The following is a 288,358-nucleotide window of genomic DNA, read 5'->3' as shown; positions in this document are numbered from 1 at the left end:
TTGTTCAGTCCTTGTACTGGGCATTTGAGGAGGGCTGGTTCAGCTTGAAGTTTCTTTTATCCTGCTACTGGGAAATTCTCTTTTTCTTGGATAATATCTCCGTTTTGTTTTGTTTTTTTCCATTCTCTGTGTAACCTCTGTAATTCAGATGTTGAGCTTCTATATTTTCTCTCATTTTCCATCTGTCTTTTTTTCTCTGTATTCTGAGGGGATTCCTCAGCTTTTTTTCTAGCCCTTTATTGAAGTCTTAATATTTGTTTCTCATGGTTTTTCATTTCTAAACTTTTTTTTTAATACCATCCCCTTCTTGTTTAATGTCTTGTAATTTTTTTTTCTTTAGAATTACTTGTTTTATTTTGGTCTTTTTCTTTACTGTGCTGCTTCTCATTGTATTTCTTATAATTATTGTTTCTCCATACACATTTTAGAATGACAGAATGCAGGAGCTCATTGGAAATTTTGTGTATATAGGCAGAGCCTTGTTGATTGGCAGGCCTTACTCATTCAATAAGTATTAGTACATACTATGTATCAGTTCCAGACATGTTGCTTTATGATCAAGGGGTAGGGGATGTTTTAGAGGGGAGGCCTCATGCCTAAAATTCCAGAATGAAGAGGATGCCAGATTTTGGGTATTCACCGTATAGCTTATTCATTTTTCTAAGAAAAGGAACCCTTCCTGTTCCTCCATTTTTTAACTCTTGTTTTTCATTTCTATCTAGAGATATATGTGCAGATTTTCTCTGGTTTTCTAGGCAGTTTGGCTCTCCTATTGTTATATAGTTTGCCTGTAGCCCTCTCTTGCATATTCTAGGCTGTGAACTTGCTCTGCTGCTTTTCATTGATTTTTGAGCTTCCCTGAGAGTAAGTAAAATATGGTCCATTTTTGGCCTCTTTCTCATTTTCCCTACTGTTAGAGATTTATTCTCTTTTAAAATTCCTTGATTATTATTTTAATAGACAAACCTAGGTGCTTCATGTAGCACTTTGAATCTTAAAATTATTCTGGTATGATCTTTTTTAATTAAAATTAATATAGATTTGAAATTGAGGGACTTCAGGATACCCTAACTATCATGGAAAACAACTAGCTTATTTAGTAGTTAATGGGTCTCCAGAAAGCAAATGATGTCTTAGAAACAAGTCTTAAAAAGATCCTAATCTTATCTGTGCTGGGTGTAATATAAAAGTCTAAGCTAGCCTCAACTCTTGCCTGAAACTACTGTTGGTCTCCTTATTTCTGTACTTCTCCTTCGCATGTGTTCTCTACATAGCAGTCAGAGTGATCATTGTAAGTTAAATATTATGTTACTTGTTTGCTTAAGACCCTTCAGTCGTTTCCCTTTATACTTAGAATAAAATCCAAACCCTTTTTCCTCATTTGAAAGATTCTACATAGTCTCCTGCCTAGCTGGTTCTTCACTCTTGTTTACTACTCTCCTATTTGCTTCCTGATTTAGCCACACCAGCTTTCTTGCTATTCCTTCAAAAAGTCACCCTCATTCCTCATGGCCTTTAGAATTGCGTTGCAGATTCGGGGAACAGGCCTTATTCGGTCCTGCTCAAAAGTTACCTTCTCAGGAGGTATTTCCCTGACCATTCTATCTAAACTGTGACCTCTCCTCACTCCCTAAATCACTACCTATCCTGTACACTGCTTTCATTTTCTCCCTTATATGTATCATTATCTGAAATTATATTATGTATTTGTTAGTATTTTTTTTTCCTATTAGAATGTAAGCTTTATGAGGGCAAGAACTGTCTTGTTTACTGCTGTGTTCCTCCCACATAAACACACACACACATCCACATCCCTAGAACAATCCTAAGCACATAGTTGACATTCGGCAAATGTTTAGATTAATGAAACAACAGTATGGCCCTAGATTACTTTATGATTTTAAAACTTGTTTTCTTTCTAGGTTATATTTTCTTATTTAATGTATGTAAAAATGTAGTGAATATTTTCAGTTTTAAAAACTTCAAGAGTGAGTTTTTATGGGCAGATTATGTTCATAAGATCCAAGAATAGCCATAACTTTAAATAAGTGTATTGGTTGCTTGTGCGCATGAGCATCTGTAAGTGAAATGAAAGTTTCTTAGAAGTTAATACAGCTTAACCTTAGAATCTGTTCTAAAATTATTTGACATTTTTCTCATGGAATAAGAATGAGAAAGAAGAAGCATAATTAGAACGGTAGCACACAGAGTAGAATGGTGCTGGGTCATGATTGTGTAAATTAAGGAAATAACATGCTTCTGCCTGTTCTGGTCACCATTTTTTCTGCCTCATAAAAAGGAGAAAAAAGACCAAATAAAAGGGTTTTTTTTAATTCTGTGTCTCATGTGAGTATTGTTTTGGTTATGCTAGTTACTAAAATGTGTACTGTGTCATAATTCACTTTTAGATAGAATTCTCATTTTTGTGTTGTAACAGTAAATTAGAACATGGTAAATATCACAAGAAGTCAACCATCAGAGGCTTAGCTGCTATGTGAAATAAGAAACATTTATGGAATATAATTGTTCTATTCTTGGTAGGTTAGAAGTTTTTTGATTTTATGTTTTAATCATCTGAATGGTTCTATCCTTTTCCTGGAGTTACTATTCTACGGCATTAGTTCTCAGGCAGATTTCTTATCTCCCCCTTCCCTCCACCACACACACACCCCGGGTGATATTTGGCCATGTCTAGACACATTTTTGGTTGTCACAAACTGGGGCTGTGCTACAGGTGTCTGGTAGGTAGAGGCCATGGACGCTGCTAAATATCCTGTAATATATAGGACAGTCCCCCACAACAGAGAATTATCCAGCCCAAAATGTTAATAGCGTTAAGGCGCTTTAATGTCACAAATAACTTGTAACAGAAATTTGAACTCTAGAATAAGTTATAAAATAGGCCAAACATGTTTACTGATTAGTTTCATAGGGAGATCCCCCATACTATTTTAGCCCCCCAGACCACAGTATAATACCTGACTTGTGGTCTTCATTGTTTGTATTATGCTAAAACAAAAGGTTTTCCTTTCACAGTTAAAAGGATCTTGTTGGAATAACTTAGTAATTCAGGTACCTGCTGTTAATATTACTTGAGATAAAGGATCTCATGAGGATCAGTCATCTCCTTATAAGTGGCAGAGCCAGTTGACAAAGTCAGATAATGGTCCCCTGTCATTAAAATAAATTCTGTGAATTACTGTTATGCTCTCTTGATGGTGTTTAAGCCATCTTCTTAAATACTTTATAGAAGCATACTATAGTTTTAAAGATATAGTATGATCAAACACTTTTCTAGTCATAGAGTAATCCATTCAGAAGCCTGGTTTGTTTTATATAAGTAAATTTGTGAATTCATATTACCCAGTCATTGTAAATTTCTATTATCTTTTTCCATACTTTGAGTTTTGAAAGTGTATTTAAATGTACAGCAGTTAATTCTAATGAGGTTAATTAGAGGGCTGTTACAACTCCTACATTTTCTCCTTTCTTAGGGAGGTTATCCTTAAATTCATATTCCTCAAAGATAGATTTTATCAGTTTGAATAAAACTCAAGTTTCTCTAATGTGCAAGATGCTGTAAGGCACTGTTACGGTATAAAATAAATTTGGTCCTGGCCCTAAATGAAATTGTAGTCTAATGGAAAATAACATTAAATTCTCTAATAGAGGTATATATAAAATACAGTAGGGATGGAGATCCTGAGTCTTCATTTCATTTATGGATATCCAGAAACCTGATGTAGTTTGGTATGGATAGATTATAGGGTGCTGCTTAGTAGTTTGGTATTTGTGGTGAGAAATGAGACCTGAAGAGTGGGGAAGGGCTATATAATGGAATGGCAAAATATTATTTATGAGCTTATATATTTTCCTTGAGATGATAGGGGCACTGTTGAGAGTTTTTTGAGGTAGATGAAATAACAGGGTTTTGGAAGATAAGGATTTTAGAAATATTAATCAAGTAGCTTTATTGAAAGGTTGTTGAAATGAAGGGCTGTATGTGTATGAAAGAAGATTAGTGTGGACATCTGTTTGAATAGCTCAGACATGGGGTGATACAGGGCCCTCACTAGGAAATTAGAAAGAAGTAATAGGGAAGTATGAGTTTTATAGATGTTGTCGAGTAGACTGAAGAACTTTACAGCCAGTTGAATGATAAAGTAGGGGAGTAACAGGAGAGTTAAAGACGAGCATATTTATTTCGTGAAAAAGAAAGATAGGGAAAAACAGATTTGAAGACTTCTCTACTACCCTTTTTACCCACTTTAGACTAAATTTTAAACTGAAGTTTTATGATTTTTTTAAAGTAGCGTTTCAAAAATAGAAGTACCTTGAAGTAACTGTTGTTGTACCTTATGAAAGTAAGGTCTTGTTAGAGAAGTAAAGGCTGTCTAAGTGATAATGGCATATTCCCTTAAAAAAGCAAAGGAAGTCTGTGTACATTGATATGGGAAGATCCTGGGATATATTATAAAGTTTAGGAACGAGGTACATGATATATACATACATACATGGCAGTAATGCATAGTTTTTTCCCCCACCCTAATTAGGTAGTATAAACAAGCCATTGTTACCTTGAAGGAGAGGGATTGGGAAATTTACATATTTCACCTATCCCTTCGTATACTATATGACTTTTAGCTATGTGCATGTAACACATATAGTAAAATTGTGAATTCAGTTTGAGGTGCCTGCTTAGACAGATTCCATCAGGCAGTTGTGATCATGTGTCTGAAGCTTAGGCGACAAAACAGTAGATACAGAATGCAAAGAGGGGCAAGAATGTGTCAGTAGAAATAAAAAAATAGTTTCTTTGTAATAGTTGACTTTACAGATGTGTGCCTTTTTAGAAAATGATGGAGGAGAAATTTAGACCTTTGTTTTATTTATGTTAAGTGAAAACTCAATTTCTATTTGGTATAAATAAATGAAGTGTTCCACTGATTGCTGTTAAATGGTGGCACTATGCTTTCATAATAGGTGGATAAATGAAAGAAAGCAATACTCTTGAATTTTCTAATCACTTTTAGATGGTGATGGTTGCCTAACTAGTACAGAGTAATAGAATTCATCATTTCTAAGCACCTCCCTTATTCTTAGACTTCCAAGTGTGGCACTTGATACCAGATTTTTTAGCAGCTTCTTTAAAGCAAAATTCCTTTTCTAATTTGTTAGAATTTAGTTGGAAAGAGAGAAAGGTTGGGGATGGAATGTAGCATATCCCACATACAGGATATACACATCTGTGGCAAATACCTTTATCTTCTTTTTGTTTCTAATTATTTTTAGTTTCTCTACTAGTTAATGATAGTATCTATTTCAGAATAGTGACTTAAGACCTTATACGTTTTAAAGACAGCAAAATTTCTGCCAAGAAACATTGAAGTTGTTTTTTAATATCTTTTTTCAAGGGTTTAACACTTAGTTTTAGTAGAATTTGTGATTGTTTACAATAGTCTGCTATTCTGATTCAGAGGGAAACCTTTCTAAACCCTGAGCAAGGAAAGAACTGTACTTGAGCATAGTTCTTATGTCTTGTTCAGTAGTAAGGATATATCATGATATTGTAACTATAATTTTCATCAGTATAACTAGCTCCTATGTTGTATTGGTGTGATATACCAGACTTTTATTGTATTTATATAGTTATAGAATGCATTATTTGATCTATAAAAGATAGTTTCTGATTACTTTGTTTCATAGCAGTCTATGATGTAATGAACTTGTTTTGATTTACTGTATTCTAAATCTTTTCATTTAAGTAAGTCTCTTACTTGATTTCTTATTTTAATGCAATAAAGCTATACTTTTGACAGCTAGCTTGACTCAATTTAAGGATTGATTCTGAATATTGGAGATGGTACTGGAGAAGGTACCATTAAAAAAGAGGATTTTTGAGATTTATTAAAATCATTTGTTCCTTAACATTACCTTCTATAGCTTACCTCCTTATAATTGTCAGTCCTAAAATATTGTTATAACTTGTGTGGAAGAATTGTTATTGAATAAAGGCATATGCTACCAAAGGCCATATTAAATTCTCTACAAGTACATTTTAGGATAGTATGTTACTGTTGTCATAGTAAAAGGAAGGAGATATAATTAATGAATAATAAAAAGGTAATTTTGATTTGCTTTGGGCTTTGCAAAACTTTCTGTTCATGGCTGTACCTAATCCTCTTTCCGTTTGTCTGTATTTAGCTTTATATCAGATTGAAACTATCTCTGTAGTTAACTGTTTGGCTATATGTGAAAATTCCTCTTAGAAAAAGAGAGATGATGTTCCTATTCACAAAAGTATATGTATACTATATAATCGGATAGTGACGAAATGATAACTTGAGTTTTTAATCTGGCATCTCTTAAAAATCACAATTTTTATTTCTAATTTTTTTATCAGTTTTAAATATAGGAGGATTGTAATGTAAATAATTTCTATCTTTTAATTTATTGTGACGTGATACTCTTGATATTATTGACTACATTTAAATTCTTTGCATATCTCAATGTCTATGAGAACCATTCAATAAAATAACAAAAAGTCGTCTTTAGGCATTGCATTTGGTTTACTCATATTTATTCTTACTGTAGCCCTGTGCAGTAGGATTGGTCCTTTTAATGCTTCTGCCGGAAGACAACTTAATATGAAAAACAGAGTTATTTTATTCACCTCTACACGAAGTAATAGTGTTTTTCCGGTTGGTGGGGGGAGGGGTAGTGGGTTCTTATACTTTTCCCCTATGAATATTATGTGAACATGAATACTTAAAATCTTTCCAGCCCTAATTCTCCCACTCTGTGACCTCAGGAAACCATTTCTTTATACATAAGTTCCACATCAAAGTCAGAGAGCATACCCTCCGTTTGCTCTTATGAGGTTAAGTATTAAATAGAATACATGTCAAAGCAGATGGAAATACTGTTTTGAAAAGATTTATGTTAGTATCTGATAGACAATTTAGCAAACAGTTATTTAGGGTCTGGTGTGGTGAGGTACAAAACTATTCTTAAGAAATAAATGTTTATTCATTTATAGAAAAGAGCTATTTTAACAATTAATTGTAAAACATATCACCGTTGACAGTTGTGTTAGACAGTTGTGTCTTCCCAAGGAAGAAAGTTTTTGTAGACTTAAGATTTTAGTTTTAGGGGTAAATCTGGGGTATATTGGGAATAACAGTGACATATCTGATATTGGATAGCATGTTTGGAAAACAGTTATTCTTTTGATGGCCTCTGTTTCAACCTTAGTTTATAGGGTAGAGTAGAGAGTGCTTCTAGTGCTGGGCATTGGTGAATAGATAATAAGGTATGATATCCCTATCATTCAAAGAATTTATAAGCTAGCAAATACCTTAATTGCTTCCAAATCTTACCTCCCTTAGCAATTTTTTGTCTTAGTACTCAAGACAGATAAGCAGTGGCAGCAGTATTACTTGCTAATGAATAAAGATGGTTTATTTCAAAGTACAAGATGCTGTATTTTAGGGTTATTAATGCAAGCACAACATCTCAATCCTGTGTGGCTTTTAGATTTCATGTATTCATTTAGCAAGTATTTACTGAGCACCTACTATGTGCCAGTCACTGTTTTAGGCATTTGGGATAATTCAGTGAACAAAGACAAGATCCCTGGCATTTAAGGGCTTATATTCTATTGGAGTGACAGTCAACTATGAACATAAGCAAATTATATAGTATGTTAAAAGATAAGTTTTATGAAGGGAAAAATAGAGTAGGGTAAGGGGGATCAATTTTAAGGCAATTGGGCATATTGCAATTTTAAATAAGGTCTCATAAGTGAAAGATTTGAAGTAAGTGAGGGAATTGGCCATGCAGATATTTGGAGGAAGAATGTTCCAAACAAAGGGAACAGCCGAGAGTGTGTCTGGCTTGTTTGAGGAACATCAAGGAAGCCCTTGGAAGCAGAGTGAGTGAAGGAGGGAGGAGTAGAATAGTAGAAGATAAAGTTGGAGAGGAAAAGAGGAGACAGATCATGGAAGGCTTTGGTAGGATATTATAAGGATTTTGGTTTTTACTCAGAGTAAAATAGTCATTGCACAATTTTGAGCATGATCTGACTAGAAGCCTGGATGCCACTGTTCTGAAAGCATGGGAATCTCAGCTTTGCAAATTATAGAGAACATGAATTTGGAAGTTAAAAAGTGTTTTACACAAATCAAAAACAAATTCTGTATTCACGCTCACTAAGCACACTGGTCTTCAGAGATAAAAGTCCTGATGCTTTCTAGGGTTCTGTGGTGCCGATCACCTTGTTGTGGCTTCCTTCTCTTAGCCTTAGATTTCAGCTTTCTCTGGTCTGTGTGTTTCCACTAGTTGATCTTTTCAACTTCATTGTCTCCTCTCTTGTTTTGTTGTCCTTTGTCATTTTATTGGTTATTTTAGGAAAGTACAGAGAAACATGTTTATCTGCTAAACTTTGTGAAACCAGAAGACTGATAATGTAAAAATTGGTTTTTCCAATGTGATTAGAAAAAACCTCTGAGGTACTTGCATTGAAATTTCACTTGCCCTTGTAAAACATCTTTAAATAATTAATAATGGTAATAATGTTATTATCACGAAACACAAATTGGGCCTTTAAATTTTTTTACCTTAAAATATATCCACTCATGGAAATAGGAAAAGGATAATCACTTTCATTGTATAAATGTATAAATTGTATAAAGGTAGTCTTGTCTCACGATATAGGCCATGTTTTGAGAGTTCCGGTCCTGGAGTAGTTGAGATTTAGAGTCCCTTTCAGTGAATAAATTTGGACAAGTTAATGTGCTTGAGGATTTGGGAACAGAGTAGATTACCAAAAGACAACATAATTTAGTGTAAAGAACCTATAGATAGGAGACCTGGAGTTTAGCTCCATTTCTCTCTTGCTAAATTTGAGACCACAATAAATCATGTAACCTTTCTATACCTCGGTTTCTTCATTTGTAAAGTGAGGGATTACAGGTTAGATCATCTCTAAATAATTCTAAAAACTTTATGATACTTAACTCGTTTTGGAAATTTTTTATGCTTGTATGCAGAAGAAATATAACTAATTTTCTAATTTTATTTTTTTATGCAGGTTAATGGTGCAATGTAAGAAACCTTTAAAAGTTTCTGATGAATTAGTGCAGCAATATCAAATTAAAAATCAGTATCTTTCAGCAATAGCATCTGATGCAGAACAAGAACCTAAAATTGATCCATATGCATTTGTTGAAGGAGATGAAGAATTCCTTTTTCCTGATAAGAAAGATAGACAAAATAGCGAGAGAGATGCTGGAAAAAAGCACAAGGTGAGTAAAAGAAATCAGAGTACACCAAAGGGTCACTGACTGTTTGTAGCACTGCTTATAGTACCACACTTCTCATTTTTTTCTTTTAAAATAGAACAGATTTATTGTTTTAACTTAGAAAAACATTTTTTAAATAGATAAATCAGGCACATTGTACAAAATTTAAGAGCTTGTATGGACTTTAAACTATGTCTGGTCTCTGATAATGAAAAGATCTTTATTGTTTACTGTAAAAGTTTTTGGATTGGAGAAAGAGTACATTAACTTCTATTATATTGAAATCAGGACGTTTAGGTAGAGAAACTGTTTTGATAGTGAGTTAAAATATGCCGTAAGTGAATTACCAGTTTCCGAAAATAGAATAAAATACACATTGATGAGTTTATAAAATACGTGTTAGTTTTGAATATATGAGTCAAGAACTTATAGTGCCCCTAAAAGAAAAATATTATATTAATAGTGTGGGACATAGAAATATTTATTTGATTAAAATTTTAAAAATCAAATATTTTAGGATCTATTAAATGCAAGATAATTCTGCTAGATAAGAATTTTGCCTTAAATACAAAATATGGAAATCGAAAGCTATGAAAAGGACCCAATAATATGTTTAATACAAGGAATTCATTTCACAAAGTTTTATTTAGCCTTACTATGTGCCAGGTACTTGAAATTTTGTTCTTTTGTAGATAGGAAAACAGTAGTAGTGGGGAGGGCTATAGGTATTGCAGAAAGAATGTAGACTTTGGAATTTGATGGGTTTAGGTTGAAATTCCAGTTCCTACTACTTATCAGCCATATTTCTTGGATTATCTTTAGAACTACCTTTTGTCTGTAAGATGAGCGTACTACTTACTTATCATATAGGTTAGGTGTAATAATGTCTGTAGGACACCTAGCAGAATGCTTGACACATAGCTACTCAGTAATTGGTAGATTTTGTTATTGGTAAATTATATATTTCAGCCTAATATGTAATATTGTTTGTAGGTAGAAGATGGGCCATCTAGTGTAACAGTGTTATCACATGACGAAGATGCTATGTCATTATTTAGTCCCTCTGTCAAACAAGGTAAAACTTTTATTTCCTAATCAAAATATTACATTCCAGGATTGTTACTGTAAACTAATCTGATATTGTTGGACTTTTAGTGTTCATTTTTTGCATAATTCATATGTTTCATAGAAAGGGACCTATCTTAAAATGATGGATTTATTGCTTATTTTGTACTGGGAGAAGGAAGTTCAGGTGATAGAAATTCTGTTATGAATTATTGGAACTTCTTTCGTTTTTTACAAATAAAAATAGTTCTCATCTGTAAAATGAGATTGGATGAGATCATTGCTTAAAGTCCCTCTCAAATCTAAAAACTCAATTTATAAATTAGACTTTATTGTAATTTTGTTGTCCTCCTCCCACCCCCCACAAGTTAGAAGAACTATTGTTGAGGTCGTTAATTTAACAAATATTTATTGAGCACATGATGTGTAGGCACTGTTCTTGTCACTGGGGATACAGTGGGGTCAAGACTCCACTTTGAAAGTGTCTGACTTGTGCTCCTTGTGAATGGAACAGAGAGACACAGTATATTAGTCCTTTTACAAAATCTCACTTTTGATGGAGGCAAAGGAAGTCGTCTTTTGTTATGTGTTTTTTAGGGACAAAGCTTTGTTTTAATATTTGGAATAAATAGAGAGGGTGAGCCTCTGTGCGACCAATGTCCATCTGAATAGAAAAGAGATGGTCTTTCATGAAATAAATTAAGTGGTTTGTGGTTCTAAGTAGCTTGGTGAGTTAACAATTTGGCTTCTTTGGCCTATTTACATACCCTAGGATATAAGGAATGTGTGATCACCTTCTTGTGCCTATGATCTGGCTTTCTCAAATGTGGACCATCTACCACATTCTGGAGCGTCTTTCGAGGTGGAGCTAGGAAATCCTTGGTATTTAATAAGTAACCTAAATGGTTTTTACACAGTCTAAAATTTCAGAACTACTGTGCTAGTGAATCTTTAGAACTGATGTTCAGAGGCACTTGGAAAGTGACTTTCATCTTTCCGAAAGTGAGGGCTATTTCAAGTCATGTGACATCTTGAGGTTGCTTTAGAAGGTTATACAGCACACTGCAAATTGTTTTTTTTTTTCTTGTCTGGGAATATAAGAGGAATTTAACTTCCATTTATATGTTTTCTTAAATAATCATGTATTTTTTTCCTAAAACTGGAAAAAAAAAAGTTAAAAGAAAAATAAAATTCTAGAACTAAAATGAAGCTTAACTAAGAGAGAATATTTATTGAATACTTAAGTGCCTGGCACAGGACAAAGTCCTTTACCTACATTCTATCACATTTAATTCTTGCCATTACTGAGGTTTAGAGAGGTTAAGTAACTTGCCCAGGGTCATACAGTTAGTGTTGGAGTTAGGATTCAAATTAATAGTCAGTCTGACTCAAGAGCCAGAGCACTTAATCATTGTACTATGCTTCCTTTACATTTAAGGAAGATAGAAAAATAAAAATATGTGAGTGTTTAATTCTATTGCCTAATAGTGTTTATATTTGACATATTTTTCATGTAGAGTACTTAGCTATGTTATGGATTACATAGCCTTTGGTGAGCTTCCTGGGGAAAGTACCACAATTTAATTACAACTTTATTTCTATGAAAAGAAATTCTAGATTTTAAACAAATCATGATTTCTTATTGCATAACACCCTTATAAATTTAAAGTTATAGGGCCGGCCCCGTAGCTTAGCGGTTAAGTGCGTGCGCTCCACCACTGGCGGCCCGGGTTCAGATCCCCGCCGCGCACCGACGCACCGCTTCTCTGGCCATGCTGGGGCTGCGTCTCACATGCAGCAACTAGAAGGATGTGCAGCTATGACATACAACTGTCTACTGGGACTTTGGGGGAAAAAAATAAATAAATAAAAATTTAAAAAAATTTAAAGTTATATATCTAGCTTAAATAAAGAGAATAATACTTGTTTGGTCAGTAGTGAAATTTTTGATTTTGTTTTTCTGATTGACATGTAGATGCTCCACGCCCTACCGGTCATGCTCGTCCTCCATCAACCAGTTTGATTTATGACTCAGACCTGGCTGTCTCTTATACTGACCTTGATAATCTCTTCAATTCTGATGAAGATGAACTAACAGTGAGTATTCTATTGATGATTAAGGTTATAATTTGTTTTTCTTGATTTTATATGTTTATTTTTCAGAAGTGATGTCAGACTTGAATGCCATGTTTTAGCCTGGAACAATAGGAAATATTTTGGAATAAAATTTCATTAATTGGTTTCTTTCATTGACCTTATGTTCGAGCAGTCTTTTTTTTTTATAATTTTATTTATTTATTTTCCCCCCAAAGCCCCAGTAGATAGTTGTATATCATAGTTGCACATCCTTCTAGTTGCTGTATGTGGGACACAGCCTCAGCATGGCCGGAGAAGCGGTGCGTCGGTGCGCGCCAGGGATCCGAACCCAGGCCTCCAGCAGCGGAGCGCACGCACTTAACCGCTAAGCCATGGGGCCGGCCCATGTTCGAGCAGTCTTGACAAAGTGTCACCTATAAACTCTGAGGTTTTTTCCTTCATTTTGTATATTTGAAGGACACGTATGATTAAGCTTAATTTGAGCTCTGCCATATGTTCTTTTTCTGCAGTCCTTAGGAAGCAGAATTATTTTCCTGTTCTTTGATCCTCTAGTTTGAGAAATGACCCTGGAATTGACTCGTTTAGAGAATAATAAGTAATTAACATTAAAATTATATGCCTTGTCAATTTATTAAGGATTACCACTTTTGAATTTGGCATCATAGCCATTATTATAAGACAGCTACATATTATAATAATGAAAGAGGAAGAAAAAGTAATATTTAATCTTTAACACCCATTTGCAGAGAAAGGTGAAGATAAAATGAAAGAAAGCTTAAAATGAGATTCCCTAGAATGTCAAGTCTCTGGCAAATTAATGAATTGGGTGTTGCATTATCATAAAAGAGAATTCCTTTTTCATCTGCATAATGGTAGCTTGGAAATTTCTATAGTACATTTGATCTTTCTTGTTGTATATAATATATACTGTTAATCCTCTCTGATCATATATATATCATCATCATATATATGTGTATATATAGACACACACACACGTATGTGCATTTGGTGTCTTAAATTAAGTGACTAAAGACAGTTATAGCTTAAAACAGAAACTTTTCCTCTATATCCCATAATATTTCATATTTTAGGGTGCCATGTACTAGGTAAATAGATCCTTTGGTTCTTTTATACTTTCTCTTTGCTACCATTCTATGTCAGCTGTGGCTCTTCTGAGGTAAAAAGGTTGTAATCAGAGCTCAGTCGATGTATTTATGAAAAAGTGGCTAACAAAACACATGGAACCAAGTTGTCAGCACAAAACACATTGGTGACAGATTGGTGATGCTAAAACTTGGTATGTTCAATGAATTAAAACTTACTTTTAATTAGAGATCTTATTGTTTTATCATATGTGATCTTCCTGAAGTTTGTGCTCCTATTGTTTTATCATATGAGATCTTCCTGAAGTTTGTGCTTAAGTTTTACCTGTTGTAGCATTTTTGCGGAGGTGAGATTATTAAACAAGGCAAAAGTGTAAACCAGAATTCAGAGAGGTGATTGATTATATCTAAACTTTAATGTCTTTTATTTAAGGGGACAAATGCTTTATGGGTATCATTTACAAGCAGTTCTGATGTTAATTACAAACCTTTCTTATTGCCGGTTTTATTATTTTTTTTACTTTAGCGGGTTTTAAGTGGTAGGTTATTCTTGCTGCTGTGTGTTTTGAAAGTATTGGTCATTTTCTTTGGAGGAACTTTTCCCTCTGTTAATTTGGAGGATTATGAAATAAACAGAGAAACTAATCTGGGTTCATTGCCTAAAATGTGTTTTATGTTTTTAAGTTGTATCTAGTATGTTTTTGGCTCTAGCAAAAATTCAAAATATTACTTTTGATGAATGGGGTCTACTTTCAAGTTACATCTGAATGATTACTATCTTGAGATCACATTGGATGTAAAATTTCAGATAAAAATGTGGGTTTTTTTTAATAGCCTGGATCTAAAAAATCAGCGAATGGATCAGATGATAAATCCAGCTGCAAGGAATCAAAGACAGGAAATCTGGACCCGTTATCTTGCATAAGTAAGCTTTCCAAATCTGTGCTCCAGATAAATCTGCAAACTTTTAATCTCAGCAAAATTCCCCACCCCTTTGTTTTAAACATAGATTAACTTCTTTTTGATATTATGTTAAAATGTGTGTTTTGTTAAATATAGGCACTGCAGATCTTCATAAAATGTATCCGACACCACCATCATTGGAACAACATATTATGGGATTTTCCCCAATGAATATGAATAATAAAGAATATGGTAGTATGGATACAACACCTGGCGGAACTGTTCTAGAAGGAAATAGTTCTAGTGCAGGAGCACAGTTCAAAATTGAGGTTGATGAAGGATTCTGTAGCCCAAAACCTTCTGAAATTAAAGTAAGTATTTTATTTTTCTAGAAAAATAATTCACTTCCTATATTTTCTTATAGAATTAGTTTGTTGGCTATATTCAAAAATCCTTTTATACTGATTCTAGTTTTGTAGTTAACAAACTTGAAGACTGAATTGTGGTGACACTATTAAGAATGCATTTAAGAAAAGAATAGAATTATAGTTACATTTTATTATTTTGTTTAAAGAAAGAGAAAAAGGGCTCGAGTCAGTTTGTTCTTTTTCTCTTGGAAGATAAGATGCTGAAAGTCACGGTCTCTATATTGTAGGATTTTTCTTATGTCTATAAGCCTGAAAATTGTCAAGTTCTAGTGGGATGTTCCATGTTTGCACCTCTAAAAACTCTACCAAGCCAATGTCTGCCTCCTATCAAATTGCCGGAAGAGTGTATTTACCGTCAAAGTTGGACTGTTGGAAAATTGGAATTGCTTCCTTCAGGGCCTGCATTGCCATTCATCAAAGAAGGGTATGATTTAGATTTATGTTATTGGTGTAGTATGTGAATGCTTAAAAAGCTTTAATTTTTTTCATAGAAGTACCTGATATGCTGGTACCTGGAGAAAGAGATTGATTTTGAAAATTCTAAAAATTGTTTTCTGATTAATAGATTATAATATTATTAGTTGGGTATGGATAAACTATTGGAAAACTGAAGACCGTTATGCTTTGATTATTTGTCTTCAGAAGAACCTTTTATTTTGGTCTAAAATTCTAAATCACTCCCATTTGTACATTTGCCACATTTCACTCACTTTTCATATTTTAATATCTCTGAAATTTAGGTGTCTTATAATTGGTAGCATCTTAAAATTGCCTTTGTCCCTTTTTTACACATAAACATGTCTAAAATCAGGATTTTTTTTCTTTTCTATTTTTGTTTTTCAATCAGTGGCATCTTAGAATCAATGAGATATGAGTATTTGTAGTACAAAAAATGTATAGATAGTGAATGTGGATGTCTAGGTGTGACTAAGTGTATACAGATTTTATTTATAATTGTGGAACTAGTTGGTTGGTCCTGAGCCCACAATAATCACCTAGAGTGGATGTATTAACAAGAAATACATTTTAATTCTGCTTGTAATTTTTGCACTAATTGTGCTTTCATAATTTTCACTGTTACTGAAAAACATTTGGGACATTTTTAGTTGTATTTGACATTACTAATATGTTCTTTTATGTATGTGTTTGATTTTCTTTTACCCTGGTGATGCTAGTGATGGAAGTACTGTCGATCAAGAATATGGCCCTGCTTATACACCTCAAACTCATACTTCGTTTGGGATGCCTCCTAGCAGCGCACCTCCTAGTAACAGTGGAGCAGGAATTCTTCCTTCTCCATCTACCCCTAGGTTTCCAACTCCAAGGACTCCAAGGACTCCAAGGACTCCTCGTGGAGCTGGTGGCCCTGCTAGTGCTCAAGGTTCAGTGAAATATGAAAATTCAGACTTGTATTCACCAGCTTCCACCCCATCCACCTGCAGACCCCTTAATTCTGTTGAACCTGCAACTGTTCCTTCCATCCCTGAAGCACACAGTCTTTATGTAAACCTCATTCTTTCAGAATCAGTTATGAATTTGTTTAAAGACTGTAACTTTGATAGTTGCTGTATCTGTGTCTGCAACATGAATATCAAGGGTGCCGATGTTGGAGTTTATATTCCAGATCCAACGCAGGAAGCACAGTATAGGTGTACCTGTGGCTTCAGTGCTGTCATGAACAGAAAATTTGGAAACAATTCAGGATTATTTCTTGAAGATGAACTAGATATCATAGGACGTAACACAGAGTGTGGCAAAGAAGCAGAAAAACGTTTTGAAGCTCTCAGGGCTACTTCTGCTGAACATGTTAATGTTAATGGAGGACTAAAGGAATCTGAAAAATTGCCTGATGAGTTGATATTATTGCTACAAGATCAGTGCACTAATTTATTTTCACCCTTTGGAGCAGCAGACCAAGATCCTTTTCCCAAAATAGGTGTAATTAGCAATTGGGTACGTGTTGAAGAGCGGGACTGTTGCAATGACTGCTACCTTGCATTAGAACATGGGCGTCAGTTCATGGATAATATGTCAGGAGGAAAAGTTGATGAAGCACTTGTGAAAAGTTCATGCTTACACCCCTGGTCCAAAAGAAATGGTAAGTATGCTAATGGAATAATTTTTCTGTTTATTTTCATTTAGTTGTATGACTTTGCTTTCCTTTCTTAGGAAAAAGTATTAAAGGCAATTTCCCTTGTAGCTAATAGAGACACTTAAATTTGAACTTAAAACTCCTTTAAGGATGACATTTTTAAAGAGAGAACTTCCTAGCAGTTTAATTTCACCAGTAAAGTATGATTATTGTAAGTCTGTAATTATGTACTTATGTAGGAGTATAAAAGGCACTTTGCACGTGTTAATTAGCAGAAAATTACTAGTTGTCTGCTTTAGTCAACATTCTTTTATTTATTAAATACGTATTGAGCACCTAGTATGTGCCAGGCACTGTTGTTTTGTAAAGTACAGTGTTGAACAAAGCAAACGTATTTCCTGCCCTTTTTGAGCCTATACTTTAGTGGAGAAGACAAAAATAAAAAAAAAATAGTTATGTACTGTCAGATAGTGACAAGTGCTTTGAAGAAAAAAAAAAAGACAGGATAAAAGAATGGAAACAGATAAGAATATACTATTTTAGCTGTATGGTTAGAGAGGATATTACTGAGGGACAGCATTTGAGCAAAGACATACATGAAGTGGGGGACCGTGAGTTATGTGGCTAACTGAGGGAACTGTGTCATGCAGTGCAAAGTGCAAAGACCCTAAGGAAGTAGTGTGCTTAGTATGTTTGAGGACCAGTAAGGAGGCAGTATTGATGGACTGAACTTGGGTGATGGGGAGACTGGTAGGAGATGAAGTCTTAAGAGAGGGCCAAGCACCAAAATCATGTAGGGTCTTTTGGACCATGTAGAGAGCTTTTATAGTTTATTCTAAGAGTAATAGGGAAACTATAGGACAATTTTGAGCAGAGAAGTAACGTGATCCTTTTTCTGTTTATTTATTTATTTATTTGGTGAGGAAGATTTGCCCTGAGCTAACATCCGTTGCCAATCTTCTCTCTCTTTTTTTTTTTTTTTTTTTTTGCTTGAGGAAGCTCAGCCCTGAGCTAACATCTGTGCCAGTCCTCCTCTATTTTTTGTATGTGGGATGCCTCCACAGCATGACTGACGAGTGGGGTAGGTCTGCGCCTGGCATCCAAACCCGTGAACCCAGGCCACTGAAGCGGAGCGCATGCAACTTTAACCTCGGCCACGGGGCTGTCCTCCTTGTTTATTTTTTAAAACAACACTCTGGCTGTTGTATTGTTGGTTGTGAAGGTGAGAATAGAAGCAGATCAGTTAGGAGGCAGTTACAGTAGTCCAGGTGAAAGATGATGGTAGCTTAGATAAGATTGGAAGCAATAGAGATGTGAGCAGTAGGTTCTAGGTATATGTGGGAAATAGAACCTACAGGATTTGCTTATATATATATATATGAAAAGATGAGACATCAAGGATAGCTTGAGCAACTGGGTGAATGATGGTGCTAATTATAGAGGAGGGGAACATTGAGGGAGGAGGTCAAGTATACATTTGGAGATATGAGTTTTAAATTCAGAGAGGTGGTTGGGGCTGGAGATTAAAAATTTTTTTGTGTGAGTTATCGCTGTTAAAAGCTATGGAGCTGGGCCGGCCCGGTGGTGCAGCGGTTAAGTGCGCGTGCTCTGCCACAGCGGCCTGGGGTTTGGATCCCCAGGTGCGCACCGACGCACTGTTTGTCAAGCCATGCTGGGGTCGCATCCTGTATAAAGTGGAGGAAGACGGGCATGGATGCTAGCCCAGGGCCAGTCTTCCTCAGCAAAAAGAGGATTGGCAGATGTTAGCTCAAGACTGATCTTCCTCACACACACACACAAAAAACAGGTATGGAGCTGAATGAAATAACCTAAAGAGTGATTGTAGATAGAGAAGTCCAGGGATGGAACTGACATTTAGAGGTGGGAAAGAAGAGGAGGATCCAGGAGAGGAAACTAAGGAGGTAGGAGGAAAACCAAACCAAGAAAGGATGGTGTCCTGGAAGCCACGTATAGGAAATGTTTGAAGGAGGAGAGAATGATCATCAATGTCAAATATCAGATACAATGTCAAATATTTGTGTAGAGTTATAGAGCTCTAATGAGTTAATCTATACTAAGTACTTAACACAATGCTTGGCTTAGTAAGTACTGAATTAATATAAGCTGCCATTATTATTAAAATCATTAATGAGATATTTTTCTTTCAGGCACAGCCAACCTATACTTTTTTTAAGATGTCTCAATATACCACTGAATAACTTTTCTAACTTTTTATTATACAGAAAGTTAGCCTCCTTCAAAATGTGTTTTTTGGTAAGAATCTATGTTCTTAGGTAGTATGTGCCATATAATAACTTTTATTTGGTCCTCGTGTCATTTGCTAATTCAGTCATTTTTGTACGTGTGCAAAACAATTTGCTTGGTATTCTAGGAGATATGAAATATCCTACCTTTAAATTGCTTACAGACTACTCTAGAGAGCTAAAATTACAGTGCAGGGTTGAAAGAAGTAAAAATAACCCAAAAGCCCATTGACAGGAGAATGGATAAATAATTATGATAGTACAGATAGAATGTTATAGAAACCTTGAAAATGAATAAAACTATATATAATGAATAGATAAATCTTAATAATAGTATTGAGGGGAGGGAGAGAGAACAAGTCCCAGAAGATTACGTATAGTAAGATACATTTTTATAAAGTTCTAAAACAAGCAAAGCTAAATGTATTTTTTAGATGCACATAAAATTCAGGATAGTGGTTAGTTCTTAAAAGCTGAGGGAGAGGATAGGGAGAACCACTTAAGATTGTTTTGGTAGTGTTTTACTTCTTGGGCAGTGAGATCATAGTTGTTCATTATATTATTATTAATGAAAATTTGTGAAATAAGATAAGAGGGCAGTGCATGGACCCTTGGTTAATATTTTGTTCATGACATAGTGTGATGATTCTTCAAACTCATTATACTCCAGGACCAAATTAAAAAAGAAAAGGTGTAAATAAATGTCAAAGTTCAAAAAAAGGACAGGATTATTTTCAGCCATAGATAGTAGTTAAGAACATAGGCTGTGTGCGGCTGGCCCGGTAACGTATTGGTTAACTTCCTGCGTTCCGCTGCAGCAGCGCGGGGTTCGCAGATTCAGATCCCGGCCATGGACTGATGCGCCACTTGTTGAGCCATGCTGTGGTGGCGTCCCATATAAAGTAGAGGAAGAAGGGCACCGATGTTAGCCCAGGGCCAGTCTTCCTCAGCAAAAGGAGGATTGGCATCGGATGTTAGCTCAGGGCTAATCTCCCTCACACACAAAAAAACATAGGCTGTGAAGTAAATTTCTTGGTTTGAAACATGGTTCCATCACTATATACTAACTATGGCTTTGGGCAAGTTATTTAACCTCTCTATGCCTCAATTTCTTAAAATAATCAATAATAGTATTTACCTCAAATAGTATTGAGAGGATCAAACGTATAAAAGAGAGCTAATATGTATAAAACAGAGAGCAGTGCCTGGCACAAAGTAAGAACTCAGATATTAGCAGTGGCAATAGAAGTAATAGCAGCAGCAGCAGTAGCAGTAGTGGTACTCTATTTGTATTATTATTTGTTTTAAAGAACCAACTCATCTTGGAAGTTTTCATCACAAGAAAAAAAAATTTTGTAACTATGTATGGTGATGGATATTAACTGAACTTACTGTGGTGATCATTTTGCAATATATACAAATATCAAATCATTACATTGTATACCTGAAACTAGTATAATGTCATGTCAATTATACCTCAGTAAAAAAAATTTAAAAAAGAACCCACTTGGTGGCTCCATGGCTCAGAGGTTAGAGCACTGGTCTTGTAAAAAACAACCAGCTTACATCAATTATACCTCAAAAAAAAAAGGAACCAACTTATTTGTCAAATAATAGAAAATATTGAGCCTTGCCTCGTGTATATTTTTTTGTATAACAGTAAACATTGATGTAAAGAGAAAACTCTTTAGCCATAAAGATGTTTCATCCTAAGAACTTGTATTAAAATAATTCAAAACAAACAACAACAAAAGAAATGCCTTTACATTTTAATTAAAAATTTTCAATATAAAAACAAAATAACCTAGGGATATAATTGAAAACCTAAATATGCAATATTGAAATACTTTCATTAAATTATAGCAGCATCATGAAATAGTAGCAAGCTTCTGCAATGGGCCTTTGCCCTAATTGTTTCCTCTGCCTGGGACGCTTTTCCCCCAGATATTTACATGGGTAACTCGCTTGTCTCCTTTAAATCTTGTGAGACACATTCTCAATATAAAATTGCAAACCCCTCTTCGTGCTCTACATCCTGTGTCTTTTGGACTTTTTTCCATAGGGTTTGCTTATTACCTTCTAACATACTGTCTAATTTAATGATTAATTAATTATTGTCTCTCACTGCATTAAGGTCACCCATGCAAGTTCTCTGTAAGGGCAAAGGTTTTTGTCCATTTTGTTTGTTGATAATATCCCAAATACCTAGAACAGTGCCTGACATGTAGTAGGTGTCCAAGGTGTTGAAATAGTTATTTGAAGGAATTAAAAGTCTACAAACTATAGTTTGTATATTTAATGGTAATGTTTATTTTTTCAAGATAGAAAAAGCTTTGTTCTAATTATAGAAAATACATACTTGTTGAAAAGAAAGTTAAGAATCTAGACAATACAGAAAAGTAAACGTCAAAATTGCCCCTATTTCCGTTCACCCGCATCATCACACCACTCCACGATCACTCTTTCTTTAACAGTTTTATTGACATATGATACAATTTACCCATTTAAAGTATACAATTAAATGTTTTTTGGTATTCACAGAGTTGTGTAGCCATTGCCACAATCAATTTTAGAACGTTTTCATCACCCCAAAAAGAAACCCTTATCCATTTGCAGTCACTCCCTATTTCCCTCCAACTGCACCCTCCCAGCGCTAGGCAACCACCAGTCTACTTTCTGTCTCTGTAGATTTGCGTCTTTTGTGCATTTCATATGAAGAGAATCGTACCTTATATGGTCTTTTGTGATTGGCTTCTTCACTTAGCGTAATGTTTCCAAGGTTTGTCCATGTTGTGGCATGTATTAGTACTTCATTCCTTTTTATTGCCAAATAATATTCCATTGTATGAGTATGCCACATTTTATTTACCCGTTCATCTGTTGATGGACATTTGGGTTGTTTCCACTTTTTGGCTATTATGAATAATGCTGGTCTGAACATTTGTGTACAAGTTTTTATGTGAATGTATGTTTTCATTACTCTTGGCTGGACTTGCTGGTTCATATAACTTGGTTTTACCTTTTCAGGAACTGCCAAACTGTTTTCCAAAGCAGCTGTGCTATTTTACATTCCCACCAACAATGTGGAGGGTTCCACTTTCTCCACATCCTCATTAACACTTGTCATTATGTGTCTTTTTGATTATAGTCATCCCGGTGGGTGTGAAGTGTTATCTCATTGTGATTTTGATTTGTGTTTCCCTGATGACTAATAACGTTGAACATCTTTTCATGAGCTTCTTGTCCATTTGTATATCTTCTTTGGAGAAATGTCTTTTCATATTCTTTGCCCATTTTTTAATTTGGTATTTTGTCTTTTCATTATTGAGTTATAAGAGTTCTTTCTGTGTTCTGGATACAAGTCCCTTATCAGATGTGTGATTTGCAGGTATTTTCTCCTATTTTCTGGATTTTCATTTCACTTTCTTGATGGTATCCTTTGAAACAAAAAGGTTTTCAATTTTGATGCAGTTCAGTGTATTTATTCTCTTGTTGCTTGTGGTTTTTGTATCATATCTAAAAAGACTTTGCCTAACCCTAAGTCGTGAAAATTTACTCCTATGTTTTTCCTAAGAGTTTTATAGTTTTAGCACTTATATTTGGGTCTGTAATCCATTCTGAATTAGTTTTTATATATAGATTAAGGAAGGAGTCCAACTTGATTCTTTTGCATGTGGATATCCAATTGTCCATTTGTTGAAAACGAGTATCCTTCCCCATTAAATTGTTTTGGCACTTTTGTCAAAAATCAATTGACCATAAATCTGAGGTTTTATTTCTGGATGTTCAGTTCTGTTCTGTTGATCTATATGTGTATCCTCCATGATCACTCTTAAAAATCATTATATATCCTTTTATATAATAGTTATATAATAACTATTGCTTTCCATCCAGGTCTTAGATTAAATAGAGGCCTGGCACTTGTCACAGTACACATTTATATTCTTTTTCATGTCAGTCTCCTCCACAAGATTATAAGATCCCTGAAGACATGAATAAGAATTTGTTTTACACAGTATTCCCAGCAGCTAGCATAATTCCTTGCCCATAGTAGGTTTTCAATAAATATATTTTTTAAAAGAATGATAGAGTATCTACGAGAATCTCTCTGAATTAAAATACAAATTCTTGAGCTTCACCCAGATCAGAATTTCTCAGGGTAAGCTCTGCGTATATGTTTTTTTTGAGGAAGATTAGCCCTGAGCTAACATCTTTTGCCAGTCCTCCTCTTTTTGTGCTGAGGAAGATTGGCTCTGAGCTAACATCCGTGCCCATCTTCCTCTACTTTATATGGGATGCCGCCACAGCACAGTTTGGTAAGTGGTGTGTCAGTCAGTGCCTGGGATCCGAACATGTGAACCCGAGGCCACCGAAGCGGAGTGTGTGAACTTAACCGCTATGCCGCTGGGCCGACCTCCTACATATATGTTTTTTAAGAGTTCCCCATGTGATTATGATAAACAACCTTAGCCAATGACAGCTTTTTCTAGACTTTGTTTTATGTGACTATTCATATATGAATCTACACGTAGTTCTGTTTGTATATATCTTCTACAGATAGTTTTATAACCCGTTTTTTACTTACCAGTGTATTAGTCATTAGTCCATTTCAGATAGCTGTGTTATCACTTTTAATGACTACGTAGTGTTCTATCATGTATATAATAGTTTGTTTAAGCATAATAGTCATTAAGTAATATATCTAAAATTAAATTACTTCTAATTCTGTACACCATTTAGATATAGGGAATTAAAGCCAAAAATAATAAATTAGGCTATAATAGTAATGAATTAAAGTGAATGATTTAATGTAACAGTGCTCAAACAGGTTTAATGGTACAACTGAACCATACTGGGGGGCAGATTAATTATATCAGTAACATTTGGTGATTTTTTTTTTTTTTTTAGCCATTTGACATTTAGCAGCAGCACCTTTCATACCCATTCTGATAGTTGGTCAGAAATGCAGGTCATAGTAATTTGATAATCTATAAATCTAGGTGTATAAAATATCTGTGGATATTACAACACTTTTTAGCAGTGCGATCAAGTTTATCTGTTACTGTACAAGTTCCATATTTCAGAGTTGTTATAGTCTACTGTTTTTCCCAAATTAAACTTTAATCATTGTAACCAGTCTTATCTGATTGTTTTACCATAGTGGTGGTAATTAAGATAATTTATAACTCATTTCAGTGTGAGACAGAGTTCTTTCTGGTAGAATACCTGTAAGTACCAAAAATAACCAAAATAAATGCAAAAAGGAAGAAATTTATTTGATTAATTTATAAATTGGTTAATGAGCTAATGAATAACTTTTTTATGGAGACGAGTTACAATTTTGTTATTATATCTCTTGCTTAGTTTTAAGTACTAGAAGAACCATGTCTACACATCATTTTTATTTATTTATTTTTGTGAAGAAGACCAGCCCTGAGCTAACATCTGATGCCAATCCTCCTCTTTATTTTTTTGCTGAGGAAGACCGGCCCTGGGCTAACACCCATGCCCATCTTCCTCTACTTTATATGGGACGCTGCCACAGCATGGCTTAACAAGCGGTGTGTCGGTGCACACCCGGGATCCGAACCAGCGAACCCCGGGCCGCAGCAGCGGAGCGTATGCACTTAACCACTTGTGCCACCAGGCCGGCCCCTCTACAGATCATTTTAAATACAACTTAATGCAGTTTTCTGCACAAGCAAATGCTTAATCTTGATAATGAAGAGCTGAACTTGCCTAGATGTATTTTTTATCTTAAAATTTTATTTCTTTGTGCTGGCATTAGCAATTCTTATTCATTTTTTTTTTCATGTTGTAGATGTGAGTATGCAGTGCTCACAGGATATACTTCGAATGCTCCTGTCCCTTCAGCCAGTTCTTCAGGATGCTATTCAGAAAAAAAGAACAGTAAGACCTTGGGGGGTTCAAGGTCCTCTCACTTGGCAACAATTTCATAAAATGGCTGGCCGAGGCTCTTATGGTAAGTAATTTATAGTAATGTGTATTGACGGATTTTATATCAGTCCTCAGTTTCTTTGCCCAACTTGAATAAGCACGTTTGTCTTCCTTAAGTATTTTTGTGGCATATGCTTGACTTAAGGTCAGTGTGATCAATCCTAGCTTTTCTTACTTGCAACATTTCCAACATTCAATTTACTAGGTTTTCCAACCCCACTTCAGAAAGAACAGCTTCACTTAGATTCATTTTTATGTATTAGACTGACCAGTAAGATTTTATGTGAAGAGAGAATCTTACTGCCAAAGTTTTCAAGAAGACTCAACACCACTTTTGTTGTAAATTATCATTTTACATAATTGAATGAAAAATGGGGTGTAAAAGAGAGGGTAATACTAATGATAAAAGGCGTTACGGTCTTCCCTTAAAAAAAAATAACAGTGACAGAAATTTGGTACTTAGGACAAGAGTAGCAAATGGATACTCTCAATATGGTGCACAGTAGGTTTATGGTCAACTGTAATGGAAAAGAACATTCAGAATACTTAAACTCTGTGTTGAAGATTAGCTCTGAAAGGTGGGATGTAATGGAGCTTTTAAAATATATTTGGAATAATAGTTCTTAACATTGAAATCTTTGACTTTTGTGCATCGTTTTAGAATACATTATGTACAGAAGTAGTAGATTTGCTCATATTTTCCTTTTCCTACTTTTATTAAATGGCTAAATTATTTAAATCTCATAAAAACAGTGAAAATTGTAGGTTAATTCTAATATTTTTACATTCTTTTTACAACCAAAATAGTAAACACACACACACACACACACACACACACTATTCTGCACCTTACTGATCAGTACCTATAGCGCTATCTTCCTTTTTTTTCAATGGCTGCACATATTCCATTGTTGTTTACATGTGATGTTATTTACTAGTCTACTGTTTATGGACATGTAGATTGTTTCTATCATTATCATTACAACTATTTTTCTGTAATGCACACATGCCTGGCTTAAAGCATGTGTGTATTTAAAAAAAAATATTGCCATGTTACTCTCTACTGTATCAATTTAAACTCCCATCAGTAAAATGCCTGTTTCCTCACTCGTGCCAGTAATGTGCTGAGTAGATGGGTGAAAATGGTTGTTTCGTTATAGTTTGAGAGAGAGAATAGTGCATACTGTGAGGGTAGATTTCCTGGGTTCTGATCCCACCTCTGTCACTTCTTGTGTGATACTGGACAAGTTGCTTAACTTCTCCATTCCTACTTTCTCATCTCTAAAATGAGGTTAATGTTAGTATCTGCCTTATAAGGTTTTTGTGAGGATTGAATGGATTAATATATGTAAAGATCTTTGAGCAATACCTAGCACATAGTAAATGTTATAATTTACTATTAATTATTTTAAATTGCTTTCTCTTGAATCTTTTTATATATGAGGTATTTCTGTTTCTGTCAACTTCGTTCATATCCTTTACCCATTTTTTATTAGGTTTTTGATCATTTTCTTATGGATTAATAGGTCCTTTTTATAAATGGTAAGGAAATCAATCTTTTCTCATATACATTGCAATTTTTTTCCAATTTTTAATCCTTTGGCTTTGTTTGTAGTGGTTTTTTATGCCAAAATTTTAAATCTATATAGTCAAATTAATTAGGTTTTAAATGAACAGGTTTTATGTTATGCTTAGAAAGGCTTTCCCCAATCCAAATTTATTAAAAATAAAATAAAACTCCCCTGTCGTGTTTTCTTTTGTACTTCTGAGTTTTTTCATTCAAATTAAGTTTTTTACATTTAAGTGAAAGTATAAGTCATAGATTTTATAAAGACCATTTAGCAAATTTCTAACTGTGGAAAAGTCTCAATCACTGTCTTTAGCTATTTTTGTCTTTAATCAAATACTTTTACTACTAATAATGACTTTAGTAACCTTTGACATTTAAATAAAAAGACATTTACTGCTCTTAAATGTTTTCTTAAAATATATCTTTCTTATTTAGGAACTGATGAATCCCCAGAACCACTGCCAATCCCCACGTTTTTGTTGGGTTATGATTATGATTTTCTGGTGCTTTCTCCATTTGCTCTCCCTTATTGGGAGAGACTTATGCTGGAACCTTATGGATCTCAAAGAGATATAGCCTATGTTGTACTATGTCCAGAAAATGAAGCCTTGTTAAATGGAGCCAAAAGCTTTTTTAGAGATCTTACTGCAATATATGAGGTAGGTGTTTAAAAAGAGGTGGCATTTTAAAACTACCTTATGATTTGTGTGTTTTATACTGGGCAGTTCAGTTGATTGGGACAGTGTAATAATGATGCCAGACTAGGTATTTAGTTCTCATACTAGCCTTTGACCCAGACCCTTTGTTAGATGTATGTGCCACGGGTCACAGTGGAAATCACCATATTGGAGAAAAAACATTGAGAGCATATATGTATGTCCCATTTAAGATAATCTTTTTCTGAAACAAAGGGTGGCATTATTAAATAGCCAGGAAAAAATTACATTTATAAAAATTCTGGTCCTGATTCTCTAGGACCTCAGGTACTGACACTAGGCCTCACTTTTCGCATATGTAAAATAAAGCTATGCTAGATCTCTCTAAGATCCATTTCATTTCTGAAATATTTGACTGATCTTCTAAGTTATAATTCTCATGTTGTATCCATCACTGAATGCAGTGATTACAAATTTTAAGTGCTATGGGACATAAAGTCTTATTTCATTATACCTTTTCCCATAAATGCTTGGAAACCCAGTCTTCAAAATGTAATTTCTTTTACAATCTGAGTTGTTAGTTTGTGCTGGTTTAGCTCCTTATAAATGTTCCACTTAATTACAAGATACTGTAGTGTGTTTTGTAGAAATAAATATTTCCCAAAGAGTGTTGTTTGGAACACTAGTCCTACAAAATCTTCCCAGAAAAAAGTCCATAGTTAAATAGCTTTGGGAAAACATTGGGTATTGTATTACCTTTTAGAAATTCGCTATTCATATTGTATTATTAAAGCCTTTGAAAGTCTTACAGTAAAGAAATCCACTGTATAAATTTTCTTAATCCAGTATTGCTAACTTATTTGATATTGGGCTTCTTGTAACAAACATCAGTGGCCCACAGAATTGGAGGGAGAGCTGGCATATATATAGTGTCTTTATATACCAATTTTTATTTTGATTTGACTTGGTAATACATGTATTTATATACATGAATTGGGGTAGATGTACAACTTAAAATGACTGCATTTTTATGCTCACTTATTTCTGTATTCTGCGGGTTTTCATTATTCAGACCACATGGTTCTAGTGCCATTATTATTACCTAGGTGTTTTATTTCATTGGAGATATTTTAATTTTGAAAGAAATTTATTAGGTTTCTAATGTAAAAAGGAAAAAGACCTATGGCACCATTTCACCCTTGACATTTTTATCCCAAATGTTAATTATAAATGATAAAGCTTATTTTAAATAGCTTAAATGCTTTATTTTATAATACGTACTTAAATACTATAAGAAATTCACTAATTCTGCTTTCTATATGTATATTGTAGTCCTGTCGATTAGGTCAACATAGACCTATTTCTCGACTGTTGACAGATGGGATCATGAGAGTTGGATCTACTGCATCAAAGAAACTATCAGAAAAGTTGGTAGCAGAATGGTTTTCTCAGGCAGCTGATGGTAACAATGAAGCATTTTCTAAACTCAAGCTTTATGCACAAGTCTGCAGATATGACCTAGGTATTGAATTTGTATTTATTGTATAAGGCCAGTGTTAGCAAAGTATGGCCCAGTCCACCAGATGTTTTTGTAAATAAAATTTTATTGAAACATAGCCATGCTCATTTAATTACGTATTGTTTATGGCTGCTTTTGTGCTGCAAGATCCAGGCTGAGTAATTGTGACAGAGAACTATATGACCCGCAAAGCCTAAAATATTTACTATCTGGCCCTTTACAGAAAAAATTTGCTGATCCCTGCAATAGGGGTCTCACTAGGTAGGAAGAAATTGTGGGTTATAAACAATTTTCTGTTGCTTCTGTAGGATCTGATGAATTTATGTTTTTATTTAAGTTTATTAAGATTCTTGATTTGTTAATGGTTCAGAGATGAAGTAACTTGCAGTTACCTCTACAACACCAAGAAACAGTTCTTTGTTGGAACTAAGAAAATGACAGCTGGGGCCGGCCCCGTGGCTTAGCAGTTAAGTGCACGCGCTCCGCTACTGGTGGCCCGGGTTCGGACCCTGGGCGCACACCGACGCACTGCTTCTCCGGCCATGCTGAGGCGGTGTCCCACATACAGCAACTAGAAGAATATGCAACTATGATATACAACTATCTACTGGGGCTTTGGGGAGAAAAGGTGAAAAAAAGGAGGATTGGCAATAGATGTTAGCTCAGGGCTGGTCTTCCTCAGCAAAAATAAAAGAGGAGGATTGGCATGGATGTTAGCTCAGAGCTGATCTTCCTCACACACACACACACACACACAAAAAAAAAATAGAAAAAAAAAAAATGACAACTATTTAAGACTTGCGTTTAACACCCTTGAATTAAACGTCAGTGGACTGAATTTAGACTTAATCCAAAGAAACACAGGACCAAAATATTGAATCTCATTAGACATTCCTGTAATTTGAATCCCATGGTAACATTCTTTCATTTTATATTTAATTAGCTCCTGGTGTAATCAATATTTATTCAACTTGAATGGTTTGATGAAAATTTGCTAGATACTCTTATTTACATTTAATTAATTATGCCTAGGAAACAAAATTTTATTATACTCTCACGGAAACCATTTCTTAATTTTGTATGAAAATGCTAGTTTACTTTTTCAATTCCATTTAAAATTTGTTTCTTCAGTTTCTAGGGGAAATAGAAAGCTAGCATCTGCTACACTGTTAGCAAGCAACTTGGGGAGGGTAATTACCAAAAAAGCATCAACTAGATATTATTAATCATATGGTAGAATAAAAAAAGAACCAATCAGTGAAATAAAGAATTAAATATCCTGACTGTTTTTATTATCTTTAGGTCCTTATCTTGCTTCCCAGCCATTGGACAGCTCTCTACTTTCCCAGCCAAATTTAGTTGCCCCTACAAGTCAGTCTTTGATTACTCCACCTCAGATGACAAATACTGGAAATGCTAATACTCCATCTGCAACCCTAGCATCTGCAGCAAGCAGCACTATGACAGTGTCTTCAGGTGTTGCCATGTCTTCTTCAGCTGCTGCAGCTAATTCAACTTTGACCACAACTTCAACTTCATCTTCATCATCCTCCAACTTGAATAGTGGAGTATCATCAAATAAACTACCTTCATTTCCACCCTTTGGCAGTATGAATGGTAGTACTGCAGGATCCATGTCTACGCAAGCGAGTACAGTTCAGAATGGCCAGTTAGGAGGGCAACAGTCTTCAGCTCTACAAACAGCTGGAATTTCTGGAGAGTCGTCTTCACTTCCCACTCAGCCACATCCTGATGTGGCTGAAAGGTACCTTTAAATATACTAGTCTTTGCAGAAATATAAATATATGATGCTTTTTTTTGTCTAAATAAGATAGTCATTGTGAATGAACATAAAGAGCTTTTTGGTCTTATCCCTGAAATTTTAGTTTTTATAATTTTGAATATTTTACCTGTAAAATTATAATAAAGGCTCTTTGTAAAGTCTTTATCATAGAATCCCAGAATCTCAGGGTAGGAATTAAGACCTTGAAAACCATTTAGTCCAACTATTTTATGATATTTGAATCTGTTCTGTGACATAGTGTAAAGCAGATTTGCTTAAGCACATCACTCCAGCGATTTAGAAGTCACTATCGAACGAGCCTATTCAGAAGTTTAATAAGAGTCATACCAAGGTTTAAATCTCAGCCCTGCCATTTAGTGGCTATGTGACTTTGGAAAAGTTATCTGACTTCTCTGAGCATGTTTTCTTGTCTGTAAAATGGGAGCAGTAGGATATAATGTACGTTAATTGCTTCACACAATGCTTCCAAACACTTGAGTTATTTATAATGACAACAGTGATGATGACAGCTCTCTTTATTCATTTTATGAAGAAGGTATTGGGTGAGCTTCTCTTTTGATTTATAGGTTAGGTTAGCTTGCGCTACCCAGATGCAGTTTTGCCCCAAGTTACACTCATTTATGTGAGTAAAAACAAACTATTAATCACCCAGATTGATCCGTTCATCTTGAACGTCTAAATAGATTTGGAGTTTTAAAAAAATCATATCACTATCAAAGAATGAATTTTATTATTCATCATTGAAGTTATAAAGTATAAAATGAATGTGTATATTCTAAAAATGTAGTAGAACATTGACTAAGTCTGGAAACCTCGTTTCTTTCTAGTCTAGCTCTGCTTCTAGCCAGCTTTGTGATCTTGGGCAGCTCATTTAACTTACGTGTCTCAGTTTTATCACTTAAACACTAACCTCTCTGGCATTTCTTTTTTTATATATATATATTTTTTAATTTAATTTTGTTTTGTTTTGTTTTTGGTGAGGAAGATTGGCCCTGAGCTAACATCTGTGCCAATCCTCCTCTATTTCTTTTTTCGTACGTGGAACGCCTGCCACAACATAGCTTGGTGAGTGGTGCGTAGGTCCGCGCCTGGGATCCGAACCCAGGAACCCTGGGCTGCAGAAGCGGAGCACACACACTCAACCCCTACGCCACCAGAGCAGCCCCCTCTCTGGCATTTCTGACTCTGTGGTTTTAAGAATTTTTTTTTTCGTGCAAGACCTCTTAACTGAAGGGTTTTTATACACTGTGAAATTGTGTGTACAATGTTTACGGTTCTCTTTGGAGAGAGATATCCCTCATTTTTAGAGAGGCTCTGTGACAACCCCCACCAAAAAAAAGATAAAAGATAGTAAGAACCTGCTTTGATGCTACCCCGGGAAATGTACAGGACAACTTTTTTTCTAACTGTCTTATTTCTACCTCAAATTTTAGCACAATGGATCGGGATAAAGTGGGCATCCCCACAGATGGTGATTCACATGCAATCACGTACCCACCTGCAATTGTCGTTTATATAATTGATCCTTTTACATATGAAAATAAAGATGAGAGCACTAATTCTTCTAATGTATGGACTTTGGGGTTACTTCGATGCTTTCTGGAAATGGTCCAGACTCTTCCTTCTCATATTAAGAGTACTGTTTCTGTACAGGTAAGACTGATAAACGTTGCAAGTTAAATTTACGTAAAACAGTTTGATGTTGACAGAAGTTTCAAAGATAATATTCTGTGTTAAAATTGATTTTCAAAAAGGCGGGTTCTATTATATTGATTTTACTTTAAGTGATATTATGATAGAAATCTTAGTTTATAAAAGATAAACTTTACAATCATACCACAGTAATAATGGAGAATTAAAAGATTGCATTAAGTACATTAAGTGTTTCTTCTGTGTTACTTTTATAAGCCAGTTTTTAAATTCATAAGCTTAAATAGAAAAATAGAGCATGGACCTATATAAGCTAGAGTTCTAAATTAAGTCAAGGTTGCAAGTAAAAGTAGGAAGAAATTAACCATATTAAGTTGTTTGCAGAGATTTTGAATTCTTTCTTTTTTTTTTTTTTAAAGATTTTATTTATTTATTTTTTCCCCCCAAAGCCCCAGTAGATAGTTGTATGTCATAGCTGCACATCCTTCTAGTTGTTGTATGTGGGACTCGGCCTCAGGATGGACGGAGAAGTGGTGCCTCGGTGCGCGCCCGGGATCCGAACCCGGGCCACCAGCATCGGAGCGCGCGCACTTAACCACCAAGCCACGGGGCCGGCCCTGAATTATTTCTTTATAGACTACAACAGGACTAGTCAATGGCAATATTAATTAATATAACTGCTATGTAGAAAGTTTTAAAGGTTTTTACATAGCCATTGATACAATTGACTTTATCGAAAACTTGTATAATAGATAAGAAAATATAATTCTTTCGATTGTTTTAATTAGGTTTTTTTAAGTTTTCTAGTAAAAATTTTTGAGAGTGTTGGACTCACAGTTCTTTTTATTCTCTTGTTGGAATTTTAACAGTTGTAATATTTTCCTATAATTCTTAGATTGTTCCTTGTCAGTACCTGTTACAACCTGTGAAGCATGAAGATAGACAAATCTATACCCAGCATTTAAAATCCCTGGCTTTTTCGGCCTTTACCCAGTGTCGAAGACCACTTCCAACATCAACCAATGTGAAAACATTGACTGGCTTTGGTCCAGGTTTAGCCATGGAAACTGCTCTTAGCAGTCCTGATGTAAGTATGTTTTCCATGACCAAAGTTATTGAATGACTGTACATTTTATAGTTTTATGCAAAACTAAGTGCAGTTTTCTGTTTAGCTCTCATTTTTCAATTATCTTATAATTGAGTAGAGATAATATATCACATTTTCAATAAAAGATTTTTCTATGATTGTGTAAGTACCATAGTACCTTAATTTTTTATTTTACAGAGACCAGAGTGTATTCGACTTTATACACCTCCTTTTATTCTGGCTCCAGTGAAGGATAAACAGACAGAGCTAGGAGAAACATTTGGAGAAGCTGGACAGAAATATAATGTTCTTTTCGTGGGCTACTGTTTATCTCATGATCAAAGATGGATTCTTGCATCTTGCACAGATCTATATGGAGAACTTTTAGAAACTTGTATCATTAACATCGATGTCCCAAATAGGTACTTCTATTTCCTTAAATGTAGCATTATATCATCCCATTTTAAAAATTCATACACACACAGATAAACACACACATATTATGTTTTATTTTTAATGAATAGAAAACTGGAAGGTTATATACATTAAAATATTAAGTCTTGGATTTTAGGTGCTTTTCACTTTTTTGTAGTGTATATTTATATTGTAGAATTAAGAGAATTAAAAATAATTTCGATTACACAGACAAAAGAGATTAAAGTCCCTAAATTCTGTGTATTAAAGCTTGAGGCAATGATTTTAGCCTGAAGAATTTTGAGACATGGAACTAGAAAGTCCTCTGCAATTAAAAAAAAAAACTAGTAAAGCATCCTAGAACATTTACTTTTCTCATGTACCATCTAAGATATAGTCCCGAATTAACTCAGTGAGTTAACTTCCTCTACTCAAATTGTTGACTGAAGATTTTACCAATTAAATGTTGAAGTGTCTTCTGGAAATGGTGGCCTTTTTAGATTTCTTCTTCTAGATATTGGCCAGTTATTTATGAAGGCTATGGGTCACAACAGATGAGACAGTATTGCCATTTTACTGAAAGTTGAAGTGAGATAATGGTTAAGAGGTCTAACTCTCGAGTCATAGGGACCTGGGTTCAAATCCCAACTCTGCCACTTATTGGCTGTGTGATCTTGAGAAAATTACTTTAGCCAGCTGAGCTACAGCTTACTTGTTTGTAAAATTGTGAGGATAATTTTATCTGCCTCATAGGGTTGTTAGGTTGAAATGAGATAAATGTAAATGGATTGGGCATAATGCTTGGTATGTAGTAAGTACTCAATAAATGGTAGCTACTGTTGCTCAGCCACAGAGTGCTTATGTTACGTACTTGCCTAATAAAGGACGTGCATGCAGAAGACACAGCAGTGTTGTTTGGTCTGAGAAAGTGTGGTGTTTTGATATTCTTCAACGTAAAGTATAGAGCAAGGGTTGGCAAACCGTAGCCCATGGGCCAAATCTGGTCACATCCATTTGTTTAAGTATTATCTATGGCTGCTTTCATGCTGCAGCAGCAGAGTTGAATTGTTACAATAGAATCTTGATGGCCTGCAAAGCTTAAAATATTGGCCCTTTAAAGAAAAAGTTTGCCAGTCTCTGGTATAGAGCAATGTTTCTGGTGAATTTTGGTGGTTCATAAACAATTTTTCATTCGAAGTATATATTTTAATGAGTATTAAAAGAACACAGACTAGTATGCCAAACTGTGATTTTGTATATAGTCTTGCTTATAAAAAAAGTGTCAAGCATTAAAATTAAGGGACCAATTTTCCACAAATTTGAGTTCTTTTGAAATGTCATCATATGAATTTTAGAAATATTTATGACTGTCTCTTTATTCCATACAGGGCTCGTCGGAAAAAAGGATCTGCTAGAAGATTTGGTCTACAGAAACTTTGGGAGTGGTGCTTAGGACTTGTACAAATGAGTTCATTACCATGGAGAGTTGTAATTGGCCGTCTAGGAAGGATTGGTCATGGCGAATTGAAAGGTAAAATTGTAGTTTTATTATTTAGTACTTAAATTTCTGTTGTATGTTAATTCGTACACTGTTCAGACCACATCTAGGTATGTGTACTGAATAAAATGTAAAGGTTATAAAAAGTAGTTTTTTGTTTCATATTTAAAGAGAAACCACCTATGTCTAGGCCACAAATGGCTTAATTCAGGTTTTAAAAGGACATTTTACATATATTGCAACTTTCTACTATTCTCTTGTGTCGTCTTGCATTTTTTCCCTTTTCTGCTTATTATTCAACTCATCCTCTATTCGGCAGATAGTACTTAATATTGGCTTATGTTCAAGTTAGAGGGATAAAGGATGGTGAGTAACATCAGCAGTAAGAGATTTTTGGCTTAACGATGACTTCTATTTGAGGAATACACCAATTTTAAAATCATTATGTTTTAACTTTGGTTCTAAGGGTGTTACTTTGGATATTATTTTTTTTACTGTTGATACCCACAGATTGGAGCTGTTTGCTGAGTCGTCGAAACTTGCAGTCTCTAAGTAAAAGGCTCAAAGACATGTGTAGAATGTGTGGTATATCTGCTGCAGACTCTCCCAGCATTCTCAGTGCTTGCTTGGTAGCAATGGAACCCCAAGGCTCTTTTATTATTATGCCAGGTTAGCTGTCTTTAGTTTATATCAGATTTAATTCTTCATGCATTTAAGTTTCGAAGTAGTATGTAAAATTGATTCTTCATTTATTAAAAGAAAAAAATACCTTTCATTTTCTTTTCAGATTCTGTGTCAACTGGTTCTGTATTTGGAAGAAGCACCACTCTAAACATGCAGACGTCTCAGTTAAATACCCCACAGGATACATCATGTACTCATATACTTGTGTTCCCTACTTCTGCTTCTGTGCAAGTAGCTTCAGCTACTTATACCACTGAAAATTTGGACTTAGCCTTCAATCCCAACAATGGTAGGTGAATTGTTCTTTAAAAGTGTACAAATATAAGTCTTGATGATGGTGGCAGATTGTAGGCTGAATAATGCCCCCCCAGAACATATCCATGTCCTGTGAATGTCCCTGAAACCTGTGAATGTTACCTTAAATGGCAAAAAAAGACTTGGCAGATGTGACTAAGTTAAGAATCTTGAGATGGAGGGATTATCCTGGGTTATGCAGGTGGGCCTCAGATGCAATCATATGTATCCATATGTATGAGGGAGGCAGAGAGAAGTTTGACTACGCAAAAAAAAAGGAGAAGGCCCTGTGATGGAAACAGTGTGAAGCAAAGTCAGAGAGAAATGATGCTACGCTGCTGACTTTGAAGATAGAGGAAGGGGCAATGAGCCAAGGAATGCATGGAATATAGTTCTAGATGCTGGAAAAGACAAGGTAACAGATTTTCCCCTGGAGTCTCCAGAGGGGAGAGTAGCCTGGCGATACCTTGATTTTGGCCTAATGACCTGCACTTTGATTTCAGGCCAGTAAAACTGATTTTGGACTTCCGGCCCCCAGAACTATAAGAGAGTAAATGTGTGTTGTTTTAAGTCAACAGATTTGTGGTAATTTGTTAAAGCAGCAACAGGAAACGAATACAACCATTCTTCTACCTTATTGATATCAGAACTGGTGCTATGAGTTATCCCATAAATATTTACTTGTTTTAAAAGGCATCATTGATCATAAAACATTTGTACAGGTTTGTGCCTGTATTGTTGAGTTACCTATACATAAACTTTGCAGCTCATTTTATATTTTTATCTATCTTGATTTACCAAAATAATATAGTAATTTATACAAACTGCAAGAGTAGGGATGTAACTTTTCTAGATGAACTTACAGATTGCATTTTAAGCAGACGAGAAAATAAATGATATTCCACTGTTGTTCTAAGTAACCTTAGAAAATGGCACATCTCTAAAGTCACAAGTATGGGTATTAATTATCCTCTTCTTTTAGTGTGTTATACAATAACGTGAATATTTTACTTAATAATAAGGAATTTTGGCGTTAATTGTGAATAGTCTCATTTTAAATACATTTTCGTTTCCAGCGTAGTGTGTTTGCTTTGTATTATTTTCCTATTGCTGCTGTAACAAATTACCAAAGGCTTAGTGGCGTAAAACAATACACATTAATTATCTTACAGTTCTGGAAGTCAGAAGTCCAAAATCAGTCTTACTGGGCTAAAGTCAAGGTGTCTGCAGGATTGGTTCTTTCTAGAGGCTCTAAGGGAGAATCTGTTTCCTTGTCTAGAGACTACCTGCATCTCTTGCTCAAAGGCCCCTTCTTCCATCTTCAATGCCAGCGGTGTAGTATTGTCACATCTCCTTCACTGACTCTAACCTTGCTGCCTCCCTCTTATTAGGACCCCTGTGATTACATTGGACCCACCTGGATAATCCAGAGTAATCTCCCCATCTCAAGATCCTTAGCTTGATCACATCTGCAAAGTTCTTTATGGTAACATATTCACAGATTCCTGGGATTAGGACAGGGACATCTTTGGGGGGGGCCATTATTCAGACTACCACATGCTCGTTTATGCATAATTGTTTATATGGCTCCTAGCACAGTACTTGGCACATGGTAGACATTCAGTAGATGTTGTTAAATTAACCCATTTTGGTTAAAGTTCATTAATTTATTTTTTTTTAGAATTTTATTTATTTATTTATTTATTTATGTTTTCCCCCAAAGCCCCAGTAGATAGTTGTATGTCATAGCTGCACATCTTTCTAGTTGCTGTATGTGGGACACGCCTCAGCATGGCCGGAGAAGCGGTGCGTTGGTGCGCGCCTGGGATCTGAACCCGGGCCGCCAGCAGCGGAGAGCGCGCACTTAACCGCTAAGCCACGGGGCCGGCCCTCATTAATTTATTTTAACCCTCTGCTGTAAATGACCATGGGATATGAAAAATGGAGTATTTAATTTTTTTTCTTTCTCCTCTATAGATGGAGCAGATGGAATGGGTATCTTTGATTTGTTAGACACAGGAGATGATCTTGACCCTGATATCATTAATATTCTTCCTGCATCTCCAACGGGGTCTCCTGTACATTCTCCGGGATCTCATTACCCCCATGGAGGTGATGCTGGCAAGGTAACCCTGTTATAAAAAGTTCAGTTTATCTAAATGTCCTTCATTAACTTAGTAATGGATTGATATATGAAATAGAACACTTTTTTCCTTGGAAATTGGCAATAAGTGTGATTAATAATACATTCATGCACTTCTGCTTTATAGACATCAATACTTTGAATTATACATTATTAAGAGGGTTTCTAAGATGCTATTTTACCTGACTTCATATTTTCTGGACTACTTGCCATTGTCGTTTTCCTGCCACTTCACCATAGCTTCTACTCAGGTATAGGATCAGATTATCTGAGAATCAGTGTATTGTGCTAAGTGCTGCCGTTCATATCAGGGCTGTGACAAGGAACATAATAAAAACATTAATTTTCTCATAAGTACAGAAAAAACAGTGACCACCCCTCCCCTTTTGTTTTTAGCAGTTATAGAAGCAAGCCATCTTATCCTTCTGTTTGAACTCAAAACTAATTGGGCTTCATTTGAATAATATCTTTATTTGAGTGAAATTATATATAGTGGTTATTTGATTATTGTAGTATGCATATGTTTAGAACCTGTCTTTTTAAGATAAGGAAAATTATTTGTCCAATCTTACCTCGCATCCTTGCCTCCTTTTTTTTAACTGGAAAGAAATGAAATTATTATATATATATATATGGAAAACACCAATAATCTGACCACTTTAGTAGTAAAACCATTTTTACTTTTAGCAAATTACTTTCCTTCCAGATGTATTTATATTGCAGCTTTCAATAAGTATAACCAGCTTTTTAATATTGCGTTGTTGTTTTACCATAATTTATTGTATTATTCCCGAAATGTTAGACATTAAAGTATTTTATTTTTTTTCTGTTATAGGTAATGTTGCAATGAACATTTCCATACATATCATTTTTCTTCTTTTTATCAATTTCCTTGAAATACATACCAAGAAATACATTGATTAATCCAATGGATGTGAGCATTACTTAATAGTTGTCCCTTCATGTTGCCATAATGCTTTCTAAAACACTGTTACTGCATTTTATAGATATTGCTAGATGAACAAAGCTAAATTTAATCTACCTTTTAGATTGGGGTGTGGTGTTCAGGAATTAGTTGAGAGAGTATTAGGAAATAAGCTAGAAATTTAATTGGACGTTTTGTATTTTTCAGTCAGCTACCAAGGTTTACACACACACACACACACACACACACACACATAACACTGAACGTAGCCTTGGCATCATAGTACAAACTTGTTAAACAGTTATATTCATTTCCTCATGCAACTCTTAAAACTCATTCTTTTAATGCTATTACTAATGTGATATTCTTCTAAGTAGGTAGCAATTGATTTTTTTCAATATCCTTCAGTAATTTTTTAATTGAAGTCATAAGATAATGAGACTGATTGTCATAAACCATTCTCTTTATATCTATTGCCTAGATATGTCAAATGAACTAACACACTTTTAATTTTGCCTTTTAAGGGTCAGGGTACTGATCGGCTCCTTTCAACAGAATCTCATGATGAAGTAACTAATATTCTTCAGCAACCATTGGCCCTTGGTTACTTTGTATCAACTGCCAAAGCGGGTCCGTTACCTGACTGGTTCTGGTCAGCATGTCCTCAAGCACAATATCAGTGTCCCCTCTTTCTTAAGGTATTACCATTTCTATACCAGTTCCTAGCTTGAATAATGCTAATTGATGACTTAAGTCCTAAGAAATATAGAAGTGGTTTTTTGAAGTGTGTACCTTTTGTCAAAGGTCTTAAATGCTTTGCCACATAAGACTCTCTAGATTAGATCACAAAGAGAATTATCTAATTATGAAACAACTCTAATTTTTAAATTCATATTTAGTTTGAACTTTTAATTAATCTTAAGTCAAATTCCTGGGACCCTTGCTCTTGTTATTTTCAGCTGCACATATGGAAGTTTAGAGTTGGGAGAAACCTTATGTAACCTTTAGTCTACCTTTTCATTTTCTAGGTGAGCATACTCAAGTTCAGAAAAGCTCATTTGTCTGAAGTCATAAATTGGTAGTAGACTAAAGATTAAAACCTGGATCTTTTAATGATTATAATGTTATTCTTTGAATTACATCATACTGTACTCCTATTATGCCACATTATTTGGAGGATTAAAGGATTCATAATCTTTGTAAGAATACTTGATATTTAGATCCACTTACTACCTCCTTAAAAAAGCTTTCTAGCTTTGTGTAAATTGCTGTATTAAAATTATTGAGTGGTTTTCAAGTAATGAGATTCTTAGACCCATAGTGACTTATTTTATCAAGACAAATTCATTAGCAAGTGATATAACAAGGTTGAGATAAATCATAAAATGGTAAAATGAGATGTGAAAGCCCTGTCCAGAGTTTATTACTGCTGCTGCTACTACTTTCCAAAATAAATTCAGCTCTGCTTCACTTATTCTTATATAAACCCACCAGAAGTTAACTGTTTTATTCCATGAGTCATGCTAACCTAACTACTTGCCAATTTATTTTTATTTGTAGGGTAAAAGTTGGATAGTATACTTCACTTTCTTGGGGTTATATTTTAGTGGGTACTTCAACACATAGGCTTGTTGGTATCTTTTAAGCCTGTTGCTATTAAATCTTGATACCCTTGGCCTACATACCATTGAGTCAATGACATCTGACATTTGACATTAAGCAATGAACTTCTGTAGCATATTCATGAAGAATACAAAAGCTGTTGATCTGAATTGACTATTAATGAGATAATATATTTAGAGAGTGTCAGCCAAGGTAATAGTTTAATCATGACTTGTCTTCCCCTTCCAATATATGTGCAGTGGTCTATACAGATCTCATTCCGAGAATGTATTCCCAGGGCGGTTTCTTCAGAATAGTAGCCCTTGGAGTTTCTACAAAACAAAGGGTTGTTTGGTCCTTTGGGAAGTGCTGCATATGCTTTCTGTCCCCTTTTTTGTTACAATACATGTATGCACATTAAAGACTCTGAAAAACAGCAGCAAATACATTGTTTACCTACCATTTCCCAAACTTGCTTTAATACATAAGAAAAGGATTGTGTAACACGTATTAATAGTTCATGACCTTAGTGTTTCACGGAACATTTTTTTAGGAAACACCACTTTACAGAAAGTCCAAGAGACTATCCAGATTCTTTTCTACTCAATATTTATTTGCAGAGAGGATAGTGTAAAGTGGGCATTCACCCTCAGATACAGTGTAACAAGATTAGGACTTCTAGTCTGAATTACCAGGTAAGGCATAACTTACCATAATTTTGTTCACTTTTTGTTTTCATACATCTCATTTTATTTCTATACCATAGGCAATAAAACCACCTGGAATGTTTCTCTTTGCTTAGAAAAATAATGGATCGTTACCTAGATGATTGAAAAATCTTTTTATCGAAGAAATTAGAGCACTAGTACTGATTACATTCATTTAATTTGTAGTGATCTGCCACATGAGACTTTTGCTTATAACTCATAGAGTTTATAGGCAGTTGAAACATATATATCTTTGGTTATATTCCTGAATATACAACTCAAGAGTTTATACATATATTTCAGCTGTGGAGGAGAGAGCACCTAAATATAAAATACAGTCACGCTCCACATAAGGATGTTGCGGTCAACAACACACCAAGTATACAATGATGGTCCCATAAGATTAGTACCATATAGCCTGAGTGTTTATTAGGTTTGTGTAAGTATACTCTATGATGTTCACACAAGGATGAAATTGTCTGATCACACATTTCTCACAACGTATCCCCTTCATTAAGCAACACATGACTGTAGCATCTTTTACAGTATACAGAATGAGATCTACCAAGAGTTTCTTCAGTCGATACCACCATCTTGTTGTAGCTTTTTTTTGCTGAGGAAGATTTGCCCTGAGGTACATCTGCTGCCAGTCTTCCTCTTTTTGTATGTGAGCCACCGCCACAACATGGCACTAACAGACAAGTGGTGTAGGTCCATGCCTGGGAAACGAACCTGGGCTGCTGAAGCAGAGCAGGCTGAACTTAACCACTAGGCCACCGGGGCTGGCTCTTGTCTTAGCTTTTTAACATTATTATATATATTGACTTATAAACAAAATGATTTACTTTATTTAATTCAAATGTGGAGAAGTGTACCACATTCCTTTCTTCTACTCTTCATTGCCATACCTAAATGGGTGTGCCAGTTGTTACTAAACCTCCATTATGAAATTGAGTGGGCAAAAGAAGGCAGCTGTGCACTGTGTTACTTAGAGTGCTCACAATTCCACCAAAAGTAGCTTTAAGATTTATAGCTTTATAAGTAAAATATTTGCATATGCTTACTCCTGTTGCTTTTTTCAGTGCTAGACATAGGTATATCTGCATAGTCTAAGTTCTGTGTAACCTAGAGAAAGATGTACTCAGGTTTATCAGTTCAGTGCTTCCTTAAACATTTATTTTACGCATCTAGGCAGGTTACGCTTAGAAAATAATTGGAAATTCTTTTTTTAGGATTATTATGTAGTCTCAAAACCAATAAAGCTGAAGAAAAGGAAGTAAGATTCAATATAAGTTACACACTTAAAAATTACTTGTGAATTAGTTAAACGAGAACAAGCATCTTTATAGTGGCCCCTATTCGTTACATAGGTCTAAAACGTATTTCATCAAGGAAGAAACCTTGGGAGAATAACGTAAAACTAATAAGTTTTTTCCATTTGGCTGACTGATTACCTGTTATTTTTGTAGGCCTCTTTGCACCTCCACGTGCCTTCAGTGCAATCTGACGAGCTGCTTCACAGTAAACACTCCCACCCACTTGACTCAAATCAGACTTCAGATGTCCTCAGGTACGGCTCTTTTTACCATTAAGGGTTCTCCATTACAACTTTGAAAGAATATGTTGATCCTTATATATTTTTCTTATTTTGGCAGTAGTTTACAGTTGGGTACCCTTGGATCTCTGCATGAATTATATCATTCAGAATGAGTGATCTTCTTTCTAACGTGTAATCTACTTTTTTTGTGTTGTTTTTTGGTTTGGTTTGTTTTTCTCTCTTTTTTATTGATGTCGTAATAGTTTATAACATTGTGAGATTTCAGTTTTACATTATTGTTTGTCAGTCACCATATAGATGCACCCCTTCACATCTTGTGCCCACCACCAACCCTCTTCCCCCTGGTAACCACCATACAGTTCTCTCTGTCCGTGTGTTAGTTTCTATTCCACATATGAGTGAAGTCATACAGTGTTTGTCTTTCTCTGTCTGGCTTTTTCACTTAACATAATACCCTCCAGGTCCATCCATGTTGTTGCAAAGGGGACAATTTTGTCTTTTTTTATGGCTGAGTAATATTCCATTGTATATATATACCACATTTTCTTTATCCAATCATCTGTTGATGGACGCTTGGATTGCTTCCACTTCTTGGCTATAGTGAATAATGCTGCAGTGAACATAGAGGTGCATAAGCCTTTTTGGATTGTTGATTTCAAGTTCTTTGGATAAATACCAGAAGTGGGATAGCTGGATCATGAGGTATTTCTCTTTTTAATTTTTTGAGGAATCTCCATGCTGTTTTCCATAGAGGCTGTACCCGTTTGCATTCCCACCAGCAGTGAATGAGGGTTCCCTTTTCTCCACAACCTCTCCACCATTTGTTATTTTTTGTCTTGATTATAGCCATTCTAATGGGTGTAAGGTGATATCTTAGTGTAGTTTTGATTTGCATTTCGCTGATGATTAGTGATGTTGGACATCTTTTCATGTGCCTATTAGCCATCTGTATATCTTCCTTAGAAAAATGTCTGTTCATATCCTCTGCCCATTTTTTGATCAGGTTATTTGTTTTTTTGTTGTTCATTTGTGTGAGTTCTTTATATATTATGGAGATTAACCCCTTGTCAGATATATGATTTGCAAATATTTTCTCCCAGTTGGTGGGTTGTCTTTTAATTTTGCTCCTAGTTTCCTTTGCCTTGCAGAAGCTCTTTAGTCTGATGAAGTTCCACTTGTTTATTTTTTCTTTTGTTTCCCTTATCCGAGTAGACATGGAATTCGAAAAGATGCCTCTAAGACCAATGCCAAAGAGTGTTCTGCCTATGTTTTCTTCTAGGAGTTTCATAGTTTCAGGTCTTACCTTTAAGTCATTGATCCATTTTGAGTTAATTTTTGTGTATGGCGAAAGATAATGGTCTACTTTCATTCTTTTGCAAGTGGCTGTCCAGTTTTCCCAGCACCATTTATTGAAGAGACTTTCCTTTCTCCATTGTATGTTCTTAGCTCCTTTGTCAAAGATTAGCTGTCTGTATATGTGTAGTTTTATTTCTGGACTTTCAATTCTGTTCCATTGACCTGTATGTCTGTTTTTGTATCAGTACCATGCTGTTTTGATTATTATAGCTTTGTAGTATATTTTGAAGTCAGGGATTGTGATGCCTCCAGCTTTGTTCTTTTTTCTCAGTATTGCTTTAGCTATTCAGGGTCTTTTGTTGCCCCATAGGAATTTTAGTATTCTTTGTTCTATTTCCGTGAAGAATGTCATTGGGATTCTGATTGTGATTGCATTGAATCTGTAGATTGCTTTAGGTAGTATGGACATTTTAACTATGTTTATTCTTCTAATCCATGTGCATGGGATATCTTTCCATTTCTTTATGTCATCATCGATTTCTTTCAATAATGTCTTGTAGTTTTCATTGTATATAGGTCTTTCACCTCCTTGGTTAAATTTATTCCTAGATATTTTATTCTTTTTGTTTCAATTGTAAATGGGATTGTCTTCTTGAGTTCTCTTTATGTTATTTTGTTATTAGAGTGTGGAAATGCAACTGATTTCTGTAAGTTGATTTTGTACCCTGCAACTTTGCTGGAGTTGTTGATTATTTCTAGTAGTTTTCCATTGGATTCCTCATGGTTTTCTATGTATAAAATCATGTCGTCTGCAAAAGCGAGTGTTTCATTTCTTCATTGCCTATTTGGATTCCTTTTGTTCCTTTTTCTTCCCTAATTGCTCTGGCCAGAACCTCCAGTACTATGTTGAATAAGAGTGGCAAGAGCGGGCACCCTTGTCTTGTTTCTGTTCTCAGAGGGATGGCTTTCAGTTTTTCCCCACTGAGTGTGATGTTTTTTTTTTTTTTAATTTTACTTATTTATTTATTTTTCCCCCAAAGCCCCAGTATATAGTTGTATGTCATAGTTGCACATCCTTCTAGTTGCTGTATGTGGGACGTGGCCTCAGCATGGCTGGAGAAGCGGTGCGTAGGTGTACATCTGGGATCCGAATCCAGGCCGCCAGCATCAGAGTGCGAGCACTTAACCGATAAGCCACGGGGCCGGCCCTGAGTGTGATGTTAGTTGTGGGTTTGTCATAAATAGCCTTTATTATGTCAAGGTACTTTCCTTCTATACCCATTTTGTTGAGAGTTTTTATCATAAATGGAAGCTGTGTCTTGTCAGATGCTTTCTCTGCATCTATTGAGATGATCATGTGGTTTTTATTCCTCATTTTGTTAATGTGGTGTATCACATTGATTGATTTGCGGATGTTGAACTATCCCTGTGTCCCTGGTATAAATCCCACTTGATCATGGTGTATGATCTTTTTAATGTATTGCTGTATTTGGTTTGCCAACATTTTGTTGAGGATTTTTGCATCTATGTTCATCAGCGATATTGGCCTGTAATTTTCCTTTGTGTTGTCCTTGTCTGGCTTTGGTATCAGTGTGATGTTGGCTTTGTAGAATGTGTTAGGAAGTGTTCCATGTTCCTCTATTTTTTGGAATAGTTTGAGAAGGATAGGTATTAAATCTTCTTGGAATATTTGGTAAAATTCTTCAGAGACGCCATCTGGTCCTGGACTTTTATTTTTTGGGAGGTTTTTGATTACTCTTTCAATCTCTTTACTTGTGATTGGTCTATTCAGATGTAATATACTTTTGAGAATAATTTTTATGAAAATTAGTTGTCTTGAATCTCCCCAAGGACTCTCTATTCTATACCTAAGTGACTTTGACTCTTAGATGCCATAATTGGAAATTGCTTCCAAAATCTACAGTGTAAATAAATACATGACTTATACAGTTTACTTGCTTTTCAGGTTTGTTTTGGAACAGTACAATGCACTCTCCTGGCTAACCTGTGACCCTGCAATCCAGGACAGACGCTCATGTCTCCCAATTCATTTTGTGGTGCTGAATCAGTTATATAACTTTATCATGAATATGCTGTGATCTTCATTTGATGGAACTGTGCAAGAAAAGAACAAGGAAAAAAGATATTTCACTGCAAGATTAAGTTACAGTTATCTTTTCAGTGAAAGTCATTTGTGATGGGTCTAATTCTTATTACTTCAGCAAATATTGTTTTGACTTGGGGGGGCTATAACTCTGCTATTTTTCATTGACTATATGAACTCTTTAGGATGATGACTGATCATACAAAACGTATTATAACATTTTCGTAGCAAAATTAACCTTTTTTTCCAGTCACAGTATTTGTGAAAAGTAATGAGCCATAGTACCCAGTCATGTTAAATGAATATTAAAAGCATGGAGAGGAAACATGAGGAACAATGAATTTCAACATATGGCTTCAGAACATCAAGATGTTCTTGTATTGGATTATAGTATCTAGTATTCAAAAATGCCTGCATCTCTTATTTATTGTAAGTTTTTAAATGTATAAATTGTCTTATATTTCTTAACCTCTTTTATAAAAATTTTCCTAGAAGGTTTATACTGCCTTCTTGCTTTAAAGCAATTGGTCTAAAATATATGTAATCGTCTTAATTAAAAAGTTGCAGTAGGGTTGCTTTTAGAGTATTATTTTTTTGTAAGGGGGTGGGTGGGACAGTAAATTTGTATTGTCTTGATGTACAGTTTAATGGGGATAGAGGGGGAATAATGTCCATACCATTGTGTGTGGAGGATTTACAGCTAAGCTGTAGTTGCAGAGTACATGTACAGTAATGAAGTTCACTGTGTTTATAAATCGAAAAGGTACTGGGTCTTACAGCATTTTATATATCACACCTTTACAGAATTAACATGATGGCAATATACAAGTGATATTGTTAGTTGGTTTAACTTAGAATAAAATGAGAATTCTTCAGTTATATTTTGTACTATGGTTTAGGGCTATGACTAATATTTCAGGCCATTTCCAGTGAAAGAAACTTAGTTTTACAAGAAAAACATTTGCTACTGAATGCTTAAACTAATTTTGGTGTTTAATGTTACATGCTTAAAATGTTTTCAGTTTTAACAGTGGCACATTTAGGCATGGGAATATTATTAATTATGAAAATTATCTTCAGGATCTGCTTTAAGGTTGAAATTTAGCCCGGCTCTAGGCATTTTACAAATTATTTTAAGAGCAGTCACTCTTGATTGTTTGACTTTTTTTTTTAAATTAAAGATTGGGAATGTATGTGAGAGTATGCATATGTATGGGTGTGTGTGTGCAATCAAACTGTGGTGTAAATAGATTCTCAGTGAATTCTGGTATTCAGACTCTATTCCACTAGTTAAAGAACCATTTTCTAAACTTAACCTGTTCCCTTTTGCCTTTTTTATTTATTTAATTTTCTTGGTTTGGAGATGGCAGTCCCAAACACCAGAGTCTGTACTTTTCTGTATCACAGCTCAGATTAAGGCAGGGCATATGCCAAGGAGGTTCTCACCTCCCTAAAGAAGGGACTTGAATTTTAGGGACTTTAATTCACCCCTTCCTTCAATACAGCTTTCCCCCTTCTTGTTTGCACATGCCAAGATAACTGCTTTTATGCAGGCTTTACTCCCTTGAAAAATCCTTTCTACAGTGCTGCTCACAAGAGAGTCCAAGTTAGCCTCCTGTCTGTGTTGCTGACTTGAATTCACAGTCACCAAGTCTACCTATCTTTCTTGGAAGCAGTCTAGCAAAATTCTGATTTTGTACGTTCACTAATTCTCTACAAGGACAAAATCAATTGTATTTACAAAACTGTAATTTGGTATTGTTTGTTTTGTTTTGTTTACTGAACCTTGTTTTGTAAATACTGTATGCTTGGCTTAAATATCACTTTCTTATGAACAATATAACTTCAAATTGTGTATACTGAAACATTAGCAAGTCTTGTTTTTTCTATAAAGAAAACACAATTGGTGACAAAAGTTTTCAATCATTTTTTCAAAATTATAATGCAATCCCAATGGTCAGCATATTTTGAAGTTAAAATTTAAAGATCACATCTCTGCATTCATTTTTAATTATGCTAACACACTACAGATGTTCTGTACTTATTTTAAAAAAACTTGTCTGAGATTTGAGGGAAAGATGCTTATTTGGAATTTCTATATAAAGAGTACCATTTTTATATAGTTAGCTCAATAGTGACTTAAATAAAAGCTATATTCTCAGTTGTTTAAAATCACTAGCCTATAGTAACCACACCTCAGTTTGAAAATAGATTTTTAAAAAATTATTCCCTGACAGTTTCTTTTATATGGAGCTATAGGAAGGAACCTAGTATACAATTCCTTTTTATCTGGGAATCAGGGAGTAGTTCCCAAATAGACAGGATTGACTGATAAGCTTTTTTTTTTTCTTCCCTTCATGTCAGTTCACACTCAAATAGAAAATTATTAAATAGCCATTAGAAAAGGTCAGGAGACTTATTTCAGAAAAAGAATTTAAGCCTTTTATGCAGGATGATGGATCTGACTTACTAATGTACTGTCACAGACAAGTATGGGTAGTTTTGTTTTGTTTAAATAGGTAAGCAAAATAATATACTTTATACCAGTTGATGACCAACACCTTGACTTCTTTGCTACAGTGCTAATGTCTTTTTTTTTGTGTGCAGTTATCCATTACAAAGCAGGGTGGAAGTTCAGTATTTTGGCATTTTAAAAGATTAGTTATATAATGTCTGCTTCCAACCAGTGAGAAACATCTAGCCATACCTTTCTTATGCAAGCCATTCAGTTATCAGGACTGTGAATTAACACTGTATGAATAAATTTCTGTACACCTTATTGTTTGGCCAGAAGGCCACCAAGTGTACTTATATGTAATCTTTAAATTTTAAAGTAGCTGTAATTTTTAAATCTTTCTAAACTTTTCTTAAACCACTAAAATTAAGCTCTTACTACTTAGTCAACTATCCTCAGCTGTATTCGTACTCAATTGTCAGTATGGCACAGATTACTGTATTAAAATATTCTCCTTTTGTCTTCATATTTACCCTTCTGAGGTAATTTTTTAACTTAATGTGTACTACAAAGATTTGCAGATCTTTAATCAAGCACTATGTTAATACTGTAATATCAAAATACTATGTTGCATTATTTAAAATGTTCAAATTGAATACATTAAAAGGAAGTTTTTAAATGCTGTTGCATCATATAATTTGCTACTTATCCACTATGGCATCGCATATCAGTCTGTTAATACATTTAATGTTGCATGAGTGCTGTTTTGGTCTGGGTTTCCTCTTGAGATTTTGGTTTGTCTAAATTAAGGAAAAATGTTTCTGACGTACATTTTTTTTTTGCCTGCCCTCCCCCCTGCCCCCCCCAAAATCAGCTGGAAATCTTAACCTTTTGGTTTTTCTTGGTGTTTTAATGGGCCCAGAACTGTGGTTTAAATTTTTATATATGTGTTTTCTTTTTTGTGGAGTATTAATTAGAAAACTGGATTTGGGACCTAAAGTACTCCTCAGGTTGATGTGTTCATAAAGTTTTAAAATAGCTTTAATTTTCAAAGTAAACTGGATTTGTGGACCTTAAAGTTACTGAGTTGAAACTACAAATTGTAATGTCATTACTGGACATGTCAGCATCAACTCTCTCAAAATAGCTTGGTCACTTTATGAAGGGGTGTTTTAAAGTTGTTGTTTAGCAGTGACATTTAATATGGTCCAGTTGCTTTTTTTTTTAACGTGACAAAAAAAGAATAAGGAACAAACACTATTGCTGCCGAATGCCATAACACTGAGTTGTACAAATTGTGATTGAGGATATGAAAAGGTTTATACTTTTTAAAAAAAAACAAAAAAACAAAACTTCAAATGGAATAAATTATTCATGAAGCCTTCATTGTGGTGTCTCATTCTGTTGAAAATATTTCCATCTTAAGTTTGTGTAAAAATTAGTAGCAGTATTATTTTTCTATCATTTATAAATGGAAAGTGGCAACCTAAAAACTGATGGATGGACTTTTAACTTCTCTGTCTGAAGTATTTTATTTTAAAAAATGATTTTATACATAATCATATCAATGTATAATATATAGGAAAATTGTATGTGTACCACATACTAATTTCTTTTAGGCTGATCAGTGTAATAGCAGTTTTCTAGTCTAAACAAGCTACCTTCACATATTTAAAGCTTAGCTCTATCCTTTATTTTTTTGATCGTATAAATGTTTTTGAAACATAAGAAAAGTGTTTGGATATGAACAACGCATCAAAAGTAACTCTGCCCATTTTGTATAAGCAGCCACTTTAAATATTTTTGTCCACATTTAAGGACAAACCCCCAAATTGTGGTCATTTCGAAATAATTTCTGCCAGCAAAATTTTAAAAATAATCCTTTAAAAGAAGGTGTACGTTGTTGGAACTTTAACTTTTAAAATTATTTTCTGTCTCGCAGTTTATATTATCTCTTATTTTTTCTACTTTTTTTTACTAGAGTCTTATGTATGACTAAAAATAACTATGCAAATCAAGGCTTTTTTTTAGTATTCACTTCTTGCACAATGGCATACAACCTTTCTTTACCATTTATAGTTTTCAACATTGAAAACCAATCTCTGAAAAATCGTAGAGTGGTTTACTGAAGGAAATGATTTTTTTTCTTCAGTAGCTTAAACCAAATGCTTGTGTGTACTATGCATAAGATATTGATACGCGTTAAGAATTCAAGCTGCTTAGTCAGAAATGAGACATGTTCCCCCTACCTTAAGTAAATATAGGTTTTACATTGTGACCCACTGTGCTACATCTTGGCAAAATCCAAGACTTGAAAACTCAAAATGCTAGTTAATCCCTTCCTTGAGAATCTTTTACAGAATTTCCCATCAGAGTTCTCCATGTGAATTAAGAACGACAGATTGGGAGGTAAAACTATGTGAAATATGGTGAACATTTTAAAATGTTCCAGAAGGAATTAATATATTGCACATGGAAACTATCTTGACCTCTTGATATCAGTAGTGCATTATTTATGTACATAAAATGTATTAACTTGATGAAGTGACTTGAAATAATATCATTTTATTACTCAAGATATAAATACATTTACCACATTTCTCGAATCAAAATTAGATGTTCTGACAAATTTTGAAATGATTTTATTATCCAAATATGCCTAGGACAGAATTGTTATAATCAGAATTGTTAAAAAATCTTGGGAGCATATGGTGGTCATTGTAGGTTTTTAAGAAATCTAGAGGCAGAACATCCACTTCAGGATAGAGTTAGAAATGCAGTTTGAACTATATTCAAACCATTTGGGGTAAATAACCTTTGAAATATTATAGTTTTCGGGTTGGCCCCGTGGCGTAGCGGTTAAGTGCGCACGCTCCGCTGCTGGAGGCCTGGGTTCGGATCCCGAGTGCGCACTGACGCACCGCTTCTCTGGCCATGCTGAGGCCATGTCCCACATACAGCAACTAGAAGGATGTGCAACTATGACATACAACTATCTACTGGGGCTTTGGGGGAAAATAAATAAAAATTATTAAAAAAAAATTATAGTTTTCTAGGGAAGCATGGACATTTAGTGGGAACCATTATCTCTTAAACATGTTAAATGAAATGTCCAGGCTTTGCTTAACAAGGTATTAAGGGTATATTGCTCTATTAACAACTAGTTCAGATAAGTCAATTCCCCCTGTTCCCAAGAACATGTAATTAAGAGTATAGAAATCTAATGGCACCCTGGGTTATCTGAAGTGTTCACATAAGCAAAAACAAAAAAATCGGTGTTTATGGTAAAAGATAAATTTAATTGTCTTGACTGTATTCTTGAGTCATCTGTTATTAATTCTCTAGTTTTCAGTATCTTCCTTTGTATACTCCAGGTGAGTTATCAATCCTGGCCTGAAAATTAAAGAACTCTGATTCTCAGAGTCCTAAAGCTATAACCATAAATTCTGTTCACGATTGATAGAAACTGATATTGTTTGAGGTGGTTTTTGTTTTTTTTCCTCCAAAGCAACCCAACGAACTGTCAAGAAAGACCTTTTGTGAGGTTAAAAAGGTTGATGTTTTAAAGACTTTTATTTTGCCACTATCCCACTACAGAGAAAAAAATCTCACTGAGTGATACATTTAAATAGTCCTCGAACTATGTAGGGTCTTTTAGACTTGCATTCAGAATGCATGAGTTTAAGTCTTGGTTCTGTTCTCTTTTTTCTTGAGTAATTCTGTACTTGTGACTAAAATCAACAACCTTCCTCCATAAAAACCACCTGATCCTTAATAGTGTTCCTTGTCACTGTGAATGGCACTACCATCCGTTCAAGTTGTGCTAACTGTAAACTTTCTTCCTTCTAACTAATCATCAAAAACTGTCAGTATTGTGTATTGACCATCAAATATGTTCATTTCTATCTCTATTAGCCTGACCTTAGTATAGATTAGCATTATCTAGTGCCATATAAGGAATTAGATAAAACAACCTTAACCTGGGTGGACCACTGCAGTATACTCCTAACTTGGTCTCTCTACTTTCAGTGTGTTCTTTACTTGGTAGCTTAAAACCTTTATGGCTGCTGCTTCTCTACAGATAAATACCACAAGTCTTACGTGATCTGTCCCCTGCCTACTTCTCCACAAGCCTCAAAATGGGCCTCTCTCTTGTACTCTCCTCCCAGCCTGTTAGGTATTTGAGTTCTTTGAAAGCCCCATGGTTATTCTTGCCTTAAGACCTCCCCCTAATTTCCACATACAGTCTTGCCTCAGTATATAACAATTGCAGGTCCATTTGTTATATACTCTTATTGCAATACCCTATATGGAGGCTTTATAGTGTTTTTCATAGTTAATTAGTTAATAGTTGTCTATTATTTGTCTTCCCAACCAAACAACTCCATGAGGGCAGAAATTGGGTCTCTTTTACTTACCATTATATCTCCAGAATTCAACACAACACCTAGCATGTAGTAAGGCACTGAAATATTTTTTGAATAGACTTCTTGTGATAAACACCTCAAACTAAAGAACTTAACTGAAGTGTGAGTTTTGCAAATAATTTAAATGAAGTTATAAAATTCTAATTACTTAGGACTCTTATTTTCACATTAGTAGAAATAGTTTAGGATCACTGGATTAGGATTCTTGTACTTCTAGGTTTGCCACCTTCTAGCTTGTGACTTCAGGCAAAATATTGAACCTCTTGAAGTCTCAATTTGCTCATTTGTACATGACTTCAATAGTAACCATACCTTCCTAACTAGCTGTGTGAACCTCAAAGGAAATTGCAGAAAATACCTTGAAATTTGTAAAATGCAAACGTGAGGCCTGATTAATAAAATACCTATGTTCGCTGGAAGAGTGAAATCCAGAATGAACCAAGGCTTGCGAGAGAAAAAAGATGCTTAAAGCAACAATAAGGACTTTTAAATATGTTTCTAGCAAGAGCAAGGATAGATAAGATACAGAGAGTAAAGTATTTAGTACTTAAGCTTTATCTCCCTTCTGTCCCAACGTACCCCCGCTAAAAAGAACTCAGCTTGAAGTGATATTCAAGCTCTAAAATGTAAAATAACATACATATGATGGAATTAAAATCCGAGATAGTCAACTGATTTAAAGGAGTTAGTTGCTCAAGTCTCCAGATCCAAATGAATTACATCCTCGGTGCTGAAAGAACTTGCAGATATGATTTCAGAAATGCTGTGGAAAACTGAAAGGTCCCAGAAGAGTAGAAATGTATAACTTTCCCCGTTTTTAAAGTTTTAAAAAGTTATGTTCTAGAAACTACTAACAAATTTACTTGACTTTATGAAGCCAGCATGATTTCACTAAAGCACTATTTGTTTATACACTAGTTATGAGATACAAACCTTTGACCTTAAGCCCTCAGTCTACTGAGAAATACTTTATAAACATAATTGGTTCAATAAGCCCTCTAAAGTGATACGAATCACAATGCAGTGCATTAATGTATTTTACAAGAGGGCACAGCTGAAATCAGTTTCATTACATTTTATTTCGACAGCATTGATAAACTGATAGATTATGGAAATGCACATTCAGCAGGTTATTTAGTAAGATTTCGTGGTATCCTTATGCTTGAATCATTAATTCAACAAACCAATATTAAGTCCCATAATGTGCCAAGGGCAAAGAAATAAAATATGGTTCTTGCCCTCAAAGTACTTACTTTCCGGTGGGAGAGACAGACAAGTTCTAACAATTATAGTGTAATAGGTGAAATATGATGGAAGGAAGCAAAGGGTGGCTTGGGAGCATTGAAGAGGGATACTTAAATCTAATAAAGAGATAGGTGGTTTGTCAGGGAAAGATTTCTTAGCAAGGGAACACTGGAGGTGACTTAAAGGCTACATAGGAGTTACTACATAAAGAAAGAGAATAAAAGGCATTCCTGACAGAAGGAACAGTGCGGGAGAAGGCCCTGAAAAGCATGAAGGATTTGGGAAACAATAGTTCAAACTGACTAAAATGGAGGCACTGTGGTGGGATCTGGCAGGAGTCCAGACTAGAGAGAAGTCAGACTACGAAAAACTCTGTCTTTTGAGTGCCACCTTAAGGAAAATGAACTTTATCCCAAAGCAGGGAAGTGTTTTAGTAGTTGAGATGATTCAGAATTGCTGAATAATCATAACCAAAAACCTTGACTGGGTGAGCCATGTCAATCAGGAGGGATGTTTCTAATGCTATACTATAGAATCTTGGCTGGACCCAATTGTATTCAACATTTTATCCATAAAATTAATGAACATATGATCTGTTTAGCCAAAGCAGATTGCCAGTATAAAAGAAGAGTCCAAAAGATCTTGACAGGCTGAAATAATGGATGAAATCTTACATGATAAAATAGATACACTATTGAGGATAATTAATAAAAAGAGTTCCATGTTGAGAAAACTAGAGCTACATGTCTCCTGAGATCCTTTTACTTTTGAAATTCTATGATTCTATTTCCAAAGAACATTGGTCCTCCTTTAAATAGCTAGGTCTTCTATTTTCTTGAAGCTCATTTACTTGGCAATAATCTACATAAAAGCAGCCAGCATACCTGAAACATAGTAGATATTGTTTTATGCTTTCTTTTCTTTTTGCTTCTCCTTTTTTTCTTCCCCTAATCTGATTGAAAAAATAAAGTAGAAAAGAGTACATCAAAGTAAGCCAGTCAGAGGAGAATGTTTACTTCATCCAGGAAGGAGTCTTGTCTTTCGACTTAAAGTATAGGAACTATACAGCATGTTGCATCAAATCTGAGACACTAATAATTGTAAGACATCATTATTTTATGTACCACTAAGAAATAAGAAATGCTGCCAAGTATAATTTAACACACTATTGATTGTAAGACATCCCAATTTTAGAGATGTTAAAATGTGAGAAAAAGTCATCACAGAATTGATGAACGATATCTTTTGTGAGTAGAAATAGTAATGAGCCTCAGTACCACGGTGGTCTTAAAAAGGGATTATTTCCACAGTATGGAGATTCCTCAAAAAATCAAGGATAGAACTACTATATGATCCAGCTATTCCACTGCTGGGTATTTATCCAAAGAACTTGAAAACACCAATGCGTAAAGATACATGCACCCCTGTGTTCACTGCAGCGTTATTCACAATAGCCAAGACTTGGAAGCAACCTAAGTGCCCATCAAGGGACGAACGGATAAAGAAGATGTGGTATATATACACAATGCAATACTACTCAGCCATAAGAAACGATGAAATCCAGCCATTTGTGACAACATGGGTGGACACTGAGGGTATTATGCAAAGTGAAATAAGTCAGAGGGAGAAGGTCAAATACCGTATGATCTCCCTCATTAAGTAGTAGATAATAACAACAATAAACAAACACATAGAGACAGAGATTGGATTGATGGTTACCAGAGGGGAAGGGGGAGGGAGGAGGGTGAAAGGGATAATTCGGCACATGTGTGTGGTGAGGGGTTGTAATTAGTATTTGGGTGGTGAACATGATGTAATCTATGCAGAAATAGAAGTATAATGATGTACACCTGAAATTTATACAATGTTATAAACCAATGTTACTGCAATAAACAAAAAATTAAAAATATATATATATTTTAAGTCTTTCAGAGAAAGGATGAGGGATTGTAGAAATTGCTATAGGTTATAGTAGTTGAGAAAGCAGACTGTCTTTTGTATCATGTAACAGCTGTTGTGAAATTTGAATGAAAAAAATCTGAATGGGCCAGTATACCTTTGTAGTCAAAGGGAATAATATATGACTTGAATTGTGTTCTTGAATTGCCATTTGTCTAGGAGATTCAGTTTTTGAACACAGCAGTAAAATGCAAAAAAGGCAGATTAATATAATGATGTCTGTGAAAAAATTTAAGTGCTCAGGATAGGAATTTGAACTTATGGTTCACGCAATAGTACTCCATTTCTTTCTTACAAATATGATTATTGAAAAGATTAATATTTTACATTGAAAAAAGCTACTTATTTGAAGAAACCCTCAATTATAATATTCCCCATTAAAGATGTGTTTTTTTCACTTCTCAAAAAAAAAGGGATTATTTCCTCAAATATTTTATAATCACAAAAGGGTACACCACAATTATATAATATACTCTTTTGATAATCAAAGTTTCTGTGATTTGTAGGCAACTAAATGTTAGGGCTAATTTGTAGCATTATTTCCCATTCTAGAAGTTCCTGAATCTATCTAATTAAACATCTGAGCTGCAAAGTCTTTAAAAATTGATTTTAGTATAGTTAGAGAGTCAGCCTCAGAGGAAGCAGATCTAAAACTCAAAAGCTCAGGAGTAAATCTTTTTTCACTAGGGTGTCTGAGTTCTATATAATGATTGTCAAAATGATTTCATTGGCAAACATTACAATGTAGATTTGAAAGACTTTTGTTGACTAAGTGGATATGAGGGGGAGAGAATGGAGTCTAGGATGACTTCCAGGTTTTTGGCTTGAGCAACTCTGGGTGGTGGATATCCACTGAGAGAAGAATTGGAAGAGAAGGAGGAGGATTTGGAGGAAGATGTATCAGCAGTCCTCACCATTACACTCTCAGGCTGGATGTGATTTGCTGTTCTCTGTAGATCAAGATGGATCTTCATGTTGTTTCTCCATTAGTGATTATAGGATCATAAACAATTAGAGTTGGAAGAGATCTTAAAAATCACTTAGTTCACATCACCTCCTCCTCTCATTCATCCCCCAAACCAGTGTTTGAATTCCCTTCATACTCTTCCTGTGAAATAACTGTCCAGGGACATTAAACTGCTTAACCTCCCTCTGTCTCAATTTCCACAATTGTAAAATGGAGAATAATATTACCTACCTCAGAGAATTCAATCAGATAATAGATGTAAAGCACTAGTGTCTAGCAAGTGTTCAATAAATGTCCTTAATAAATATCAGCTTAAAAAATGACAATGTTGTACAGTTTGTAAACCATTAATAGATTGTGAAATCAGTTTTAGTGTGTAGTGACCAAGCAATTTAAAGAAGTGAAATAGAATACATAACATGTAGTATAAGTACTATTTCATAAAACATTTGTTTCTATTTAAATGTGGGTATATACGCCTATGTGTGTTCTGGGTCACGATGTGAAATGTATTGCTATGGGTCAGGTGGAAAGAAGTTTGAGAAATGGTCACACACATTAGTTCTTTTTTTCCTTTGCTGATTTTTCCTGTTGAATGCAGACCTTATTTTCAAAGAGATTATCCTCTGTCAAAGCCTTGGAAGCTATAAAGTGAGGAGTACTGTATCTCTGTAAAATATTTTTGTTTCCAGCTCCTAGGACAATATCTGGTAAATAGAAGTTGCTAAATACACATCAATTGAACCAAAAAATAGAATGAAAATATATAAAGACTAGAGATTCTTAACATTTTCTGGGTGATCAGACTTCTTTTGAGAAGTTGTTCAAAGTTGTGGACCCTCTCTCCAGAAGCGCCAAGCACTCACAATTTTGCACAGATTCCAGAGAGTTCCTGAAACTCCACCCATCGCTCTCTATGTATGGATCTTAAGAACCCTAAAATGAAGATGTTTAACTTCCGACTGTGTGTGAGGTCGAGAGCGGAAGAAAGTCAGGATTAGATTACTTTTTAAGATCTCCTACGAATCCTAGGATTCTACAACTTGGGTGTTGGGAGAGCACAGGCAGAGATGGAAAGAAAAGAGTACAGTCTGGTTCCGTTAGTGTTCCTGTCAGTGGGGACTTGAAGACTTCTCTTACGTACGTTAAGCCATTTGAATTCCACGAAAATCCTGTGATGATGAAACTGCAGCTGGGAGGGGTTGAATGACTTATCTAAAAGCACACAGCAGGTACGCTCTGGAAAGGGGACTGGGAACAAATTGAAGCTGGGCAGACGAAACACCAGGGGAGGAAGGGGTGGGACCGCGCATGCGCACCGTGGCATCAGTGCGGACGTCTCTGGGTTTCCTTTCGCAGCCACCGTTCCTCTCAGTCCAGTACGGTGGCCGACGGGAGCCAGACGCTGGGGATGAATGAAGGTGCTGGGTGCAGGTTGAAACAGCCTCCTCTGCTTTCCCTTCCGTCACCCGGGGTTCTGCCTTTCTGCGGTGTCCTCTTCCAGCCCCTATCGCACCGCCGGCCCCATTGGTCCCGGCATCTGGGTTCTTGGTGCCTGGGTCGACTCAGGGCACAGCTAGGGCTGGGGAATCCGGATTATCGCCTAGGCCCAACTTCAGACCGCGCTCTCGAGTTCTACCGCGTCCCGCCTGTAGGGTGCGGAGCCCGTCTGGGGTCCCGATAGGTTGGAGGGTAGATCTTAAGGTATGAAGCTTCTGCTCCTCAGGCCTCAGCGCGTTACCCGGTCCATGTCGGCAACCGGCCCGACTTGGCCCGACTTGGTTGACTCTCGTTACGCCCGGGGCGAGACCTATGAGCACACAGGTCTGGGCGCCTCTGCTTCATTAGCCCGCCCCTCTGTTAAAAGGCCAGCTCCTCTTGCTTAATAGCAAAGCAACATTTCTGCCCACGATTCTGCTAGTCTGTGGGTCTTAGAGGGGATGGCTTTGGCTACCTGCTCTCTGCGGTTTTTTTGGTTTTTTGTTTTTGCCTCTGATTACTTCTGAAGACAGAGAAGTGCCCAAGTGGGACTCATCTTTCTCCCAGAGCTAATTGCACCTCCACAGCTGTTTTTTGCCCAGTAGCACGGGGGACATGGGGTAGTGTTATGGCCTCCAGAGAGTTGAAGCTGGCGTTGATTCTGCTAGTGAGGCAATATACCAATGCTTCCATCCACTCCTGGAGGGTGGGAAAGAGAAACCTAACAGTTCTTTACATGTGTTGGGTAGGCATGTGAACTAAAGAGGTATGGAAGAGGAGCATTCTTAACTATGCTGTTCACTTAATTTTACTTACATTGTGGCCCTCATATGACGTATAGTGGAGAAAGTCTTGGACTGGGATTTAGCAGATGAAGGTTAAGCCTTGGATTTTGCCACTAACTAGTAATATTACTATGGGCCTGTTATTTAATCTCTCTTGGCTTCATATTCCTTCTTTGCAAAATAAGAGTATTAGAAAAAAGATCCCTAAGGCTGGAAAGGACAATATGGTCTGTTTTCTTTCTCATTTTCCAGATGGCAGTAGAAACATAGCCTTTTATTGTGCCAGAAACATTGCCAACATAGGCGCATTTTAAAGATAGACCACATTTTTCAGAGTTTTTAAAAAGAGGGCGGTTCATACATGTAGAAAATTTTCCCCTACTTTCATTTGTTTTTTTTTCCGTTAGGATCAACAGTGATAATGACCGAGTGTACAAGCCTTCAGTTTGTCAGCCCTTTTGCTTTTGAGGCAATGCAGAAGGTGGATGTTGTTCGTCTGGCATCTTTAAGTGATCCAGAATTAAGACTTCTCTTGCCCTGCTTGGTGCGGATGGCACTTTGTGCTCCTGCTGACCAGAGCCAAAGCTGGGCCCAGGATAAAAAACTCATCCTTCGCCTTCTCTCTGGAGTGGAAGCTGTCAACTCCATTGTTGCGTTGTTGTCTGTGGACTTTCATGCTTTAGAACAAGATGCCAGCAAAGAACAGCAGCTTAGGTAATGTTATATTATATAATACGTGGGTTGGGATTTACTTGGATTTGCTAAAGAAGAGGGAATCAAATATTTTTTGGAGTTTTTAGGGCATTTTATTGGATGCACTCCTCCAGAAAAGAGAAGATTGAGAATCTAAACTTTGGAGAGCATTTTACTTAGTTCTTTTCTGTTTATAGTTAAAATTTTAGGATCTTTAAATTCCATATTATAAAGTGTTGTGTAGAAAAGTTTGGCTATATACACTGTTGTATTCAGACTAAACTGATTAGGCCAGTTACTCTCAGTGCCAAGTGGGTAGGGTAAGTTCCCCTAGAGAGGAAGGATTTATTGGAATCACTTGGAAGCCTTTTTTTTTTTTTTATGTGAGGAAGATCAGCCCTGAGCTAACATCCATACCAATCCTCCTGTTTTTGCTGAGGAAGACTGGCCCTGAGCTAACATCTGTGCTCATCTTCCTCCACTCTATGTGGGATGCTGCCACAGCATGGCCTGACAAGTGGTGTGTGGGTGTGTGCCCAGATCCGAACCCACGCCGCCAGCAGCGGAGCGCGAGCACTTAACTGCTGCGCCACAGGGCCGGCCCCTGGAAGCCTTTTTAAGGTTACATTGAGTCCCCAAAATTCTGGGCAGATGTTTTGTCCTTCTCTGCCTGTTGTGAGCCACTGTTGTTAATGGAAGTGGGTGTTAACTATCAGTTGTGATGGAATCTTTATATAGGCTGTGAATCCCTGAAATAGATAGGCAAACTAAGTAGTATTTTAGAAGGAATATATTCATGAAATGGATGAAAAGAATTCATACATTCTTTTGTAGATTATTTCAATAAAAGATCATTTTTATGCTATTATTTCTATGCTAGTATTCTCATAATTGTTGTTTTACATGTTTGTACTTTATCAGGCATAAACTTGGAGGAGGCACTGGAGAGAGCATCCTGGTATCACAGCTTCAGCATGGACTGACATTAGAATTTGAACACAGTGATTCACCTCGTCGACTGCGTCTTGTGCTTAGTGAACTGTTGGCAATTATGAACAAGGTGCATTTATTTTAATCACGGCTCAAAATATGCGTGATTTGATGTCTACACATAGAAGGTAGAAACAGAGGCAAGAAGGCAGGCAGGCTGCGTTCTCTTCTACATGTCTTTCTATTTGCTATATAAGTGTTTTCCTTTCAAAGGCTTGAAAAGATATTAAATGCGTGCCTTAAAGGCTTTCTTAATTACTCTTTTCTCTCATTTGTGCCTATTCTGCATTCTTTATCATAGGGATGTTTTTTTCTGTATAGAGTCCATACAATGGTTTGTACAAATTACCAAATTTGATAATACATCTATAGGATATAAATTCCCCCATAAGGTGTTGTGAAGTGTAACTGAAAAATGTGTGTAATTCCTTTAGATGCTGAATGAACATTAATTACCTCATATATAACAGTGAGTAGGGAATATCAAAGCTGAACTGGATATAGGATCATTCGCTAGCCTCACTCACTAGATGACTGAATTGGTACACTAATGAAGGCTATTCAACTTCTCATCTCAGCAAAATGATAGATTACTCTAGGTCTTGGACCTTTGGATAATTATGGTTAATTGAAACTGAATTTTATTTTTTTAAAAATTTTTTGTTTATTGCAGTAACATTGGTTTATAACATTGTATAAATTTCAGGTGTACATCATTATACTTCTGTTTCTGCATGGATTACATCATGTTCTCATGTTCACCACCCAAATACTAATTACAATCCATCACCACACACAAGTGCTTAATTATCCCTTTGCCCGTCCTCCCTCCCCCCCTTCCCCTCTGGTAACCACCAATCCAATCTCTGTCTCTATGTGTTTGAAACTGAATTTTAAATTTGTGAATGTCAGGGCTCTACCGTACAAAGAACTAAATTGTATCTTCATATTAAGATGGCTTACATGAGATTAGGCCCAGAGTTTCAGAGGCAAAAGTTATTTGCTGTTAGAATTTCAAGGTCAGCTAAATTATAATAAATAAAGTTTAGTTTTATAAATTGTGGACAAAACAACTAAATTCTGTTTCCAAAGCAAATGTTGATAAGGGGGGTTTTAGTCACTTTTAGATAGTTATTATGTTACAAATCTTTAAAAAAATTTCTTTCTATTACAAAAAATTATTTCCATCTACTCTTTTCTACTATACTGATGGTCTTTAATTTCAACCAGTATTTTTCCCGCATCTTTTTCTTAATACCTCACTTGATGGCTCTAATAAAATAAGTGACCTTTCTCCTCTGGGAGGTTTCCAGAGTTTCAGTTCAGCACTCTTCAGCATATGGGAAGTGTGGTGATAAAACTACTATAGGAAATTTTTTAAAAAGTTAGTAGGTACTTTTGTTGACCTAAATTTTTATTCTTTGTTGTTCCCACAGTTCATTTGGAATTGAACATGAATTTATATTTGTCATATTGCTTTAAGTTTACAGTTTTTTGGCTTTTTTTGAGGTACAGCTTATGTAGGTAGCATTCCTAGTTTCTGTCTTTTCTTTTCTTCTTCTTCTTCTTTTTTTTTTTTTACTGGGAAAGATTTTCCCTGAGCTAACATCTGTTGTCAATCTTCCTATCTTTTTTTTCCCTCCGCAAAGCCCCAGTACATAGTTGTATATTCTAGTTGTAAGTCCTTCTAGTTCTTCTATGTGAGCTGTTGCCGCAGCCTGGCTGCTGACAGATAGGTGGTGTGGTTCCGCGCTGGGGAACTGAACCCGGGCTGCCGAAGCGGCCGAAGCAGCCGAAGCCGAGCACGCCCAACTTTAACCACTAGGCCCTCAGGGCTGGCTCCCCAGTTCGTTTCTTTGGCTTATCTTAATTCCAGATGTCTCCAAATATTTATATAGAAATAAATTATTGAGACCCATACTGCCATGTCCGACTAATAATTAATATGACTGCTAATTGTGGTTAAATTGGTTCAGATTCATCAAATACTGCGTATTCTGCTGCAGTATATTAATGACATATTAAGAGACCTGGTCTTTAAGCTTAACAGATAATTACAAAAACAGTAAGAGATTTAATTCACTTCCTGAAATTAATAGAATTCATCATTTCTTTCTTTCTTTCTTTCTTTTTTTTAAGGTATCTGAGTCCAGTGGAGAGTTTTTTTTCAAGTCATCTGAGTTATTTGAGAGTCCAGTCTATTTGGAGGAAGCTGCAGATGTACTTTGTATTTTACAAGCAGGTATTGTAATGAGTATAAGATACATTTCAGATAGTTTCTTATTGATACTGTGTAACTTCCTAACCTGGAATGTTGTGTTATTTTAACGATCACCTAATAAAAATGTACCTTAAAAGATTAAGTTAAAAATGGCTAATAGTAGGACAATGATTAAGTAAATTATATTATTTCCATAATATGGCATATTATGCAGCCATTCAAATGGTGTATTTGAAGAAATTTAATGATTTTGGAAAATGTTCACAGTATGTTAAATAAAAAAAGGCAAAGGGCAAAATGGTAAGTAGAATATAATCCCAGTTTTTTTAAAAGTTAAAACAATACCAATGGGGGGATTAAAATAAAATATTTCATTTATTAATTTTGAGTGATGAGATTAGAGCTGATTTTATTTTTATTCTTTACACTTTTTGTATTTTCCAGATTCTTTATAATAGGTATGTATGATCAGAATTAAAAGATAAAGGATGTAAAGATGCAAGGAAGATTTTCATGGAAATAACTCTTGACCAGCACTCTCCACTGCAGTGATGACGGTGTTCTGTGCTGTGCTGTCCAGTAGCCACTAGCTACATACTTGAAATGTGGCTAGTGTGACTGAGGAACTGAACTATTTTTAATTTTATTTAATTTTAATTAATTTACATTTAAATAGTCACATGTGTTTGGTGGCTATCCTACTGGACAATTCAGCTCTAGACTATGAAAAGAAAATACCTTAATTTAATTGCTTTTAAATGACATCGGTGAAATGTCAAAAGATGTTTAATGTATAATACAATGAAATATCACTCCTTGGTAGTAACATTGATTTTGTTTTCTTATAGAGCTCCCTTCCCTGCTTCCTATAGTTGATGTAGCTGAAGCCTTGCTACATGTTAGAAATGGTGCCTGGTTCTTGTGTCTGTTGGTGGCCAATGTTCCTGATAGTTTTAATGAAGGTAAATATATTTAAAAATCGGATATTGCAGAGATTTGCCTGGGCATGTATAGGACCTGTTTTTTGAGCTAAGAAGAAACATTTACAGGGTTTTATTTGAGATTTTATCTTTTGAAAGTATATTAGTGAGTATTCATTATAGAAATACTGCGTATAGAGATTTCAGCACTGTTTTGAGATTACAAACTTAAGTACAGTGAGTATGTAGTAAAAATTTTTTTTTGCTGTTAGTCATCAGTGCTGTAATAGGACAGTAAAAAATACTAAAGAACTAGAAGATGGGGCTGGCCCGGTGGCTTAGCGGTTAAGTGCGCGCGCTCCACTACTGGCGGCCCGGGTTCGGGTCCCGGGCGCGCATCGATGCACTGCTTCTCCAGCCATGCTGAGGCTGCGTCCCACATACAGCAACTAGAAGGATGTGCAACTATGACATAGAACTGTCTACTGGGGCTTTGGGGAAGAAAAAAAGGAGGAGGATTGGCAATAGATGTTAGCTCACAGCCGGTTTTCCTCAGCAAAAAGAGGAGGATTAGCATGGATGTTAGCTTCAGGGCTGATCTTCCTCACAAAAAAAAAAGAACTAGAAGATGTAATCTGTATGCTCAGGGAGCAAAGGGGAAAAGACGTATGTCTGTGAGATAGCCAGAGAGCAGTACGAGATATATGTAATCAGAAATACCAGCAATGAGACCTTTGCTTTTTAGCCTTATTGCTATCAGTTTGCAGAAAAGTGTAGGGTAGAAATTGAGAAAAATCAACTGAAATTTTCAGCTCTATTTCAAACTGCTAGTGATTGAAGATTGTTGTTTGGGTCTGAGTAATATAAAAATAAAAACCTTTATTGAGCGGGGTAATTTGCAAATTGGGAGCCAGGGAGGAGAAAGCACTGGATCTGGGGGGCATAATTTCTGGCTTTATCACTCGCTCTTTGCGTGATCTCCATCAAGATACTTAACTTCTCATCTGTAAAATGGGGATATTGATAGTATTTCCCTTACGTTTCTCAGAGATTTATTGAATATCACATGACACGTAAAATCCCTTTGTAAACTGTATTCTTGCTGATTTTCTCTCTACTTATTCCATCAGTTACTGAAGGAGGAGTGTTCATGTCTCCAAACATAATTATGGATTTGTCCATTTCTCCTTTCAGTTTTTGCTTCATGTATTTTGAAGCTGTTATTGGGTCCGTGTACATTTAGGATTGTTGTATCTTTTAGTGATTTGAGCCTTTTTCTTTTTCATTATAAGATGTCCTTCTTCATCCTGAGTAATATTCCTTCTTTTGAAGTCTACTTTATCTCATATTAATACAGCTTTATCAGCTTTCTTACAATCAGTGTTTGCATGGTATATAGATTTTTCCATCTTTTTAATCTATCTCTGTCTTTATATTTAAGGGATTTTTTGGATAATTGGATAATTATCCAATTGGATAATTGGATCTTTTTTTTTGTTTAATTTAGTGACAGTCTCTGCCTTTTAATTGGAATGTTTAGACTATTTACTTAGACCATTTAATGTGGTTATTTTGGTGGTTAGATTTAAGTCTGTCATCTTGCTATTTGTTTTTTTATTTGTTCCCTTTTTCCTCCTTTCCTTTTTCTTTCTTCATTTGGATTGAAATTTTTTAGGATTCCATTTTATTTCCACTACTGTCTTATTAGCTATACTTCTTTGCTTAATTTTTTTCTTTGCTTTTACTTATTTATTTTTGGTTGTAGGATTTATAGTATGTGTCTTTAACTTATTGCAGTCTACTTTCAAATGATTTTATACCTTTTCACATATAATGTGATATACTTCTGTTTCCCCCTCCTGTCCTTTGTGCCGTTCTTGTCATAGATTTTATTTCTACGGGTGTTATAAACCTCAAAGTACAGTCTTACTACTTTTGCTTTAAACAGTTACATTTTAAAGACTTTAAAAACATGAGGGAAGAAAGTCTTTTTCTTTATCCACGTTTACCATTTTTGGTGCTCTTCATTCCTTTTTGTAGCTCCACATTTCCTTTTGGTATAATTTCCCTTTAGCCTGAAGAACTTTCTTTAACATGTCTTGTAGTTCAGGTTTGTTGGCAACAAATTTTCTTAGCTTTTTTTGAAAAAGCTTTTTTTTTTTTCCTGAAAGAAACCTTATTTTGCCTTCATTTTTGAAAGATATTGGTTATAAAATTTTAGGCTGACATTTTCTTTTAGCTTGTTAAAAATATTATTCTGTTGTCTGTGGTAATTTTATTTATTTATTTTTTATAGACCATTTCCTTTCTTTCTTTCTTTTTTTTTTTTTGTGAGGAAGATCAGCCCTGAGCTAACATCCATGCCAATCCTCCTCTTTTTGCTGAGGAAGATTGGCCCTGGGCTAACATCCATGCCCACCTTCCTCCACTTCATATGGGACGCCGCCACAGCATGGCTTGCCGAGCGGTGCATTGGTGCGCGCCTGGGATCCGAACCACGGGCCGCCAGCAGTGGAGCACGCACACTTAACTGCTTCGCCATGGGGCTGGCCCCATGTCTGTGGTAATTTTTTATCTCTGTTCCTCTGTACGTAATGTTTCTTTTTTCCTCTGGCTACTTTACTTATTTATTTCTTCCGGCTACTTTTAAGATTTTCTCTTTATAACTGGTTTTCAGAAATTTGATTATGATATGTCTTAGTATGATTTTCTTTGTGTTTAACCTCCTTGGAGTTTATTGGGTGTCTGGGTTTATAGTTTTCATCAAATTTGGAAAAATTTCTTCAAATATATTTTTGTCTTCCATTCCCTTTCTCTTTCTGAGACTCTAATTATAAGTATGTTTGACTACTTGATGTTGTCCCACAGGTCACTGTTCATTTTTTAAGTCTCTTTTCACTCTTTGCTTTATTTTGACCAGTTTCTGTTAATATGCTTTCAAGCTCCCTGATCCTTTCCTTCTCTGGAGTCCAATCTGCATAAACGATTGATTTTCCAGGCTGAAAAAATTGTTTCTAGCATCTTACTTACAAAGCTTAAAGTAATAAAGGCTATTAAATGTTCAGTTTGTAGGGGTCTGATCAAAAATGGAGAACGACAAGATGAAGAAAGTCTTGGAGGAAGGCGCAGAACAGATGCGTTACGCTTCTTATGTAAAATGAATCCTTCTCAGGCCCTCAAGGTCCGAGGCATGGTGGTAAGAGATATTATTATTATTATTATTTTTATTTTTTTGTGAGGAAGATCGGCCCTGAGCTAACATCCACGCCAGTCCTCCTCTTTTTGCTGAGAAAGACTGGGCCTGAGCTAACATCTGTACCGATCTTCCTCCACTTTATATGGGACGCCGCCACAGCATGGCCTGACAAGCGGTGCGTTGGTGCGCGCCTGGGATCTGAACCCGGGCTGCCAGCAGTGGAGCGCGCGCACTTAACCGCTACGCCATGGAGCCGGGCCAGATCTTATTGTTTTTATGAGACAAAATCCTTTATGTTAGGATTTTGGAACTTTTGTCAAGGTGGTTTTAGAATCTTGGAGAGATTTGGAATTATAATTATATACTAGATGTATTACCTTCCTTTCTGGGTTTTTGTGTTTTGAGATACGTCTTCCTCTAAACTTTAGATGTTTTAGATTCTGAAGCATCCTGGCCCCTTTTTCTTACGATATTGAGTGCAATTTGTTTTCTTTGCTGTGTTAGGTGGAAGAATGTCACTTGCCAGGCCTTGGAGTGGCTTTGACATTGGATCATACTAAAAATGAAGCTAGTGAAGATGGAGTGAGTGACTTGGTTTGTTTTGTTAGTGGTTTGCTTCTTGGAACAAATGCGAAAGTCCGGACTTGGTTTGGAACTTTTATCCGAAATGGACAGCAGGTGAGGGATAAATATATATGTAGGCTAAAGATCAGAATATTTTGGCAATTAGTAAAAGAGAAAGAAACACTTGTAGAATGATGTCCTTAGAACAGTGGTTCTCAAACTTCTTAGTCTCAGGATCTCCTAATGTTTAAAAAAATCATTGAGGATACCAAAGAGCTTTTGTTTATGTGCTTTTATCTACTGATATTTATCATATTAAAAATGAAAACTGAAATTTTTGAAATATTTAATTTATTTAAAAATAACAATAATCTATTAAATGTGAACATAATTTTTATGGAAAATAACCATATTTTCCAAAACAAAAAAATTTGTGAGAAGAGTGGTGTCGTTTTACATTTTTGCAAATCTCTTTAATGTCTGGCTTAATTGAAGCCTTTGGAAAACTGCGTGTACACTTGTGAGAAAATGAGAGTAAAAAAGGCCAATAATTTCTTAGTATTATTAAGGAAATATTTTTGACTCTCAGACTAATGAGAACTGCTGCATTAGGTCATCAAATTATTATTATAGTCTGTAATTTTAATATATAGATATATTTTTTATTGTGGTAAAATATACATAATGTAAAATTTACCATTTTATTATTTTTATTTATTTTTTGGTGAGGAAGATTCACCCTAAGCTAACATCTGTTGCCAAATCTTCCTCTTTTTGCTTGAGGAAGATTGTCCCTGAGCTAATATCTGTGGCAATCTTCCTCTGTTTTGTATGTGGGATGCCACCACAGCATGGCTTGATGAGTGGTTTGTAGGTCCACGCCTGGAATCTGAATGTGTGAACCCCGGGCCGCTGAAGCAGAGCACTCAAACTTAACCACTGTGCCACTGGGCTGGGCCCAAAATTTACCATTTTAATCATTTTTAAGTATACAGTTCGGTAGCATTAAGTACATTTACAGTGTTGTGCAACTATTACCATTATCCATTTTCAGAACTTTTTCATCATCCCCAACAGAAATTCTGTACCAGTTAAACAATAATTCTGTTCCCCCTTCCTCCCAGCCCCTGCTAACCTGTATTCTACTTTCTGTCTCTATGAATGTGCCCATTCTAGGTACCTCACACAAGTGGAGTCATACAATAGTTCTCATTTTGATTTTGGCTTATTTTACTTAGCCAAATATTTTCAAGGTCCATGCGTATTGTAGCATATGTCAGAATTTCCTTCCTTTTTAAGGCTGAATAATATTCCATTGTATGTATATACTACATTGTTATTTATCTATTCATCTATTAATAAATATGTGTTATATTTTGCAACAGTTTTTAACATGCAAAATATTTTACTTTTTCAAAAAACATTTCATGGTAGCTCTGAATAGAGTCCCTATGAAAGAACTAATGCAGATTGATTTTTAACTTGTTGAGGTCAGTGAACTAGATAGTACCATATGTATTGCTTAGATCTTCCAGTCTATTTTTTTTTTCTCCCCCCAAAGCCCCAGTGGATAGTTGTATGTCATAGCTGCACATCCTTCTAGTTGCTGTATGTGGGACGCGGCCTCAGCATGGCCGGAGAAGCTGTGCGTTGCTGCGCACCCGGGATCCGGGCCCGGGCCGCCAGTAGCGGAGCGTGCGTACTTAACCGCTAAGCCACGGGCCCGGCCCATCTTCCAGTCTATTTTTTATGCTACTGATTCACCGTGCTTTTCTATATCCAGCTTCTACTTTATTTATAGCCTTTTTGAAAACTAATTTTAAGGTTTGCTTCTTTAGAAGGAAAGTAATGTTCATTGTATACCTTCTATGTGTCAGACACTGTGCTAAGTACTTGGGATGCTCATCTTGTTTGTTATTGTCCTTTGTGTGCAGTAAACTTTTCTTATTTGAATCTAATGTTATTAAAGCAGGTTTATTATATTTTGCTGGGAAACACTCTAAAAATAATAACTAACATTTGTCTAGTCCTTTACAGTTTAGAACTGTTTTCATATGTATTTTCTTTGTTCATTCATTCATCTATTTAACAGATATTGAGTGCTTGCTCTATATCAGGCACAATGTTAGGCCTTGCTGAGTAAGAGATGACTAAGACGTTACCCCTGCCTGAAGTGCTGTGGGATTGATAGACTTGTAAACTCCTAATTAAAATAGCTCTGGGAGTTAAATATTATTATTATTATTTTTTTGTGAGGAAGATCAGCCCTGAGCTAACATCTGATGCTAATCCTCCTCTTTTTTCTGAGGAAGATTGGCCCTGAGCTAACATCCGTGCCCATCTTCCTCTACTTTATATGGGACGCCATCACAGCATGGCTCGACAAGCAGTGTGTCGGTGCGCTCCCGGGATCCGAACTGGCGAACCCCGGGCTGCCGCACTGGAGTATGTGCACTTAACCGCTTGTGTCTCCTGGTGGCCCCTGGGGGTTAAATATTATTAATAAAATATTCATTTCCTTATCATTTAAGGAAATAGAGTTCAGAGAGGTTAGCTAATATACCTAAAAGTATGTAATTAATAAATAGCAGAGCTGTTATTTAAACCCAAGATCTTCTGTCTTCAAAATCTAAGCACTTTTTACTATACCTCATATGACTCCATTAGACATTATGTATTTGAAAGTGCCATTTAAGTGATATTTTACAATTCAAATTGTCATTAATTTAGTATTTTCTGTATAACCAATCCAAATTGGGGTGAGTAGAGTATTCTTCAAATGAACCAGTGAATTTTGAGTTTGCTCGATTGGTAAAAATGAGATTCTGCAGTTGTGACAGCCTCCTCAAATGGGTCAATTTCAAGTATTTGGCTGGGGAGCTTTGTTTGAGCGTCCTTTTGACTTAGTAAGTGATCCATGCTTTCTTCCTTTTGTGGTCCATATTTCTTACAGAGAAAAAGAGAGACCAGTAGTTCTGTCCTTTGGCAAATGAGAAGGCAGCTTCTTCTGGAGTTGATGGGCATTCTTCCCACAGTAAGAAGTACCCGCATTGTGGAAGAAGCTGATGTGGAGATGGAGCCCAATGTGTCTGTGTATTCGGGGCTGAAAGAAGAGCATGTTGTGAAAGCCAGTGCACTCTTACGTCTGTACTGTGCTTTGATGGGGATCGCTGGACTCAAGTATTCAATAATTTGATATTTTATCTTTTTATCATTTTACTTTCTTGTTTCTAATCCCAAGAAAGTGAGCCAAAGGCCTTTTATTCAGAGGCTTTGGGTTTTCTATTGGGCTTAGGTAGCGGGCTGGCCTATATCAAGAATGAAGTCCTAAGGCAAAACATTCCTAGCTGGGATATATCCATCTATTTTGGTCTGATTGTAAATAGAATTATGTAAATATGGGAGGGGTGAGAGCAGTTTAAGAAACCTTCACCACAGTCTGATATGAATATGATGAATGATTTTTGAGTGATCCTTTGCCTATCCCATGCTGCTAATTGAAGTAAATCTCTCCTGTGTTTCCTTTTACAACTGAGATCATAAATTGTTTAAAATTGGTATAATGTGATTATTAAGCCCAAGGTTTCTTATTTAGTCACTGCACTACATCCTTTTGAATATTGTCCTCAACTATTATACATGCTGTCCTCACTTTGCATGTCTCCAATATGTGTGAATTTCACTTACCACAGTTTAGTTAACTAACACTGGTCCCTCAAGAATTAATGTATCAGTTACCGTGATACATTAACCAAATAATTATAGAAAGTACAAACTTTGTTGAGAACTCTTCAACCCACAGATCACAATGTAAATAACAGATGCACGTCATGATCAGTGACCAGTTGCATCATTTCTTTTAAAGTGTTGGCGACTGGTTACTGCACGTTATTATTTGGTTCACGAGCAGACAGCGAAGTGGCTCGTTGTTTTTGTCTCCTTGTCTCAGTGATAAACCCATGTGGCATTTTACAAAAGTGGATAATTGAAAGAGAGAATTGGCCAATAAAGACGAAAGTGTAGCAAAGAAACAAAAAGGGGTAACACTGGAAGTGACATTTGAACCAAACATAAATAGAAGAAATAGCTGACTGTGAGAATGTTGACACTGCTGCTGTTTGAGAGACCCTTGATATGTAGCCAGGTGAACTTAGTGAAGGCAAACTTGTCAACATAAATGAGGCAAGTCATTGTGGCAAAAAGGATGAAGTTCCAGAGGAAGTGATGCTGGCAAAAGTCTTCACGTTAAAGGAACTCTCAGACATTTCGTGACTGAAAGTACAAAGGATAAAATGTTGGAAGCTGATCCAAACTGACAAGAGGGTATGACAATTCCTCAAGCCTTAGAAAAGATGTTCACTCCACATAAGTTATACAATGAGAAGAAGGCAAGGGCTGTTCAAACTACTCTTGATAAGTTTTTTAGAAAGAAAACACTTTAATTCCCAATGTTTCTAATATTTTCAGTTATAGAGTGCTATATAAATACTAGTTTTACTGTTTTTTTTTCATTTCCCTATGCATTATAAGTTTTTAATGTTTTGAGAAAAAATTTTATTGAAGGAGATCCAGTAGTTGTCATTTTCCCCATTGATTATTATTTTTTTTTAATTTTATTCATTTATTTTTTCCCCCAAAGCCCCAATAGATAGTTGTATGTCATAGTTGCACATCCTTCTAGTTGCTGTATGTGGGACGCGGCCTCAGCATGGCCAGAGAAGCGGTACATTGGTGTGCGCCCGGAGTCCGAACCCGGGCCACCAGCAGCAGATCACGTGCACTTAACCGCTAAGCCACGGGGCTGGCCCTCCCCATTGATTGTTAAGATTTCGACACATAGTTTAAGCTTGCATGGTTATTTTTATGGTCCCACATTACCATGCAAAATGAGGACTGCCTGTCTGTGTGTCTGAGGAAAAACGCTGATTGTAAATGCAACAGTTCTGCTTTTGACTACATAAAATGTTAAAAATTTTATAAATATTGAGCTATCAATATAAAGCTCAAAATTTGTATCTGAAAGTTTCAACTGTTGGAAAGTCCCTTTTTCTTCCTCCCTTCCTCTACTAAAAAAAAGTAAAGCCTAATAATGTATTCCTTTTTTAGACCAACTGAGGAAGAAGCTGAACAATTGCTGCAGTTGATGACAAGTCGTCCTCCCGCTACACCGGCTGGGGTTCGCTTCGTTTCCCTTTCCTTTTGTATGCTTCTGGCCTTTTCTACACTTGTCAGGTACCTTACCATATAAGGTGCTCTATTTTCTCAAGGTCTGCTTTTGTTTATTTATTAAAATGCATGTATAGCAGCTTTAGGAGCTTACTATAAACATTGTCTAGGTATGGACAGCGGTGTTATCTTTTAGTAAAAGGGTGTCAGTAGCATCTACCGTATGCCAGTCATTTTATTTATCTTGATGACAGTTTCATGTGCACATTGTTTAAAGGAGTCAAAATTGTTCTTCAAGATTTGTTAAGACAAACAGCAGTCCTTACTCCCCTTGTCCCTGTTCCCCCTTCCCTAGAGGCACCTTCTTTCCATTCTTTTAGCTGATTCTTTTGTTTTTTACTACCACATCTTTAACTAAAGATTTGCTACATCTTGACTTTTCAATTTTAGGAGTATTTGTTGACTTCTCACTATGAAAGATGAGGAATGCATTCTCTCTTTTCTCTCTCTCCCCAAGACATCTACACGTCCTTCCTATCTTCCCGTTCTCCCAATACAGTTATATTATAATTTTGCTTTGACCAATATATAATTGTTTATATTACACTATTGGGAGCTCAACCATGTAGTAGATGATTACTTCTCTTCTGCAAAACTTGTTTTTTTGCATTAATAATTATCCTGTTTTTCTTCTTTGTTTTTCATTTGCTCGGTGTTCTGTGTATTTAATGTTAGTGCAAACTCAAACTCTCTGCCAATCTAAACCTCGTCTCAAGATGTTTAGGCTCATTAGATATTCTATCAATTTAATTTCCCTGAGGAAATCTCTCCTGGAGCATTTCGACCTGCTCCAATCTGAAGTGGTTACCTCTGCCCCTGGTCCATAGCTCTCATCCTGGAATTGCTCTTCACTATCATTTTGGGGACTTGCTTCTCCTCTCCTCGTTGGATCTCCTGTTTCTTGCATCTCCTGTCTCCATCTTTTTTCATTTGTTCCTTCATTTTGCTTCTTTTATGTGGGAGGTAAATTATTTTGAGACTGGGTATTTCTGAGAATGTCTTTATTCTACTTAGACACTTGATTGACAGTTTGATGGGATATAGAATTCTAAGTTGGAAATAATTTCCTTTGACAGGTGGGGATACTCAGCACTATACTAATGAGGATGGCAAGAAATAATTTCCCTTGAGAACTTTGAAAGTCTTGTTCCATTGTCTTCTAACTTGCAGTATTTGCTGTTGATAAGTCTCATGACATTCTGATACCTGGTCCTTTGTGTGGCTTGTTCCTTTTTACTTTTTTTTTTTTTTTTTTTTTTTTGGTGAGGAGATCAGCCCTGTGCTAACATCTGCCAATCCTCCTCTTTATTTGCTGAGGGAGACTGGCCCTGGGCTAACATCCGTGCCCATCTTCTTCCACTTTACATGGGACGCCGCCACAGCATGGCTTGTCAAGCAGTGCATCAGTGCATGCCAGGATCCGAACCGGTGAACCCGGGGCCGGCCGCCGCAGTGGAGCGCGTGCACTTAACTGCTTGCGCCACTGGGCCGGCCCCTGGCTTGTTCTTTTTTAATATGGAAACATATAGGATGAGCTTTTTGTCCTTAGGGTTTTGAAATTTCTGGATAATAGGCCTTGGTGTGAGTCCATTTTTGTCTATTGTCCTGGGTACTCAGTAAGCCCTTTCAACTTGGGAATTTATATCCTTCACCTTCAGTTCCTAGAAATTTTCTTGAACTAATTAGTTGGTAAATGTCTTCCACATGGGTTTTCTCTGTCTAAAACCTCCTCTTTTTTGGATTTTTGGACTTCCTTAAACAATCATCTTATTTTGTTATCCTTTTCTATTTTCCATATCTTCATCTTGTTTTGCTTTTTAAAAAACAGCTTTATTAAGAGACCATTTACATACCATAAAATTCACCCATTTTAAAGTGTACAATTCAGTTGTTTTTAGTTTGTACTAAACCATCACCACAATCTAATTTTACAACATTTACATCACTCTGAAAAGATACTGCTCATTGTACCTTTTAAAGGATTTGTTTTCAACTTTATCTTCTAATCCTAGTTTTTAATATCTAAGAGTTCTTTTTTGTTCTCTGTTTCTTATTTATAGTGTTTGTTGCTTCATGGTGGCATGATTTCTCTGATAGTAATCATGATTGAAGGAGTTTTGTTTGTACTGTTTCTTTTCTCTAATTTTCTTTTTTTCTGTCTTTTTTTGGTTTCTGTTTTTCAAGTTAGAAGGTTTTTTTAGGAGTTTGATAATTCTTGATTGTCTGTTCATATTTAAGAGTAGGAAATTAAAAAGCAGATTAGAACCTCCAAATGCACAGATGAGTCTTTGGGAAACTCCTGGGCTTATCACACTGTTAGAGAAGACTATTGTCTTGCCTGGAGTGTGAAGGCCTGACAAGAAACCCATAGGCAAAGTTAAAAAGTGAGGGTTGAGGGCCTGCAGTATAATAGTTCACTTAATTCTCCTACTTTCAGAAGGGTGCTTCAGATATCCCTGGTTGTCCCTCAGTTCAGAGACACCCTCTTTTACCATCTTCAGAGAATAAATCTCCAATCTTCTTTCCACCAGAGGATGAGTATTTATCTATTTGTGTAGAATGGAGAAGGTGATTTGGAGGTCTACTACATGTATAGACTGTCAGCCTTTTTAAGTTAGTTGCTCTTCACTCTCACTCCCAGAACTGCCTGGAATTATCAATTCTTGAGCACTTTGGGGATTCTGTGTATAAAGTGGATTGGTTTTCCCTCCTGCCAGTTTAGTATTCTGCTTTCTTGGGTTGGCTAAGTCAGTTACTACTCATCTCGTATGTGCTCTAGCTTCCAGTATTTTGTATTGTCCGTTGTCATCATCCTACGCATTTATGCCTTTTAGAAAATCCCTTTAATGTAGTTTGAGTGGAGTTTCAGGAGGGTGTGAAACTGTGAAATGAAGTGCTTTCTTTCCTCTTTACCTGAAGCAATTTCTAAACATTATCTCTAATACTCATTACTTCTATAAGGTAGGTGGTTTTATCTGTATTTTATGGGTAGGAGAGCTAAAGTTCAGACAGATTATTTAAATTTCTTGTTCAAGGTCACACTACCAGTAATTAGCAGAGATGGGATCCACTCAGGTCTGGCAGGCTCTAAAGGCTATAATCTTTCTACTACATAACACTGTCTTTTATTAGTGGAATGATTTAGGTATGGTTGAGAATGACCTTTTTAATTTTCTTAGCTTGGGGTAGCAGGCTTTTCAGTTGCTTTTTGTTTTACCCATTTACACTACAGTGAAGTAGAAGGAGATCAGTGAAAATTATTTTCACAAGTCAAAGTTAACTTGTACCTTTCAATCAAAATCTAGGAACTCTCTTTAAAAAAGTCATTGTTGTTGGTATGTTTTTTATAACTATTTTTCATATCTGATGAGCCCATCGCTGTCTTCCTTTTTTTCTTTTTTTGAATAGTGATTGCTTATTTCTCTACAATTTTGAGTTCTGCTCAAAATTTTTCTATAAATTAAATTTCATTTTTCAGGTAAAAGACTAACTTTATTATTGTTTGTTATAACAATTGTTATTGTTCAATTACTCAGTTTGTGACTTTTGTTTTTTTTTTTTAAAGATTTTATTTATTTATTTTTTCCCCCCAACGCCACAGTAGATAGTTGTATGTCACAGCTGCACATCCTTCTAGTTGCTGTATGTGGGACGCGGCCTCAGCATGGCCAGAGAAGCGGTGCGTCAGTGCGTGCCGGGATCCGAACCCAGGCTGCCAGTAGTGGAGCGTGTGCACTTAACCACTAAGCCACGGGGCCGGCCCAGTTTGTGACTTTTTGATGCTTAAGTTTTAACACCAGACTTTTTTTTTTTTTCCTATATGAAATAAGTATCAGCTGTTAATATAGTTCTTCTAACATTTTAATCCCAAAGGGCCTTTGCTTTTCCAGGAAGTGTGAGGAAGTTCACTCTCTCCAAATTGCAAATGCAGTAACTAAGACTGAGAGGGTGTGGCTGTTCACATTCATGAGGAAAAGCAAAGGTCCTCATTCTTATCTCTAAGACTACTTTATATCTTAATAACAATTAATAGGCAATTCAGCAAGCAATTAATTTGAATTGATATTTCAAAATAGGGAAGGAAAAAAAAAATTTCTACCAAAAATAATTCCAGAATGGTTGCTTATTCTTACGCAAGTCTACCTGATTTAAACCAGTGACATTCTGGTCTGTTTTATGTAGTACACCTGAACAGGAGCAGCTGATGGTAGTGTGGCTAAGTTGGATGATAAAAGAAGAAGCTTATTTTGAGAGGTAAGGTGACTTCATTTGTTTCAGTTAGCTGAGTAAGTTTTTCTTATCCTCTCTTTGGAGTTTCATGTTTTCTTTTTTGTTTCAACAGTACTTCAGGCGTCTCTGCTTCTTTTGGGGAGATGTTGTTATTGGTCGCTATGTACTTTCATAGCAACCAGCTTAGTGCTATCATTGACTTGGTCTGTTCCACTTTGGGGATGAAGGTAATTTTTTTTAAATTTTCTTTCTAAAGAAGGTGATACTAAGCTGGGCATTTTCTTGTAGTTGAAAGTAAATAGACTGTAAATAGTAGATAGATTTTCATTTTGAAGTAATTTTAGCTGTTTAATAGTTTTAAATTTTATCGGGCTCTTAGAAAAAAATACAATATGAAAACATTTATTTACAAGAATAGATGTTCAATGTAGAAAGCTTGAAAAACACAGAAAAGAAGGGAAAAATATAGTTCCATTCTTCATATATATCAAGTATACTATTGTTAACATCTGGTGTCTATTCTTTCTTTAAATTGATATACATATTTTGTAATTTTAAAGAACCTACCAATATATGATAAACATTTCCTCATATCAGTAAATATTCTAATACAATATAATGTTTAATGGCTGCATATTAGTCCATCATATGGATTGATCATGACTTTCTTAATGGATCCTCTCTTATTTGCCATGTAGATTTTTCAATTTCTGAATAATGCTTAAATGATATCCCTATTTATGTAAATACACACACAGACACTCACACATATATATCTTCAAACACCTTTTGGATTATTTCCTTAGGATAAAGTTCTAGAAAGCAGTTACTAAGTAAAAGAGTATGATGATGTTAAGGTGTTTAATGAGTATTGCCAGATTATCTTCCAGAAAGATTACACCAGTTTAACTGTTGTCATTAGTGAATGAGAGTGCCTATTTTCCTAAACTCTCACATCACCAGGCATTATCATTCTTTTTATTCTTTGCAAATTTGGTTGATGGAAAATGGTCTCACTTATTTTGCATTTCTTTGATTACTAGTGAAACTGTGGTTTTTATTATTATTATTTTTTATAGTTATAGTTTATAGTGGGTTTTTTGGATAGTTTTTAAAATCTATGTGTTTTTGCTGGTTTAATTGTTTTGTGAAAAGCTTATCAACATCCCAGTTTTTTTATAGGAATTTTTATTGATTTATTTTTCCTTTCACTGATTCAGAAGGACTCTGTATATATAAATGATATGCCACTATGCCTCATATATCGTATTTCATTGATTTCAAGACACATATTTTACCCAATATTGAAATTGGGATTCATTTTACAGTTGATGTGTAATGTTAATGTGGTAGCGTTCCCCCCTTTTTTTCTTGAAAAGCTACTGTTAAATCAGTGATGTACTTTATAATCCTTAGTGTCTTTAAAAGTACAATAGGTTGCAATTGATTTTTCCCAGCCTTTTTTGCCACGTGGAAATTATTTTTTCGGTGTGTAGTATATTGAGTATTTCTGGTGTGTTTGTTACTTTGCTATTTTGCTTAGAAATGTTTTTGTTTCCTCAGGTTTGTAGAAATGGTCACCTATATTTTCTTCTAGTGTTTTGTGGCTCGATTTTTTTTTTCTGAGGAAGAGCGGCCCTGAGCTAATATCGCTTGCCAGTCTTCCTCTTTTAGCTGAGGAAGATTAGCCCTGAGCTAACATCCGTGCTCATTTTCCTCTATCTTGTATATGGGATGCCGCCACAGCATGGCTTGATGAGCAGTGCGTAGGTCCGCGCCCGGGATTCAAACCTGCGAACCCCGAGCCGCCAAAGTGGAGCTTGTGAACTTAACCACTGTGCCACTGGGCCGGCCCCTGGCTTCATGTTTTAAATTTAAGTCTTTAATACATTTGGAGTTCATTTTGAGTATAGTGGCTTGTGTGCAAATATATATAAATATATATATATATATTCCCCAGAAAGGTAGCTATCTCACCTCCATTTATTGCATAATCCACGTCTTCCCACTGACTTGAAATGCCAATAATAGTATTTACTTAGTACATTTATATGTTGGTTCTGTTTCTGAGGAAAAACACACTTTAATGTTGGGTTTGAGAAGCCACTTCTGAAATAGAGTATTTGAACATTAATTTTATATATTATAGTCATTTTAGATAATAAATTTACCAGAGAAAATTGTGCTTCATATTATTATATTTTCACATGCTATTGGAATTCTTTTGATTGTTTTAGATTGTAATTAAGCCAAGCTCCTTGAGCAGGATGAAGACTATCTTCACGCAGGAAATTTTTACTGAGCAGGTACTTCTTTTAAATTTATTCTCTTTAAATTCATTTAACTTTCTTTTACAGGATTCTTTGAGCCAAAACTTGTATGTCTCAGTTTAAGAGACTAATTTGGTCTTTTTATATTCCCTTTTAGTTTCCAATGATGATTTATTTAATCTTTGAAACTTCTGTAAAGAATAATCCCATTTAAAATTTACTTTTAAAGCTACTCACAGGGCCAGCCTCGTGGCCTAGTGGTTAAGTTCGGCATGCTCTGCTACAGTGACCTGGGTTTGGTTCCCAGGCACAGACCTACACCACTCGTCGATGGCCATGCTGTGGTGGCAACCCACATACAAAATAGAGGAAGATTGGCACGGATGTTAGCTCAAGGCAAATCTTCCTCAAGTAAAAAGAGGAAAATTGGCAACAGATGTTAGCTCAGGGTGAATCTTCCTCAGCAAAAAAAATAAATAAATAAAAAAATAAAAGCTACTTACTACATACAAAAGCATGTTTTAAATTTACATATTTTGGAGACTTTGAGTAGCTACTTAAGAGTATAGTCTTAGATATTGATGGTAGGGATCTCACATGGGGTAATCATTTGGATTTGTCAGGAGAAAAATGAAATAGAGACCTATTTAAACCTTTAGGCTGTAAGATTTATTTCTAACTAGATTATAAACTAGGGTTTAAATTCCTTATTCGTGTATTTACGTGTTCTTATTTGGCCTCAGCACCTTTGTCCATGGGTAATCTTAAGGATACTTTATTTTTTCGGCAGAGACTATTCTAAAATTAAAAATTAATTGCCAGATTCATTTGTCAATTTAAATCTCAGAATATAAAAAATATATATCTCTTAAAAAATGAAATATTTGAAAATACTCATGGATCCCTAATTGTTGCTTCTTTTAGGGTACTTGATATTCTCATCTCTGTACCAAACTCTCCTTTCTACCCTCAGTGCACATATACTCCCATGTAATAGTCACACATAAGACACAGGAAACTTGTAAGTTATTTTTTATGTGTTTAATTTAAACTAACTGGAAGACAACTTTGGGGAGGGTCTTTGAAAGACAATTAGAGGTCTATGCATGACACAATAAGAATAATAAAAATTCCTGCTTATATTTATGTGATACTTTATAATTCACATATGTTTTCAGAAAAACCTTTTTCCCCCCCTCACAAAAACCTTTTGAGGCAGGTAAGACAATGTTGTCCCATTTTGTAGATGTGAAAATAGGCTCAAAAGATAGTGACTTACCCAAAGTCATTGAGCCCAGATTTTACGATTCCAAATTTTATATTTTTTTACCTTACTATACCACCATCAACATATCTATGTTTAAAAACAAAAAAAATTAGAGAACATTACCAATCCCTAAATGTACGCCGCCTCACATTCAAAAGTAATTAGATCATATAATAATTGGTTTTTATCGTTTATTCCTAAGGACCACACTTATACTTAGTTTTAACAGTCTACCTGCTAAACCTCCCTCTTTCAGAATAATTTTATATCTGTTCTATCATATGTATTAATACTATTTTTCCCTTTTAGGTTGTCACAGCTCATGCAGTTCGGGTCCCTGTCACCAGCAACCTGAGTGCCAACATTACTGGATTTTTGCCTATTCATTGTATTTACCAGCTTCTCAGGAGTCGTTCCTTTACTAAGCACAAAGTGTCCATAAAAGTATGACCTTAACATTTATATTTCAAGTTACAACCTAAGTTAATGTTCTTTTCCCAGTTCTGTGTCCGTTTGTAGGCCTTTGCTGTGGGTTTTGTGTATGAAATGTGTCTAGGGGCCGGCTCCGTGGCTTAGCGGTTAAGTGCGCGTGCTCTGCTGCTGGCAGCCTGGGTTTGGATCCCGGGCGCGCACCGACGCACGGCTTCTCTGGCTGTGCTGGGGCCGCGTCCCACACACAGCAACTGGAGGGATGTGCAGCTGTGACATGCAGCTATCTACTGGGGCTGTGGGGGAAAAAATAAATAAATAAAGTTAAAAAAAAAAAAAAAGAAATGTGTCTAGTTACTAGTCATTTATATAGTTATAGTAATTAGAAACTTAATTTCATGTTTTTTAAACAATAGAGCTGTTAAGTTATTTGCAAAATGTACAATATTACTAATCCATTTATTTATTTTTAAATTTTATTTATTTGTTTATTTTTCCCCCAAAGCCCTGGTAAATAGTTGTATGTCATAGCTGCACATCCTTCTAGTTGCTGTATGTGGGACGTGGCCTCAGCAGGGCTGGAAAAGCAGTGCGTCAGTGCGCGCCCGGGATCCAAACCCGGGCAGCCAGCAGCGGAGCTCGTGCATCCAACTGCTAAGCCACGGGGCCGGCCCCTACTAATCCATTTAAATTCTCAATAATAGCATATGGCTATTTCAATAACCCTTAGTAAGAAATTGCCATTTTCAATACTTTAGTTTTGTTCACCATACTGAGAAAGTTGCTGGTGAGCCAAGACCAGCATTTGTACATTTGTCACAAGGACACCTAGCACCTAACTTACACATGTTTTCAATTTGTTATAGTTGGCTATATCAAACAGTTAAAAGGTCCTCTAAAGAAAAGGCTGAATCCCAGGAGGTAAAGAAATCTGTTTGAACCTTTTCTAGAGGCTCTTTTATTTATAAAGAACAATGAACAATATATGCATTGATGTATCACTTTTCATTACCTTGTTTTTATGATTTAGTGAAGTTATTATCCAGCTAGATTGTATCTTCTGCTTTTTTAATATTTTTAGAAAGTGAAATAGGTAAGAATTAGGAGACCAAATGCACAGTCATCATTTCTACATGTCCTCTATCCATGTAGATAGTTAAGTGATAGTCTCCCATATGTGGTTGTCAAAGCTACTTTTTTAATCTCTCTGAGGGGGGCTGGCCCCGTGGCTTAGCGGTTGAGTGCGCACGCTCCGCTACTGGCGGCCCGCGTTCGGATCCTGGGCGCGCACCGCTGCACCGCTTCTCCGGCCATGCTGAGGCCGAGTTCCCCATACAGCAACTAGAAGGATGTGCAACTGTGACATACAACTATCTACTGGGGCTTTGGGGGAAAAAAAACGGAGGAGGATTGGCAATAGATGTTAGCTCAGAGCCGGTCTTCCTCAGCAAAAAGGAGGATTGGCATGGATGTTAGCTCAGGGCTGATCTTCCTCATAAAAAAAAAACAAACTCTATCTGAGGGTTTGCTGTGAAGAGCTATTCCTCTCCCTAAATTCCTCTCTGCTGTGGGGTCTTCTACAACAACACATACGGTGGTCTAAATACAGATACAGTAGGGACTTAACAATGTTTTTCCCACTACTTAAAAACTAATAGATTAAAAACCCAAAGTCCAGACTCAAAACCCAAATTCATCATTTTAGATTATCTTCTACTGGGCAATATTCTCGATTAGGATATAAAAGTAGTTCATATTTTTTTTTTTTTTTTTTTTTTTTTTGTGAGGAGATCAGCCCTGAGCTAACATCCGCCAATCCTCCTCCTTTTTTGCTGAGGAAGACGGCCCTGGGCTAACATCGGTGCCTATCTTCCTCCACTTTATATGGGACGCCGCCACAGCATGGCTTACCAAGCAGTGCGTCGGTGCGCGCCCGGGATCCGAACCAGCGAACCCCGGGCCGCCGCAGCGGAGCGCGCGCACTTAACCGCTTGCGCCACCGGGCCGGCCCCAGTAGTTCATATTTTTAAATCCAAGAAAATTGTGAAACTGGATAATATATTTGTAACTGCTAAAAGTTAATAATGAGCTTCACTGATTCATAAATCGTATAAAATTTTATGTACTTTGAAAATTTTGCTTGCTTTTTCTTATTGCCATAGTTGATTTAGTGCCTATAACCTTCTTTTTTAGGACTGGATTTATAGACAGCTGTGTGAAACCTCCACTCCACTCCATCCTCAATTACTTCCTCTGATTGACGTGTACATAAATTCTATACTTACTCCTGCATCTAAATCTAATCCGGAAGCCACAAATCAGCCAGTCACAGAACAGGAGATCCTCAATATTTTCCAAGGAGTCATTGGGGTAAAACAGTGGTTCTTTTACATTTATTAGCTTATTTTCCTTTTAGTTTATTCTTCTGACTTATTCCTTATTTTTTTCCTGATTATTACAGTATTTCTAGGTGGTTCTGAATTTAAAGTGGGATTAAATTTCTTTAGATCACTTATAAAAATTAAAAGAATGATATTAGTTCCAAGTGGTTTGTCAAATAGTCACTTTTTGAGGAATTCTTTTAAAAGCTCCATTTTAAAGTCTAAGGAGTAAGACTAAAGTCTAAAGACTAAGGGGATTGTGTTTTTGATAAAGGACTGTGTGACATTTTAACACATTCAACATAGGTTTGTTTAGCTTCCTGAGAATCTAAGATATACCTAGGTTCATTAATGGAAAACTTAAAGAAAATCTCTTTTCTCCATTTTTTTAGAAGGAAAAAATAGTTGCATTTTTCACAAATATATTTAAATGTTTGTGGTTGATAGTGCCATTGAGTCAGTTCCGACTCCTAGTGACCGTGTACAGCAGAATGGAACCCTGCCTGGTCTTTTTGCACCATCCTCTCACCTTCCAGCGCTATATCAGACTGCTCTGCTGCTATTCATAGGGTTTTCATGGCCAATTTTTTCAGAAGTGGGTGGTCAGGTTTTTCTTCCTGGTCTTAGTCTGGAAGCTCCGTTATAACCTGTCCACCATGGGTGACCCTTCTGGTATTTGAAATACTAGTGGCATAGCTTTCACCATCACAGCAACACATGGCTGCCATGCTATGACAACCAACAGATGGGTGGTGTGGTTTCTGACTGGGAAATGAACCCAGGCTGTGGCGATGAGAGCACCGAATCTTAACCACTAGACCACCAGGGCTGGCTCTATGTACACATTTAAATGTACATATCTTTTTTAGGAGTTATTTTCTTCATGCTAGTTTCAGATAATACTTGAGACTCCTATAAGCTTGTTTCAGAAGCAGCCCGATGGGATTGCTGTTGAGTACCAGCTGAAGTCATTTTTTTTCCTATCTTGAAGACTGTTAAGCATGTTGCGTTTCATTGCCTATGCCATCTCAAATTTACTTTAAACTTCAGGTCATCTCTTTGAGTTTAATGCAAACACGGCAATGTTTTTCCTGTTTTATCTGAGCTTGGGAGCCGCAACACTGAGTAGTCAATTTTGAATGCTTTTACCATGAAAAAAGCACTCATGAAATTTAAAAATGTTTTAAAGTATTTATAATATTACCTCCAGGGTGACAACGTCCGCCTTAATCAGCGTTTCAGTATCACAGCACAGCTTCTGGTGCTTTACTATATCCTGTCTTACGAGGAGGCTCTCCTAGCAAACACAAAGACTTTAGGTAAGTTGTGCATAGGGGAGTATTTCTAGTGATAGTTCATTTTATTTGCTTTTATTTTGTTACTTTCCAAGCTGTTAGATGAGAAAATAACGTCAAATATTCTAACAAGCTCCAGCATCATTCTACAGTCTTTGCCATGTAGGCATTGTATACTCTGATGCATAAATACATGTGTGTGGGCACATAGCCACCCCTTAGGTCTCAGTCCTCCTTTTAGCAGGCTAAATTAATAGATAACTGAATTGCCTGTATTTTAACAATTTTAGTGGCTTCATTAAGTAAATGTAAATTGAGATAAACATGAAGGAACTGTTACTAAAATTTTTTTGCTGAATTTCAGTCTTTGCCCTGTCTTCCATTAGTGTGAAGAATCTAATCAAAAGTAATAGAAAAAACAATAGAGGAGTTTTGTTTGCCATTAAAATTATCACTGAACTGGGCTTTCAGACTTAGCTACTTTATATAATATCAGAAGGTCCAGTTTAGCATAGAAGATATCAGTATAAAGTAGTGTGTTTTCCTACATATTTTAAAAAGAAAATTCACCTGTATTTTAGGTTTGCTAAATGTACGTAGTTCCATATTTGAAACAAAAAGAATATCATTAAAAAGTTGTAGGCATTGAGTATATAATGCAGGGAAAATTCTTGTAAGGATGGTTATTTTGCCCCAGCTGAATGATTTTACTTTTTGAAAGCTATAAATTAAAGTTACTTTGCAGTATTTGGCAGATCAATTTCTTTTATTTATCTGAAGTATTGTGTTTTAAATATACTGTGAATTTCTCAGCTGCTCTCTTTCCTGAGTATAGTTGTTAGGGTTATACAGATGATATCCCATAATAATTATAGTCTTTGTCATATTAGAGACAAGATGGGCTAATAATAAGCATTAGATAATAGTCTCCCACTTTTATCTATATATAACAAATTCTGTTAAGGAATATGCCACTTGTGATTTAATAAATAGTAGAGGAATGAGTTACAAGGAGATGTTCTGGAGGAGAACTCAGACCATTAATACTGTAGCAGGGGACCAAGATGCACTCTTAGTTTTTTTTTTTTTTTGTGAGGAAGATCAGCCCTGAGCTAACATCCATGCCAATCCTCCTCTTTTTGCTGAGGAAGACTGGCTCTGAGCTAACATCTATTGCCAATCCTCCTCCTTTTGTTTTCCCCAAAGCCCCAGTAGATAGTTGTATGTCATAGCTGCACATCCTCTTAGTTGCGTGGGACACGGCCTCAGCATGGCCGGAGAAGTGGTGCATTGGTACGCGCCCAGGATCCAAACCCAGGCCGCCAGTAGCAGAGTGCGCGCACTTAACCGCTAAGCCACGGGGCCAGCCCGCACTCTTAGTTTTTATTTAAATCAATGTCTAGCAAAAATTTTTAATACAGAAAAGTACAGAGAATAGTATAGGCCACTCTTATGTACACACCATGCAGAATTAACAAGTCACTCAGAATTTTAGGACTGGAGGAATCTTTAAATATTATGTGTTCCAGTCCCGAATGACATGCTCATTTCAAACCAGTGTTCCTGTGAAGCTGCTGTTCTTTATGCAACAAGCTGATGGATCTCAATTGGAAAGTTAAGGATTTTAGGTTAGGAGTACATCTCAGCCTGGATTGAGTCTTGGAAAAGGAACGAGGGGATTAGAGGAAAGTTATTGGGTTTTTACAAGATTCTAGGCAAAAGATGGTGGTGGTTTGGACTTGTGGCGGTGTATATGTATTTTGAAGGTAGAGCTGAGAAATTTTGCTGATGGATTCATGCGGTTTCAGAGACAGGAGCCAAGGTTGATGTGGAGGCTTTTGGCCTGAGCCTAAAGGACAGAATGGCTATCAACTGAAATAAAAGAGCTCAGAGGAGGAGCAGGTTTGTGGGGGATCAGGAACTCAGTTTTGGACATGTTAAGTTTGAGATGTCTGATAGACTTTAAAGTGGGGATGTTAAGGAAACAGTTGCATATGTGGGCCTGGAATTCAGGGTAGATACCTGGATTGAAGCTTTGATATTCTTTAGCGTGTAAATGATATTTAAAATAACATTAAATAAGATCACCAAGGGAGGGAGTGTGGGAGGAGAATCAGGAGGATATGATATCCTGGAGGCCAAGGGAAGAATGTTTCAAAGAGGAGAGAGTGATCAGTCAAATGATACTGATAGATAAAATAAGGTTAGGACTGAGGCTCAGTTGGTGACTGTATATAGCTTGCTGGAGGTCATTTGAACTCTACAGTTTTAATAGTAAAGTGATATGCTGAAAGCCTGGTTGTAGTGAATTCAAAAGAAAATTAGAGGAGGGGGCCATCCCGGTGGTGTAGTGGTTGAGTTCATGTGCTCTGCTTTGGCGGCCCGGAATTCGCAGGTTCGGATCCCAGGTGCAGACTGTGCACCGCTTATCAAGCCATGCTGTGGCGGTGTCTAACATATAAAGTAGAGGAAGATGGGCACGGATGTTAGCCCAAGGCCAATCTTCTTTGGTAAAAAGAGGAGGATTGGCAACAGATGTTAGCTCAGGGCTAATCTTCCTCACAAAAAGAAAGAAAGAAAGAAAGAAAATTAGAGGAGATCTACTGGAGACAATGAATAGAGACAGCTCTTTTGAGGAGTTGTAAAGAGAAGAAAAATGAATGTAGTAATTGGAGAGGAAAAGGAGGTCAGGAGAGGATGTTTTTTTAGAGTGTAAGAGATAAGAGAATGTTTGTATGCTGTTGGGAGTAATCTAGTAGTGAGGGAAGGTTGATGATGCCAGTCCTGGAGTGACGTCCTTGATAGGTGAGAGGAGATGGGATGTAGAAGACAAATGGAAGGATTGGCCTTTCCTTGGAGAATTTTTCCCCCTGGTTCAGGAGATGTTTTCCTAGTCTAGTTTCTCGTCTCCAAGGGGAACAAATAACTGCAGAATATGTCACAACATGAGAGAATTTTGCTCTTTCATGGCCAAAAAGATAATTATTTTGCCTTAAAATTTATTCCTGTGAAGTTGTGTTGTAGTTTCAGTACTTTGTTAACTGTTCTGTGGTTTTGGCCCTTAAAATAAACATTATTAGCAGCTACTGGTTAGCTGCAGAAGCTCAAATATGAAATTCTGAAATTTGAGGTAGAGCCAAGTATTAGAATATCATAGTCATTAAAAAAATGTGTGGTTGTGTGTATATATATATTTTTCACATACACATATATTTTTGGTTTGTTTAAAAATATTTATAATACGTGTATATATCAATATTAGTTAAATATTGTACTGATCCAAAAGAGTATGTGGAATAAATAAAGAGTAATATAATAAATCCCTGTGTACTAATACCCAATTAAAATATGAGCATTACCATTATATTTCCAGTTTTGTTTTTTTTTTTTTTTTGGTGAGGAAGATTGGCCCTGAGCTAACATCTGTTGCCAATCTTCCTTTTTTTCTTTTTATAATAACCTTACATTTTTTTTTTTTAATAATTTTATTTATTTATTTATTTTCCCCCCAAAGCCCCGGTAGATAGTTGTATGTCATAGTTGCACATCCATCTAGTTGCTGTATGTGGGACTCAGCCTCAGCATGGCCGGAGAAGCGGTGCGTCGGTGCGCGCCTGGGATCTGAACCCGGGCCGCCAGCAGCGGAGTGCGAGCACTTAACCGCTAAGCCACGGGGCCGGCCCTAACCTTACATTTTATTTATTTTTTATTTTTTTGTGAGGAGTATCAGCCCTGAGCTAACATCCATGCCAATCCTCCTCTTTTTGCTGAGGAAGACTGGCCCTAGGCTAACATCTGTGCCTGTCTTCCTCCACTTTATATGGGACGCCACCACAGCATGGCCTGACAAGCGGTGCATCGGTGCGAGCCTGGGATCCGAACCCAGGCCGCCAGCAGCAGAGCTCGCACACTTAACCGCTACGCCACGGGGCCGGCCCCAATCTTCCTTTTTTTTTTACCTGAGGAAGATTGTCGATGGGCTAGCATTTGTGCCAATCTTCCTCTATTTTGTATATGGGATTCCGCCACAGCAAGCCTTTAGGAGTGTGTGTAGGTCTGTGCCTGGGATCCGAACCTCTGAACCCCAGGCCACCAAAGTGGAGTGTGCAGACTTAACCACTACACCACTGGGCCAGCCCCCATATTTCCAGTTTTTATACTTAAAAAAAATTCCCTATTTATTATATCTGAAGACTTTATTTTATCTGAAGATAAAACAGTTTATTTTTAGATACCTTTGAAGTTAAACAATAGTAATTAATATCGAACATACGAGGAACTATTTATCTGTTCCTAAAGCAGCCATTGGGATACTAAGTGCAATCTCATTCTTAAGTGGCTAAAAGTATTACTTGCTTTACTCTCTCCCTCAAGCTTAACTTTAGTGAAAATAAATCTGCCTTTTTCTCTGCTTCTGTCCTTCTGTTACGTGTGAAATTTCCTTCTTGGTCACCAGGAGAACAAGATGCATCCTGTGGTACTTGGGGAAACTGTGATGTTCACTCGCTCTAAATTTCTGCACTTGAAGTTTTTCTTTGCAGTTGATAGTTAACTTTCTTCTGAGAAGAAATAATTAATTCCAACTGCCTCTTTCGGAGTGCAGAAACTTTTAAGCAAACATTGGCAGGTATTATTTCTTGGCAGCTTGAAGTTTCAGAGCTATAAAATCAAGTTTTGACAAAAAAGGGTTCTAATAGTTACGTGGCTATATTATAGAGTAATAGTATAAGAATTTTAAACTTATTGCATTATTTACCTAATTGTTTTTGTATTTTAATGCAAAAGAACTGATTTTTAAAATGAAAACATTTATTAAGTATGTTTACTGGAGAAAATTTAGGAAATAAGAAAAGTACAAAGACCAAAGTATAAATCACCCATAATTCTACTGCCTAGAGGTAATCACCATTAGAATTTTGCTAGCATACCCTTCAGTCTTTGCACATATGATAGCTTTCACAGAGTCAGAATCGTATGTTTGCAATGTATCCTTTCTACTTACTAATACATTTTAAATATTTACCTATTATAGTAAATTTTTTTCTAATATATGATCTTTAATAGCTGTATAATATTTCTTCATAAATATGTACCATTACTTAACAAATTCCTTATTGTTGGACATTGAAATTATTTCCAAATTTTGCCATTATAACCAGTGGAGGAATGAATATCCTTAGAGCTGACTCTGTATACAGGTGTGATTGTTTCGGTCCTTAGGACAGATTCCTAGATATAGAGCTACTAAGTCAAAGATTTTGGAAAATTATACAATTTAAAAAATGAACCGCCATATTGCCTTCCAGATAGGTTATACCATTATACCTCATTTGTATAAGATGTGAGTGCCCATTTTTTACAATATTGAGTGTTATAATTGTTTATGGTGTTTTTTAATTATAGAATTTTATGTGGAGGAAAATCTTTCAAAGCAAGGTACTAACATTATATAACTAATCACCTATATTTTCTTTTAGGGCGTTATTATTCCTTTAATTCATTTTGGTGTAAAGTATCCAATTTTATTTTTTTATAATTGGTTATTTGTCAACATTACATAGTGAATAATCTGTCATTTTCATATTACTTCAGAAGGTTGCTTTGAGGTACATCAAAGTTTTGTTACAAACCTATGTATGTTTTTAGATTTTCTTTTTTTTTATTTTATTTTATTTATTTATTTATTTATTTATTTATCCCCCAAAGCCCCAGTAGATAGTTGTATGTCATAGCCGCACATCCCTCCAGTTGCTGCATGTGGGACGCGGCCCCAGCATGGCTGGAGAAGGGGTGCGTCGGTGCGCGCCCGGGATCCGAACCGGGGCCGCCAGCAGCAGAGCGTGCACACTTAACCGCCAAGCCATGGGGCCGGCCCAGATTTTCTTTTTTTATGTTAGACATTTCCAGTACCTTTCACCATTACTGTTCTTGTTCAGTATTTCTGTCTATTCTCACGTATTTAATCTTTCACATGAACTTTTTAATAATTTTGTCAAATTGCACAGAGGAAAATTACATTGGGACTTTGATCAGAATTATATTAAACTCATACATTAATTTGGAGAGAGTTTACATCTTTGCAATATTGTGTTCTCATCTAGGAATATGAAATAATTTTTTCTTTTTAATTATTAAAATGTAAGCGTCATGAAGGCTAATTTTTGTCTTTTTTTTTGCGACCATATCTAGCATTTAGAATATCACTTGATACATAGTAGGCACTTAATAAATGGTTTTTGAATGAGTCAATTTATTCGAGTTATTTTTTTATGTCTGTCAATAAAATTTTACTTTGTATAGGTTCTGTACAATCTCCTAACAAGTTATCACAGATTATAGGAAACGTATTGACATTTAGTTTGGATTAGTCAAGCTTTGAATTTCTTTTTTTTTTTTTTTTTTGTGAGGAAGATCAGCCCTGAGCTAACATCCATGCCAATCCTCCTCTTTTTGCTGAGGAAGACTGGCCCTGAGCTAACACCTGTTGCCAATCCTCCTCCTTTCTTTTTTTTTTCCCCTTTTTCTCCCCAAAGCCCCAGTAGATAATTGTGTGTCATAGTTGCACACCCTTTTACTTGCTGTATGTGGGACGCGGCCTCAGCATGGCGGGACAAGCGGTGCGTCGGTGCGTGCCCTGGATCCGAACCCAGGCCGCCAGTAGTGGAGTGCGTGCACTTAACTGCTAGGCCACAGGGCCGGCCCCTGTGATCAGTGATCTTTGATGTTACTATTGTAATTGTTTTGGGGCATCACAAACTGTGCCCATATAAGTCGGTGAACTTAATTGATAAATGTGTGTGTTTTGACGTTCCCCCATCTCTCTCCTTGGGCCTCCCTATGCCCTGAGACACAACAGTATTGAAATTAGGCCAATTAATAACCCTACAATGACTCCTTGAGTTTCAAGTGAAAGGAAGAGTCACACGTCTCTCACTTTAAATCAAGAGCTAGAAATGATTAAGCTTACTGAGGAAGACACGTTGAAAGCTGATAGGCTGAAAGCTAGGCGTCTTCTGCCAGTTAGCCAAGTTGTGAATGCAAAGAAAAACTTCTTGAAGGAAATTAAAAGTGCTACTCCAGTGAACACATGAATGAGAAGAAAGTGAAACAGCCTTGTTGCTGATATGGAGAAAGTTTTAGTGATCTGGAGATCAAACCAGCTACAACATTCCCTTAAGCCAAAGCCTAATCCACAGCAAGGCCCTAACTCTCTTCAATTCTGTGAAGGCTGAGAGAGGTGAGGAAGCTGCAGAAGAAAAGTTTGAAGCTAGCAGAAGTTGGTTCGTGAGGTTTAAGGAAAGAAGCCATCTCTGTAACATAAAAGTGCAAGGTGAAGTAGCAAGTGCTGATAGAGAAGCTGCAGCAAGTTATCCAGAAGATCTAGGTAAGATAATTCATGAAGGTGGCTACACTAAACAACAGAGTTTTCTTTTTCTTTCTTTTTTTTTGGGTGGGAAGATTGGCCCTATGGCAATCTTCATCTATTTTGTGTTTGGGATGCCACCACAGCATGGCTTGATGAGCGGTGTTTAGGTCAGTGCCTGGGATCTGAACCCGCACACCCTGGGCTGCTGAAGCAGAGTGCGTGAACTTAATCACTATACCACCGGGCTGGCCCCTCTTTTTTTTTTTTAGTTAATTTTTTATTGAGGTAACATTGGTGTATAACAGTATATAAATTTCAGATGTACATCATTATATTTCGACTTCTGTGTAAACTACATCATGTTCACCACTAAAAAGTCTAGTTGTCATCTGTTACTGTACACATATGCCTTCTACCCCCTTTGCCCTTCCCACTCCCCACTTTCACTCTGGTAACGACCAATCTATTCTCTGTGTCTTTGTGTTTGTTTATTGTTGTTATTTTTGTATCTTCCATGTATGAGTAAAGGCACATGGTATTTGGCTTTCTCTGTATGAGTTATTTCTCTTAGCGTAATACTCTCAAGTGTATCGTTGCAAATGGCAAGATTTCATTTTTTTCATGGCTGAGTAGTATTCCATTGTATACACATACCACATCTTTATCCATTCACCCATTGATGGGCACTTAGGTTGTTTCCAAGTCTTGGCTATTGTGAATAATACTGCAGTGAACAGAAGGGTGCATATATCTTTTTGAATTAATGTTTTCTTCTTTTTTGGAAAAATACCCAGAAGTAGAATAGGTGGATCAAATGGTAGTTCTACTTTTAATTTTTTGAGGAATCTCCAAACTGTTTTCCATAGTGGCTGCACTGGTTTACATTCCCACCAGTGTGAGGGTTCCCTTTTTCCACGTTCTCTCCAATACTTATTTCTTGTCTTTTTAATAATAGCCATTCTGATGGGCATGAGGTGATACCTCATTATGGTTTTTATTTGCATTTCCCTAATAATTAGTGATGTTGAACATCTTTTCATGTGCCTGTTGGCCATCTGTATTATCTTCTTTGGAAAAATGTCTGTTCAGATCCTCTGCCCATTTTTTTTTATATTTTATTTATTTATTTATTTATTTTTTCCCCCAAAGCCCCAGTAGATAGTTGTATGTCATAGCTGCACATCCTTCTAGTTGCTGTATGTGGGACGTGGCCTCAGCATGGCGGGAGAAGCAGTGTGTCGGTGTGCGCCCAGGATCCGAACCCAGGCCGCCAGCAGTGGAGCGCGTGCACTTAACCGCTAAGCCACGGGGCCGGCCCCTCTGCCCATTTTTTAATTGGGTTGTTTGTTTTTTTTGTTGTTGAGTATGATTTTTTTAATGTATTTTGGATATTAACCCCTTAGCAGATATATGATTTGCAAATATCTTCTCCCAATTGTTAGTTTGTCTTTTCGTTTTGTTGATGTGCAGAAGCAACAGATTTTCAATGTAGACGAAAGAGCCTTTTATTGGAAGAAGATGCCATCTAGGACTTTCATAGCTAGAGACGATAAGTCAATGCCGGGCTTCAAAGCTTTAAAGGACAGGCTGACTCTCTTGTTAGGGGCTAATACAGCTGGTGACTTTAAGTTGAAGCTGCTGCTCATTTACCATTCCAAAAATCCTAAAGCCTTGAAGAATTATGCCAGATCTACTCTGCCTGTGCTCAATGGAACAACAAAGTCTGATTGATAGCACATCTGTGTACAACATGGTTTACTGAATATTTTAAGTCCACTGTTGAGACCTACGGTTAAGAAAAGAAGATTCCTTTCAAAATATTACTGCTCATTGACGATGCACCTGGTCACCCAAGAGCTCTGATGAAGATGTACAACGAAATTAATGTTGTTTTCATGCCTGCTAACACAGCATCCATTCTGCAGCCCATGGATCAAAGAGTAATTTTGACTTCGTCTTATTTAAGAAATACATTTCGTAAGGCTATAGCTGCTATAGATAGTGATTCCTCTGATGGATCTGGGCAAAGTAAATTAAAAACCTTCTGGAAAGGATTCACCATTTTAGATGCCATTAAAACATTTATGATTCACAGGAAGAGGTTAAAATATCAACATTAACAGGAGTTTGGAAGAAGTTGATTCTACCCCTCATGGATAATTTTGAGGGGTTAAGGACTTCAGTGGAGGAAGTAACTGTGGATGTGGTAGAACTAGCAAGAGAACTGGAATTAGAAGTGGACCCTGAAGATGTGACTGAATTGCTGCAATGTTATGATAAAACTTTAATGGATGAGTTGTTGCTTCTTATAAATGAGCAAAGAAAGTGGTTTCTTGAGATGGAATCTACTCCTGGTGAAGATGCTGTGAAGATTATTGAAAGACAAAAAAGAATTTAGAGTATTGTATAAACTTAGTTGATAAAGCAGCAGCAGGGTTTGAGAGGATTGACTCCAATTTTGAAAGAAGGTCTACTGTGGGTGAAATGCTATCAAACTGCATCACATGCTACAGAGAAATCGTTCATGAAAGGAAGAGTCAATGGATGCTGCAAACTTCAGTGTTGTCTTATTTTAAGAAATTGCCACAGCACCTCAGCCTTCAGCAACCACCACCCTGATCAGTCAGCAGCCATCAACATCGAGGGCAAAAGATTACGACTTGCTGAGGTCTCAGATGATGGTTAGCATTTTTTAGCAATAAAGTTTTTTTTCTTTGGTGTGGGGGATTGGCCTTGAGCTAACATCTGTTGCCAATCTTCCTCTTTTTGCTTGAGGAAGATTTTTGCTGAGCTAACACCTGTGCCCATCCTTCTCTACTTTTTATACGTGGGGCACCACCACAGCATGGCTTGATGAGCAGTGTGTAGGTCCGTGCCCAGGAGCCGAACCTGTGAACTCTGGGCTGCCGAAGTGGAGTGCGTGAACTTAACCACTACGCCAGCAGGCTGGCCCCAATAAAGTATTTTTTAATGAAGGTATATACATTGTTTTTTTTAGACATAATGCTATTGCACACTTAATAGACAATAGTGTAAACATAACTTTTATATACACTAGGAAACCAAAAAATTTATGTGACTTGCTTTATTGCGATATTCGCTTTATTATGGTGGTCTGGAACTGAACTTGCAATATCCCTGAGGTATGCCTGTATGTTGTTTTGTTTTTTAAAATATTAAACCATTTTCAATATTCGAAATAATCTATCTTTACTAATATACAAGCATTCTGCTTATAATCAATTTGTCTCTGAAATACCATTTTATATTCCATTTTTCCTCTTTAATGTTATTTCAGACAAACAATAATGTTATTTTATATCTTTCAAGGTGGACCACAGAGCCGTGGTTTCAAATAGGTTTTTAGTATTGAATTTCTTTTTACCTTTTGACTCCCTTCACCCATTTCTCCCACCTTCCACCCCTGCCTCTGGCAACCACCAGTCTGTCCTTTGTATCTATGAGCTTTTTATTTTAAGATTCCACATATAAAAGCAATCATATGGTATTTGTCTTTCTCTGTCTGACTTATTTCACTTAGCATAACGTCCTTGAGGTCCCTCCATGTTGTCGCACATGGCAAGATTTCACTCTTTTTTATGACTGAATAATATTCCACTTTGTATATATACAACGTTTTCTTTATTCCTTCTACCATTGATGGACACTTAACGTTATTTCCATATCTTGGCTATTGTAGATAATGCCGCAGTGGACATGGGGGTGCATATATCTTTTCGAGTTAGGGTTTCATTTTCTTTGAATAAATACTCTGAAGTGGAATTGCTGCATCATGTGGTAGTTCTATTTTAATTTTTTGAGGAAACACCATACTGTTTTCCATAGTGGCAATACCAATTTACATTCCCACCAGCAGTGCACGAGGATTCCTTTTTTCCACATCCTGGCAACACTTACCCTTCTTGTCTTTTTGATAATAGCCGTTCTAACAGGTGTGAGGTGATATCTCATTGTGGTTTTGATTTGCATTTCCCTGATGATGTTGAGCATCTTTTCATATACCTATTGGCCATCTGTATAACTTCTTTGGAAAAATGTCTATTCAGGTCTTCTGTTTATTTTTTAATCAGATTGTTTTTTTGCTATTGAGTTGTGTGAGTTCTTTACATATTTTGGATATTAGCCCTTTAACAGATATATGATTTCCACATATTTTCTCCCATTCAGTAGGATGCCTTTTCAGTTTCTTGATGATTTTCTTTGCTGTGCAGAAGCTTTTTAATTTGATGTAGTCCCACTGGTTGAGTTTTGTTTTTGTTGCTTTTGCTTTTGGTGTCAGATTCAAAAAATCATTGCCAAGACCTATGTCAAGGAGCTTATTGCCTATGTTTTCTTCTAGGAGTTATATGGTTTCAGGTCTTATGTTCAAGTCTTTAATTCATTTTGAGTTAATTTTTTGTGTATAGTGTAAGATAGTGGTTGAGTTTCATTCTTTTGCATGTGGCTGTCCAGTTTCCCAGCACCACTTATTGAAGAGACTGTCCTTTCCCCATTGTATATTCTTTGCTCCTTTGTCGTAAACTAGTTGACCATATTTGTGTGGGTTTATTTCTGGGTTCTCTATTCTGTTCCATTGATCTGTGTGTCTGTTTTTATGCTGATACTGTACTGTTTTAATTTTTATGGCTTTGTAATATAGTTGGAAATCAGGGAGCATGATGCCTCCGGCTTTGTTCTTTCTCAAAATTGCCTTGGCTATTTGTTGTCTTTTTTGGTTCCATACAAATTTTAGGATTATTTGTTCTATTTCTGTGAAAAATGCTGTTGGAATTTTGTTAGGGATTGCATTGAATCTGTAGATTGCTTTTGGTAGAATGGATGTTTTAACAATATTGATTCTTCCAGTCCATGAGTGTGGAATATCTATCCATTTATTTGTGTCGTCTTCAATTTCTTTCATAATGTCTTGTAGTTTTCAATATACAGGTCTTTCACTTCCTTGGTTAAATTTATTCCTAGGTGTTTTATTCTTTTTGATGAAGTTGTTAATGGGATTGTTTTCTGAATTTCTCTTTCTGAAAGTTTCTTATTAGTGTATAGAAACGCAACAGATTTATGTGTATTGATTTTGTATCCTGCTACTTTACTGAATTCATTTATTAGTTCTAACAGTTTTTTTATGGAGTCTTTATTGTTTTCCATGTACAATATCATGTCATCTGCAAAGAGTGACAGTTTTACTTCTTCCTTTCCAATTTGGTGCCTTTTATTTCTTTTTCTTGCTTAATTGCTCTGGGTAGGACTACTTTCTAAGTAGTAAGTATTGGAACCAGAATTTTGACTACCACTGAAACCTGTATTATTTTAACTGTCTTCTGAAACACACTCTTGCTCAATTCATAGAAGATTGGTATGGAAAACTCGGATGCTAATTTATTAATTTACAAGGGGGATTATATCTAATCAAGAGTTATATGGTTTGTATAGGTAATGATTCTCACCCTTTATTCTAACACTTGCACTTATGTACTTGTCTTCAACCAAAAAAAATTTGTTGAGCCACTTTGTGGTTTGTATTTGAAAAATAAGTATATTAGATATGATTTTTTTAAACTATGAACACCCTGGTTTAGGTTCTCATATAGTCCTATGTTGTACAAGCAAAGTACCTTGGAATGAGATGAGGATGTCAGGCATATAGAGTATGATGGAAATGAGACAGAGAAAAATAGTGTTGATTGGCAAGGTCCTTTATTCTGTGGGATCTAGGAATCCACTGAAAGTTTTTGAGCATGGAGCCAGAGACACATGATCTAGCCAAATCTGTATTTAAATAAGAGGACTATTGCAGCAGTGTAAAGGATAATTTAAAGAGAAGAGAATTTAGAGTCAGGAAAATTGGGCCATAATAGATATTTAAACAAATGATGAGTAGTCACTGAATTAGGACAGCAGAAAAAGAACAGAAATTAAGATGGACTTGTAAAAAAAAAATGGACTTGTAAGCTGGCTGAAGGTAGAAGTTGTGAGAGAAGGAAGTCAAATTCATATTGCCCAACTTCCTTTAAAAAGAGTCAGTCACCACTAGAATATATAATAGGTTAAAACAAGGCATTAGAATCATGAGCTTTAAGCCGTGTGGTCGTGATGCATTTGCTCTTCCTAATTAGATTTGAGAAAGTCTTGACTTACTTATCAGGTGGTTTTTTTTTTTTTTTTTAGTGTAGGGCACTTCTGCAGATGGCTTCTCTCACTCATGATTGTTTTCCCAACTGGTTTCAATTTTGGGGCATTTTCCAGATCTTGCTCTTAGCTATGTTCTTGCTCATCCTGTGTATCCATTATTTTGGTAGTGATTCTTTGTCTTTTATTTACAGATTTTTATTTACCTATATTTACAGATTAAGTGAATTAAAAGTAATTTAACATTGTTTTTGTTCCCATTTGGGTTGAAGGTTAAGATTTCTGTTGTTTCTGACACTTTATTTATCTTACACTTTTCTTCTTTGACTGACAGCTGCTATGCAAAGAAAGCCCAAATCATACTCATCTTCTTTAATGGATCAGATTCCTATCAAATTCCTTATTCGACAGGCTCAAGGGCTGCAGCAGGAGTTGGGAGGTATTTGTTTTACTTGCTTTTTACTTTAATGTTTATTGCTAAAACATACTTTACTGTTTATAGTGTTACAAAGTGTAATAGATGCTCAATGTTAAAAATTCAAAACAATTCAAGAGTGAAATTTGTCTTTACCTCCCTAACTGTCTTACTCCCTGCAAACCAACCCTTCCCTCCCAAACTCCTAGCTATTTTATTTTGGTGTGTAATTTCAGATATTTTTTTCTTTAGGTTGAACCATATGAAATCGCAGGTATTTAACTATTTTTGACTTAGAAAAATGCAATTTCATATGGTTGAAGCTAATAGATACATGAGTAAGAAATTCTTTCTGTAAAATATAAATGGTATTATATCTTCTCTCTTCTGAGACTTATTTTTTCTCTTGGAGTCTTGGAAATCTTTTCATGTCAGTACATGTAGATCGACCTTTTTGTTGTTTGTTTTTTTTTTTTTTTACTGAAGAAAATTCACTCTGAGCTAACATCCATTGCCAGTCCTCCTCTTTTTTTGCTTGAGAAAGATTAGCCCCGAGCTGACATCTCTGCCAATCTTGCTCTATTTTGTATGTGGGACACCGCCACAGTGTGGGTGGTGAGTAGAGTAGGTCTGTGCCTGGGATCCAAACCCGTGACCCCAGGCCACCGAAGTAGAGCACACAGAATTTTAACCACTCAGCCATGGGGCCGGGCCCAAGATCTACCTTATTGTTTTTAATTGCTCTATAATATTCCACAGCATGGAATTACTATAATATTTTTAGTGTACAGCTGTCATAGAAATATAGTAATGTCTTTTGAAATTCAATTTTTTTCTTTTTTTTATGTTTTATCTTTTTTTAAATAATGTTTGAGTGTGGGTTTTTTTGTTTGTTTCTTTGAAGTTGGAATTTCCTTTTTCTTTCTTTGTTATGGTTGGTTTCAAGGAGGAACATGAGCGTTCTTTGGTCATCTTTAGCCAGATGTCTTCATTTATTTACTCATATCTTTGCATAATCTATCTCCAAAGAAATGATGTTATATTTGGCAACATTTGGGAACTAACTTTTATTGAAGGGATGATGAAATTGAGATTATAATTTACACTATTGTAAGCAGTCATTTTTGTGACTGTTTTGGGATAGTCTTAACTATACATATACTTGTGCATTTAGATTTTTAAACTTTAAAATTATACCACTTTTGATTGTTAGAGTGTCCTTTCAAACTGAAACATTAATTTTAAGCAGTTTCTATGAGAAAGGAAGCAGGTACTATCCCTACTGGGACTAAACAGTGGTATGACTTGATCTAAGTTGCATAATGGGGATGATTGGATCTAAAGTACTTTTATTACTACTAATACTATTACTACTGCTCTTACAACTCTGATGATGATAATAATAGTATAGTAACAACAATATTTATTAAGTATTTATGTGCCACGCACTATTTTGTATATCTAAATAGGCATTTTTACAGTATCATCATTTATTTTCTCATTATTGATGTTACACAATATGAATAGTCAAACTATGCTATAAGAAAAAGGTTAGAAACAAGACTGATTTAGAAAAAGGAAGGTTTCCCGTTCCTTTGGGGCTTCCTTAACCCTTCTTGAAGCGAGACAAATGCACCCTCTTGTGGGTATCATCAGTATTGCTTCTGTTTGCTGACATACTTAGCTGTGTGACTTTAGGACATTAATAAATGTCTTTCAGCCTGTTCCTTACAATAGAATGGAGACAATATTGCTTACCTTGTAGGAATGTTAGGTTGAAATGAGAAAATGTATGTGAAGTACCTGAGACCTTTTAGGTACTCAAAGTGAGCAACTTTAATTTTACCCAGCTATAACAATGATTCTCAACTGGGTTGGAGGAGAGGACATGTTCTCCTATCAGAATTTCCGAGTGAGGACTTTTTCAAACCATATATGGTCTCCCTGAAATGGACATTCTTTTCTCCCTGCCCCGCCTCAATTCTTGAACTACTGCTATGTCAAACAACTTTTCCTGATGGAAGACTTTTGTGTTGGGATATGGTGAAAGAAAGTTGAGAACTTTTGATAAAAGTAGTAGTTTCCAACTTCCTGTGTATCAGATCACTTGGGGATCTTTATTTGAACAGATTCCCTGGCTGAACTAACCAGAAGTTCTCAAACTGTTGTATGCATGCACAAGAAGTGCAAATTCCTTTGGATTGCTGAGAATGAAAGGGACAAGGGAGGAGGAGAGGGGAGAGAGATGATTTTTGTGTTTAAAAATGAAGAGTCCAGTTGACTTCTTGTAAATTTTTAAGGGTTGCATTCTGCTTTACTACGTCTCCTTGCAACTAACTACCCACATTTATGCATTGTGGATGATTGGATCTGTGAAGAAGAAATCACAGGGACTGATGCCCTGTTAAGGCGAATGCTCCTGACTAATAATGCCAAAAACCACTCTCCTAAACAACTCCAAGAAGGTATAGTAAATAGATACTCCTTTTTCCCCTTTAGTAGTGCAAAGAGATGTTAGGCTCATTGAAATCTTAAAATCAAGCAGAATTTCCCTGGGGATATAATAATGTTTTGGTGAATATATTTTAAGTAATTCTCTTTGAGTTTAAGGAGTTTTAACAATTTATTTCTGATATGCTTATATCTGTTTCCTCATAGGTCCTGCATTATATCACTAAACAGGACGTGCGGTTTTAGGAAGGTCCCATAAGGAAATAAGTCAGAAATAATAGTCAGAAATAAGTGCCATGGAATAGAGCAATGTACTTGTGGTCAATGGATAGTGTTCTAGATCACCACTGTCAGATAGAAATATGATATAAGCCACACATATAATTTTAAACTTTCTATAGCCACAATAAAAAAGTAAAAAGAAACAGGCAAAATTAATTTTAATAATTATTTTATTTAACCCAATATATCTATTATTTTATCATGTAATCAATATAAAAAACTATTAATGAGATATTTTACTGTTTTTCCATACTGAGTCTTTGCAATCTGGTGTGTATTTTATACTTATAGCACATCTCATTTTGGACCAGCTACATTTCAAGTGCTCAACAGCCAGATATGGTTAGTGACTATTATATTAAAGAGCACAGTCCTAGATATTTTTTAATAACAGCAATCTGCTGGGTGCTTATAACCTATAATGGGGGCCACTTGGAAGAAGGTATCAAGAAATTTTAATCTTTCAAATGAATGTTACTACCAAAAGCAATATCTGGGTATATTTTCATATTTCAGTCAATTTTTAAAATCAGTCTGAATCACCAACGAAATGACATTTGTCTTTGGGTCACTAATGTGATTTTTAAAATGAGATATTTTTTGTTCTTTATGAAATAACTACACCTACATAAATTTTTCTTAAAGTCCTTATTTTAAGTATAGCCGAAACTATGGCTAGAATTGAAAGTTTTACTTGTAAAGCAACATTGTTTTCTTGATTTGTTTGGCCTAAAGTCTGATAGAGCAATGTTACTTCCTATTTGGTAAGCTGTATAGAATTTAGATTATGACTGCTAAGTTTTCCTTTTAGCATTTTCAGCTGTCCCAGTAAGTCACACACAAGTGATGCAGATTCTAGAACACTTGACTCTGCTCTCTGCCAGTGAACTTATACCATATGCAGAAGTATTAACATCCAATATGAACCAGCTATTGAATTCAGGGGTTCCACGGAGAATTCTTCAAACGGTCAATAAACTGTGGATGGTTCTTAATACTGTGATGCCTAGAAGGTAATTTCAGTGTATTGTTACATGTAATAGATAAGTGTATAGCAGTGATTATATACAATAATCTAAACTTAATTGTTGAAAACAATTGTGTATTTAACAATTTAAATCCTTTCTCAAGACTACTAATTAAAGAGGTGTTATAACTTTAAGGAAAAAATAAACTTTATCTTAAGAAACAGAGAGAAACCTTAAAGTATTTCCAACTTGAGACAGTTCTTTACAAGTGAGCTCTCCTGTATAGGCATCTGTCATTTGTGGCTCATTGTGATTTAGATCACTATTGTGTCTTGCATCATTTCAGTAGCTCCAAATTTTGCTGCACATTAAAGTCACCTGGAGAGCTTTTAAAACTCTTGATCCCCAAGTTGTAACCCATGCCAATTAAATCAGAATGTCTGTGGGTGGGAGTCAGGCATTAGTATTTTTTTTAAAGATTCCCCAGTTCATTCCAGTATGCAGCAAAGTTTAGAGAACGCTGGATTAATTATTTTGTCTTTAGTCTAGTGGGTCTCTGCTGGTCCATAGATTGCATCAAAAACACCTGGTCAGCTCTAAAAACAGAATACTGGGCTGGACTTATCTGAGATTTTGATTCAGTAGGTCTGGGAATATTTATAGTTTTTGAATTTAATTTTTTACTTATATCAAATTAATAAATCCACATAACTTAAGAGGTTAAATAGTATATACGGTCTGCCCACACCTCCCCATTTTAGACCTTTGCTCCCCAGAGACAACTATTTTCAGCTCTTTTATCTTTTTATTCTGGCATTTGTATCCCCCCATATATGTCAATAATATGCTTATAATTACTATGATTTTCTGACTTTCCAATTTAGGAATTATCTTTTGACTTCTTACTATACAAAATGAAGATTCAGTACTTTCTTGCTTCCTCCCCTATGAGCTCCTCTTCCCCCAACATACTTTCTCTTCCTCTATTTCTCCCAACACAGTTACATCAAAATTTCTGATTAAAGCAATATATAGTGTGCATATTATGATGACTACATAAGTGTTATTTATAGTGACCTATGTAATATCCTTTGATTACAATTTCTTTCTTATACAACTACCCTCCTCCACACCCTCCACACAAACCCTGAGTTAATACTTGTCTCTTTTCCATTTGCTCAGGGGTTTTGTTTTTTTTTTTTGGTATCAATAACTAATTCATTCCCAAACTCCATTACTGAGGGGAAATTTAATTTACAGTTAGTTATAACATATCCAGTAATGTGTCAGTAACATCTTTTTCTTGGAAACATTCCTTTCAGAGCCTTCCATCCTCACGTTTCAATCTGGGACATGCACAATAGCCGTCCTGGAATTCCTTGGTCTCTCATCGTTGTTGGATTCCATGTTTTTCTCTTTCTTGGTTTAGTTCCTCATTTTAGTGAGTGGAACTCATACTCAAGTTGCTTCCTAAGAAAGGGTGTTTGGGAAACTTATTTTTTTTTGAGATTTGCATGCATGAAAAGGTTTTTTATTGTTCCCCTCACGTGTGATTGATATTTAGCCTAGGTGTAGAATATCAGCTCATTTTTCCTTTTACCAAAAGAATTAGAGCTTCTCTTATTGCTATTGAATAATCTGATGTTACACCAATTCCCAATCCTTTGTATGTGACCATTGTTTTTTCTCTCTTAAATGTTTTAGTTCTTTTTCTTTCAGTTTTCTGGAATTTCAGGGTGAAGTATTTTGGTGTGGCTCTTTTTTTATTCGTAGTGCTGGGCACTTGGTTGGGTTTTTTTCAATCTGGGTACTAATGCCTTCATTTCTATGACATTTTCTTTTTTTTTCTTCTTTTTTTTTGTGAGGAAGATTAGCCCTGTGCTAACATCCGATGCCAATCCTCCTCTTTTGTGCTGAGGAAGATTGGCCCTGGGCTAACATCTGTGTCCATCTTCCTCTACTTTATATGGGATGCTGCCACAGCATGGCTTGACAAATGGTGCATCGGTGCGTGCTGGGATCCGAACCTGCGAACCCTGGGCTGCTGAAGTGGAGCTTGCGCACTTAACCTCTGCGCCACTGGGCTGGCCCCTGGGACATTTTCTTGTATATATTTTTTTTCCTTCAATACTTTCTTTCCCTCTGTTTTCTGGAATTTTTTGTGATTTGGATTTCATACCTCTTGGACTTATTCTCTCATTTTCTCCTCTATTCTTTAATTTTCCTTTTGAATATACTTTCTGGATATTTCCTCAATGTTATCTTCTGCTTTTTCTTTTGAATTTAAAAAAATTCTGTTTTATTCTTAATTTCTAAGGGCTCTTTCTTTTTTTCTTTTTTGTGAGGAAGATCAGCCCTGAGCTAACATCCATGCTAATCCTCCTCTTTTTGCTGAGGAAGACCGGCTCTGAGCTAACATCTATTGCCAATCTTCCTTTTTTTGCCCCAAAGCCCCAGTAGATAGTTGTATGTCATAGCTGCACATCCTTCTAGTTGCTGTATGTGGGATGCGGCCTCAGCACGGCCGGAGAAGCGGTGCATCGGTGTGCGCCCGGGATCTGAACCCGGGCCGCCAGTAGCGGAGCACGCACACCTAACCGCTAACCCCGGGGCCGGCCCTAAGGGCTCTTTCTTATCTGAATATTTTTAAATGCCTTCTGTTCTTGTTTCATATATGAAATATTATGTCCTTTAAGGATATTAATTATAGGTTTAAAAAAAATTTTCTTCTCATCCCTACATTCTCTGTTTCTTTGGAGTTCCTTTTTTTCTGCTTATATATTTTAATGTTTTTCAAAGTAGAAGTCTTCTTTTATATGTTTAATGATTTTTGGCTGTCCACTCATATTTAAGAGTGGGCAAGCTCTGTGTTTGAGGTGGGGCTGATGGATCCTGGGCTTCACTGTAAGAGATTAGGTAATTTCCATATTGGCATATCCCTCAGTAATTCTGGTGTGCAGTCAGGTTAGTAACCACCTATAGTCTATTGACGTCTAATCTCAAAGTGGCATCTCACATTGAGATTTCATGATGATAAATACAAAACAATGACTTAATTTATGGGGCCAGATACAGTTTCAAAGTGCTTTGGTAAGTATTATTTCATTTATAGGTATTATATTCCTATTTTACAGATGAGGAAACAGTTCAGAGAGGCTCAGTCACTTACACAGGGTCATATAGCACGTATGGTATAACTGAGGTTTTAATTCAAATTTTTATTTTATATGCCATGATTATTCCATTATAACTGTGAAGATTTTTGAAACTACTTTGTGTTTCCTGTTTGATCTTCATGTGTTTTAGAGTCATAATAATAGGTTAGATTTCTATAGGTTTTGATTTTTGCAAGTTTATTCACACCTGTTTTCTAATTTTTTCCTCAGTATATCTTTCTAAGACAGAAAGGACTATATGGCTACAGGTTTCAATTATAATAGAGCTGTTTTTGTTTTTGAACATGTGATTATTTTCTCGTCAGGCTGTGGGTAATGACAGTTAATGCACTTCAACCTTCAATCAAGTTTGTACGACAACAAAAGTATACTCAGAATGACCTGATGATAGATCCTCTTATTGTCCTAAGATGTGATCAGAGGGTACACAGGTACGTGTCATTTGAGTTTCATTTTTATTATAGAGTTACGCTTTGGAGAGTCAAAAGAAATGGAAGAAATTCAGTTTAAACTTATATCTTAGTGTTCTTGCAGATAACTGGCAGTATGACTTGTGAGATTTTCTGTTTTTTGGCTTTTTTTAGCTGTCTATATTCATGAACTATATATTCAGTTCAATATTTAATATGTGATTTAAACCTAGCCTTAAAGAAATGTCATTCTTGGTTTTGGCAACTCTCACTAATGTCTGTTCTTTCTCTCAGAGTTAAGACCAGTAAAGAATAATACTATTTCTGCTAGCATTGTTGAAAAGGCTTCCTGGTGAGCCATTACTTGCATTAAAACTGTGATATTTTTGGCATCCTCAATTCTGATGTTAGCTTCATTGGTTAGACATTTGTCTGTAATTCCTTGCCAATTGCTGAACTTAATCAATTGCTTTGAAGTGGCTTCACCTCAAGAGGCAGAATTAATTAATTCACATCACTAATATTTGAATTTCTAGTTGCTATGCTAAGTAATATCAAAGATATAAGAGTTGAGGGGCTTGCCTATAAAGTGATTATTACCTGCCTGGGTAAATAAGACAAATAGTTGAGAAGTTAAATAATATGGTCATATGCAGATGAATGGGATAGTAAATGAATACTGTTAAAAGTTCAGGAAACATGTGAAGGAGGGTGGGACCTGAGTAGTATTTTAAAGGATAGAAATAGACGTTAGATGAACAGATACTATAATGATAGGAGTTAGGGAGTCAAGTCAAGGAAGATATTGTGGGAAAAGGAATAGTGTGAGCAAAAATGTAGAAGTAAGAATGAAAAAGGTTTGGATTGGAGGGGTCAATTTTTGAGAAGAACACATTTTAGAATTTGAATGTTAGGTTGGGGTCAGACTATGGAGGGCCTTGAGTGTTAGGCTAAAGAGGTCATTTAGGTGGTAACTTAAGAAGAGACGCTTTGCATTAGATGGTTTGAAGGGGATAGAAACTGGAGTGAAGACGACTAACGAGGATACACTCTAAGAATATACTCATCTGTCCTCAACCCTGGGGATGACAGCCTTGAAGTGACAAAACATGCAAAATCAGCCAGATATGGTTTGGCGAGATCAAGGTCTCATAGGAGATAGGAATTAGAAGAATAAACAGTATAAATGACATTATCTAATAAGAGGAAAACAACAGTAAATAACACTTCTAGAAAAGAGCCACTTCTAAAACAATTTTCAGTGTTAAAAATCCACTTAAGTATGTAGCCTTTCACCTGACTCGCCTCTGTTTGTTCAGGAAATTGTTAAATTATGCTATCATAATATATGTAATGTTTTTGTAGCCTGGGTTTTTCACTTGTGAACCTAGTCTCATGTTAATAGATATTATATTAATTGGCTACATAGTATTCCACATACATATGCTGTGCCTAACCCAGTCGCCTATTGTTGGATATTTTGTTTATTTCTATTTTTTGTTATTATCAATAGTGCTGTGGTGACTATTCTGTGTACTGGGTATTTCCTTAGAACAGATGCTTAAAAATGAGATTACTGGGGCAAAAGTAACATGCTCATTTACAAGACATTTGATTCATATTTTCATTCTGCCATCCAGAAAGGCTGAACCAGTTTACATTCCCATAGCAGTGTTTGATATTGTATACTTGCCTACACTAGTTTATATAATATTTTCCAGTTTGATAGGTGAAAAATGGATTCTCAATTTATATTTTAGATTGAATATTTTCATATACTTATTGGCTATTGGTATTTCTTCTGTATATTTTAGCCTAGTTTCCTATGGGAATGCTTATCTTTTTTTGATTTAAAGAGCTCTTTAGGGCCAGCCCCGTGGCTTAGCGGTTAAGTGCGCGCGCTCCGCTGCTGGCGGCCCGGGTTCGGATCTGGGCATGCACGGACGCACCGCTTCTCCGGCCATCCTGAGGCCGCGTCCCACATACAGCAACTAGAAGGATGTGCAACTATGACATACAACTATCTACTGGGGCTTTGGGGGAAAAAAAAAAATAAATAAAATTATAAAAAATAAAATAAAATAAAGAGCTCTTTATCTACAAAGGATATCAGCTCTTTGTATATATAGTGCGTTTTTCCTTTATTGTTCATTGTTTTGCCTTTTAATTTTGTTCATTTTTTAAAATTTAATATTTTTACTAAGTGAATATTCACATTTTTTAAAAAATATCAAACAATATAAAAACATATTCACATATAACAAGATAGGATGTTTAGGATTTGCTTTGAACTAACCCAGTAGTGGTGGTGGGAAAGTGGATGGAGTATAGATGAAATAAGACTGGCCATGTGTAGATAACTGTTGAAGCTGGGTGATGAGTTCTTGGGGGTTTATTATAATATTCTCTCTTTTATGATATATGAAAGTTTTCATAATATACATTAATAAGTGAACAAACAAGAATAACAACAAGAAAAAGGTGTACAGTGAAAAGTCTTGTTCTCTGTCATATCTACCACGCTGCCATTGCTAAAGCAAAATTCCTCTTTGGCTTCTTTGACCAATCCCAGTTCTATCTCCAGAGGAAACTTTCTTGTCATAAGAGTGTGTATGTGGCTTTACTTTCTATGTATTCACAAATTTATAATACAAATATTTACTTTTTTGTTTCAGGTGGTTTTAAAAAACATAAGTAGTAGTATATTGTAGGCATTCTTTTGTTCTTTTTTTAAAACTTACTGTTCTCAACATGTTTTCCATATTAGTATGCATAGTTCTACCTTATTTAATTGCTGCATAGTATTTCATATATAGATTACCAGGCCTATTCTCTAGAGACTCTGATTCAGAATGTCTGGAGTGGACCTTGGGTTTTTTTTTTTTTTTTTGGTGAGGAAGATTGGCCCTGAGCTAACATCTATTGTCAATCTTCCTCCTTTTTGCTGAGGAAGATTAGCCCTGAGCTAACATCTGTGCCCATCCTCCTCAATTATGTATATGGGATGCCGCCTCAGCATGGCTTGATGTGTGGTGCACAGGTCCATGCCTGGGATCTGAACCTGTGAACCCTAGGCCGCCAAAGTGGAGTGTGCGAACCTAACTACCATGCCACAGGGCCGGACCCCTTGGGATTGTTTTTAAAATAAGTACTCCAAGTGATTTTTATCTTCAATTTTGGGAAACATTGGCATAGTTTATTTAACCCCTGACAGTTTTTTCACTATAAGTACATACACGTTTATTATAGAAAATTTGGACATTCAGAAAAACCATTGACATACTGATGGACATTTAAGCTGTTTCCAGTGTTTCAGTTATAAACAGAGCTATACTGCCTTTTTGTGCACACATGCTAGTTCTCTGTGATAGACTGAGAGGTGGCATTGTCAGGTTTTTCTAAGGGCTTGGCTTTTAAAATTTTAGTGGTTACTAATTTATCTATTTTTTCGTTTCCTTTTTTACATTTAATTCATATCTATTCTTATCTCATTTAAATTTAATCAATAATAGTCTTTGAGGAATGAATAACTGTACTCATTTTATAGATGAGGAAACCTTGGCTTAGTAAATAATTTACCTGGTCAAGTGGATGGTACACTCTTGGAATACAGAGTTGTCTTGCTCCAAAGAAGAAACATGAGTAGAAAGAATAAATACTCCATCCTAGTCTCCTTCATCTCATCAATAATAGAATATTTCTCTTTGAGGACAGCTGCTTTGCGGGCTCATATCTAAAGAGATTTACTGGTAGTGCCATGTTTTTCAAAAAAGAATATCTTTTCTCTAGGGTATACATTATATTTGATTTTAGCTAATAAGATGAAATAGATACTACTATTTGTATAATCTTGAAATACAGACAATAAGATACATATTAGGGGCCGGCCCGGTGGCTTAGCGGTTAAGTGCGCGCTCCACTACTGGCGGCCCGGGTTCGGATCCCGGGCGCGCACCGAGGCACCACTTGTCCGGCCATGCTGAGGCTGCGTCCCACATACAGCAACTAGAAGGATGTGCAACTATGACATACAACTATCTACTGGGGCTTTGGGGACGAAAAAAAAGGAGGAGGATTGGCAATAGATGTTAGCTCAGAGCCAGTCTTCCTCAGCAAAAAGAGGAGGATTAGCTGGGATGTTAGCTCAGGGCTGATCTCCCTCACAAAAAACAACAACAAAAAAGATATATATTAATAACTTTTATTTTGAGAATGAATATTTCAGTGGGAAAAGTGTTACTTTACTACTCTTTTTAGGTTTTTCAGGTACTGTTCAGATTTTTCTAATTATTTAAACTTGATCATGTACAGGCTAATTTATAAACTTATATTCTTTTTATATTCATGTGTTTTTCTTTTCTTCTTTCTGTGTTTAGATGCCCCCCACTGATGGATATTACTCTACACATGCTGAATGGATATCTTCTTGCATCCAAAGCCTACCTTAGTGCCCATCTGAAGGACACAGCAGAGCAAGATAGGCCTTCCCAGAATAATACAATAGGTTTAGTTGGACAAACTGATGGCCCAGAAGTTACCAGAGAAGAATTAAAAAATGCATTACTGGCTGCTCAGGTAATAAAGTAAAATTTAATCAAAAAGGGCAAGGGCTTCCCTGTTAATATAATCAGTTAAATAGATGGCATATTATGTCGTCTGTGTACAATGATGACATATTGTGCTTTCCTTTTCTTACTGAATGTATTATAATGGTGTTACTTTTGTTTCTGAGTATCAGATGTACTGTATTACTAAAATCAAGAATAGTCTTCATGATATTAATTTAATAGCCTTTTTAAATAAGATTTACATTTTAATAAAATATAGGACTCTTGTTTCTTAAAATCAAATGATGGAAAAAATCAAATGGAGACAAACAACAAGAAGTATATATATATATATATATATATATATATATATGATAAAATGTCAGGCAGTGATAAGTACTATGACAATATAAGCAGTTCAGTTTTATATTTAGAAAAGTTTTATAACAATGTAGAATTTTACTGAAGCCTTAAGTAGTCATTTTTGAATAATGCAGGAGATGAGAGATGATTAAATGTTAAGTAATTTGAAGTCTTCAAAGTAGAAATGTTTTTTTGGTTTGAAATATATTTTCTGAAATCTTTTCGTTTTTTTTTTTTTGCAAGGAAGATCACCCCTGAGCTAACATCTGTGCTAATCCTCCTCATTTTGCTGAGGAAGACTGGCTCTGAGCTAACATCTATTGCCAATCCTCCTCCTTTTTTTTCCCCAAAGCCCCAGTAGATAGTTGTATGTCATAGTTGCACATCCTTCTAGTTGCTGTATGTGGGGCGCGGCCTCAGCATGGCCGGAGAAGCGGTGTGTTGGTGCGCGCCCGGGATCTGAACCCGGGCCGCCAGTAGCGGAGCACGCGCACTTAACTGCTAAGCCACAGGGCCGGACCTCTGAAATCTTTTCATTGGCAATAAGGGAAAGGAGAGTAATAACATAGGTCCACAATCCCTTATCTGTAATATATACAGAAATCCGAAAAGCTATGAAAACTGAAGCATTTTTTGGTAATTCATTTGGCACAAAAACCTGACCTGATGTGATCTCATTTGTGACAAAACTTGACCTGAATTGATATGAAGCTATTTATGGCCTTTATCTCACTTAATGTGAATATTGGTGTGTTTTGAAATATTAATATTGGTGTGTTTTGAAATATTAATGTTAGATTACAACGTGCTACCTTAGTCTCTGCTGGAGGTGTTATATAATATTAGAGTAAAATTCTGAGTTCTAAAATAAATGTGGCCCTCAGAGTTTCAGATAAGGGATTGAGAATTGTGATAGCTATCATTTATATGTTTACTATATGCTGGGTACTATTCTAATTTCTTTATGTATATTAACTCATTTAATCTTTACAACCAACCTATGAGGTATGGAGTATTATCATCTCCATTTTTACAGATCAGGAAAATGAGACCCAGAGAGGTTAAGTGACTTGCTCAAGGGTACACATTTACTAAGTAGCAGAGCTAGGATTCAAGCCTGGGCAGTCTGGATCCAGAGTCTACAAACAAAAACAAAACAATTAACAACCCAAAACCCAAAACCCCTCAACTCAAGAATGATGATTATAAAGTAAAGCTAACCTTACTTTATAATCAAGTTCTTAAACAGTTAGATGAAGTAATTGTTTTCTTCTATCCCAGGCAATGGCTGTCTTTCAGAGATGCATGTTATATATTTATTTATTTTTTTTTCACTTCTTCCTGCTAGATGAGAGTGATTATAGCTCTCCTTTATATGTAGGGACATCATGTAGATCACCCCGCAAGAAACTACTGTTCTATGAAATGACACTCAAGCTTGTAGACCGAGCAACAATGAGTTGTACAGGTGGAACAGATGGTAAGGCAGAATCTTTCCTTGCAAAACCAGGGCCTTAAAGAGCCCATCTTCAAATTAAAAGGGAAAAGAGCTTGGGAAGTGACTTTTAGGCATTAATTATTAACCACCATCTTCAGAGGAATTAATTAGTTGGTAGCCAGGTAAGAAAAAGAGGGAAATACAGGATAGGATGCTGGGAGAAGTAGGAATTGAAGAGGAAGGAAAGGAGATTCTGGTAGAAGTCATTTTTTTTGCCTTGGGGCTATTTTGAATGTCACTGAATCAGAATACTCTTCTAGTAGATGTTCTTAAACTGGAGTCCATGGATCTGCTTTAGAGATATGTGACCATCCTGAAATTATGCAAATATTTATTTACATATGTTAATTTTTATAGGGAGAGGGTGTTCAGTTTTCTTCAGATCTTAAAAGGGTTCATGACCCTAAAAAAGGTGAGAACCAGTGCTCTTGACTGCTGCCTTTTGCTCTTAGAAGTACCTCTTTGCCCTCTTTTTTTTTTTTTTTTAAAGAAACAGTTATTTTCATCACTTCTGTTCATGTGAAAACAAAATCAGATTTGGTTTTCAAACAAACTTTTCAGAAACTTCTTAAATTCACTGTGTTTTATTTGCTTGTAGGATAGTGCAGCTGTCCAGATTCTCTTGGAAATTTGCTTACCTACTGAAGAGGAGAAAGCAAAGTGTGTCAATCCAGACAGCTTGCTAAGCAATGTTCAAAGTGTTATTACTACCAGCGCTCCAAATAAGGGAATGGAGGAAGGAGAAGACAATTTGCTCTGTAACCTTCGAGAAGTTCAGTGCCTTATCTGTTGTCTATTGCACCAAATGTACATTGCTGATCCCAACATTGCTAAGCTTGTTCACTTTCAGGTCTGTTTTCAAAGAATCATGCTTTATGGTCGAACTTTATTTTTTAGGGGGGCTTTGAATACTAAATTAATAGGGATCATTTAGAAACTAGAGATCACACAAATGATCATGGTGCTTTGCAATATGGAGAAAAATCCAGATTTTTTAGATTTTATTTCACCCAATAAAGTGATCAGATAATTCATCTCTATTCTAGTGCATCAGAAAGGTGAAATGCCAGGATACACGTAGGGTACTATAGCTTTCTGAGCAACTTTTACATAAAGGAAGTGAAACTTTCCTTTATATTTTTATCTTTATTTGACTTATAGTTATTTTACTTCTAACTTTTTCTCCCTTTCTTGTTGAGGTAGGGTTATCCATGTGAACTCCTGCCTCTGACGGTTGCAGGTATTCCGTCTATGCACATCTGTCTGGATTTCATACCTGAGCTTATTGCACAGCCAGAACTTGAAAAACAGGTAATGAGCATTTTGGAGCTTTAGGAAAATTTTGATCTCCCTCCAGTCTTGCTAGTTATGTAAAACATTGTATAATTTTTAATACTTAAAGATATTCTTCAGAAACATGTAATATTTGGATTTTGTATTGCAGATATTTGCTATCCAGTTGCTTTCTCATTTGTGTATCCAGTATGCATTACCAAAGTCACTCAGTGTGGCTCGCTTAGCTGTCAATGTCATGGGAACTTTGTTAACAGGTGGGTAGCCAATCAATATCAATAACAAAAACTTCTAATGTAATGTAGTACATATTTTTTCTGAATTTAGTGATACGATGTTTTCTGTGTCATTAGTAGTTTATGCCATCTTTTGAATTATTCTTCTTTTGAAAATTTTCCTATTACAAATGTGATTTATAGTGGAGAGGAGATGAATAGATAGGCAAATTGTATCTTTCATTTTGTGGATGACTATATATAGATTTATAGTAAATAATAAGTTTTCCACATTTTATAAATGGAAATCAAATCTACTTTCTGAATGTCATTATGTCAATAGAAAACAAGTTACAATTTATTACAAATGCTTAGAGTTCCAGAAAAATATATTCATGTATAAATAAGAGATAAATACATTGTTTCCTTGAGTTCTAGAACATACCCTAATATATATATATATATTTTTTTTTGTGCGGAAGATCAGCCCTGAGCTAACATCTGCCAATCCTCCTCTTTCTTTTTGCTGAGGAAGACTGGCCCTGGGCTAACATCCGTTCCCATCTTCCTCTACTTTATATGGGACGCCGCCACAGCATGGCCTGACAAGCAGTGTGTTGGTGCGTGCCCGGGCTCTGAACCCCGGGCTGCGGCAGTGGAGCACGTGCACTTAACTGCTACGCCACCGGGCCAGCCCCAACATACCCTAATATTTTAACCACCTTCTGGTTTGTAGAGTAAAACTGTATGAAAATAAACTACTTTAAAAGATATGAACTATGATTCAATCTTTTAAAGTTATGGCTTAATTTTATATTCTTTCTCAGTGCCCTCATAATATCCTATTCATTTTTCATTCCATGGTATTCACCTCATGTTATAATTGTTTGTAGTGGTTAAGAGCTTAAACTGCCTGAGTTCAGTCCCAGCTCTACCACTAACTGGGTGTGTGGCCTTGAATGAGTTTCTTTCTTTTTTTTTGAGGAAGACTGGCCCTGAGCTAACATCTGTTGCCAGTCTTCCTCCTTTTTTTCCTTTTTTTTTTCTCCCCAAAGCCCCAGTAGATAGTTGTATGTCATAGTTGTACATCCTTCTAGTTGCTCTATGTGGGACGCCGCCTCAGCATGGCTTGATGAGCAGTGCGTAGGTCCGCGCCCAGGATCGGAACTGGTGAACCCTGGGCCCGCGAAGCGGAGCACGCGAACTTAACCGCTAAGCCACCGGGCCAGCCCCTGAACAAGTTTCTTAATCTAAGGTTTATTAAAGATTTTTCTCACATATAAAATAGGTATCATAATAGTACTTTCCTCATTCATAAGATTGTGAGAATTAAATGGAATAATGCATGTAATGCACTTATCACAGTGCTTTGGCATAAGAATTTATATTTTGTATGATGAGTCACTACTAGATTGTGAGCTCCCTAAAGGCATGGCTGGCCGTGTCCTAGAAAATTTAGGATCCTTAGCACAGAGCATGATGCTTAGTATATTGTATACGTTGAATTTATATCTGCAAAGTAAAAAAATCTGTTTCCTTTCTTTCCAACAGTTTTAACACAGGCTAAACGATATGCTTTTTTCATGCCAACTCTGCCAAGTTTGGTCTCTTTTTGTCGAGCATTTCCTCCACTGTATGAGGATATTATGTCTTTGCTGATCCAAATAGGGCAAGTCTGTGCCTCTGATGTTGCCACTCAGACAAGAGACATTGATCCAATTATTACACGTGAGTAGTAACTTATTTTTAAGAGTTGTTTTAATATGTCAAACAAAAAGGCCAAAATCCTTTCAGATTTCTTGGCTTAATTATTCTTTTTTCCTTATGTTTTTAGGTCTTCAACAAATAAAGGAGAAACCAAGTGGATGGTCTGGAATCTGTAAAGATCCATCTTATAAAAACGGATCCAGGGACACTGGAAGCATGGATCCTGATGTACAGCTCTGTCATTGTATTGAAAGCACAATAATTGAAATAATAAACATGAGTGTTAGTGGAATCTAAAAAAAACAAAACAAACTTAAAACAAAAGAAATGAAGCTGTTTGCTGCATATACCCAACATGAATCTGCATCTTTTAACTTTAAACTGAATAGGAACAGTAATGTTTTGGAATCACTAAAACGATTCAATTCAACATCAATACAATTTAGAACTCTCTTGAGAATTATGCTTGCTTGTATTTGATTGGCAGTTCTTTGGATCTACTTTGCTGGTATGTTTATATTTTAGTAGCTGCGTTTTTTTTTCCTATTGGGGGCACATTTAAGAAACTCATTACTGGAAAGTGAATTTGGCCTTGTATCTAGCTTTTGAAGTGAAGAAAAACTGCCATGCCTTTAATTTAATTTCTTACGAAAATGAGTCCGTGGGTAGCCCTAGTGTTTATTTTAACTGTCAGCTAGTAAAAGAGTGCGACAATGATGCAATGATGAGAGGGAGAAAAAGGGAAGGAAGAATTCAGGAAAAATTAGGAGTTTAAATACCCAGATAGACCCTCTCACATTTGCAACGCAAGTAATAGTAATGCAAGATGGAATTCCAGTTCTCGAGAAACAGTTTTGAGAAGGCTTTAAAAAAGGCAAATAGCTTTTTGTAAATGATTTCCATGGAATTACAGGTGAGGATTTTAAGATTTTACATATTTGCTTCAGTTTTACTCATATATGAAGCCATATGTTTAAAGAGATACTTGAATAATTTGGAATTTTAAGATACTGATTTAAAAGTGTTTACAGAAACATCTTTGTGCAGAGAAGAACCTGAAAGTTCTAAAGCTCTCATTTAGTTTTTTTTTAAATTTATTTTTATAATGCTTTACTAACTTATCTAATAGTCAGAGAGGGGAAATACATTGGTATCTTATTAAAGTTTAGAGCAATAAAACCCACTGGATTAAAGAGCTTTTGGTTTGTCATCAGGATTGTAATTTACATTATAATTTTAGAAGATCTTTGAGTAAGAAAATATGTACAGTGTTTGGACCTCAGGAAAAATTAAAAAGCAGGAAATACCATATTGCTGAAGGATTTTGCAGTCCTCTGTTAGTAACTTCCATTGATGAGGTAGATGCATTCAGGTAACCCATAATCCTCACTTTATTTTTTTTCTTAATTAAATATCCAATGTAGAAGGTACTTCTTTGCTTTCTGAGATATACCTGAATGACACATTCCCACCACCTCTTAACTTGAAACAGACCTCTTCACTTGTAAAAGAAATTAGGCGGGCTAATAAGAAAGTGTGGTTTTTAAGAAAAGAAATTTAACTTCAGTCTTTTCACTAGCAAATAGTCACATCTCATTTTCCTCCTTTGTAAAATGGGATTACTACTGGCCCTACCTCATGAGGGTATTGTATAAGAACTAATTTGTGCTGTTTCAAATCATGAAGTGCACAGTATCATAGATGATAGAATATTTATAACTTTTATCAGATGCTTATGTTCAATTAAGTAATTTTGATGCAAAAAATAAAAGCATACACTTAAAAAAATACCGTAAGAATATTTTTAAACAAGGCAGTTTTGTAGTCTTTTAAGATTAAATACAGCTGCTCCTGTTCTGTTTTGTTTTAAACTGAGGCTTTGGAATATTTTGTCTAAGTAGGAAACCTCTAGGAGTTCAGAAAAGGTTGAAATATGTTTTCTAACTAAATGCAGTGCACATTCCTGGATCAATTTTCAGACTGGTCAAAACCTGCTGTGTTAAAATAATAACATATGCTGTTTTTCATCAGATTTGTTGATGATGTAAATAAAATGTGTAAATATATTAGTAAATGTTAATATTCATGTATTTTAAGTTAAGGTTATAAAATTTGTCACAATGTGATTTTTTTTATTCAAGTGAAAACAGATGTGTGCAGCTATTTTGAATATTGGTTTATAAACATTCATATTCTTTATCAGATGAACTTGTAGTTTTTTGTTTTATTTACTACCTTTAACCTGAAAGGAACAGTTCAAGAGACTGGAATCTAGGACTGTCTGGCTCCGGAACCTGTGTGTATCCGTTTCTGTTATGCCACATACATTAAATGGCAATACAAGGCTAGAGTCAGTTGAGACTCTTAGGAATTTAGGGGAGGAAATTCGGAGTAGTTACCCCGGAGCAGTTACTTAAATGATTTGATATTTAAAAAAATTTGTAAAAGCAGAATAACAATTTGAAGTGTTTTTTTTTTTTCTTTGGTGAGGAAGATTGGCCCTGAGCTAACACTGTTGCCAATCTTCCTCTTTATGCTTGAGGAAGATTGGTCACTGAGCTAACATCTGTGCCCATCTTCCTCTTTTGTATGTGGGACACTGCCACAGCATGGCTTGATGAGTGGTGTGTAGGACTGTGCCTGGGATCCAAACCCAGGAACCCTGGCTGCAAGAGCGGAGGGCGCAAACTTAACCACTACACCACTGGCTGGCCCCAACGATTTGAAGATATTTTTAAGGGTATGTTTTTATAAATTATCCTTCATTCCACTGTTTAACAGTAAATTACATTTTTTATACTTTCCCTCCATCTTTGCTTATGAATACATATTTTCACATAATGGAATTCATAGTACCCAGTTTGGAGTCTGCTTTTTTTCTTTAACTTTATGTGGAATTTTTCTTTGCAACTTGTTTAGTTTTTATAGTTATTTTATTGGCTTCATAATGATTGAATTGATATAACAATATAGGTTGCTATTACTAGACTGGGAAGTTTATGATTTTTTTCAGTATTACAAGAGGCACTGTTATCAATTGAGGTATTTTTAGTTTTTCTTTCTTTTAGATTACTTTTTTAGAATAAATTTCTGAGCCTGAGATTACTAAATTAAAAGGTAGCATTTATTTTTATGACTGTACATTTTGGGAAGATGCAGTAAAAGTGCAAGTGAGGCAAACAAATCAACTCGCCTTCTGCTGCTTCCCCCTCTGCAAACCTCTCCCCAAACTGTCTCAGGTTTTGCTTTTTTGAGACATTAGTATTTGAGCCAAGTTTAGGCTATATAGAATTTTAAAAAATCACAATTTGGCGAGATCATGATGAACTCCCTACCTTTGAGGGAACTGAAGTGTAGTTCTTGGCAAAGAAGAATAAACTGGTTTTAGGAGGGACAGAAGGCAGACAAGCCTTAATGGAGGTAGAAGAGACCTGGTGCTGGAGAGCTCGGGAGCGTTTCTCTGGTTGAATCTGGTATCCGGGAAAGCCTCGAATAATATTATGAGATACTGTAGCCAGTTGTCAACGAACCTTTTCGCCTAGTGGGGCTCAGTAGTCTGGCAATTCCCGCCTCCGTCTTTGCGACATCCTGGCTACGCTGAAGTTCGGAAATTGGAATTGAGTGGCACTGATGAATGCTCAGAGAAGAACTCGGCAAGGCTTAGAGGTGTTTCCTCTCCGTCGGTCTACAGACCTTTAGAATGAGACTTCGAGTTTCCAAGGAAACTGATGCACGGGTTAAATCACTGGTTTCAAAAGTCAAACAGAGAAGACGCTTTTCCTTTAAATCCTGGGATTTGCGCGAGTCGTTCACTCTTTCGGCGTTCGCCTTCCGGTGCCGCCAAGTACCTTGAGTCTATTCTTATTGCGGAGGCTTCCATTGGGTGCCAGGGTTCTCGCCCCCTAACCTCCCGCCGGGATTGGTTGCTTGATTTCTGGTCTAGCAGGTGATTGGGTGCTGGGAGTCCAGGGGGCGGGAGGCGGGAATTCGTCCGCGAAAGCGTTGTTGAGGGAACGGATGAGAGCTGGAGGAGAGAACAGGTGAAGCGGCCCCGAGTCCGCGCTCAGGCCCGGGGAGTAGTACCCCAGTGAGGAAGAGAGAGAGGTTTGTGACCTTTCTTCCCTGCCAGGGCTCCGCTTTCTTTGCTCGCAGACCAGTCGGCGCTGCTTCGGTTTTCCTCAGAGCAGGCAAGTCTGTCTCTCGTGGGGAGGGCGCCAAGCCTGCCGGAAGGGTGCCTTCAGCTCTCGCCCGACCTCCTTGCAGGCCCATTGTGTTGACTTGATCATCAGGGCTCGGGGATCTAAACACGCTGAGAGGGGAGGGAAGTATGAGGAAGAAAACCTGGGGAGAGGGCGCCTGGCCTTACCTCTTTGGAGCAGAGGCGTGTTACTACTCCGGGACCCCGCGTTAACTCTTGGCGGCAGGGGGCGACGGCGGGAGGCAGATCGGTTTTTTTTTTTTTGGTCCTTTATTCACTGTATGGGGGAAGCTGCCTCATGTTGAGATGCATGTTGCCCCCGCTGGGACGGTGGATGGATTGATTTCTAGGTTATATCTGAGTACCTAGGCCAGCGTTGAGTTGTTGGTGCGGATTAAGAGGTTAGATTCCACCAAATCTCATTCTCAAGAGTTTCACAGATAGAATCACAAGATATTAGAACTGGAGAATACCTGAGGATAGTGGTTCTTAACTTCTTTCGGAACACATAAGCTAGGGGTAAGGCTACTGTTGGCTTCATAATCTATTGCTATTTTAACCATCTCTCCATCCCCAGATTGAATTTACCATTTTTTTTCACTATTGCAAATAATTCCTCAGTTGATAACACTGTATATCATTTTCCCCTCTATTTTCATTTACTTAGGACATAGTTCTGGAAATGAGAAATCTGTGGACTTTCTTCAGATAATTGCAGCCATGCACGAAAACTTCCGCACGCACTATCAAGAGATCACAGTCTCTGAATTACGTCTTTGTGTCCTAGCTTAAGAAAAGGAGGCTTAGAAGAGGGGGAGATTAAAGTAGATCACTTCCTCTCTGTCAGATACTGGAGTTTAGGCACATTCTGTACATCACCTTATTTAATTCTTAACTCAGTGCTAATTTTCATAAAACTCTACCAGGTAGGTAATATCTCCATTTCACAGATGAAGAAACAGGCTTTGAGAAGGTTAAGTGATTCACACAGTGGAATCGAACTTAGGTTTGCCTTACTCCAAACCCCATCTTCTTTTCAGTTATACCCTTCTGACCTTTAAATAAGAATTATTGAGGGCCGGCCAGTGGCTTAGCGGTTAAGTGCGCGGGCTCCACTGCTGGCGGCCCGGGTTCGGATCCCGGCGCGCACCGACGCACCGCTTGTCTGGCCATGCTGAGGCCGTGTCCCACATGCAGCAACTAGAAGGATGTGCAGCTATGACATACAACTATCTACTGGGGCTTTGGGGAAAAAAAGGAGGAGGACTGGCAATAGATGTTAGCTCAGAGCCCGTGTTCCTCAGCAAAAAAAAAAAAGAGGAGGATTAGCTGGGATGTTAGCTCAGGGCTGATCTCCCTCACAAAAAAAAAAAAAAAAGAATTATTGAGCACCTACTATGTGCCAAGGCACTTTCTCCCTTACAACATTTTTTAACATTTTTTTTTTTTTTTTGTGAGGCCGGACAAGCGGTGCGTCGGTGCGCGCCGGGATCCGAACCCCGGGGCCACCAGCAGTGGAGCCCGCGCACTTAACCGCTAAGCCACGGGCCGGCCCAACAACAACAGTTTTTAAGTGAGGGATTGTTACAGATACAGTTCTTAGTCTAGAGAAGTGAAGAGACGTGATCAAGGGAACATACGTAAATTGTTGTCAGAACCTGATCTAGCACCTATACCTCCTAACTCCTGGTCCACAGCTTTGGCAGAGTAGGGCTGCAAATCCAGATTTGTCAGATTCCCAGATGTGTTCTCAACCGCTGTGGTTTATGAGACTAGGAAATTCTTTTACTTCCGTTTGTCTTGTTTATAGATTTATTAAATCCAATTTTTATTTCTAGACTTCTGTCCTAGTGTTGGGTATCTGGTTTCCTTTGAATGACATTGTTTCTATATTTATTTTCATTTCTGTTGCAGTTAGGAATCTGAAGTAAAAACAAGAAAGCATGACGTCTTCAATATGGTCTGAATATACAATTGGTGGAGTGAAGATTAATTTTCCTTGTAAAGCTTATCCATCACAGCTTGCTATGATGAATTCTGTACGTATTTTTCAGCAGTTATTTTAAGTCTTTTTTAAGATACAGATGCTTATAATTCATAACATGCTTTGAGTCTGTGACTACATTCATTTTCTCAGACAGTAGATGGATTGAAAATGTTTGCTGGATTCACTGAAGAACATCTAACCTTTGGAAAAATGATACTGATCACTACTAAACTGTATCTGGTTAGGAGGAAAAGGAGAATATTCTGAAAAATATTCTTAGCCCATTTCGAACTTCTATGTACTTTACAGAATTACCGCTTTCTACAGAGTATTTACTGTCTTTTACACAATACTATATTTCTCACCATATTTTTTTGAGATATTTCAATCATATGGAAAGTTAATATACAAACATGAGTAAACCAACTTTCCAGCTTTGTTAAATCTTAATGTTTTGCCATATTTACTTTATACCTTGTTTATGAGTAACAAGATTACTAGTATCCTGAATTTATTCTTTTTCTTTCTTAGCCATGATTTTGTGCTTTGATTTCCTATGTAGGTGTCCATAAACAATATAGAGGATTACTTTACATGTTTTTAAACTTCGCACAATGATATACTATAGTATATCTTTATTCAGAGCTTGATTTTTTTTTGCTTGACATTATTTTTAAGATATAGCCCTGTTGCTTGTTAATCAATTTTCATTGCTGTATAGTATTCCATTGTATGACTATACCAGAAATTTTTAATCTATTTTCCTTTTGATAGACATTTAGGTTGTTTACAGTCTTTTGCAATTATAAACAATGCTGCTGTGAACTTTCTCATGCATGTTTTCTTGTGTTCATTTGGGAAGAAGTTTTGAGTATATACATAGGATTTGCTGGTGTGTATCTTCAGCTTTAGTAAAATTGTTAATTTCTGTACAAAGTGGTTGTAGCCATTTACACTCCCCCTAGCAGTATCCCTCATTAAGTTTTCCTTAAAGATGATAGTGTATTCTAGTTTTACAGAAACGATGGTGCTTGCATCATTCAGGCACCAATTGCTTTTTTTCATTTCTTTTGTGCTTGATATGCTTTTAAGTCCAACGTAATTTTAGGGAGAGGTATAAAGGAATAAGGTCAAGGTTTAACTAAATGCCAGTTCTCCCTTTTGCTATTGCTATGTTCCCTGAAGTGCAACCTTACTTCTGGTTGTATTTGTACTTCTGATGGAAAGAGACTCTAATGAAGTAAATTGTTTATTGATTTTTTATTGTTTTTGTATCATTAGATTGTCAGAGGATTAAATAGTAAGCAACATTGTTTGTTGGAGAGCCCTACAGGAAGTGGGAAAAGCTTAGCCTTACTTTGTTCTGCTTTAGCATGGCAACAATCTCTTAGTGGTAAGTACTTGGTTGTTTTCTTCAGGTTGCTTATTGGGACCTGAAAAAGATATAACAAAGTACTTTTTATCCAGAATGATTCAACCATGTTCTAGCTAATTTAAATATTGTTTTAAGATTTTTTTTGATAAGTCGTCTTCCAAGAGTTTCAATATAGCACAATATGTTCAATTAACTGTAAAACAATTTTGAACATAATGTAGTCCTTTATTTGGTGATTCAGAGTATACATAAGAATCTTAGAATGCTTAGAATTATTATTATGAAAATAATTATGATAATTTGTATGTAAGAGATGGGATTGTCATGATACTATATACAAACAATTGCTTTTTTTGAGTAAGTCCTTTAATGTATTTGCTTATCTGTCACTTCCTCATAACATTAGAACATGGAATATATAAAAAAGAAAACATTCTAGTTGATCTTTCTACTTTTTCGGATTCCAGATAAGCAGTTTATTGTAATACTGTTTTTATGAATTCATATTATTTCCCATTACTTTTACTTTATTTACTAGCAAATGCCTAGTAACATTTGCTTTTATGAAAGATTAATATACATAATGAATCTGAAATACAATATTGGATACATTTCAGTGACATAATTAGATGGCTTTGACTTAAAGTATTAGAAGAATTTAAAGTTAACCATGGGTGTGTGTGTAGGGGTGTGTTTGTGTGTACATATATATGTTTTTTATTTTTTATTTATTTATTTTTTTTGTGAGGGAGATCAGCCCTGAGCTAACATCCATGCTAATCTTCCTCTTTTTGCTGAGGAAAACCGGCTCTGAGCTAACATCTATTGCCAATCCTCCTCCTTTTTTCCCCAAAGCCCCAGTAGATTGTTGTATATCATAGTTGCACATCCTTCTAGTTGCTATATATGGGACGCGGCCTCAGCATGGCCGGAGAAGCGGTGCGTCGGTGCATGCCTGGGATCCGAACCCAGGCCGCCAGTAGCGGAGCGCGAGCACTTAATCGCTAAGCCACAGGGCCGGCCCCATATATATGTTTTTTAAAAGGAATTGTTTGTGCTACTGATAAGATTGTATTAAAAGTAAAAAGTAAAAATTTTATAGGCTTTTGGTTGTGCATTTTGATTGTTACTGATGTTAATCTTTGGGGAAAAATGAGATTATCTGTTAATAACTTAAAATTTTAATGGGAGACTCTGGAAAATAGAATTAGTAGGATTTATGTAGTATGGGAAAATACAGATGGGAAAATAATATCAGTACTGTTTATAGAAAATAAAATAAATTATTCAGTTTTTTTTTTAGTACCTATGAATTGTTTATTTATACATGTAGGCACACAATGTAGACCTGTTACAAGTCTGTATTATATTTAGTATTAAAAATTATCTATTTTATTTGATATTGACCTTAAAATATATTTTGATACATTATCAGAATTGATACGTTGTGAAACCTGTTTCTATTTGAAATAGAAGTATAATGTGGGAATGATTTAAGTTTCTAATTCTCATTTAGAGAGATAGCAGTAATTAAGAATATACTTAGGGCCGGCCTGGTGGCGCAAGTGGTTAAGTGTGCGCGCTCTGCTTCGGTGGCCCAGGGTTTGCAGGTTCGGATCCCCGGCGTGCACAGACGCACCGCTTGTCAAGCCATGCTGTGACGGCGTCCTTTACAACGTGGAGGAAGATGGGCACAGATGTTAGCTCAGAGCTGGTCTTCCTCAGTAAAAAAAAAAAAAAAAGGGGGAGGATTGGCATCAGATGTTAGCTCAGGGCTGATCTTCCTCATAAAAAAAAGAAAAGAATATACTTAGGTTTTTATTTTAATCCTCACTGCTTGATATTTTAATAAATCTCAATATAAATGAATACTCGAGTGATTGTGCCTTTATTACATTATTAATCTTTGACTATCATATTTTTGTAAGTTATGTAAATTGATGATAACTTCTCTATAAATGTTTCTGGCGTAAGTGTTTCTCTCTTGTACTAATTTGTTGCTGCAGATAGGGTGACCAGCGTGTCCACATTTGCCAAGTACTTTCGTGGTTTTAGCACTGAAAATCTTACATCCTGGGAAACGTCCCAATCCTGGGCAAATTGGGGTGGTTGCTCACTCTAGCTGTAGAGGAAGATTAATATTTTTTTAATTATAAATATTCTAAATAAGTTCTTTCATTTTTAGGGAAGCCAGTGGATGAAAGCTTAAGTAAAAAAGCTGAAGTACCATTGTCATGTTGTTGTACATGCCATTCAGAGAATCTTACAAACAATGACGTGAACCAAGTGACTTCACATCATTTCAACAGTCCAAGTACACCACCTTCTAAAAGAAATGGCACTTCATTAACTTGTCAAGGTAGTTTATATTTTTGCCTAGGTTTGTTGGTGTCTGTAATAGCAAACTTAATTATTGCTTACTTATTATAGTCCAGATATCCTTGGACTATTTTATTCTTGGCTTGACTTTTAATTTATTTAGACATTTTTTTAGCTTAAATCATTTTTTGAAGAAGGTGAGGCAAAATAAATGATATTCAGAAACTGATGTTATTTGGAAGCAGTATTGTTAATTATAGGTTAGAATTTTATAAAACATTGATTTATATTGCAAGACAAAATCTAATTAGCCTCATTCTTTGTTGATAAATTTGCATGAACTTCTGAAGCCAGTATCCTACATGAGGGTCAGGTATATTTTAAGTATGATCCTTAAATAGTTCTTATTAGATTTATTTAAGAGAAATATATTAAGAATAACATAAGATTATTAATTTTTAAAAAATATTTCTTCAGCTTTGACTATATGGAAAGGACTGATCGTTATTTGCCTATACCAGAAACCTAGGAGACATCCTGTACACTTCGCTCTACCTCATTTCTCCATGCAAATCTCTATTTCCCCATTGATACCTCCCTGGTCCAAACTGCCATCTCTTGTTTAGAGCATGCAATAACTTCTTTTCCTGCTTTCACTCATGCCATTCCTTAACTAATAACTGGCAGGGAGAAAAGAGGTTGCCATGACTGACTTAGATCTGAACAGTATCCACTTAAAATCAAGGATGGAGTCATCTTCCTCTAAGGCACATGACTGCGTGTGGAGGAGGGTGGCTGCTTGAACTAAAGTGTGAATCTGTTAGGAGTGAGGAAGAGGAGGTGGAATAGATACTGGAGGGGTGACCAGTAGTGTCGCCTACACCCTTGTTGACTATTAGCCCTTTTGGCTTTCTTTGCATTCCTTCAAAGGGTCATGCTTTCTCCTGCCTCAGAGCCTTTGCTTGTGTCAGTGTCTCTTCTGAGGAATGTTACATCTTCAACTTGTCACTCTGCTCTTCTATTAGGTCTCAGCTTAAATGTCACTTCCTTGAAGAAGCCATCCTGACCTTTCTGTTAGATCAGATTTGGTTTCCCTATTATATTCTGTCATCTCACTGTGTATCTCCTGTCACAGTTTGTATTGTTTGTCTGTGTGCATCTTTTATTAATCTCTTGTTTCCCCTAGCAGACTATATACTCTGTGAGGTCAGGGACTGTGTCAGTTTGCTTACCATTGTATCCCTAGAACCTAGCAGAATGCTTGGCATATAGTTGGTGCTAGATAAATATTTGTTGTATGAATGAATGGAATTGATTTTGAGCTAAATATAAGAACTCTGGTTTATAATAACCTGTATTTTTTTAAAAACACCTTTATTTAAATATACTTGATATAAACTATTTATTTAAATGGTACACTTTGATAAGTTTTGACATAAGTATACCTCCATGAAACTTGCGTCAGATAGTGAACATATCCATCACCTTCAAAGTTTTCTCATGCCCCTTTGTTATTCCTCCTCCCTACCCCTCCATGACTCACTGTCCCCAATCACTAATTTGCTTTCTATCACTATAGATTAGTTTGCATTTTCTAGAGTTTATGTAAATAGAATCATACAATTTGTACACTTATTATGTGTAGCTTCTTTCACTTAACGTAATTCTTTTGAAATTCATCTATGTTGTTGCATGTATCAACAGTTTGTTCCTTTGTATTGCTGAGTAATATTGTATTGTATGGATATACTACAGCTTTATCCAGTTACCTGTTGATGTATATTTGAGTTGTTTCTAGTTTGGGGCTATTACAAATAAAGCTGCTATGAACATTGTGTATAAGTCTTTGTTATGGACATATGCTTTCATTTTTCTGGGTAAATACCTAAGAGTGGAATGACGGGATCACTTATGTTTAGCTTTTTAAGAAACTTCCAAACTGTTTCCCAAAGTGGTTATACCATTTTACATTCCCACCGATGGTGTCTGAGAGTTCCCGTTACTCTACATCTTTGGCAACACTTGGTATGGTCCGTCTTTTTAGCCATTCTCATAGGTGTGTAGTGGTATCTCATTGTGGTTTTAATTTGCGTTTCCCTAATGACTTATGATGTTGAGCATCTTTTCATGTGTTTATTAGCCATCTATATGTCTTCTCTGATGAAATGTCTATTCAAATCTTTTGCCTGTTTTTGTTTCTTTTCTTATTGGTAAGTTTTGAGAGTTCTTTATATATTTTGAGTACAAGTTTTTTTTTAATCAAATACAGTGTTAGATTTTACTTTTAGGTTTAAGATCCATTTTGAGTTAATTTTTGTATGTGGTATGAGATATGGATCCAAGTTCATTGATTTTGCATATGGATATCTCATTGTTCAGCACCGTTTATTGAAAAGGCTGTCTTTTATCCACTGCATTGCCTTTGTGCCTTTGTAAAAAATCAGTTGTTTGTTATTATATACACAACTTGCATTTTAACATTATTGTGAGTTAGACTATTAGAATAGTCTCTTGAAGGATCAGATGGGGTAAATCAGGGTTGTATTCTGATATTCTCTTTATATTTTTAAGTAAATTCTTTAATAAGATATAGCCTAAGTACAGAAAAGTGCACAAATCCTAAGTATATAGCTTGATGAATTTTCACAAAGTAAACACACTCGTGTAACTACCACCTGGATAAAAAATAGGACATTACCAACACCCCAGAGGCCCTTCTCATATTCTTTTGCAGTCACTATCCTTTCTCTCCATAGGTAATTGCTTTCCTCCCCTCTGTCACCACTGATGAATTTTGCCTGTGAGGAAATGAAATTACATCTGTACTCTTCTGTCTGTCTATTTTTGCTTAATGTTGTATTTCTGAGATTCATTCATGTTGTTGCATGTAGTAGTAGTTCTTGTTGCTGTATGTTATTTCCTTCTGTGAATATATCACAATTTATTAGTCCATTCTACCTAATTAGACATTTGGGTGGTTTCTACCTTAGGTTTTTAATGCTATTATGAACATTCTTGTTCATTCTGGTGCAAATATATAAGTATTCTCTATTACATATACACCTAGGAATGGAATTGCTGGTCATAGTCTATGCATATGTTCAGCTATAGTAGAGACTGCCAACATTTTCCAAAGTGGTTGAACCAGTTTATGTAGCCCCTTGCCCTACATCCAATAGTATGTGGAAGTTACATTGTTCAACATTCTTGTTAGCAGTTGATATTTCCAGTCTTTTAAAATTTTAGCCATTCTGGTGCATGTGTGGTGGTCTCGTGAGTTTTTTTTTTTTTTTTTTGAATAAGTTAGGTCCTTTTTTATTCAATCTGACAATCTTCACCTTTTTTTTTTTTTTTGGTGAGGAAGATTGGCTCTAAGCTAAGATGTGTGCCCGTGTTCCTCCATTTTGTATGTGGGACACCACCACAGCATGGCTTGATGAGCAGTGCATCTGTCCACGCCTGGGATTCAAACCTATGAATCCCGGGCTGCCAAAGCAGAGCAAGCAAACTTAACCACTACACCACCAGGCTTACCCCTGTTCTCGTGAGTTTTAATTGGTATTTTTCTGGTAGCTAATGAGGTTGAGCATCTTTTTATATGTATATTGGTCATTTGAATATCCCCTTTAGTGAATTGCCGATTCAAGTTGTTTGCCCATTTTTCTGCTGGGTTGTTTTTTTACTGGTTCCTAAGAGGCTTTTTTAAAAAATGTATTCTGAATATATCTTTTTTCTTTATAACTTTGTATTTTAAAGACTTAACTCCTTCAATAAGCTTCCTGCAAACTCCCCTGCTCTAAAGAACAGGAAGATAAGCCTTTTTGTATATGCAGATAATATGATTTTTTTTTTTTAATAAATTGGGGTCAATCTTATTTGGCACATAGCAGTTCAGTTTTTCTAAAACTAACTTATTGTTTTTGGTAGAGCCTCCCTACCTTTAATGGGCCCATACAAAGTTGCAGAGCTCAAAATTGCATGTCTGTTCTAAAATACTTATGTAAATGCAAAGGACTAAGAATAGCCAAGACACTTTTTAAGAAGCAGGTCAAGGTGAGAAGACTTGATCTATGAGATATCCTGATTTATTATATATAAAGCTATGGTAATTAAAGCGGTTTGGTATTAGCACAGTGGTAGACCAGTGGAAACCAATAGGGAACCTAAATTCAGTTCCACATGTATCCAGAAACTTGATTTTTTTTTTTTAATAGAAGTTTCCTACAGAGCAGAGGGCAAAGGAGAGACTTTTCTATAAGTGGTGCTGGGACTGTTGGATATCCATATGGAAAAAATTGAAACTGAAGCCCTACTTTACTCCATACACAAAAATCCATTCCAGGTAGATCAAAGACCTAAGTATGAAAGGCAGAACTATTAAGATTTTAGAATATAGTGGTTTTCAAGCGATGCTCTTATGAGTCTTAGGAAGAAACATGGCTTGTAGGGGGAAGGGGACAGTGGATCAGGGAAGTTGTAGGTCTTTCATCCTATTTTGGAAATTTTAAACAATATTTCTTTAAAAAATATAGTCCTCCTCAGAAAAAGCTTGAAAACCGGTGCGGTGTGGCATAGATTCACTTCTGTGTTTGTGCAAACTCAAACTTGTTTTTTGAAAATAGTATTGGACCTGCCTATAGGGCTTTCTCCCCTAATAGTCTATAAATCCTTTAAGGCCAGGGACTGTTTTTATTTTTCATGTTTTTTTCCATGGTGTCTGGAATTGTATGGACTCAATAAAATAAATGCTCATTAAATGAATTCAAGCGCTGGGAGTGGAGAGAATGCTCTTCTCTAAGAGCAGAGAGGAAGGAAGCTACTTTTAACATTCTAACTTACAGAAAGAGAGAAACCAATGTATAAGAATAGTTAAGAACGGTGTTACAGACATTAAGGAAAAAGGAAATGAGTTTGTTATGTTTCAAAAAGACAGATCATTATGTTTGGCTGTATGCCTAGAGGTTATGCTTATGGATTTTAGAGTCAGGCAGCAGGAGTCAGTCATATCCAGGCTCTGCCTCTTGTTAGCTATATGTTATTGGGCATGAACTTGCCTTCTTTAAAACCTAGCGTTCACGTTTATAAAATGGGGATAATGTTATTTGGTGATTAAGAGGTCATTAATGACCTTGAGATTGAGCTTTCAGGATTGTGGGATTAAAAGGCAGATTATAGGATCTTGATTCTACTATGTTTTTAAGCCTAAAGAGCCTTGAGAAGCTTAGTAGGAAAGGAACATTGAGACACTGCAAAGACAGATTTTTATAGAAATGAAACACGTTTTCTTGAGAGAATTTTAGTTTTTTTTTTTAAACCATGTTACTGGGAGTGGTCTACAAAAGCATAAACCTAAAATTGGACTTTCCTGTTGAAAGCATATTTCTCAAAATGTTTACTATATCTTTGTTAAAGTAAACTGAGTGATAAAGTGCTTTTAAATATGTTTAGCATTTCATGTTTTAAAGTATGTTATGAAATTTTTAGATATGTCTTACATCTTGATTCCAATTTTTTTCTAGAAAAATTGCCTAAGTGTAAGTTATTTGTGCTAATTTTTTGACTTCTTATATAAGACTCTCCTGAAAAAACTACGCTGGCTGCAAAGCTATCTGCCAAGAAACAGGCATCCATATTCGTAGATGAAAATGACGATTTTCAAGTAGAGAAGAAAAGAATTCGACCCTTAGAAACTACACAGCAGGTAAACAGAGTTTATTGGCAGTGAAATAATCCCCTTAGTTACAGCTGAACAAGATAGTCAGTTATCAATCAAATTTTCCGTGCACTTGTAGAGATTAGTTGGGTCTTGTCACGGACGTAAATTAAATGGTAAATTATTGTAATTTTGTTTTGTATAGTTATTCATTACAAAGGAGTTTGTAGATAGTAGGTTAGTCACAATAACCTATCATTAAAGTGAAACTGCATGGTGCTTTCTTATATAAGAGGAATTGGACAGTGAAATATTTACTTATGGCAGATTTTGGTAATATAGCTACTTTGTACTTTTAACTCTTCTGTTGTTTTTATCTAATAATGGCATTTTCTTTTGGCCAAAATACCTTCGATATGAGTATTTATGTCATGGATATTATTGGTATTGATAATTTTAGTATAATGACAAGGTTTACTCTTAGTTATTAAGTTTTTAATATTAGTACATGATAAAATATGTTTATTTCTAAAAATTGTTGGAAAACCTGAATTACTAGATATTTTAAATGACATGTACTTTTCATAGATGAATACAGTGTTTTCTCATAGAGTTCACGGCAGTAAGGTAGAGAGGCTGGGACTTTAATAGGCTTAGTTACAAACAAAAAAGATGATTAATTAGCATGTCATTTGCAGATGATTATATATATTTTTTTTTTTTTTTTTTTTTTTTTTTTTTTTTTTTGTGAGGAGATCAGCCCTGAGCTAACACCCGCCAATCCTCCTCTTTTTTTGCTGAGGAAGACGGCCCTGGGCTAACATCTGTGCCCATCTTCCTCCACTTTATATGGGACGCCGCCACAGCATGGCTTACCAAGCAGTGCGTCGGTGCGCGCCCGGGATCCGAACCAGCGAACCCCGGGCCGCCGCAGCGGAGCGCGCGCACTTAACCGCTTGCGCCACCGGGCCGGCCCCATGATTATATATTTTTAATTGAATATTCTCAAAAAGTGTTTGCATCCTTATGTAGTTTACCTATTCCACTTAACAATCTTTATTAATTTCCGTAATTAAACCTTGCTTTATTTATTTATTTTTTTGTGAGGAAGATCAGCCCTGAGCTGACATCCATGCTAATCCTCCTCTTTTTGCTGAGGAAGACCAGCTCTGAGCTAACATCTATTGCCAGTCCTCCTCCTTTTTTTCCCCAAAGCCCCAGTAGATAGTTGTATGTCATAGTTGCACATCCTTCTAGTTGCTGTATGTGGGCCGGGGCCTCAGCATGGCCGGAGAAGCGGTGCGTCGGTGCGCGCCCGGGATCCAAACCCGGGCCGCCAGTAGCGGAGCACGTGCACTTAACTGCTAAGCCACGGGGCTGGCCCTAAACCTTGCTTTTAGAAATAGAATGAACTAGTTTATTTTTGGAAAAGCACCAATTACAAATGAAGTGTGAATCTATAGAGACTTTTTTTCCCCCAAAATGTGTACAGAGAGTTGGATGTTGTGAGGTAGGGCTCAACATATAACATTTATTCCCTGACTTCATTGGCTCTCATTTCTTTTTTGGTAGGAATGGGATTATCAGTAGAAATGCTCCCCCCCCCTTTATAATGTAAGTGAATAGATTTTTGGCAAGTAGAAAAAAGCATAGATAGTTTGGAAAGAAAACTTAGTGGTATTTATAAAAGATATTTAGTCAAATACAATTTGGATTAGCAAATATCTGGTAAGTAATATTCTATCATGTAGGAAATTATGAATATTTACATTTAAAATTTTTATTCTTTTTTTTCAATTTAGAATGAAGTTTCCATTTTTATTTACTTTAATTTTCCAATTAGATATGTAATTGGATTTTGCTTTAATACTATACTTGGTATCCATATGGTGGGCCTGTTTTATGGGAAGATCATTTTACAATACAATAGTTTTGACATATCACTAATTAAAGCTGTTTTGGTTAGGATTCAAGAGGTATTACTATATTTAAGTCTTGTAATAAGGTCTCTGTTTTAAAAAATTATTGGATTATTGCTAGTTAGAAATAGTCATCTTTTTTTTCCTATGCTGAAGACACGCATTATAGCTATTTTGACCTTTGAGAACAATTAGCCTGTTCAAACTTTTAGTTTACATTAAACTTCATTTTGATTCTGTGTTTATAGATTAGAAAACGTCATTGTTTTGAAAAGGAGGTACACCATTTGGATACAAAAGTTGCTGCAGGAAAGACCATAGAACTCAACTCTCCATTAGGAAAGATAAACTCCTTTTCTCCACAGAATGTATGTATTTATGCCATTGTTCAGTTTAAAGAAGAAAAATGTGGAATTTGATAAATCCATTTTTGGAAAAAGAGAAAAAATAGTATAATGTAAAGAACAGTAGAAGACAACTCAGAAGTGCTACGTGCTGTCACATCTCTGCTGCTAATGTGTGAGATAGTAAACCCTATCCTCGTTGTGACCCAGTTTGCTCTTTTATAAAATGAGAGAATTGGACTAGAAAGAGATCTGAAAGTTTTTTTCTCTTCTACATTCTGTTTGTGAACTCCACTTCCTTAAAGTTCTTTCAGTGTCCTTAGGGCAGCAGTTCTCAAGGAGTAGTCTAGGGAGCTCTGGAGATTCCTGACATTTTTTTTCAGGTGGTCTGTGAAGTCAAAAGTATTTTTATAGTAATATTAAGATGTTATTTGCCCTTTTTTTACTGTGTTGACATTTGCACTGATGGTGCAAAAGCAATGATGGGTGAAACTGTTGGTGCCTTAGCACAATCAAAATAGTGTATTAATATTAATATACTGTATTAATAGTAATTTTCTTCACCATCATTAATGCACAGTTTAAAAAAGCCAGTTTCACTTAAGAATGTCCTTGATGAGGTAGTAAAAATTGCGAATTTTATTAAATCTCAGCCCTTGAGATGTTTCACCTGTGTGAAGAAATGAGTAGTACTCATAAAACACGTTTGCCTACAGGAGCAGGATGGCTGTCTTGAGGAAAAGCACTTGTAGGACAGTTTGGATTGTGAGCTGTACTAGCCACTTGTTTTCACGGAACATAATTTTTACTTGAAAGAATGACTGATAGACTAACTATAGTAATTCTTGAAAATAAAGGGAGCCTGATAAAATTTGAGGTTTCAAGTGAAAATCAGAATTTTGAAAAACTGTGTGTACCATTGTGAGCTTGGCAGTTTTCTGATACTTATAGACTTTTCTGATGATGTTGGTGGTGATACTATAGAATGACTTTGGTATTGTATAATGAACTGTATTAACATTTGTAAGGTCTGTAAAATCAGTGAACCCAACATTTTCTCAATGACTTGTGCATGATATTACAAAATGATGCCTGGAAAAAAGATCCATCCTAAGTGCAAGATAGACCAATGGACCTTTTTCTGCCTCATCCTCCTATCCCCAGGCAACCACAGATTTTCTTTTTCAGTAACTATAGATTAATTTTCATTTCCATAGTTTTATGTAAATAGAATCATGCCTGGTAGTTTTTTATTGAATTCCAGATATTGTGAATTTTACCTTGTTGGGTGCTGGATGTTGTTATATTTCTATAAATACTCTTGAGTTTTGTTCTGGGATGCAGTTAAGTTACTTGGAATCATTTTGATCCTTTTGGGTTTTGCTTTTAGGATTTGTTAGGTGGGACCTGAGCAGAGTATAGTTTTGGGCTACCTCAATAGAGTCTAGCTCCTTCTGAGTCCTCTATCTAATGCTCCATTAATTGTGAGGTTTTCCATCCTGGCTGGTGGGCACTATTCCATGCCCCATGAGAGTGCCTCATCATTTCAGGTGGTTCTTTCTACTATCTTGGATCGTTTCCTCACTGCCGTGTGCTGATCAGTACTCTACTAGATACTTGAGAGGTCCATTTGCAGATCTCTGGAGTTCGTTCTTTGTGCAGCTCTCTCCACTCTGGTATTCTTCCCTGTGAACTTTAGTCTTCTTGGACTTCCTGGACTCGCAGCAGTGTCTCTTCACCTCAGGTTTGCTTGGCTATATGGGTTTCCCCTCCCCGTGCCACAGTGTGGAAACTCTCTCAAGACAATAACCTGAGGCAATCATAGGGCATATCTTATTTGTTTCTTCTCTCTCAGGAATCATTCTTCCTTACCTGATGTCCTGTATCTTAAAAACTATTGTTTCATACATACTGTCTGTATTTTTAGCTTTTCAGGTTGGGGGTGAAAAAACTCACTGACTCTGGGGACAAATTCCAAAAGTTTTAGATGGCTTATAAAGCTCCTGTTTACCTGTACAGTCTTTAGACCTTTAGAAGCTTTTTGCATTCTTTTTGCCCTTTCTCTTCCTCCTCGCTCTTTTGACCAACTTCTGCTAATCCTTCAGGAAGCCTTCCTTGGCATCCTCAATTTTTTTTTTTTTTTTTTTTTAAAGACTTTATTTATTTATTTTCCCCCCAAAGCCCCAGTAGATAGTTGTATGTCATAGCTGCACATCCTTCTAGTTGCTGTATGTGGGACGCGGCCTCAGCATGGCCGGAGAAGCGGTGCGTCGGTGCGCGCCCGGGATCCGAACCCGGGCCACCAGCAGCGGAGCGCACGCACTTAACCGCTAAGCCACGGGGCCGGCCCGCATCCTCAATTTTGAATTAGATTCCCATCTGGAATTTCCTTGTACTGCTCAGTTTTTAACCTTATCTTACTCTTCTTATCTTCTCCACAAGGCTCTAAGTTTTATTAAGGACAACACTAGGTTCTCTAGCAGACTGAGACCTCCTTGAAGTCTGTGATGGTTTTATTCATCTTTATATTCCAAGTACCTAACCTAGTGCTAGAAACTTAGTTGTAGGGCCGGCCCCATGGCTTAGCGGTTAAGTGCGCGCGCTCCACTGCTGGCGGCCCGGGTTCGGATCCCAGGCGCGCACCGACGCACTGGACGCACTGCTTCTCTGGCCATGCTGAGGCCGCATCCCACATACAGCAACTAGAAGGATGTGCAGCTATGACAGACAACTATCTACTGGGGCTTCGGGGGAAAATAAACAAATAAATAAAATCTTTAAAAAAAAAAAAAAAAAAAGAAACTTAGTTGTAGACTGAGTGAATGAATGCCGTAATCCCTGCCCTCAAAGAGCCTTCCTTTAAATTCTTGAAAATACAAGTGGGGAAAAAAAATTGTGGTTATTTTCACAGAAGCCTTGTAGTTGGAGAAGTCATCTCAGGAGCTTTTAATATTAAATTGTCAATAATAATATATGCTATATGTTTGCCTCTGCCAGTGTTTTCTCATTCATTTTCTTTCACATACCTTATTTTCTTCATAGCCCTTACTGTTTGAATTTGTCTACTTGTTTATTATCTATCTGCCCTATTAGAAATTAATGTCCATCTTTTTTTTTTTTTTTTGAGGAAGATTAGCTCTGAGCTAACATCCATCGCCAGTCCTCCTCTTTTTCGCTGAGGAAGATTGGCCCTGGGCTAACATCCATGCCCATCTTGCTCTACTTTATATGGGATGCCACCACAGCATGGCTTGATGAGCAGCGCGTAGGTCCGTGCCGGGGATCTGAACCTGTGAACCCTGGGCCACCGAATCGGAGTGCACGAACTTAACCACTCTGCTACCAGGCCGGCCCCAAATCTCAGTGTTTTTCCTGTGTATCTCTGGTACCTAGAATAGCATATGATGTGTATTATTTGCCCAATAAATATTTGTTGGTAGAATCTTGCTTAATTCTTAGAATGACTGTGAGTCTGGTACTGTTGTTATTCCCATTTTACAGGTAAAGAAACTCTGAGAAGTAAGTAATTTGCCTAAGGTCGCAAAGCTGGCAAATAGTGGAGCTAAATCCTACCTAAGCATTCTGATGCTCTGGCAAATGCCGTAATCACTTTATTATACATTCTTTCTAAAAAGCCTCTCAGAAATCCTGCAGCCATCTAAGCAGGATTCTAACACCAAGATAAGGAAAGAAATATTATGTAGAAGGCTCAAGGGTAAAGAATCAAGTATGGAATAAGCTGTGATTGATAATAGTTAAGATAGAGAAGTGGATTTCTTTTTTTGTGGATTTTGTTTTGTTTTGTTTTTATTGGTTAAGAGAATGAACTCAAATCACACTGCCTGGGTTTTAATCACAGTTTGGCTCTTTACTACCTGTGTGACCTTGATTAAGTTTTTAAACTATTGCTGTTCATTTCTCCATTTGTTAAATGGGGATAGTAATAGTACCTATCTCACAGGGCTGTTATGAGGATTAAACAAGTTAATGCTTATAAAGTGCTTAGAGTACGTCTGACATATCTTAGGGCTTATTAAGTGGTAAGTGGTGGTAGTAGTAGTAGCAGCAGCAAATAGTTACATGTTTGCATGCTGCTGATAAAAGATACGCTGATTAATAATATTACATATATGTAGTTATCTTTAAATGTTGCTAAAAGGTATTATATAATATTGATTAATGTTATTAATTTTGAGGAGTTAGGTTTTTAATTAAGTAACAAATTATTTTAATATCTCTTAAAGATGTTTATGGCTGAACCTGTTTAGAGTCTAGACCACTTGACCGTAAGCAGAACTTCCATGCTCCTGGCTGAGTACCTTAATCTTCAGCTAAGTGCTTTGATTGATTTCTTTTTTTGGTTATGTACTATGGTGATCATTTATTATGGTCTTCTCATTGGTAAAATATAATTGTTGTCTATATCTATATATCCATATCTTTATATCAGTTTTATTTTTAAACTGGAAATGAGTTTTATTCCTCGGTTTTAGGAGGTGTAGCATTACATTGCTTTAAAAATGGAATACTTTTTCATAAGTGGGTGATTTATTACTCATAATGTTAAAGGTATGGGTTTCTGACAATTTCTCATAAGTTTGAAGATTTATTGAACAAGCTAAATCTCTCAATTAAATCTAGTAGCTTAGGGGCCAGCCCCGTGGCATAGCGGTTAAATGCGCACACGCCGGTTCCACTGCTGGCGGCCCAGGTTCAGATCCTCGGCACCGACGCACCGCTTGTCAGGCCATGCTGTGGTGGCATCCCACATAAAGTGGAGGAAGATCGGCATGGATGTTAGCTCAGGGCTGATCTTCCTCACGAAAAAAAAAAAATCTAGTAACTCAAATGATAACATTTCACTAGTGTGACACAGAACTTTTGTTTGTAAGAAGACATAAATGATATATGCTTTACTAATTATATATGCATAAACTTATCAGACACCAAAGTACTTTTTTGCAATGACAGAAAGACCATATGGTTGAGCTCTAATATTTGTTCTTTTTTTGGTAGTCTGTAGTGAAAAGCATGAATATATAAAGTAATTTTAGGTACTTTCTGAATAGTTAGGGAAAAAACCCACAAATACTTAGGTAAAATGATCTATATTTTCAAAGTTGTTTTTTTCTTCTTAACAAAAATAGAATAAGTAGTTAAATAGAAACATAATCAGTACAAATGTAAAGTTTTAGTTAATGTGAATTTCTCCCTTTTGTATTTTAGTAAATTGTTAGTAAATTTTAGTAAATTGTTAAGAAAACCTGTGGTTTTGTGTATTTTGGCTATCATCTGAATTTTAAAAGCCTATGGTAGCATTTTTAGCAAATCCATGGATATTTAGTACTAAGTAATACATCTAGTTTTTTGGAGAGCCAGGACTAATCATTTCCATGGATATAATATAAGAAAGAATAATGAGGATACAAGTAGAGGTAATTTATTTTAAAGAAAGGAGTCTTTGACTATAGTCATATTTTTTTCCTACTAGAAATTTACTTTAGGGGGCCGGCCCAGTGGCGTAGTGGTTAAGTTCGCGCGCTCCGATTTGGTGGCCTGGGGTTCGCAGGTTTGGATCCCAGCGTGGACCGACACACCGCTTATCGGGCCATGCTGTGGCAGCATCCCGTATAAAGTAGAGGAAGATGGGCACAGGTGTTAGCCCCGGGCCAATCTTCCTCAGCAAAAAGAGGAGGATTGGCAACGGATGTTAGCTCAGGGCTGATCTTCCTCACCAAAAAAAAAAAAAAAAAAAGAAACTTACTTTGGTTTCTGGTATAACATTTCTCTTTTTTTCTCTCTTTCTTTTATTTCTCTCTCTTTTTTCTTTTTAATTGAGGTATAATTGACATATAACATTATATTAGTTTCAGGTGTACAACATAATGATTCTATATTTGTGTATATTGTGAAATCGTCACCACAATAAGTCTAGTTAACATCCGTCACCATGCTAAGTTACAAAATTTTTTTTTCTTCTGATGAGAATTTTTTAAGATTTACTCTCTTAGCAGCTTTCACATATGCAATACAGTATTATTAACTATAGTCACCATGCTGTACATTACATCCCCATTGCTTATTTTATAACTGGAAATTTGTACCTTTTGATCCCGTTCACCCATTTCTGCTGTCTCCCACCCCCTGCCTCTCACGACCACCAATCTGTTCTCTGGATCTATGGCTTGTTTTTTTTTTTGTTTTAGTTTTCACATATAAATGAGATCATACGATATTTGTCTTTCTCTGTCTAACTTATCAAGGTCCATCCACGTTGTTATAAATGGCAGGATTTCATTCTTTTTTTATGGCTGCACAATATTCCATTGTACATGTATATATACACCACGTTTTCTTTATCCATTCATCCATCAGTGGACATTTAGTTTGTTTCTATATCTTGGCTATTGTAAATAATTACATTGTAATAATGCAGTGAACATGGGGGTGCATATAGCTTTTTGAGTTAGTGTTTTCATTTTATTTGGATAAATACCCAGAAGTAGAATTGTTGGATCATATGGTAGTTCTATTTTTAATTTTTTGAGGAACCTCTATATTGTTTTCCATAGTGGCAGTACCAATTTATATCTCCATCAATAGTGCACAAGGGTTCCCTTTTCTCCACATCCTCGCCAATACTTGTTATTTCTTGTCTTTTTGATAATAGCCATTCTAACAGGTGTGAGGTGATATCTCATTGTGGTTTTGATTTGCATTTCCCTGATGATTAATGATGTTGAGCATCTTTTCATGTACCTGTTGGCCATCTGTATGTCTTCTTTGGAAAAAAGTTTATTCAGATCTTCCCAATTTATAATTAGATTTTTTTTTGCTATTGAGTTGTATGAGTTCTTTATATATTTTGGACATTAGCCTCTTATCAGATATATGATTTGCACATATTTTCTCCCATTCATTAGGATGCCTTTTCATTTTGTTGATGGTTTCCTTTGCTGTGCAAAAGCTTTTTAGTTTGATGTAGTCTCACTTGTTTATTTTTGTGTTAGCTGCGTTTCCTTTTGGTGTCAGATTCAAAAAATCATCCCCAAGACCTGTGTTTTCTTCTAGGAGTTTTAGGATTTCAGGTCTTATGTTCAAGAGTTTAATCCATTTTGAGTTAATTTTTGTGTGTGGTGTAAGATAGTGGTCCAGTTTCATTCTTTTGCGTGTGGCTGTCCAGTTTTCCTACTATTTATTGAAGAGACTGTCCTTTCCCTATTGTATAACAGTTCTCGATCTTTGCAGAGTGGCTTATAAATCACAAAAATGTTTTCTGTATATTCTGGAATAGGTGATTTCATAAAGAAGTAGAAGAAAAATATATAGTTTCATAAGATTTAATATTTATTGTATAGCAGCTTCTGAAATTAGTTTATCATCAAAACATTTAAATAAAGTAATTTTTAAAATGCAGTCCATGTTTTAGAACTTTTCTTATGTTGACAGATCATATGCATCAGATTTTATATATCGTATTTTAATCTAGATCATCTAAAGATCTTGAATAAGGTACATTGAGAGACTTCAGATAAGCAGCATTTCTTTTTAGGACCTGTTTCTTCAAATGGGAGGAAAAAGAGGGTGGGACTAGATTTAATATACCTTATATCCCATTTAGCTCTAACACCTCTAAATTCTAAGGATGCCTTTCCTATTTTGGTTCTTATAAATGACATTGGGGGGCCAGCCTGGTGGCCCAGCAGTTAAGTGCGCGCGCTCCGCCTCGGCGGCCCGGGGTTCGCAGGTTCAGATCCTGGGCACGCACTGATGCACCGCTTGTCAAGCCATGCTGTGGCGGCGTCCCATATAAAACAGAGGAAGATGGGCATGGATGTTAGCCCAGGGCCAATCTGCCTAAGCAAGAAGAGGAGGGTTGGCATCAGATGTTAGCTCAGGGCTAATCTTCCTCACACACACACACACAAAAAAAGATGATATTAGGGAGGACAGTATGTACTTTTTAGAAGAACAGTTATTTGGATTCATAAATTAGTGGTTAGTTCTCTTATCCCTACAAAGATATAAATGTTGTAGTCTTCATACATTTAAAACCTGCAATTGTATTATTTTTTGATAAACTTCCTCCAGAAGTTAAATGATAAATTAGTTTAATAATTTCTGTTTTCCTCTAAATTTGACATTAAACTTTTTAGGTTTTTCTTTCAAGTTTTCTTAGTTTTTATTAAAATAATTTAGTTTCCAACCTGTGACTTGAGCAATTGTCTTTTTACCTTCCTGTCATATCCAGTCTCCTCACTCTCTCTTCAAGTCACAAAATAGTGTCAATACCTCCTCTCTTATGTGAATTACCTTTCAGTGTCCACTGCCTGTTCCCTTTCCTTACATTTTAGATCCATCTTTTTATACTAATAATTCATATGTTGAAGATCTAGTGAGGCATCGTTTTCCATGTGATCATAATATAGTTAAGAAGAACATTGTTTTTTAGAATAGAATGTTACCATTCTGATATTACTTTGTTCCACTATTCATAATCGTTGTCTCTAGAATTTATTTATGTTCCCTTCATTCTTTTAGTAAAACCTCAGAATGGGGGAGGTATTTTCACAGACACATTCTTAAGCTTATACCTGCTTTTTATTTGTTCATTAAATAAATGCTAACATTGTCTATATACTTTATAAAAGTAATTATCTTCTGTGATCTAGTGTAGCACTATTTTATTTTATTTTATTTTTTTAAAATTTTTTGTTTATTGCAGTAACATTGGTTTATAACATTGTAAAAATTTCAGGTGTACATCATTATACTTCTATTTCTGCATAGATTACATCATGTTCACCACCAAAATACTAATTACAACACATCACCACACACATGTAATGAATTATCCCTTTCGCCCTCCTCCCTCCCCCCTTCCCCTCTGGTAACCACCAATCCAATCTCTGTCCCTATATGTTTGTTTATTGTTGTTATTATCTACTACTTAATGAAGGAAATCATACGGTATTTGACCTTCTCCCTCTGACTTATTTCACTTTGCATTATACCCTCAATGTCCATCCATGTTGTCACAAATGGTTGGATTTCATTGTTTCTTATGGCTGAGTAGTATTTCATTGTGTGTATATACCACATGTTCTTTATCCATTCGTCCCCTGATGGGCACTTAGGTTGCTTCCAAGTCTTGGCTATTGTGAATAAAAGTGTAGCACTATTTTAATTCATTACTTTTGCCTAGTGTGTAGAAGAGATGTGGGTCCAGCAGAGTGCGCTGTTGACCTTCTGATAAAGTGTTGATGTTGGGCAAAGCCTTGGGCTGTTTTTCTCCTTTTTCTTCCTCTTACACCCTTGCCTTTTCTTTCTTTTCTGTCTGTCTCTGTATCTCTCTCCTTTTCTCTGTCCCTCTCTCCCCCTTCTTCCTTTCCTCCTTTCGATATTTAAGATGTTCTCTAGGATCTCAGGAGAAAATGACCAATTTTTTCTGAAAAGTATTTTACAAGTCATTTTCTCATAGTTTTAATTTACTTTTATTTAACATAACTGCTTATATAGTAATATGATGCTTTCTATGTGCTAGAAACTGTGCTAAGCACTCTAGAAATATTAATTCACCTGGTAAATACGACTTAACGAGAGTTAATGCTTATTGCAAGCTCTTTTAACTTTTCTGTGGATTTGACAATTTTCAAAATAAAACAAATTTGACTCAATCCTTATAATAACCCTATGAGGAAGGTATTAATATTTTCCCCAATGACAGATGAGGAAATTGAGGAACAGAGAATTTAAGTAGCTTGTTCGTGTCACAAAGCTGATGAGTAGAGGTTGGTTTAAAACCTAGGCAGTCTGGCTCCAGAATTGATCCTCTCAATCACCTCACTGTTCTGCCTCTGAATAAACTCTTCCAGATGACCTTTGGATGAAAGATAGTTCATTTTTATACTGTTATAGGTCATATTATATGCAGTACCATATAGATAATTCATTTAAGATTACTCTTCCTCTTTTAGTCTCTCTCTCAACACTCTGTCCTTTTCTTTACAATGCTTATCAAAGTTTATAATTATATATGTATTTTTAAGTTTAACTGTTTTGTTTGCCTCCTTGCCAGGCTATCTATAAGGACAAGTGTGATCTCTCTCCTATTCACTTTTTTATAACCAACATCTGGCACAAGACCTGCACCTAGTAGGTGCTCAAGTATTTGCTGAATAAATGAATGAAAAAATAGCCAAAGTTAAGGAAGTGCATGATTTACCACTATTTCTTGTGGCTTACAACTTTTACTCAGATCCATATACTAAAGGAGGTATGATGGTACTGTTAAATATAGGAGATTTAAAGCAAGTTTTAAAATGTTTTCTTTTTTAATTTTTCTGCAGTACCTTTTGGTTGTAGTTTTTTATGTACTAACACACAAAAATAAAGATCAGTGATTTCAGGGACCAAGAGGTAAATTGGTACTAAGATAAAGAAAAGATTAGAAACAACTTGATTTCTATAGCTACTCTAGGAACAAGTTGTTAAATAAAATTACCTGCTAGTTGAAGTATAATTTATTCAAGGCAGCGAAGTTTTTGAAACCTATTGTATGCCAGACACTTAAAAACCGTAACTTATATTTCTTAAAGAGTTAATAATAGTGATATGATGATAGCTTTTTGGAATAATACTTGTGCCAGGCAATATATATGTTCTCACATTTAATCCATATATCAGCACTGTGAAGAAAATAGAGCAGATATTAGTCTCATTTTGCAGGTAAGAAAATTGAAACCCAAAGATTCTAGATTATTTGACTATGGTCTTACTGCAGATAAATGGTAGAACCATGATATAAGCCTAGTTCTAAAATTGAGTGAATATAGATTCATGGATTGTAAATGGGAGAAAAGGAATCGCTGGGAAAATTTTTTTTTCTTATTGGCTGGTGAGGAAAAAACAAAGTTAACTGTGCAAGAGAAAATAGTGTTTATTGTTCAATATGTCTGGCATTAAGATATCTTCTTTTAAACAATCTGCAGTTGGAGAAAGATTAAATTATCATAAACATTTCATGTATTTTTATCCACTAAAGAGTCAAAGGAAATTTTAAACTCAAATTTAAAAAAAATTATGAGTAATATTCTTTGTTTGCAAAACCTTTAGCAGTGTAAACCAGTACAGAGTAAAAATTAAAATATTCTCTTAAAATATTACTCTCATCCCCCTTTCTACTTCCCAGAAGTAGACAAGATGAACGCTTTCATGAGAATCTTTCTGGATCTTTTTGTATAAATTTACAACAAATATTTTTCATAGTTCTGTTACAGTTTTTCATTTGTTTTACATTTAACCTTCTTATTCATAGGACTTATTTTAATATATGTTTGAGGCCAGGCTCTAATTGTATGCTTTTCCAAATAGATGATTGGTTGTCTCAGTGTCAGTGAAAGAATAATTTTTCCTGATTTAAACTTTTGCTATTATCGTATACTAAATTGGTATATATACTTGGATTGGTTCCCGTACTTTTTTTCTCTTTAAATTTTTATTTTTTCCAAAGTATATATGTATATAGTCAGAGTCAAAAGAGTTCTACATTACTTCAAACAAAAAGCAGTAGACCCATGTCCTAATTCTATTCTTCACCATTTCCACTGTCTGAGGTCAATAATTTTTTATCATTTTGCCTGTTTATTCTGATATTTATTTTTTTAAAAATAACATGCATATGCTGGTTTTCTCTTGAAATATTAGTTTTAGATACCTTCTATTCTCTTCCTACTGTCCTTTCTAATTTTCTCCTTACTTCTCCCTCTTAAGCCTCCCAATAGTTCATGTGTACATTATTGTAATTATGTAAATATCATTAAAAACTGAGCCAAATGTTATACTATGATTACAGTTCTTTCCCCAAACCAGGTTTTATTTTTTCTAGTGCTAATATTTGTCTTGTCTTGTCATTTGCTTAGTTTTCTGTATAACTGTAACTATCCCCAAACTCTGATAGAATTTAAAATCTGTCAGCTCATTTAAATGCATCAGGTTAAGAATGTCTATATTTTCAGACTCTCCATATTTAGTGGAAATAATGAAAAATGCTTTTTTGATGTTGAATTGTATTATATACTTTTTAATGACATTGACTTTTTTTAAATATGAAAGTTTTATTTGTTTCTTTGTTGAAAATTTGGAAATCACCAAAATGTATGCTTAAGTTATTAACATTAATCTTTAATTCAACTATCCCCTCAGTATCAACCCCTGATATTTTGCTTGCTATCTGTTCTTACACATACACACATACACACACACATAATTAGTTACTCATTGCTATGTGACAAACCAACCACTTAATTAGCTTACCATTCTGGGGGTCAGCAATTTAGGCGGGGGTCGGCAATTTAGGCTGGGCTCAGCTGGGCATTTCTTCTGCTGATCTCAGCTGGGCACTCCTGCGTCTATGGTCAGCTGCAAGTCAGCAAGGCGGCTCTGCTTCAGGGGGTTGGTTGGTAGTCAGCTGGAATCATGGAGTGGGTATCTCTCATCATGTAGCAGGCTAATCCTGTCTTATGTATATGGTGGCCCTAGGGTTCCAGGAGCAGCAAGAGAGCAAACTCTAGTGTACAAATACCTTTGAACCTCTGTGTCACATTTGCGAATGTTCTAGTCACCAAAGCAAGTCACATGGCCAAACCCAGATTCAGGGGGTGGAGTTCATCTCTTGGTGAGAAGAGCTACAAAGTAATCTTACAAAGGGGCTTACATATAGAGATTAGAAGAATTCTTTTTGGAAGAAGCCTTTTTGGTTATATATATATATAATATGTGTTATGTGTATACTTTTTAATTACAAAATTTGGCTTATAGTGTATATAGCTTTTACTTTTCATGTAGTATATCATGGTTGTAGAAAAGGCTTTTAAAAATCCAAATCTTAATTGGTCTATTTTTTTTATTATTTTATTTTTTTATTATCCCCCCAAAGCCCCAGTAGATAGTTGTACGTCATAGCTGCACATCCTTCTAGTTGCTGTATGTGGGACGTGGCCTCAGCATGGCCGAAGAAGCGGTGCGTCGGTGCATGCCCGGGATCCGAACCCGGGCCGCCAGCAGCAGAGCGCTCGCACTTAACCACTAAGCCACGGGGCTGGCCCTAATTGATCTATTTTGATGCATACTTTTTTGATCTAACCTTTTTTTCTATGCCAGGAGTTGGTAAACTACAATCTGTGGGCTGAATGTGGCCCACTGCCTGTTTTTATAAATTTTTGGGAACACAGTTTTCATTCATTTACATATTGTCAGTGGCTACTTTTGTGCTACAATGGTAGAGTTCAGTAGTTGTGACAGATATCATATGGCTCACAAAACCTAAAGTATTTACTTTCTGGCCCTTTAAAGAAAGTTTACCAACCCTTGTCCTATGCTATTTTAATCTTGGTAAGTGAGGCCAGAAATTAGCAGGAATAGTGTGAATCTCTTGCTTTATTTGCAAATTTACTTAAGGGCATGATAATAGAATGGATAAGTAATTGCTTGAGTGAGTTTCCTTCAGCTCCAATAATTATGATTTTTTTGAGAGCTTTTAGAAAACATAATAGAGACCTCCATAGTGGAAATAGAAAGGATAATCTTAAAAATTTCAAATCTCCTTTATCATGTTGAGTGAACTTGGTGGTGTCTCAGAAAGAGTTAACAGTTATTTTTCTTGATATATAGACATACTTACTGAAATATGTATAGCAATCCAGTTGACGTGTGTATATATTTAGTGATAGTAGAATCGACAGTTGCCATATATAAGCTTTTCTCTCATGGGTAGTGGGTATGGAAAGATAACTTTACCTTAGAAAACTACTTTGTTAATTGACCAGTTGTACCTTAGAAAACTACTTGGTTAATTGACCAGTTGTCTGGCCAATAGATTTATTTATTTATTTTAGCTTTTTAAGATTTTGACATAGTCATAAAATTATACAAAAATTGAGAGTACAATACAAATATATCTTTTTTCCCTGAACCATTTTACAGTAAGTTGTTGACCTGATGCTCTATCACCCTGGAATACTTTAGTGTCTTTTTCCTGTAAGCAAAGATATTCTTCTATATAACCACAATATAACCATAAAAATCGGAAAATTAAAATTGATACATTATCATCTAATGCCCAGACCCAGTTCAAATTTTGCCAATTGTCTCAATAAAGCTTTTGTAGCAGATAGATGAGGTTTAGAATCATGCATTGCATTTAGTTGTCATTTTGCTGTCTTCTTCAGGCTGGAACAGTTCCTCAGTCTTTCCTTGACTTTCATGACCTTGACACTTCATAGGATTACAGCCTTTCTAGAATGTCTCTCAGTTTTGGGTTTTAGCATAATTAGATTAAGGTTATATATCTTTGGCAGGAATGTCATAGAAGTAATGCTACATTCTACCTATTGCATCCTATGAAGTGGCAAATAGTTCCATTTTGTCTCATTACTGATGATTACTTTGATAACTTGATTAATGTGATGTCTGCTAGGCATCACTGTAAAGTTATTTTTTTCTCTTTATAATTAAAGAGGACTTTGTGGGGAGGAACTCTGAAATTATATAAATAGCATGTCCTCATCAAACATTCAACTTATTCATTTTATTTATATCTTTATGGACTCATGATTTCCCATTTTATTCAGTGGTTGATAATCCATTATTATATGATTTGTTTAGATGCTCAAGTGGGAGTTCGATTAAGTTGCTTGTGTCTTTCTGACATGTATCCATCATTCTTGGAGCACTTCCTTACTTTCTGGCACAACAAGATGTTCCAGGCTCATCTTGTCTTTTCCCTGCCCCAATCTTAGATTCAGCCATTTTTCCAAGGAGCCCTGGTTCTTTTTAGTGGAAAATAATATTTAGAAGCCAAGTTCTAGGTGTTAGCTTTGCTCATTGCTGTTGGGGTTGCTGTTCCAGGCCCTTTCAGTAGACAGAGCTAGGCAATATATGTATGTATACATACATAAACACATATACAAATACACACTCAGAGGTATACATACTTATATTTTTCTCTATCAATACATTGGAGATTATGTATTCATACCAATACATCCAATTCCAATTCAACACCAGAGCATTCATTCTGAGTTTCTTCCTTTTCATATTTTTTTGTGTGTGTGAGGAAGATCAGCCCCTGAGCTAACATCTGATGCCAATCCTCCTCTCTCTTTTTTTTTTTTCTGAGGAAGATTGGCCCTGATCTAACATCCGTGCCCATCTTCCTCTACTTTATATGGGACGCCGCCACAGCATGGCTTGACAAGCAGTGCATCAGTGCGCGCCCGGGATCCGAACCAGCGAACCCCAGGCCGCTGCAGCGGAGCGCGAGCGCTTAACCACTTGGGCCACTGGGCCGGCCCCTTCCTTTTCATATTTTTAATTGAAAAACTTGTTCCCGGTTCTTCAAAAGGTTAAAAGGAGAATTACCATATGATCCAGCAATTCCATTTCTAGATATATATCCAAAAGAATTGTAAGCAGGGACTGCAACTCATACTTGCACACCAGTGTTAATAGCAGCATTATTCACAATAGCCAAAAGGTAGAAACAACCTAAGTGTCCATCGACAGATAAATAGATAAATAATTGTGGTATATACATACAGTGGAATATTCAGCCTTAAAAAGGAAGGAAATTCTGACACATGCTGCAACCTAGATGAACCTTGAAGAGATGCTAAGAGAAATAAGCCAGTCAAAAAAGGACAAATATTGTATGGTTCCACTTGTAATTTCCTTTTCCAGTTACGTGTTGTTATTATAGAAACAGAGTTCATTTTTGTATATTGACCATGTAACCTGCAAACTTGCTGAACCACTTTTTATTTCTACTTGATATTTCTGGAGATTTTGTAGGACTCTCTTAGTACATGCAGTTGTATGTTTATGTTGTCTAGTAAACATTGTTTTAATTCTTTTACAGTATTTGGCTTTCAATATATTTTCTTGCCATATTGCAGTGGCTAGGATATGTAGTACAAGGTTGAGTTGGAGTGGTAAGAATGGATATCCTTGCCTTGTTCAAATCTTGGGGGGAAACATTCACTCTTTCACCATTAAGTATGACATTTGCTGTAGGTGTTTTGTATATGGCGTTTATCAGGTTGAGGATGTTTCCTTATTCCTAGGTTGCTAAAAGTTTTTATAATGAAGGGATGTTGAATTTTGTATTTTAAATTTTATTGCATCCATTGGTACGATCATGTGGTTTTTCTCCTATATCCTGTTGATATGGTGAATTACATTAATTGGTTTTCGGATGGTGACCCAACCTTACATACCTGTGATAAAACCCACTGGTCATGGTGTAGGACCCTTTTTATATATTACTGTATTTGATTTGCTAAATTTTGTTAAGACTTTTTTGCATCTTTTCTAATAAGGATATTGGTCTTTAGTTTTATTTTTTGTAATGTCTTTGGTTTTGATTTCAGGGTAATGCTGGCCTTATAAAATGAGTTGAGAAGTGTTAGTATTACTTCTTCCTTAAGTTTTTGATAGAATTAACCAATGAAACCATCTAGACCTTGCATTTATTTTGGGACAAGATTTCATCCGCACATTTAGTTTCTTTAATAAGTATAGGACTATTCACATATTCTGGTGCTTCTTGAGTCAGTTTTGGTAATTATCTTTCAAGAAATTTATCCCATTTCATTCAAGTTTTTGAATTTATTGGCGTAATGTTCAAAATATTCTCTTTTTTAAAAAAATGTCTGTTGGATCTCTAATGACATGTCCTCTTCATTTCTAATATTCATAATTTGTGTTTTTTCTCTTTTTTGATCAATCTAGATAGAGGTTTATAAATTTTATTGTCTTTAAAAACCAGTTTTGTTGATTTTGTCTAATGTTTTTCCATTTTCTACTTAGTTGATTTCTGCTTTTATCTTTATTTCCTTTGGATTTAATTTGCTCTTCTAATTTCTTGAGGTTGAAACTTAGATAATTGCTTTTGGACCTTTTTTCCCCCTAAGACAACCACTGAAAGCTATACATTTCCCTCCAAGCACTGCTTTATCTGCATCACACAGATTTTGATATTATATTACTTTTTTTCTAATATTTCTTGTGATTTCTTCTCTGACCCAAGATTTATTTACCATTCTAAATAAACACTAAATTTTTTCCCCAGATATTTTTCTCATATTGGTTTTTAATTTAATTTTGTGTGGTTAGAGAACATATTCTATATGATTCCAATTCTTTTAAATTGAATCATCTGTTGGTGAATGCTCTGAGTTCTTGGAAGGAATGTGTATTCTTTATAGGCTACTGTTCTGTTATTCAGTGTATTTAGGTCAAGTTGGCTGATTATGTTGTTCATGTCTTCTATATTCTTACTGATTTTTTTGGTCTACTTATAAATTAGAGAAGAGTGCTGAGAGCAATATAATTGTGGATTTCCTTCTTTTTTCAACTCTTATCAATTTTTGCTTCCTGGAATTTAAGCTCTGTTATTAGTTGTATACACATTTAAGATTATATCTTCTTGATGAATTAACCCACCTGTTATTATGAAATGTCTTTGTTCTGAAATCTACTTTGCCTGCTTTTTTTTTTTTTTCGGTGAGGAAGATTAGCCCTGAGCTAACATTTGTCACCAATCCTCCTCTTTTTGCTGAGGAAGACTGGCCCTAGGCTAACATCCATACTCATCTTCCTCCACTTTATTTGGGATGCCGCCACAGCATGGCTTGACAAATGGTGCGTCGGTGTGCGCCTGGGATCCAAACCCCAGCCTACTGCAGCAGAGCTCGCGCACTTAACCGCTACGCCACTAGGCTGGCCCCTACTTTGCCTGATATTTATATAGGCACTCTAGCTTTCTTATGATTAGTGTTTGCATAGTATATCTTTTTTCATTCTTTTACTTTTAACCCATCTGTGTCTTTACATTTTTTTTATTTATTGAGGTAACATTGGTTTACATTATATAAATTTCAGGTGTATATCATTAGATTTCGATTTCTGTGTAGGTTACATCATGTTCACCACCCAAAAACTAATTACCATTCATCACCATACGCATGTGCCTAATCACCCCTTTAGCCTTCCTCCCTCCCTGCTTCCCCTCTGGTAACCACCAATCCAATCTCTGTCTCTCTGTGTTTGTTCGTTGTTGTTTTTATCTTCTATTTATGAGTGAGATCATATGGTATTTGACTTTCTCCCTCTGACTAATTTCGCTTAGCATAATACCCTCGAGGTCCATCCATGTTGTCACAAATGTCAAGATTTCATCTTTTTTATGACTGAATAGTATTCCATCGTGTATACATACCACATCTTCTTTATCCATTCATCCCCTGATGGGCATCTAGGTTGCTTCCAAGTCTTGACAAAGACTTATCATTGTGAATAATGCCGCAGTGAACATAGGGGTGCATATATCTTTACGCATTGGTGTTTTCAGGTTCTTTGAATAAATACCCAGCAGTGGAATAGCTGACTTGTATGGTAGTTCTATTCTTAATTTTTTGAGGAATCTCCATACAGTTTTCCATAGTGGCTGTAACAGTTTGCACTCTCACCAGCAGTGTATGAGAGTTCCTTTTTCTCCACATCCTCTCCAACACTTGTTTCCTGTCTTGTTAATTATAGCCATTCTGATGGCATGAGGTGATATCTCTTTGTACTTTTGATTTGCATTTCCCTAATAATTAGTGATGTTGAACATCTTTTCATGTGCCTGTTGGCCATCTGTATATCTTCTTAGGAAAAGTGTCTGTTCAGATCTTTTGCCCATTTTTTAATTGGGTCGTTAATTCTTTTGTTGTTGAGATGTATGAGTTCTTTATATATTTTAGATATTAACCCCTTATCAGATATATGGTTTGCAAATATGTTCTCCCAATTGTTACGTTGTCTGTCATTTTGTTGATGGTTTCCTGTGCTGTGCAGAAGCCTTTTAGTTTGATGTAGTCCCATTTGTTTATTTTTTCTTTTGTGTCTCTTGCCCAGTCAGACGTGGTACTTGAAAATATCCTGGTAAGACTGATGTCAAAGAGCATACTGGTTATCTTTTCTTCTAGAAGGTGTATGGTTTCAGGTCTTACGTTCAAGTCTTTAATCTATTTTGAGTGAATTTTTGTGTACAGTATAAGAAAATGGTGTACTTTCATTCTTTTGCGTATGGCTGTCCAGTTTTCCCAACACCATTTATTGAAGAGACTTTCCTTTCTCTGTTATATGTTCTTGGCTCCCTTGTTGAAAATTAGCTGTCCGTAGATGTGTGGGTTTATTTCTGGGCTCCGGATTCTGTTCCATTGATCTGTGTGTCTGTTTTTGTGCTAGTACCATGCTGTTTTGATTACTATGGCTTTGTGGTATATTTTGAAATCAGGGAGTGTGATACCTCCAGCTTTGTTCTTTTTTCTCAGGATTCCTTTGGCTATTTGGGCTCTTTTATTGTTCCATATAAATTTTAAGATTCTTTGTTCTATTTCTGTGAAAAATATTGTTGGAACTTTGATAGGGTTGCATTGAATCTGTAGGTTGCTTTAGGATGTATGAACATTTTAACTATGTTAATTCTTCCAATCCAACAGCACAAAATATCTTTCCATTTCTTTGTGTCTTCTTCAGTTTCCTTCAACAATATTTATAGTTTTCAGTGTACAGGTCTTTCATCTTTTTGGTTGAATTTATTCCTAGATATTTTATTCTTTTTGTTGCAATTGTAAATGGGATTGTATTCTTAATTTCCCTTTTTGCTAGTTCGTTGTTAGTGTATAAAAATGCAACTGATTTTTGTATGTTGATTTTGTATCCTGCAACGTTAACGTATTCATTTATTATTTCTAAAAGTTTTTTGGTGGATTCTTTCGGGTTTTCTATATTTAAAATCATGTCATCTGCAAGTAGTGACAGTTTTACTTCTTCCTTTCCAATTTGGATCCCTTTTATTTCTTTTTCTTGCCTGATTGCTATGGCTAGGACTTCCAATACTATGTTAAATAAAAGTGGTGAAAATGGGCATCCTTGTCTTTTTCCTATTCTTAGAGGGATAGCTTTCAGTTTTGCTCCATTGAGTATGATATTGGCTGTGGGTTTGTCATATATGGCCTTTATTATGTTGCAGTACTTTCCTTCTGTACCCATTTTATTTAGAGTTTTTATCATAAATGGATGCTGTATCTTGTTAAATGCTTTCTCTGCATCTATTGAGATGATCATGTGATTTTTATTCTTCATTTTGTTAATGTGGTGTATCATGTTGATTGATTTGTGATTGTTGAACCATCCCTGCATCCCTGGAATAAATCCCACTTGATCATGGTGTATGATCTTTTTAATATATTCTTATATTTGATTTGCTAGTATTTTGTTGAGAATTTTTGCATCAGTGTTCATCAGTGATATCAGCCTGTAATTTTCTTTTTTTGTGTTGTCCTTATCTGATTTTGGTATCAGGGTAATGTTGGCCTTGTAGAATAAGTTGGGAAGCTTGCCCTCCTTTTCAACTTTTTAAAAGAGTTTGAGAAGGATAGGTAATAAGTCTTCTTTGAATGTTTGGTAGAATTCACCAGGGAAGCCGTCTGGTCCTCGAGTTTTTTTTTTAAAGATTTATTTATTTATTTTACCCCCAAAGCCCCAGTAGATAGTTGTATGTCATAGCTGCACATCCTTCTAGTTGCTGCATGTGGGACGTGGCCCCAGCATGGCCCGACAAGCAGTGCGTCGGTGCACGCCTGGGACCCGAACCTGGGCCGCCAGCAGCGGAGCGCGCGCACTCAACCGCTAAGCCATGGGGCCGGCCCCTGGTCCTGGACTTTTATTTTTTGGGAGGTTTTTGATTACTGTTTTGATATCCTTACTGGTGATTGGTCTATTCAAATTCTCTATTTCTTCTTGATTCAGTTTTGGAAGATTGTATGATTCTAAGAGTCTATCTATTTCTTCTAGATTATCTAATTTGTTGGCGTATAGCTTTTTGTAGTATTCTCTTATAATCTTTTGTATTTCTGAGGTGCCCATTGTAATTTCTCCTCTTTCATTTCTGATTTTATTTATTTGAGCCTTCTTTCTTTTTTTCTTGTGATTCTAGCCAAAAATTTATCAATTTTGTTTATCTTTTCAAAGAACCAGCTCTTAGTTTCATTGATTTTTTTTTTCTATTGTTCTTTTAGTCTCTATTTCATTTATTTCTGCTCTGATTTTTATTATTTCCTTCCTTATTCATATTTTGGGCTTTGTTTGCTCTTCTTTTTCCAGTTCCTTTTGGTTCACTCTTAGATTGTTTATTTGAGATTTTTCTTGTTTGTTGCGATAGACCTGTATTGCTGTAAACTTCCATCTTAGAACCACTTTTGCTTTATCCCATAAATTTTGGCATGTGGTGTTTATTTTGCATTTGTCTCCAGGTATTTTTTGATTTCTCCTTTGATTTCTTCATTGACCCAATTGTTGTTCAGTAGCATTTTGTTTAATTTCCATATATTTGTGGCTTTTCCAATTTTTTTCCTATAGTTGAGTTCGAGTTTCATACTGTCGTGGTCAGAAAAGATGCTTGTATTATTTCAATCTTCTTAAATTTATTGAGACTTGTTTTGTGGCCTAGTATGTGATCTGTCCTGGAGAATGTTCCATGTGCATTTGAAAAGAATGTGCATTCTGTGATTTTTGGATGGAATGTTTGGTATATATCTACTAAGTCCATCTGGTCTAATGTGTCATTTAAGGCCAGTGTTTCCCTATTGATCTTCTGTTTGGATGATCTATCCATTGGTGTAAGTGGAGTGTTCAAGTCCCCTACTATTGTTATGTTACTATCTTTTTCTCCTTTCATGTCTGTTAATAATTGCTTTATATATTTAGGTGCTCCTACGTTGGATGCATAGATATTTACGAGTGTTATATCCTCTTGTTGGATTGTTCTCTTTATAGTTTGTAGTGCCCTTCTTTGTCTCTTGTTACAGTTTTTGTTTTAAAGTCTATTTTGTCTGATATAAGTATTGCTACCCCAGCTTTCTTTTGATTGCTATTTGCATGGAGTATCTTTTTCCGTCCCTTCATTTTCAGTCTGTGAGTGTCTTTAGATTTGAAGTGTCTCTTGTATGCAGCATATATATGGGTCTTGTTTTTTTGTCCAATCACCCACCCTATGTCTTTTGATTGGAGCAGTTAGTCCATTGACATTTAAAGTAGGTATTGATAAGTATGTACTTATTGCCATTTTGTTACTTTTTTTCTGGGTGTTTTCATAGTTTTTGGCTGTTCCTTTCTTCTTCTCTTGCTCTCTTCCCTTGTGGTTTGATGGCTTTCTTTAGTATTATGTTTGAGTTCCTTTCTCTTAATTTTTTATGTATTTATTATGGGTTTCTGGTTTGTGATTACCATGAGGTTCGTATATAATAACCTATGTATATAGCAATCTATGTTAAGTTGACGGTCTCTTAAGATTGCCCTCTTGCTAAAAGCTCTACTCCTGGCTGGCCCTGTGGCATAGCGGTTAAGCGTGCACGCTCCGCTGCTGGCGCCCCGGTTCGGATCCCGGGTACGCACCGATGCACCACTTCTCCAGCCATGCTGAGGCTGCGTCCCACATACAGCAACTAGAAGGATGTGCAGCTATGGCATACAACTATCTACTGGGGCTTTGGGGGGAAAAAAATAAATAAAATCTTAAAAATAAATAAATAAATAAAAATAAAAACTCTACTCCTTTACTCCTCTCCCCCGACATTTTATGTGTTTGCTATCATATTTAACCTCTTTTGTGTGTGTGTGTGTATCCCATAAACATCTTATCATGGAAATAGATAATTTTAGTACTTTTGTCTTTTGACGTTTATATTAGCTTCATAGGTGGTTGATCTGCTACCTTTACTGTCTATTTGCCTTTTTCAGTGATTTTATTGGTTTTTTTTTTTTTTGATAATTTTCTTATTCCTATTTGTGTTTTGTTCTTTAACACTTAAATAAGTCCTTTTTAGCATTTCTTGTAAGGCTGGTTTATTGGTGATAAACTCCTTTAGTTATTTCCTGTCGGGAAAACTCTTTATCTCTCCTTCCGTTCCAGAATGTGGCTTTTTCCTTTCCAGAAAGGAATTTCTGCCTCTTCCAACTCAGTCAGCACTGTTCCTTTTCGTGGGGGTTCTTTTTATCGAGTTTTCAGTTCTCTCTCAGGGAGAATAGTTTGAAGAGTAGTTGTAAATTTGTTGTGTCCATGGGAGGAGGTGAGTTCAGAGTTGTCCTACGCTGCCGTCCTCCCCCAGTCATCTGTGTCTTTACACTTAAACTGGATTTTTTATACATTAGCATTACACTTTCAAATATTTTACTTCACATATAATGTATAAGAATCTTCTGCCACTGTACTTCCTTTTCCACTCTCTTATCTTTTGTGATATTTTTGTTATATATATATATGTATATATGTATATATATAAAATATGCATATATACTTCTATATATATTATGAACCACACAGTATTTTATTGTTTTTCCCTTAAATTATCAGTCATATTCTTTTAACTTTTAATTTTTTAATTGAGACTTTATTTTTATAGAACAGTTTAAGGATCACAGCAAAATTGAAGGGAAGGTATAAAGATTTCCTCTATATGCCCTGCCTTCCCCCCCGACATGCATAGCCACTCCATTATCAACATAAGCAAAATGGTACGTTTATTACAATTGATGAGCCTACACTGAGACATCATAATCACCCAAAGTCCATAATTTACATTACATTTCATTCTTGGTGTATGTTCGGTGGGTTTGGACAAATGTATAACATATATCTGTCATTGTGATATCATACAAAGTATTTTCACTGGCCTAAAAGTTCTCTGTGCTCCGCCTACTCATCCCTCTCCCTGTTCCCCTAAACCCCTGCTAACTACTGATTTTTTACCATCTCCATAGTTTTACCTTTTCCAGAATGCCATATATAGTTGGAATCATACAGTATGTTGCGCTTCAGATTGGCTTCCTTCACTTAATAATATGCTTTTAAGGTGCCTCCATGTCTTTTCATGGCTTGATAGCTCATTTCTTTTTAGTGCTAAATAATATTCCGTTGTCTGGATTTACCACAATTTATTTATCCATTCACCTACTAAAGGACATCTTAGTTGCTTCCATGTTGTGGCAATTATGAATAAAGCTGCTATAAATATCTGTGTGCAGGTTTTTCTTTTTTTTGATGAGGAAGGTTGGCCCTGAGGTAACATCTGTTGCCGATCTTCCTCTATTTGCTTGAGGAAGATTGTCCCTCAGCTAACGTCTGTGCCATTCCTCCTCTACTTTGTATGTGGGATGCTGCCACAACATGGCTTGACGAGTGGTGTGTAGGTCTGTGCCCGGGATCCGAGCCCATGAACCCTGGTCCGCCAAAGTGGAGCGTGCAAACTTAACCACTACGCCACCAGGTTGGCCCCCCGTGTGCGGGTTTTTGTGTGGACATATGTTTTCAACTCCTTTGGGTAAATACCAAGGAGCGTGACTGCTGAATCATTTGGTAAGAGTATGGTTAGTTTGTAAGAAAATGCCAAATTGTCTTCCATGGTGGCTGTACCACTTTGCATTCCACCAGCAATGTATAAGAGTTCTTGTTTCTCCACATCCTTGCCACTATTTGATGTTAGTGTTCTAGATTTTGATCATTCTAATACGTGTTTAGTGGTATCTCATTTTTTTTTTTTTTTTCTGAGGAAGATTAGCCCTGAGCTAACATCTGTGCCCATCTTCCACTATTTTGTAAATGGGACAGCACGGCTTGATGAGTGGTGTGTCGGTCCGTGCCTGGGATCCGAACCTGCAAATCCCTGGCCACCGAAGTGGAGCACTTGAACTTAACCACTATGCCACCAGGCCCGCCCCCCTGCTCATCTTTAAAAAAAATTTTTTTTGATTATTCTCACTGGTTTATTTTCCAGATTAAATTTAGAATCTTTGGTCATATTTTAAATCCACACGGACTGATATGATAGCTAGTAGCTATGTGTGATATTTATTTAAATTAATTAAAATTAAAATTCAGTTACTCAGTTGCACTAATCACATTGCAAGTGCTCAGTAGCCACATGTGGCTAGTGGCAAGTATATTGAGTATTGCAGATATAGAACATTCCATCATCGCAGAAAGTTCTTTTGGGTAGTGCTTCTTTAGAGGTTTGTATATTGATGATAATTATCCTATTTTTAATGCCTGAGAAAGAAGCAAAAATCTCTATGTAGGGTTTGTTTGTAGCATTTTGGTCAATATGTGGAAGATGATGTCACAGGATAGCTTTGTTTTCTCATTTTAAAACTTGCAGTGAAGAAAGTTTGAAAAATACCAAAATACCATAAAGGAGAAAATAAAAATCTCCTGCAATCCCAAGGGATAGGACTTTTAAAAAAGCCTTTTTGAAGTGTAATATACAAGTGCACATATCATAAGTGTGCAGTTGGATTAATTTTTGCCAACTAAATAATACATTTTCTTTTTACCACAGTTTTTCTGTTCTTGGGTTCTTTTTGATTCATATGTTGATTGTTTGGATTTCATAATCATGTAGTTTTGTTCAAGAAGAGCACATAAGTGTATTTCTGATACCACATCAAGAGATATATGATGCCAGTTTGTCTCACTACTGATAATGTTAAGTTTGACCACTTGGTTAGAGTGACTACCAGGTCTCCATTATAAGGGCACATTTTCGTTTTGTAATTAATAAGTAATCTGTGGGATGATACTTGGAGACTGTGTGACTGTCTTGTTCCCCAACAACATTTCATGCGAAATGGTTGTAAGCAATTTTAGATTTTTAGCATCCATTTAGGTAGCTTACAGGAATCAGTTAATACATGGGAGTTGCAAAATGGTGACTTTTAAAATTCTGTCATTCTAATTCTATTTACAATTTTTAGCTGGCATTCTTCTCCAAGGAAAACTTTCCCTTTTTTCTCCATCTCCTTTGAGTCTTCCTTTTTCTTTCTTTTTTTTTGTTATAAAACGCCAAGTATTTCTCATGAAATTGGTTAGTGTGACTTATTACTATATTTTGAGATTCATTGTTATAGTCACATCTGTGTAAAGTGTTGTTATACCAGGAGAATTTTTGCTTTATAGCAGGTTGATCATGTTTATGATATGTTTGTTCTTAAGCTGAAAATTCTTATAGAATATGATTATTCTAGTATAAATTTAGATTAAAAATTATACCATTTTGAGTCTTTCTTGATTAACTCAACTGAAACTTAAACTTTTCAGAAACTGGGGCAACTGTGTTAAGGAATTCCCATTTACACTAGGCAAGAAAGTAAACAGTAAATGGAGAGTAGGGTAACAAACACTTATGGTATCAAAAAACAACCGTGAAAAGGATCTATCTTAATGTGCTAGCCCATTGCAGTTTAACATATTGCTTACAACCTTCACAATAGAATTTGAGTGACTTCGGTTACACATTCCAGGAGACTGGCAGTCTGTTACAATCAGAGTCTGAACTTTAGAGCAGGCTAATTTACAGCGATGGGATGAAGAAAGTTGTGGATTTGTATTACACACTCTCACCTGACACTGTATCTGATCCCTTACCCGCTGATTGACATCTTGAATGAGCTCTTTGAAGCAAGTTCCAGCTTAATTAAAACGTTTGCTTGGTTAGCAGTGATCTGTGAAAGCCTGTGATAAATATTGAATCAGGTTCACCTGCTGGTTGCTGTGAGTGGATAAACAGCTGCTTTGTGCAGTTTAATCATGAAACTGTCAGTAGAGTACTACTGGTGTTTGAATTTTTTAAAAAGAATAGTTGAAAAGGTATAGTTATGTCACTTTTGCTATCGTACTAGAGTGTGTGCTTATGTGAGATTTTCCACAACAGACATTCAGTACCTGTTTAGATGGCTTGGACGACAGCAAGTGATTGGTAAAGATTAGCAATAAACCCTCTTTTTTATGCCTCAAGGATCATAGTATAATTCTACATTCATTGGCTTTTTACTACCAGCTCTTTATGTGTGTGACATTTTGAAATAAAAAAGGGCAATGTTTTGCTTTTTTGCCAAGTTAAGTGGTAGATGAAAAAGATCCTATTAAAGCTGTTTTAAGATTTAAGGTTGTGAATTCCAACTTCTCCACGAATTTATTGTGCATTTTGTAGCAACTTGAAGAACTCTTTTAGATTTTACTTTTTTCATCTGTAGAATGGAGTTAGAAATAAACATGAGTGAACTAAGTGTTTTAGAATTATGTTACTATTAAGTAATTAGCAAATAATAAAAGAGAAATGAATTTACAAGCAGAGGAGGAACTTTTATAAAATTATCTTCTTTGGACTATCGACTTGTTTATTCCTTTTCAGAATAAGTGTGTCTGGCTAAGTTCATTGTAAAGAAAATGCTGTTTCCATTTTATTTCCATTATAAAATCAGACATAAATTCTGAAATAAAGCCCTCACCCAAATAAGTTGTAATCTTCTTTGAGCACCTGGGGAAAGTTATGGACTCACTTTCTATAAATGCACACAAAATTGTGTCTGTAAGTTTCTGGGTGATCGCAAACCGTCTCCTCTCTAACAGTCCATGGACCCTAAATTAAGAATCTATTTCCTAATAAATTAGGCTGAAGAATTTTGGTCAGGAGGAAATAAGATAAAAGCTATTCTGCTAGGTATTAAGCAGCTGAGGAGGAACCATAATAGAGTGTATTTGCTGTGCTAGGTTTCTTTTGAAGCACACTTTAGCGTTTTTCAGGTAAATCGTCTACTACAATCCTTAGCTCCAAGGATTATCTGCTATAGTGGGGATTCCTAATTCTCTACCTAAAATTTTTATAGTTTTATTCCTGTCATCAACTTGGAATTTTATGGGGAGGATAAAATTTTATTCAAGTCATACTCAGCCTGTTCAACATTGTTTTTTGATATTTATCTATGTTGATAGATGCAACTCTGGTTCACATTTTGTCATCATATATAGTATTCCATTGATTGAAAAAAACCCCACAATTTATCCATTCTTCTGTTGATACGCTTAGCTTATTTTCCTCACTATTAATGCAATGTTGCAAAGAATATCCCTATTGTATCTGTCTTAAGGTGCAAGAGTTTTTCTAGCATATGTACGTAGCAGTGTCATGCAGAGTCAAAGCATCTATGTATCTTTGATTTCACTAGATCACCAATTTGCTCTCCAAAGTGGATATGCCACTATATACTTGGATCAGCAGTGTATGAGAGTTGCAATAGATCCTCCCTAACACCTAATCTAGTGGATGTGAAATGAAATCTAATTATGGTTTTAATTTGCATTTTCCTAGTTAGTAATGAGGTTGAGCATTAGGTTGCACATTTTTTAGGATGTTTATTGGTCTTTCAGCATTTCTCTTCCATGATTTTCTTATTCTTGGACAGGTATTGGGTTTGCCTTTTTAAAACTGATTTGTTGGAATTCTTTATATGTTATGAATACTGATCTTCAGTTGGTTGTATGCAGTGCGGATAATCTTCTCAGTCTGTGCCTTCTTTTTACCCTTTTTTTTAAGAAGAGCGTCTTTTTATTCTTTTAATTTTTTTGTGTGTGTGTGAGGAAGATTAGCCCTGAGCTAACGTCCAATGCCAATCAGCCTCTTTTTTTGCTGAGGAAGATTGGCTCTGGGCTAATATCTGTGCCCATCTTCCTCTACCTTATATGGGATGCCACCACCGCATGGCTTGACAAACAGTGCATTGTTCCGCACCCAGGATCCAAACCTACGAACCCTGGGCCACCAAAGCAGATAGTGCAAACTCAACCTCTACGCCACTGGGCCAGCCCCCGGGGAGTGTCTTTTTAAATAGAAATTTTACATTTTAATGAGACTGTGTTTTCAGTCATTTGTGCTTTGTTGTATTGTTTAAGAAATCCTTCCCTACACTGAGATCATAAAGATATTTTCCTGTATAGGAACAGAGACCTGTGGCCCACAAAACCTAAAATATTTACTCTCTGGCCCTTTACAGAAAGTTTATTGATGCTTGCTCTAAAGAGTCTCTTAGTTGAGAGTTTTGTTTTTTTTCCTTGTATAACATAATGTGAATCTTGTTAGAAAATATTTTATTCAACTGTCAACTGATAATAAATTAAAAGAGTTTTTACGAAGTAAATTTTATAGCTTACCCTTAGGAATATTTTGTAATTGCACTCAGAAAATAATGCACTTAGGGACAGGCCCCGTGGCTTGGCGGTTGAGTGCGCGCGCTCTGCTGCTGGCAGCCCGGGTTCGGATCCAGGGCGCGCACCGACGCACTGCTTCTGCGGCCATGCTGAGGCCGCGTCCCACATACAGCAACTAGAAGGCTGTGCAACTATGACATACAACTATCTACTGGGGCTTTGGGGGGAAAAAAAATTAAAAAAAAAAAAGAAAACAATGCACTTAGATTACTAACTTTAAACAGTTCTTTAATTCATGAGTGAAACTGGTACTGATAAACTCCAAAATCTACACTTTGCAGAACAATTAAAGAGTGAAACACTCTTTGTCAGTGAGATGAGGTGATCTTTGTCATTGTCTTCTACTTGGCTTGATATATCAGGAATTCTGATGTTTCTTGAATGAATGAATGAATGAATCAGATAGTACATGTAAAGTGCTTAGCACAGGGATAGCCTTAATAAATGATAGTTATTATTTATAATGAATATATCAGGATATGTGTTTGTCACTCACACCTACAGTGGCCCAAATATTCACATAAGATGATTTTTCTTTCTGGCCTTGAAAAATAAAATGTCCTGTACTTTTTCTTTTAAAAGCTAGTGTTTTTATTTTGAAGTAACTTTTTGATATGTGAGGAACTTCAAATTAAGACATTAATTAAGTATTATCAGATGTGGTGCATGGGTACAGTACTTGGTTTACGAACATTATTCACAGTCCATCAATTAAAAAAAATTTATTTTACAGTTATGTGCAAAACACCATGCTCAATGAACGAATTATATAAAGAAATGTAAGACAGAGTTTCTTTCCTCAAGGAATTTGCAGTGTGGTTGAAAGCCAATACATGCACATATGGAAGGTTACGGAAAAGTCCATTACTGTTTCATGGACCTAGTTTTCCCTTTATTTCATACAAATAGGCTTTTTTTCTGTTTCCTTTCTTCTCTACTTCTTTATATACTTATTTTTCGTATTAAATATATCCTTTTATGCTTGCTTTTAGAATTCAACTCATAGCTTCGTTTTAGAAGCTCCACTCATTTATGACTTAGAAAAATAACATCTTCTCTGGCAATGCAATAGTTTCTAATTATTCTTTTATTATTTTCCTTTTCTAAACGTTTAATTACCATACTCATTTTTATTTTCAAGTATTTAGGCATAGTAATTGGTTGTTGTTGTGGGGAAAGGTTGGAGAAAATTATGAAACTTTAGAGATTGACATTGTAGTATCTTAATCTACTTGAACTTCTAATTATAGCTTGTGAAAGGAATAATGGCAAGGACTCAGAAGTTGGCTTTTCTTTCAAGATCAAATCTTATAATCTTTCTTCATCCTTTCAAAAAATTTAGATATATAGTAGGACAAGACAGGGAATACGTAGAAATTGTTAGACACAAAGAAATTTTTCTAAAATCCTTGGTTGGGACCTTCTAAGAACAGTTGTGGCTATTAGAGATTTGAAATGTATTTTTAAACAGTTGACTCTTGCATATGGAAATAATACAGCTGTCACACCCACAAGGATCTCTTGTGTTTCTCTTTAAATGATAATAGATTTTTACTGTTATGGGGGTTGGGTTTTCTTGCCTTTCGTTGAAGTAAAAGGACTAAACGAGTTTTTAGCTATGGGAGAAGCCATCTCTTAAAAGAGTTTGGTTCTGCCACTCAGTGTAGCCACTTACAGGCCTTAGTGATTACAGATTTTGGGCAGCCCGTGTGTTTTATCTTTCTTGACGTTCAGATATATTGGATGAGAGTGAATATTTTTTATTTTCTAGTTTCCTAATACAATCTCTGTAAATTTAAAGAGCAAACGCCAAAGGAAAAACATCCCTATGAAAGATAAACCTGAACATTTGTTAGCAGGACAAATACTTAATGAAAGTTACAAAATTATTTAATTTTGTTCATCTGTTGTTTCAAGACCACTAGGTCAAAGGGTTTCGCAAAGAGGCCATAAAGTATTAGCCTGTTAATTGAATTGGAGGTTATTATGACTTCCTGTCATTGCTGTTTTCGGGATTCTTCCTCTAGTTTTCTTACAGAATTGAAAGTTGCTGATTTTGGTTCAAATACTTCTCTTTTGTCACTAAATAAATGTCTCTTTGAAGCCTCTGTTCTATTGCCACATTCAGTTTCTTCCAGCTTCAAATATGATTGTACCAAATCCTTTAAATGGAAACTTCAATAGAAGATGACTTCTGAAGAAATAATTTCTCTTAAATATTGCAAAGGAAAAAGAATCAACTTTCTTAATTTCCATCTTCTACTCTCCTTGCCCAACCACCCACTGAAAAACGTCTTCTTGAGGAGTCAGCCTCAAATTCACAGATGGTATAATTACTTCAGAGCACTTTAAAACTTAACAAACAAAAACGTGTTTAATATAAAATTAGCTGTGGTTTATACTTTTCTCAATTATGGAGTGAAAAACAAATTTAAGATACCTAAATAAAGCTGCTCTAGTGGGAAAAGTTTTCTGAAACTAATTCTTGATCTTATGCTTTTGTTAGTATAGCTACTAGCATAACATTTATTTTTTCATTTTATTTTTTTTTAATAATTTTATTTTATTTATTTTTTCCCCCCAAAGCCCCAGTAGATAGTTGTATGTCATAGTTGCACATCCTTCTAGTTGCTGTATGTGGGACGTGGCCTCAGCATGGCTGGAGAAGCGGTGCGTCGGCATGCGCCCGGGATCGAACCCGGGCTGCCAGCAGCAGAGCGCACACACCCAACCGCCAAGCCATGGGGCCGGCCCATAGCATAACATTTAAAGATAAGCAGATCCTTTTTAAAAAATTATTAGTGCCAAATTCACCCCTTTTAAGAATTAAAAGTTTGACACAAAGCAGCAAGTTATAAAACTGTATAATAGTGTCCCTTTTTATTTGAAAAAAATTATATGGAAGATATAAATATGTATGAAGGTCTGCAAGTTATACACTAAATCATTTGTGGCAGAGGGTTGATTTATTTTGTATATTTCTGTATTGTTTGAATTTTTTGGTTAGAAAAAAGTGGAATTAAAAGAGTAGGTGATAAAGCTTTAAGTAGAATTGATGTTGAAAAGTATTACATTGAAAAGTAGACTGGGGCCGGCCCCATGGCTTAGCGGTTAAGTGCACGTGCTCCGCTACTGGCGGCCCGGGTTCGGATCCCGGGTACGCACCCATCCACCACTTGTCCGGCCATGCTGAGGTGGCGGCCCACGTACAGCAACTAGAAGGAAGTGCAACTATTACATACAACTATCTACTGGGGCTTTGGGGGAAGAAAAAAAAAAAAAAGGAGGATTGGCAATAGATGTTAGCTCAGAGCCGGTCTTCCTTAGCAAAAAAAGAGAGGAGGATTGGCATGGATGTTAGCTCAGGGCTGATCTTCCTCACAAAAAAAAAAGAAAAGAAAAGTAGACTTTCTGAGCCTTGAGAAAAGACTACTTTATTGGAATACTTTTATGCTTGGATATAATATATCCATATAATATATAATAATGCATTGGGCTCTAGCATTCTAATATTTAGAATGAAATTAACTATCATAGGGAAGAGAAATAGTATAATTGAGTGAAAAGATTGCAGGCATGAAAGATGTCAACTAATTCTGCTACCTAGAGTTATCTTAATTCTTTTACTATGTTAATTAATTAATGTGATCATTGCAAAGGCCAAAAAATTCAGTCAGAAATATCATGATATAATTTGCATTCCATTTTCTGTGTGACTGTAAATTGTTAGATGTTGCAATATATGTAACATAAACCACCTCAGCTGTTTCCTGCCTCACTGTTGACAAGAGCCCGATTCGTAACTCTTCTTTTTATCCTTTCAGTGAATAAGTAATTATTCAATATAGAAGGTAGGCTATTTGGAACTGGCTATTTAATGTGGCAGCACTCTGTAATGAAATCTGCTGTTACTGGCAACCTGAGAGGGGAATGTAACAATTCCAGCATGGCTGTAACTTTATCTGCTTTGACTGACTGTTTATTTGGCACATCAGTGAACCTTTTATCCCAGTGAGTGACAGCTCCAGAAGGGTCACATTTACATCCCTTCTATCATGTATTGTAATATTTAATGGCGGACAAGGTTGAGTGAGACTGGGAGTAATTTGAACTTGCTTTTTCACTGAGTTGAGGCTAAAAGACAGCTTGATCCTCAGTATTGTGGTGTAACATGCTATGACTTAGCATTTGTTTATGAAGGCTAATCTTACTGATGATAATTTAAAAAAAAATCTTCAGTTAAATGGTGTATTTGTTCTACCAAACTAAAACTCTCCAGTACAAATTCTCTTAAGCCACTGTGCTACTTAGCTTTTTTCCCCCATCAGCAACCACTTACGTAAACTACCCATTTAACAGTATTTCTCTTAAATGAGGCTACATTCTGTCTCATTTCTGTCGTAACTGAGGTTGAGAAGGAAGTAGTTATTAAGAATCTATGGGTTCTAATATATAGCATTAAACCTTTTTTTATTTTTGAGAGTTTGGAAATAGGAAAGAAAAATCAGGTAACTATTAGACTATATTCCTGATGTTCCATATAATGTGTTTAAAGAGACATTTATGTAACTGTTTTAATTATGAAACTGAATTATGAGTAAACTTGTTCAGGAAAAGCTATCCTGAATGGTAATTTTGCTGGTGGATTTGCATTCCATGACAGGTAATTGAATTTCAGATATACTTGTTCCATACAAGCAACCTGCCTTCATTATTAAATATTAATAATTTGCATTCATTTTTATACCTTTGCTAGAGAATAGTTTTCTCTTCTTGTTTTTAGTGATACTTTAGATTCAACTTGATATTTCTGTTCTTTTGTAAGCTATATTTAAAATGCTTTTTAAAATATTGGTATATTATAGGATATTTGAATGGGCTGTGAACAAAAATAGCACTATCAACTCTAAACTGTAGTATCACAAGTTCACCTGAAGCCTGAGCAAAAATGAAAATCATCCTCCATTTTGTCTTATTTTTATAATTTATGAAAGAGAATTAAAATGAATGTACTTAAAACATTTGGAATTTGAGAGTTGGAGTGGTATGTTAGAAAGCAATGCAAATATGGAAATATCATTTATAACTTTTAAGAGTGAAAGAGAACCAATTTGAAATGGGATTTGTAGTTTTTTCTTTAATGGCAAGTTTTAGATGATGTAATATCTTGAAATTTCTCTTTATTTGACAGTTGTAATTCATTACTTATAGGTTCTGATTCTATGAGAAGTTTGATAATATTTTTTATGGTAATTCAGAAATTTGTTATCTTTTCTTTGTTACAGCCTCCTGGTCACTGTTCTAGGTGCTGTTGTTCTACCAAACAAGGAAACAGTCAAGATTCTTCGAATACCATTAAGAAGGATCATGGGGGGAAATCCAAGACACCCAAAATATATTTTGGGACACGCACCCACAAGCAGATTGCTCAGATTACTAGAGAACTCCGGAAGACAGCATACTCAGGGGTCCCGATGACTATTCTTTCCAGCAGGGATCATACTTGTGTCCATCCTGAAGTAGTTGGTAACTTCAACAGAAATGAAAAGTGCATGGAATTGCTGGATGGAAAAAATGTGAGTAAAGTTATTTTGTTTTAGAGAAAAAAATAAGGCTGAAAAGATTCAAATTACTTGATTTTTTATGTATTCATTTTATGTTTTATGTGTACATTTCCTGTGATAATCAAATAACTTATGAAAATCAAATTATTTGTTAGTATTGAAATTTTTCGTAAAATAATTTTACCATAAGAAAATCTTCATTCAAGTTTAGAATTATGGGTTTTGATCCTAAAGCTTGGGGATATTTAATTCCTTGAAATTAATTTCCATTTTAGTCAGATGTCTCCTTACTTTCTTCTTTTAAATCCTCCTACCAAAAATAGTCAAACATGGATGATCTCATATGAGGAGATAAAAGTATTTAAACGAGTTAGTCTAATTAGATATAATTAATATACTTTACATATTTAAAAACCTTATAAGAAGATAGTTTATCTAGGCTGTCTCTGAGCAAATTTCAAAAGATTTTTTAATTGAATGAGAAATGTAGTGGTTATCCAGTCTCCTAATTCTGGTTGGTATTAACTTCTCTTTCAAAAAAATTATTAACTTTTAAAGATGTGTCATTGATGGTTTTGAAGGTTCCCAGGGAAATCTAGAATAATATGTATTTGGGCCAACTGGAAATAGAGAAGTCTTTCTTACTAAAGATATGTGATTTTTTAATAATTTTTTGGCAGTATTTCTTTGGTAGTCTGTATACTGATTTGATAAATTAGTTTATCAAGTCGGGGATTATATCCAGATATTATTGGTGAACCATAAATTGATAGTATATGAAATGACCAATGATATTTTAATATATTTTGAAAGTTGTTCTATCTTTCACTAGTATTTTGTCAAACGTAGTTGCTTCTACACAAAAGGCTATGAGCTATAGCCCCTAGAGTTAATTGATATATTCACCTCCTACCATATAATGTGAGTAAATTATTTTGTGTTATGCTTTTCTTTCTCAATACTTTCTTTTATTAGATGGAAATTTATTCAATCTTTGAGGATATTCAAAGATGCTTCAATATTCAACCATGAAAATGTGAAGTATAAGTACTAAGGGGCTTCAGTGGAAAAACTTAAGTAACTTGTTCAGAGCCAGGAAGAGAATACAGAATTACTGAATCAAAACTGTTGTTGAAATTCTGTGATCATATTTATTTCCGTATAAGTTCTTTTTAACTAACTGAGGAACTGTGAAATTTCTTCACCCTATTTATTGAAAAGTTCTCTTCAAGGAGAGATGAAAATATTTAAAAAATCAAATGCTAAAAAAAAATAAAATAGAGAATAGGCTCTTCATGATAAAACCTCATCAAGTTTATGCTTAAGTAGACTTCTTTCCATAAGTGACTAACTGATCTACTGAATTCCTCAAATGCTTGCAATTTGTTTTTTGGCCATATAGTCTATGCAAGAAGACTTGCTGGCATTGTCATTATCTTTTTACCACTTGTTATTGGGAAAATTATTAAATAATATGTTTTGTTATCCCGTTGGTAAAAGCAATTATAAAGTTTAAGATTGTGTATTGAAAGCAAATAGTCTTATTTTATGTAATCCTCTAGAATCCTGCAGCGGCTGGTCATGTTTTTCGATTGATCTTTACTCTCATAAGTTTGATTCATGTAAAAATAAAAAGTAATCTAGTAGACTTGAATATTCGGAATTTTTCCTTGGCCTTTAGTTTCTGTTTTAAATTAAACAAGTCTTTTATTTTTTAATATTAGCGATGTAAATAATTGAAGATATCTGCTTGTGGTTGTTTGTCTTGACCTATTTCTGCCTCAGAATGCTTAGCTCATAGGCATACATGAACATTCTTTTTCTTGTTCCCAAGCCCTCAGGGTAATTTGGTATTGTAATGAGGGCCAATTACAAAGTCACCATAGGTGTCTTATGTTTACTATGGCTGAATTACCAAAGTGAAATGATAAATAGATAACTGACAGTTTGAGTGAAAAAGAGTTTAAAGTGTGATAACGCTTCAATTGACAGACTCCCCTCAGGGTTGTGTTACACTGCTAAAATGGATGAACTTTTCTGGTTTTGCTATCAGCATGCATAGGAGTGTCATTCTAAGTGCCCTTGAAGTGTAAACTTTCTGATTTTTTGGCTTGATCTGAAGGCACATGTTTTTTCCTCACTGTTTCTTTTACGAAAGTGATCCTATACTGGAAGAGCAGTGCACTTATCTGTTCAAGTTAATTTTTGTTTCAAGTAAGAAAAAGTAATCTTAACCAGCCCCAAAAATAATTCCAAAAAATAACTTTAGGTATGAAAGAATATCTGGTTTTTGTTAAGATTAGGTTTAACAGTTCATAATCATGGACTCAAGGCATCTTAGTGATCATTTTGTACAAATATAAGCTTTCAGAATACTATGGAAGATACTTGGAATGAAGAAATGATGAATGTCATATTATTAAACTCAATCTGTACCAAACTCAGTATGAAAGATGCTTGGCACATCTCCACCTGTCTCTGGATCCCAGAATCATAGAATTTTTGAGCTGGAGGGAACTTTAGAAATGGTGTAGTCAGTAGGTCAGAGGAATCTTAAAAGGCTTCTGGTTCAACTACTCTTTTGATGCCTACCTAGTCACATGAGAAAAATGGGCATTGAAGTTTGCCCAGTGTCAGACAACTAATTAGCAAGAAAGGAGGCAAGTTTTCTAATTCCTAGCCATTGCTATTTTGGTTACACTAGAAACAAAAACAAAAGATGGCATTATGGTATGGGGAAGTTGACACAGCATGAAGGGTAAAAAAGAGTAGTAGAGATTAGACAAAGTAAGTGATAGTGATATAGAAAATGAGCTAAAGAAAGAAAGTTAGGTAAGCCTTTTCCTCCCAATTTTTAATACTTTGGATGACCAAAAAGTGGCTTCCGTTAACATGGCTGAATAAAAAGCTTCAGGAGAACTAGTAGTCCTCAGCTGATCATGTCTTGTCCTTAGATTTGCTGACATGGTTTTATAGGTTATGAGCCTTTTATGCTTTGCTTCATTTCTAGCAATTTCGAGGTACTTTTGTACATGTAATGATGTATGTATGTTTTGAAAACATAGATTTCCCTTTTGGATAGTTCATCGATAAATTATATATGTATAATTGTTTTTCACTTTTAAGGACAACAAACTGGGAAAGATAAATATTGGATTTCAAAATCAGATTTAATTTTTTTATTGATACATAGAATTAATGAAAATAAAAATGGCCCATTATTCTACCACTTAGTCCCAAATGACAATTGAAAAAAGAAAAGTAATAACATACACATGGTTAGAAGACTCAAAATTACAGAAAGGCATAAATGAAAAGAGATCTCTCTTTTCATCCCCTTAACTCTTCAAAGAAACTATAAGGTTTATGTATATTCTTCCAAAACATTTAAAATATATATTTGCTATATGTGTATATATTCTTTTAAAAGCTTAAACTCATCAGGGCACAGACAAATCCAACTCATTTTTTAAGGGCTATATCTTTTGTATGAATTTACCATAATTTATTTAACATATTCCTTGATGGTAGACATTTGGTTTATACCCAGGTTTTTTGTCTATTAAACAACGCAGCATATATATTCACATTAATGGTGAAATTTAAAATTTTGGTTATTATTGACAAATTGCCCATGTAATTCTCATAGAAGTAAAAGTTTATACTTCTACTAATAGTGTATATTTATACTTCTACTAATTTATACATCATTTAATAGAATATGACACACCTTGCTAAGACTGGGTTTTGTCAAACATCATACTGTTTGATTAGTCTCCATTAATAAAATTTACTTGTGATAATAGAGAGGCAAAGGACATTAGTAGATAGTACATGAAAGTAAATGCAAATTATTGTTGAAACTTGTTAGAATGTTCATACAATATAATGTTAAACCTTGTTAGAAAGAATAAAAAATACAAATCAAAATAAGATTTTATTTTTTTATCTTTAAAATAGGCAAAGATAAGAAAAGCTACTAGTGTTGATAAAGGTGTGGAAAAAAGATGAAGTGGTATACACTTTCTGGAGGATAATTTGGTGATATTGTTTTCAAGAAACTTAAAAATATTTTATACTCTCTGATCCATAATCCCATTTCTAAAAGTATATACTAAGAAAATATTTAGAAGTGGGCATAAAAATGCTCATTGCAGCATTATTTATAAAGCAAAATTTGGTAACAGTCTAAATGCCCAATAATAATGAAACTGGTTCGTCAACAATGGCAGATTAATTCAGGGTACATATGTGGGCAACAATGAAAAAATGCTTAGTGATATGAGAAAATATTTCTCATAGGATTTTTAATAAAATAGGCTGAGAGACAAAAAGTGTTCCCAGTTTTGTAAAAAATGTTTATTTATTGTGGCTTGATTGGTAATAATCCTCAAGATTTGCTTTGTTCTCATTTTAATATTGGGTCACATTGTAGAGATATATCCACATATACATATGTATAGAAGAAATATGAAATGACATACATCAAAATGTTAATAGTACATTCTTTGTGTAATGGAATTATAGATAATTTAGGGATTTTTTTGTATTCTTTGGTGTTTTCCAAATATTTTGTGTGTGTGTGTGTGTGAGGAAGATTAGCCGTGAGCTAACATCTGTTGCCAATCCTCCTCTTTTTTCTGAGGAAGATTGGCCCTGGGCTAACATCTGTGCCCATCTTCCTCTACTTTATATGGGACACCACCACAGCATGGCTTGACAAGGAGTGCCTTGGTCTGCGCCCGGGATCCGAACCTGGGAACCCCAGGCTGCCGGCTGAAGCAGAGCATGTGAACTTAACTGCTACACCACCAGGCCGGCCCCATGTATTTTCCCAATAGTTTGTAGTGAACAGTCTTACTTTATTTTTCCCTAGGACATTCCTCCCTTCCTCCCCTCCCTCCCACTCTTCCTCCTTTCTTTTTACTTATTTATATTTGATTAAGTAATACTGTCTCATGGCTCAAATTGAAAAGATACAAAAGTATCTATAGAGAAAAATCTCTCCCGCTCCTGTCCCCAACTCATTTAGCTCTCATCTTTGAAAGAACCCAGTGATACCATTGCTCTTGTATACCCTTCCAGAAATATTTTTGCATAATATCACTTTAATCGGAACAAAGCCACAACAAACATAATTTTAAAAATATTTTTCTCAAGTTAGTTTGGGGTATCTAGAACTATACAGATCTAGAACTCTAAGTCAGTGTACTTTCTTTAAAATGGTTGTGATTGTAGATATGGTGAACTCTGTCTCCTGTAAAATCTTTGCCTTGTGGCTTTAATACTGTTTCTAAAATTCTGAGATAAACTTGTTTTATTCCTTCTGTTCCAGTATTGGTTCACATTTCAGTTATGGATATTTGTTTTTAGGGCAAATCCTGCTATTTTTTTCATGGTGTTCATAAAATTAGTGATCAACACACATTACAGACTCTCCAAGGGATGTGCAAAGCCTGGGATATAGAAGAACTCATCAGCTTGGGGAAGAAACTAAAGGCATGTCCATATTACACAGCACGAGAACTAATAGAGGATGCTGATATAATATTTTGTCCCTACAACTATCTTCTGGATGCGCAAATAAGGGAAAGTGTGAGTAGATATGTAAAAATGAGAATTTTTTTCCTACTTATTTGGGTATAAGTGATGAATGTAAAAGCTTTTAGATGTTTTAATGTCTTTTACTTTATTTTTTGCTTTATATTTAATTTATGTAAATGTATAAACATTAGAGAACTGAAAATATATTCTAAGTTGTATTAAAACTGAATTTTAGACCTTGTCGTTTTAATTTCCAAAGTAATAAGTACTTTTAAGGATTTAGTACTGCAGTGGGATTATAGCAAGGTTTTTCAATCCTGATAATAATGACATTTTGAGCTGGATAATTCTTTGTTATGGTGCGCTGTCTTGTGCATTTTAGTATGTTTAGCAGCATGTCTGGTTTTATCCACTGGATACCAGTAGCATCCTCACAATTGTCACAATCAAAAATGTCTCCAGACACTGCCAAATCTGGGGGGCAAAATTACCCCCAGGTGAGACCCATTTATAGCTATTACTCTTTCCGTTTATGAATAGTCAGAAAGAATTATTTTAAAACACGTATCTGAAGAATCTGTATTTTGAAGAAGTTATGTTGGGAGAGTATGCGTACTCTGCAAATTATGCTTTGTGAGCTTTTGAGAAGTGAACTTTGGATACAGCATTTGTGTTTATTTGCCTGGTTCTTCTTAGAGACATCCACTTGTTACGGCATAAGACAAAAAAGTGAATAATTTGGTGTATTCAATTGTTATTCCTCTCTTTAGATCTGACTGCACAACTCTCATTAGCTTTCTGTTTCTTTAAGTTTGAAATTAATAGGCATTACGTTTACTACCCCTGCACTACCTCTTATTTGGTTGCCTCTTAGCTAGGTCTCTTTCCTCTGAACCACTATGCATATGAATGCCAGGTCAGTCTTCCTAATATTACTTTTATTATATCTTTCCTCTGCTTAAAAATCTGTTATTTTTCTCTTTGCTCATGAGATAAAGTCCATATTTCTTAAGCTTACTCTCAAGATGCTCAGTAGTCTGACCTGAACTGCCTTCTCTGCTACAAACTCCCAACTTGAACGCTTCAAAAATTACCTCCTAGTACCCTGAGGATACCTTGTTCTTTCCTATATCTCTGCTTTTGATGAAACCTATATTGAAATGCCCTCCTCTCTGTCTATCAAAATCCAAATCCTACTCATCTTTTAAACCCCGGTATATTTCCTACTCTTCTGTGCTTCTTTCTCAGTCATCTTCAGCCCTCTGTATATTATTATTTCCTCAGAATAACTCATTGGCAATTGCGTTGTGACATTTCTTTGTATTAGTCAGGACTCTTTCAATTGCAAGTGACACAAACTCAGCTTCAATAGAGCTTAAGAAAAATACTTGAGTGACTCTTCATTGTGATGGCTTTATTCTCAGGAAAGTCCTTTCCAGAACAAAGAAAGATAACCATAAGCACCTAGCTAACCTGGGAAAAAGAACATGATCTCATATTAGTCACTCCAGATTACTCTGATTGGCCTAGCTTAGATCTCATATCCATTCTTGAACCAGTCACTGTGACCACAGAGGGATGGAATACTTTATTTAATTGACAAGCCTGAGTTCTGAGTCTACCCATTTTGTGAGATTAGTGATGTCCCTTGATTAAGAGATTAACAGTCCTCCCAACCTGGGAGCTGGGGAAGAACAATTCTCAAAATGAAGGGTTGCAGGAAAGACTAAAAGAAAACGGATACATATTATATTATATTTGTATTTTGAGAGTCTATTGAATCTTGTATTATTTTAAAGGTTTTTTTTTACCCTGCTTTTTAAATTATGTTGGAGATTTCTTCATAGTGGGATTTTTATACCCCTTTGTGTAGCCAGTTGTACCTTGATCCAGGCTCAGTTAACACATATTATACTGGTTGATAGGTTTGCAAAGTATTTTAAGAGTGAAAAATGGCAAACCCTGTAATGTTGAGCTACAACTCTGTTGGTTGGCCTTAGTGCTTTAAAAATTTTAAGACCTAGACAAATACTGTATGATTTCCTTCATTAAGTAGTAGATAATAACAACAATACACAAACACATAGAGACAGAGATTGGATTGGTGGTTACCAGAGGGGAAGGGGGGAGGGAGGAGGGCGAAAGGGATAATTTGGCACATGTGTGTGGTGATGGGTTGTAATTAGTATTTGGGTGGTGAACATGATGTAATCTATGCAGAAATAGAAGTATAATGATGTACACCTGAAATTTATACAATGTTATAAACCAATGTTACTGCAATAAACAAAAAATTAAAAAAAAAAATTTAAGACCTAGAATCACTTGCTTATGTAATTGCACTTGCAATATTGGCCTATAGGTGTGAATTTTTAAATGAAATATCTTGCCTACGGCTGTTGAATCCATTTTGCTGAATGCTTTACGGGAAAATTCTTTTATCTTATAGATGGATATCAATCTGAAAGAACAGGTTGTCATTTTAGATGAAGCTCATAACATTGAGGACTGTGCTCGAGAATCAGCAAGTTACAGTATAACAGAAGTTCAGCTTTGGTTTGCTCGAGACGAACTAGATAGTATGGTCAACAATAATATAAGAAGGAAAGACCATGAACCCCTGCGAGCTGTGTGCTATAGCCTCATTAAGTAAGAATATTTGTCTGTCAGTGTCATTTGTGCTGCCTTTGGATTAAAAACATGTTTTATTATGCCAGAATATTTTACGGTTAGTAAACTTTGACCAGGCTACTTGGGAAGGGGATTGTTCCTTGTCAGTTAAACTTTTAAAAATAGGCTAGTACAAACTTTTATCTTGTTGAAAAGAATATAATGAACATAACTGATTTTTCAAAATGATAATTGTGAATCTTTCCTAATTTAATAGCCCCATACGATGTGTATAGGACGTTGGGCTGAACATAAACTAAACGTGGCTTTAAGTAACATATTTTAAAATTCTGGACCATAGCTTTAATTTATCACTTTATCCTCCAGTTTGAGTAGGATTCTGGTTTGATGAGTTTCAATCCAAGATTTCAATACTCTAAAATAATTTAGTAATAATTTTAGTAGAATTTACATTAGATAATGTCCCTTTCATTAGACATTAGGTTGTTGACCTAGAATCTCTTTATCTTAGGAAAAAACTCCCCTGACTCTACACCCCATTCATTTACTGCAGCATTTTTATGTTCCTTTCACAGTATACCTTAAAAAAATTTTGAGTATTGTACAGTCACATATTTGAACGTAAAAGATATACAAATTTATATTGTAAAAACCTCCTTCCCACCCCGTCCCCTGTCTGCTTAGTTACTGTCTTCATGAACACGTTTATCATTCAGTGCATATTTATGCATATATGAGCCAGTATAGATACTTTCTCTTATCCCTCCTTTTTTATCAATGATAGCATACTGCCGTACTTTTTTTGTCTTCTCCATTTTAAACGTAAAAATGTAGTTTACTTTTTTAAAACCACTTTGAGATACACTTGACATACACAAAGCTGTAAATATTTAATGTATACAACTTGATGAGTTTATAGATAAGTATAAATCTGTGAAACCATCGCCACAGTCTATGCCATAAACACATTCATCACCTCTGGAGGTTTCCTTCTGCCTTTTTTAGTTATTATTATTTTTTTGTAAAATAACGATATAAGATCTACCCTCTTAGCAAATTTTTTTTTTTGGTGAGGAAGATTGGCCCTGAGGTAACATTTGTTGCCAAGCTTCCTCTTTTTGCTTGAGGAATATTGTCCCTGAGCTAACATCTGTGCCAATCTTCCTTTGTTTTTGTTTTTCTTTTTTTTTTTTTTGTGAGGAAGATAGCCCTGAGCTCACATCTGATGCAAATCCTCCTCTTTTTTGCTGAGGAAGACTGGCCCTGGGCTAACATCCGTGCCTATTTTCCACTACTTTATATGGGACGCCGCCTCAGCATGGCTTGATGAGCGGTGTGTAGGTCCGTGCCTGGGATCCGAACCTGCGAACCCGGGGCCGCTGAAGCAGATCGCATGAACTTAACCACTGTGCTGCCAGGCCGGCCCTGCAAATTTTTAAGTATACAATGCAGTGTTGTTAACTATAGGCACTATGCTTTATACATATATTTTCCTGTATCTTGCTTTTTTTCACTTAATATATTTTGGACATCTTTCCATTTCAAGACCTAGAAAGCTTTATCAGTTTTAAAAAATAGTTGCCTAGGGCCGCTCAGGTAGCGTAGGTGGTTAAGTGAGTGCGCTCCACTTTGGTGGCCAGAGTTCGCAGGTTCGGGTCCTGGGCATGCACTGACGCACTGCTCGTCAAGCCGTGCTGTGGCGGCATCCCATATAAAGTAGAGGAAGATGGGCACAGATGTTAGCCCAGGGCCAATCTTCCTCAGCAAAAAGAGGAGGATTGGCATCAGATGTTAGCTCAGGGCTAATCTTCCTCACACACACAAAAAAAAAGTTGCCTAGAATTCCATTGCATGGATGTACAATAATTTATTTAACCAGCCTCTGATTAATAGATATTGAAGTTATTTACAATCTTTTGCTGTTATATTGCTGTAATGAATAACTTTGAACATATACCATTTCATATGTATGGGAGTATATCTGTAGGAAAATTCCTAGAAGTAGAATTGTTGGGTCAAAGCATAGATTTACATGTAACTTTGATAGATATTTCTAAAATTTACACGATAGGTGGGTGGGTGGAGGACTACTTTATACTCTTACCAGCAATGTATAAGAGTATGAAAGTTGTTTTTTCTAGCCTGATGAGTGAAAAGTAGTACCCCAGTACAGTTTTCATTTCATTTCTCTTAGTATGAGGGAGATTAAGTGTCTTTAAGGGCCATTTATATTTCCTTTTCTGTCAACTGTCTGTTGACATCTTTGTCCTTCTTTTGTTCTTTGTTGTTATGGTTCTTTTTCTTATTGATTTGTACAAGCTTTTTGTAAATTAACCCGTTGCCTGTGATAAGAGTTGCAAATACTTTTTCTACCATTTTGCCATAAGCTTGTTTCTTTCCTTGTGATATTTTTGCCATGTAGAAGTTTGTCATTTTTATTTCACAGCATAATTTGTTGAAAGCATTGTCTATAGTTGCTAATTCTATTTTCTCACTTCCCATTCTTTCCTCATCCATCCCAGTAGTGTTGCTATCCTTGTAATTTTACTGAAATTATTCTTATCAAGGTCACCAATGATCCATATATTGCCAAATCCAAAGGTTAATGTTCTGTTATCTTACTCAGCTTCTCAGCAGTGTTGGGTGTTGTTGACTACCACCACTATAAAAAGTGTTTTTGTCTTAACTTCTGTGAAATAAAAGAAAATATATAGATTGGTCTCCGTCGCCAGTTCCTGGCACAGAGCTCCTAAAACCCTTGTAATTTCCTAAGTGATAAGAGCACTAGCAGTATCTTTTGTTCTAATATTTGGTCTTTGACCCCGGTTCCTGACACAGAGCTCTTAAATGCTTTGGGATTTCCTAGGTGATAGGACTGTCTTTTGGTCCTATGAGGCGATGCTTGGTGGGCTCTTGGATAGGGACTGTTCACCAGAAAGACCAAACCATAATTAGAAGTTTGGAACTTTCAGCCCCACCTTCCCCTTTGGGAAGGGGAGGTGGGGCTGGAGATTGAGTTAATGGTCGGTCATGCCTCCGTGATGAAACCCTGATAAAAATACCAAAAGTACAAGATTCAGAGAGCTTCTGGTTGGTGAACACATCTATGTGCTTGGAGAGTGGCACACCCTATCTCCACAGGGACAGAAGCTCCTGTGCTCCAGACCCTTCCAGACCTCACCCTATGTATCTCTTCATCTGGCTATTTATCTGTATCCTTTATTATGTAATAAACCGGTAAATGTAAGTGTTTCCTTGAGTTCTGTGAGCTGTTCTAGTAAATGCTCAAACCTGAGGAGGGGCCATGGGAACCTGATTTATAGCTAGTTGTTCATAAGCACAGATGACAACCTGGACTTTTACGACTGACATCTGAGGTTGTGGGGTGGGGGAGTGGGACAGTCTTGTGAGACTGAGTGCTTAACCTGGGGGGTCTGTGCTAACTCCAGTTAGTATCACAATTGAATTGAATTGAATTTTAGACAACCAGCTGGCATCTTGGAAAATTGCTTGGTGTGGGGAAAAAAACCCATGTTCATTTAGTGACCAGAGATGTCAGAAGTGAAGTAGTGAGAGCAGAGGAAATACACAGGAGTGTTTTTTCCTAGACAGCTTCTATGACGTGACATCTTCTGGTTTTCCTCCGCCTCACAGTCCATTCTTTCTCAATTTCTTTTGATGGTTCTCACTCTGTTTGATGTCTGAATGTTGAAGTGCCTCAGAACTTGGTCCTGGGACCTCATTTCTTTTCTAGCTCTGCCCTTTCCTTAAATTACATAACCCAGTATCATAGCAGTACTGTCTAGCCCCAGCCTCTCCCTGGAATACTATTTTCATATATCCAGCTATACTTTGTATCTCTGTTTGGATATCAAATTTCAACTTTCCAAAACAAAACTCTTTCCTTTCCGCTACCTACTCCCGCACCTGCCCCCATCTTCCTTATCTAAGCAAGTAGTACCAACCAGTTCCTCAAATCAAAAATCTTAAATATTATTTTTGATTACTGCCTCACCTCGTTCAATTCATCAGTAAGTTTTATAAATGCTACCTGCACGATATGCCCCAAATCCTTCAATCTCATATCTATTATCCCAGAATTGTCTCTCAACTAGAATACTGTAATAGCCTTCCAAAGGTCTCTGCTTCCATTCTTGCCTTTCTCCTATAATCCATTCTGTTGCAGAAGCTGGAGTCATCTTTAAACACTTAAAATAGATTGTCTCTCTCTTATTTAAAATCCTCTATTTAAAACCTTCCCATTGCACTTTGAATAGAATCCAAGTTTCTTCTCCTGGCTCAACATTGTCTGATTCCTGTTTATCACTAACATTGTTCGTGCCATTATTCCTTTTTGCACATTGTGTTGCGACTGCATTGGTCTTTTTTCAAGTCCTTAATTAAGCAAAATTTGTTAGCCACCTCAGCATCTTTGTACTAGCTATTCCTTCTGCTTGTAATACTCTTTTTTTCTGATCGTTCCATGACTAGGTACTTTTTGCTTTCAATTGTTAGAATAAACGTCACCTCAGGGAGAGCTTCCTTGACGTTCAAATTAAAGTAGCAATTAGATTACATTAACCTAACTTATTTTCATTATATCACTTATCACTACCTGATATTTTCTTGTTCCTGTATTTGTTTCTAAGATTGTTTCTGTCTCTCTTTAGTAGAATGTAATTTCCGTGAGAATAAGGACCTTGCCTATTTTATTTACTGCTGTTATTTCCACTACCCAGTACAGTGTCTGGCATAATATAGGCATTTAAACATTTATTGAATGTACAAATGTGTGTATATATATAAATGAATATATTTATATATTTTTTAGTAATTCTCTTTTTTGTGTTAATATGTAACACTAATGTGTTTCTTTATTAGGTTGTTTTGTATTTCCTTTTATGTGCATTTGGGATAAACTCCTAAGCTCTCAGTTGGAGAAACAATCAAGTAAAGCAGTGTGAATGCACAAGACACAACTGGGAAATCACATGCATATTTCTCTTTTATAAGTAAAAGCTTACTTTTTTAGCTATATAAATTTTTATTTTGCAATATGAGGCATGCATGCTTTTTAAAAGATTTCTTAATTAATCCACGTTTGTGCCCTAATAGCTTCAGAGATTACAGACCAACATATCATAGTTCTCTTTGTTCTGTTGAAATAGTGCACATAAGGTTGATACTGGTTGATGGAATTGTTTTATTTTATTCCAGTTGGTTAGAAGCAAACTCTAAACATCTTGTGGAGAGAGATTATGAATCATCCTGTAAAATATGGAGTGGAAGTGAAATGCTCTTAAATTTACACAAAATGGGCATCACCACTGCTACTTTTCCCATTTTGCAGGTAAGATTTTTTTTCCACCCATGAAATTCATTTAGTGAATTAGAAATGATTTAATAGTGAATAATTTAATCCAGAGTAAAAAAAAGTAGCAATTTAATTGTTTTAAAATTTTATTATCTAAGTTGGATAATCTTTAAGTGATGGTGTAAATTGTGGAAAATTCATCTTTTGTTCTCCTTAGAGGTTATAAACCTGGGTGGATAGAGATCATAAATGGGCTATGGGATACTATGAAGCTTTTGAAATTGTATGTAAAATTTTGTATGTACTTCTGTACATTTTTCTGGATAGAGACTTCATGCTTTATATCATATTTTCAGAGTTCTTTTTGCAGATGAGAATGTTTTTGTTGTTGTTCTTATTTGTTTAAATTAATAAACTACTTTTTAGAGTGGTTGTTTTAGGTTTATAGAAAAATTGAGCAGAAAGGACAGTTTTCATAAACCCCCACCCCCAGCCTCACACACACACACACACACACACACACACACACACACACAGATACTATGGTTTCTCCTATTATTAACATCTTGCAATAGTATAGTACGTATATTACAATTGAACCAACATTGTTACGTTGTTGTTAACTAAAGTCCATAGTCTACATTAGGGTTCACTTTTGTATTGTATAGTTCTATGAGTTTTGATAAAAATATAAAGTTGTGTATCCACTATGACAGTATTATATAGAATACTTTCACTGCATTAAAAATCTTCTGTATTGTATTTATTCATCTCTTCATCACGCTTCATTTCCCCTGCCGAACCCTTGGCAACCAGTGATTTTTTTTTTTTTCTGACTCCATAGTTTCCCTTTTCCAGAATGTCATATAGTTGGAATCATACAGTATGTAGTCTTTTCAGACTGGCTTCTTTCACTGAGTAGTATGCATTTAAGTTTCCTCCATGTCTTTTCATGGCTTGATAGCTTGTTTCTTTTTATTACTGAGCAATATTCATTGTATGTATGCACCATCCATAGTTTGTTTATCCATTCACCTACTGAAGGACATATTGGTGGTTTCCAAGTTTGGGCAATTGTGAATAAAGCTACTGTAAGAATTTGTGGGCATGTTTTTGTGTGGACATACTTCTCATTTGGGTAACTACTTAGGAACACAGTTGCTGGATTATATGGTGAGACATGTTTAGCTTTGCAAGAAACTGCTTAACTGTCTTCCAAAGTGGCTATACCATTTTACATCCCCACCGGCAGTAAATGAGAGTTCCTGTTGTTTCACATCCTTGCCAGCATTTGGTGTTATCAGTGTTTTGAATTTTAGCCAGCTAATAGATATGTAGTGGTATTTCATTTTTTTAATTTACAATTCCCTAATGACATATGATGTGGAGCCTCTTTTCACATGCTTATTTGCCATCTACATTTCTTATATGGTGATGTGTCTCTTCTGATCTTTTGCTTACTTTTCAGTTGGGTTGTTTGTTTTCTTATTGTTGAGTTTTAAGAGTTCTTTGTATATTTTGTATACAAGTCCTTCATCAGATAGGTGTTTGCAAATATATTCTCCCAGCCCGTGGCTTGTCTTTTCATTCTATTAACAGTGTCTTTCACAGAAGACAAGTTTTTAGTTTTAATAAAGTTCAACTTATCAATTTTTTTGTTTGATGGAGCAGGCTTTTGGTGTTGCATCTAAAAACTCATCATCAAAAACCAAAGTCACCTAGATTTTCTCCCATCTTTTCTTCTAGAAGTTTTATAGTTTTGTGTTTTATATTTAGGTCTGTGATCTATTTTGAGTTAATTTTTGTGAAGGTATAAGGTCTGTCTATAGGTTGATTTCTTTGCATGTGGATGTCCAGTTATTCTATCACCATTTGTTGAAAAGACCATTGTTTCTCCATTGGATTTTCTTTGCTCCTTTGTCAAAGATTAGTTGACTGTATTGGTCTGGGTCTATTTCTGGGCTCTCTATTCTTTTCCATTGATCTATTTGTCTTGACTACTGTAGCTTTGTAGTAAGTCTTGAAGTCTGGTTGTGTCAGTCCTCTGACTTTGTTCTTCAATATCGTGTTGCCTATTCTGAGTCTTTTGTCTTTCCATATAAACTTTAGAATCAGTTTGTCAATATCGACAAAGTAACTTGCTGGGCTTTTGATTGGGATTGCATTGAATCTATAGATAAGCTGGGAAGAGCTGACATCTGAACAATATTGAGTCTTCCTATCTATGAACATGGAGTATCTCTCCATTTATTTAGATCTTCTGTAATTTCTTTTATCATAGTTAGTAGTTTTCCTCATATAGATTTAAAGGTTTTTGAACCAAAAAGATAAGAACTATTGCTAACATGATCACCACTATCATTCTGGGCATATGAGTATTAAAAATATATTTAAATCAGACTATATTTATAATTTTTTGCCCCACATTTAAAAAATGCAGTGTGATATCATAAGTATTTTGCCACATTGTGTCATCTTTTCATGATTTTTTTGCATATACTTTCTGCAGTTTAAAGAGTATTCAGGGGGCTGGCCCAGTGGCGCAGCGGTTAAGCGCGCGCGCTTTGCTGTGGCGGCCCGGGGTCCGCAGGTTGGGATCCCGGGCGTGCACCGATGCACTGCTTGTCAAGCCATGCTGTGGTGGCATCCCATATAAAGTAGAGGAAGATGGGCATGGATGTTAGCCCAGGGCCAATCTTCCTCAGCAAAAAGAGGAGCATTGGCATTGGATGTTAGCTCAGAGCTGGTCTTCCTCACACACACACAAAAAAAAGATTATTCATATCAACAGTAAAATGGATAAATAAATTATGGAATATTTATATAGTGGAATACTACACAGCCATTAAAAAAACAAACCACTGCCACCACAACCATATGAATGAATCTTATAGACATAATGTTGAGTGAAAGAAACCAGACACAAAAGAGTACAAACTGTATGATTTCATTTTTATGAAATTTAAGAAAGCTGAAAATAATTATGCTAATAGAAGTCAGAATGCTGGTTACTACTCTGCAGGGGTAGGGAGCAATTTGGGCTGAGAAGGAGCAAATGGGAACCATCTGGGATTTGAGGAATGTTTTGTATCCTGTTGGAGTGTTAGTTACGTGGGTGTATGTGTGTGTGTTCAGTGAGCTATACACTTAAGATTAGTGCACTCTATATGTTATACTTAAATAAAAAATTTTTGGATTTATGTTTATCTATGCCTTCTGTGCATATATTTGATTAACATAAATATATTTCTGATATGATACGTGTTTATTTGTAGCCTCTTTTCATTTAACAATATATTATGAATACTTTTCTATTTTAATCAAGATTCTTTCACATGATTTTTAGTTGCTGTGTAGCATTTTTGTGAGTGCACATATTCTAAATTATTTGATTAATCTGGCATTTGAAATATAGGTTGTTGCTAGTTTTCCCAGAATAAGAAACAGTTCTGATATGGAACATCCTTGAAAATATATGTTTGTATATATCTCTCATTATTTTCTTTGTATATTCAAAATACTAATTCTTTGTTGCTTATTGCATTGCATGTATATTCTTGTGTCTATGGTTTGTTTATTCATGGTGTATCTTTTCCAAATTTTTTATTTGAGTGCGTTCAAATTTATCAGTGGTTTTCTTTTATGAATTGTGGTATTTGAGTTAAGTTTAGCAACCTTTCCTTATCCTGTGCTACATTTTCTCCTAAAAATGTTAAAGTTTTTTTTTTTTTTTTTTGCTGAGGAAGATTTGCCCTGAGCTAACATCCGTTGCCAATCTTCCTCTTTTTTTTTTTTTTTTTTTGCTTGAGGAAGATGAGCCCTGAGCTAACATCTGTGCCAGTCTTCCTCTACTTTATATGTGGGACACCACCACAGCATGGCTGGTGAGTGGAGTAGGTCTGCACCCGGGATCTGAACCTGTGAACCTGGGCCACCAAAGCAGAGCATGCAGAACTTTAACCACTCGGCCACAGGGCCAGGCCCAAGTACTTTTTTTTATAAAGGTTTTTAATCAGCCTCGGATTCATTTTTGTTTATGTTGTGAAGTAAAGAATCCATTTGATTTTCTTGTATGACAGTGAATTTTCTCAGCATCATTTACTAAATAGTCCATCCATTTCTCTCTGATTTTTAATACCACTCTGCCACATATCTGATTTTTATTTATGTGTGAATTCATTTCTGGACTCTATTCTGTTCTATAATTCTGTTTCTCTAAATTGTTATATTTGTTAATTACTGTAGCTTTAGAAAAATGCTGATATCTGGTAGGGCATATCTCCTAATTTGTTCTTTTCCTTGGGGATGATCTTGCCTATTGTTGGCCTTACTCTGCCATGTGAATTTTAGAATTCTTATAAATTTCCATGAAAAATTCTGTTGGAATTTTGATTGGAATTACATTGAATTAATGGGTTAATTTAGAAAGAATTGACATATTTACAGTATGGAGTTTTCCCATTTATGAGCAAGATATAATTATTCATTTATTATCTCTTCCTATATCTCTTTCAATAAAATTTTATAGTTTAATTTTAAAAGTCTTAGTTGCTTTTGGTTAGATTTATTCCTAAGTAAGTTAAAGTTTCTGTTTCTTTTTCAAATGGTATATTTTAAAAATTGCATTTTCTAATTATTATTGGGGTATAAGGATGGTAGTTGATTTTTATTTATTTACCTTGTAATCAACCACTTTGCTGAACTACCTTATAGGTTTGTCTATAAATTCTTAAATTTTTGTGTAGCTAATCATACTGCCTATGAGTAAGGACTGTTTTCTTTCTTTCCAATTCTTTCACATTTTATTTATTTCTTTACTGGTTTAAACTTCCAGTACATTGTTCATCACAGGCAATGAAAAAGACATCCTGGTCTTATTCTTACTTTAAAGGGACTGTATTACTAGTATTACACCATTTAGTAATATGTCTACTGTATTTTTTTAAAATGCTGTATTTTTGGGCCGGCTCCGTGGTGTAGTGGTTAAGTGCGCGCGCACCGCTGCTGGCGGCCCGGGTTCAGATCCCGGGTGTGCACCGATGCACCGCTTGTCAGGCCATGCTGTGGAGGCATCCCATATAAGGTAGAGGAAGATGGGCACAGATGTTAGCCCAGGGCCAGTCTTCCTCAGCAAAAAGAGGAGTATTGGCATGGATGTTAGCTCAGAGCTGATCTTCCTCACAAAAAAAAAAAAAATTCTTTATTTTTATTTTTTATTAATAGCTTGATTGTGATATAACTTACATGCCACAAAATTTACTCCTTGAAAGTATACAATTCAGTGGTTTTTAGTATAGTCAGAGTTGTGCAACTATCACTAGTATCTAATTTCAAAACATTTTCATCACCTCAGAAAGAAACCTTGTACCCATTTCCTTCATTGTCCCCATTTCCTTCTCTCGGAGCTCCTGGAAACCACTATTCTACTTTCTATTTCTGTGGATCTGCCTATTCTGGACATTTTATATAAATGGAAACATGATATGTGGCCTTTTGTCACTGGCTTCCTTCACTATGCATGATGTTTTCAGGGTTCATCTATGTTATAGCATGTATCAATACTTAATTCCTTTTTATTACCAAATAATATTCTGTGGTATGAATGTACTGCATTTTGTTTATCCATTATCAGTTGATATATTTAGATTGTTTCCACTTTTTGGCTATTGCAAATAATGCTGCTATGATTTTTGTGTGGACATGTATTTTCAGTTCTCATGAGTATATACTTAGGAGTGGAATTGCTTGGCCATATGGTAACTCAATGTTAAACTTTTTGAGGAACTGCCAAATTGTTTTCCAAAGGGGCTGCACCATTTTACAATCCTATCAGCAATGTATGAGGATTCTAATTTCTTCTACATCCTCACCAACACTGGTTATTATCTCTGTTTTGTTATAGTCTTGCTAGGGGCAATGAACTGGTATCTCAATGTGGTTTGATGTTCATTTTCCTAGTGACCCGTGATGTTGAGCATTTTGCCAAGTGCTTATTGTCCATTTATGTATCTCTTTTGGAGAAATTTTTATTCAAATTCTTTGCCCATTTTGAAATTGAGTTATTTGTCTTTTATTGTTGACTATAAGAGTTCTTTAAATATTCTGGACACAAGCACTTTATTGGATATTTGATTTGCAAATATTTTTTCTCATTCCATGGGTGCTGTAGGATTTTTATTGTTAGTTTTTTACTAGGTTAAGGAAATTTCCTCTAATCCTAGTTGGTAAAGAAATTCATCATTGTGATTGTTAAATTTTTTAGAAGTTAATTTTTACAAAAGTAACGTGCATATTTTAAAGAGTCAATTAGTATTATCAAGAAAAGCATTCATTTGCCCCCCTCCTTCTCAATCCCAATTTTCATTTCCCAGTGGCACTTTTAACTCTTATAGTGATTTATTCTGGTATTTAACCCCAATTTTCTAAATAACACATGGGTTCAGCTACTTTTGAGTTTTCAATTTAGATGTTCTCTATGACTTCCTATTAAATATGATGATGATTTAGCTCCTTTACACATACTCTCTCTCTCTTTTTTCCTCTCTCTGTCTCTTTCTCTCTTCCTACTTTTACCCCCTCCTTCTTTCCCTTTCTCTACTCTCCATTCTCTCAGCACAATTATATTAATATCCAGTGTGTATATCTATATGTATATATATGTATGTATATATATATATTATCATAGCTTATGATAGTAATATCATATAACTTGCCTGATTAAATTTTTATATAACTTTATGTTTCCTGTGAAGTAGTAATAACCTGTGTGTATGTGTTTCCTATTTGCTTGGTTTTCTATTTATCTGTAAACCCAGCTGTCAGTGTTTACGTAACCTAGCCAGAAGTGGCCTTGGAGTAGTCTCATGGTTCAATATGTAGAATTTCGTTCAGTCTTTCTGTTTTTAGTACAGTGCCTCACCTTCAGTAGTTCAGAAGTTCTGTAGTTTTATAGAGTAAATTGCCAGTATTCTGCCAGTGTTAGAGAGAAATAGTAGCCTTCGTATAAGGTATTGCTGAGGGGGCTTGATTTTTTAAAAGAACAATTTAATACTTGTTTTTCATTAATAATTTGTACTGCTGAATGTTTTTCCAAGTTCATATTGTCTTTTTCATTCTTTGTTTCTTTTTGAAAAATCTTTCTATTTGTATCCTTTAATGTTTTGTTCAGTGGAGACTAATTTTACTCTTATGGGTGTGTATTATTTCACAATATATCTGAATATTAAAACTTATCTGTCTTATTTATCTTAACTATTTCCCTATTTTATTTTCATTGAGCACATGTTTTATTGTCAAACATCAAAGTTGTCCCCAATATCTTTTATTGCTTCAATATTCAGTTTTCTCTTTCATAATGTGGGAAAGCATACTTTTCTTTTTTCTTATGATTTTATCTTAATGTCTATACTTCCATCCATATTAACACTTATGAGCCACAGAAAAACTAAGGAGCCAGTTAGCATACATTTTGTGTTTAGCATGGATTGTTTGCTTGAGTCATTCTTTTAATTTTGCTTGTCATATAGTCATATACTCAGCATCAGAGTACTCCCTGGAAATAATTCATTTAGGTGGCATATCAACTCTTTTAAGCTCCCTGGGGAAACCATTTGGTACATTTTTATTTGGTTCATTACTTTTGAAGGGCACTAAATAATACCCTAATTGCTGAAGAAGTAATGAACCTCCTAAATGTATACCTTAATATTAAAGTGTCTTTTACTCTGAAGAGAATTTGGGAATATATGGGGATCCAAAACATATTGTTAGCACTTGTGTATTAATAATATTTGCCTAAAATTTTAATGTATATTTCATTTGGGTTTTACTATAGTTTTGAGAAGTTTGTTTTTTCTCCTCCCCCTCGCCCCTGCACCGGTATACTTAATATGGTAATTTCTTATAGGGACATTTTTCTGCTGTCCTTCAAAAAGAAGAAAAAGTTTTACCAATTCATGGTAAAGAAGAGACAAGAGAAGTACCTGTTATTAGTGCTTCAACTCAAATAATGCTCAAAGGACTTTTTATGGTGCTTGACTATCTTTTTAGGCAAAATAGTAGGTAAGTAAAAATATCTGATCTGTATTTTTCCTCTTAAAAATATTAACCTTATTGGGTGCTAGCATGTGCTTCATATATACTAACTTTGTGTGAATACATAGGTTAATCGTAAACAAGTGGTATAAATATTGCTCTTACTTATTGGCACAGACTCAGATCAATTGAAATTAGTTTTTATTAATCAAAATGGGTATTGAAATCAGTAAATAAATACATTTAATTAATTCATCATTAAATTTATAGACCTCTAGGACTAAACTTAAGCATTTTTTTCTAAGTATAGTTTAGATATGTTTCTTCCAGTGTCAGAAAGTCTCTTTCTTATTGTATAAAGCCTCTGTTTAGTGAAATGTGGAAAATGAAAAGCAGTCAACTCCTCACATACTACCTCTTGTTAAGTTATGGTACTCCCTGGTTCCAGTATTTTTTTTAGTGTTTTTTATATTATGGTAAAATATACATAACATAAAATTTACCATTTTAACCATTTTTAAGTGTACATTTCAGTGGCATTAAGTATATTCACATTGTTGTGCAGCCATCATCAATATCCATTTCCAGAACTTTTTCTTCATCCCAAACAGGAACTCTTTACCCATGAAACAATATATCCCATTTCCCTCTCCGCACAGCCTCTGATTACCTCTATTCCACTTGCATCTCTGTGGATTTGTACTTTCTAGGTATCTCATATAAGTAGAATCATATAATATTTGTTCTTTTGTGTCTGGTTTGTTTCACTAGCGTAGTGTTTTCAAGGTTCATCCATGTTGTAACATATATCAGAATGTCATTCCTTTTTATGGATGAAGAATATTTAATTGTATGTGTATATCACATTTTGTTTATCCATTCTTATGTTAATGGACATTAGGATTGTTTCCACCACCCCCCTTTTTTTTTTGGTGAGGAAGATTGGCCCTGAGCTAACATCCGTTGCCAATCTTTCTCTTTTTGCTGAGGAAGATTAGCCCTTAGCTAACATCTGTGCCCATCTTCCTCTATTTTGTATGTGGGATGCCACCACCGCGTGGCTTGACGAGCGGTGCTTAGGTCCGTGCGTGGGATCCGAACCCATGAACCCAGGGCTGCCGAAGCGGAGTGTGCGAACTTAACCACTACACCACGGGCTGGCCTTGTTTCCACCTTTTACCTATTGTGAATAATGCTGCAGTGAACATTGATATACAAGTAACTGTTTGAGTCCCTGCTTTCAGTTTCTTCTGGGTACATACCTAACAGTGGAATTGCAGGATCAGATGATAATTCTGTATTTAACTTTTTGAGAAACCAACATACTATTTTCCATAGCAACTGCACATTTTAGATTCCCATAGTTATGCACAAGAGTTTCAATTTCTCCACGTCCTTGCCAATATTTGTTATTTTCCGTTTTTTGGGTAATAGCCATCCTAATCAATACAAAGTAGTGTCTCCTCGTGGTTTTGATTTAATGGTTAATTGATTTCCTTAATGGCTAGAGATGTTGAGCATATTTTCATGTGCTTATTGTCTATTTGTATATTTTCATTGGAGAAATGTCTATTCAAGTCCTTTACCCATTTTTGAATTTGTTTTTTTGTTGTTGGTATTTTTATTAAGTTGTAGGAGTTATTTGTATATTCTATATATTAATCTCATATCAGATATATGCTTTATAAATATTTTCTCTCATTTTTGGGTTGTCTTCTCACTCTCTTGATAGTGTCCTTTGATGTATAAAAGTTTTTAAGTTTTGATCAAGTCCAATTCATTTGTTTTTTCTTTTGTTTTTTGTGCTTTTGGTATATCCAACAAACATGCCCAAATCTGATGTCATGAAGATTTTCTCCTATGTTTTCTTCTAAGAGTTTTATAGTTTTTAGCTCCCAGTATTTTTATAAAATTCTGTGCACAGCTTATAGAGTCCCTGACTTGAACTTTGATCTAAGAGCGAAATTAACAGTCAGTATTATTGTGAGGATGATAGAGAATACCATATTTTATTCTGTTTAAGCCTAGGCATTTATAGCCTCTTATTGAAAGAAATTATAAGCTGGATGGAATCACAGAGATCATCTGGTTCAGTACCTTCATTAAAAATAGATGAAGACTGAGACCTAGATTTTAAAGGAACTTAAAAATTTTAGAATTAGTTTCCTGTATTTTTAAAACAGTAAAAATTGTCTTTCTGTTTTCTCAAGTAATAGGAAAGTATAAATCACATTTTAGTTTCTTTAACAATAATACAGTCATCTGTTTTGTAATTAATGATTTAACCTAGAGTGCAAAGAGCTCTAGACTAGGAGTTAGGAGGCCTGCATTTTAATTCTGGCTCTGCCATGATTTATGCAGTGTTTGAACATAGGAGTGGAAATTGGTAAGGGTTGAATGGTTGGTGATATCTAATCTGTGTAAGAGGGGGTTGATTCTAAGATTTAATGGCTTATTTTGTATCAGAATTACTGAATTTAATTCGTCGTGGGGGTTGCTGGTAGTGAGATTGTTACCTTTGAGTGAGAACATACCAGGACTCTCAATTTAGTTTTAGTATAATCAGTTTTTATATTGTATGTAGCTGAGACATTATATATTTTATAAAGTTTTGCCATTTACTTACCATTTTATTTTCATCTAGGTTTGCAGATGATTATAAAGTTGCTATTCAACAGACTTACTCTTGGATAAATCAGGCTGATACTTCAGATAAAAATGGATTCTTTGCTCTACCAAAAAATAAGAAACGTTTACGACAGAAAACTGCAGTTCGTGTGCTGAACTTTTGGTGCTTAAATCCAGCTGTGGTAAATTTATCATGTTGTAAATGAAAATTCTGTCTTCTTACTCAATACCAACAATTAAATAAATGTATTTGACTCTTTTAAAGATGATTTTATGTATCTAATGTTTTCTTTTAGGCCTTTTCAGATATTAATGGCAAAGTTTGGACGATTGTTTTAACATCTGGGACACTATCACCAATGAAATCCTTCTCATCAGAACTTGGTGTTACATTCACTATCCAACTGGAGGCTAATCATGTCATTGATAACTCACAGGTTAGTTTTTTTTTGAACGCTTTCAGTCTTTTTACCTCAATATAATTCTATATAAACAAATTAGAATGTACCTGAAGTACTAATAAATCAATCCTGATAGGAAATTCGACGTTTCAGTTTTAGAACAAAAGAAAATCTGTCAGCTACTTGATAATGTAAAAAAAGGAAATACTGTTAAATAGCATTCCTTCAACCCACTGAGTAAAAATATACACCTTGGATGCAAAGACTATATTGCAATTTCCTCATTTAAATATTTTTTAGTTTTCTTATGAAAATTAAAGACAAAACAAAAATTCAACTTCTTTACCATAGTTCCTGTTGTATAATTATTTGTTCATGTGTTTCTCTTTTCCATTAGACTATGGTGTATCCTTATTCTTTTTACATCCCCATTCTTCCACTGCACCTAGATTAATACCTGGCATTAGTCAGCATGTGTTCAGCACATGTTTGAATATCTGAGATGAAGTAGAAGTACTCTTATGAGTCCTATGACTTAAGATTTTAATTTTTCATAACACTATCATATAAATGTTATTTTAGTTTTCCTAGGAACATTTGAATTGTCATTTGTCAGTCTGCCTTCTGCTTCTTTTTATGAAGTAATTTAAAGTGGTTAGCTACATGCTTAACACCTCCTTTGTGCCTAACACAATTCTAGTTCTTTATAAAGTTGTAGTTTTCAACCAAGGTGTATTTGTGGGGACATTTTTGGTTCTCACAATTACTTGGGAGGAACTACTGGCATTTAGTAGATGGAGTCCTTGAATACTAAGCTCCTGTGTAATTAAGAATTATGCTTTGCAAAATGCCGGTGTGCTCCTGTGTAGAAACATTGCTATAAACTATAGCAAAGGAAAAATACATGTTCCACATTTTCAAGTTGCTTTCTTTAGAGACTCAGATAAATATGGGAAGTCATTATTAAATTTAGCATATATTTTCTCATAAGAATGTTGTTATGGGCTCTATGTTCTCAGTCTAGTGCACAAAAGCTCGTTTAACCTGTAATGTCACTGAATTATAATAATAATAATAGTGCTAGTTGTTCAGCTGAATTCTGTTATACTATAATATTTTCCCCCAACTATTTTAAAATTTATTTTTTATTTTAATTGTGGTAAAATACATATAATGTAAAATTTACCATCTTAACCATTTTTAAGTTTACTGTTCAATCTTGTTAAGTATATTCATGTTGTTGTACAACCAATCTCTAGAACTTTTTCATCTTGCAAAACTGAAATTCTATTCCCATTAAACAACAATTCTCCATTCCCCACTCCTCCCAGCCCTTGGTAACCACCATTCTACTCTTTGTTTTTTTTTTGTGAGGAAAATCAGCACTGAGCTAACATCCGATCCCAGTCCTCCTCTTTTTTTGCTGAGGAAGATTGGCCTTGGGCTAACATCCGTGCCCATCTTCCTCTACTTTATATGAGGCACCACCACAGTGTGGCTTGACAAGCAGTGCGTTGGTGTGCGCCCGGGATCAGAACCTACAGACCCTGGGCCGCCGCAACGGAGTGTGTGCACTTAAGTGCTACGCCACCGGGCTGGCCTCCACTCTCTGTTTTTATGGATTTGGCTACTCTAGATACCTCATATAAGTGAGACTATAAGATATTTTTCTTTTTGTAATTAGCTTATTTTGCTTAGCGTGATGTCTTCAAGATTCATCCATGTTGTAACATGAATCAGCATTTCCTGCCTTTTTAAGGCTGAATAATATTCCATCATCTGTATGTATATACCACATTTTGTTTGTCCATTTATTCATTGATTTTCCCAACTTTTTTTTTTTGAGGTCACATTGGTGTATAAGATTATGTAAATTTCAGGTGAATGTCATTGTATTTCAGCTTCTGTGTAGACTGCATTGTGTTCACTGCCAATGCAGTTTCCATCCCTCACCATACATATGTGTTCCTTTACCCCTTTCACCATCCCCCTTCCCCATCCACTCTGGTAACAACCAATCTATTTTCTGTATCTATGTGTCTGTTTGTTTTATCTTCCACATGTGAGTGGAATCCTACGGTATTTGTCTTTCTCTGTCTGGCTTATTTCGCTTAGCATAATACCCTCAAGTTCCGTCTGTGTTGTTACAAATGGCATGATTTTATCTTTTTTGTGGCTGAGTAGTATTCCATTGTGTATATATACACCACATCTTCTTTATCCATTCATCTGTTAATGGGCACTTAGGTTGCTTCCAAGACTTGGCTATTATGCATAGTGCTGCAGTGAACATAGGGGTGCATATATCTTTTCGAATTTGTGTTTTATGTTCTTTGGATAAATGCCCAGAAGTAGAATAGCTGGGTCATATGGTATTTCTATTTTTAATTTTTTGAGAAATCTCCATACTGTTTTCCATAGTAGTTACACCAGTTTGCATTCTCACCAGCAGTGTATCAGGGTTCCCTTTTCTCCACATCCTCTCCAACACTTGTTATTTGTTGTCTTTTTAATAATAGCCATTCTGATGGATATGAGGTGATATCTCATTGTAGTTTTTATTTGCATTTCCCTAATAATTAGTGATGTTGAACATCTTTTTTTTTTTCAATTTCTCATTTTTAAATTTTTTTATTGATGTCATAATAGTTTATAACATTGTGAGATTCTGGTTGTACATTATTTTTTTGTCAGTCACCATATAAATGCACCCCTTTACCCCTTGTGCCCACCCCCTAACTCCCTTTCCCCCTTGTGCCCATCCCCCAACTCCCTTCCCCCTGGGAACCACCAAACTGTTCTCTCTGTCCATGTGTTAGTTTATATTCCACATATGAGTGAAGTCATTCAGTGTTTGTCTTTCTCTGTCTGGCTTATTTCACTTAACATAATACCCTCCAGGTCCATCCATGTTGTTGCAAATGGGACGATTTTTTTCTTTTTTTATGGCTGAGTAGCATTCCATTGTATGTATATACACCACATCTTCTTTAGCCAGTCATCTGTTGGTGGACACTTGGGTTGAACATCTTTTTATGTGCCTCTTGGCCATCTGTATATCTTCTTTGGAAAAATGTCTGTTCATATCCTCCACCCATTTTTAGATCAAGTTGTTTTTTTTTGTTGTTGAGTTGTATGAGTTCTTTATATATTTTGGAAATTAACCCGTTGTCAGATGTATGATTTGCAAATATTTTCTTCCAGTTGGTGGGTTGTCTTTTCGTTTTGTTGGTGGTTTACTTTGCTGTGCAGAAGCTTTTTAGTTTGATGTAGTCCCATTTGTTTATTTTTTCTTTTGTTTCCCTTGCCTGAGGAGACATGATATTCAAAAAGATACTGCTAAGACCAATGTCAAAGAGCCTTATTGCCTATGTTTCCTTCTAGGAGTTTTATGATTTCAGGTCTTACCTTTAAGTCTTTAATCCATTTTGAGTTAATTTTTATGTATGGCAGAAGATAATGGTCTACTTTCATTCTTTTGCATGTGACTGTCCAGTTTTCCCAACACTTGAAGAGACTTTCATTTCTCCATTGTATATTCTTGGCTCCTTTGTCGAAGATTAGCCATCCATAGATGTGTAGTTTTATTTCTGGGCTTTCAATTCTGTTCCATTGATCTGTGTGTCTGTTTTTCTGCCAGTACCATGCTGTTTTGATTGCTGTACCTTTTGTAGTATATTTTGAAGTCAGGGATTGTGATACCTCCAGCTTTGTTCTTTTTTCTCAGGATTGCTTTGGCTATTCGGGGTCTTTTGTTGTTCCATATAAATTTTAGGATTGTTTCTTCTACTTCCATGAAGAATGTCATTGGGATTCTGATTGGTATTGCATTGAATCTGTGGATTGCTTTGTGTTATATGGACTTTTTAACTATGTTTATTCTTCTAATCCATGAGCATGGAATATCTTTACATTTCTTTAAATTCTTTTAGTATTGTCTTATAGTTTTCGGTGTATAGGTCTTTCATCTCCTGGTTAAATTTATTCCTAAGTATTTTATTCTTTTTGTTGTGATTGTAAATGGGATCGTATTCTTGATTTCTCTTTCTGCTAGTTCATTGTTAGTGTATAAAAATGCAACTCATTTTTGTATGTTGATTTTGTACCCTGAAACTTTACTATATAATTTAATTATTTCTAATAGTTTTTTGGTGGATTCCTTAGGGTTTTCTATATATAGAATCATGTCATCCACAAATAGTGACAGTTTTATTTCTTCCTTTCCAATTTGGATCTCTTTTATTTCTTTTTCTTGCCTAATTGCTCTAGCTGGGACTTCCAATACTGTGTTGAATAAGAGTGGCGAGAGTGGGCATCCTTGTCTTGTTCCTGTTTTTAGAGGGATAGCTTTCAGTTTTTCACTGTTGAGTATGATGTTGGTGGTGGGTTTGTCATATATGGCCTTTATTATGTTGAGATACTTCATGATTTCCCCAACTTTTTAAAAAAAAAATTAGAAACTTCAGAAAAGTAGAAAAAGTAGTATTAATGCAGTGAGCGTCTTTATAGCTTTCACTTAGATTCATCGATTATTAACATTTTGCATAGAAAAAACCTCCAATAATTTAAAAATAAATTTCCTCTAAACTTGTTGCTTGATCTTCTTTTGACATACGTATAATTAAGGCTCCTAACTAAATGCTAATTTGCCTGCCTAGTTTAGGCATATATGAGAGAAAGAGAGAGAAGAGGAATATTGAAAAATGTAAACAGTTACATTATTGAAAAATGTAAACAGTTACATTACATATGTATGTATGTATATCCAAAAAGCACATTTTGGGATAAACTATTAGAAGGTAATTTGTAGACATCGTAACACTTTGCTCTTAATAGTTTAGCTTGTCTCTCGTAAGAAGGAGTACATAATCCTACGTAAACACAATACCATGATCATACCCAAGAAATTTAATACTGATACAATAGAACCAATATTTATATTTCTCCAATTATTCCCATTATACTTGTTTATTTTTCTTATTCTTGATCCAGGATCCAGTCAGGTATTATATGTTGCATTTGTTTTTTATGTGTCTTTAGTCTTTGAAACAGTTTTCTTGTGCTTTTTTTCTGTCTTTCATGACATTTTTAAGAATTCAAGTCACCAATTGTCTTGAGGAATGTCTTATAATCAAGATTTATGTGATTGTTTCTTTATGATAAGATTCAGGTTAAACGGTTTGGTAAGAATACTATTTGGTGATATTGTTACTTCCCATTGCATCATTTCAGGAAACACATAATATCGGTTTGTCTTATTACTAGTTGATCATTTGGTTGAAAGTTGGTTAAACTGGTGTCCATCAGATGTCATCTTGAAAAATGTGCCTCAATCTCATACATCATTTTTAAACATAGGACTATTACACTTTTCAACAACCTTAATTGCTTGTATATTGTCTTTAGATTACTAGTAAAGTTTATTCTTTCTTTTATTCAAATTAACTACACTAAGGCTAGATCTGTATGGATGTAGAGGAATTGTAGATACTGTGAAAGTTGATGGGTCTGATTTTCTATGACCATAGATCTTTGAGTACCAGTGTATTTATGGAAGAGTAGTTCTTGTCCTAGTTGAGTTTCAGAGACTTACCTAAAGCAGATCATGTCAGCCCTCACCTCTAATATTTTGAAATCATTTCTGATTTATTCATTTTATTTGTTCGCATCATCCAACAAAATTTTGTTACATGCTTAATTTTGCAAAGCTGTTGAGGAAATAGGTAAGTAAAACCCTTTTTGCTTTCATCCTAAGAGAATTCGGTGGTCTGCCTAAAGTAAAACTTCTATAAATTAAATCTATATATGATTAATTAAAGATAATGGAAAAGAAAACCCCACAATTTAAAAATAAGTTTCCTCTAAACTTGTTGATTGACCTTCTTTTAACATACATGTAATTAAGGCTCCCAACTAAATGCTAATTTGCCTGCCTAGTTTAGGCTTAACTCTAACTGACATATTTATATTCTAGGTTTGGGTTGGCACTATTGGGTCGGGCCCCAGTGGTCGGAATCTTTGTGCTACCTTCCAGCACACGGAAACATTTGAGTTCCAGGATGAAGTGGGAACACTTTTGTTATCTGTGTGCCAGACTGTGAGCCAAGGAATTTTGTGTTTCTTGCCATCTTACAAGGTAAGGGAATATTTATTGTTTCTTTTGCCTATAAAAAAATCCTGTGGGCTTTCCATGATAAGCTTCCTAGGGGCAGAAGCAATAGGGGAATTATAGTTTTCTAAACATTATATATTGTTTTACTTATTTATTGATTATGGTACTGCCTGATTATTCTGTCACTGTTTTACTTGAAAGTCTAAAGACTAAAAGTCTTCAAGCAATGTTAGTTATATAAGAGGACTATTTATGTGTATGTGATTTTTATTCTTAGAGGCAGCGTGATATTTTCATAGTTGAAGGAAAAAGGAGCATTTTTCACTTTAATAAATTACACTTGTGAATGTTTCAGAAATCTGAATCTAAAGTCAAGTTTTCTCTGTTGCCCATCTTTTATTTCATGTATTTGGCTAGAAGAAAGGATTTTTTTTTCTTGTTCTTATAGTCACTCTGGTTTTTAATAATATGTTCTCAAGTAAATTGAGTTATATAGTGTACTTTAGCCCTCCTAATATTCAAAGCATTAAAACTACATATAATTCCTGAGAGTGATATCATACTTTTATCAAAATCTAAGCCAAATTTCAATGTAGAGAAGTGGCATTCCCTTTTCTTTTTTCTTAGGAAGTTATATATGTAAGGATAGTAGCATAAATAAGTAATATATCTGAATGACAACATTGATACTTTTGGTTCTCCTACTGTCTTTCATATGTATACATACTGCTATGGTCTGAATGTGTCCCCCTCCCCCCAAATTTTATACGTTGAAATCCAAACCCCTAAAGGTGATTAGACATTAGGAGGTGGGGCCTTTGGGAGGTACTTAAGTCATGAGGATAGAATCCTCATGAATAGGATTGGTGTCTTATAAAAGAGGCTCCAGAGAGATCCCTTGCCCCTTCCATCATGTGAGGACACAGCAAGAGAGTGCCAACTATGAACCATGAAGAGGGCTGTCACCAAACGTGACCACGCTGGTGCCTTGGTCTTGAACTTTCCAGCTTCCAGAACTGTAAGCAATAAATTTGTGTTGTGTATAAGCTACTCAGTCTGGAGTAATTTGTTACAGCAGCCCGAACGGGGCTAAGCCACATACTTTGTTAGCTAGAGATGCAGTAAATTAGTCCTCCTGTAGATAAAGAGAAAGAATTGCTTTCGGAAGAAATTTAATCATATAGTTTTTCTTATAAGAATATCTGAAAATGAAATGAACATAAACATCTTAAAAATTCTTCATAGAAAGCAATATTTATTCCAGAGTGTGAACATCTATACCAAATAGTTATGTTTAAGGAAAACTAATGATTAAGCCTAGCACTAAAGAAAAGCAAAATCTCAACACATTAATAAAACCTTTTTATATTTTCAAATCACAGTCACAAAAAGGAAGCTAGGAAATGCCCAGTTGAGTAAATGAACCATTTCATTTTTTGCTAGGCTACAAAGACATGGTCAGAACGATTCTTTATACGATAGGAAGTGGCTTAGTATGGTTTTTTTCTTGGTATATATAGAGGAGAACTAAATCTAATGTACAGTTACTTAAATGGACAATGACAATAATTGTCAATGAAAAAGTTACGGCGTAAAAGAAAACAGCCTGTTTGTTAAACAATGCACCATACCTTCTGGTACCGGTGTTCTTAAATGATATAATTTTTGTTAGCCAGTTTCGGTAATTTAAAAATATATTCTAATTTTTAATACATTGAGGTGAAATATATCACTTGATAGAAGGAAAGTAACTACGCTAAATATAAATGGAATGTCACTTCCTAATGTAATTTTTTAGAGTATAAATAACTATTAATTTTATAGTTACTGAAATCGACTATTAATTGTTGGGTGACTACAAAGACTATTACATTTAAATATATTTTTTAGCAGATTTGTAAATTGGCATAATGAATGGATTATTTTTCTGCTTCTACTTTTTCAACTAAAAAAGTTCAAAAAGATACAGAAAATAAGCTTTCAAACATATTTTGTGTTTATGCAAAGTGAAATTAGTCAGAGAGAGAAGGTCAAATTCTGTATGATCTCGCTCATTAAGTAGTAGATAATAACAACAACAAACAAACACATAGAGACAGAGATTGGATTGGTGGTTACCAGAGGGGAGGAGGGGAGGGAGGAAGGCGAAAGGGATAATTAGGCACATGTGTGTGATGATGGATTGTAATTAGTATTTGGGTGGTGAACATGATGTAATCCATGCAGAAATAGAAGTGTAATGATGTACACCTGAAATTTATACAATGTTATAAACCAATGTTACCGCAATAAACAACAAAAAAAAATAAAATGATTCAAAAGGTTAAAAAAAAAACATTTTTTGTTTTTGTTTTCATTTATTTTTTTGACTGATAGTGAGATTGATTGATCTGTGGGTTTTATTTAGAAAAATTTTTTATTGTCTGTTTATGCTCTATTTAGTTGATTTGAATGGACTTTTAATATGTCACATGGATATTAACTCTCTATAATACATACTGTAAAAAATTTCCCCAGTCTTTCTTTTGCTGAGTTATTGTAATTTCTTTTTTTGAAGCTTTAAAAGTTTAATTTGTTATCAAATTAGTTCTTATACATAATTAAATAATAATAATGATTATAATGCAAAAGAACAGTTCCCTGCCCCACTTCTCCTCACTTTCCAGTTCCACACCTTAGAGACTTCTCAAATCTTTCATCTAGTCCTCTGATATTTATTGTTCTTTCTTTTTTTTATTGTGGTAAAATATGCATAACATAAAATTTATCATTTTAACTGTTTTTAAGTGTATGGTTTAGTGGCATTAAATATATTTGAAATTTATGGAACCATAACCACTATTCATTTCTAGAACTTTTTCATCATCCCAAACAGGAACTCTGTAGCCATGAAAGAGTAGCTCCCCAGACGCCCTACCACAGTCTCTGGTAACTTCATTTCTTTCTATCTATAAGAATTTGTCTATTTAAGGTACCTCATATAAATGAAATCATAGCATATTTGACCTTTTGTGTCTGGTTTATTTCCCTTAGCATAATGTTTTCAAGGTTCATTCATGTTGTAGGATGTATCAGAATTTCATTCGTTTTTATGCCTGAATAATATTCCATTTTATGTATATACCACATTTTGTTTATCCATTCATCTGTTGATGGTCACTTGGGTTGTTTCCCCCTTTTGGCTGGTGTGAATAATGCTGCTATGGATATTGGTATACCATTATCTGTTTGAGCCCCTGCTCCATTCTTTTAGATATACACCTAAAAATGGAATTGCTGGATCATATAATAATTATGTACAACTTTTTTTTTTTAATAATTTTATTTATTTATTTTTCCCCCAAAGCCCCAATAGATAGTTGTATGTCATAGTTGCACATCCTTCTAGTTGCTGTGTGTGGGACGTGGCCTCAGCATGGCTGGAGAAGTGGTGTGTTGGTGTGCGCCCGGGATCCGAACCTGGGCCGCCGGCAGCGGAACGCATGCACTTAACCACTAAGCCATGGGGCCGGCCCTGTGTACAACTTTTTGACGAACTGACATACTATTTTCCACAATGACTGTACAATTTTAGATTCCCACCAGCAATGCACAAAGGTTTCCATTTCTCCACATCCTTACCAACATTTGTTATTTTCTGTTTTTTGGATAATAACCATCCTAATGGATGAAGTGGTATCTCCTTGTCATTTTGATTTGTATCTCCCTAATGGCTGGTGGTGTTTCGTGTACTTATTGGCCATTTGTATATCTTCTTTGGAGAAATGGCTATTCAGGTCCTTTCCTCATATTTAAGTAGGTTTTGTTGTTGTTGTTATTGTTGAGTTGTAGTAGTTCTTTATATATTCTAGATATTAATCCCTTATCAGATATATGCTTTTTAAATATTATCTCCTGTTCTAGGTGTTGTCTTTTCACTCTGTTAATGGTGTCCTTTGATGCATGAAAGTTTTAAATTTTGATGAAGTTCAATTATCTCTAATTTCTTTTGTTATTTTTGCTTTTCATGTCATAACCAAGAAATCATTTCCAAATCCAGTGTTGTGAAGATTTTCCCATGTGTTTTCTCTAAGGGTTTAAATACTTTAGCTGTTACTAATAGCTCTTTGATCCATTTTGAGATAATTTTTATATATGGTGTAATATATAAATATATGTACTATATAAATATATGGTCTACTTCATTTTTGTGTGTGTGGATATCCAATTTTCCCAGCACCATTTGTTGAAGAGACTCTTTTTTTCTCCATTGAATGGTCTTGATACCCTTGTTGAAAATCCCTTGACCATATATGCAAGGGGTTATTTCTGGACTTTTATTCTATTCCTTTGGTCTACATATTTGTCCTTATGCCATTATTGTTTTGATTACTTTAGCTTCGCACTAAGTTTGGAATCAGGAAGTGTGAATCCTCCAACTTTGTTCTTTTTCAAGATTGTTTTGGGCTATTTGGAGTTCCTCAAGATTCGTTATGCATTTTAGGATGAGTTTTTCTATTTCTGCAAAAGAAAGTCATTGGGATTTTGATAGGGATTGCATTGCATCTGTATTTTGCTTTGGTAGGATTGTCATCCTAATAATATTAAGTCTTCCAATCCATGAACATAGGATGTCTTTCCATTGATTTATGTCTTCTTTAATTTTTTTCAGCAGTGTTTAGTGGTTTTCAGTGTACAAATGTTTCACCTCCTTGGTGAAATTTATTCCCAAGTGTTTTTTTCTTTTTAATGCTATTTCAAATGGAAATTTTTTTTACTTTCCTTTTTGAGTTGTTTATTGCTACTGTATGGAAATAGAACTGATTTTTGTGTATTGATTTTGTGTCTGGCAACTTTGCTGAATTTGCTCTAAAACTTTTTGTGGACTATTTAGGGTTTTCTATTTATAAGATCATATCATCTGCAAACAGAGATCAGTTTGCTTCTTTCTGTCCAATTTGGATGCCTTTTATTTCTTTTTTTTTTTTTTTTTTGTCTGATTACTGTGGCTAGAACTTCCACTACTATGTTGAATAGAAGTAGTGGCTGCTAGCATCTTTGACTTTTTCTGTTAAGTGTGATATTAGCTGTGGTTTTACATTTATTGCTTTATCATGTTAAGGAAATTTCCTTCTGTCCCTAGGTTATTGATTGTTTTTTGTCACTGATGTTTTTTTCTGCATCAGTTGAGATAATCATATGATTTTTTGGTCCTTCGTTCTGTTAATGTTGTGTGTTACATTGGTTGATTTTCATATGTTGAACCACACTTGCATGTTGGGAATAAATTAGTCGTGGTGTATAATCTTTTAGTATGTTGCTGAATGTGGTTTACTAGTATTTTGTTGAGGATTTTTGCATCAACATTTAAAAGGGATATTGGTCTGTAGTTTTCTTTGCTTATAGTGTCTTTGTCTGCCTTTGCTATCAGGGTAATACTAGCCCCAGAGAATAAGTTAGTAAGTACTCTTTAATACTTTAGTACTCTTTAATTTTTTCGAAGAGTTTGAGTAGGATTTGTGTTAATTCTTCTTTAAATGTTTGGTAGAATTCACCAGTGAAGCCACCTGGTCCAGGGATTTTCTTTGTTGGAAGGTTTTTGATTACTGATTCGATCTTCTTACTAGTTTTAAGTCTATTCAGGTTTTCTATTTTTTCATGATTCCATTTTCATAGATTATTTCTAGGAATTTGTTCATTTTATCTAGGTTTTCTAATTTGGTGGCATGATTGTTCATGATATTCCCTTATCAATCCTTATTTCTGTAAAATTGGTAGTGATGTCCCCACTTTGTTTTGTGGTTTTAGTAATTTGAGCCTTTTTTTTCCCTTAGTCAATGTGGCTAAAAGTCTGTCAATTTTTTTGATCTTTTCAAAGAACCAACTTTTAGTTTTGTTGATTTTCTCTATTGTTTTCTGTTTTCCCTTTTGTTTATCTCTTCTGTAGTCTTTATTGTTTCCTTCCTTCTGCTAATTTTGGTTTAGTTTCCTCTTCTTTTTCTATTTCCTTAAGGTGTAAAATCAGGTTATTGATTTGAGATCTTTCTCTTTTAAAGTGTGTGATTACAGTTGTAAGATTTCTCTCTTCACACTGCTTTCTTTGCATTTCCATCAGGTTTGTTATGATGTATTTTCATTTTCATATTTCTCAAGATGTTTTCTGATTTCTCTTGTGATTTATTCTTTGACCTATTGGTTGTTTAAAAACTGTGTTATTTGGGGCCGGCCCAGTGGCGCAAGCGGTTAAGTGCGTGCACTCCGCTGCAGCGGCCCAGGGTTCGCCGGTTCAGATCCTGGGCACGCACCGATGCACCTCTTGTTAAGCCACGCTGTGGTGGCGTCCCATATAAAGTAGAGGAAGATGGGCAGGGATATTAGCCCAGGGCCAGTCTTCCTCAGCAAAAAAGAAGAGGATTGGTATCAGATGTTAGCTCAGGGCTGGTCTTCCTCACATACACACAAAAATAATAAATAAATAAATAAATAAATAAATAAATAAATAAATAAATAAATAAATAAAGTGTGTTATTCGATTTCCTTACATTTGAGAATTATCTAGTTTTCCTCCTGTTATTGATTTCTAGTTTTATTCCATTGTGATCAGAAAAAATATTTTATATGATTATAGTCTTTTTAAATGTATAAAGACTTGTTCTGTGGACTAACATATGGTCTCTCCTGGAAAATGTTTCATGTGCATTTGGGAAAAATGTGTATTCTCTTGTTGCTGGGTCTATACATGTCTATTAGATCCAATTGATTTATAGTGTTGTTCAAGTCCTCTATTTTATTGCTTATCTCTGTTTGATTTCTATTCATAATTGAAAGCAGGGTATTGAAGTCTTCAGTAATTATTGTAGAATTGTCAGTTTCTCCCTTCAACTCTGTCATTGTTTGCTTCATATATTTTGGGGCTCTGATTTTGGTGCATATATGTTTACAATTGTTATATGTTCTTCATGAATTGACCCTTTTATCAATATATAGTATCCGTTGCCCCTTGTAACAGTTTTTGACTTAAAGTCTATTTTGTCTGATATTAGTAATGGCACCCTACCTCTCTTTTGCTTACATTGGCATAGAATATCTTTTTCCATCCTTTCACTTTCAACCTTCATGTCTTTAGATCTAAAGTTAATCTCTTGTAGTCAACATATAGTTGGGCTATGTTTTTTTTAATCCATTCTGCCAATGTCTTCCTTTCAATTGGAGAATTTAATCCATTTATATTTAAAGTAATAAATGATAAGAAAAGACTTAGCCATTTTGTTATTTGTTTTCTGTCTGTCTTATAACTTTTATGTCTCTCATATCCTCCATCAGTGCCTTCTTTTTTTGTTTAGTTGATTTTTTGTAGTTATTAATTTTGATTTCTTTCTCACTTTCTTTTGTGTATATTTCATAGATATTTTCTTTGTGGTTACCATGGGGATTACCTATAACATCCTAGAGTTTTAACAGTTTGATTTGAATTGATACCAACCAAACTTCATTTGTGTACAAAAACTTCACTTTGTAAACAACTCTGTCCCCCTTTATGTTATTGATGTCACAAATTGCTTCTTTATACCTCTGTGCTCAATAATGTAGATTTATAATAATTTTTTATGCATTTGCCTTTTAAATCCTGTAGAAAATTAAAAATAGAGTTACAAACCAAAATTTTAACAATAATGGCTTTATGTTTCCCAAGGTATTTGTCTTTACTGGAGATTTTTATATCGTTATACAGTTTAAAGTTACTGTCTAGCATCCTTTCATTTCAAAATAAAGGACTCCCTTTGCATTTCTTGTAGGGCAGGTCTAGTGTAATGAACTCTCTCAGCTTTTGTTTATCTGGTTATGTCATAATTTTTCCCTCATTTTTGAAGGACAGTTTTGCCAGAGATAGAATTCTTGTTTGACAGTTTTTTCTTCAGCACTTTAAATATATCTTCCCACTGATTTCTAGCCTTTAAGGTTTCTGATGAGAAATGAGCTTATGATCTTTTTGATGATTCTTTGTATGTGATGAATTGCTTCTCTCTTGCTTGCTCTTTTTTTTTTGTTTTGCTCTGTCTTTTGACAGTTTAGTTATAAAGTATCTTTGTGTGGGTTACTTTGAATTTATCCTAATTGGATTTATTAAGCTTCTTGGATTTGTAGATTTGTTTCTTCCGTCACATTTAGGAAATTTTCAGCCATTATTTCTTGAAATATTTGAATTGAGTGATAATGGAAATACAAAATATATATTTTTTTTGTATGCTGTTTATGCAGTGTAGTTGAAGTTATACTTAGAGGGAAATTTATAGCTTTTAATGTTTATTAGGAAAAAAAGATCTTAAAATCATAATCTAAATTTCTACCTTATCTATAAAAAGAGGAAAATAAACACAAAGTAAATAGAAGAAAGGAAATAATGAAGAGCAAAAATCAGTAAAATATAACAGTGACAAATAATGGAAGCAAATCAGTGAAACCAAGAACTGTTCTCATTACTGAAATGTTAATACAATTTTTAAAATCTAGCAAGACCAGTCAGGATAAAAAGAAAAATTACCAATATTAGGAATTAAGAGGGAACATCCTTACAAATTCTTTTAAATTAAAAAGATAATAAAGAGATACTTTCAAGAACTTTATGCCAAGCAGTTAAACAACTTATATGAAATAGACATATTTCTTGAAAGACACAGATTATTAAAATTGACTCAATAAGAATCAGGTAGTTGAAATCACACATATCTGTTGAAGAAATTTAAGTACTAATTAAAACCTTTCAACAAAGAAAAATGTAGGCTCGGATGTCTTCATAGGTGAATTCTATCAAATTACCAAGAAAAATTACCAGTGCTACACAAGCTCAGAAAAAGAGGAAGAGGAGCACTTCCCGCCCTATCAGGCAAGCATAACTGATACCAAAGCCAAACAAGGACATTACAAGGAAATAAAACTGTAGACCAACCCAGACCTAAAAGTCATTAACAAAAAATTGATAAATTTAACCCGTTAATATGAAAAGGATCATACATCATGACCTAGTGGGATTTATCCTGGGAAACCAATAATAGTTCAGTCTTCAAAAATCAACAAGTATGAGTCACCACATCAACACAATAAATTAGGAAAATCACGTTTATCTAAAAAATTGCAGATAAAGCATTTTATAAAATTTGATGCCAATTTATGGTATAAACTCTTAGTAAACAAAGAACAGCCTGATATAAAAGGCATTTATGAAAAACTTAACAGCCAACATCCTGCTTAAGGTTGTAAGACTGAATGCTTTTTTGCCACCTTTCAGAAATAAGGCACAGATGTCCATTCTTACTACTTCTACTCAAAATTATACAGTATCTCATGCCTTACTAGGCAAGAAAAGGAAGTAAAAATTGTAAAGATTTGAAAAGGAGAAGTAAAACTGTTTTTGCTCAGACATCATGATTGTGCACTTAGAACATCCTAAGGGGTCTACTAAAAAAGCTATTAGAATTAATAACTGAATGTAGCAAGCTCTCAGTCTAGAGAAAGGCAGTATCATAAGCAGATTGTATGTGTATAATAGTAACGAACTATTGGAAAATAAAATTTAAAACAATACCAGTTAAACTAGCATTAAAAAGCATGAAATTATGTACATGACATACATGACCTGAATACTAAAAAGTACAAAACATTGCTGAGAGAAATTAAAACTTGTATATAAAATCTATATAAACATAAAGAGATACGATTTTCTTGAGTTGGAAGTCTCAGTATTGTTAGGGTGTCTATTTTCCTGAAATTAATCTATACATTCAAGCCAATCTTAGAAAAAATTCCAATAGGCTTTTTTTTTTTTATAAATTGACGTGATTCTATAATTCACACAATGCAAATACCTTAGATTTTTTAAAAATTTAGAAAAGTTGGAAGTCTTAAATACTTGGTTTCAAGATTTACTGTAAAGCTACAGAAATCAACACAGTTTGGTATGGATATAAAGATAGACGTATATATCAGTGGAACAAAATAGAGTCCAGAAGTAGATCCACATATATATATATGGTCAATTGACTTTTGACAAAGATGCCAAGGTAATTTAATGAAGAAGTGGCAGTCTTTTCAGGAAATGGAACACTTGTATATCCATATGGGATAAAATGAACACTGAAACCTCAAAACCTTGCGCAAAAATTAACTTGGAATTGATTACATACTTAAACATAAAAGCTAAAACATAAAAATTAAAGTCACCTCTTTAGAGACCTTATTTCCAAATACAATCACATTCTGTACTGAGGGGTAGGGCTTCAACGTATGAATTTTGGGGGAGAACAACTCAGCCCATAACAAAACACAAAGGAACTTTTTGGGAAAATGTAAATGTTCCATATTTTGATTATGGTGGGAGTTCCTCGGATACACACATTTGTCAAAACTCATTGAGCTGTTCACTTAAAATGGATGCATTTTGTTATATGTAAATTATACCTCAATAAAATTGCTTTTTTAAATGGTAAAACATCAACCCAAACAGCAAAGAAGAAATAAAAATTCTCATCACAGATCTGATTAAAATTTCATTAAAATATGTTTATCTGGAAAGGATAATATAAGATCTTCCCACACAGGAATATGGTGTATGTCTATGTTATGCAATGTTTTTATATCCTTCAGTGAAATTAGGTAGTTAAACTAAAAATAAAGCAGTGCCCTTACCACTTGCCCTTTAACAGAAGTGGGTAAACAGATGCGTTCTGCCTTTCATTAGGTCAGTTGGTGTTCTAATATAAGTAAATAGCTGAAAAAATTAGCTTTTTGATATGAAAATCTGTATGTTTGAATACAATTCAAATTCAGTTGTAAAATGAATGCTTAGAATTGTTTATATAAATTGACATGCCATGAGTTTTAGGTAATCAATCTTATGTTATAGTTTATATTCCCAACAAACTTCTACTTCACCTTCATGAAGTCTAGAATGTTTAATAATGTAGGTAGAAGAGGCAGGCAAGAGTTCAGCTAAAGCAAATTATCAGCCAGAAAAAAAGTAAGAAGAGAAAGATGTTTTGCCTTTCCTTTGCCTAAAGATTTTTAAATGGCAAAAAATAATGAAATTCTGTTTTTAATTAATGAATAATATGTCTTTATTAATTACAACTTTAAGATCAGAATGCTATTAATATCTAATATTAGATGCCATTTCATAATTATGATGTAATAGGCACAATTGATAAAGTATTATTGTGTTATAGACATATAAATCACAATTTTAAAACATATCTAATTATAATAACATTGTAAACAGGTTGTAAAGAAAGGTTAGTAGCTATGATGATGAATCAACTAAAGTTTATAGACATTAGCACTTTTCTCTTCATTGGATACGTTGTCTTTGATAAGACACCAGGCACCAGGCCTTTCCACATCTTAATGTAGACAGATTGGCAATAAGAACACTAATGATTTTTATTCTAGTCTTGTTTAAAAGCATCTTATATTTCTAAGTAGTTTTTACTTTCTGATACTCTGTGATACTCTATCAATTCTGATATTCATTTTCAAAAGTGATTTTTGCTAGCATTGCTGTTGATTTTTACCATAAATAGACTGTTTAGTGTGTATTTCACTTTGTTTTCTGACAATAAAAATTTTTATTTTTTTTATTTTTTATTTTTATTGATATTTTAATGGTTTCTAACATTGTGAAATTTTGGGTTGTACATTTTTGTTTGTCCATCACCCCATATATGACTCCCTTCACCCCTTGTGCCCACCCCCCACCCCCACTTCCCGGGTAACCACAGTCCAGTTTTCTCTGTCCATGTGTTGGTTTATATTCCACATATGAGTGAGATCATACAGTGTTTGTCTTTCTCTTTCTGGCTTATTTCACTTAACATAATACGCTCCAGGCCCATCCATGTTGTTGCAAATGGGACGATTTTGTCTTTTTTTATGGCTGAGTAGTATTCCATTGTATATATATACCACATTTTCTTAATCCAATCGTCAGTCGAGGGACACTTAGGTTGCTTCCACTTCTTGGCTATGGTGAATAATGCTGCAATGAACATAGGGGTGCATAAGCCTCTTTGGATTGTTGATTTCAGGTGCGTTGGATAGATTCCCAGTAGTGGGATGGCTGGATCATAGGGCATCTCTATTTTTAATTCTTTGAGGAATCTCCATACCGTTTTCCACAGAGGCTGCACCAATTTGCATTCCCACCAGCTGTGTATGAGGGTTCCTGTTTCTCCACATCCTCTCCAACATTTGTTGTTTTTTGTCTTGGTGATTATAGCCATTCTAACGGGCGTGAGGTGGTATCTTAGTGTTGTTTTGATTTGCATTTCCCTGATGATTAGTGATGTTGAGCATCTTTTCATGTGCCTATTGGCCATCTGTATATCTTCCTTGGAGAAGTGTCTGTTCATTTCCTCTGCCCATTTTTTGATCGGGTTGTTTGTTTTTTTGTTGTTCAATTGTGTGAGTTCTTTATATATTATGGAGATCAACCCCTTGTCAGATGTATGTTTTGCAAATATTCTCTCCCAGCTGGTTGGTTGTTTGTTCATCTTGATTCTGATTTCATTTGTCTTATAAAAGCTCTTTAGTCTGATAAAGTCCCACTTGTTTATTTTTTCTTTAGTTTCCCTAGTCTGGGTAGGCATGTCATCCGAAAAGATTCCTTTAAACCCAATGTCAAATAGTGTGTTGCCTATATTTTCTTCTATGAGTTTTATAGTTTCAGGTCTCACCTTCAGGTCTTTGATCCATTTTGAGTTAATTTTTGTGAATGGCGATAGCACACGGTCCACTTTCATTCTTTTGCATGTGGCTGTCCAGTTTTCCCAACACCATTTATTGAAGAGACTTTCCTTTCTCCATTGCATGTCCTTAGCACCTTTGTCGAAAATTAGCTGTCCATATATGTGTGGTTTTATTTCTGGGCTTTCAATTCTGTTCCATTGATCTGTGTGTCTGTTTTTGTACCAGTACCATGCTGTTTTGATTACTATTGCTTTGTAGTATGTTTTGAAGTCAGGAATTGTGATGCCTCCTGCTTTGTTCTTTTTCTTTAGGATTTCTTTAGCTATTCGGGGTCTTTTGTTGCCTCATATAAATTTTAGTATTCTTTTTTCTATTTCTGTGAAGAATGTCATTGGGATTCTGATTGGGATTGCATTGAATCTGTAGATTGCTTTAGGTAATATAGACATTTTAACTATGTTTATTCTTCCAATCCACGTGCATGGGATATCTTTCCATTTCTTTATGTCATCGTGGATTTCCCTCAATAATGTCTTGTAGTTCTCATTGTATAGGTCCTTCACCTCCTTGGTAAGATTTATTCCTAGGTATTTTATTCTTTTTGATGCAATTGTAAATGGTATTATCTTTTTGAGCTCTCTTTCTGTTAGTTCATTATTAGCATATAGAAATGCAACTGATTTTTGTAGATTGATTTTGTACCCTGCAACTTTGCTGTAGTTGTTGATTGTTTCTAACAGTTTTCCAACAGATTCTTTAGGGTTTTCTATATATACAATCATGTCATCTGCAAATAGTGAGAGTTTCACTTCTTCGTTACCTATTTGGATTCCTTTTATTCCTTTTTCTTGCCTAATTGCTCTGGCCAAAACCTCCAGTACTATGTTGAACAGGAGTGGTGAGAGTGGGCAGCCCTGCCTCGTTCCTGTTCTCAGAGGAATGGCTTTCAGTCTTTCCCCGTTGAGTATGATGTTAGCTGTGGGTTTGTCATATATGGCCTTTATTATGTTGAGGTACTTTCCTTCTATTCCCATTTTATTGAGAGTTTTTATCATAAATGGATGTTGTATCTTGTCAAATGCCTTCTCTGCGTCTATTGAGATGATCATGTGGTTTTTATTCTTTGTTTTGTTGATGTGATGTATCACGTTGATTGATTTGCGGATGTTGAACCATCCCTGCGTCTCTGGTATAAATAAAAAATTTTTTAAATGACAGTTGTACCATGACTTCATAGTAAAAGTATTTTTCTACATAAATGAAAATTTAAGTAAAATTAAAAGTGCATTGGTTTTATTATAATAAACATTACATACCTAAATGTTGCTTTGGAATAGAGTTTTCATATCATATAATTATATGGGTCTAAAAAGATCCACAATATATGGGTTACTGGGGGTATTTTTCTATGTAGAAAGTGATTACCATACTAAAAATACATTCTTCATGAGGCATATGAAATTAAAGAGATAAGAAGTTTTGAAAATTTGGTGTATAATACTAAGAGCAATTACTTCTTCATAATAAAAAAATATGTTTAAAACAGAGGCAGTGGTTCTGAAGAATCAATATTCAAGCACAGAAAAGTTTTCTTTATTAATTAATAATTTTAAGCTAGTTTCTACTATCTAATTACTCATTTTGATTCCTGCTGTATTTTTTCAAAATCTTGGATTTTTGAAAATTAAGAAGCCTTCTGATTATTTTTCCCTTCTTTTTTTTTTTTTTTAAGATTTTATTTATTTATTTTTCCCCCCAAAACCCCAGTAGATAGTTGTATGTCATAGCTGCACATCCTTCTAGTTGCTGTATGTGGGATGTGGCCTCAGCATGGCCGGAGAAGCAGTGCGTCGGTGGGCGCCCGGGATCCGAACCTGGGCCGCCAGCAGTGGAGTGCTCGCACTTAACTGCTAAGCCATGGGGCCGGCCCTATTTTTCCCTTCTTTAAAATTTTTTTAATCTCAAATTTGTCCCTTTTTTTTTTCTGTTTTTATAAAGAAACTTTTTTTGAGATATAATTCACATACTACATAATTCACCCTTTTAAACTATAAAATTCAGTAGTTTTTAGTGTATTTACAAAGTTGTACAACCATCATCACTATCTAATTCCAGGACATTTTCTTCACCCAAAAAGAAACCTCTTATCCAGTATCAGTCACTTTCCACTCCTACCTCCCCTAACCCCTGGTAACCACTAATATACTTTCTGTTTCTACAGATTTGCCTTTTCTGGACATTTCATATAAATGGAATCATACAATATGTGACTTTTTGTGTGTGGCTTCTTCACTTAGCATAATGTTTTTAAGGCTCATCTATGTTGTAGGATGAATCAATACTTTATTCCTTTTTATGGATAAATAATATTCCTTTTACTTTCAATCTGTTTGTATCTTTGAATTTAAAGTGTGTTTTTTGTAGACAGCACATAGTTGGATCATTTTTTAAAAATCCATTCTGCTAATCTCTGCCTTTTAACTAGAGTGGTTACTTCATTTACATTTATTTATTTATTTATTTATTTATTTTGTGAGGAAGATCAGCCCTGAGCTAACATCCGTGCTAATCCTCCTCTTTTTGCTGAAGAAGACCGACTCTGAGCTAACATCTATTGCCAATCCTCCTCCTTTTTTCTTTCTTTCCCCCCAAAGCCCCAGTAGATAGTTGTACGTCATAGTTGCATGTCCTGCTAGTTGCTGTATGTGGGACACGGCCTCAGCATGGCCGGAGAAGCGGTGCCTTGGTGCGCGCCTGGGATCCAAACCCGGGCTGCCAGTAGCGGAGCGCGCGCACTTAACCGCTAAGCCACGGGGCCGGCCCTGTGCCCATCTTCCTCTACTTTATATGGGATGCCACCACAGCATGGCTTGACAAGTAGTGCATCGGTGAAATAATTTAGTGGAAAGACTGGACAGGAGGTTGCAGACTTCCATAAAAGAAACTTAGAATGAAAGTCTAAAGTTTTCAGCTCGCACATTTCCATGGTAAATTGTTTTTCCCTGTATATCTAGATAATTAGAATGGGTGATTTACTGAAAACTTTACTCTTTCACTGAGAGAAGTGAAACTGATTTCCTTTTGTTATAAACTGCAGCATTTGTGTAAGGATAAAAGTGAGAAAGTTGTGATTCTAGATTTTTTCCCCCACATTTCTTTCAGAGCCTTCTAAAGTTACTAACAATTACATTAGTTTCGTGAAGAATACCATTCCTTTACTAAGGTAAATTGGTTTTGACTCTCTCTTGTCATTTAACTGGTAGCACCACTGCTTTAGAACTCTCTGAGAGATAATTTTTATGGGTAGAACAGTTTCTAAACTCTTTTTATGGATAGAAAAGTTTCCATTAAATCATTTTGAAAAGAGACTCTCTGGTGCCAAAGTAGCAACTTGGATCTTTTTATTTGTACATTGCAGACTCTGATTTCCTTTTCCATCTTTATGAGTAAAATATATAAACCTCCCCCCTGAGGGAGCCTTTTGCATTCGCCACTGAATGTCGGATAAGGAATAAAATGCAAATGTTTCTGTTCAGTGTCTAGTTATAATTTTTATGAGTATTGTTTAATATTAAATTTATATGTTGAGAAATTTGCAATGCTACCAGTTGGATGTATTTCTCATTTTTAAGCTATATTGCATTTAATTTAATGGAGAAACCAAATTGATCCATTTAAAACGTTTTTTTTTCTTACTTAGATGCCTTAAGTTTAGATTATGGATTTGCCTTATTTTAAGTGATCAACCAAGCCTTTTTAAGGAAGATTTTTTCCCACAGTGTTAAGCAGAAGGAATCTTTATGGTGTTGAGACCTTTGGGATTGTGGTAGGAAGGCTGTATGTCTCTGAGAGGTTAGGTGTAGTTCTTAAGAACTTCTGCTTTTTTTAATTAAACACTGTTAATTCATTTGTTCATACCTTCGTTAATTTGTTCATTTGACAAACATTTATTAGACACGTATTACAATTTGGGTAAATGATTTGGCCAAGGTCGTATGTTTAGTTAGTGAAAGCACTTGCTTTAAAACTCATGATTCTCTGGTGCAATGCTATCTTCATAATAGCATTCTAGAATTTGATATATGAAATATAGTTGATCTTATAAATATTAATTTGATCTATTATTTTCATTTAAAATTATATGCACATGTATACAAATACCTATATATTGGTATATCAATATTTATATTGACTTTTCACATTTGGCTTTGCTTATGAACTAAACTGTTTTTGTTAGAAGGGAAGATACAAGAGCTACTCTGGAGGGGTATGCTGAAAAGCTGCTTTAACGAGTGAGTGATCAAATATTCTGAAAAATAGTAGAGCAATTGGAAAGTAGCTATTTAAATAACCAATTTTTTTGTGTTTTTTGTTTTTGTGTGTATGTATGCATGTATATAGTCATTCATATCCTTTGTCTATAAATAACATGCATACATTTTAGTCACATCTGGCTCTAAAAAGCTTTAAAAAATATATTGATTATAGTTTTTTGTGTGTGTGTGTGTGTGTTTTTTTTGAGGAAGATCGGCCCTGAGCTAACATCTGCCAATCCTCCTCTTTTTTTTTTGCTGAGGAAGACTGGCCATGGGCTAACATCTGTGCCCATCTTCCTCCACTTTATATGGAACGCCGCCACAGCATGGCTTGCCAAGCAGCGTGTCAGTGTGCGCCCGGGATCCAAACCGGCGAACCCCAGACCCCCGCAGCGGAGTGCGCGCACTCAACTGCCTGCACCACCGGGCTGGCCCTGATTATAGTTTTTTAAGTGAAAAATCTGGGGAGAATAAGAGCAGGGAAGTTAAACTAGGGTCAAGGATGGCCAGGTAACCTAGTTTGAAGAGGCAAGGATCAAGTAATAAATCTAGAAGCTGAATTCATTCTAACTGCCTGTGCATCCCCTACTTCCCAACCTTGATTCTAAACTATACTTCCCATGGATGAAAGCATAGATATCAAAGGCATTTTTTGTGAAATGACAGGTAAATTTGTTAAATTTAACTTATGATTAATTTTCTAAACATTTCCATATTAAAGCAATTTATTTGAACTTGATATGTGTTAGACAAACTCGGAGGCTCCAGGCATTCATCTTGGTTACAATCTTTAATATCCCATCTATAGTTAATCTTTGTAATAGTAATCAATGGATTTTTCTTTTTGGCTGACAGTTTCAGATTGGTGGCTTTTGAATTTAGATGATTTGGGAGTTGTCAGGTGGCAAAGTACCTTGATGCAATGGTAGCCTCCAAATAGGTTTAATCAGGCAGGCTACCTCAGAGGTAATGGGACAGAGAAGCTGAAAAACCAAATCAAGATGCTTGAATCACATAGTTCATTAAATAAATTTAAAACACACACTAAGAAGCAAGGGGAAAGAGCTGAGGGTAAGTTAACACATTTAGGATAGGGGAAAAGTGGGTAGAAGGACCACGTTACCTAAATCCTGGGTTATGCATTATTCATATGTCTTGTCTTTCTATCTCTGCCACATCAGCTTTCCTTGCAGATGGTGTGGTTACAAAGACAAGAAATGAGATTTGAGCAAGGTGGCCCAATAGATGGAAAGTGTTCAAGGCTAACGACATACACTTTCTTTAGAGACTAAAGTGTACTTACTTTTCTACTAGAGAAAAGTAGAGGCAAGTGCACTTGACCATAGCTATAGTCCACCAGTTAGCCTCCTGAGCAACTGAGGATTTTATTTGCCTTTCTTGGGCTCGGGATACATGGGGCCAGGATGGGTGTCAACAATGGGTGGCTGAATTAAGAGTTCACAAATATTCAGTGTTTCATATGCCCCAGATATATTTAGTATATCTTGAATATTTAGTGCTTCATATATATATGTATATGTAGTATATCTTAAATATTTATTGTCTACTTTATCCATACATTACTTTCCATCTGTGTTCATACACACATGCTATACTTATTTTATCTGTTTAACATGTCTTACAGGTTTCCAACTTCCAACTATAGTTTAAACATCTTATGAGTTTCACCCATCCATTTGGTTTCTTGTTGTTTATGCTAGAGTTGAATATTCTCAAATAATACAACAAATGGAAACTACAGATGTGAATTCTCTCAGTCTCTTGCCTTCAATTTTAAGGTGCCAGATACTCAAGGGTTACCACATTTTAAAACTTTTTCAAAAGATACAGCACTTTCTATGGGACATGGTGAATGAATGGTTAGAGCTCAGACCAGTGCATTGGTATTTGCCTTGGTACAAAGTACTATTTCTGAGGAGTTTTTAGAAAAAAAATTTGCCTCACTTGCCTGATTTAGATAATGTTAGCTTGAAGATGGTATAACTAGGAAGTCACGGTAACACGACATCATGAAGGGAAAAATATCAAGGAAAAGATTCTACAGGTATCAGCTCTATGTAGAAAAGTCTATAGGTCATGTAGTTTTTTTAAAAAATAGATTATTTTTTACAGCAGTTTTAGGTTTACAGCAAAGTTGAATGGACAGTAGAGAGAGCTCTACCCCTTATCCCTACACATGCATAGCCTCTGACATTATCAATATCCCTTGCCAGTGTGGTACTTTTATTACACTTGATGAACTTAGATTGGTACATCATTATCACTTGAAGTCCATAGTTTACATTAGGGTTGTTCTTGGTGCTATACATTCTATGAGTTTTTGTATATGTATAATGACATATATCCACTATTATAGTATTATACAGAGTAGTTTCACTGCCCTAAAAATCCTCTGTGCTCCACCTATTCATTCTTCCCTTTCCCCAACCCTTAGCAACCACTAGTGTTTTTACTGTCTTCATAGTTTTGCCTTTTCTAGAATGTCATATAGTTGGAATCACACAATATATAGCCTTTTCAGATTAGCATCTTTCACTTAGTAATATGCATTTAAATCTCCTCCATTTCTTTTCATGGCTTGATAGCTCATTTCCTTTTAGTGTCGAATACTATTCTATTGTCTGGATGTACCACAGTTTATTTATCCATTCACCTACTGAAGGACTTCTTGGTTGCTTCCATGTTTTGGCAATTATGAATAAAGCTGCTGTAAACATCTGTGTGCAGGTTTTTGTGTAGACATAAGTTTTCAACTCATTTGGGTAAATGCCAAGGAACATATTTGCTGGATCGTATAGTAAGAATATGTTTAGTCTTGTAAGAAACTGCCTAACTGTCTTTCCAAGTGGCTGTACCGTTCTGTATTCCCCCCACATCCTTGCCAGTGTTTGGTGTCATCAGTGTTTTGGATTTTGGCCATTCTAATGCATAGTGGTATCTCGTTGTTTTGATTTTTAATTCCCTGATTACATAAGATGTGGAGCATATTTTCATATGCTTATTTTCCATCTGTATATCTTTGGGGAGATGATTGTTCAAGTCTTTGGCCTATTTTTCAGTTGGATTGTTTGTTTTCTTATTGTTGGATTTTAGGAGTTCTTTGTATGTTTTGGATAATAGTCTTTTATCAGATGTGTCTTTTGCAGATATCTTCTCCCAGTCTGTGGCTTGTCTTCTCATTCATTTATTGAGTGTTATACTATTTCTACTGTCAGTACTTTGGTTTGGTCCTCATCTCTAAACTAAATTTTTGTTAAATGGTCTTTCTCCCTCCAATCTTTCCCTCATCAATTTTTCCTCCACGTTGATCATGTTACTCTCCTATTTATCCCTCACTATGCCAGGAAGAATAGTCATTACCATTTGTCATTTTTCTTTTTTATATTTTTAAGTTATTCTAGGAATAATGTATAGAAGTAGGAATAAAAGAATAGTAAAAAAAATTGTTAGAAACTTTAACAAGAGTTTAGACATAACAAAATGTCTTTGTATCAAGTAAATTTTGGTGTACAAAAATCATGAAAGATCAAAGAGTAATGTCACATGTCTTTTTAGCAACAATGAGATGGGAAGAGGTGGTCAATGTTGTCACAAAATGTTGTGTGATGAAGTCCTTCCTGCTGAATAATTAACTAGATGAGAATCCATGGTTCCTTCTTGTCCTTAGATATATATTGATCACACAATTCTTGAATTTGAGAACTTTGATCTAGGATATCGTTATCTGAAGATTCATAGTCTGAGATTTCACTTACACCATCCAGTTTCACCATTATCACTAGAGTTGGAGTGCTACTCTGTTTCTTTTCATTTGTCTTCTTATTCATCTAATAATTATGAAATATCTTCCTTTGTTAATTTCCTTTTCTTTGCCATTATGGGCAGAAAAGGAAAAATTTTCAATACTCAACACTGTTCATTGAGACCTAAAAACAGACTACAAACATGGTATCCTCAGGCTTTTTTTGTACTTTCTAGAAAGATGATGCAATACTTTGAGCAACGCAATAAGAAAAAAGAATGGCAGTTTATTTTATTATTGCATCATCCTAGGTGATTCCATGATTCTTCTGTTTTCCTATTAGTTTTTTAGCATTGTTAGGAATAATTGATCAGTAATAATCGGTAATAAATGGAATGATTTGTAGGATATTGAAATAGCTGAATGTTTAAAGATGTAGGAAAAATAATAGCAGTAAGATCCCATAATATATCTTAGAATTCTAAAAGAGTTTAGCTAACCCATATGGTAATGGTAAGATATAATGAGTTTTATCTTATTTTTTTTTAAAGTAAATTTTCTCGTTTTTTTGGAAGTCCTCTAAGGAAAAAAAGTGATGAAATATTAATCTTTACAAATAGTTAGAAATGTTCAAAAATGAAAAATGGGTCCATTGGACCCTATTGGTATATCAAAGGTTAAAAACCTTTGGTACTTTCCTGTTTTCTGAATGATAAAGCCTAAAATCTTTTGTATTACCTAGAATTCTTGGTTATTTTTCAGCCTTACTCCTAGGACTCCCCATCCTATATATGTATCTTTTTTTCAGGTGCATTGTATTATTAGGAGTGCCTTGAGCAACCCTGCATTTTCATACCTACATATATGTAGTAGGCAGAATTCTAAGATGGCCCTCTAAGATTCCTGGCCCCTGGTGTACACACTCCTTCCCCCATTTATTCAATCAAATACTAATCTAGGTACTGCTGTGAAGGAATTTTGCATATGAAATCAGTTGGCCTTAAGATAAGGAGATTATCTAGTTGGCCCTGACTTAATCACAAGACCCCTTTAAAAGCAGAGTTTTCTACAGCTGGTTGCAGAAGAGGAAGTCAGAGAGACAAGATCTAGCTGGTCTGGAAAAAAGCAGACATCTATGTTGTGTACTGACTGGTGAGAGGGGTGAGGCATGTGGAATGGAATTGCAGGTGCCCTCTAGGAGCTGAGAGCAGTCCCAGTCAACAGCTAGCAGAAAAATGGGATCAATAGTCCTACAGCCAATAGGAAATTAATTCTGCCAACAACCATGACCTTGGAAGAGAACCCCAAGTCTCAGATGAGAACTGCAGCCCCAGCAGACACCTTAATTTCAGCACAGTGAGACCCTGAGCAGAGAATCCAGTTGTGCTGTGCCTGAACTTCTGGCCTACAGAAACTGAGATAATAAGTGGGTGTTGTTTTTATGCTACAGCGTGGATGAACCTGAAGTACATTATGCTAAGTGAAATTAGCCAATCACAAAAAGACAAATACTGTATGAGTCCATTTATATGAGGTAGTTAGAGCAGTCAAATTCATAGAGACAGAAAGTAGAAGGGTCGTTGCCAAGGGCTAGGGGAAGAGGGGAATGAGGAGTTGTTTAATGGGTCTAGTTTCTGTTTTGCGGGATGAGTAGAGTTTTGGAGTTTGATGGTGCAATACTGTGAATGTACTTAACACTATTGAACTATGCACTTAAAAATGGTTAAGATGGTAAATTTTATGTTATGTATATTTTACCACAATTTAAAAATAGGTATTTTTTAAAGTGGGTATTGTTTTTTAAGTCACTAAGTTTGCAGGTAATTTGTTATGTAGCAGTAGTTAGTGTTCATAGTGTTGTGTCTGCTTGAAATCCACTCTGACTTTTTTGTTATCCAGCAATTTTATACTCTATATCCAGCTCAGAAGTTTACTCTATTAAGCCATCCTTAACCCTCAGGCAAAGTTAGTCACTCTTCCTCTGTCTAGCCACATACATCTGTAATAGCAGTTACTTGTATTTTAAGCATTTTTCTTTTAGGTCTTCTCCATTAGATTGTGAAATGGTGTTGGTTCCAAAGCTTTTCACCTTCAGGTTTTACAGCAACAGGTTTATAGCAGATTCAGGTTGCCAATACCTGAAAGAAGTAACTTACAGGAAACACTGTAGTGGTTGCTTCTTATTTGTTTTCTTCTCTCAGCCTAGATTCTAATAGTGCAGGTGCACTGACCTCTCTATAGTTTACTTTAATTATTAGCTTTATTTTTTTATTTTTATTTTTTTTTAAAGATTTTATTTATTTATTTTTTCCCCCCAAAGCCCCAGTAGATAGTTGTATGTCATAGCTGCACATCCTTCTAGTTGCTGTATGTGGGACTCGGCCTCAGGATGGACGGAGAAGTGGTGCCTCGGTACGCGCCCGGGATCCGAACCCGGGCTACCAGCATCGGAGCGCGCGCACTTAACCACCAAGCCACGGGGCCGGCCCAATTATTAGCTTTATTAACAGAACCTTTTAACAGAAAATGAGTTGCTTTTTCTTTTTCCTATAATTAGTCTACTCAGGAAAGGAATGAAACATATAGATAAATTTGTGTGAATAAATTTATTCATTTAGGTTTCAGCCAACATTTACTAAGCTAATGTTTCTTGATGCTAAAGTAGCAAAACTGGTCAAATATACACATTTTAGCCAAATGGTTACTTCAGACATTGATGAACCAACTATATTGATCAATCAACGGAAATTCAGAATTCATGTTTTAAAGAGTTAAGAATTTGTTCCATACATATGTAGCTATTGAGTTCTTATTGTTTTCTTTTTAAGAGATTTCAACAAAGTAGTTTATCATGAGGAAATGTATGAGTTGTTTCTGAAATTCCTTTCTATTTGAATTATTTTACTTTGTATCATATGTATTTTTATCACAATGTATCAATAAATGACTGTAAGTAAACGTATCAGTATCAGTAGTGCAGCTCTAACATTTTCAGAGTCCTCATTCTTTTAAGAAATTTATGAGAGGGAATGCTCCTAGTCAGAGAGGACTGTAGGACTTTTCATTTCCGTTTAGATAGCCAACAACTACAAGGGATCTTACTTTCGCTTCAGGACAGTATTCCCCTATATTATTCTTCCTAGTGCTTTACTGACTACATCTATATTCATTGAAAGTTTGATCCTGAAATATAACCCAGCCTCTTGAGGTGACAGTGCTGTGTCAAATATCACCAAATAGCTAGAGTATAGGAAGTTGTTTCAATAGAAATTTATATTTTTGGTTTTCTCATATTTTATATTTGAATACAGCAAGAATTAAGGATATAACCATTTTTACTGTAATTTTTAAAAATTACAGTACAATTAAATTTTTTTAAATTATAAAAAACACTATACTTTATTTTCCATTTTATTACTATTTAAAAGGAACTATTTTATTCCTAACATATGCCACCTATAGGTACATATCAGCTGAATAAAAAAAAGTAAACATTTCTTGAATATTAGTACCTCAGAAATGAATAGTGAAGAATCATCTTCGGATGGAAAAATATGACAGGTTTTACCTATGAAATAAATTATGTGAAAAAGATTACAAAAGATGGTAGTCTGTTTAGGCAGGCCTATTAAAAGCATTAAGACTTGAGTACTGGCTATTAAAGTGAGTAAATGGCAATATTATAAAGTTAAACACATGCCAAAAAACATTTTCCAGAGGACTGAGATTGTAACAATACCATTAATGAGGGCAAAGAGGTCTTAATGCAATTTGCACTTTCTAAAGTTTCAAAAAGAGGCTTTGAGTTAGTGCATTATTAATGTACTGAACATCTGGAACTGTGTAAAAGCTGTAGACATTGAGCAAATGCAGGATTTCCCCACTAGGTTGCATTCTAACTTACTGCCTCCCTTGTGAGATACTGGTTTTAAGAAGTTTGACAAAGTAAAATGACAATATCCAGATAAGGCATAAACATTCCAAAGTGTCATTTAATTTGTGAGGTCTGACTCAAAAAAAAATGTCTCTGAGGTTACCAAATCCAAATGATGTGAACGTCAATTAGTAGGTTGAATCATCTATATCACTATATGTGGGCTAGTCTCTCTGTATATGAGCTAAGTACACTGTTTTATAACAGAGATACCTCACATTTTTCATGTATGTGAGTCTTAAAACCTGAGAGATGACTCTGTGTCAGTGTACTTCCCGCTAAGTTATTTGATTTTTAGGTGCCTAGTTGGGATACTTCAGAGAATTTAAAAATCAGTTGAGTTATGTGTGTGTTTCGTTATTTGTATGATTTCTCTGGCAAAGGGGAAGTAATTAAGATGTATAAATGTGCAATTCGAGTATCACCTGCAGTGAGAATGGAAAAGCTGTATACCTGAATATTTTGTTATCTAAAGTTGAAAATTTGTTATAGATCATTTTCGCCAAAATAATCAGTATGTCTTTGCTATAGAGCTACACTCCAAATTTGCATGTAGCCCCCTGTATAATCCTTAATGGAAGGTTTTTAAGGTACTTTAAAAAAATCTCCACTGACGAGATTAAAATAAACACATTGTGTTCTGTGGAAATGTTGTCTCATAATCCCCAAATTCCCCCCCCTTTCACAGTGTTCCTTGTACCTCCTTACCGGAACTAAAATCCAGATAAACTCAGAGGACATGTCATTTGTTTGTCAGCCCTTTCATGTTGTGACTATTTTTGCTCTGTAGTACCTCAGGTTTGGTAGCCTATTTACTCTCCATTGCTCTTTCTAAATCTTTACCTCTCCTTTTTTTTCTGAAGGAAGGAAGGGAGGGAGGGAGGGAGGAAAGAAGGAGAGAAGGAAGGAAGAAGAGAAAGAAGGAAGAAGAGAAAGAAAGAAAGAAAAACTCACCAACAGAAATTTCTAGTCTCTGAGCTCGCGTCATTTAATTATATCATCCTTTCCCCTTCATCTTATTGACATCGTACAAATCACTTGAATATCTTTTTTGTGTGTATGAAGAAGACTGGCTCTGAGCTAACATCCCTTGCCCATCCTCCTGTTTTTGCTGAGGAAGATTAGCTCTGAGCTAACATCTGTGCCCATCTTCCTCTATTTGTATATGGAATGCCACCACAGCATGGCTTGATGAGTGGTGCGTCGGTCCACGCCCAGGATTCGAATCTGTGAACCCCGGGCCGCCAAAGTGGAGCACGCAAACTTAACCACTATGCCACCGGGCTGGCCCAAGTACTCTTCTTTTATTAAGGACTTTGGCACCTGATTTTATGGTTTTTTGCCCCCCTCCTTACTCACCTCTTTGACCTTCCATTATTGACCTTCCTTTTTCATTCGTTTATTAAGTTCATACAACAAATATTTATTGAGTACTATGTGTCAGGTACTGTTCTATGTACTGGACAATCAGCAGTGAGCAAAACAAACAAAAATCATTGACCTTGTGGAGGTTATATTCCAGGGGTGAGAGACAGAAAATAAACCAGACACATAGAAAGATACTAATATATTGATGGTGCCATGGACTGAATGTTTGTTTCACCCCAAAATTTATATGTTGAATCCCTAACCCCAAGTGTGGCTATTTTTGGAGATGAGGTTTCTAAGGAGGTAATTAAGATTGCATGAGGTCATAAGGGTGGTGCCCTGATTCAGTAGTATTAGTGTCCTTATAAGAAGAGATACCAGAAATCTTATTCTCTCCACTGCAACATGAGCACAGAGGAAAAGTGATGTGAGGATCAAGAAGAAGGTGGCCATCTACAAGCCTGGAAGAGAGCCTCACCAGGAACTGAATCAGGCAGCACCTTGATCTTGGACCCCCTAGCTTCAGAACTGTGAGAAATAAATTTCTGTTTAAGCCACCTCTTCTGTGATATTTTTTTTTCCAGCTTTATTGTGATATTATTGACGGATAGCATATGTAAGTTTAAGGTGTACAATGTGATGATTTGATATACGTATATATTGCAAAATTATTATGTGGTATTTTTTTTTGGTAGCCTGAGTGGACTAGTACAGATAATGTTAAGTGCTATGTAGAAAAATAATGCAAAGAAGGGGAAAATGAGAATCCTGGAGGAGTGGGGAGAGGTGGTCTAGAATTTTAATTGGATGGTTCTGGAAGGCCTGTCAGAGAAGGTGACATTGAGCAAAGATCTAAAAGGAGAGGAAGCAAACCATTCTGATCTGGGGGAAGAATGTTCAGGCAGAGGGAACCTTGAGGTAGGAGAGTGCCTGGTTTGTTTGATCAACGGGAAAGCTACTGTGGCTGAAGCAGGGTAGGGGTGAGGTGAGAGGAGCAGTAGTCCATGAGGTCAGAGAAGTAGCTGGGGTAAAATCATGCCAAGGTAAGGATTTGGATTTTATTCTAAATGCATTAGGAAGCCATTGGAAGCTTTAGACTTAATTTTAAAAGGATTGTGCTGGCTGCTATATAGAAAATGAACTGTAGAGAGCGTAGGAAGAAGCAAGGTAACTGTGTAGGAGTCAACTATAATAACTCATGTCAAGAGATGGTGATGGCTTGGACCACTGTGGTAGCAGTGTTTGGAGTCTAGATATAATTTGAAAGTAGTGCCGGCAGGATTTGCTGATGGATTGGATGTGCAGTGTGATAGAAAGAGGGAGTCAAGTTTTCTTGCTGGGCTTTTTTCTTTATCCATACTCTACTATTAGTCCATCACATTTATGTTTATTCTTTTAGTTACATCTGTTGTCTTGCTTTCCCAATTTATAATTCAATTCTGATCTTTCCTCTAAGTACCACACTCTAAATAAAAAACTCACTTCTTTTGTGTCTCCACTACTCTCAGAAATCTGCTACAACACTACAACACAACTTCTGACACCAGATGTGTAGGTTTCCATATATCAAGCAATTCTGCAACACCAGCTCGGTGTCCTACAATTTGATTCAGTTCTGACACTATCTACATAAAGATAGCATCAGATTCCACAGGTTAAGGGCTCAGTCCCACAAGACTGCCCCCGATTCCAACGCTAATCTCAGGGCCAGGTTGTTACCTGTGCTTCTGACTGACTGGCTATAAATTGGAGGTTCCCATGACCCCCTCCTCAGGTTCGATTAATTTGCTAGAGTGGTTCACAGAACTCAAAGAAACATTGACTTAACCTTTAGCAGTTTATTGTAAATGATATTATAGAGGATACACATGAACAGCCAGATGAAGAGGTATATGTGGTGAGGTCTGGAAGGGTCCCAAGCGTAGGAGCTTCTGTCCCTATGGAACTGGGGTGTACCACCCTTTGACATGTGGATGCATTCACCAACCCAGAAGTTCTGTGAACTCCATCCTTTTGGGTTTTTATGCAGGCTTTGTTATATAGGCATGATTGATTAAATCATTGGCCATTGGCAGTTGCTCCAACTTCTAGCCCCTCATCCCTCCCTGGAGGTCAGGGGTGGAGCTAAAAGTTCCAACCCTCTAATTACATGGTTAGTTACCCTGGCAACCAACCACCATTCTTAGGTTACCTGGGGGCTGTCCAAAAGTCATCTAATTAACATATGCTCAGGTGCAGTTGAAAGGGGCTTGTTATGAATAAATCATTTCACCTTTGTGGCTCTGGAGCTATTTCAGGAACTGGGAACAAAAGCTGCCTCTACAGCGCTCGTTGCTCAGGAAATTCCAAAGGTTTTGGGAGCTCTGTACTGGGAACAGGGATGAAGACAAAATATATATTTCTTATTATAAATCACAATATCACACACACCCATATATTCAACTGCCAGATCAACATATCAAAGTATCTCAAAGGCAACAAACTTGTAATCTTTTCTCCCAATCTTGATCCTTTTCCAGCATTGCCTTTATGAGTAAATGGTACCACAATCTATATTCGGACTAATCAGATAACCAGGGGGCATCTATGAACCCTTTTCTCCCTTTCCTGTCATATCCAGTCTAACATCACACCTTGTTCATTTTAAATTTTAAATATTTTTATAATCTCTTTTCTTTCTCTACAGTGTAATTTTCAAAAAGATGAAGTCATGACTCACATGTAAATAAAAAGTGAATACCTGTCAAAGAGTTTATTCAATTTATTGATTAATGAGGGAATGAGTATGATGTTAAGACTGATTCAGAGAGCATTTAAGGAGCTATGTACTTGTAGGGAGTTTAATAAAGGAATAGAATATAAGGTTGCAGGCCTGAATACAAAACTGGTTAATGTACTACAGGCCAGTAAACTGTAACCTTTGGGGTTATCTTTTCTTCTGGACAGAAATTATTTGCATTTCTACTGGACAAAAATATACAAGTTAAAGTGTAATTTCACTAATTCTAGACTTTAATCAACAGTAAACAGTGTTTTCAATAAAGTGCATTTCCCTATATAATCCTTGGATGGGCCTTTGCCTCCATATGAAATTGAAAAGTTGTGCTGGGGTTTTTTTGCCTTACTCTTAAATTTTGCATACTTTTTTTTTTTAACACTTTCTAATTCAAGCTGCATCCATCTTTGGATTATTGTACTCGTAACCTAAATGTACCCACTCTAACCCCTCCTCTAACTCATCCATATTAATACCCAAGTAATGTTGTTTGGTCTTTATGTTTTTAATTGTGAAATATAATGTGTATAAGTGTATAAAACTAATATGCACATTTTAAATAATAATAAAATGGGCATCTAAGATCCACCACCCAACTTAAGAAATAGAACATTACTTGTGCATTAGAAGCCCCGATGTACCCCTTCACAATCATATCCTCTCATCCCTAGAGATGTTAGTTTTGCCTGTTTTTTAAAAAATAGTTTTTTTTTTTTTTTTTTGTGAGGAGGACCAGCCCTGAGCTAACATCCAATGCCAATCCTCCTCTTTTTTTGCTGAGGAAGACTGGCCCTGGGCTAACATCCATGCCCATCTTCCTCCACTTTATATGGGACGCCGCCACAGCATGGCTTAACAAGCAGTGCTTCGGTGCACACCCGGGATCCGAACCGGCGAACCCCGGGCCGCCACAGTGCAACGTGTGCACTTAACCGCTTGCGCCACCGGGCCGGCCCCCTAAAAAATAGTTTTTATATAGATGCTTAAATAATATATTATTTTTGAAATTTATATACATGAAATCAGTTGTATGTTATCTGTAATTTGCTTTTTTTGACTCAACATTTATAGATTTGTGTTCATCCTTGTTGACACGTGTTACTAATTTGTTCACTTACACTGCTGTGTGGTGTTTGTTTTTGTGTGTGTGTTCATCTTTTTTTCACTTTTTAAAATGGTGGTAAAATATATATAACATAAAATTTGCTGTTTAACCATTTTTAACAATTCAGTGTCATTAACTACATTTACAATATTGTACATCCATCACTGCTATCCGTTTCCAAAACATTTTCATCATCCCAGTCAGAAAGTCTGTATCCATTAAACAGTAACTCCTCATTCTCCCCTCCACCCAGGCCTGGCAAGTCCTTTTCTACTTACTTTGTCTGTGAATTTGTCTATTCTAGGTACATCATAAAAATGGATTCATACAATATTTATCCTTATGTGTCTGGCTTATTTTACTTAACATAATGCTTTCAAGGTTCATTCATATTGCAGCGTGTATCAGAATTTCATTCCTTTTCATGACTGAATATTATTCCGTTGTATGTGTATACTACTTTGTTTATCCATTCATCTGTTGGTGGATGCTTGGGTTGTTTCCACCTTTTGGCTATTGTGAATAGTGGTGCTATGAGCATTGATGTACAATTGTCTGTTTGAGTCCCCGCCTTCAATTCTTATGGTGATAGGAGTGGAATTGCTGCATCATATGGTAATTTTATGTTTATAAACTTTTTGAGGAACTGCCAAACTGTTTTTCACGGTGGCTGTACCATTTTACATTCCCACCCGCAATGCACAAGGATTCCAATTTCTCCATGTCCTTGCAAACACTTAAATTTTCTGTTTTTTTGTTAACAGCTATCCTAATGGGTGTGAGGTGATATCTCATTGTAGTTGGTTTTTTTTTTTTTTATTGTGAAGAAGACTAGCTCTGAGCTAATATCTGTTGCTGATCCTTCTCTTTTTGCTGAGGAAGATTGGCCCTGGGCTAACATCTGTGCCCATCTTCCTCTACTTTATATGGGACGCCGCCACATCATGGCTTGACAAGCGGTGCGTCAGTCGGCACCCTGGGATCCCAACCTGCGAACCCTGGGCAGCCAAAGCGGAGCGAGCAAACTTAACTGCTGTGCCCCTGGGCCGGCCCCTCATTGTGGTTTTGATTTACATTTCCCTAATGATTAGTGAAGTTACTCATCTTTTCATGTGCTTATTGGCCATTTGTATATCCTCTTTGGAGAAATGTCTATTCCAGTCCTTTGCCCATTTTTTAATTGGATTGTTTGTTTTTGGGTTATAAGAGTTCTTTATATATTCTGGATCATAATCTCTTATCAGGTAAATGAATTGCAGATCTTTTCTCCCATTCTGTGGATTACTTTTTCACTTTCTTGATAGTGTCCTTTGATGCACAAAAGTTTTTAAATTTTGATGAAGTTCATTTTATCTGTATATTTCTTTTGTTACTTGTGCTTTTGGTGTCATATCCAAGAAATCATTGCCAAATCCAATGTCCTGAAGATTGTGCCCTATGTTTCTTCTAAGAGTTTTATAGTTGTAGTTCTTACATTTAGGTTTTGGTAATTTTGAGTTAATTTGTATATGGTATAGGCAGGGTATATACCTGCCTATACAGGTATATACAGGTATTTTTTTTTGTTGGAAGGTTTTTGATTACTGATTCAGTCTCCTCACTTGTTATAAGTTTATTCAGATTTTCTGTGTCTTCATGATTCAGTTTTTATAGATTGTTTGTTTCTAGGAATTTATCCATTACATCCAGATTATCCAATTTGGTGCCATACAATTGTTTGTAGTATTGTTTTATAATCCTTTTTATCTCTGTGAAGTTGGTAATAATGTCTCCACTTACTTTTGTGGTTTTAGTAATTTGAATCTTCTCTTTTTTTCCCATTTTGTCAATTTTGTTGATCTTCTTCAAAGAACTACCTTTCATTTTTCTATTTTTTCTATTGTCTATTTCATTTATTTCTGCTCTAATCTTTATTTTTTTCTTCTGCTAATTTTTGGTTTAATTGCTATTCTTTTTCTAGTTTCCTAAGATGTACAGTTAAGTATTAATTTGAAATTTTTCTTCTTTTTAACGTATGCATTTATAGCTGTAAATATCTTTTGTAGCACTGTTTTGCTGCATCTCGTCAGTTTTGGTATGTTTGTATTTTTGTTTTCATGTGTTTCAAGATATTTTCTAATTTTCCTTGTAATTTCTAGCTTGATCTAGTGGTTGTTTAGGAGTATATATTGTTTAGGAGCTGGCCTGGTGGCGTAGCGGTTAAGTTTGTGCGCTCCACTTCGGCAGCCTGGGGTTCGCAGGTTTGGATCCTAGGCGCGGACCTACGCACCACTTATCAAGCCATGCTGTGGCAGCGTCCCATATGAAGTAGAGGAAGATGGGCACAGATGTTAGCCCAAGGCCGATCTTTCTCAGCAAAAAAAAAAAAAAGGAAGATTGGCAACAGATGTTAGCTCAGGGCTAATCTTCCTCACACACACATAATAAAGAGTATATTGTTTAATTTCCGTACATGTGTGAATTTTCCAGTTTTCTTTCTGTTATTGATTTCTAGTTTCATTTTGTTGTATTCAGAAAAACCATTCAATCCTTTTAAAACTTATTATGACTTGTATTATGGCCTAACCTATGTGGTCTATCCTAGAGGATGTTCCATGTGCATTGAGAAGAATGTGTATTCTGTTTTGTTGGGTGGAGTGTTCTATATATGTCTGTTAGATCTAATTGGTTTATAGTGTTTTTCAAGTACTCTTTTTCCTCATTGAACTGGTGTTCCTCATTGTCTGGTTGTTCTGTTCATTATTGAAATCGGGATACTGAAGTCTCTTACTATTATCGTAGAACTGTCTGTTTCTCCATTCTATTCTGTCAATTTTGTTTCATGTTTTGGGGCTCTTTTCTTAGGCACTTATATGTTTATAATTATTGTATCTTCATGAATTGACACTTTTTTCAATATATAACATCCTTCTGTGTCTCTTTAACAGTTTTTGACTTAAAGTCCATTTTTTATGGCTTTGTATTGCTGTCTAATGTCTTTTTATTTCAACTTGAAGGACTTCCTTTAGCATTTCTTATAAGGCAGGTCTGGTGGTGATGAACTCTCTCAGCTTTTGTTATTCTGGGAAAGTCTTTCTCTCTCCCTCATTTTTGAAGGACAGTTTTACTGGATATAGTGTTCTTGGTTGGTAGTTTTTTTCTTTCAGCACTTAAAATATATTATCCCACTCCCTTCTGGCCTGCGAAGTTTCTGCTGAGAAATCCACTGATAGTTTTATGGGGGTTCTTGCTTTGCTCTTGCTGCTTTCAAAATTCTCTCTGTCTTTGACTTTTGATGGTTTGTTTATAATGTGTCTTGGTGTGACCTTTGGTTTCATTCTATTTGGTGTCTTTTGGCTTCTTGAATCTGGATGTCTATTTTTTCCCACCAGATTTGGGACGTTTTTGTTTATTAATTCTTTTAAGTAAACTTTGTACCCCATTCTCACTTCTTTCCTTCTGGTACTCCCATATGTGTATATTTGTCTGCTTGATAGTGTCCTATAAATCCCCTAGACTTTCTTCACCTTTTCATTCTTTTTACTTCTCTGACTGGATAATTTCAAGTGACCTGTCTTCAAGTTCACTGATTCTTTGATTGACCAAATCTGCTGTTGAACCTCTCTAGTGAATTTTTTCAGTTCAGTTATTGTATTCTTCAGCTTCAAAATTTCTGTTTGATTCTTTTTTATATTTTCTGTATCTTTTTGAAATTCTCATTTTGTTCATGTATCATTTTCCTGAGCTTGTTGAGCATCTTTATGATGATTATTTTGAATTCTTTGTCAGGTACTTTATATACCTTCATTTCTTTGTGTTGATTCCTGGAGTTTATTTTGTTCCTTTGATCAGGCCATTTTTCCCTGTTTCTTTGTGTTCCATGTAACTTTGTATTTGTATCTACCCATTTGAAAAAACAACCACCTCTCCCAGTCTTTTATGGACTGGCTTTGTACAGGGGAAGACCTTCATCAATTAGCCCAGCTACGGACTCTGGGGACCTTTCAAACCTTCTCTAGACTCATGTGTGTAGATTCCTAGTTAGAGAGATTTTCCAGTTTCTTTCTTTTTTTTTTTTGTGAGAAAGATCGGCCCTGAGCTAACATCCAATGTCAATCCTCCTCTTTTTGCTGAGGAAGGATTGGCCCTGGGCTAACATCTGTGCCCATCTTCCTCTATATGGGACATGCTACAGCATAGCTTGACAAGCGGTGTATCAGTGCGTGCCTGAGATCCGAACCTGCGAATCCCGGGCTGCCAAAGCAGAGTGTGTGCACTTAACTGCTGCACCACTGGGCCAGCCCCTCCAGTTTCTTTTTTTAAGAGCTTACAATCTCTTGCTCCCTCTGGCTTTTGGCTGTGGTACTACAGGTTTTCTGGAGCTGCTGCAAGCCACCCAGTTCTCTTTTGTTCTCAGTAGCCCCCAGGCCTTTAGAGTAAGCCAGGTTCCATCAGCTCCCTGAATCAGGAAAGACAGAAACCAGTCCTTCAGGCAGACCCCCCCAAAAAGCTGGAATGTTGTACACATATTTCACTCTTTTCTTCTCCGCATCCAAAGTAGAGGCCTCTGAGCTGTATTGGCCTCTGTTTGCTGTACTTCTAGTCCTCTAGAATAGCAATAAACTGCCCAGCTCTCTTTTGTTTTCACTGGCTCCCTGGCATCTAGAATATGCTAGGTCTTGTTAGAGCTCTGAGACAGGTGACACAGAAACTAGTCCCTCAGGCTGCCCCTGAAAAAGTGGAACATTGTATATATGGACCAACATTTTTCCTCTTCCAGGAGAAACTGTGAGTTGAGAGTCTTTTCCTGCTAGTTAAGCACTGAGCCAGGGGAGAGACTGTGGTGAGTGAGTACATGCTAGTCTAAACCTTCACCTTTGTGCTCAGCAGCTCCTAGCATCGTTTCCTGTCAGTGCTTAGATGCACACAAGACAAAAACCAGTCCCTTGGGTAGTCCCCTGAAAGTCTTCACCTTGCATGTATGTTTCAGTCTTCTCTTTCCTTCCTCAGGGAGAAGTCAGGAGTTGTAAGTTTTCTCCCAATTGCACGGTGCTGAGCTGTGGGGAGGGACTAAGGCAAATGGTGCCATGAATTTTCCTACTATCTTCAGTGCAGCTGGTTTCATACTCATGTGGGAGGCAGGAGCCTCTTAACTGTTTTCTAGGTTTCTCACAAAAGTAATTGGTCCTTGTGTGGTTGTTGAGTCACTGTTTCCATGGGGACAAGGAGGGTCTGTTGATGCACCCCCTATTGAATTATTAAAGTGGAGATGTGAGTGGATGATATGATAAGATTTATATTTTGAAAATATTGCTGTTGCTGAAATGTAAAGACCTAAGAATGATAGATAAGAAACAGGAAATCCAGTTGGGAGACTATTGTAGTCCTTCAAGAGATTATGATAGCTTGGATTGGGGTAGTGACTTTGAATATGGAGAGATATTTAGAAGACAAAAATTAACAGGGTTTGTTAATAGATTGAATATGGGCAATGAGGGGGCGAGAGAATTGTTAAGGATAACTCAGTGTTCTAGCAAAGGCAACTTAGTGAATGGTGATATCCTTTATTGAGATAACAAACACAGGAATATTATAAATTTGGTCTTGTATGAGACATTGCAGGTGTCTTTGAGATATCTAACTCGTGAATTTGACTAGGCCATTGGACATATGGATGTAGTGTGTAGAGGAGCAATCTGGGCTATAGTTACAAATTTTGGAGTTTCAGGCCATATTTATTCTGCATCATTAGGAATGTCATATTCCCTCTCTATAAGGTAAGTGCCCTGAAGGGAGGGACCTTTTCTATGATGTTCCCTGCCTTATTCTTAGATTTCTGATGTTATTTCTGGCATGTTGTAGGGGCTTGCTATTTTTGTTGTTATTGTTGTTTGTTTTCTTATCTTCACCCTCTATCCCCACTGCCCTGGTATTACTAAAAACATTCAGAAGAAATACGTCTTGTTCCATTTTCACAACCATTATGTAGTATTTCATACTTACAAAAGATCACATGTAATATATATATGTGACTTATGAAGTAAATTAATGAAATGAAAACATCAAAACTATCACTTAAGAACTAAATATTACTGTTAAAGATATCTGGATGCCCCTTCACAATCCCATCCCTTTGCCCACTTCCACAGAGTTAATAATTGTCCTGAAGTTTATCATTCACTTTTTTTTTTTGGTGAGAAAGATTAGCCTTGAGCTAACATCCGTTGCCAATCCTCCTCTTTTTGCTGAGAAAGATTGGCCTTGGGCGAACACCTGTGCCCATCTTCCTCTACTTTATATGTGAAATGCCCGCCACAGCATGGTTTGATAAGCGGTGCAAAGGTCTGTGCCCAGGATCTGAACCTGCGAACCCCAGACCGCCAAAGTGGAGCTCAACAACTTAACCACTATGCCACCAGGCTGGCCCCTATTATCATTCAGTTTTTTAAAAATGGCTTTACCACATACATATGTATTTCACAATATATATGTATTCCTAAACAATATATTGCTTAGGTTTTTTTTTTTTTTTAGTTTTTTAAAAATGGCATGATATCGTATATAATTTTCTGCCGTTAGCCTTTTTTTACTAATCCGTGGCAGAAGTTCCGTTGTTTTCATTGCTTATTATAATCCATTGTATTAATATAATATAATTCACATATTACTTTTAATAAACATTTTGGTTATTTCTAGTCTTGTGTTTTTTTTTTTTTAATTGCTGGAAAAGATTCGCCCCGAGCTAACATCTGTTGCCAATCTTCCTCTCTTTTTTCTTTTCTCCTCCCCAAAGCCCCGGTACATAGTTGTATATTCTAGTTGTAAGTCCTTCTAGTTCTTCTGTGTGAGCTGCCGCCACAGCTTGGCTACCGACAGACGAGTGGTGTGCTTCCACGCCTGGGAGCCAAACCCAGGCCGCTGAAGCAGAGTGCACCAAACTTAAACCACTAGGCGATCAGAGCTGGCTCTTGTGTGTTTTTATGTTCTACTGTTTAAATAATGCTGCTATTGACATTTTGTAGAAATTGACAAGCTGATTCTAAAATTCATATGGAATAGCAGAGGACCTAGTATAGCCAAATAATTTGGATTTTTTCCATTTTGTCTTCCTCTTGAACCTAGAAATTGTATGGGAATGTTTTTTTCTGATTTCTAAGTAGATAAATTTTATTTTGTTTTGGTATAGATGACTCTTCTGTTAATATCCATTTCAAGGGAATCTGTATGATTCCAGATTTTAAAAATTTGTTGATATGTCCTTTGTGACTTTATGTATATTGTTCCACGTTTGAAAAGAGTCATTATTTTCCATTCATCACCAAGTTCTCTACATATATTAGACCAAGGTTGATGATTCTTATAAACTTAAGTCTTCTATATCTAAGAGAGGTACATTGAAGTCCTCTATAGCGTTTAGGAAATTGGTCAGTTTATACTTGTATTTCTTGTCTGTTTTTCCACTTTATATTTTGAAACTACGTTTTAAGTGCATAAAGATTTATGACTGCTATATCGCTTTGCTGAATGCACTTTTTATGTATATGGAATATGTGTCTTCTGTTTCTTTTAAAGCTTTTTGCTTTGAAGTCTATTTTTTTATGACTGTGATACACTTGATTTTTTTTTGGTAGAGATACCCCGTGCATATCTTTTTCCATATCTTCATTTTCGAGGTTTCTGTGTGGTTTAATTTTAACTGTCTCTATTGATAAACAACATATAGCTGATTTTCTTTTTTCTTCTCCCTGTTCCTTTCCTCTCTCCCTCTCTCCCTCCCTCCCTTTCTTCCAAACAATCTGAGTGTCTCAGTTTTAATAAATGAGTTAAATTCATTTGTGTTAGCTTTGATTCTTGGCATATTTGGACTTATTTTCTACCATCTTATTTTGAGTTTCTTTTACCTCTTTTCCCTTCTTGTTTGTCTTATTCAATTGACTTGGTTTTTTGTCCTTTTTCATCCTTTATTGGTTTGGAAGTTCTGTATCCTACTTATCTTTTTTTTTTTGTGTGAGGAAGATTAGCCCTGAGCTAACATCCAATGCCAATCCTCCTCTTTTTGCTGAGGAAGATTGGCCCTGGGCTAACATCCATGCCCATCCTCCTCTACTTTTATATGGGACACCGCCACAGCATGGCTTGACAAGTGGTGCGTTGTTGCGTGCCTGGGATCCGAACCCGCGAACCCAGGGCCGCCAAAGCAAGCACGCACATTTAACCTCTGTGCCACCAGGCTAGCCCCATACTTATCATTTTTTAAATATAACATCTTTACCTTGTTATAATTTGCATACCATACAATTCACTCATTTGAAGTGTACAATTTGGGGATTTTTATTAGATTCACAAAGTCCTACAGCTATCATCACTAATTTTAGAACATTTTCATCACTTGTAAAAGAAACCCCATACCCACTGGTTATCACTCCCCATTGCTTTCTCCCTTCCCAAGCCCTAGGCAACCTCTAATTTACTTTATGTCCCTATGCATTTGCCTATTCTGGAATCTTCATATAAATGGAATTTTATAATATGTGGTCTTTTGTATCTGGCTTCTTTCACTTTGTATACTGTTTTCAAGGTTCATACATGTTATAGAATGTATCACTACTTCATTCATTTTTATGGCCAAATAATATTCCATTGTATGAATATACCATAGTTTATTTATCTGTTACTCAATTGAAAGATATTTGGGTTGTTTCTACTTTTTGGATATTATGAATAATGCTGCTATGAACATTCATGTATGAGTTTTTGTGTGGATGTATGTTTTCATTTCTGTTGGGTATTTAATTATGAGTGTAATTGCTGGGTCATATGGTAGCTCTATGTTTAACCTTTTGAAGAACTGCCAGACTTTTTTCCAAAGCACCCGCACCACTTTATATTCCCACTGCAGTGTATACAACAGTTCCATTTTCTCCATATTCTCACCAATGCTTATTAAAAATAGATACAACTAGAGAGCAAATTTTTGAACGAGAGTTCTCCTAGTTATGATCAATTCTTTCTGTCTCTTGCTTGCCTCAGCTTTGCTTGAGTTGCCCAGCATATACTTCTGGACCTGGCTCTAAATGGTATGGCACTTTGGAAAGGCTGATAGGTGTCAGATTACATAAAATTTTTCTGGAAAAAAATTAGTTTAATAACTTTTTAATCTATGTTTGGGTAATTAAAATAGTTCTTCCTTTTTAACTAAAGCAAATTTGAGTGATTTCTATGTAGGAAAAAATTTTGTCCAAGTTAGAAAGTTTACATTAACAATAAAGTTTTTCATCTCTAATACAAACCTAGAAAAAAGTAGCCTGTTTTTGTGTCCCACTTTTCTCCTTTTTGTTTTCTTTTCTTCTCTGAATTATAATCTTATATGTAAGTTTTATATCCTGACAATTCCATTTTAAAAATTTAATAGAATCAAAGAACTTTTCTTCCTTTAGATATATCAACAAGCTTAAAAGCCTTATTTTGCAGATAAAATTTTTTAAAGTCCCAGTAACATGTGACAGTTTATTTTGTATTTGCTATAAAAGTTTTCTGAAGTGATTGATAGTGCATGTTGTACTTTTTAATTGTGATATTCACTATTTATTTATGAACCTGTGGCCATTTTCTTTGTTCATAAATTTCTGAAGTTCTTAGAATCTAAAAAATCAGTGGATACCATGTGTTTTTTCTTCATTTATTGTAATAAATTTTGAAATGTTGCATATATCATACCTGCTTTTAAAATTTTTAAACTTTTATGTTCAAAGTTAGATGTTTTCTAAGTCATATATAACTCTTTGATATTCTGAATTCTCTTCTATATAATGGGAAAAAATCCCTACTGGGTTTCTTTGGTGGAAAGTTTGGTACATTGAACCAATTTCTTTGTTATTTCTCAAACTTCTCTTCTTAAATAGATTTTATGGAATATATTTTGTAATCAACAACTTAATGATCTTCTTCAAGTAAAATGAGAAATTTCTCTAGATCTTGAATGTTCAAAACTTATAGTACGGGAAGTTGTTGTTATCTCAGGATCAAGGAATCAGAGATGAAATGTTATCTATGTTTTCAGATGATGGAAAACAGTATATCATTGGATTAAATTCCATTAAGTGTAGCAATTATGCAAATTAATGACACATTTCATCTGGTTTTGTATCCTCAGAATATTTTTATTTTCTTCTAAAATTATTATTCAATAGAGAAATTTAAAGAAGTTAATATATTATTCTGAACATTATTGACTTTATAGTAGTCTTGTCCTTATAACTGAAGACTCAGTTTGACTTTCCTATGCACGTTGTAGCTCTGATACTGTCAGAAGGCTTAATACTCTCTAGTACTGGTGAGAGACTTGGATTCAGAAACAGTGCATATTCGAAGTAAATTCTAATAGCCAACCCTTGAGGTACTCAAAAAAGACTTTTAAATTAATGATAGCCCTACGTTTTTTACCGAATAACATGATGTTATGGGGAATTTTTATTTTTATTGATCAAGGTACCCTGATGACTGTATAATATGCAACGAACTATTTTACCAATTAGTGATTTTCTTTGTTCCAGCTGCTGTTAACAAAATACCATCAACTTGGGTAGCTTATAAACAACAGAAATTTATTTCTCACAGCTCTGGAGCCTGAAAGTCTGAGATCAGGTTGCCAGCATGGTTGGGTGAGGGCCCTTTTCCTGGTTGGTAGGTAGCCCATGCCTTCTTGCTATGTCCTCACATAAGAAGGGACAAGGGAGCTTTGTGGGATCCCATTCATGAAACTTCCACCTTCATGACCTAATCACCTCCCAAGTCTCCACTTCCTAATACTATATCTTTGAGGTTTAGGATTTCAACATATGAATTTTGGAGGGACACAAGCATTTAGACCATAGCAGTGATAAAAAATGTTATTTTATGATCTTATTAAGTTTATTTCTGAAAATAGAGAAGGGTAAGTTTCTGAGGAAATAAACCATCTTATAAAAAATTAGTATCTGTTCTCTAGAGAATTTGGGGTGATTTCTTGGTGCTTGCCTACATTATAAGAACTGGTCCACATTGCAAAGAACTCTGCAAAGAACAAGTGGTTAAAACAGTTCAACTTAAATCATAGTAATCTCTACTCCTGGCTTTTGTCTTTTTCATTTATTTCAGTTCTTATGTTTATTAACTTTTACTTTCTTTGTGTTTACTCTTTTCTAGCTTTTTAAAAGAATGCTTAATTTAATTAGTTTCAAATTTTTTAAATAAATACATTTCAAGCTATAAGTATATTTCTAAGTATTGTCTTTACTGCATCCCACATGTTTTGAGTTGTGGGTGCTTTTCTTATCATTCATATCTAAAGATTTCATGAATTCTTCTGTGTTTTCTCTCTAAACCATGTTTTTTTTTATTTTTAAAATTTTTCCCAGCTTTGTTGAGATATAATTGACATATAACCCATATGTTCCTTAAGAATATAATCTTTAGTGTTGGGCTTGTATGTTTGTGTTTTTTTCCCCACTAACTTTGTGTTATTGACTTTTAATCTAAAGTTGCATTGTTGTTAGAATATGTGGTTAATCTGATAAAGATTCTTTGAAATTTGTTGAAAGTCCTTTTGTAATCTAGCACATGGTTATTTTTGTGAATGTTCCGTTTGTGCCTGTATATTTTCTACTTATTGACTACCTGAGTCTCTGTTTAAATATTTACTTGATCCATTTCAGTAATGATGATCAAATTTTCAAACAGCTTAGCTGCCTATCTTAAAATGATTTTAAAGAATCTTCATTTAAAGAATGTTTAGTTGGGGATATTAAGGAACTTCACCTTAGGTTTAAAGGGACAACTTAAAATTTATTAACTTTGACAGAAGTCATTTTTTTTCTGCTTTGAGATCCCCAGGATAGCAATAATTGAAGTAGTAAGCAGCAGCAATAATGTTAATAGTAGTAGTAACAGCAGCAGCAGCCGCCGCTAACATTTATGGAGCTCTTGCTATGTGCCAGGCATCATTCAAAGCTATCTAAATTGGTTAATGAATTTAACCCAATAACAACTCTGTGACATATTGTTTTTCTCATTTTATAGATGAGAACAATAAAACACAGAAAAGTTAATATGCTTGCCATAGTCATATTGTTTTCACATTGTCTTTCAACAAACTAAAGTAAGTTTGTTCAGTTGGACGCAAAAAATTCATTTTTTTCTTTCCCTTTTTCAGTTATTAGAAAAATTAAAAGAACGTTGGCTCTACACTGGATTATGGCACAATCTGGAATTGGTGAAGACAGTCATTGTAGAACCACAGGGAGGAGAAAAAACTGATTTTGATGAATTACTACAGGTGTATTATGATGCAATCAAGTATAAAGGAGAGAAAGGTAATTAGAAATTATTTGATGGTCAATGAAAAAATATTTTTTTCCCATAAAGTAAGAAGAAGTTGGTGAGTGTTAGAATTTTGTTTGTGTTACATTTTTTTTTGGTGAGAAAGATTAGGCCTGAGCTAACATCTGTTGCCAATCCTCCTCTTTTTTTGCTGAGGAAGATTGGCCCTGGGCTAACATCTGTGCCCATCTTCCTCTACTTTATATGTGGGACGCCTGCTACAGCATGGCTTGATAAGTGGTGCATTGGTCCGTGCCCAAGATCCGAACCTGTGAACCCCGGGCCGCCAAAGCAGAGTGCACAAACTTTACTATGCCACCAGGCCAGCCCCCTGTGTTATCTTTTTAAATGAATTGCACTTAAGAGAAAAATTATATTTTATTATTCTGAGTGAAAGGAAAATAAGTTAAAGAAATTCTTTTATTTGGAGTTGTTCTCCTATGAATATTTTCACTTGGGGATGCCAATTCACTTTAAAAAAAAAAAGCATGCATTCAGGTATTATCCCATAATCTTCCTTACACAACCTAAAATGTTTTGTGAAAGAAGGCAGGTGTAGAGTATGCATAATATCTTCCTTACTAGCCAAACGAGTCCTACATTTTGATGCAACTAATATACTTTGTGCTTATATTATATTATATAAGATAAACTTTCATTTTCAAAACATAACTGAAAGCTTGTTTCAAAGTTAGAGAATGTCCATAAAAAGTTTGACAGGCAGGGCTAATAGTAACAATTTGTGAACAAAGCAACATCATAAAGATGCTATAACATAATTGTCAATATCCTTATATGATAAGATTATGCACAGAGGGTTCTGTATGTTTTAAATACTTTTCAATTTCATATTGATTCAATATGGTATATAGTACAAATTGGAGTTATTTAATCATTCTGAGAACTTTACATTCTGGTGGTAAAGGTAATGATTGCAATTTCAATTTTTAAAGATAAAACAGTTGATTCACAATTGCTCAGTTCATGTGCGAGTTGCTACTCTGGTTTTTCTGTGTAAGTTATCTGGGAGGTAGACAGTTTGTAAATTGGTTTGCTACCATATTGCACCTAAATGTAATTTTGTTTTCCTTGTTTATTTAAAGACATTGAACTTTTAAAACTTTATCTAATAGTTTTTTATTTTGATTCTTTTAAATTTGCTACAGTGATAACTTAATAATCAGATCTTTTCAAAATGACAAGAATAAGCAATTCTGGGAATTCTGAGTGTGCTTTTAAAAATGTTTATTTTCTGTTGCTTAAGATGGAGCCCTCCTGGTAGCAGTTTGTCGTGGTAAAGTGAGTGAGGGTCTGGATTTCTCAGATGACAATGCTCGTGCTGTCATAACAATAGGAATTCCTTTTCCAAATGTGAAAGATCTACAGGTAGGCCATCAAAGCCTTAAGAAGTTTTATTTGTCACAGAAGTTGTTGATTTTGTGTAAAGTTAATTATACATTTTTCTTGTATCCTCAGACATTTTATTTTAATGCTTTGGTGACTTGGAATGAGTGAGAAAAGTTTAGTAGATATGCTTTTTTTTTTCTTTTAACTTATACTGTCTTTTGCTCAATAAAAGTGATTTTTGAAGTGAAGTCCCGGGTTTGGAGCGTCAGTATCACCTGGAAACTTGATAGGAATATACATTTTCAGGCTCCATCTACACCTACTGAATCAGAAACTCTGGAGCTAGAGCCCAGAAATTTGTGTTTTATCAAGCTTTAGCCACAGACTCAGAGGGGTCCCCCAGGGAATTCTAGGACCCTTTCTCTATCTAGCTCCCTTCTCTCCAATGCCATGCCCTGCCCTGCAGATTTCAGTGATTTTAGCTGCTCCAAATTCTGATCTCTCCCACCTCAGCTCAGCAAGACCACTGTACTCTGCTTGTACTTCAGTGCTCTGTGCTATTGTCAGGAAATTATACCCAGGAAGAGAGCTAAGAATCATGGAGTTCATCTAATGGAGTTCCCTTATCTCCGAGATTATAGTCTTATGCTGCCTGGCGTCTACTCCTTGAAAGCAGTTGCTTATCTATTTTGTCTAGTTTTACAATTACTTACAGTGGGAGGGATATTCCCAAAACAGTTATTTTGTCTTGGCCAGAAACAGGAGTTTTGCTTCATTATCACTGATTGTTTGCTAAACATTGTGTTTGAAAAGTTATTTGTAGCAATAATTTGAAGCCTAAGGTGATGTTATCTTCCATCAGGGAGGATTTTTTTTTTACTTCCTACAGGCATTTGAAGGTACTAGCAATCTGAGACCAAGACTTTAGGTTTTTTGACCACTTAGCTGACTCCACTGAGTATAATTTATATCCCTCCTCCCAGGGCACAACCTCTTAGGGTCTCATACCAAAGCAAGAATTCTTTCCCTAGGCAATTATCTTCTTTACTGTTAATACTTTACTAGACACTGTGAATTATATAATATTAACAGCAATAAACAGTATTTTTCTGGTTAGCCTCTACTCTTTCCTAACTTCTGGACTTCTTCAAAATTTTTGCAAGTTCTCAGGAGGTATCTAATCCATTCAGCCTACACTAACTTTAGTGTCTTCCGCTACCTTTCTCCAGCCACCAATGCTACCATTGAGAGTGCTGATGATTATGCCCAGGGCTCCTATTCTAAAATGGCTAATGCTGCCTCAGACTACTGCTACTGATGAAACAGTTGATATCTACTCAAGAAAACTGTGTGTTCACCATTAATAGCATTAATGCTGCATTCCACTGAAGCTGAGTGCTGCTGATGGCAGTGCTATTGGCAGTGGTACTATTTCTTTTTGATATCTTACCGTTTTATCTTGGCCCTGTATTATTGCACTAATACTGCTTTGTTAAAGTGGAGAGAATCCCTTTCTTCCTCTTTCTACCACTTGTTCTTCCAATGTCTTAAATATAAATTTTTTTCCCCTAAAACTTGCTCTTTCAATTTTTGCTTATATGTTCTCTTTCTTGAACCTATAAATGAGTCCTTGAGAACTGGAAAAGAAGATAACTTTATGGCTAATACAGGTTGTACTAAATATCACACTCACAAAGTAACAAGGCCTAGAAGAATTCACATCAAACTCATAATAGTGATTATATCTGAGAAGAGAGAAGAATGATATTGGGGGTAGTTATCAAAAGGGACTTTAGCTTTTTCTATAATGTTTGTTTGTTTTAGTCAAAAACAACCTTCAAGAAAATATGTTGAGAATACAGATGTTTGTTATTCTGTGAAAAATTCTTAAAATTAAATAAAATGTTGCTTGCAAAAAAAAAATTACATTTACCTTCTATTTTCTCTACTTTCACTCCCAACAACTGTGATTCTGGGTATTGTTACTGCACCAGTCTTGGGTTCTTAATGCTTTCTTTCCTCAGAATAAGTTCTTCTCAGTCTGTCATACAAAAAAAGCAGGTCACCTGGTGACCTGCTCTGACATTCCTCTGTAATGGTCATGCTTATCATAGTTCTGCTGAATCCCAATGGCTCTAGTTGTATAATACAGCAAAATAACAGAAGCTTCAATGAGGTCTAGGAGGGGCAGAGGAGGGTGATTCTAAGTGAGTTTCCCTAGTGGCTCCCGAAAGGGGCAAGTAGGGTAGACCCAAGACTAGTCCAACCTGTAGGGACAAGGGACAGATAAAGAGCAAAATTCTTTACTGGCAATACCAGATGTAAGGGAAATGTATTTCTTGTTGCCTTATGTCTGAATCAGTTCTTCCTGTGTAAAAAACAATTCTAAAATTCAGTGACTTAAAATGACAATCATTTATTATAGGTTACACATCTATGTTGGGGTAGGAGGTGGCTGGGCCGTAGATGATCTTGGCTGGACTTGGCTGGGCAGCTCTGCTGATTTCAGCTAGGCTTAGTCACCCTGCTTTGGTTTGACCAATGTACATTGGGCTGAACTGGGTCAGCTCTGCTCAACATGTATCTCATCCTTCATGGACCAACAGACTAGCCAAAATATTGCAATGTTATCATCACAATGGCAGAGGTACAAGAGGGCAGGCTTGATGTGCAAGCACTTTTCAAACAGCTACTTACTTATATTGCATCTACTAACCTATTGCCCAAAACATTTACCATGCCCAAGCCCAAAGTCAGGAGCAGTGGAAGGGGGGTGAGTATTTTCCATCTCACTTGGCAAAGTGCTTAGACTCAGAACTCTAAAAAGGAGTCCTGGCATTTTTTTCATAACTAAAGGATATTTGTAAGGCATCCATTCAAAAGACTGATGTTTATAAGCTTTAAGAATGTAAGTATGCAATTTTTATAATAATTAAGAAGACTTCTTATCTTTTTGAAATGACCAGAATATAACAGTCAATACCTGAAATATCTGAATATCTGAAATAAATCAGAATACCAATATGGATGATTTCTAAAAATTCATAAATGGTGAAACAAGTTATTGAAAATATTTATTTGTACACTTCTTTGGGATATAAAAGAAATACAGAAGTTTGAAATTTTGATGAAGTCCACTTTATCTGTTTTGTTGTTGTTGCTTGTGCTTTTGGTATGTCATATTTAGGAAACCATTGCCAAATCCAAGGTCATGCAGGTTTGACCCTAATGTTTTCTTTGAGGAGTTTCATGCTTTTAGCTCTTAAATTTAGATATGTGATCCATTTTGAGAAATTTTTGTATGTGATGTAAGATAAGGGTCTAACTTCCTTATATCTAAAATGAGTCTTTTGTAGACATCACATAGTTGGATCATGTTTTTAATTCCTTCTGCCAATCTCTGCCTTTCAATTGGAGAGTTTAACCCATCTACATTTAAAAGTAATTACTGAAAAGGAAAGACTTAGTTCTACCATTTAACTATTTGTTTTTTGCGTGTTTTATGTGCTTTTTGTTCCTCAATTCCTTCATTAGTGCCCTTTTTAGTATTTAGTTGATTTTTTGTTGTGTATTATTTTGATTCTCTTCTTTCCTTTTGTGTATAGTTTTTAGATATTTTCTTAGTATTACCTTGGGGATTACAAGTAACATCTTAATTTCTGTCCCTCCCTTTTTATATTGTTATTGTCTTAAATTACATCTTTATACATTCTGTGCCCATTAACATAATTTATAATTCTTGTTTTATGTATTTGCCTTTTAAATCATATAGGAAAAAAAGAAGAGTTACAAGCTAAAAGTACAATAATACTGGCTTTTATATTTACCTACATAGTTATCTTTACCAGTATCCTTTATTACTCCCTAAAGCACATACTACACTGCCTTCATTATATTATATTTTAGTGTTTATAAATACATTTTATAAGCTGTTAGATGGTGTACCTTGCAGATTAGGACAATTTCTTAAACATCTTTGTATCTCTATAATTAAAATATTGCCTTGGAATATAGTGAGTGTTCAATAAATGTTGGTTTAATTAATGATTAAATATAAGCTTATTATTTAAATATATTTATTATATGTAAGTATTAAGTGTCTAATATAGTAATTAAGTTAAAATTAAAGTAAAACTGAAAGTTAAATATATATTTAATATATGTTACTAAAATAGTATTTGGTTTTGTTGTTTGTTTTACTTGACATTGTTATTAAAAAACAACAACCACCACCCTCCATTCCTAGATACTTTAATTAGGCATGATAGTGCTAGTAATCATTATTAGATCATGAATAGGACAGCAGTAAGCATTAATATGACTTATAATGAAGCAATACGGTATATTGTTACAATCATAAATCATTAATGGAGTTATAGAAGGGAATGCTTAATCCCAATAGCATATTACACTCTAATACATAGTAGAACCTAATAAATGGAGGAGGTATCTTATATTGATTATACTTGCTGTCACTCTTGATGTTAGTTTTCTCTTGCTGTGTTACAAATTACCACAAACAGTGTCACTTAAAACAACACACATTTCTTGTGTCACAGTTTCCATGAGTCAGGAGTCTGGGCATGCCTTATCTGGGTCCTCTGCTCAGGGTTCCCCAAGGCTGCAATCAAGGTGCTGGCTGGGCTGCATTCTCATCTGGATCTTGGGGTCTTCTTCCAAGCTCATTCAAGATGTTGCTGAATTCAGTTCCTTATGATTGTAGGACTGATCCAGCCAGGGGCTACTCTCATATCCTAGAGGCTGCTCAGAGTTCCTTGCCATGTGGCCTTCTCACAGGCCATCTCACAGCATGGCAGCTTACTTCTTCAAGGCCAACAGCATACTCTCTAGCTCCAGTCTGCTCAGGTGGAGTCATATAACTTAACATAATGACAGGAGTAACTTCTCCAAACCTTTTGCCTTATAATATAACCTAATCAAAGGAGAGTCTATCCTGTCACCCTTGCCGTATTCTGTTGGCTAGAAGCAAGTCACAGGTTCTGCTCACACTCAAGGTGAGAGGATTATACAAGACAGGACTCTTTGGAAGTCATCTTAGGATACCTCTGCCATATTCTTGTTTTTTGTAAAATGAGATGGTGAACTAAATAATTTCCATAAATGACTCTTCCAAAACTAAAACAATACTTCAAATTACTGGGACATAAATTAGGACTTTATAATTTCCTTTCACGTTAATACTCAGTCTATCATACAGGAATAAGTAGAAGTTATTTATAAAAGAAAACCTTAAATAGTCTATCTTATGGAAATGAAACAGTCTATTTCTGCATTATTTTCACTATTGTTTCAATTCATATTTTAAAAGGTTAAGATTGGTGTCTGAGTTACAAAAAGAGGGCAATGACATTAATTTTATGATACTAAAATTTTTTCTTAAATTTGAGACAGATTATGGAAGTAAAAATTAAAATACAGTTTAAAATACTAACTTAAGACTCTTGTAGTCTCAATTGCAGAGGTTGGCTTTTAGAGAAGCAGGAAAATGTATATTAGAGCCAAAAATATGACTTCTTTGGCTGTGACCAGGATTTCCTCTTCCCACCTTGGGGACTAGAAAATAGAGGTAGGAAAATTTCATTTTGGAGCCAAGTGTGACTTGTTTAGTTCAAGTCATAATTTATTGCACATACCTCAGGGACTTGAAAATAAAGAAACCCACTATGAAATGTTGATAATGGGCCACTCTGAAGGGCAAGCATTAAGCTAAGTTTCCCGGTGAGAATTTTTTTCACTTCCACCTTTCTCAGATGCTTCTGATCATTCTATAAGGACATAGTTAATCGTGTAATAGTTAAAAAGAAATCTTTCTTTGCACTAAACCAAAGTATTTGAGGGGCAGGAGAGTGAACCAAGGCTTTTATGTGATTAGATGTTAGTAGAAAAGTATAACTAAAAGAAAAGTTGTTTTCTTTTAATGCGATTAAGTCATAGTATAGCAAGGCTGCCCTTCTAAGGGATCTCAAAAGCAAATCCTTTGGCCAATTAATATGATCTAAAAACTACAAAAGCCTTCAACTTTATGATTCAGGCATCCACATCTCAAATTGGTGGCTTGGTCATAATTTGTGAACCATTATAAGGTACAGTATTTAGATTTTAAAATTGCATTTTATTTGTGTTCCTTAGCATACTTTAGTAGTATATAGAAATATTCTCCCTTCATGGGTATTGTGCCTTTACTCCTCTGAGGAAAAATTCATAAAACCATGGCATGTGGCTAAAAATTTTTATACTTTAAAAATGTTCACGTGGTATGTTAGATTTTTATAATTGGTTTAATAGAATCTGAATACTCAATGTCAGAAGTGCTCTCTGTGATTAAAATAATTTATTAAAATAATAAATTTGATATTTGTTTATTATTTTTCTTTAGTAATGTAGTATGTTGAGTTACCAAAATAGACTTTATTTGGAAAGTATTTAAAATTCAGATGGTAATCTGATCAGTTATTTTAGTATTGGCATACAATAACCATTATGAATTCCTTTTTTGATTTAGGAAACTTCTCTTAGCTTTGAAGGTACTGAACTATTTGCGTATATTATTTTAATCAATTTTTAAAAATTACATTTATGATTGAAAAACACAAGATCTATTTTAGTTTTGTTAAATTAGTTATTGACTTTATAACAAACACATTTAAATTTATAGGCTTCCATGCATTCTTGGCATTTTATAAACCTCAGAAAAAGGCTGTTATCCTTTGTTTGCCCCAAAGGATAACAGCATTAATAAAATACAGTGTACATTAAACCACATTAAACCAGTGCTTTCAAGTGTCAAAATATTATTAGATGATGGCAGTATTAGAATTCTTAAATCTGACATTTCTTTTTAAGGAGAATGATGTTGTTCCTTCATTATTCTTGTTGCTTTGACAGCAGTGTGAATATTTATGAATAGATGAATGAAGGCAGCAATGCAAGGGGCTGTATTATATCAAGACAAACTTGATTTTGGACACAAAAACCTTTCTTAATTTTGAGTAGATTCATGTATTCTTTTTGTATCACTTTCATAGTTGTGTTAATGATCTTGAGTGTTTTAGCATTCATTTAACAAACTTTTATTAAGATCCTAATTTGTACTAAATAGAGTAAGTACAAAAGTGAACAAGATGCGATTTCTACATTAATGATGTCTATAATTTAGTAAAGGACACAAATGTGTCACAGGATGTTTTGGTGGGATAGGATCTGGGTGTTGGGATGCTTAGGGAAAGTGAAGTTGAGCAACATCTTTCACCTACCGTCCAGATATCCGTTTACTTTCACTGATTTGCCTGAAATAAATGGAGGAGCCAGAGAGATGAGCTTTGAATCTTTCCTACATTGAGATTCAAAAATGCTTGTATTTGGTAAAGTGGAATGGCCTCATCAAAGGCCAGCTTACAAGACTATTCACATTATTAAGATTATTCAGAATAATGAAACAACCATTTTTTGAATATCTAGCTAGAGTACCAAATACTTTAATGGACTTCAGAGACGCAGTGGTACATTACACAGATTATAGCCGCTTGTCTTATGGAACTTACAGTCTAGCAAGGAATATTGACATTAAAGTAATAAAAAAAGAATTAATTACAGTTTGTGATGAAGGCTGTAAGAAGAAGTCACAGAAACTATGAGAATGTATAACAGGATCCTGACCTAGTCTTGTAGGGTAAAAAAGGACTTCCTGGAGAAGTGATAGTTAAGCTGACACAAGAAAGAAAGCTAGGAGTTATGTAGGTGAACAGAATGGATAAGAATATTCTCAGCAGAGAGAACAGCATATGCTAAGGCCCTAAGGTGTGAAAGAGGATAGCAGTTCTAGGAATTGAAAGAAGCTGAGGTAGAGAGTGAGTTGGGGAGAATGGCATGCGAATAAAGGCTAGGAGAGGTATTGAGGAGCGGAAACACTTAGGGCTCTGTATTCCATTTTAAGGATTTGAGACTTTATTCCAAGCTATGGGAAACCAGATCCAAGAATTGAGCCTGAGGTCAGAGTATAGTGGAGTTCTGGTTATAGTGTGTCGTGTGATACAGAAACCCACCTGGATCTAGCCCCGATAATAGCGTGTGGTTACCCAGGGGAAATGGCTGTGTATATAAAGGGCTATAATGTTAAACTCTGACATTTAGGAGTCCAGCAACTTGCTGTTGGAACTGTTGGAAACACTTAGGCCAAATCACAGATATGGAAGAAAAACCTTGTTACCTCTGAAGGTCTAGAATGTGTTTATTCTCAATTACTTAAACCTTTTTTTACTCCTCAGAACACTTTTTCTTTTTTAAAGATAGTTTGGCCAAAAGTATTATTAAGTTGGTTCTATCTTGAAATCCCAAAATTAAAATTTAGTTTAAATCTAAGTATGCCATCTAGGTTGACAATTTGTAATTTGCCTTGGACAGTGAAAAATGAGATAACCAAACCCTTTGTTCCCATCCCTCCTGAAAACAAACATAAAAACACAAAATAAATGGGTGAATTGCTGAGGTATTTTTAATTTTAAATTTTTAAAAAATTTTCCTGTATTTGTTATAAGAATGTTGTGGCATCAGGGGAGGAAACACTTAAAATAAAAAATTTTAAACAGATTTGGTTGATAGCCTTTTTGTTTCTTTTACTCCCAATACTCATGTCATTGTATTTCCTTAAGAAAAAAGCCAAGCCTGAATATAGCTACAAGTTATCTTTGAAAAGTTAATAAAACAAATAAAAAGTTTTGTTTTTTGAAAATTTCTGAAGGTGTTTTCTTGTGTTCATCTTGTTTTTGGCAAGAACAAGAACTTTGTTGACATATGTCTTTTACTTTTCTCTCGTGGTAGGTTGAAGGCTTTAAAAGTGAAATTATCAACCTGGGAACTTGTAAGGTTGATTGACACTTTACTTCTGTTGGCACAGAGCATAATCAGCAGCACTACCTCAAGGGAAGAGGTAGAGTTGTTTTTTAACTTCTCTGAAAATAACTTTAACTTTTTTTATTCAGAGTAGAATTTTGGTTGTAGTGGATTTTAGTCTATTTACTTAGTCAGATCCCCTTAAAGCCTGTAGGGTGCAGATATGTAGGTGGGCTTCAGGTGAGTGTGTCACCATTTTTTTCCAACTATAAAGCTTAAAGGTCTCAAATAACATAAACTGTAGTAGGCATCTCTGTTCAGTATTTTCAACATCAATCTTTCCTCTTTTTCCCTGAGATTAAAGATTTCATACCTTGGGAATGAGTTCAGTTTATGCTTTCTAACTGTGGGACAAATAGCCCCAGTGTGCCAGGGAGTATAATAAGCTACACAGTAACTCACAGTGTATTTTCCTATTGCATCAAAATTACCAGATTTGTTTCTTAAGATTACTTTATAGCAGGGTTTCCCAAGCTTGCCATTAATGACGTTTTAGGCAGGATGATACTTTGTTGTGAGTAATGTCCTGTGCATTGTAGTATGTTTAGCAGCATCTCTGGCCTTTACCTATAGATGCCAGTAGCAAACCCTTCTTCCGTCCGGCAGTTGTAACAACCAAAAGTGTCTCCAGACATTCCCAATATCTTCTGGTAGGCGAAATCACTCTTAGTGGAGCACCATTGCTTTATATAGTAAGATATACAAGTGTATGTCATGAATTAAAATGAACATAAAATGATCTGCATTTATTTTTTAATTATTTTTTATCAAGTTGAAAAAAGTCCAATAAAGCTTTTACTAAGAGCCTAATTTATACTAAAGACAGTTGATGGCTCTTATGTTAACAGCCTTTAGGCTTCTATTCCACTCCTAGCCCCTGCTCTGAGAGGCAGTGACTTTCACTTGTTTTAGCTATTTCTTCTGGTATTTACCTCCGTATCTTATCTTTATTTAATCAATTTTAGGCATTAACTGTTTACTTCCTATATGAGATAAAAATTTTAGCTTACTTACTTCACCTTTCCCTTCTTTTATCCTCCAATATAGTATATCACAATTTTTTATTAAATTCATAATCAGTATTCACATTATCACTGTAGTCACATCATCACTGTAGTCAGATGATTTCCTTTCTTTCTTGAACTTTTTTTATTTTTCTTGGCATTAATAATACCCTACTCCCCTTTTTTCTTTTTAAAAAATCTTTAAATAAATCTTCTGTCACCCTTCAATAAAGCTGTGCAATGCCTCTCAATTCGGTTTTCCTGTTAGACCTGTCAGATAATAGGTCAGTTCTTTTTTCCCCCTGAAGACATCCCTTCTGGAGCCTCCTGATCTCCTACTTCAATCAGGACTAACTTGCTCTTTAAGCCCACTTAACTACTAATATCCTGAGATATCCCTTTGCTGTCATCCTAGGAATTTGATTTGCCTATCTTCTGTGTTGGATCCCAAGTTTCCTGGGTCTCAGATCTTCCTCCTGTTTCTTGTTTACTGTTTCATCTTTGTGGTACACATCCTCCAACAGTGTCCCTATACATCCAGTTCCTGAGTCTTTCTGGACTCCTGCTATCCTGACTGGCTTATTTCCCATTAGTAGCTCTGTGGGTACTTTGATTATAACTTTCGCCTCTCTGCTTAGTAATTTACCATTTGTCCTCTGCTTTTCACGTTCATATATTGGGGTTTGAAGTTACAGATGTCTCTTAGTTTAACTGAAGATGGAGACTGTATTTCTCTTTCTCATTAGTCTTTTAATTTTGGGGCAGTTTTTGAGAGGCAAAGAAAAAGCAAATGTCTTTTTTTTTTTTTTTTTTGCCTTCCTGAAACCAGAAGTCTTCATTTACTTTCTAAGATAAAGTATGAGATTTTGAAGTGCTGTGATCCTGTATGACTTATTCCCACACTCACACATTCACATTTGAGAAGCTCTGAAGCAAATATTCCTAACAATGATATTGTAAAGGTAGAAAGTAATAATTTTTTTAAAAAATCAAACATAAACTTAGATTTGAAAGATAAGTTTGGCTGTAATAATAAAAATCTAGATGGCAAAAGTATCAATTCATTTATTGGGCTGTGGAGGTAATAAACAAGAGTTTTAAGGTTTTAAGTATATTTTTAGTATTTTCTGATACTCATATAATCTTTTTCTTACATGCACACTTTGTCTTGCTCATGTTCATTTTTAAATGTCATAGGGTTTAATCATGTGAAATCTCAGTCTGAGCCTCCTCTGACTGGGATTAGCTTCTACTTTCTATGCCTGCCATTGCCACCAAACTTTTATGCAATCCCCCTCCCCCAGGGCCACAGTGCTTAGTATTGCATCTTCTAGCATCGACAAGCCTCTTCCATGAAAGATCTTGCCATCTTCCAGGCTTATATAGGAGTTGGTACAGGTCTCTGTCACTTTTTTAATGCAGCACTACTCATTCCCCTTAAAAACCCTCCTAATATTGGCTCATTCCTTTAAGAGTCTAGGGTTCCATTTACAGCCTCACATTGCTTTCTCACATAAGATAGTATTTCACTTTGTTGGTTGTTATTGGTAGAAGGGTTTATTCATAGTTATTTGGCTCTCGTATGTGACTTTAAGTAGGGAAGCTCTGGATTGTAAGATACATGAATGAAATAATATTTAGACTGATAGAGGACCAATCATGCACTCATTCTGCAGATTATACCTCTAACATGTTTTATATAGTTCTGCTTTCAAATATAGCTCATAGGTTGCAAAATAATCAAAAAATATTATGAAGGCTACTAAAAAGTGCTAATGTTAGTTATAATTTCTGAGAAAATTTAAGATCAATTGCAGAAGTCGTTTAGAAAAAGGTATGTCTCAAAACTGAACACTCTTCTCTATGCGTCCTGCCAATGTACATATTTTCATTGATATTTGATGAAAAAGTAACCACTCCATAAGCCAAAGAACTTATAAGTCACCTAAAGTAATGTGCCTATATATTGAATACTATAGGTTAAGCACCGTCAGAGAGAGTTGATCCAGGTGTTAAAACCCTGATTTGAGGTGAACAGCCTAAAATAGATGGCCTACATTCGCTAGATGGCCTACATTGTCTCTGTCAGTCCTTTGGCTTTTTTCATATACATGCAACAATATATTACAATAAAATTTAAAGCCCACCCAAACCTACATTACGTTTTAGAAATATGAGATAAGTAGTGACTCTCCAGCCCACTTCCCTCTGTTATATGATGCTTTACTGATTCCTGCTCATTGTCATTTATTTAGTCAACCAACTCTATGAGGTAAGGTTGGCAGGAATTACTTTCTTCCATTTACAGGGGAGGAAACTGAGAAAAGAAGCTAAGTAATGCTACTGTGATTTGCCCAAGGTCAAACAACTAGTAAGTGTCAAAGCCTTGACTCTAAGCTGTGGGCTTTTTCCATTATACCTCCTTTTCTCAAAACAGACTGTAGCATGAATGTATATGTAATTTTCTAGAGATGATAATTTAAGCATTTTTCAGGTTTACCTGGACAATATTTTAGTATGGATAGCTTAACTAAATTGCCACAAAGCGTATTACTCTTTAAAAAATTTCTTAACTTAGCCCAATACAGAATAAGCATATTGAGGTTAAGGTTTTTGCATGTCTTAAAGTATTAACTGTCTTTTTTTCTTTTAATAGAAAAATATTAATTTCTGCTTTTCTCCTGGGCTCTTTTTTAATCTTGGCAAATTATTTTCATAATTAAAAATACCCTGAGATCTAATGCTCCATACTGACAGAGTTTTCACATTATTATTATCTAAAGCATTTATTCAGGATTGTTTAAATGTTGCTGAGTTACCAATACACTATTCTGGGTAGTAGCTAAATTATTATAACCAGTTGAGGTCGAACATGTTGAATATGTTGAGAACAAGAGATGATTCCCTTGATTTGAGGGGAATATATTCTTTTTCTTATGTTTGAAATTTTTAGTCTATCTTTCTCAACACTGACAGTTTATGACACAAACTTTAATATAGATTTCTCTGCAAAAAGTGTCTTCTTCAAAGCAGCCTTAAAGCATATGTGAGATAAGTTATATTACTGTTACTATGTCACTGTGTCTTGTTTCTTATTTCTTGGTAGATTATTGTAGTCAATTCCTAATGTAACAAGGAAAATAAGTAACAGTTGAAAACCATTTCTAATGTGCTCTTTTTTTTTTTTTTAAATCTAAAAGGGAGCCTGGCTTCTTAACTCTTGGCAGAAACCCATTTTTCCCCATTTAAAAAAATACATACTATATTTGGTTAATTTGGTGTTTCAGAAATCTTGAAAATATGCCAGATGAAATAAAACCAACTATATTCCTTTTATCTAGCTAAATTATTTCACATACAAGATCTTATGCTGACTTTAGAACTCTAACCATTGGAATTTATATTGTGATACCCTGATAAAAGTGTTTACATTGTGATGATACGGAGTAGTAAACGTCTCTAATGCACAGTCTCTGTCTTCCAGATTTGGTTTGCTATAAATATTTATGTTTTAGGTCCTGTACCTTGGCTAAAGATAAAATTATTTTTCTTGAGTGTTTGCTAGACAAATGTGTTTATTTTTCTGAGGCAAAGTTTTAATATTTTTAATTAGTAAATTTAGCTGATTATTTGTTCTTAGTCTTATTTCGAGGCTTGAACTTTTGTTGTAAAGCTTACATAAGAGAAAAAACGTATATTCTGCATATATTGATTGCTTTTAGGAAGGCATTTATTACTGAAATCATAATACATATTTATATGAATTGGGATAAATTCCATCGTCTTTCACATGAGGCAGTAGTAAAGTGAAGAGTTGCATTTGTAGTTCCAGCTCATATTTATCACACAATTTATTTCTTTAGAAGCTACTTATAAAACTTATAAAAGGCTACTCCTGCATAGAACTATTTAAGGCCAACACTGTTGGGTTTGACTAAGTTGGAAAAATAATCTAATATTCAAAATTGTGACTTAACTTCTTGTTGATATATACAGTATAGTCCTTTTGGTTATGTTATACGTACTGCTGCTATCAGTAGTATACTACTTGTATTGTCTCCAATAAAACTGAGTCATTGGAAGACTTAAGGAACTTACTGTTTGATCTCTAGTATATTGTAACATAATGGTAAAATCAAAATCCAAAACCATATAACTTGTGTTTGAATGCTATGTTGGTATTTTTACATAATTCTCCAAGTACCACTTCAGTCTTGATTATCTGTCTTTGCTATTTAGGATCTCATCTCTACTTATATCAGGTTAGCTTTTGATGCAGAGATATTTTCAGTTGTCTAGGGATTACCATATTAAGAGTGTTCTTCATTTTGTGTGAACTTTGAACTCCAGTTATGAAAAATGTGTTTTGTGAGTTAATGCAACATCTGAATCAATGGGTTGCGAACTTAAGCCACTACAAGAGTTAAACAGATTATTTAAATGAGTGAGCTAGTTGAGAGTTGGCAAATAGTTCAAATTATTTTAAGCTACAGTAAGTAAACCACACAAAACACAACTTTGGGCCTTCAGTTTGCAACCTCTGATAAAATACTTTGCCTTCTCTCTGCTGTTCACATACCCCTCCAAAATTACACATACACTAATTTATTGGGGATGGAGAGCAAGTTGTTTTAAGCTCCTTCCAGAGTGTACAATTAAATATAGCTTTCTATTTTGGGAAAGCCTTGTAAAATGTATTTGAAAAGTAATGTTAACTGATCTAAAAGATCATCTTTCCAAACCACACTTGTGCTCAGTTTATGGTGTTTACTTTCTGTCAAAACTTAGAAAAAACATTCACAGTTAACTTCCATAATATAAAATGTCTGTCTCATTAAGCATTAAAGAAGCATTGGTCAACAGGTATAATGTTGTTAGACTGTATAGCTAATGTGAATGTGGACATGACCTCCCAAATAGATCAAAGACTAATCTCTTTGACAGTTACAAGATGGCAGAGCTTGCCATGGGCCTTTTGCTGCTGCACATTGAAACTATTTGTTTGGAAAGTATGCCTGAGGGATGAGAATGTGTTTATAAGGATGAGCAGGTAAAAGTAAAAGGTTGTCTTTTGACATTTCAACTAATCCTTTCCAGCCTTCGGTTTACTTAACATTTAGGCTGTTTGCTGGCAGGAGAAACTGGCTTTTTCACATATGCTTTATGTCATTTTAAATTGGGCATTGATTTTCGTGCCTGATAATTCCTAAGTGTACAATGAAATAGATTCTGATGTCATTAAAATGAGGTGTACTGGCTTCCTACCTTTTCCAAACCCTTAGTTTTGCTTTCCCTAATTAAATGTTTTCTTTTTTTTTTTTAAAGATTTTTATTTATTTATTTTTTCCCCCCAAAGCCACAGTAGATAGTTGTATGTCATAGCTGCACATCCTTGTAGTTGCTGTATATGCGATGCGGCCTCACCATGGCCGGAGAAGCGGTGCGTCGGTGCACGCCCGGGATCCGAACCCTGGCCGCCAGCAGCGGAGCACCCACCCTTAACCGCTAAGCCACGGGGCCGGCCCTAAATATGTTTTCTGAAAGACAATTTTTGTTTTTGATTAATTTTTAAAAATCTGTTTCTTTATATGCTAAAAAATGTTTCTAAGTAGCCTTTATATATATTTACTTTCGCAAGTTTTTTCTTTACTTTTCACCTAAAATAATTTTCCTAGTTAAAAGATTGGCAGTATTTTAAAGGCCATTTAAATTGTAAAAAGTATTTGAAAATTTGCAAGAAATTGAAATAACGTAGTTATACATAAAAGTTAATTCATTTTAATGAAAAATAAAAGAACAAGGAGAGATAATTTTGTTTATTTAATCTAATAGTTGCTACATATCTCTAATTATTTCATTTATAACTAATACTTCCTAGAGCAACTGTTTTCATAGGCAGAGTGATCATTATAAAGTATTTGTCTGACATGGTGTAGGAAATTTTGAAAACCCTTAAGCTATTATGTCTGACAGGGTAAATGCCAAATTTTGGGGTGGGGGGAAATACTGTTAAAGAGTATAGAGAAACTGCTTAGTTACATTTTGAGAGATAGGTAGGAAATGTATATTTTCCCTAGTTGGATAGAATTTTTAAAGTGTTTTTCTTCTAATCTCTAAATATTATAATATACTTTATTGCTGAACTGTCAGAGATTGTTTTTACATATTATTATCTATTATTTCCTATGGTGCCATATTATCTACCATTTATATTAGTTTAAAAAACGTAGTCTATGACACTTAAAGGAAAGTTTATTTCCTCTATATTCTAGTTACAAAGTTTTGTTTTTTTTGTTTTTTTTGGTGAGGAAGATCAACCCTGAGCTAACATCCATGCCAATCCTCCTCTTTTTGCTGAGGAAGACTGGCTCTGGGCTAACATCTGTGCCCATCTTCCTCCACTTTATATGGGACGCCACCACAGCATGGCCTGATAAGCAGTGCATTGGTGCGCACCCGAGATCCAAACCCCGGGCCGGCAGCAGCGGAGCACGCACACTTAACTGCTACGCCATGGAGCTGGCCCCAACTAGTTACAAAGTTTTAATTTAGAAATTTGACAGGTTCTTTTGGGAGGATATAAAATAAAATTTCTTACCTACCAATTTGAAAGCTACTTGTCAGAAGTGTGCTCTTCTGTTTTCTCTCCTAAAGCATGTCCTTTTGTTTAAAAAGGTTGATAGTATTTAGACTGTATTGAAGAGACTGTTTTCTCGAGTTGTTTTACAACTTCTTAAACTATAAGTTGTTAATTGATCTTGAAAGTCCAAAATTTTCCCAAGAAAATAACTCTTTGTAACTTAAATTAGGCTTGTGCTACAAAACTATACTATTTAATATATGTCACCAGTAATACTACATAGGGGGTCTTTAAAAGCTGACTAACTGAAGGGAGCAATTCCTGCTGTGTCACATTGGATTAACTAGTTGCTAAGAACTATAGTCAATTTCTGTGAGCTTCCAATACTAGCATTTTGTTATAGGTGAATAAATTGCTGTCATTGAATTTAAGAACCATTTTTATTTTATTTTAATTGGATTTTCTTAATCATTCCATTTTTAAATAGAAAAAATAAGTCACAACAGAGTTGACCTAGGTAAGATCACTCAGAGAAACTATATTGTGTCTTGACTCTAGAGTTTTCACTCTTAAGAGAGCAAGCTCTGGAGATAGACCTAGATTAAATCCCAGGTCTGCTCCTTACAGGCTGAGTGGCCTTCAACATGTTACTTAATCTTTTAAACCTTATTTTTCTAATCTGTAAAATAGGCTAATAATATCTACCTCTTAAGGTTGCTGTCAGGATTTAGTGAGATAATACCTGCTAAGCACTGCACTGTTCATGGAACATTATAGGAGCTCAATAGATGTTATTATTATCATTTATTATTAATAAGATCTTTGGCTCCCAACTTTTCCAATTTTGACTTTTTGTTTAGCTAACTCATTATCAATTTCTCTTCTTGATTTAGAAATTATTTCTTTAACATGGATTAAGCCAAGTTTATCTTTTTCCTTAAACATACTTCTCTTCTTGTCTTCTCTCAGTGGATTACTGGATTGCTTCTCTCAGAGGCTGGAAACTTTGGAGTCATTTTTTACTTTTTCCTCTTTAATGAGCACCACATCTACTTTGTACTTATGTTCTGTAGCTCCACAATGTGTTACAAACTGGGCCTGTTTTCCATCCCCTTTGCCTTTTCCCTGGTAAGGCTCTCAATTACTCTTGTACCTAATTCATAGCATGTCTTCATTCCTCACCTCTTACTTCTCTACACTGTAATCAACTTTAATATTTTAACACATATTTACTTGATGGCCATTTGTACTCATATTCTTTTCTGTTCTTTGTAAGCTCTTACGAGGCAGAAATATTTTTAACTTATTTTTGTGTTCTAGTGCCTATCACAGATGCCTTGCACACAGCCAAAACTGTAAATATTGAACAACTGAATCAGTGTTTCTTTAAGCTACCAAAAATTTCTTCTTCCCATTATATCAATTTTTCTACTTTATTTATTTTTTCTTCGTGAGGAAGATCAGCTCTGTGCTAACATCTGCCAATCCTCCTCCTTTTTGCTGAGGAAGACTGGGCCTGTACTAACGTCCACGCCCATCTTCCTCCACTTTATATGGGACGCTGCCACAGCATGGCTTGACAAGCAGTGCGTCAGTGCATGCCCGACATCCCAACCGGCAAACCCCGGGCCGCCGCAGCGGAGCGCGCGCACTTAACCGCTTGTGCCGCTGGGCTGGCCCTTCAATTTTTCTACTTTAAATGTTATATTTTTAATGTTTCTACAGCATTCTTTTTTATTTAGGTTTTTTTCCTAAAGCTTTATTGAGGCATAATTGACTCTAGCATTCTTGAGAACTATTTAAAACATAACTCCCTTTTTCATTCAATTACTGTATGAAAAATATAAAATCATAGAACATAATTTCCTTTCACTCAGAACATGCATTTTATTTTTTACAGGAGAGCTTTTTACAGGAGAAAGCTCATTAACTTACATATTTGAATAAGTCAGTCTGAATTGTGTATACCATATGCTCTGACCTTGTGTAAAAGTAGTTCACTCTTGGGATGATGTAATTTTAAAGATTTTCATGAAGATCAAATGAAGGCTGGGTATGTGGTACCCTTTGGTGTGACACTACTTTTAATAGGAATGTAGTTTTATGACCTGTAATTAATTTTGAGTCTCTTTGAAAAAGGATATGATTATAAATATCAAACTCAATGACTAGATAGCAAAATTTATTATGATTTCTTTTCCAGCAAAGTAGAAGAAGTTTAATTTGGTAGTCTCTGTGTGTTAGTACCTAGATAGAAAATGAATGTAGATTCAATCACTAGGAAAAGTGAGAGATTCTTGATATATTTTAATAGTGGAGCCATTGAGGCACTAAATATTGTCTCAAATGCATTAGTGTTGTTTCAACTCTGAATTTTAAATTTGTTTAGATAATTACTGACTGCTTTCATATGCTTTGATTCTTTTACACCAATGTCTTTGGTGTGCATTTTGCTCTAATTGATGTGTTTGATTCCTTCTATTGATCTGTCTTAAGATTTTCTAATTCTTCTGCCTTCTCCAATCTGCTGTTAAACCCATCCAATGAATTTTTATTTCAGTTACTGTATTTTTCAGGTGTAGAATTTCTATTTGGGTCTTTTTTTATAGTTTCCACTTCTCTCCTTAGATTCCCCAAACTTGATTCATTAAACTATATGTTTTTAAATTATTTAAATATATTTATAATAGCTACTTTAAAGTCTTTGTCTGCTAATTCCAACAGCTAGGCCGTTTCTAGATTGGTTTGTATTGACTGCCTTTTCTTGATTATGGATCACATTTTTCTAGTAATTTTTATTGTATACTGAACATTATAGATAGTACATTATAGAGATTCTGGATCCTATTATCATTCTCTGAAGAATATTGATTTTTGTTTTTTGTAGGCAGTTCACTTAGTAACTGATGCTTTTGAACTTGTAGGGGCATGATCTGACAATTTGTTGGGGGAGATCTGGGAAAAGCTCAAAGTACACAATCTTTAAACTCTCTTTCCCCTGTGGTTCTTGTCAAGGTTTGGTTTAGGTCTTTTGAAGGGCTGGTTTAGAATTAGCATTGCTCTAAATTGTGGTCCTTATTCCTAGCATGACACCTGGCTCTGTGTGTGTGTGTGTTTTACTTGATTTTTTATTTAAAAAATATATCTTGGCTAAATTTCCGTGTCAAAGCATATAAGTCTATTTCGTTTCTTTTAGTAACCCAATATTTATGTCAGAACAAATATAATATATTTAATTGATCCACTTGATGGACAGTTAGATTGTTGGTTATTTTTCTTTAATACAAACAAAGATGCAATGAATATCCTTGTACATATTATCTATCTCTACTTGTGGGAAACTATAAACACATTTGGTAAATATTTGTCAGTATTCTACAAATAAAAACAATGGAATTGTTAAATTTGCATTTCTTGGTTTACTGCTAATGTTAAGCATTTTTTTATGTGGGTTACCAGCCACTTATCATTCATTCATCTTTGATGACTTGCTTTCTCACAGACATTACTCCCTTTTCTCCTTGGTCATTCAGATTTTTTTATTGATTATATATGAGCTCATTGTATATTAGATGGCAAACTTTCTCTCCAGTTTTTCATTTGCCTTTTAATGCAATTTATGGTGTTTTCGGGCCTTGCAAGATTTTTTTTCAGAATGTGAGAGGTCCAGCTTTCCAAGATTAGGATCAAGGCCAGTGGCAAGTTTATCACAGCACTGTATGGACCTCTTTGGTGTTTTCCTTTTTTTTTTTTAGAGGTATAATTAACAAATAAAAATTGTATATATTTAAGGTGTAAAATGTGATGACAATATACATTGTAAAATTACTGCGATCAGGTTATTTAACACATCCATCACCTCACATAGTTACCATTTTTTGAGTGTGTGGTGAGAACACTTAAGGTCTACTGTCTTAGCAAATTTCAAGTATACAATACATTATTATTGAGTATAGTCACCATACTGTACTTTTGATTCCTAAAACCTATTCATCTTATAACTGAAAGTTTGTACTGTTTGACCAACATCTCCCCATTTCCTCCATCCCCCAACCACTGCCAGCCACCGTTCTACTCTAAGATTCAATGAGTTCAACTTTTTTCAATTCTACATATAAGTGAGAGCATGGCTGTATTTCTCGCTGTATGTGGCTTATTTCACTTAGCATAATGTCTTCCAAGTTTATCCATGTTGTTGGAAATGGCAGGATTTCCTTCTTTTTGGCTAATATTCCATTCTCTCTCTCTCTCTATATATTACATTTTCTGTATCCATTCATTTGTCAATGGACACTTAGGTTGTTTTATATCTTGGCTATGTGAATAATGCTGCAATGAACATGAGCGTGCACACATCTCTTTGAGACAGTGATTTTATTCCTTTTAGATATATACCCAGAAGTGAGATTGCTGGATTATATGGTAGTTCTATTTTTAATTGTTTGAGGAATCTCCATACTGTGTTTCATAATGGCTGTACCAATTTACATTCCCACCAACAGTGTAGTACAAGGGTTCCCTTTACTTCACACCCTTGCCAACACTTGTTATCTCTTGTCTTTTTAAGAATAGCCATTCTAACAGGTGTGAGATAATATCTCGTTGTGGTTTTAATTTGCATTTCTCTGATGAGTAGTAATGTTAAACACCTTTTCATATACCCGTTAGCCGTTCATATGACTTTTTTGGAAAAATGTCTATTCAAATTCTCTGCTCATTTTTTGATTATTAGTTGTATGAGTTCCTTTTTTTTTCATTAAGGTAGCGTTGGTTTATAACGTTACGTAAATTTCAGGTCTACATCATTATATTTCAAGTTCTGTGTGAACTACATCACGTTCACCACCCAAAGACCAATTATCATCTGTCACCATACACGTGTACCCTATTACCCCTTTTGCCCTCCTCCTTCCCTGTATATTTTGGATATAAACCTCTTATCAGATATATGGTTTGCAAATATTTTCTCCTGTCCCATAGGTTCTCTTTTCATTTTGTTGATTGTTTCTTTTGCTGTGCAGAAGGTTTTTTTTTTTTTTTTTTTTTGCTGTGGAATATTTGCCCCGAGGTAACACCTGTTGGCAGTCTTCCTCTATTTTGTATGTGAGCTGCTGCCACACCATGGCCGCTGATGGATGAGCGATGTAGGTCATCACCAAACCAAACCTGGGCTGCCAAAGCGGAGCATGCTGAACTTAACCACTAGGCCACCAGGGCTGGCCCTGTGCAGAAGCTTTTTAGTTTGATGAAGCCCCACTTGTTTATTTTTACTTTTGTTGCCTATGTTTTGGTGTCATATCCAAAAAATCATTGCTGAGACTAATGTCAAGGAGCTTTTCCCTGTTTTCTTCTAGGATTTTTGCAGTCTCAGGTCATACGTTTAAGTCTTTAATTCATTTTAAGTTGTTTTTTAGGTATAATGTAAGATAAGGATCCAGTTTTGTTATTTTACATGTGGATATCCAGTTTTCCACCACCATTTGCTGAAGAGACTATGCTTTCCCCATTTTGTATTCTTGGTGCTATTCTTGGTATTTTTGTCAAAGATTAGTTAACCATATATGCATGGGTTTATTTCTGGACTCTCTATTCTGTTTCATTGGCCTTTGTATCTGATTTTATGCCATTACCATTCTGTTTTGATTACTAAAGTTTTGTAATACAGTTTGAAATCAGGAAGTCTGTTGCCTCCAGCTTTGTTCTTCTTTTTTACTTTGGCTATTTGGTGTCTTTGTGGTTCCTTACAAATTTTGGGATTGTTTTTTATATTTCTGTAAAAAACACCATTTTGATTTTGATAGGAATTGCACTGAATCTGTCAATCACTTTGAGTAATAAGGACATTTAGCAATACTAATTCTTTTAATCCATAAACATAGGATCTTTCTATTTATTGTGTTTCTTCAATTTCTTTCATCAATGTCTTATAGTTTTCAGTGTAAAGATCTTTCACCTCCTTGGTTAAATTTATTCTGAAGTATATTATTCTTTTTGATACTATTGTAAATGGGATTGTTTTCCTAATTTCTTTTTTTGAATAGTTTGTTGTTAGTGTATAGAAATACAACTGATTTTTGTATGTTGATTTTGTATCCTGCAACTTTACTAAATTCATCTGTTAGTTCTAACAGTTTTTTGGTAGAGTCCTTAGGGTTTTCTACATAGAAGATCATGTTATCTGCAAACGAGATGGTTTTACTTCTTCCTTTCCAATTTGGATGCCTTTTATTTCTTTTTCTTGCCTAATTGCTTTGGCCAGGACTTTCAGTACTTTGTTGAATAGAAGTGATGAGAGTGAGCAGCCTTGTCTTGTTCCTGATCTTAGAGGAAAAGCTTTCAGCTCTTCACTATTGAGTATGATATTATCTGTGAGCTTGTCCATATGGCCTTTATTATGTTGATGTACATTCCTTCTATACCTAATTTGTTGAGAATTTTTATCATGAAAGGATGTTGAATTTTGTCTGTGCTTTTTCTGCCTCTTTTGAGATGGTTGTATGATTTTTATCCTTCACTCTGTTAATGTGGTATATCACATTTATTGATTTGTGTATGTTGAACCAATCTTGCATTCCAGGGATAAATCCCACTTGATCTCAGTGTATGATCCTTTAAATGCTTTTGAATTCAGTTTGCTAAGGATATTTGTAACTATGTTTATCACAGATATTGGCTTGTAATTTTCTCTTCTTGTAGTGTCCTTATCTGTCTTTGGTATAAGAGTGGTCTGGCCTCTTAAAATGAGTTTGGAGGAAGTGTTCCCTCCTCTTATATTTGGAAGCATTTGAGAAGGATTAGTGTTAATTAATTCTTCCTTAAATACTTAGTAGAATTCACCAGTGAAGCCATCTGATCCTGGGCTTTTCTTTGTTGAGAGGTTTTGGATTACTGCTTCAATCTCCTACTTGTTATAGGTCTGTTCAGATTTTCTATTTCTTCATGATTTATCTTGGTAGGTTGTATGTATCTATGAATTTATCCATTTCTTCTAGGTTACCCAATTTTTTGGCATGTAACTGTTCATAATGGTCTCTTATGATCCTTTGTATTTCTGTAGTATCAGTTGTAATCTATTCTTTCATTTATAATTTTATTTGAGTCATTTTCATTGCTTAATTAACAAAACATTTATCAGTTTTGTTTATTATTTCAAAAAACCACCTCTTAGTTTCATTGATCTTTTCTATTGTTTTTTTCAAGTCTCTAATTTATTTCTGCTCTCATCTTAGTTGTTTCCTTCCTTCTGCTAACTTTGAGATTCATTTATTCTTTTTCTAGTTTTTTAAGGTGTAAAGATAGGTTGTTTGAGATCTTTGTTCTTTCTTAGTGTAGGTGTTTATAAATGTCTCTCTTACAACTGCTTTTGCTGCATCCCATAGTTTTGGTTTGTTGTGTTTCCATTTTTATTTGTATCAAGATACTTTTTGATTTCTCTTTTGATTTTTTCTTTGACCCATTGGTTGTTCAGGTGTGTGTTGTTTAATTTCCACATATTTGTGAATATTCCAATTTTCCTGTTATTGATTTCTGATTTCGTACTGTTGTGGTTGGAAAAGATATTTGATATGATTTCAGTCTTCATAAATTTCTTAAGACTTGTTTTGTGGCCCAACATATAATCTGTCCTGGAGAATGTTTCATATGCACTTGAGGAGAATGTGTATTCTGCTGCTGTAGATTTGAACCAAGTCATAACAATAATTACATTAAATGTGAATGGTCTAAACATCCCTATTAAAAAGCAGAGATTGGGGCCGGCCCCATGGCTTAGCGGTTAAGTGCGCATGCTCCGCTGCTGGCGGCCCAGGTTTGGATCCCAGGCACGCACCGACGCAACGCTTCTCCAGCCATGCTGAGGCCGTGTCCCACATACAGCAACTAGAAAGATGTGCAGCTATGACATACAACTATCTACTGGGGCTTTGGGGGAAAAAATAAATAAATAAAATTTTTAACAGCAGAGATTATCAGGCTGGATAAATATAAAAGAATAAACTATTGATGTATGTTTCAGCATGAATGAATTCCAAAATCATTATACTAAATGAAAAAGACAGACACAGATGATTATATAATAACATCTACATGGAATTCTAGAAAAGGCGAAACAGAAAGCAGATCATTGGTTGACAAAGTCAGCAGTGAAGGAGACTGACTGAAAAGGCATAGGAGGGAAGTTTTTGGGGTGATTGTGGTGGTGGTTACATGGCTATACATTTATCAAAACATCTAAATGTATTTAGAAAGTTTGTAAATTTTATTGTATGTAAATTATTTCTCAATAAAACTGACTGACATTATCACACAGCTAATTAATTATGTGCATGTAGAAATTTAGGGAATGTACAAATGAATAGAAATGTTTTAAATGAACTGAAAAAAATTTAGTACTGAAAAACAAAATCTCGCTACCCTTATAAAATGATGTTCAAAGTGTTAGAAGTTAATATGATTTTTTAAATGAGCTTTAATTATCTACTATATTTTAAATATATTTTTAAATTATTAGGTTGAACTAAAGCGACAGTATAATGACCAGCATTCGAAATTGAGAGGTCTTTTACCTGGTCGTCAGTGGTATGAAATTCAAGCATACAGGGCCTTAAACCAGGCCCTAGGTAGGTAAGTGGAGTGAAATTTAATGTAATGTTACTGTAATATTATCTGTGACCAGGGCTTTGTGTAGAGCCAGTCTTGCTACATTACTCCTTATAATAAATTTGATAGAATTTTATTTCACTAGAACCCTAAGAACTGGTATATTTTAAATGATAGATGTCACAAGTGAAAGTTGAAAAGAGTCAATGGAATAAATGAAACCCAAAACCTCAAAATTTGCTAACATTTAAAGGTTTATGATTGGTCAAACAATGAATGTCACACAAAGGTGTTCAGTATATGTTTGTAGAAGCTCGCCACCAAACAATACAAGTTTTATCTTGTGAACATCAGAACCTAGATGATGATTTTATGGGTAAAAAGCAAACCACTCAAGAAGGATTAAAACAAACCACGCCCAGGGTACTAAAGAAGTAACATCAACTAACAATAAAATTTAATTATAATACTCCGTTTTCTAAGGATTCTGGTTCATTAAGATTTATGCTTTTTGGAACTAGTTTTTAAATCACCATTTTATACCATAATTTTATATTGTGGGACATCAACATTTTATTTATAAATACTATGATTATTAGATTTTATAATGTAATTTAATATTTTATATTCTCTATTTATAAAATTGTAATTAGTTTAACTATGTAATAATTTTTTCCTGTGAGGTTGTAAAGCATTCAGATAATTCAAATAAAAGAATATAGGGTAAGAGTAAAATCTTGAAAACATGACCATTTGACATATTTTCAGTTCAACAGAGGACCCACAGCTAACTGTTATCTGACCTAACCAAATCCAGAATTTAGATTTTTCTCAAGTACAGGCGCACCTCGTTTTATTGCACTTTGTTTTATTGCACTTCACGTATATTGCATTTGTTTACAAAACCCTCCACCATCAAAAAGATTACAACTCACTGAAGGCTGAGATGATGGTTAGCATTTTTTAGCAGTAAAATGTTTTTTAATTAAGGTATGTGCGTTCTTTTTTTAGACATAGTGCTATTGCACACTTAATAGACTGCACTAGTGTAAACATAACTTTTATACGCACTGGGAATCCAAAAAATTTGTGTGACTCGCTTTATTGCGATATTTGCTTTATTGTGGTGGTCTGAAACTGAACCCGCAATATCTCTGAGGTATGCCTGTATCTTCTTTACTTCCATTAGCCCATTTATACATAAGCAGACCAGGTTGTGTTTGAGTTCAGATTTACATATAGCTGATGACATAGGACTGCAACAGCTGGATTTAAGTCCCAAAACACATCACCCAGTCCCGTCCCCATCATTTCAGAATGATATTCTGCAAGTGTTGCTGTTCAAACTGAATGATTCAATTCCATGATTAATCTACTGATATGGTTAAGCTGCTGCCCTTCTCTGCTTAGAAATCACATTGGTACTTGGCGTTAAGTTGCACTGCAAATTGTTCTTGAAGCATTTCCTCTGCTTACTTTGTCTCTCCCTGTTGATTGACCTCTTTTGTTTTGTTTTACTTGAATTTTAATATTCAGCAAATAGTTTCTAAGAGCCAGCTTCAGTGGTTTTCTCACTATACCATATTGACCAGAGAGCTTCTAAAGCTTCAAAACAGGCTTTTCTAGAATTTCATAAAAACATGTGTTTGTAATATTGATATATAGTACTGTAGTTTTAGTGTTTTGTAAATCAAAAAATGGATAGCACAACTGTCATTGTACTGATTTTCAGGGAAACAGTATCAATGAGGAGCAACTTATTACAAAGACCCACATACCCATTTAAAAAATAAGTGAATGTTTTACATCATTTGATAAAACTCATAGTGTGTATTGATTGACATAAAAGGTGTTTGTACTCAGGCACTCTTCTTATAAGAGATATGTATAGACGGTCTAAAATAAGCAGAAACAAATTTAGTTTAAAAAAATGTTATCTTTTTTTTAAGCCCACATGGGACTGTTAGAGTATTTGAAGTAATCTAAGTCCGTGAAATGTAATAACAGCCTTCGGGAATGTACCAGATGGTTTTGTGACCAGGTTACAACTGCACACTGAGTTTCCTAACAGGTCTGCTTTACTAAAAGTATAATCTTTGTCTCAAGTGGGCATAATTCATTTGAGCAAGGCAGTATGAAAACAATGGAAAAAAAGAAAAGGTGAAACCTTTTTCTCTGAACTGTTTTGTTAACTTAAATGTCTTTCTGCCATAGGACACTTTAAACATAAACAAAAGTGGAACCAAAGTAGAGTGGCACCCTGACTTTCCATTGATTTTCAACACTGATATTGACAATATCCATCTTCCTATCCTGCCCAATTTTATGGTCTGATGCCTTGGAACCTATAGATTACTTTAAAATAACATTAAGAAATAATGTCATATAAAATTTAGATTTTTAAAGACTCTCTGGAAAAATCGAACAGTTAATCTTCACCCCCTCTCAAAATTCCATAATAGTAATGAAATAAAAATGTCAAACCTACAAAGTTAAAAAGGAGAGGAGACAATGACGGATATCAGCAAATTTTGAACACTGGAAAACAGATGAATGAGTGAATGACTTAGTAGGCAAGAGAAAGCTGATATTTAAATCTGTAGTTGTGAAAGCTAACAAGATCCTCCAGATTCAGGCATGGCAAAGCTTAGGACTTGGGAGCACTCTAAAGTCTCAGTTAAAGTAGGGTTAACCACAAGAGGATTGGTTGCAAGTTAGTATAAGAAGTAGTTAGACAGCCCCCTCCCCCACCCGATTTACTCTCTGGAGAGATAAACTAGAGAGTCTATATATTCTTCAATTCCAGGTACAGCTAAGGATGTATTAAAGATGGGGGTTAAGAAAAGTCTACCTACTGAATGTCAGAACTCCATCTCCTTTTTCTTCTCAGCTCTGAATAGGCTGACAATCGATCTAATATCTCCAAGGCAGAAAAGTACAGTATTCCTTTCTACGGACACTGACCACCTCATGAGTAAGGGCCTACAGATAGTAGCAAAGTGGCCCTGTATCTACCAGATTACCTTACTGCAAAGCCTCCCAGTCTATAAGCCCCACCCATGTATGCAGAACTGCCAATCAGCATTTTAGTGCCTTCCTCTTAAATAAGTGCCACGAGTCTTCACCAGATATTCAAAGAAAGTCTGTGACATGAAAAACAGAGACCAAAACAATTCCAATGAAACAAAAACAGGGTAGAAGAACTTGTAGAAAACAGAAACAGTATAGTAGAACAGGAGTTGGTAAATTTTTTCTGTAAAGGGCCAGACAATATATATTTTAGGCTTTTCAGGCTACATACAGTCTGCATCTATATTCTTCTTTGTTTTTTTTTAACCTTTTAAAAACGTAAATACCATTCCTACCTTGCAAGCTGTACAAAAACAAGGTATAGGGGCAGCCCAGTGGTGTAGTGGTTAAGTTTGCACACTCTGCTTCAGCGGCCCAGGGTTCGCAGGTTCAGATCCTGGGCACGGACCTATGCACCGCTTATGAAGCCATGCTGTGGCAGGCATCCCACATATAAAGTAGAGGAAGATGAGCACAGATTGGCCCAGGGCCAATCTTCCTCAGCAAAAAGAGGAGGATTGGCAACAGATGTTAGCTCAGGGCTAATCTTCCTCACAAAAACAAAAAAAAAACAAGGTATGGGCCAGATTTTCCCTATGCGCTCTAGTTTGCCAACCCCTGGATGGAAGAAAACTTCAAAAAAATTTATCAGTAATATCCATACAGAGGTAAGATATTGTTTCCATGAAACAAGAACAGAAGATGAGAAAAAGCTCCTAGACATTAACGTGATAGCAACACATTTTAAATGCAGAATTGGGCTTAGAAGATAAAATTTAAATTTATTGGATCAAAAAGATAAAGAGATAGAAAATAGGAAAGAAGAAATAGAAATTTAGAAGGTCGGTAACCAAGAGCCAACTTCTCATAAACAGGAGATCCATATGAAGGGATTAGAGAAAATAGAGGAAAGAAACATGTCAAAGAAATAATTGAAGAAAAATGCTCAGAATTGAAAGACATATTTCCTGATTGAAAAGCCCCCCCAAGCACCAGTAAAGGGGGAAAGCTACAAAGCACCTCACTGTGCAGTTTCAAAGTACCTGAGGTAAAGAAAAGGTCCTAAAACCTTTCAGAGAGAAAAAGATAGGTCTCATATAAAAGATATGGAATCACAATTGAAACAGATTTCTTAAAAGCAACACTAGAAGCTAAAAGACAGTTGAAAATTATCTTCAAATTTTTGTAGGAAATTTTCAACTTGCAGTCTAAGTTCTGTGCAACCCAAATGATCAATAAACTGTAAGAGAGAATAAAACATTCAGTTTGCAAGGATCTAAAACATTTGCCTCAATGCATACGTTATTAGGATGCTACTGGAAGATACACTCCATCAAATAGGAGAAAATTCAGAAAGAGGAATATCAAGGATGCAGGAAATTGGGGTTCCAATCCAGAAGAGAGGAAAAGAAAATTCCCAAAACAATCAGGAAGGGAAGCACTGCGATGACAGCTGTGCAGCAGTCCCATGGTAGTCAGTTTAGATTTGTTTCCAAGGATGGAGAGTTTGACCCTATTGAGAAGAATTAAAAACATAGAAAATTAAGCAAAAATGGAGAGATACAGTTATTAATTCCAGGGCAGGCAAAAAAATGTTGTACAAGAAAGGAAATGTAATCGTATTGCACCGTGTAACTCACCTGTAAATGGCAATCGACTGAATACTGATTTATGTAAGAATTGTGATGTAACCATCAGGAGAATGGAGAGGTGGTGAAGTATCAGTGATATAAGATAAGTAAACATCTTCTATATGACGAGTCAACAAATAATTTCTAAAGGTCAAAAACCAAGAGGTAGTAGAAGTATGAATGTTATTTAGAAGTATGGAGATAAATGATCAGAAGAACTATCTAAGATATTTAAAAGTAATTGTTTCTGAGGATTGGGAATGGGAAATGGGGTGTGGGTAGGTAAAAGAGAATTCTGTTTTTTTATTAAAACTATTGTAATACTATTTGACTTTTAAACTATATTTTATATTTGATTAGAAATTAAAATTTGCAATCCTAAAATTAGCTTTTTAAAAATAGTCTGGAAGTTTCCATCCTAGATGAGATGGAGTAAGCACACTCTGTACTGTCATAAAAACCTAGACAAAATGCATGGAGTGGCTATTTGAGTACTGTGACAAGTAAATAGTAGCAGGCAGATTGAAGAAGAAGGCCAGAATTCAAAATACCAATGAACTGGTTGGAGGAACTATATTAATATCAGACAAAGTAGAATTCAGAGTAAAGGAAATTACTGGGGTGTTAAAAAGGAAAATTATATAATGATAAAAGTGTCAATTTATCAGGAAGACATAGCAATCCTAAATGTGTATGTACCTAAAAACAGTGCTTCAAAATACACGATGCAAAAACTGACAGATCTGAATAGAGAAATAAACAAATCTATGGTTATAGTTGGAGACTTCAAAATTCCTCTCTCAGTAATAGAAGTAGTAGACAGAAAAACCAATAAATATGTAGAAGACTTGAACAATGTTATTAACCAACTGGATTGAATTAACATTATAGAGCACTCCACCCAACAATAGCAGAATAAACATTCTTTTCAAGTGCACAAGGAACATTTACCAATATAGACCATATCCTGGGTGATAAACTTAAAAAAATTTTTAAAGAATTAAAATCATAGTAAGTGTGTTCTCTTACCTAAAATATTAAACTAGAAGTCAATAACAGAAAAACATCCAAATACTTGGAAACAAAGAACATACTTCTAAATAATCCGTAGGTAAAACAGAATGTCTTAGGAAAATTAGAAAATATTTTGAACTAATGAAAAATGAAAATCAACATATCAAAATTTGTGGGCTGCAGCTATAGCAGTGTTCAGTGGGAAATTTATATCATTAAATGCTTATTTTCAAAAATAAGAAAAGTCTCAAATCAATAATCTAAGCTTCTACTTTAAGCTAGAAAAAGAAGAGCAAAATAAATGTAAAGCAAGTAGAAAAAATGAAGTAACAGAGATAAAAGTATAAATCAGTGAAATTTAAAACAAAAAACAATAAACAAAATCAATGAAAGTAAAAAATGAATAAGATTTATTTTTAAAAAGTCAATAAAATCAACAAGCCCCTAGGTAAATTGACAAAGAAAAAAAAGAGAAGCCACAAATTACCAATATCTGGAGTAAAAGAGATGATGTTACTACATACCCCACAGATGTTAAAAGGATAATGTGGGAAAAACTATGCACATACATTCTACAACTTAGATGAAATGGACTAATTTCAGAAAACTCACGAAATACCATACTCACTCAAGATGAAATAGATAACCTGAATAGTTCTCTATCTATTAAAGAAATTTAATGTGTAGTTAAAAACCCTCTGAAAAAAATCTCTACCTAGATGGTTCACTGGTAAATATTACAAAACATTTAAAGAAGAAATAGCATCAATTCTCTATGATCTCTTCTAGAAAATAGATGATGGAATCTTTCTCAATTCATTTTATGAGACCAGCACTATCCTACTACCAAAACTAGATGAAGGCCGTATGAAAGAAAGAAAGAAAACTACAGACTTCATGTGTCGTGAACATAGGTGAAAATATTCTTAACAAATTGTGTGAGATCCACAAAAATGATGGAGTAAAGACCTCTCAAAATTCTCTTCTCATCAAAGCAATGAGAAAATAGGCAAAATAGAATCAACTTTTTCAAAACTCTGTAAATTAACCAGTTTACAGCATTCTAAGAAGCATTCATGAAAATGGCTGAATCTCATTAAGAACAATAGCTTTGTGACATTTTAACTTGCCCAGTTCCCATCTCCCTTTCTCCAAGTTCACAGTAACCTTAAATAGTGGTGAAAGCCAACAACCTGCCAGCCACAGTAGGGGCTGGATCTTATTCCTAGAGAATTGTCATTATGAAACCTGTCCAGTGGTTCCTTGGAAGACCCCATTCACTGGAGTGCCTTTATTTGACCTGACTCAGGGTACACCCAGGCAGTGGTTTGACTTCACAGCTTCCTGAGAAAATGAATGAAAATCAGAGCAAATAATAGACTAACTAAAAAGCTAAAAGGAAAAAGCTGGGAAATGAGATGTCCATAGGAGGCTTTAAAAGTTCAAACCTATTCCTAGGACTTTAGTGGGCATGTTTAGTATGTAGGACTGTGCACATGACCAAGCATGTGCACATGCTCAGGAAAGACCTGAAAAGGCCCTAAGTTCTCACCTCTGGCTGACCTTGAGGCTCTGCTGAAGCAGGAAGTGAACACTAAGGCAGAGTTGTTACCTGCCTGGCTGAGGGTTGAAAGCATGTCCAAAAACACATGCAAAGCCTCTTGGCAAAGAATGGGAGACATTGGTTCCAGATGTTTAAGGAAATCTCTAATCATTAACTGACCACTAAGCTGACCTGGCAGTGGTCACACATTGACATGACAATACAGACTTTAGAGAATTATTTCAGAAAAGTCACAACAACAAAAATCTTTGAGGAGGGGCAAGAATCTGATTTTTACAGTTGCCACATTATATTACTTGAAATGTACTGTTTTCAACAAAAATTATGACACATGCAAAGAAAGAAGAATGTATGGCCCATACACAGGAGAAAAAGCAATCAATAGAAAGTGTCTCTGAGGAAGTCCAGATATTGTATTTAATATATAAAGCTATTTTAAATATGGTCAAATATCTTAAGGAAATTATGTCTAAAGGACTATAGGAAACTATGAGAATGATGTCACACCAGATAGAGAATATCAATAATGAGATAGTATTTAAAAAAAGAACCTAATGAAAATTCTGGCATTGAAAAGTACAATAACTGAAATGAAAAATTCATTAGAGGGGCTCAACAACAGTTTTGAGCAGGAAGAAGAAAGAATCAGTTTACTTAAAGATAAGTTAATTGATATTATCCAGTCTGATGAAATAGAAAGAAAAAGAATGAAGAATAATGAACATATAGCCTCAGGGACCTGTAGGACCCCATCAAGCACATGAATATACACATAATGGGAGTCTTAGAAGAAGAGAAGAGAGATAGGAACATAAAGATTATTCGAAGAAATAATAGCTGGAACTTGCCAAATTTGATGAAAAGCATTAATCTACACATCTAAGAAAATCAGCAAACTCCAAGTAGTTTAAACTCAGAGAGATCCGTACATAGACAGGTCATAAACTGTCAAAAGACAGAACCTAGAAAGCAGCAAGAGAGAAACAATTCATTACATACCAGGCATTCTCGATGAGCATAGCAGATTTCTCGTTGGAGACCATGGAGAGCAGAAGGCAGTGGATTGACATATTCAAAGTGCTGAAAGGAAGAGACTGTCAACCAAGTCTATATCTAACAAAACTATCCTTCAAAAATGAAGGAGAAAGTAAGATATTCCCAAATAAACAAAAACTGAGAGAATTAATCTCTCGAAAACTTGTCCTACAAGAAATACTAAAGGGAGTCTTTTTCAGGCTGAAATGAAGGGACATTAGGCAATAATTCATATCCACATGAAGAAATAAAGAGCATCTATAAAGGTAATTTCACAGGTAAATATAAAAAGCAGTATAAATGTATTTTTATAGCTCTTTTTCTCCTATCTGCTTTTTAAAAACAACTGCATAAAGCAATAATTTTAAATCTGTGGTGATAGGCATTGTCTTGAGGATCTCCAAGACCACGCTCAGGTTTAGTAATTTACTAGGAGCAGTGGTAGACTCAGCATTTGGTTATATGCACACCTAGACTTGATTACAATGAAAGGATACTAAGCAAAATCAGCAAAGAGAATAGGCACATGGGCAAAGTGTGCCCTAGGAATGAACAATCCAAAAATGAAATTAAGAATTCCATTTGCAATAGCATCAAAAAAGAATAAGATACTTAGGAGTAACTTTAATAAAAGAAATGCAAGGCTTGTAAACTGAAAGTTGCAAAACGTTGAAAGAAATTTATAAATAAATGAAAGAATTCTATGATGATAAATTAGAAGACTTATCATTGTTAAGATAGCAACACTTCCCCAAATTGATCTACAGATTCAGTGCAATCCCAACCAAAACTCCAGCTGGATTTCTTGCAGAAATTGAGAATCTGATCCTAAAATTCATATGGAAACTGGAAGAGACTCAGAATAGCCACAAAAATCTTGAAGAACAAAATTAGAAAACTGACAATTCTCAATTTCAAACTTACTGCAAAGCTGCAATAATCAAAACTGTGTTGTACTGGCATAATACAGACATATAGTACAAGGGGTAGAATTGGGTGTCCAGAAACAAACCCATACACTTACAGTGAATTGATTGTTGACATAAGTTCCTAGACAATTCATTGGGGAAAGAACAGTCTTTTTAACAGATGGTACTGGGATAACTGGGTATTGCATGCAAAAGAATGAAGTTAGACCCCTTATCTCACACTGTATATAAAAGTTAACTCAAAATAGATCAAAGACTACTAAGGTGTAAATCTTCTTGACCTTGGATTAAGCAGTTGTTTCTTAGATCGGACATCAGAAGCACAAGCAACTAAAAAAATTAGATAAATTGAACTTTGTCAAAGGCAAAACTTTTGTTCATCAAAGGACATTATTAAGAAATGGGAAAAAACTCACACATGGGAGAAAATATTTGCAAATCATGTATCTGATAAGAGTCTGGTATCCGGAATATGTAAAGAACTCTTATAATTCAACAATAAAAAGAAATAATACAACTTAAAAATGGGCCAATAATTTGAATAGACGTTTCTCAAAAAAAGATACACAAGTGGCCAGTATGCACATGAAAAGATGCTCAACATTATTAGTCATTAGGGAAATGCAAATCAAAACCACAGTGAAATACCACTTCACACTTCCTAGGGTACATATAATGAAAAAAGTGGACAATAACAAGTGTTGATGAGGATATGGAGAAATTGGAAATCTCATACCTGGCTGGTGGGAATGTAAAATTTTGTGACTGCTTTGGAAAAAAATGTGACAGTTCCTCAAAAAGTTAAACATAAGAGTTACCATACAATCCAGCAATTCCAATCTTAGGTATATACCAGTAGAATAAAAGATATGTGTTTATACAAAAACTTGTACACAAAGGTTCATAGCAGGGTTATTCATAATAGTCAAAAGATAGAAACAACCCAAATGCCCATTAACTTATGAATGGATAAACAAAATGTGCTATATCCATACAATGGAACATTATTCAGCCGAGAAAAGAAACGAAGTACTGATACATGATACAAGTAACCTTGAAAACATCATGCTGAGTGAAAGAAGCCAGACACAAAATGCCATATACTGTATGCCCTATACTGTATTCCAGTTATATGAAATGTCCAAATAGGCAAATCTATGGAGACAGAAAGTAGATTAGTGGTTTCCAGGGATTAGGGGGAATAGTTGGGTAACTGGGAGTGACTAATGGGCACTGGGTTTCTTTTTGGTGAGATAAAAATGTTCTGTAATAGATAGTGGTGCAGTTTGCACAACCTTGTAAATATACTAAAAACCATGGAATTGTACACTTAATTTTTTTAAATAATAATTTTTAAAGTAATTTTTAACAAATCGAATCCAACAAACTATAAAAAGAATTTTATTAGTGTAATCCACCATATTAACAGTCTACAGAAGAAAAACTACGTGATCATATCAATTGGTGCAAAAAAAATTTTTTTTCCAAAATTAAACATTCATTCATGATAAAAAATCATTAAACTAGAAGATCATCTATATAAAATGTACAACTAATATAATGCTTAACGTAAAAAATAGTCTGTGTGGCTAAGGAATGTTTTGGAAAAATTTTCTATAATTTTCTTGACTTTCAAAATAGAATACATGTAACATTTTTGGGTATTAGTTATCAGTAGTTGGCAAAAGTAGGGGATTTTTTTTTATACACTTACTTTGGTACATTGTATTGAATAGTTTCTATAACCCTGCTCATAAAAACAGCTTTGATTAAAAGAATATATAATTGACACGTTGGTTTTTTTCAATCTTCTGTCTGTCCCACTAGAAATTTGGCTTATATTTTCAAAGTTATATTTATTTGATTTTCTCCCTATTTTTTTAATAGGTGTATTCGACACAAAAATGATTGGGGAGCTCTTATTCTAGTGGATGATCGCTTCAGGAGTAACCCAAGTAGATATATATCTGGTAAGATTCTCATCTGGGCTTTGTGTAAGAATTAGTAACAATGTTTGGTATTTAAAGACCCCTGTTTTTAAAGACAAAGAATTGGACAGAGAATTTGAATTATTAGATCAAACATCTAGCCTTTTAATGCTTATGTGTTTACAAAAATATCTTTATAGAGGAGAATCTGGTTAACACCAACATAGTATTAATCAATTAGGATACTTCAGTTTCCTAGAATGTCAGATTTGATTCAGTAACGTAGTAATAATTTATTTACAATTGTCAGGGAAAAATCTGTTCCGCAGAAATGAATTTTCCAAGAAATATTAAGTTTTTACATTCAAGCACACAAGCACATCTCCTTTGGGTGCTTAAGATTCTTTATTATTTCATTCTGGATTATGTTGGGGTTTGTTGTGTTTGTTTGTAACTAGAAATGCTTCAGTTGTTACAGAGTTCATATTAGAGCTATTATTTTCTAAAAGGAAAAAAAAAGCACCATTCATTGCATGCCACAAGAGCAACTAGATGGTCATTTTTCCCCTACTCAAATGAACAAATATTATGTGCATGTAGTTTTTATCTAGCAGTAACACAGTCCCCTTAGAGTCAATACTGGGAATCTAGGAATCCATCTGTTATTAAAGAACTGTTGGAAATACTTGCATCTTTATTATTATCTTTTTACTAAAGTTTTTAAGTTCTTTATTAAATTATTTGTCTTAATAAAGTATAAACTCAAAAGTTCATACCATACTATAATGAAGAGATGCTAAATTTTAAATTTGTTTCAGATTAGCTGTGTATGGGTATGGATTCTACTTTTTCCATTTCAGAGCCTAGTTATTATATTTGGTTTGATATTAAAATGTATCCATCTGGATTAAAGCACAAATGCTGCTTTATTAGCCTTTTCTTCCCTTTCCATGTAAAGCAAGCCATTGTGCTTAGGTCAAGACATAACTAAAAGCAAAATGTTAAGTGCTTATGTTTAGTCAGCAGGTGGAGCTCAGATTCTTTCAAGTTTTCAAAAGCAAATTGACATTTTACGCTGAAAAGGCTTTCTTTGATTACAACAAGGTCAAAATGAAAGAGGTAACTGTAATACTAAAATTTTTCAATTTTGGAAAATTTCATATGTTTATTTGATATAATTATTTTCCCTAAGCAAACAAAAATAAAGAACTTTAAAGAAAATGCTTAATTAAAATTTTTTTCTTATTTTAAAATCTAGAACTTAAATTCTTACCTCATAGTCCAGATTTGTTGAGAGAGTCTTTGAATTAAATATTTTTCATTATTTCTGTATGGTTTTTATTTTTTCTGAGACTCATAAAGTGTGAAATCTTTAGGCAATAATAGCACAGCATACACATTCTTTTTGATGACTAATTTTTGTTTAAATTCAATTTGCATAAATATAGATTAATAGAAAAATTCCATTTAAAAAAAACTAACTAAAGGAACGTATTTGAAATGAAAGTATAGTAGTTCAAGTTGCTTGAAGCCCTATCTTATCTTTCTCTGAACTTAAAATACTATAGTGACTTTTTAAACTATAGTTTGAAGATGATGATAGTTTTAGTAACATCAGTAGAGAATAGTTATTTTCTAAAAGTCCAAATATCTGATTTTGAATTTCATTCTGAAGTGAGTCATACTACAAAACACCTTATATTCTTAATATGATTCGTTTTTATGCAGTTTTCACATGTCACAGGTCAAATCTTATCCCTTACAACTTGATTATTTGTATATTAAAAAATAATTATATAATAAATATTCAGATAGGACATGATTTGCCCATAAAACAGTGTTATTCCTTTCATACCCAGAATAGTTCAAGATATATTTGGAATTGAGGGAGAAGGGGAAAAAAGAAACCTATGAGACTGGAATCTTGAATTTATTTTTGCAAAAGGAGTCAAATTTTGAAAGTTAGAATGGAAGATTGTGTTGCTTACAACTTCTAGTTTCCCTGCAATTAAAAGGTAGGCAATTTTATGGGGAATCATGATGAAATTAAATTGGTCTTATTCCTCAATTACTCTAAACTGGCGAATAATACATTTCCCCTTCCCCACTCTACTCCCACTGCCTCTTTCCTCCCTCCAGTTGACAATCACTGCATATAAAGAGAAATGTTACTGATACATGAGCATACTGTACATATGAAGGCAAAAAGACAGGAAACATATTGAAAACCATTCTATATACAGGCATACCTCATTTTATTGTGCTTCACTTTATTACACTTCACAGATACTGCATTTTTTTCAAATTGAAGGTTTGTGGCAACCATGTGTCAAGCAAGTCTATTGGTGCCATTTTACTAACAGCATTTGCTCAGTTTCACATTTTGGTAATTCTCTCAATATTTCAAACTTTTTCATTATTACTATATTTGTTATGGTGATCTGTGATCAGTGATCTTTGATGTTATTGTAATTGTTTTAGAGTGCCAAGAACCACACCCATGTAAGATGGTGAACTTAATGGATAAATGTTGTGTGTGTTCTGACTGCTCCACTGACCAGCCATTCCCTCATCTCTCCCTCTTCTCGGGCCTCCCTATTCCCTGAGACACACAACAATATTGAAACAATAGGCCTGTTAATAACCCTACAATGGCTCTAAGTGTTCAAGTGAAAGGAAGAGTCACATGTCTCTCACTTTAAATCAAAAGCTGGAAATGATTAAGCCTAGTGAGGGAGGCATGTGAGACAGGCCAAAATGTAGGCCTCTTGTACCAAACAGTTAGCCAAGTTGTGAATGCAAAGGAAAAGTTCTTGAGGGAAATTAAAAGTGCTACTCCAGTGAACACATCAATGATAAGAAAGTGAAACCACCTCATTGCTGAGATGGAGAAGGTTTTAGTGGTCTGAATAGAAGATCAAACCAGCCACAACGTTCCCTTAAGCCAAAGCCTAATCCACAGCAAGGCCCTAACTCTCTTCAATTCTGTGAAGGCTGAGAGAGGTGAGGAAGCTGCAGAAGAAAAGTTTGAAGCTAACAGAGGTTGGGTCATGAGGCTTAAAGAAAGAAGCCATCTCTATAACGTAAAAGTGCAAGGTGAAGCAGCAAGTGCTGATGTAGAAGCTGCAGTAAGTTATCCAGGTAGTCTAGCTAAGATAATTAATGAAGGTGGCTACACTAAACAACAGATTTTTGATGTAGACAAAATAGCCTTATATTGGAAGAAAATACCGTCTAGGACTTTCATAGCTAGAGAGAAGTCAATGCCTGGCTTCAAAGCTTCAAAGGAGAGGCTAACTCTCTTGTTAGGGGCTTATGCAGCTGGTGACTTTAAGTTGAAGCCAATGCTTATTTACCATTCCAGAAATCCTAGGGCCCTTACGAACTATGCTAAATCTACTCTGCCTGTGCTCTGTAAATGGAACAACAAAGCCCGAATGACAGCACTTCTGTTTACAGCATGGTTTACTGAATATTTTAGGCCCGCTGTTGAGACTTACTGCTCAGAAAAAAGATTCCTTTCAAAATACTACTGCCCATTTACAATGCACCTGGTCACCCAAGAGTTCTGATGGAGATGTACGAGATTAATGTTGTTTTTTTGCCTGCTAACACAACATCCATTCTGCAGCCCATGGATCAAGGAGTAATTTTGACTTTCAAGTCTTATTATTTAAGAAATACATTTTGTAAAGCTATAGCTGCCATAGATAGTGATTCCTCTGATGGATCTGGGCAAAGTAAATTGAAAACCTTTTGGAAAGGATTCACCATTCTAGATGCCATTAAAAACATTTGTGATTCATGGGAATAGGTGAAAATATCAACATTAACGGCAGTTTGGAAGAAGTTGATTCCACCTCTCATGGATGACTTTGAAGGGTTCAAGACTTCAGTAGAGGAAGTAACTGCAGATGTGGTGGAAATAGCCAGAGAACTAGAATCTGATGTGGAGGGGCCAGCCTGGTGGCATAGCCGTTAAGTTCGCGCACTCCACTTTGGCGGCCCAGGGTTTGCCGGTTCAGATCCTGGGCGCAGACCCACTTACCACTCATCAAGCCAAGCTGAGGCTACGTCCCACATACAGCAGCTAGAACTATGACATACAACTATCTACTGGGGCTTAGAGGAGGAAAAAAAAGGAAAAAAGGAGGAAGATTGACAACAGATGTTAGCTCAGGGCCAATCTTCCTCAAAAAAAAAAAAAAAGAATTGGAGCCTGATGATTTGACTGAATTGCTGCAATCTCATGATAAAACTTTAACAGATGAGGAGTTGCTTCTTATGGATGAGCAAAGAAAGTAGTTTCTTGAGATAGAATCTACTCCTGGTAAAGGTATTGTGAAGATTGTTGAAACGACAACAAAAGATTTAGATTATTACATAAACTTAGTTGATAAAGTAGCACCAGGGTTTGAGAGGATTGACTCCAATTTTGAAAGAAGTTCTACTGTGTGTAAAATGCTATCAAACAGCATCACATGCTACAGAGGAATCATTCGTGAAAGGAAGAGTCAATAGATGCAGCAAACTTCATTGTTGTCTTATTTTAAGAAGTTGCCACAGCTATCCCAACTTTCAGCAACCACCACCCTGATGAGTCAGCAGCCGTCAACATTGAGGCAAGACCCTCCACCAGCAAAAAGATTGCTTCATTGAAGGCTCAGATGATGGTTAGCTTGTTTTTTTTTTTTTTTTAGAGAGGAAGATTGGCCCTGAGCTAACATCTGTTCCCTATCTTCCTCTTTTTGCTTGAGGAAGATTGGCCCTGAGCTAACATCTGTGCCAATCTTCCTCTATTTTGTGTATGGGATGCGGCCACAGCATGGCTTGATGAGCAGTATGTAGGTCTGCACCTGGGATCCAAACCTGCAAACCCTGGGCCACCGAAGCAGAGCACGTGAACTTAACCACTATGCCACCAGGCTGGCCCTTGTGGTTAGCATTTTTTAGTAATAAAGTGTTTTTTAACTAAGGTATGTACATTGTTTTTTAGACATAATGCTATTGCACACTTAAGGCTCTCTAGTATAGTGTAAGCATAACTTTTATATGCACTGGAAAACCAAAAAATTTGTGTGACTTGCTTTATTGCAGTATTCGCTTTATTGCCATGGTCTGGAACCAAACCCACATTAACTCTGAGGTATACCTATACTCTAAATTCAAAGTAGATTGCTTCATTATAAAAATTATCTGAGTTTTTTTTGTAATCCATAGTATCTTAATAACTAAATAACCAAAGTTTCTTCTCTGGGTTTACTTTTTTCCTTAGGACTTTCTAAATGGGTACGGCAGCAGATTCAGCACCATTCAACCTTTGAAAGTGCACTGGAGTCCTTGACTGAATTTTCCAAAACGCACCAAAAGGTCATTGCTGTATCCAAAGAGGACAAAAAGTCTATACAGGACAGTGGGTCTACACTTGAAGTAGTCTGTTTGAAGGACAATAGCTCAACTTATTTATTAGAAGCAGCAAGCCACCTATCACCAGAAGATCCTAGGGAAGATAAAGCAAAAATGTGTGTCCAAGAACTACAGTGTCCTGAAATGATAACTAAAAGTCCATCTCTACCAAGTGGCATCATCTCCAGAAATGAGAGAAGTATGAAAAGTTCTGCCCATTTACATTTGATAGAGAAGTCTTTCATTTTATTTAGTGAAATGATATTTATTATGTTATAGATTAATTTCCTTAGATATGTTGGTTTGTAATAGAAGGTGTTATCATAAAATAATGAAATAGTATTGTGTTTTGGAATGGGAACAAACTTTTGTCAGGAGACTTGAGCATATTTTCTGTTTTTCCATTAACAAGTGTTGCCACTACGTAGATTTGTGACCATGAGCAAGTCACTTCATTTTTTTGAGTCTTAATAGGAAAAGGAATATCTGCATACCTATCCCTCCACGTTGGGTTGTAAATATCTAATAAGATGACAAATAAAGTCTATACAAATGGTAGATGTTTTTCTAAAGGCTATATTAAAGATTGATCTAATTTATATATACTTCTCTTACATGAATCTCTTAGTTTAGGGAAGTGAGAGTCATTTATTCTAAATGATAAAAAATAATATTTTAAAATATATTAGAATGTAATGGTCTATATCAGGGATTGGCAAACTATTATCTCTGGACCAAAATCAGCCTGCCGTCTGCTTTTGTAAATAAAGTTTAATGGAACACAGTCACGCCCATTCATTTACATGTTGTACACAACAGCAGAGTTGAGTAAGTTGTATGTATTTCACTAGAACAGCATAATTGAGTAGTTGCAGCAGACACGATATGACCTATAGAGCCTTATGTCTTGTCTGTTATAGAAAAAGTTTGCCACACTGTGGTGTGTATCATTAGGTATCATTTTAATTGTTTTAATTAATATATGATAGTAGTATAATATATCAATTTTTAGATGTTTACTTTGTAGTATATACTTCTTTTTTTTTTTTTTTTTTATAATTTTATTTATTTATTTATTTTTTCCCCCAGAGCCCCAGTAGATAGTTGTATGGCATAGCTGCACATCCTTCTAGTTGCTGCATGTGGGACGCGGCCTCGGCATAGCCAGAAAAACGGTGCGTCAGTGTGCACCCGGGATCCGAACCTGGGCCGCCAGCAGAGGAGCGTGTGCACTTAACCGCTAAGCCACAGGGCCGGCCCTGTAGTATATACTTCTATCCTAAATAAATGTCATAGTGAATTCATGGCCATTACACTGGTAATCAGAAAACCTAGGTTCTAGTTCAGGTCTGATTACTAACCAGTTTATAACTTTAAGCAAATACCTTAGTCTTTGTGGTTGTCAGTTTCCCTAAGGGAATTAGTCTAGGTCAGTTTTTCTCAGTCACTGGTTAGTGGATTTTAAAGCAAATTTTTATAGCCTATTCCCTCTTTTACTCAGACCTCTTCCTCTTCACCCTTCCTTTTCTCGTTCACTCCTGAGGTCCCTGGTGTGGAATTTGATAGTTTAGCAGACAGCATTATAACTTGGGCTAAGAATCACTGGAGACCTAAGATTCGTTTCAGAGTTAACATTTTGTGCTTTACATTCTAAGATGGAAGTTGTGCTACTACTGTTTGTGGGCTCTAAATTATGTATCCTATATAGTTATTTCAGTATTTCCAACAAAAATCATTTTAATATAACAATTATTATGTTAGTTAGGAATATAAAGTTAATACTCTTAAATTTTTGTATTCGTAGATGATCCAGTATTATTGGAAGAGTCTGCCCAGGCAATGAAAACAGAAAAAGTTGCGATTTCCAGATCCACAAGTCCAACCTTCAACAAACAAACGAAGAGAGTTAACTGGTCTAGCTTTAATTCTTTGGGACGGTATCTTACTGGTAAAATTCTGACTGTAACACCTAAGTTTGGGTCATCAGAGGACTGTGCCTCTAGTTCTTCTACTTTCAAAACAGAAAAGCAATATAAAACTGTTTTGCCACTCACTGATAAGTATGAGTCCTCATCTCTGACAGTAAACACATCATTTGGACCATGCCCTCAGTCAGAAACCACCCTTCCATCAATAAAGACTGATGCTACTCTTCCTAAAAAAAATTGTTCCAAACAGCTGCTCTGCTGTGAAGAAGCCCTGGATCCGGACATTGAATTGTCTCTAGTAAGTGAAGAAGCTGAAATTTCCACTTCAAATAGAGCTTTTGAAACAGAAGCAGAAGATGAATCTATCTATTTTACACCTGAACTTTATGATTCCGTAGACATAAATGAAGAAAAAATGAACTAGTTGGAACTGATAGAGAAAGTAGATTGACTAATAATTCACATTGCATTTTAGCTAAAGATCTCTTTAAAATTAGAACTATGAAAGGAGTCGATTCAGTCAGAGAAATGAAAGCTGAGGATTGTACAGGCACAAAGTTGAATAGACACATGCATATTAAAGAAATTGATGACATTGGTGGTAATGTAAAAACAACTCGTATAAATGAGTTGGAACTGGGAAAAACTCATGAAACAGATATAAAGAACTTTAAACAGTTGCCTTCTAAAAATAAAGGTGTATTCCCTGGTGTTAGGTAATACTTAACTGTCAAGCTATAAAAATATGCCATCATGCTTATATTAAACTCTATTGTAAATGATAATTTATACATTGGGTAAATGGTATAGTTTTTTTCTTGAGATATATTTTCACTTTAATTCATTATCATTAGAGTTCTTTAAAAGTCTATCTTTTGTTCAGAAGTGTAAGTTTTACTATTCTCGAGTTTTGATAAAGTGATTCATACAAAATAGTTTCCTCCAACAAGTCTTCCTTAGTTAAATGCAATTTAAAATTAATCAATCTGAAAGATATAGTTTCCTATGACACTTTAAATTTCACATAAATATTTGTATTTTGTAGTCCTCTTCATCTATTTCTTTTCATACTGATACATAAATATTAATAGCAATCTAATCTAGTCACACCTCGTCATGTTTCATTATAGATTTTATCTCAAATCAGTATGAGTTTTTTTTAGAAATCAAAGTTTTCTTGAAAAATTTATTCCTGTATCAAACTGCCTACTTATAAGTAATTAAGAATTAAGGAAGAAAACTGCATGCATTTTTAATTAAAATTGCTTACATTTTTTGTTTGATAAACCAAATCAAGCATGTTTTAAACAAATTTATGTAAAGTTATAAAAATGAAGGACTCCAAATTTTCAATTCTAATTATTTAGCTTCATCATC

The 288,358-nt window shown here is 35.3% G+C and overlaps 3 protein-coding genes across 7 annotated transcripts in view; all 3 read left to right on the top strand.

The window, feature by feature from the left end:
• Positions 1-50,564, top strand: part of MED13 (mediator complex subunit 13) — a 96,391-nt gene extending 45,827 nt beyond the window's left edge. The window contains exons 10-30 of one of the 2 annotated variants that reach the window (XM_058560494.1): positions 9,092-9,305; positions 10,296-10,377; positions 12,343-12,464; positions 14,402-14,492; positions 14,627-14,841; positions 15,126-15,322; positions 16,074-16,996; positions 25,076-25,237; positions 27,218-27,441; positions 28,771-28,960; positions 30,260-30,722; positions 32,195-32,414; positions 33,307-33,498; positions 33,697-33,920; positions 35,301-35,443; positions 35,921-36,079; positions 36,198-36,383; positions 38,366-38,514; positions 39,981-40,154; positions 43,235-43,335; positions 46,586-50,564. In XM_058560494.1, coding sequence (XP_058416477.1) covers positions 9,092-9,305; positions 10,296-10,377; positions 12,343-12,464; positions 14,402-14,492; positions 14,627-14,841; positions 15,126-15,322; positions 16,074-16,996; positions 25,076-25,237; positions 27,218-27,441; positions 28,771-28,960; positions 30,260-30,722; positions 32,195-32,414; positions 33,307-33,498; positions 33,697-33,920; positions 35,301-35,443; positions 35,921-36,079; positions 36,198-36,383; positions 38,366-38,514; positions 39,981-40,154; positions 43,235-43,335; positions 46,586-46,718 — 4,564 coding nt within the window. In that variant the 3' untranslated portion in view covers positions 46,719-50,564. Of the gene's footprint in view, positions 1-9,091; positions 9,306-10,295; positions 10,378-12,342; positions 12,465-14,401; positions 14,493-14,626; positions 14,842-15,125; positions 15,323-16,073; positions 16,997-25,075; positions 25,238-27,217; positions 27,442-28,770; positions 28,961-30,259; positions 30,723-32,194; positions 32,415-33,306; positions 33,499-33,696; positions 33,921-35,300; positions 35,444-35,920; positions 36,080-36,197; positions 36,384-38,365; positions 38,515-39,980; positions 40,155-43,234; positions 43,336-46,585 lie in introns of those variants that run through there. The other variant, XM_058560495.1, reaches the window with a different exon arrangement.
• An 8,578-nt stretch (positions 50,565-59,142) lies between these two features.
• Positions 59,143-118,727, top strand: INTS2 (integrator complex subunit 2). 4 transcript variants are annotated; one of them, XM_058560491.1, is made up of 25 exons: positions 59,143-59,197; positions 60,448-60,754; positions 61,655-61,793; positions 63,863-63,965; positions 64,793-64,906; positions 67,930-68,060; positions 68,565-68,738; positions 71,578-71,804; positions 73,731-73,856; positions 78,033-78,104; positions 78,193-78,307; positions 80,318-80,386; positions 81,927-82,061; positions 84,240-84,416; positions 85,638-85,746; positions 99,567-99,671; positions 101,948-102,112; positions 103,192-103,393; positions 106,830-106,955; positions 111,311-111,509; positions 113,941-114,192; positions 114,546-114,653; positions 114,787-114,892; positions 116,402-116,578; positions 116,685-118,727. In XM_058560491.1, the coding sequence occupies exons 1-25, from the start codon at positions 59,188-59,190 to the stop codon at positions 116,852-116,854; spliced, it is 3,618 nt and encodes a 1,205-aa protein (XP_058416474.1). In that variant the 5' UTR covers positions 59,143-59,187; the 3' UTR covers positions 116,855-118,727. The 4 variants fall into 4 exon arrangements, with proteins under 4 accessions (XP_058416474.1, XP_058416473.1, XP_058416476.1 ...); XM_058560490.1 differs by having other exon boundaries at positions 59,145-59,210; XM_058560492.1 differs by lacking the exon at positions 59,143-59,197 and adding an exon at positions 59,217-59,480.
• A 1,829-nt stretch (positions 118,728-120,556) lies between these two features.
• BRIP1 (BRCA1 interacting helicase 1) lies at positions 120,557-288,105 on the top strand. The gene is given in 21 exon segments (XM_058560489.1): positions 120,557-120,744; positions 122,674-122,794; positions 124,024-124,135; positions 126,303-126,476; positions 132,010-132,137; positions 134,257-134,376; positions 168,781-169,071; positions 174,433-174,654; positions 177,053-177,252; positions 182,452-182,584; positions 190,455-190,609; positions 193,227-193,392; positions 193,507-193,647; positions 199,586-199,747; positions 241,872-242,031; positions 243,303-243,424; positions 268,389-268,501; positions 279,607-279,689; positions 284,923-285,252; positions 286,858-287,388; positions 287,391-288,105. Coding segments are annotated over 20 exon segments (3,750 nt in total). The 5' UTR covers positions 120,557-120,744; positions 122,674-122,698; the 3' UTR covers positions 287,702-288,105.
• Positions 288,106-288,358: the final 253 nt, after the last annotated feature.

Source organism: Diceros bicornis, chromosome 18 (genome assembly GCF_020826845.1).
Source record: "Diceros bicornis minor isolate mBicDic1 chromosome 18, mDicBic1.mat.cur, whole genome shotgun sequence".
Lineage (NCBI taxonomy): Eukaryota > Metazoa > Chordata > Mammalia > Perissodactyla > Rhinocerotidae > Diceros > Diceros bicornis.
This window is presented reverse-complemented; position numbering and strand designations above follow the sequence as displayed.

What these genes read in the sequence shown, in the direction of transcription:
- INTS2 (XM_058560490.1), top strand. An exon ending in AGGAAATTTTTACTGAGCAG is followed by an intron (nt 80,387 to 81,926) that starts GTACTTCTTTTA and finishes TTTCCCTTTTAG; the next exon opens with GTTGTCACAGCTCATGCAGT. An exon ending in ATGCATTACTGGCTGCTCAG is followed by an intron (nt 111,510 to 113,940) that starts GTAATAAAGTAA and finishes ATTTGCTTGTAG; the next exon opens with GATAGTGCAGCTGTCCAGAT.